The 207,051-nt window shown below is 41.6% G+C and overlaps 1 protein-coding gene and 2 long non-coding RNA genes across 4 annotated transcripts; 2 read left to right on the top strand and 1 right to left on the bottom strand.

The window, feature by feature from the left end:
* Positions 1–65,948: 65,948 nt before the first annotated feature.
* On the bottom strand, positions 65,949–189,522 carry ANTXR2 (ANTXR cell adhesion molecule 2). The gene is made up of 17 exons (XM_067297454.1): positions 189,363–189,522; positions 188,227–188,298; positions 185,049–185,120; positions 177,724–177,805; positions 176,528–176,635; positions 176,363–176,431; positions 175,402–175,482; positions 158,572–158,632; positions 156,955–157,050; positions 152,347–152,416; positions 134,042–134,120; positions 130,324–130,419; positions 123,862–123,903; positions 122,709–122,804; positions 118,454–118,621; positions 117,115–117,195; positions 65,949–67,827 (listed from the first exon to the last, which is right to left on the bottom strand). Exons 1-17 carry the CDS (start codon positions 189,509–189,511, stop codon positions 67,789–67,791), a joined length of 1,461 nt encoding a protein of 486 aa, XP_067153555.1. The 5' UTR covers positions 189,512–189,522; the 3' UTR covers positions 65,949–67,788.
* Positions 169,583–187,526, top strand: LOC106484909 (uncharacterized). 2 transcript variants are annotated; one of them, XR_001292635.2, is made up of 4 exons: positions 169,583–171,131; positions 173,956–174,065; positions 185,858–185,971; positions 186,614–187,526. It is a non-coding gene; the product is annotated as an uncharacterized lncRNA (long non-coding RNA). The 2 variants fall into 2 exon arrangements; XR_001292634.2 differs by lacking the exon at positions 169,583–171,131 and having other exon boundaries at positions 171,768–174,065.
* Positions 189,523–191,716: 2,194 nt separating the features above from the next.
* On the top strand, positions 191,717–206,637 carry LOC106484913 (uncharacterized). Its single transcript, XR_001292637.2, has 3 exons — positions 191,717–192,183; positions 204,487–204,569; positions 205,422–206,637. It is a non-coding gene; the product is annotated as an uncharacterized lncRNA (long non-coding RNA).
* The last annotated feature ends 414 nt before the right edge of the window (positions 206,638–207,051 follow it).

Below are 207,051 nucleotides of genomic sequence, written 5' to 3'. Positions count from 1 at the left end.
ATTTGCACAACAGCATCAGTGTGAGTAGCAATCACAAAATGTTTGTGCTAACACCCATGATACTGTTTAAAGAGTAGCACAAGTTTGCACCAGAACAGCGGTGTCTAGCATTAGAACAAAAGTTCTTCACGGCAAGAACTATCCTTTTCGTAAATACGTGTTTACCGCATATAGCAGAGCCTTGACTGACCCCCTATGTGTTTAAGGAGTAACCACCACCACCAAAGCACAAATATGATACAGCCGATCAACCAGAAGGAATTCATGCCTTTTGATCACACATGTAATCTGTAGCTGCTATGCATGCTTTTCCTATATTAATATTACCATAATTTGGCTCAGTTTTGGTTCATGAGAAAATTCTTTTAGGTTGTAAGGAAGCATCACAGCCTAGTAGAGGAAGTGCATCTGCCTTTCCTAATGAGGCACTCTGTAAAATACTCCATACTGTCCTGTCTGACAAGAGAGATGCAGAAAGGGATATAGCTTTATATGGCTCAGTAAAGAGGTAAATTAAAAAGAGGGAAAGGTTCAAAAAGTATGTTGATGTTGACTCCTTTGTACGCATGCAAACTGAATTCCTTCCCTCTTCTTTCCACCCCCTCAGATTTTGCCCTGCATATATATTAAGGGCTGTTTGCTATTATTTTTATCAAGGTCATGTTTGAAATAGTGTCTTGGTGAAAAAATAAACAGAAGCACAAACACATTTTGTAAGAAAATGTATGGATTTATTTTTTCTTTATTGGTGAATGAAAATATACCCATAACAATTTCATTGCTCGTTTCAGTCAACAGGGAGCAGAGAATATTTACTTGGTAGGGATCTCGCAAAAGACTGCCATCGCTTGGTTGAACTGGAGCTTCGTGGACTTAAAGGGACTCCTCTGATTTGGCGGTACCACCTTGCTCACTATATAATGGCCTCCCTTCCTGATTCTTTTACACCTGAGATGAACCTTTCCTTGACTTCTGCGATGTCCCTGGCAATCATATCCTTGTCTTTTTAACCCAGTATACATTTCTTCTCTGGATTTGCCCAATTGCATTTCAAATCTCTTTACATTTTGGCATCTATGACTTCCTGTGTAAAGGTCTTCTTTCTGGACGTTGTAAGCCTTCTGCCTGAGCATTGCAGTTAATACTGCTCAATTTGTTTAGTTTGAGAAATAGCAAGTAATCATTCCTCACACTCTTCCTCCAAGTCCTCAGTAGTTTTGTAGATCTCCGTCGCATTCTGCCACAGTCTCATTTCAGGAGTTAGCTCAAGGCTTGTCCCAAGTAAAATCCTCTTTGCCTGAAGTAGGATATTAAAAGCATCCTTGTAGGAGACAGGTACACAGGCCTTAACCCAGTTTCAGTGGGCTGTTGGTATCAAACTCTATTATGTTCTTTTGGAGTCCCAGCCAGAAGCACCTTCGAGCTCTCAGGACGTGGGTGAAGAGAGTGGGATTTCTGGAGTTTGCCATTTTGTGAGCTCCCTGGGTTCTCTGCAAAGACCTTGTGGTGGGTTGGATTCCTCCTCATGTCCATTACCTGGCTTCATTTCCATGCTTAGATGGGATGTGCCAAGTTCTTGATCAGTGTGATTTCGCATAGCTCCTTTTCTGGCCCAATGAGTGCAATGCTGATCTTTGAACTGAGAAGGAGATTTTAAGGGGGCCTGAATTTTGTCACTTTTAATGAATTTAATGGCAGCAGGGTCCATCACGTTACTGCACAATGCACAGGGCTGGCTTCTACGAATGAATTATCATGCAAGGCTGAGGTTCTTCTCTAGTGTTGGGATTTGCAAATTCTGGGGTAAGGTAGATAAAACTGCAAATTTTTGAACCTATGTCTACCTTGAGTTTGGCAGACTGTGGCTGCCTTCCAAACTAGAAACACTATCGTAACAAACCTGTCTTTGAAAGAAGCACATTTCAAAGGCAACCTCAGAAAATGATTTAATGTTGTTACTGACATTTGTAATGTTGCTACAGCATTGAAAAGCAATCTTAATTTGGTCCCATTGGTTATATGTGGTTACAAGAAGTCTCTGTTTTAATAACTGTTTTCTAAAGTGTATCCCATAGGGCTGTAGCACAGTTTTCAGTATTTCAGCGCTAATGATTTGAGGTCATTCTTCCAGAATATTTTGTGCAACTGACCATGTTCAGCATGGAATACATAAGAGGAACGTGGCTGTGGAGTAATGGTAGGTGCTATTTTGTGGACTGTTTCACTGTAGCTGCTATTGCACTGGGCTGGCTGTTCATATGCTGGAGAAGTCTGGAAGTTGCTATGTTAATGAAATAATAGTGTGGGCATAATCTGTAATTTCCTGTGTGGGCACTTCAACTCTGCCACAGAAAAGTAAGCTCTCCTAAAATACATCCAGTTAGGTTCAGTGCGATCACTAAATATATACATGGGTATGATATGACAGTTCACCTCACTGTGACTCTACAAACTTTATATCTCTAGGCTTCTAGCAATTTGGCTAAGCATCTCTAACACCACATTCCTTCCCCCAGGTTCAAGGCTGGATCTGCCTGATAAGTATCCTTATTCAATATCTAAAACATTTACGTCACTCCATAGAAAAAGAAATACCAGTTTGAGACAACAGCATCAGTTATTCTGGTGTTTTGTTAAATATTCAGAGTTTAAAGAACAAAGAAAACCAAATAGGGTAGGTTTAGAATATTTCCATACATTTCTTTTTAGGGTACATCCGCAAGCCACACACAAGCCTTGTCTACAAGGTTGGATCTAGCAAAATTTCCATGTTGGAGCAGCTTCAGAACACTGTGTTGTCTCACATCTAGGGTTGTGGTTCAAATGTTTAGTAAAACAGGAGGTGTTGCGAGTATCTCACTTAGCTTGGTCTTGCAGCAGACTTTTAATTAATTACAGAGGCAATGGGAAGCTACAGCCAGGGCTCACTGGAACCACTCTGGGAGCAATTCCAGTGCCCAGACAGAGGTGTTTAGCCTCTAGTTCTGCATGGATGCCTGAGGTACTCTGGGCTGTCTGAAAAGCCACCAAACACCTATGTTTAAGCACCCAAATGACTCTCTAGGAAATGTTGCCTTGACCTCAACGGGCTCTGGCTTATGCTCTTTTCTTGTAATAAGAAGCAGTGCATAAAACACAGGAAGGTATAAAATATCTCATTAAAGAGGTTTTTTTTCCAGATGTTCAGATTTGGTGCTTCCTTCCCTCCAGATTTCAGCTGCTTCAGTATGTTTTGTGGGGGGCCTACTGCTTTAAATAGCAAACCAAGTATCAGCAGCTGTACACGCTTGCACACTTCACACTAGCCGGGGAGGAGGGGGACGGGGAAGCAAGGCTCGCCCCATGCTACCTGTGCACCCGCACCCCCGCTTACTCCCACGCCAGGTTTGCAACCCCAGTTGCCCTCAGGTTGCGCAGAAAGATTTTAAAGCTTCCTCCACCTTTGCAACTGCTTCACACAAACAAATTGCCTTTTCAGTCGTGCAGCCGGAAAACAAGCATCAGTCCGTTTAATGACACCTAATTAGGCCTACAGACGCCAAATGACTTCTGTTGCCCTGTTCAGACAGAGATGCGTGGGTAATGAATTATCCATTGTCTCCAACTCACTACTGCTAACTAGAGCTGGGAGAAGAACGTTCTGCAAGTAATTTACTTGACAAATTTAACCTCTTTTTCCATGCATAGCCAACCTCTGCAAATATTCCAGGTTTCCTGCACCTATTTATGTTTTTGAAATTACTTGATGAACTTTGCTTATTCTTCCTCTGTCTGTGGCTGCTTTTATACAGTGTTCTAGGCAAATTCGACCCTTGATATTGGAAATTCAAGCTCTGTTGCCTAGTTCTGACTAGTTAGGTGAGATATAGAGTAATTGGTTTGTTTCCCTCTTGCAGGTCTGTCAGTCCTTGTCTAGGTTGAATCTGTGGCATAATTACAAGAGGAAGAAAAATCTCCGCTGTGCAGATAGTTTTACCAACATAACCTTGAATGCCGGAAAAGCTTAGTCAGGGCAGGGAGCTGAATTAAATTACATTGGTATAAAATGCCTGAGACCAACATAGCAGCCCTGTGAGGGCTTTCACAGGCCTTACTATGCTTCTGAAAATAACACTGCTCACTGCTGTAGTTATGCCAATGGGCCTTTCACAATTAGGATGTTTATGAAGGTACTGAGCTTGGCATATACGTGAGCTCATTGTGTGCCTTGTGTTACTGGTTTGGGACCCTCACCAGGACTGAAAGCTAGAATGTAGTCAGAGACTTGCGCAGTTGCTTAATAGTTCTTTGGAGTTCAGTAGGGTTGTGGGAGTTTGTGTGTTGTTTTTCTAAATTAGCACTTACATCCTAATCCCTGAAAAGCATTTTCAGTGTAAGATTGTCTTATAACTTGATTTGGAAATGGCTTCCTTGATTATTGCATCTATATACATCCTCTATATAGTTAATTCTGATGAACTAGTACCTCCCGGTCAGAGGAGGCACCGTTTCTCCTGTTGGGACACTAACATCCCAGTTTCCCTGCAGCTGTCTGCACTTGTCTCACAGTGACTTAAACGAGCACAGTAACTTCCTTATCAGTTTGATCCTGCAATCTAGACCTGTGAGGAGAGCCCTCATTTACACAAACCATTTGGCTTCCTTCAAAAACCAAGTGTTACCACCCATTTCCTGCCAAGTTAGGATAGGGCAAGTGAAGCTGTTACATCCCATCCCGTGTACCTCGGCTGAAAGCAGGGTCAGAAGGTGCAAACGTGTGCCAGTGTGTGGCCAATTCAGTTCAAAGCACTCCGTACTAACCTGAAATCAAGGGGCTGAAAAGGTCAGAAGAGCATTAAGATGAGCTGAGGATGTTTAGGATGAGTAAACTCAGAGACTTCTGGAGGTGCTATTCCAAGTTAAAGCAATAATGTAGTTGTGAATATCATTACTATTTCTTGGGCAGGGGAGGAGGGGGCGGTGTTAACCATGGCACATCCTGAATGTTTTTTTCAATATTTCAAGCACTGATAAGGAAAAGAGTATGAAATCTTCTCTGAATAATGTTTCCCATTTTTGAAGCAACCCTAGTTTATTAGTTTGCTCTTATGCAAGGCAAAGATAGCAGAGTGCTTTACACACGTTGTTCAGTGCTGTACTGCATATGGCAATGAGTTGGTACGATATGATGTTACTTGGGAAATGGAGGAAGCTAACAAGGGATCAGAACGGCCACAAGCAAAGCCTAAGGGCATGGAGGACTTTGAAAGGGGCCAGCAGTGGCGTGGCCTTTCCCTTTTTTCCCGGCATGTTCTTTGCTTTGGAAAAGCCAGAGACCAGTGCACTTTGAGGCACGTTGCAAAGCTTACAGTTGGGACTTGTTGCAGCGGGCAGTGGTTGGGGTTTTACTTCTTAGCAACTACATTTTGTCTACTTCTTTTTTACGCGAAGTATTTAATGAGCTTTTAAGCAGGTATAGAGATACACTTGCGTGCAGTTAATTACCAGACTCCTCCTTGTCATGGGATTGCCCTGAGCAGGGTTGTAAACAGTAAGGCAAAGTATTATGGAGGAGTATCATCTCTCATCCTCCAGCAGAATGAACCCCTTGTCCTTGGACTGGGCTTGGTGTGTGTTGAATTTTGGAGCAAAAGAGCCTACCCTCAGCTCAGAGAGGTGAAATGACCTGCAGGAGGGACTTCTGCATGTACTTCCGACTGCTGGTGCATCAGCCCCCTGCAAGCCAGAGCGACTTGCAAGTAATTTAAATATGCTTGTTAACTTCAGCATTAATAGTTTACATGATAATTGTAGCTGAAGTTACGCTTCAGCTTTTCTCCTATTAGTATGTATAGAGTCATTCATTACCTGAAAGAGAAGGCTGCCATCTAATACAAAGTACAGTGTAACAGTTTAGTACTGTGTTTGAACAGGTACAGAGGTGCTGGTGTTACATGTTTGAAGACATAAAATCCATATTCTCAGGGAAAAAAACTAAAGTCATGCTGTGAAGACAAAAATCTGACTAGTTTACTGGGTTGCTTTGCTGAAAAGCTTGTTTTTGTAGGATTACATGGAACAGATCAAAAGAATCCTTCAGTGGAGGAGGGTCTAGTATGGTCCTTGTTACCAGACTGTCCAAAAACCTCCCCTTTTTCCATGCGTTTTCAAAGCGCCCCAGAGAAACGGCATCTTTCTTTTATTCCCATTCTACAGAACTAGGGCGGCGAATAAAGAAGCCCATCGCAGTCCCACACCAGCCTTTCGCCCAGAAGGGAAACTATATCTCCACTTGGAGTTTTTTATAGCCAGACCATCTCTTTCTTCCTTAAAGCTAAAGAATTTAATGTTCAGAGACTGAGCCAGGCAGCCTGTTTTATTGCTTGTTACAAGTACAGAGGCTTATTTACTTAAAAAAATTTTTTTTTACATCAGAATCTAACTTTTTTTTTCCCTGGCTAAAATAAATATTAGGTCTACCCGGAAACACTGGTTATACCTTTATCTAGAAAGAGATTAAAAGTGGGGTGAAAGTGGTGAGAAAAGCATGGAGTGCTGTCCGTATGTAGGTGCGCATGCGTTAGTATAGGCGTGTGTGTGTACCTAGGCCATGGGAATTGCGTGCAGGAGTTAGAGAAGCTGAAGGATGTTCCTGTGAGTAGCACAATAGAAAATGATTCATTTCTCAGGAGAACGGAACGAGAGAAAAGAGGAAAACAATTACAATAAAAAGGCAAAGCAAGGCCTGAGGTGCTAATAAACTGTAGCCTTTCTAAAACATGAAGCAGATTTAGCAAGCAACATGGAAAAGAGTGTGTGTGTCACTACAGCACGCCAGGCACATCAGGATGGGGAGCCATTTGAATACGTTTCAAGACAGAGTATTGAGGAAAAATACAATGAACAGCAAACCAAATTAAAAACAACAACAGGATATGCCCTTTAAATGACTCATCCAGCCTCAGCTGATGCTGAAGTACAGTATGTGCAGAGACGGTAGACTTTTACTGAGAGGCATATTTTCCTAAAGCTCTTTCTGGTCCTAGCCATTGCCTGAGAGCTACAGTCAGTGCTTGGAACATCTGTGTTTATTTTGCATGACAAACTTGTTCCTCGGCTTTGACAAAATGCATGCTGATTTGGGACTTAGGGTTCGCAGTTCTGCCATAGGGTTGTGCTGAAGCACACGCGGCTGGCCATTGCCTTGGTACATAATACATATTACATGATTTCATTCATATTTAATGGCAAGTGTGCTATATTTTTAATCTTTATAGCTTTAATGTGTGTGAGTGGTTTTAATAATTGGTGCTGTAGGATGGTTACTTCCCAAAATTACCCTGCAAAATTGCTATGTTTTCGGCTTTCAGTTGTGCAGGTTGTAAATTATAAAACTTGGGTAGTAATAAACTTGGCACCCTCTCCTTGCTCTTTGGAGATGCCAACCTGTAACAATAATAGAAAGATACATGCTGGCAAAAATTCCTCCCTGAAGCTTTCATCATGTTGTCTGCACACCCTGTGTGAGAAAATGAGAGACCAGAAGAGTCCAACAGTCAGACCTGGCGGAGGCTGACTGGAGTCACTAGCGATGTTGTAGAGGCCCTCCAAGAATTACAGCGCAACACTAACAATTTGCCTGCGATGGCTGCATGTAGAGTCATCCCTGCCGCACAGTTCTGCCCCCTTAGCCCTATTACAGCCCCGGCCTGGGCCTCTTGCGCGTGGTTACAAGGAGAAGAACCCCTCTGAAATGAAGCAGGGACAGTGGTAAGCAGCGGAGGAGTTAGGGGGGCCCTTGGACATCCTAGTTGCCCTGAGACAGTCCTCTGCGTTTCCTTCCTGCTGGACTCAGGGAAACGAGGCTGATTCATCCAGACTCCTCTGTTCGTGTCCTCAGACTGCCCGTCTCTGCTTTGGTCTTCCGAAACTGTTGTGGCAATGGCCAGCGTGGTTAGCTGGTGCTGAGTTTGAGACCTCTGTGGTTCGTTTTGGAATTTATGTTCTGCAGGGGTAGATCTGCAAATGTGCATCTCTCCCCTCTGCCTGCTGGCTGGCTTCTCTGAGCTCTGGGCTCAGGATGCTGCACAGCACATGACAAATATTTTAAGCAAGCCTGGATCAAACAGCAAGTTTTTTCTTTTTTTTTTTAGAAAGAAGCAACTTGAAACTGGGTGCAGGCATTCTGAAGGCTTTGTTCTGGTTGGGTTTGGGGCTGTTTGGTGGTTCCAATTTCTCTCTTTTCGGGGCGCATCCCCAGTAGGGTAATGCCATTCGCTTTGCCTCATCTTCCCCCACTCACGTTCCGCTGGAGAAGCTGCTTTTCCTTCCCTCCCCCACCGCTCCCTCATTTCCCTTCCAGATTGCTGTGAGCCAGTTCTGTGGGTCAGCTGCTTCCCAAGGCAGCTTTGCGAGCTCATGCATCACTTGTGAAGTTCTCTGGGATAAAGATGGAGTGTGACTTTAAGTCATTATCCTGATTATTTTGGATGTTTTTAAGTGACAACACTAATCAGGGGTGACCTAACAAAAAACAAACAAGCCTGTAAAAAATTGACTCTTCTTGGACTATGCTTTATATGCCACATAGTAAATCTGCTTTTAGCTCTCTGTCATCACACAATCAATTCAAAGGCAGGAATTAAAAAAAAAAAAAGTGACAGCTACTCAGTTTAATGAGGAAAACCTAAAGGTTAACTAAAACACCCCTTTTGCTAGCTGAACGATGCAGTCCCCATAATGCATCTGCAACAAAAACAAAATCATTTTTCTCCCATTAAGAATGTGCACGTGGGTTTGGCATTTGCAGGGACACAATGGAAAATGCTTTTGTTGGGTTTCACGTACAGCTAAATTATGAAGGCTACTGACTGCTTTAGCAGTCAGGCTTTATTACAATGTGTAGTAAACCGTTGCTATTAAGCTTTGCCTGCCAGTGTTAAGATTTGCCCTTCTAAGTCTTCGTAGCTTCCTCTGCTGTACAGTACAGTAATTCACAGAAATAGGGAGTACCAAGCCATTGCTTCAAAGTATATGGCCCTATGTAATCAAAATCAAAAGATTGGGTTGGCCCACCCGCTAAGCCTTTTGGCCTATTAGAAATGGAGTAATTCTGTATTTCATCAGTAGAAAATGTCAGGGTGTCCACCTTAGGAGTCATATATTAGCATGTGGGGTTTTGTTTTCAGGTGCTTAACAGTAAGTCCCATGAGCGTAGCATGTCTGTCCTTAGAAAGCTCTGGTCACCACTGGAGCCCAACAGGAGTGTTCCCAGCCAACAGGCCAGGACACGCGAGAGCCAGCGCCCATGGCGTCTCTCCCTCTCCTTCCTCTCGACAAACTGCCTTTCTCTCTTGTTTGAGCCGTACGACTGAAACTCTTCCACTAGCCAGGGCAGGAGAAAGTGGTGTAAAGGTAACAGTGTTACTGTGCGGTGCTGTTTCTAATTACCAATTTCATCAAGACCCTGAATACAAGCCTTACATATTCCATTGCATTCTTTCGTGTTTACTGGCACGTGTCAGATCGCATGGCTCAATAAATGACTGCAGATTCACACTGTGGTTGATCTTTGTGGGTTCAAGTTTTGGTGCCAAATCTCAGGGCAGCAACTCAAGCTCATCACTGTGCCATCCATAAAGGCTTCCATGTTGAAAAGTTCCTGTGCAGATGGGTGTTGTTTATGTACAAAGACCTTGTGCAAAGAAAGTCTTGAGCATCCAGAGAAACACTTTAAGGACGATAAACAAACAGTGACTGTCCCCAGAGAAAGCAGCAGTAAAATCGCCTTAGGTAACAATGGCTCCTTTGGTTGTGCATATTGCCTTCAGCCTCCGGCTTCCGGCAATATTCCACTATCTCTGAAACTCTTTACCCATGGGCAATATTTAGCTGCGACAGTCCTTTGAGCCCAGTCAATATATGTAAAATATGCTGTTAAGGGTATCTACAAGAGTTTACAGGAATAGCCTTCACTAAAGTTTTGAGTCTTCGTCTTAGGGAGGTAGGAGACAAGGGCAAGGGAGCATTTCCACCAGTCCTGCGTGTTTGCAGACTGTAACACTTAAATAGAAGTGCTCGGGTGGGGGCAAGCTGGTGCAACTTCTGCCCACAGAATTGTCCTTGGCAAAATGCCACAGCTCCAGGTTTCAATTTCCAGCCCCAGAGACCACAGCCCAACTTCTCTTGCTTCACCATCTATTAAGGCTTCATCAGTGGGGCTGCTCAGGCTAAGGTTGCGCCCAGGCAGAAGGCCTCCAAGATAAGGCATGGGCTGCTCCCCTGCCTCCTTGCTCTGCCGAGAGAACAGAAGGGAGCTGAAAGGGCCGGCAAACGAAGCTGTGAGGCTTTTTTGCTGTGTTCTTTGAGTAGTTTGGATTCATTGGGAGGAGAGCCCTTATGTTTTCTACCACCTTTCGCAATTTGATCTGGCTTTGTTGTGGAAGGAAAATGATAGCACTCATTTTGTGTGACTAAGTGATATTTTATTTCTTCCTTTCTTTTGGAGTGAGTGTTTTCAGATCCAAAGGCTCCAGTTTTCACTTCAGCACTCCGTCCCTACCTTCTCCACTCTCCTGTTCCTACTTAGAGGTGATCAGAAAATAGTGGACTGCAAATGCAATCCCAAAAAAATCCTTGTTTGTCAAAGAGGTCCCCACAACATGTTGTTAAAACTGGATTTCATTTGATCAAAGTTACACCAATTCTTGTTCAAAAAAAAAAAAAAAGAAAGAAAGAAAAGAAGAAGAGGACTCTAAGGAGCCTTGAATCACTAGGACTGAGTTTCTTTTTAATCTTTCTTTTGCCTGCGATGAAACTTGGTGTCGTTGTCAGTTGTTAGTGGCATATTTTTAAGCCTTATGTTCAAACAATTAGGAGTTTAAAACTGTACAAAGACCTGAACAGACAATTCATAACAAATAAATTATGTGATGATTTTAACATGTTTTCCTTCACCCAGAAAGACTGAAAACAGATAAGGTTTTTAACAAAAATATACTATCTGTAATTCCTCAGGTAATACTTCATGTGAATAATTTTCAGCCAGATTAATTCTCACAAGCTTTTAGATGCCAACATTTGCTTTTCATCATCTGCTCTGTGTGTGGTGATTGTCAACCAAAATTCCCATACTACTACTGCTGTTTCCTGATTGGATAAACATAAGATTTAGAAACAAGAGGAATGTCTTGTTTGAAGTAATTCCTGACATCTCAAGGAGAGTAAAGAAATTGCTTTAAGGAGAAAGCCATAACAGGCCTCTATAGCCTCTTGCTTTTCCTGGGCAAAAGTATTTTAACTACATATGGGCACCCTAGCTTTTATAATACCTGGGTTCCTCCTGAGGGAAAGAGGGAAAAATGGTAACAAATTTGCTACTAGAAGTTCTCTTGTCCTGATTTTGAATTGCTGTAAAGTAACTGAGTTTCCAAGTAGCAGTGCAGTACTGTTTGAAGGATACCTGTCCATCATCTTTCTCTGTCAAGCCACTTGAGGATGCAACTAGAACTAAGCTTTCAGGGAATCTTTATTGTTTGACAAGGCATTTCAGCAAATGTTTAGCTTGGACATCTGTGGGGCTTGGGCATATGTTGAAGTGTTTTGTAGAATGTGAACCTTAATTAATAGCCTGAATGCCAGGCACTGGACGTAGTATTTCCTGTTATTTATTAGTTGTATTACCATAGTGCCTAGAGGCCCACTAAGAGTAGGAGCTCTGCAAAAACAGAGCAATAGATCGGCTCAGTTTTGAAGGGCTTACATTTTGAGAACACGAGGCATAAAGGATGGAGAGGTGGTGGGAAAAGAAGGGATATTCCTGAAATCATGAAAAGAAAAGAACTGTGGTTTTCATGCTGCCCTCAAGGGCTCAAAATGTGTTTTTGTCTCATGTCAAGATAAAAAGTTAAAATGCAGTTACATTTCTCACACAGTGGAAAATTCTTGATCAAGAAATGTTAGAACATTTTGGGTTCAACCTTGCACACTTATTTTGCAGGGATACTACGGTGCCTTGTGTACCAGCTGTCTGCTCTGCATTGGATACTGCAGTCCAGCTGTATCTGCAGTGGTGTAGCATGACCCTTAAACTACTGGTCAGATGTGCAGTCGTGATGCAAAGTAGGAGACGCGGGATGCAAGGTAAGAAATATTCAAATCTTACTTCTCAAGGAACATTGTGTCAGGTGAAAGGATAATTATTAAAAAATCAAGTTAAACCAGAAAAAATTGTCTCAGGCAGATGTAAATATTTTGTTTCCCAATGGAATTCTGTGACATCCACGTTTTCCCATGGCTGGAAGATAGGATTTTGTTTTAAGCAGAGTTTGATTAAGAAGAAATTAAGAGAAGAGAAGGGGGACAGGAGCTGAAAAAGATAGCTGCTTTGTGCTCCACCTCATTATGTGTTCTTGATGTTATGTTTGAATTTTAAAACTTTCATTTTACCTTTTTTCTATGACCAGTTATTCAGGGGAGTAATTCATTGCGAACATTTGTCTTAAAATGTGTGTTTTTGAAAGAATGTCTGCAATTTATTTTCTGTTGATGTATCTGTGGGCAAAAGGTTTCTTCAGCTGCATGGTCAAGACCACATAACCTCATAAGGGCCCAAACATGGCTTAATTGGCATGCTGTAGTGGGAATATATTCGCATGGTGCTCAGATCGGTAGGGTGTATGTGTGCTAACGCAGTGCACAGAGCCCCACTGTGCCATATATTGTGCACAGACTGAGAGAACGGCTTACACTGAATGCTTTGAAGGAGATTTCCTCACTAATTAATCATCCTGTTTGCAACAAACAAGATTACCATCCTTTTTATTGAAATTTCAAATCCTATCATTGTTCTGTTTGACGAAGGAAAGTGGGTTCACTCATCCTACTTTCCGGTGTTCAAGTGTTCACTTTACAAACAATCACAATCTGTTCCGTGTTTGCAAAATAAGTGTATTAATCCTGATGAAGAGCTCCGCCACTGTGATTTACCTCACTCCCCTGAGATGCGCCGCAGTGCTCGTTTTATCTGGTACGAAGTGCTACTGGAGCTGGAAGTGCTTGCTCTCGTGTTGCCGTCGCTCCCGAACTTTGGGGGGTAATTGGCTCTGGGCGTGCAAGTGTGTGTGGGCCCAGGGGAGGAGAGGAAGGAAGGAGAAGCGCAAGAAAACGTCTAGCATGAACCAAGAGAAGTGCAGAGCCTGACAGCTTTTCAGAGGGAGCAGGGGGACGTGGAGCCCTGCAGCTCCTGGCTCCAGCCCTTTCCTCCCCTCTAGCCTGTCCTCTCCGGTGCGGAGCGGAGAGCCCTTGTGAGACAGGCTTCCCAGAAGAAACTTTCCGAGCCCACATCCTGAGCCAGTGTTTTAGTTTATGAAAATTATGCATGGGTACAGTTCCCAGAAAATGAGTTCCTTTTAAATTCATCATTGAAAAATCTGTTGCTGTTATGGAGGTGCTAATTCCTAAATGGCCTCGTGACTTACACAGGGCTCTTGTACAGGTGAGGGCTTCTGGTCTGCGTCATGCTGTATGTCAGGCTAGGCAATCTGACTTCTGCAGATCTGCACATAAGTTGCTTTGGGAAAGGTCCCATGCTCAGAAACCACCATGTTCTCAGCCGACTTTAGAGCAGCCTTTAAGGACAAAGAGCCTGATTGTACGATGCCACTTTGTACAGAGAGCAAAAGTCGTTCACTGCAGTCTGAGCTCCTGCTGCAGGATGCCTGCACAGCATGTGTGTATCCGGGTCCTCCAGCAACAAAGCAATTGGTGCCATCATAGCAGATGAGGAAGAAATCATCTCAGGGTTCTCCTTCTTGCTCTTTGCTTTCGCAAACTGATTTTCTGATTTTTCCCATGCTTGGGCCTACAAAATGGAACTTAAAGTGAGGTATCAACTGTTGTGTTGATAAGAAAATCTTGAGCTGACAACAGGAGGAACCCTCAGGAGGCTGTTATCTTTAAAAAAAAAGGGGGGGGGGAGTGTAGTAGTTTAAAACAGAACTGTTAGGGATGTATATAAAGAAACATGTATATACCCATTCAGGCAGGATCACTAATGTTATGTGGTAAGACACTCACAAATGGGAGAAAATGAAGGTCCTTTGTCTTTGCGTTTTAGTGTATTATTCTTGGGTTGTAGTGGTTGTTCTTTTTCCTCATAAGCTTCTGTAGGCTGGACTCCTTACCGACTTTTTCTTACTGTTCGCCATATTTAATGGATTTCCTCTTGAGGGTGGAGTAGAGCAATACTGCAGTTAAATATGCCTATGTGAGGATTAGAGATCCAATGCTGCCCAACCAATGCTTGCACCGGGACAAGCTACCGTTATAGAGATTGTACTATCAACCCAGTCAGTACTATGGTGATGCTTTAACCCAGGCCGCACGCACATTGCTGTCTGACCCCTGCCTTTTAGCAAAGATCTGCCTCCCTTAACATACTTGCTTTGACAGTGTGCTATTGTTTATGTTAACTGCAGAGCTAAAACTCATCTTTTTCTGTCTTCCTCTTCCTCTTTGCTTGCCTTTGAACAGTTTAACAGCCCTTAGAAACTTTTACATGTACAGTGAAAAACAATTATGGATTGCTGCATGTAAAAAGATATATTTCTATCAGGAGAGACTGTTCTGTCACTGTATATAGTTTCAACTCTTACCGTTACTAATGCTAGGACCTCTTGTTGATTTTGTAGTGTGTGGATTGTCTAGTAGTAGAAAGCGGAGATTTCCAAAGACTGCCACACTTGTCCCAGAGTGCTCCGAGAGTGTGGGCAGACAGGTAGATGGAGGCTTACGAAATGGTGTAACACAGCTCCACTGACTTCAAGTTAGTCTCTGCTGTTGCAGCATCTGGAGCTCCCCTGCAGGGAGCTGAGCCACTCTGGGATTTGCCGTATCTCCTGGGAGGTGTATTTCATCTGAATATTGATGGGCAAGGAGGGAAGCTCTCTCTGTTTCCAGCTGGATACAAACTGGGAGCGCTTAGACACCTGAGAACAGGCACATGAAAAAGCAAAGGAAGCCTTTTGAGAAACACCACTCCCAAATTGCTGCAATCTTCTGGACCAAGTATGGTCACCTGAGGAATTGCTCAGGAGGAGGCTAGGAGCAGTGCTTAGTGCAAAGCCAGTGGCCCATAGCATCTGGTAGGGAGCCCTGGCAGGTCCCCAGAAGAAGGCAGAAGGTGTGTTTAGAAGCTGGGTCCTTTGGCACTGGGATGATACCATGAACGTAACAGTAGGCAAGGGGCAGATGTACAGCCTGATCACAGGCCGTTAAAAAGCATCGGTAAGAAAGCAGTGCTGCGCGCACCCAAGCAACAGCAGCGCTTGTTCCTGAGGTTTCAGAGCTGTGGAGAGCCCAGGAAAGTCGCTGCTGCTGGCAGGGCAGGCCTGCCAGCAAGGCACTCCTGCCAGGCTGCGGCGGGGGCAGCCACGCAGCGCAGGAGATGCTGCATGTCAACACGCTGCTGTAGCTTCGCTTTCCAAAGTGGTGCCCTGCAGGAAAAAGCAGGACGGGTGCTATGGGCAGAGGAGACACCACAGCAGGCCAGTCCCCAGGCTCAGGAGCTCACCTCTGCCAATGTGGTGGCAAGTTCCTCCACCTCCAGGAACTGGGGTTTTCTCTAAAGGAGAAGCTTCCCAGCAGCTTAAGAGCCAAGGGATGCATGCTTCCCAGGGTGCACAGAAACACTGCCTCTCTCAGGGAGCCAGGCAACGTGTCAGCTCACCAGATCTGGACGTCCTGCTGAGAAAGCTCCCAGAGCAGCGCAGGATGTCAGTGCCTGGTGGCTACAGGGTGCCTGGACCTTTCTGCTGCCCTTGCCGAGAGGTGGGTGATTGGGAACACTTAGCCAAGAGCTGGCACAGACAGGTGGACAGTGTCTTTGAGACAGCCTAGCTTATGGCGCCCTGTTCTTGACCAGCAAGCCCCGTTTCAAACAGTTCAGTGTGAAACTGGGAGTGAGGCAGTAAAGCGGATTCCTCTGGCCATCCCCACGGTCCAAGCAGTCCAGGTTGCAAGGAGGCTCTAGGAGGTGGTCCGTGCGCCCGTGCCTGGGGCACCAGCTGCATTTAGGGCATTTTGGTAATCCGATCTCTTAATAAAGAACCGTAACAACTGCAAAGGCGCAGTCTTCCCATGTTTTTAGCCTGACATATGCTACATAAAACACAGGTATCATTTCTTATTTGTTCTTTCCAAGAGCATAAAGCATAATTATAAAGGTACATTTATATGGGGTCCCAGTCCATCATGGGGGTTTCTAGAGGCACTAACTGACCATGAAAATCAGATGGGTAAAGTGAATCTCACATCAGAGAGAGGAGGAGACCACAAAGTGTCCTGAGAAGGAGCATTTCTCCTCTGAAAGGATCCACATTAGTTAACATTTAGAGTGGTTTCCAGTGAACAAAAATTCAATAAAACTTTATTTTAGAAGGAAGAATCCCACTAGTGATGTAACCACATTTTTAACAGCTCTTTTTCTAATCGCCATTGCTTTATCAAGAAATGTAAAGTTGTATTTTTTTATTGATATTTAAGAATAAATTCTTACAACATCATATCTATAAAAGGTTCATCACAGAGCAAATACCACTCTAACCTTTTAAGCTTCTACAGTAAAAACTGTCTTCTTTATTTATATAAGTTTGGGAAAGATACAAATGTAATCATAACCCCTAAGGCAGAATTTTATGGCAGTTTTCAGAACTCCTCTCTATAAAAACCGCTCAAACCTACACGCATAAAAGTTTCCAATAAAATTTGTTTTAGATCCTGCTCGTAAAACATGAATTTCTCTCCCTCTCCCTGGTTCTGGTGCTACAGGTGTCCAGGCGCCAGAGATGCTTGCCGCGCGCCCGGGAGGCCTTGCCTCCGCCGGCACCTAGGACTGCCTCCCCCGGCCACGTGTTGTCCCCGGCCGGGTCAAGTCACTCGCTCCTTGGCAAATGGTGCTCGTGCTGGCACCGAGGGGCCGTCAGCTGGGGGCTTGGCCTTATAGGGCACAAACCCGGCACTTCTCCTTATTCTTCCCTCGCCTCGAGTCTTTCCCATAGCAAGGAGGAGAGAAGCTTTTCGGGAGAGATTTGCTCTCTCTTTTCTTTATGTGAAACTAGCAATTTTGGAACCCTGCTTTCTCCCTCTACTTTGTTTAGCCTGTGCTTTAAATCAAATGTCCTGGGCTGCATTTATTTGCCAACAGCATCAGGTCTGCGAATAGATGGAAACCGCATCCCAGAACTGTAATGTAGCTCCTCGGAGCACACGTCTGTTAACTCTTCCATAGCACAGCGATGCCTTGCTTTGGGCAGCTCCTTGTCCGTGCCCAGGGCGATAAACTGGACTCGGTTAAACCACAGCAGAGGCAGTCATCTGACTTTGCCCAAAGTCTTTGTCTGAGCTTGTGGACTGACCCAACATTGTTAGTCTCACAATAAAAAAAACAAAAAACCCTGTGTGTAAAGAATCGCACTCTAAAAATGGAAGCAGAGTGGCTTGTTGTCCGGGTGAAGTGTAATATTCTAGACATACGATAATCTAGAACATGTGCTTCCTCTTTCTGTTGGATTTATTTCGCTACTTAAAACGTTCATGCTTTGCACTCACTTGAAAGACTCTTGGCACTTTTGGTTTTACATTGGTCAAATATAAATGCAGGTATTAGATGTCATTTTAAACTAATTAAAGAATCCTTGCTGTGTAAGCTTCGTGGTTGCATGCTATCCACCGAGTGTTAGCAGCAGGTAGAAATTTCTTTATTTACATTTCAGTTGAGAAAATAAATACATGCAGGTATGAAGTGAAGTTGCACGGGGTTGGAGGGAGGCAGGCTGGCTGTGTTGTTGGAATGAAGTGCAGGAATAAATCTCCGCAGACTGGGGCTTTGGAGGATTCCTAGCAACTAAAGGCTCATGCCTTATCAGCCTAGATTAATTTGCTTTTACTGTTCAGGGTGGATTTAACCCTGATAACTCACTCCGGATGGTATCTGATGAAAGACCTGTGCTTTCTTTTTCTGACGGCAATTAGAGGAAAAGTGCACGTAGGAACAAAGCCTGCTGCTCACAAAAGTTAATGCAGATGCAATTCATAGACTGTATGTTTTTACAGAAATAAAATTATAATTTTTCCCTAGAGGTACATGCCTCAAAGCATTCCTAAAAATACCTTAAAAGTAAGAACAACTTAGTTTAAAGCTATGCTGATATGAAAGTATTGTTTCTAATGTGATAAACAGTACTAGCATATTTTTTCAGAAAGACTGTTCCTCCAATGACTCCCACAGGCTGCAACTCGCCCAGAATGCCTTTGGCTTGGTGACTTAAGTCTTGCTTTCTTAGGACTTCAGCTCTTAAAAGCCTGCTTCACTTTCCCAAGAGCCCACAGCCACTGCTGTAGCTACTCCGTAACTGCGAAAAATCAAGCAGCTTATCTTCATTCAGCTAATGGCCTTTGAAAAAATGGCAGAGGAGTGCTAGTGGTTTCCAATCTGCTTAGTAGGGCCAGTCCACAGCCTGCATCTGCTGGAAAGCTTCCGTGTGTCTAAGTTTTTTTCTGAGAGCCGTTTTCCTCTTATTTTAACAAGCCCCTTGTGCTAAAAGCTCCTTGCAGTACCTGAGAAGCAGGCCAGGACGTTTCCTTGCTCAGTGTGCTCTCAGACCTGCCCTGGGCAAGGGCAGCAGGCAACCAGGGATATTTGGTAGACCAGTAGTTGCAAAATACCCGTATAATAAAAAATATGATTCATGAGGTATTTTTCTCCTGTTTACCTTAAAATAGACTTCAATTACATTTCTGCCTTCCCATTTGTGTCTTATGTAAGAAATTGGCTCTCAGAGTATTAACAAGCCAGCTGTTAGCACTTTAATATTTCCCTGTCTTCTGCTCCATTAGAGAGGGCTACATACTTAGTATCTGCTAGGTTTGTTAATTATTAGTTAACTCTGCTTTATGGGTATTGTCTAACAAGGGAACTTCTCCCAAGTGCTCATCGTTATTTATCATTTGTACGGCTTCTGTGTCTTTTCTGTGTCCCAATTAGAAGCTAGGTTTAAGAGTGAACTTTTTCTTATCAAAAAGATTCAATGAAGCAGGTTTCTCCAAAAAAGCTTAAAGGAGTCAGGTGCCCAAATGCCTTGGAAAGACGGTCACTTTGTTTCCTTAGACTTATTCACATAAGATCGAGTTCCTGATGATTGGTGGAACAAAGACTAGCATAGTCCAGACACATCCCGAGTTTAAGCAATAAATGAAATAAGCAGGAGGAAGGAACTATAAAAAGAACTGAAAGCATAAACTAAAGGAATGGAGCCATTTACTTCTCACTTCAAGACTGAGGAGAGGATACACTCTTGGGCATTACAACAGTTTCACCGGGTTATACCTGCTCACTTCGGACTCCAAAATTGCCAGCCCAGCAACCATTGCCAAGCTCATCTTCAGCTCTTAAAGCTCAAGTTAAACCTTCAGGAGTTCTCATCACTGCTCCAAAGGAGAAGCAATTTTTTCTAGCAAGCACCTTTGTGATGTCTTTTATGAGTCCTGCTGTAAACAGTGCGAGTTTGGGCTGAGTTTAAGAGATCTGATTAGATCCCTCTAAATTACACTGTTAATTTCTACTGCTGAATTCAACTTGGCACAGAATTTGCAGTATTCTGAACACAATTAGCCCCTAATGGTTTATCCAGTAGAGTGGGGCAGCTGCAACACCGCATCGTATGTTTTCCGCTGGAAGAAATGCTGAGACCCTCACAGCCTTCTGCATGATGGGGAAGAAGAAATCATCAGACAAGGAATGAAGGAGCATTTGGACAGCAGCACTGCAAAAGCCTCGTCTATGTCGGGTGCGGACTGGTATGTTTGTGAGAGTGGAAATGTCAGAAGGACCGCTTGTGCTATGGAGAGACTCTTCCTAAAAGCACGTGCGCAGAGCAGAAAGATCAGTATTGAAGGATTTGAGAAAGCAAAAGAAAGAATGGCTTTCTGCAGGTGTCACACGACTGGGGTACAAAGAAAGCAGGCTGACGGCAAATGTGAGTACAGCACCTAGCTGAGAAATCTTCCCACTCCAGATTCTCCAGAGCTTTCGGTGGTCATTCAAAGGTTAGCGGGATTACAGAGGGAAGAAAAGATAGTTTAAAATTCTGTCGTACTAGAGGCACCAGTGTTTGATGCTCATGTGTAAATGGCTACACGATCAATCACATCCTTGATTTCAAGAGGCTGGTTTTTCTTGGCTAGAAGACTGACAAAATGATAAATTCCTGGCTACACATGCAAAACTACACACTAGCCAACAAATCTTTCTTGCCTTCCTTCTTCCCAACAACATGGAGGGAATCTAAAGTACAGGAATATCCCCAGAGTCCTAAATGGCCTTCAACAGACATGTCCTAATGAAGCCAAGTTAAAAATCTGTAATAAATTAATGAGAATGTTCCTTTTAGTGGCAATCATCCATACACTCCCTCTTATGGCACCTTTTAATTATTGTTACTAATGATAGAGTTTTTGGGTCACTGCTTTCGGAAAGAAGCAAACCAAAAAACTTCTTTCTGCTTGAAGCAAGCATTCTTCAGCTTCTGCAGTACACATGCTCCAAAGGTGAAATGAAAGAAAAACCTGGCGTATTTGGTAGATGTCGTCTGGGGGAAGTGGCGCTGCTGTTGACTTTCTGTATTCTGCTGATAAATGAAGCAGGTCATTCTCTGTGCCTTTGTATCCATTACCTTTCACCAGCTCGAAATGCGCTTCATTTTCATTCTGTTTTGGCGCAGGATCAGAGGGTGGCTCTCAGCTTCTGATCTAAATAAAATAATAATGATTTTAGGCGGTACTGTTTGTATTATTCATTGCTCTTGGCAAAACAAATGTTGATCTTATAACACCGTTATTAATATTTTGATAGGGTAATGGAGCCACCTGGATTTAGAGCAGAGACAGGCTTCTTGCTAAGGTGATCCATTAGTTTACAGACTTGTAGGAGGAACACTCACAAATCGCAAGCAAATTTAATAGTGTTTTCAGGCCTTTAAGTTGGAAGTGTAGTGTGATTGTTATCATCCTCTGCTTTAGGTTCAGCTTCTTTTCACAACAGAGAGCTGCTAATTCTCAATCCCCGATGCTTGTTGGTAGGAACAGGGCTTTGTTGCTTTGGTTCTCTCTCATAAAAATAAGGCTATTTCTAGCAGTTTTGAGGTGGGTAACTCCCTCAAGCATGAATCCTTGCAAGGATTAGAACGAGGAACAAAGACGCTTTACACCCCATCTTCTATACTTGCACCGAGTGGCTGTTTCCATATGAGACTTTTCAAGCTATTGATTGCCTGAACTATCTGTATTTCTGGCTAACATGGTGCTGTCAGGCACCTATTGTAAAGGCTTGACAGCATCATCAATATTAGTATTAGCGCTACTTTTCTAGCTTATGAGGGAAGGACATGTATGATTGATACAGAGGCATGTGAAAAATTGTGCAAGGTCATTGCTTTTTTTTTTTTCCCCTGGGCTTTCACAAAAGCCCTGTTTGCTTCCCTGACTCCTCAACACAGAGAAATGAATTGATCAGCACTGCTGCTAAGTTGGTTGGGAGGACGAGCAATCAACACAAAGTGCTGGCTCTGCCTGCCCAACAGCTTAAGGCACCGTCCAAGCAGCGCGTTCAGACAGGTCGCTTCCATGGGCTGAGGGCTCTGAGACTTGAAGTTCTCGCTTGAGCTTTAGCCCTCTGGAGTCAGCCAGTGGGCAAAATGTCTTTCCCTGGACCCACATGTCACAGACGTGTCAGCCCTGGAGAGAGAAAGGAAGGGAGGAGCGTGTTAGTAAGCTTGTACGTGTGACCGAGCTGACTGCTTGGGCTAATAACGTACATGCAGATGCAAGACTCTGAATGCAGCTTTGCAGTGGTTGCTCCCGAATCGAGGCAGACGTGCAGGTCCCCTGTTTAAAGATGCCTCTGTGTAGATACACACACTGTGTCCGCATGTTATTACATGGAGGGGAAGAATATGACAAATTGTAGGGCACACACGCATAGGGTAGTGCGAAAAATCAGACCGTGTCTTGGCTGTGCTCTCTGATTTCCACTCTCCTTCTCCTTTGCTGTTTCTTCTTCCAGCTGTGCTACCAAAAATGGTCCTTGCCCCAAACCTCTCCAGATTGATGCCTGGAGTGCACTTGATGAGCCCTGGGCGAGGGGAGAGCAAATGCCATCCAAGGCTTATGCTGTCCCTGTCACTAGGCCAAGAGGAAAGTTTCTCCTTTCATCCTGATAAAAACCTGGGTTTGTTAATGTTGGGTTTTTTCTCTCTCTCTCTCTCTCTGCCACAGAGCCTGCCCATCTGTCACTCTGGTGTGGGGCAGAGGTTAGAGGGTGCTGGGACAGTGTCTAACTCTAATTTGCCCCAGATGTAGCATACAGCCCGTAGTGCTTCCTGGGAGCCGTAGGAGATGAGCTGCACCAAAGTGCGGCACCCACGCTGCTCTCGCCATCGGCAGCCCCGGGACTGGACGCTGCCCTTGCGGTCCAGCCCGCGAAGAAGCCGGGCCTGATCGCCTTGCAGCAGGAGCGGGGTTAGGAACCATATTGCGACTCCCAAAGTCTCCATGGCTTCCTCATTGCTCCAGCAGGGAAATAATCTGCACCAGACTTGTTTTCTGGCACAGACTGCTTTCCCTCGGTGCCAGCTCCAATGTGTAGGCTGGCACATTGCAGAAATGAGGGGGAGGGGGGGGATGGAAACAGAGCCCTGGCTCTGTCAGCTCCCCAGGCTGGCCTGCCCGTCCCTGGCTGCCCATGGCTTCACGGCAACCTCTATTTTTGGTGAGGCAAATCTTCTGTTAACGTCACCGGGCAGAACAAGCCTTTAGGGAGGAACGGGAGCTGGAGCCCGGGGGTAAGGCTCTCCCCCTTCCTCACCCTGTGGAGAAACGCCGGAGCCTCTGAAGCAAGGGGCTTTTTGGACAGGAGTGCGATGGAGTCAGGGCCGGGGGAGCCTTAACGCCTCTCAAACCTGCCCCCCTGGTTTGCCCCACAGGGTGCTGCACACGTTGAGGATGACGGGAGAGACCCCCCAGCTGTGCCACTCACTGACCTCCTAAACTACAGCCTCTAACATTTAAACCCCCAATTTACAGCTCCCCTCCCAAATCAGGAGAAATGCTACAGGCCTGAAACTAAAGGCAGAGCTTTCCATGTCGCCCTGCCTTTAGCCTCTCTCCCTGCCTGGTTGTTGTGCCTGATGTAAACTGTCCTTCCAGTTCACAAACAGCTCAGTTATTACTGCTTAAAGAGTGCGTGGAATAAATAAGCGATGGCTGAGCTTGAGAAAATACCCTCAAACAGAACGTTGTTTTCTGTCTCTGCTTCTTTCCACTTTCCCTTTATTTTGTTTTTACCTTGTCATAGCACCATGATATCATGACCTCAGCAAACATCAAGCAAAAGACATCTCCTTCTCCTGAACTACTTCTCTCCTGTTGCTTATTGGTACAGAATCTAGCCAGCTGCAGGTTTAAAGCCAAGATTTTCCGTTCTGCTTCAGACAGTTCAGATTAGAAGCAGGGAGCCACTTCTGGCAAACTGTTCTGAAATTTCCACCCCAAAGGCAGCTATGTTGGGGAGGAGCCTGTTTATACGTAGGTTAGTTTTAAGCTGCCTTCTTCAGAAGCCTGGGCATCCAGCTAGTGAATAGAGATGTAAAAGAAATGCGTGCAATTTCCAGAGTATCACTGCAAAGTTAAGCCTTGGAACTTGACGTGTAAGTTAATTTCTGCATTTGTTTTGCTTTAAAATAAAGGTTGCCTTCATGCTGTTCCATATGTGAAACAAGAATTTGCTTTGAGCTACTTTTTTAGTAGCTCTTTAAAATGAAGATTCTTGCGGAGGCAAAGCTGGAAGTGAAGATATGCACGTAGTAATGAGACTGGTATACGTGTCCTGTAGCAGGACACTGAGCTTGTTGAAAATGACCTTCTGAAAAATATTTTCATCTTTTTTTTTTTCCTGCTCCTATTCTTTCAAAATATGCTCCAATTCACACATGGCACACAGTATTCAATAGCTGACAGGACAGCATTAACACATGAAGTCCCCACTGGGGTTAATGTCACACTGCCACCACCAGAACTAAGCTATCTACCCACAAGAGAGATTGTAGGATTATGCGTTATCTTTCTTATTAACAGTGGGACATTCTACCTGGAGATTAAAGAACAAAAGCCTGGGAAGACAGTTAATTATAGCTTAAGCTTCACACGCAGAGTTAATGAATTTTAACGTGCCTCAATTAATAACTAATTGGGTTTTGCACCTCAGCTGTGAATGGAAGTGTAGGGGTGTCTAGGAAAAAAATGGGCCTGAAGATGAGCTGTTTTAATTGAAATACTGTAGGAACATTCCACAGTGGAAATGGAACCCTAGTGTTATTTTATTTTTTAATGAAGAGGGAAAATCAAATGGGAAGTTGTTTCCAGCATGAAACAAGTAGCAGAGTTACAGAGTGATTATTTTATCACCATTAGTATGTAGGTCGGAAAGTACCTGATTCAGACAGGTAAGTAAGACTGTGGCTTACTTCTGGCCTGCAAGTAGCCACATTGCAGTCAACTACTCCCATGTTTAACACCTTCCCCATCCATCAGCAGTAAACTCAGTGCAAGGATGAAACCTGGAGCACTTTTATAAGCACGTTGCGACAGTGGGTGGGAAAACCCTGCCTGGATGCCAGGGGCGTGCTCGTTCGTGGCCGACCTCCAGACTCCAAGCAGTCAGTCTGAATGTGACAGCTGCATTCGCGCACATCTGGCCGAATCCCAGGACGAGGGCAGTGACAGTGGCCACTTTTGAGCTTCCTTGAGCCGAATCTTCACTGAGGTCTCGAGAGTTTAAGCAGGTGCCAGGAAACCTTCTGATGAATCTGGCCCAATGGGAGTGTTACTTAAAAACTAATGGGAGGTGATGGCCCAGCAGTATGCTAGAGAATGTGTTAAAGCTTTAACTTTTCATTTAGGGTTTTTGACAAGACACTGCAGATTATAAATAATGGATGAATTCCCAAAGTATGTCTGCACTTCCTGGCTAACTTCCCACATGGGTGAACTGTGAGTTTTCTCCTTAATTATCTGTAGGAGAACCTTTGCATATTGCTCTTTAAGCATATAATTATCCTTGATCATTTGGGATGAATTATATGTCCTTAGTACTGTATAGATTTGGTCCTAATGTAGGGCATACAGTCAAGCAGATAAAAAAGATGTGAAGGACATAAAATAGTCTGAAGAGCCTCAGCTGCTTTCCTTTGAACACGGGGGTTTATTTCGAAGGATTTAAAAGGCACTGTGGACCAGAGCCTGCAAGCACTTGTTCATCTGAGCTGCTCCTAAGAAGCAGGCTCTTCTTGCGACTTTTTTTTTTCCGCATGACTGGGCCCCCTAATATTTCATAGTTGCCCTTTTAGCTCAAGTACAAGTGGGCCTAATAAACAGAGCCTCTGTCTTCTGTAGGGCTGAGCAATTTGAAGTAAGCAGCATTGGCGGGGCTGGGATTTACCTTCTGCGATCTCCCATGGCCTCTAAACACTTACCCTTTGCATGATAGGGCAGTTCCTGTGGCCTCCTTAACGTAAGTTCCCTCCGCAGAGAGCTGACAGTCTGCTTCCACTTGCTTTCCTTACCAGCGCTGCTCATCATACAGTCGAAAATGGACAGTGGCGACTGACTGACAAATCACAGTAATGTTAGAAAGCAGGCTGTGGTCAAAGGATGATGCCTAGCGACATCCTGGGAGATGCAGTGCTGTCCCCAGTGCCCGGTCCTAGGGCTCTTCGCCCACCCAAATAAATTCTGCTCTCCAGCTATCTAGATAGACACAGATTATGCACAGGAGTAAAGGTTTGCAGAGGCTGTGCTGAAATTCAGCCAGGACACATACCTTATTGATTTTATGTATTTCATATGAAATATTAAACAAGCAGTATGTAAAGGATGAAAATGTGATACACAGAAATACAGGGCCTGATTGAACAACTTTTACTTGTGCCCTTAACACAACAGCCAGTCAAGTGCTTCAATAGCTTGGGGGAAAAACCTCTATATGCGGCTTTGATCTTACTCCTGTCCGAGTCTCGTCGATCTTTTGAGCAGGATGAAGCCCTGAAAGCAGTCACTGGAGCTATTTTACTTTCAATTCAGCAATGGACTCGCACCAAATATTCAATCTCTGGATTCCAGGTGTTGTAGAATTTAGGTAGAAAGAAATGACGCGTAGCATAAATTTTTTTATGCTCTAGGATGGATTGTGCCTGGTAGTGCTATTGGTCTAATGAGATATTTTATGTCTTTTTCTGTTGAAAGAAGGTTATTTTTAAGCCCACAGTTAAGGGAATGTCCAGTATTTTGCTGTGATTAGCATGTAATTCAGCTGTGGTGGGATTAAAAAAAATTACTAGAGGTAAAGATAGCAAAGGTTAAATTCTGTGTGTAGTAGTTAAAAGGAGTGGTTAATCACAGAGAGTACAAAAATAGAGGAACTGTCTGTATCTCAGTCATATAAAACAGTAGAAAAATGTGTTCTTTTGAATTTGATTCTCTAAGTGTGAAGGAAGAAAAGAAAACGTATATGCCACTCTCCCTCTTCAGTGCAATTTCTAGAGAATATTTATCAACAACTTTAGCCAGGAGGTAGGAAAATGCACATAAGCCAAAGCGCAGCTTTAGTTTGTTTTGTTTTATTCTTATTATGTTTTGCTCAGTTTGAACACCCTCAGAAAGAACATTGAGGTAACGCGGGAAAGAAAAGAAATCATTAATTCCTTGAATGCAGCATTGTCGTGCGCTGATCCTCCAACGACAACTATTTACGCAGGGCTTCTCATCATGCCCTTCACAACTGCCGTACAATAAATAATAAAAGATTAAAACCTTAAACCTGGAAAACTTAGGAAAAAAATATTAGAAAATTTTATTTCAGATTATAAAAATCCTTGAATGATTTACTTTAAGGGACAATTTCATTGCTGCCATGTGCAAGAACTAATGATCACACCGGGCTTCCGATTGGTGCGAATGTTGCTTGGGAAACACAGTCATAGGTAGGTGATAAAGTAATCCTTTTTCCATGACTGCCTCACTGTCACCAGGATATCTTTTACCGTTTGTTACAAGAAAATGATAGTCCATGTACATATTTATATCTGGATGGCAATAACATTGGCGGTAACATGCACTGAGTGATCCATGTTGTTTTAAGGAGCCCGGCTTGCTTCCCTGTGCCAACGACCCGCATCCTGCACTTGGTCAGGTTTAAAATAGAGTTTCTGATGATGGAGCCAGCTTCCCTGATCTTGACATTTGCAATGAAAAATATTCTTTTTCATGAAGAGCCTTGCTTAAGCTGGAAACAAGCGTTCTCTGTCTCCTCTCTGGCATTATACTGGCACTCCACTTGATTAGGATATAGGAGCTTTAAGAGCTTTACATCCCTTTCCAGAGAACAATGTGTCTTCTGCAATTTCTTAGAGGAATAGTGCTGAAATATATAAACGGGCGGTTGCTGCCATAAGGTAAAAGTATTTCTGTGATGGTCCTGGGGAAAAGGATGCTAGATTCGGATCAGTTTCAGCAAAGAACTGTATTACAGTAAGAGTGGATTTGGTTTTTTTCAACCCTTCGAAATTAGCACATTTGCATACGGCCCGTTGTGAGGCCAAGCTGGCAAACAGGTCAGCAGTTGGTGAAGCAAAAGGCAAGAAAAATACAATTAAAAGTGAAAGACACTGTACGGTACAGAAAGTAAATGCATGGGCTTTTAGATGAGGAGGAAGATGGTTGTGTGTATTTCCTTATTTGATGGAGGCGTCACGTAGTTTTAATAAATCACACTTGTAGAATTTCCATCGCCTTCCTGTTTTGAGAAGAGCCTTTTAGCCAGCACCTTAAAGTGTGGTTGATATTGCCAAAGAGCACTAAGACCGAGCCACGCTGTACAAAACGGTAATACGTTTTCTCTTTCGATTTAGCCTAGCAACTCATAACAGCACTTTGTTTCTTTGTTTCCATCACTGCAGAGATCCTCTTTGTGTCGGTAGCTGGTGGGAATTTCCTCCATACCACCCGAATCTCTTCGTCATTGATATCTCACTGCACTTATTTACCTAAGCAGATATTCGTTCTTTCTGTTCTTTGCTCCCTATTCGGTATTATCCACTTATCTGCACTGATTTCTGGTATTTGTTGTATTTTAGCTGAGGCACTTAAATGTTCTAAGCCTTTCTATGTCTGAATGCGTAGTTCATTATTTATTCTTCTGACTTAATCTGTGCTTTTGGGCATCTCTTTCCCTGCCCTTTCCCCTAGGTCTCTTTTGGCAGTCAGGAGACTAGTAAACCTTTCTGGTACTTCGCTAGTAACTTCTTTCCAGCATAGGACAATTTTATATAAAGTTTCAGTTGCTTCTCTTTTCAAACTTTTAATTTAAAGCTTATTATCCAGTAACTGAGATCTGCATTTATTCTGTACCAAATGCAAAGGGATTCTCTAGCAGCAGACAGAGGTTTCCCTTTCATGGAAAACACTGGCTGTCATTCCCTGTTGAAATAAATGCAGATATTCAAAACTGAAGCCATGCAGTCCTGTGAGCACAAGAACTGGCCCAGTACCAGCCGTGTCTCGGGCTGCCCTCCCCAGAGCTGGCACGTCCTCACACCCAGGGGGCTCCAGCCTGCGGGCTGATTACGCACCCCTGGGCCTTTCTACCTTTCCCTGGTCAGAGCATGCAAAGGGGATATGAAATGCAACCGTGCACTTCTTAGATAGCATTATTACATTTTAGATTTATTCGCTGAGGAACCTTAAGTTCTTCCTGAGGCTGTCTTTCGTCAGAGGTAGAAAATGGATTCGCCACCTTTGGAAAATACATGGAGTTGTTTGAGAGGAATGTCAAAAATATAAAAATACATCTTACTGTACAGCCAAGTGCAATCCGTGTGAAGCTGGATGTACAAACAGATAAAATCTTTTATTAGACCAAATGAGATGACTGAAAAAATGCCATAAACATAAACTTTGAGTCCATAAACAACCACCCTGCCCCAGAGCTTACATGATTGCATCAACTGGATCAGTTCTTCTAACTGAGAATGTAGACGCCACACCTGCAGTCCATGCCTCACTCATAGCCTGAGGACGGAATGATACGGCTCATCCTCAAGACAGTCTCTTGCAGAGGGGATCCTAGAAGAAGTCTGAACAAAAAGCTCTCTGCACTTTTCTTAGCAATCCAAGCACTTAGAGCTATGCAAGTTTTCGATAAGAAAAACACTATGTTCCTGTTCCACAGCCAATTAAAAACTTACTGAATTTTCTATCACAGTAAATAAATCATTTCATGTATATTTAATTAATACAGAGATGATATTTATCTATTGATTTCCACATTAAGCAGTGGAGTTACCTATAAATTTTATTGTAGTTCTTTTTATTATGTTAGATTTAGGAATTATAGATCCGTAGTGATGACCTTCAAACGACTTCTCAGACTACGAAAGTGCAAGTGTCTTAGAATAATTTTTATGAAAGGAAAGCATAGATTGGTGGCCATTTTTATTTATATTCACAGTTGGTCCAATAAGGAAAACTATTAAAAGACTGTAAAAATCATCACTTTTTTATTGTAAATTGAAATCTTGTGGGGGAGAAAAGTTCAGCTGACTCTCCCATCACTTGAACTGTGAGATGAAGGAGAATATGGTTTTTGATTGAGGTTCTGGAGGATTTTTTTTCTATTTGCATTCAAAATTTGAGAAGTTTAAATGAACAGCTCCCACCCCTGTAACTACGACTAATAAATGTGCTGCTTTGCAATATCTGTACATACCTTACCATATTGCCCTCCACACAGCACTTAGCAAAAGCAAAAGACAGATTTTGCAAAAGCCCAGAACTGCCGGGAAAATGAAGGTAAATGTCCGAGTTGGGTGAGAGAAAAGGAAGGCACTTTGGAAGCCCTTTGCTTTATGCTATTGCCCACTCCTGGTTGAAAACACCACTATCAAATGGCTTAAAAGGGATTCTGAACTTGCTCTTATTTTACTAAGCAAGTTCCTTTATATTTGGCAAGTTGATACGGCATTTAAATTTTAGATGAAACCCATGGTGGCTCACGAGCTGTGGCGCAGTCCAGCTCTTCACCTTCCCCGCGCCATCTGAAGTGCCCGCGAGCCGGGGAGCGGTGTTGGCACCTGCCTTTCCGCCAGCACAGAAGGGGCAGGGTGCACTGCCTGCCAAGCCTGTGGACCTGCAGGAGCCGACAGCCTGAACCCCACAGATCACCGCTCATGCGTGCACAGCGCCGGGGCCTGCGGCTGCCCTCCTTCCAACTCCATCTCCTCGGCCCGGGCATCTTGGCTGCCTCAGACGTCACGCTGGCAGCATCTCCCCTGGTTTTCGCATGGCTTCCTCCTCCAAGGGGACTTGCAGCCAAAGGAGAACGGTCACTGTTGCACAGCTGATATATTGATCATTCAAGGGTGGTCGCAGGACAGTTGGTGATACAACGGGACCCGTCTGCTTCCACATGCTCCCCAGAAGACATGAGGAGCTAGTATGAATGTAGTCGTTGTGGTGTCCTCACTCTGTCTCCTGTGTGCGCGCGTCCCGAGCCCCAGAGCTGCAAGCTTAATGCCCATCTCCCTGTTTGTTGCTCTGGTCCGGAGGGAGGAGCGTGAAGTACCGGTCAAAAAATCTGTGATTCTCCACAGGCCTCTCGCCCCTGCTTGTCACACCTCAGCCACGACCGACGGCTCTGCGCGCAGCGCTTGTGCTTTTGCAGATCCATTAGTGATGTGCCCAGGCCAGCAGAGCTCAGCTGTCACGCAGAGGGAGCCAGATCAGTGTAGTGTGGCTTAAATAGCCTCATCGCACACGCTGCGCTAGCCCCGGTCGTTGTTCACCTCTAGCCTGATGCTGCAGTCCTGATGCAGCTAATTTCCCCTGCTTTAGTGACAAGTTCAGCAAAGGCAAGTACCTCATTTTAAGCACATACTGATTTTGTGGATAGGCACAAGGCTGGAGACCTTTCAGAAGAGAAGCGGTCAAACCTGGCTGCCTTAGAAAATGCTTCTTCTTGTCTTGAAAGAATAAAGCTTAACCCTCTCATCGTTGCCTGAGCAGCAACCCAAAACCCTGGCATGACTGCTCGGCAGGAAGGCCCTTAGCTGCTAGATTCTTTGCTGTAGGGGATCAGTTTAAACTCCAGTCTTACTAGCTTCAAAGCACAAGGTACAGTTTTGATTGTACAACCCCTCCTGCCTTCGCTTCCTCCTTCCTCCACACAGTGACGGTGACTGCAAGCAAAGGAGCATCATCTTGCATGGGCGCAAAGCTGGGTTTAACAGTCTATGTAAGCACTGTGATCTGGGAGTAGGTTGCTGAAGAGGTTAGCATACACAAGAAAGGAGCTAGGAATGGATTTTCTGGCTGGAGGTTATGCTTTTTTATCTGGGTATGTGTATGAGACCACTCTTTAAAGAAAATAGAGGATATCCAAATATTTAGGTAACTCTGTCATGATCTTCTTCCTGCACCTTTAATCAGTGAAATCAATCAGTGATATTTTTCCTTTTCTGCCCGCTGTCTCAGGGTGTTTCTGCTAGTTGGCTACTACATTCTGATTCCTTCTTCGAAACTTATCACTTGGACTCTACATTTGCAATTAAAAGGCCTAGTTTGATAAAGAAAGTCTGTAAAGTTATTTTTAGAGTCATCTGGAACCCAGTTTGGGTAAATGGAAGGAATTTTGGCAGGGCTTTAGGTCCTTCTCTTTAAGATATGCCTGCTTATATCATCAAATAGCCTACTGGAGCTATGTTCTCTGGGTGCTAATCTGTGCTCTGCCAAAATGTCCTTTGATTGTACAGTTTATAAGCGACCATGTTCCCCAGTGCTTTCCCTTTCATTGCGTTCACGTTACTGTGCTCTTCCTTTTTCTCACTCATTCCAAGCCTCGAGCTACTTCCTAAACCACAGAAGTTCATGTGTGAAAAGGCCTCACGCAAACCCTGGTGACTGCTTGTCTACCTTAGCGCGCTTTGGCTCAGCCTCTGACTGCACCGAAGCAAGATACAGCTTCCGTGTTCACCCGCAGGCAGTCGCACAGTCCCGGCTTGCGTCCGGTTATTTGCTGAACCTGAGCTGTGAAGACGCACCGTTCGCAGCTGCGTCAGAACGCAAGAGGAAAGCGGTGGCGTCGAGTGCGGTGTGAAAACCCTGAGCTCGCTGGGATCAGCTTGTCTCCGAAGATATTTTCTTAGTGCACTCATCTGTGTTATTTACACTTTGCAAGCTATTCTAGCATCAGAGGGATTCACAGCTGGTGCTCAGCTACTTTTCAAACAGTGAGGCCTGCTCCTCAGTGAGCAGCTCACTTCCAAAAATTGACTTTAGGTAGAAGGGGTGAGCAGCCATCAAACATCCTGCTGCTGCCACAGCTCCCCCCTAAGCAGCATGTTCGAAAACAGAGTCAAAGCTCATCTTATAACAACAAAAGCTCGGCCACAAGCTAAGAAAAAATGTATTTTTAGCATTAGGATAATGCCATCCCCTGGTGATCTCTGCTATAACAGTATTTTAAAAATATATTGTCTCGATAACATATACAGGAATAAAAATGAGACTGCCAACAGAGATGAGTATTTGCTTGGAATAAAAAAATTTTGCTCGCACTATTCAAAACAGCTGCTTGTGACCTGAAAGAAAAGGAAACCTAATAAAATATAATGACAGCCAGAACTGCGTGGCCTGGACAGAAACTTTCTGCTACCGTATTACCCACATAAATGCTGTACCTCACTGTTCTCCATATCATGCGAAAACACAGTGTGCAGCAGTGGTATGAAATTTTCTCAAAAAATATTTTAAGATAGCAAAACGTACAAGACAGACATCAAGGAAAAACATGGTGTATGCATAAGAAGAGAAAAAAATGGGCTCTTCTCACTAAAGACTAATTCCAGCACAATAGGTAACCGTAATGCAACAAATCTTATAAAGAACTTTCTAATAGTTATATTTAGGTTGTTAATTGTTTGAGGTGAGATTTGGGTTTCTGTTGTTCTTTGTGAATCCCTCAGTTCCAGTGGTGATTTGATTTATGAGTTTAATATGTTAATTTATAATTTGGGAGTTTGATTTTGGTGAATAATTAAGGCTAGCATTCTGTATTTTCTCTAAGAAAGTCCTTGCTATGTGTTTTCTCAACCAGCAAGCCTGCAAGATCTTTTAATGCGGGCAAACTGTAATTTACCTTGAGATTCAAACCAATATGCAATATACTTCTGCCCACATGTTCGTTCTGCTTCACTTAACACCTCCCAAGCAGTTCAGGAGAGGACCACTGTCAAATCAAACAATTTCTCATGAGCCACCAGGCATCCTTATCTGACAGCTTCTGTTTGAAACCACCGTCAAAGGGCTGCGCTCCCTAGAGCAGCTCCAAACCACTTGCCTTTTCCTTACCAGCAAAACTGTGAGATTAATGCCCTATGCTCCTCTAGGCACAGGAAGATTTTCTACCTCAGTCATTTTCTTGAAATCCTTTTGTTCTCCTTCACTTCTACTGGTGAGTTTGTGTAGTAGTTTCTAGCTGAAATAAGCTACTGCATATAGTTCCTTCTTGTACAGTGTCGGCCTGTATAATAACTAGTTGGCTTTTACACTTGCAGAGCAGTTTCAGAGCCGATAAACTTCTGTGCATGACCACAGCATTAAGCTGAGCTTAAGGAGTAATCACTACATTCTTTAGCCAGTGCAATATAATGCTATATATAGTTTGCCGTCGTACCTGTCACTAGATGATCGTGATTCATTTTGAAAAGAAGTGGGAGAAAGGTATTTCACTAACTCACCACCTCCAGCACTTGGCTTCTTTGTCTGAGAGCTGAGCACATGGTGCACAAATGTTGTCTTTGGCGTGCTCTAAGCCTCCAGCACTTCACCGAAGCATCACTTGTATCTGCTTAGCCGTTTCCTGACGTGAATACGTTATGAGCTTCCCAGCCACAGGGAGGGAAGTTTTGCATCCTTGGGTAACCTGGAGCAGTCAGAGACCCCCAATTCAGAGGTTGCCATAAAGACCAAGAGGTCAAAATCTCAGTCCAGACATGACTTGTGTTCATGGCTTGGGCCACCTTTTCAAGCTGTTGTCTGCACAGACCTAGGAACGCTGGATATACAGGCAGGGGAAGAGTACCTAAAGTGGGAATCGTGCCATAAACGTGTGTCTGAGATATGGGCCCTTAGGAAAGGGAGTTGTACGATGGAGATCTGTGGTAAAATGCGGTGCTCGTGGTACAGTTATCTCTGTTTAGGAAATGGAGCCAGATCCTGAGCGTTCCCTCCCACCAGTTCTTGTTTGCCATAATAAGCTTGCAGAAGGAGTGGAAGAAGCAGTGCCTAAAACCTGTGATTCAGACAGAGTAGTGCTAGTGTAAACTGGTTTTAATCTGTTTCACTGCACTGGTAGAGAAACTCTTGTGGACACTTACTTTAAACCTGTCTTGTACTGATTTACCTTAATCTGATTCCTTGGTGTTTTAAGCAATATTTGACATAAACTGGAATGAAATTGATTTCCATTCGCCCACACAGACGTTTCCAGCCGTTTAGCTAACTCACTTTTGAAAGTAATTTTAGGGTATAGGATCATGAACAAAACTGGGGGAAATGGGGAAGAGGAGAGACTTGTGGCGCACAAGAAGTCCGGAGCTGGCAGCTCGCGAAGGGGGGTATTGCAGGGTAGGAGCCGTACATGGGCACCCACTCCAAAGCAGCTGCCAGGCAGTAAGTCACAGCCCAATTTTCCTGAGAGTAACTTATTGCTGTGTCTGCATCCTCGGATAAACCAACACACTCGCTGTGTGAGGACAAACCCTTACTCAAAGCACAGCAAAGGGGGAATATTCTGCCTGAGGCATTTTAGGTCCTTTCTGATATTATTACTCTAATACTGAGCAGAGATTTATGATGTGCTCCAAGATGGTGATTGAATGCATCTACGCCTAAGGACCCAATCATGTAAGCAGAAATTAAACATGGTATATTTTTAAGAGGAATACAAACTCTGCATCAGTTTGCACAGCTATCAGGGAATCTTGCTAAGCCTATAGCAGGCCTGCATTTATTTTGTTTATTTTAATATCCAAATCTACTTACAGAAAGAAATTGGTTAGAGAAAATCTTTATAAAAGGGAAGTTAGGTAAAAGACCTGCAAGTTCCCCACTTGCAAAATATATCACTGGCTGTAACTAAAGCTCTTGTGGTATTGAATATGTTAATCCCCTCCCTCTCCTGCTGTATGCCCCAAATTTTTCTTCTCCATGTATGTCAGCAGGTTAGCAAAACGGGAACGCCACCAGTCACTGCTGAGAAATAATAGGGAGAGCGCAGCGCTGCGCAGTACCTCGCGACACAGGCAATCCCGATAAAAACCAAGGAGGCTGTCTAGCGTAAATATCTGCTGACATTAAGTGTGTGTACCACAATCTAGCATTAATAGTGAGTCATCTGTCTGGCACATCTAGCTGTCATATCTGTCACCAGTAGAGCTGGAGCACGCCACAGTGGTGTCCTTCCTATGCCATAGAAGTATCCCCAGCACCGAGGCTCAGGGGCCGCAGGGGCAAATCCTGCCCTGGCCCTCGGCAGCCGCAGGGCAGCTCTGAGCGTCGCCGTGGGCTCGGCGCGGGCTGCTGGTGGCCGGCTCCAGGCAAGCGGGAGCTGTGGCCTCGTGGTTTTGTAGAGCGCAGCTGAGGAGGGGGAGCAGAGCCTGTAACGAGTAGGATGTGGGGCTTCCCGGTGAGCACCCTCCGTGCCGGCTTGCTGCACACCCCTCGCGGGGAAGACGCGTGGGTGACACAAGGTGCCAGCCAGGCGCCTCTGGCTCCAAGGTCGTAGCAAGTGTTACTTTCGTTCCGTCTTTGCTCCGGTTGCATCTTGAATTCTTTTCTGAATAAGGGTGCAGCTTTATTACGAGGTGGTGAGTACCACAAACAAGAACGGCTTCTTTCTGTGTGAGTAGGGAACTGGCATGGCTACCCTTATTTCACAGGCAGGTTAGAGTGCCTAACTGACTTGGCCGAGTCCATGCAGGAAGCCTTTGGCACAGTTTGTTTGCCCAAGATGTACTTAAATGGGGCCTCCCGTCTTTACCTGGACTTTTTTTCCTGTTGGGCTAGAGCTCGGGAATGAGTTTCGTGCTCTCTTTTCATTTATAATCGTGCTGTCAAATGGCAGCTCTCGTTACACAAACTCTTGGAAATGAAAGAGCCTGAACATCAGTGTGTTGTCAGGGCCAAAAAAAAGTACAGAGCCAGCTGCCAAAGTTGGACATGTGTAATGGCCTCCTATCCCAGCACATGTCACATCCATCCCGCTGCCACAGCTGAGGGAGCGGAGGAGAGAGCTCTCAGTAACAGAGCAGGATGGTATTTTGGAGCAATACGACACGAACCCCCTCCCCAGGAGTCACACCGGTGCTGCTGAGACAGGAGCTCTGTAGGTCTGGCTATTTATGTTACATCGCCTCCATATCGGCACCCAGCACTGAAGCGCAGCTGCAGCAAGAAGTTCTTGTTCCCCCTTTTCCCCCACCGCTGCTTCCTTGCAGAGAGGCATTGCTTTGTTTAGATTTTTGCAAGTTGGGAGGAGAGAAACCTCTCCACTGCTCAGCCTTCTGGCTCGCGTGAGCTCAGGCCTGCGAGGCATGCAGAACAAGCCTCAGCTGTTACACAAAGCGACCCTGCTTTGTAGGTGATGCGAACAGCAAAATATTTCCCTCCTCCAGAATCACTTCATGGAAGCTGAGCAGCGGAGAAGGGAAGACTTTGCTTGCAGCGAGTCAGCGAGCTGAGTCAGCACAAAATGGCTTGGGATCAAATGAAAAATGGGCTATTACAGATACAAAGGAACAGCACATACTGTCTTCCCAGAAACCATAGGGCAGCCCCAATCATGTAGATGGTTTAGGGAGAAGGTACATTGCATATAACAAACATCTCAATTATGCCATACAAACAAAAAATTGTTTTGTTCTCCTGATGATCTAAGAGGCTTAGGCAAAATAAGGGGCACATTGGAGCCCAAGCCAGAGAGCTAGCTTTGGGTCAGAGCAACTGTCTCCGTGGTTGCCACGCAGTCCTGCTAATGTCCCCTATCCCTGGGCTCTCTTTTTCAAGCACCACCAAGTTCCTGGAGCTGAAGCTTCTTCTGTCCCCCGGAATTCCTCCTGCAGAGGTGAGCCGAAAGCTTTGAATGCAGCCAGGAGGACGCCAGCAGGATAATATGTAATTCCACAACGATTACTATTCGGGGAGGCAAAGAACCACATCTGCCTTCTATTTTATTGACAGAGTTCCCTTTCTGAAAGTGCTGTTTGCTTCCAGTTCAAAAAATCTTTGCAGCAATGCTCAGAGTGCATCTCCCAACGCTGTTTCTCAGCAGCTTGGCAACAACTTTATTGTAAGAGCAGCAAATTTCATATGGTATGAGTTAGATTTGTTTTTCGCTAAAGGCCTTTGGGAGAAATTCCATTCCCTCCCATCTATACGTGCACACTTTTAAAAGCTGTGCTAGCCATTCCCTTTGAAGAGTCAAAAACCTGAACTTTTGAACCACCAGTTTTCTGCAGCCCTGCCATAAGCATATATTGCCAGATCTGTATCTCCTGAGTTTTTCTGACCACAGATCCCAAAAGCAGGTGTTTCTATCCAATGTCAAGTTTTTTGTATGCTACTAGCTGTAAAATGTGGGTTGGGAGGCAAGCTTCTGAGCATAAATTACAGCTGACCTTAGATGAAGTAACTGCTGTGTAAAATCATGTACAGAGTGTCTGCAAAGGGAGTTATCTGGCTTTCTGGTAGATCAAAGATCTAAATGGCAAATCTGGCCTCAAACTCATGTGATTATAGCCACAGGTCGATACGAACCCGGGCCTAAACACGAACAGTAAATGAAAGTGGAGAAACTTCAGAAAAGTTCCCCTGTTGGCCTGGACAAGCATTAAAAAAGTCGTTTGGGCCTGCTAACCAGCCAAGACTGAACTGAAAGCACTGGAAAGATAAAGTCACATAAACTACGATATATTAGGTTCTGCCAGGACCAAGCTGTTGTAGTCTGGACCTTATACATGAATAAGTGCAGTACTTGCAAGACATACATTTTTTACCTACCTTTTTAAACTCCAGAAAGCCATGAGGGATCAAGTACTATCTCTAGTGAAAATTTAGTTTGTCAAAGTTTGTTGTGTTTCCCTACTGATACTACGGTCCTTTCAGACGGTCTGATTTGGACGATCACTTGGATTGCCCTGGGTCACCCTGTTCTCCGGATAAGGAGGCCCTCTGTCACGTGCTTGGTACCCCGCAACAGCACAGGGAGGGTTCAGGGGCAGGTGAAGGACAACAGCTAGTTCTTATTGCTCACAGTCAGGGAGTTGGAGTAAGAGCCTGCCCCAGGGAAGTGGAAGCAGTAAGTGTATTTTGGCCTTGCTGTCTCACCACCATACTTGTATTGTAGCCTGAGACTAGGCCCAAAGCCATAAAGGAGCAAGTAGATTAGAAAGCACTAAGAAATGCCTCTAATGAAAAGAGCTGAAAGCGAAGAAGGAAGGAAGAAGTCAGGAAGAGCTGAATGGCAGCTCAGACCTTGCTCAGCTTTTGGGGAGACACCTGTAAAAGGAGCGGAGAAAACAAAATTTGAATAGCAACACAACTGAGTCACAAGTCACAGCCACAGCAAAGGACAGGATAGCAAGAAAAAGGCTTAGAAGTTTGATTAAAAGCAATGAAATATGTTCTTGTTGTGCTGTCCAAAGCTGAGTTTTATCAAGGCTCCTATCCCAGCAGGCTTGGCAAACACCTTCCGTTCCCTCCTCCCTCTGGCTCCAGCGTGCAGCCCTAGGTCCACCCTGTTGCTACGAAACATTAACAGAGCAGGCCCCACGCGTTAGAGAAGAATCCCAGCTCTTGAACTTGGCAAGGAGGAGAATAAACAAAACACCCCCACACACGGGGAGACTCCCTTTCGCCAGCATGACCTAAATTCACACAGGAAGGTTCTCCTTCCAACAGAGAGGCTAATGCCCCAAACGCCTAACTCCTGAGCTGCATGAAAGTCCTTTCTTGCCCACAGTGATGCACCCGCTCCACCACTGTCGTGTGAGGAACCAGACCCTGCAAGTTGTCCCAGTCAGGCCTGGCTGTTGATACATCTTTAGGGAGGGAGGAAAGAAGGATTTCTAACTCTTTCCTCATCCAGCTGGCAGGGTGCTCACTCCATTACCACCAAGCTCTCAGTTCCTCCAGATTATTTTAGTTTATTTTTGACTGCGTGAGCACATGAACTTCAGCTTCAGCTGCAGATCTCTCCTGCCATATGCAACGCTAGTGATTGTATCAAAATCATTATTCAGCAGATCAAATCTCTGTTGTCCGCAGCGTTGATGCCCTGGCAATCTGTGATACATGAAGAACAGAGTAACAAAGACCTCACCAGTGGACACAGGGAAGGGTTCTGTGCTGACCACATTTAACACAGTGCAAAGCACCATCTTCACCACTTGCACACAACCCTCTGCAAAAGCCAAGAGGTAACTGAGGGAATGCTCACAGGTCTTTGGATGCAGTGATGGCATAAAAACTTCCTGACTCACTGTTGGCTTCTGGTGAAAGGAAAAAGTAGCACAACATTTGCTTTACCTGACCAATTATGTAGCAGTTGTATTTCTAAAGCTAGTGTTTACAGGCTCACTAGTCTGAAGCCAGTGACCAAGGTGGAACTGCCTGATTTAAAGCATTTTGAGATTTTTCTTTCATTCATTGGACCCTGAAACTGAAAGCAAAACTCAGCAGAAAAGGAAATAGGAAGCCTGAGACCAAGCTAACATTTGTGTGGACGTTTGGGGCTAAAGTGAATGAATTTTGGATACCTGGAAAGACGGAAACCTTTCTGATGGTTGAAGAGAACATAGAACAAGCCACTGCTCATCTCTTTCTCTTCTGGGCAAAAATTTGGACAACGTTTAGCTTTTTGGGCCAGAAGTTGCTGCTGCCAGTGGCATTGCACTTGCTTGCAACAAGATCTGAGTTGAGTCCTAATACTAGTAAGGAGCCTCTAAAAAAGAGCAGTTTACATGTTTTTTTCCTTCTGTGATTGCAGCCGCTTGCTCAATTCTGCAAAAGGTTCTCAAAAGGTCACTTTATGTAGCAGAGTGACTCACCACAGCCTCAGCCCTTGGGGCACCAACAGTTTGAGCAATGTTCAGTGTGTAGTTTTCCAAAATATTAATGTTCATGAAAGGAAGAAAAACACACTGAATATTTTTAAGGCTACAGTTTTGTAAAAGACATCTGGGTTGAAGGATTATGTTACCTAATAAGCAGCAAGATCTTTCATGTGGTGGTATTGCACTACATACGCTAGCTAAGCAGTGGCTCTGCCTTTTTCTGCATTTGGATTTCCTTCCTGTGTGCCTTCTTTGTGGTCTCCCTTTTTAGTTAGCCACCAGCTCTTCAGAAGTTTGTTAAGAAAAGTTTTTTTATCACTGGACTCTCTATCCCTTGTAGGGACTCCTTAAAAGTCCTCCACCTCCACCCAGATGTTCCTTTCTCTTTTGGCTATGCTCAGAGGATATTATGGAAGAGCTGGGAAATATGACCTTACTGGAGCTACAGGCAGATAAGCTGTGTTTAAAGGAATCCTTTTGCACAATGGTAGAAAAGAGCTGGTTTTCTTGCCTAGAGACAAACATGAAACAAATTCCCAGCTTTCAGCAGGATGCTGTTATTCCTCATTTCTTAAGAAAACCCCCTACCCAAAACACTGAAGAGATTGTCATCAAGTCAGTAACACTTGGTTTTACTGAAACCACCAGTGGTGCCCATTCCTCAAGATGGTCAAACGTCAGAAGTAACCACTTCTTTCAAAGCCAGGATATGATGATTTCCTGGGATTTTTTGCTGCTGGCCATATTTTAGGGCTGACATCACCTTTGTGGTCTCACCACTCATGACTTTGACCTATGAAACTGTGGCAGCCTTTCTTTCTTCTTTTTTCTTAATACACAGGATGTTCAGCAGGCCAGGATGTCCTGAAATAGATCTGATTCCACTTTCTGGTGCCCTTCTTTGCTTAGTTTCTGACCTACTAGTCTTATCGTCCTTCTCTTTGCTTCCAAAGGCCATACCCTCATCAAGTGGTGCCATATATACATGTCCAAGCATGTTGTGAGCTGTGGGAGGATGGTAAGATCCTGTCCAAGCCAAGTGGGGCTGCAGTCTATTCTTTCATCAAACAAATAGACTGTAATAAATAAGTTTCCTGTAGTAAAAGAAGAGTGAAAAGATGCAAGGGTAACTGAGCCAGCGTTGTCCCCAGCCCCACCCCAGCAGCAGCTCTTTACGAAGTGATGGGTCTTCACTGTTGTATGTGGCAGGACTGCTGGCTGTGACTCATGTGATGGGACCAGAAGGGGAAGGAAGGGAGAAGAGCGAGAACTACCCTCAGTTTGTTAGAGGTTTAGCACACGGCTCTTCCACCTGCTGTGAGACGCACCTCAGGAGGTTTGGGGGTGGAGCGGCCGGAGCTCCCGGGAGGCTCTTTGCACTTGGCATGGATGTGGTTGCATGCCAAGGGGGGAGTAACTTCCTTGCCATTTTTTCCATGCTCTGCATCTAGTCCCTATTAACTGCAGCCAGAATCTAATAAAACATGCCAGCTTAAATACTGGCCCATGTACAGGCCCCCTTGGTTTTAATTATGCCCATATAAGAGGAAGGAAGGAAGGAAGGAAAGCTTGCTGCGTTTTTGTTACATCGCTGATAATTAACATACCACAATGCTGTTACAGGTCCCAATAAAAATAAAAAGTCTTTGCAGTTATAATGAGATATTCATGCATGGCAGCACCGGAATATAAACTAAAGTTTTATTGTATGTGTTAGCCATGGTAAATGAAGCGAAACAGGGCTAAATTCATTACATACCATCTCAGCTGCATCTCACAAATAACAGACCTTAAACATTTTCATCAGAAAGTCCATTTCCTCTTGTTGCCAACAGCAGTTAACCAGTACTGAATATTCTGTCTGCAGAGATGACTGAACCTAAGGGTGATATAGGACAGTAGCAGACATTTGTTAAGTAATTAATATAACCTGTTTACAAGGAGTAACCAATAGCCACAACGTAATATATACTATCTTGCGCCTGCTGCCTGTAACAGCGGCATGGGGAGTTCTGCAGTGGAAGTGGCTGTCCTGCTGCAGCATCTAAAGTGGAGGCAATGATGGATTACGCATGGGGAAGCTGAGGCACACAGAGGTAAAGGCAAGAGCCACAGAAGCATTATGTCTTTCTGATTTCAACAGCAATCAGACGCCTTGGCGTGTCTGTGAAAAAAAAGCTGTGACCAAAGCCACAGCATCATCTGTAGCAGAATTCAGAGCCAAAGGAAGGTATAGAGCATCAAAAGAATTGATCTTTGTTCCTTGGTTATTTTACCACTTTGAGTTCCTGAGATTATTAGTAGAAAGCTTGAGGCTGAAGGACAGTTGTTTGGTTTAGAAGGAGTAGGAAGGAAAGAGTGACAGACTTCTGCTTGCATCTCAGAGGTTTGCCTTGTGAGATCCCTCAGGCCTCCATTTCTTAGAGACTTTTAGCTCATGGTATTATCCATCTGGTTTGGAGGTTTGGGGGTTTTTTTGCTTTTGGGGGTTTTTTTTAAGCTAACTTTCCAGCTGACTTTCTTTCTTTTCCACCTGGCACCTTCTGCATTTTTTCCTGCTGAAGTATCTTGCAAATTGAAGAGCGCTAACTACAAAACTGTCTAGCCTGACGCTGGTTTCATTAGGTAAAGCTAGGCATTTTCTGCTGATAGTGCTTTCACAACTTCAAAATTAATCATGGGATAATAGAATCTGGTAGCTTTGGTTGTTAATTCTCTATTGAGTCTGCATCCCCATGTTTATTCTCATTTGTTCTGATAAGGTCCATTGTCTCTAATATTGCTTCATAAAGGGTAAGAAATAAATCATTGGTATTTAGCTTTTCTAACCATCTGGTCTGGCTTACATCCCAAAATCAATTTTTAAGTTGGGCACAGTTCGTGTATTTTTGCTTTGTAACAGAGAACGACTCTGGGGGGAGAAGGAAAAAAAAAAGTTCCTACTAATCTTACCCTAGGGAATAATCACTCAATGGATATTGCACTCTAAACTCTACAGGTTTTTGTTACTGTTGTGGCTTCAGTTGTTGAGCTGAGCTTTTGCAAAGTGCCAAAAGGAACTTCTTTCTCTTTATATTAACGGGATTAATACTTTGAACACCAATGCATTACTTTCGACATTCACCCTGAAGTATAAAAGCACTTGGGTTTGGATGGGGAGTTTATTTGCTTTGGTATCACTCAGATACTGTTAATCTTCAACATGTGTATACATTATAACACACTTTTCGGGTCATTATAAAATCATCCTGTGGAGTTAAGCCAATTGTTCTTAAGAGGTGTTGTTAAAATAATGAAATTTAATGCAATTGGGAGCCACTGTATTGCCACAGATGGGAAATATATCTTGTACACTATAAATTTTTAAAAATTATTTAGTATCTTCATCACTATGTGGGGCCATGTGGCACTGAGCACAGGGTAATTCCAGTTTTCATTAAAACATACAATAATGAAACACTTAAAGTCCATGGACGATGTTTTCGGGAACTATTATAATAATTAGGAAAGGAAAATGGGTTTAATAAAAGTTATAAACAATCATCATCAGCCAAACCTTGTCCCTTTCTGCAAACCCCATCTGCATTGCACATCTGGGCATGAGAAGCAGGGAGTAACAGTACTCTATCTTGGCTACCCCGGACCAAAATAGAAGGCGTGTGTGTTTCAGGATCACTTGGGGACACAACGCAGACAAAGAAACTTAAGAAGGACAAATCTGAAAGAACAAATCATTAATAAATACCCTTCTAATCATATGTTACTGTCCTCAGCTCCTAGCAAGCCATAGCCTGGATGCAAGGGGCTCATTTGCACAAAGCCTTGTAGACGCTTTACTTTGCCAGAGTGATGCAAAGGGATTTTAGCATAAGTGAGATTTAGGGCCAATATTTATTACAGCAGATGGGGCACAATATAAAGTGATCCTGAGCGCCCTGATGAGAATAAGAGTAATACGCCTGAAATTAATGAAGTTTCACTGGTGTAAACAAGAGGAGAATAAAGATCGTCACGTCTGAGCAGTGGTCAGGATGGGTCAGTGTACCAGTTCCTCCCTCCACATCAGAGTCTGAGGGCGAAGGCACTGAGACCTCAGACATCAGTTTGGCCTGTGGGAGGAGAGGGAACAGCCAAGTGATCCAGCTGCAAGTCTCCAGTTGCCTCACCCTTCACAAGTACGTGGATCTGGAGGGTTTTGGTCAATGCTTTTGCTAGCAGACTCTGTCACACCTTCCTCTAAAGCCTGGCAGATACAATTCTGTATTTTTTGATGCGTTTCAACCATCAAGATGAGAAGCGCAAGGTAATCTCTTAGTTAAAATAAAATAATAATAGCCAGACTCTGATCTATTTACTTGTGCCAAGTAGTGTTTTAGCTGTACAGATAGCTCCAGTGAAATCGTTGGGTGCGACTCATCCTGAGTGAGGGTACAAAGCCACCATGTTTAGTAGAGCAGTCTGCTAGCTCTAACAGCTGGAAAATTCAGTCAGTGTCTGGTGCTCATGAGGAGCTTTTAAGCGATGAGAAGTTACAGTCACAAATTACACCAAGTGCATGAATATCCTGAAAAGATGATTCAGGTTATTTCGGTTTGACATCTAAAGCACAGTAAGCATGCAACAGGGTGCTGCTCTTCTTTATGGGGAAATGTTGGATGTTCACACTCAGCCTCTTTTATTCCAGCGTCCACAATATTCAGTAATTCCCTGCTGCCCTGTTGACATGCAGCATCTTTCACATGGTGATGGGGGAGCCATAAGCAAGTAGTAGCTTGTCTTTTCACTTAGGAGAGAAGAAATTTAAGAAAATGCAGGAGAGGGAGAAATTCCAGTGAAGAAATGATTTAATAGGTAGCTGCTTGCTCAAATGTAATAATGTGTACTGCTAGGTATTACACAGGCTCTTCTTGAATCAGCAGATTGTTTATGTCATTTGACCTTTAATGTGAGCATCAGCCTCTTTAAGAAGAACCTAAGGCACCAAATTGAGAGCCAAAGTGTGGCTGACTGTGAGCACCTCTGTTTTGGGAAACCCTGGAGCGGCCCCCATATCAGGCAGTACCTCCAGGTGAACCGTTCCTTTCTTTCCTTGGAAAGCAGACTAGTTCTAGTCCCCCGTTCTAGGCTAGGGAACAAAAACCCAGAACTATGGTAACATACCGGTCACGGGCAAAATTCTGGCCGAGCGGTGAGCCAGGTTTACACAAGAGAGCTTTGCTAGGAGCTGTTGCTGGGAAGGGACTCTGCTCTCTTCCCTCCCACACTTGTGCTCCAGCCACAAAGCCTCGCCGCGGTGTATATAGACACCAGGTTGCAACCATGCAACAGCAGTTTGTGTATTCAAAACGGGAGGAGAGCAGGATGGGGAAGGGGAAGCAACCCCTTTTTTGCTTTCAGCCGGGGGCTCTTTGGCTCAGCCGGATTTGGCAGCCTAACTCTGGGTGTCAAATATAATAAGGTATATAAGATAACAGGGTCATTTCATCTGCCCATGCCTGATCTTCTCCTTGCCCAGCCCGAGCTGGATGCGGAGCCGCAGAGAAAGGTGAGCACCCCAAAGGGAGCAGCCGCTGCGGCTGGGGCCAGCCTCTGCGTGCGCCCAGCACAGCCCGGCCTGGCTCTTCCCCGGCGTCGCGCCTGGGCCTTCTGCTGGCTACTGACCTAAATTGGGACTGAGCAAAGAGAGCAAGCAGCTGCCCCACCACTGTTGCTCTGTTTTCAGCGTGGATCGAGCCTGCCTAATCCCTTCGGATTTTATATCTACCAAAACAGCTTGGGCCCATCAGTAAATTGCAGTGGCATATGGTCCAGGTTTATGAGTAATCTGGCACACGCTTAAGGCAAGGAAGACGTCATCTTTCGGCAAATACAGAAAATATTGTGGGGCTTTTTCTTTATGACTATATTTAATATATTTGATGAGAAAGCTGTGAGAAATGTTTACCTTTTAAGCCAGTCCTCTTTAAACTTCAGCTGCTGGTTGAAGCAGCTATGTAACGAGAAACAAAATATAAATAAAAGGGGCATTTGGGGCTTGAGGAGGGTGCTGTCAGCCGGTGCTATCGGTCACCCCATCAAGAGCATCTGACAGGGCTGGCTGGGCAAGGGAGGTACCCAGCAGCATGTCAGCCCCTCTCAGAACTCTTTGTCACCTTCTTATAAATGAAGAGGTTCTGAAAATCCAGAACTATTCCTCTAGATACGGCAGATGCCAGAGGGCACAGCCTCATCCTTAGAAGATGGAGAAGTCAGATCCAGCTTGAGCTGGTTTGAGAGCAAAAGGCCTGGTCTTGGACACCTTGGTGAGCCAGACACCCTTGCTGGGTTATGCCAGCAGGTGTCCCAGCAGAGTTTTTGGCTGTTCTGCGAGATATTGTGAAATCACGCAGCGCTGGGTTTGTCTAGGCAACTCACTTAAAGATTTCCGGGTCCCAGTAAAGCAAACCTCTTTCCTACAGTCCTGGGTGTTTGCAGGGAGATTAAAACTACAGGTGCTTTCAGCTGCCATTAGCCAGAGTGATGGCAGTGCTGGAAGGGATCCTTCTCCCCTGGCACTGATGGCAGGCTCAGGAGATACCTGGCCCTCCTTCTGGCCCTCCTTCAAAGCTGGGGCATCTCTGGAGGGATGAGGAAGGGCAGGAGGGATTCAAGTAGCCATGTTAGGTGAAAGGCTGAATTGGTGTTGCAAGGGCTTTTACCTTGCAGTTAACTTATCTCTCGGGGTCTTACAGTGACAGCGCCTTTCCTGAAGCAGAGCTAATAGCTTTTCTTCCCTCTTCCCCTTTAAACTGCAGCAGGCTCCAGATCCCAGTGCTGCAGAGGGCTTGAACTTCCTTTCACTCTTCCGAAGGATTCAGCTTTCCTCATGATGCTGGAGAGCCCAGCTACAGGAAACCTCATGCTAGCCAGCTCTTTCCTAATTCTGTAATCCTGGGCTCCTTGCACTGTGTAATGCTTTGGCAACGTGAAATGTTTTCTTTGGTTGCGTAGACACAGCCTGTAGCTGTACCATTGCAGGAGTAAATCATCTAGAAGGCGAGTGTTTGTGCTTCCTTTCCTGAGCCCTGGTCAGCAGAGTGGGGGGTGGAGAGGAGAAGTGTTGCTAGCCCTGACCTGCCACTCCATTTTTTTTTGGACCTGCCCAGCACAGGTCAGGAAGGCCCCACCTTCACAGAGCAGCCAGCATGCAAAGCACTTCTAGGGCCTCAGATTTCCCACGTGCTGAGCCAGGATCCAGGCTGGCACAGGAGCAGGGTAAAGAGGCTGTATTTATGAGGTGGTCAGAGTCTCCTCTGACGGGGTCAGAATCGCCTGCCACTGGTCTCACTTAAAGTATTTGTGGCTTATTTTCATCACATGGGGTGGCTAAAGAGATTGTCAGTGGAAAGTGTTTAATTGTGAAGGCAGGTGACTGTGCAGGCAGTGATTGCGAAGAGCAGCTCTGAGATTTGACTCAGATGTGAGGCCTCGTGTGTTCTCCTGTTGCTGATCCCCACCTGAAAGCACCTGGAAACCCTAAGGAAACTTTCAGTTCTCAAATTCAATAAAACAAAGGGGGTCAGACTTTTCACAGGGATACCAACTGAGTTTGCACCAAAGAGTTTACAGTTCTTGTAAGCCAAAGAAATTAGATACCAAAGACTAAAATTGGTGTTAAGTGGTCTGGCCAGAGTGTGTTTACTTTCTCAGGTGCTCAGTTTTACTCTCCTGCTACATATAGTAGGGCAACTTCATCTACTTCTCCAGCTGCTCTTAAGGAAAAGGAACTTCTTATGCAAAGAAGACAGAATGGCTTGAAAAAACAGTCTTTATGCCTTTTTTATGCATCAGAAAAAGCAGAGATGGCACGTATTCCTTTCTGAAAACTTTAGCATGTTTAAAGCTTTAAAAGCCAAGTCCAGGAACCAAAGAAATCAGTAGAAGTCTTTCAGCTGAGTTATACAGGCTAGATTGGACACAAACATTGTGTGTCAAATAATACCATCCCGTAAAATTTAAAAAAATTGAACTTTTGGCGGTTACCAGATGGCCTGTTCAGAGGAAATTATGTGAAGCAGCAAAGGCACTCCATCAGCTGGTTTGATTTAGTTACAGATACAGAAATTTTAGTGGCTAGTTTCAGAGAAGTCCTGAAGTCCATATGTTGGTAGCTTTAGAGAGAATTACCAAAAAGCTTGGTTTAGAGGAACCTTGGAAGCGTTGGGCGATCTTTTGATACAACAGATGCAGAACATGCTGTCACATTCAGGCTGCACCTGAGAGGACTAAGGATGCAGAGGGCCTTGGCCCAGTACATCCTTCTCCTCTGGTTTTCTTGCAGAAAACAAAGGGATTTGAATGGCGCGTTTGGGCAGACTGGGACAGGGGAAGAACAAGGACTAAGAGCTTGTCAATTTGAAGTTCCTCTGGTCATTTTGGTGGGATTTCTTGTAGTGTTCAGCACTGACCTAACGTTGAAGTAACTGTGGTAGGCAGTGGACAAGACAGCTTTTCAGGCCTGCTCACGATGAGATTGGATATTTACAGAAGCTGCTGTGCTGCTCCCCTCTATGACTGTCCCTTTTCAACGGCAAACGGTGGTGAGTGATGCCCCTGAGACTGCTAACGAAGCTATTAAGAGTGGTACACAGCAAGGGTGCCCTTTTTTCTGCCCCCTCCCAGCACACGCACACCCACAGATACCCCCAGTGCAGGCAGGACTTATGTTATATGTTGAAGACTTGCAGAAATGAGGCAGGAGAAGAAAATATGTAGCTGTACTTCACTGTAAGGCGCTCAGATTATAGAGCCCATAGCTAAAACATAGCAATTCTTTTCTTTCTGCAGTTTTTGATGGTTTAAGAACAAGAAGAAAGGGGGTGCAAGGAAATCAAAAGCAGTTGTAGTAAGGATGGACAAATTCAGTTCCTTTGCACAGTGACTAGTCAGCTGGCAGTCACAAGGATAAAATCTGTAGCAGCATTTAGTGACTGGGTTATTCTGTGAGCAGTACTATTTTACATGCTAAAATGGAAATTAAAAATGTTGCGTGTCAGGCAAGAAACCAAGCTTTGCACAGATCAGAAAGCATTTTGCAGCTTGCTCTTGTGCTTGGTGCCCTGCTTGCTGGTGCTTCCCGTCTGCAGTTGCGGGTGCCGCTGAGGGAAGTATCAGGGAGATGCTGAAACAAAGCATTGGCTTTTCTGACCTATTTTTTACAGGGGGAAAAAAGAAATAGTTACAGAGCTTGGTTGGGATTTATAGAGTGCTGCGACCACCAAGTCTTCCTTAAAAACTGATTACTACAATCTACAATACTTCCCAGTGAGGGAAATGACAGCCAGCTGCCCTCAGTTTCCACAGTAACTTTCCTGTGCACTAACAGAAGCATCTAGGTGAGTTTGGGGGATGCTTACAGAAATCCTCAGGCATCTATTCTGCAGACTTTCTTACAAACTGTTAGGAAGCTACTATTTATTGCCATTAAAATAGCTGAACTGATCTGGAGGAGTTTGAAACAAGAGTGTGAAACAGGAACATGATACTGCTTTGTTTGTCAAACTAACTTCTGCAGAATATGTTTACCATTTTTGTTTCTTTTTGAAAACGAGACCTACAAACTGATCAGTCTCGAAAGCCATTTCTTTTATCAAAAACTTGTTACTTCTGCACTGTATAGTTTGTTCTCTTTGAAACAGGACTTTAAAGCTTACTTCAACGGTAAAAATCTCTTCATTTTTTGACAACTTGAAATTTCTTGTGAAGTTGTTTGTGAAAGGGAATTCCGAGTCTGTCCATCCATCTCCCTGCCCCAGCAAAGGTACAAGTCAGCTCTAGCAAGAAGCAGATTGTTAACTGAAGTGGGTACCTAAATTTCCAATTCTGGACCCAGAGACTAGAGAGACAAATTGGATGACATGGTGGGAGCATGGGGGGAGGCTTGCCTTTTAACCCCTACCCAGCTTTGCAAAGCTTGGACTGATTAGTGTATTTACATGTGGGTAAGTACATTCATAGTGAGGCCCTAAGTAAATGGCTTTGTATGGAGAGCTGTTGAGTATCGCTGAAAGGATGTGGAGGAACTCACAACTGCTGAAGAGAAAGGAGAAGCTGAGTGTCAGCTGATAGACTTGGGTGCTAAACACTGATCCTGAGCAATGTCGGCCCCTGCTTGCTTACATCCTCTAGCAAATGTGCATCAAGAATGAATTGGTGTAAAAAAATATAGTGTCACCAGTTGAGACATTATCTTTCCTCCCACTCCTTTCCATTGCAGAGTTTTCTTGAGCACCAGTCAAGATCTGACCAGACTATGCAGGCAGATCCCAGAGACATAAGCCCCGTTCCCGAGCTTATGTCTTCTAACTTTACTTCTCCATGATGAAGTAGAGAGGATGCTTGCAATAGATAGGGGGTTTGTGAAGTAATTTCAAATTAGGAAAGCCTCCACGCTGTCAGCCCCCATTTCGAAACCCTCAGAAATGGGCCTCAAGAAGTCCTATAATAGTTAATTTAAATGTTTGATTTTAAAAATTGTAAAGACTACCTTTGGGATTCTATTTATTCAAATCTTATGGACCTTGGTGGCTCAGATTTGCAGTTTTTTTCTACTGTCTTTAAAGTAGGACACTATGCAGCTTAAATGAAGCTTTGTTTTTAAATGAAAGCTGAATTTTAAGGTTGGGGTTGTGTTTTTATTATTTATTTTCTGTAGTCCAATTCTGCATGTTGGAAAGTTAAGAAAAACTAAAATCTATTGTGAAAAGGTGGGACTGATCCCATGTGATCCTAGAAGCTATTATATAAAAATCCCTGTCTCGGATCGGGGCATCCCTGAGCTGCAAATTGTTGTGGCCTGGGAGAATATGCAGGAAAAATATCATTTACACTTGCACCGTTCTTACAATCTTATGTTCTTATATTCTGTCTGGAATGTCTGCCATGTGCCACTCTTGTGACAGGAAACCGGACTAGATAGGTGTTTGGTCTGAACCGTTAGGGCTGTCGTGGTGTTCTTGCGTCTTAGTAATAACCCGTCTGTATAACTTTGAAGATCAGATAGGATCGACCAGTCTCTGAACTCGCTGTCCTCCATGTAGGTCACTTGTAAGCTTTTCTCTCCAGATTCTTTGACTTAGTAGACCACAATATACTTTGCTACAAAGCTTTTGGAGGAAATAGATTAACCAAATCTTGCTATAGGAGGCTTTCTGCTTAAAAGGTAACAGACATCTCTGTATCAAGTATATGATCAACTGATCAACTATATATACCTGTAACAGAACTGCCACTCAAATCTTCTTTAAAGAAGGGTGGGATAGCATGGGGAAGATGCTGTGGCACATCCTACCTGTGGTTTGGTTTATAAAGAGGAGGAACTAGCTCACTGGGTTTATCAGCTGTACTGGCAAAAGGGAACAGAGGAGCGTTTGCCTTTTTGTGCCATACTACTAGATCATTAATGGCAGTTTCCTGGTGAACAAGAGACCGTGCTCCTGTTCAGCTGGTTCTTGGTGAGTGGGCTGAAGAGCGAGTCCTTTTCCCAAACTTATACAAGGGGATGCAGTGCTCCAGTAAATGTGCTCTAGTCTATTAGACTTAGGAAGCCCTTCTGATTTTTTTTTTCCTAAAGCAAATTCCAGGAGCTCTAAGAAAGGAGCCTAAGATATCTCTAGTTCCTAGACAGCCAAGGGCATATGCTCAAAGCTCTTATTTTAAGTGAGTGATGACAGGATCTTCACATCTTCAGTTCCCGTGCTGCTGATTTCTTGTTTGCCTGGTTGGATCAGGGACACAACCCCACACAGCCCTGCCTCTACGTCTCGTCTCTGAAGCTGGGCAGAGGCGGCTTGTCTCTGCGTAGGCCTACCCGTTCAGTTTGCACATGTTAGAGGCCCCTCTTGCCCAACACCTGCTTGCTAACAAGGGCCCGGAAATCTGGCCAGGTTACTGAATTGCATCTGACTTCTCATTCTGCCAGGGAAATCGCTGCAGCACGGCTCTGCTGTGTGCAGAAATGGCCAGACCTGCCGTGCAGCAGGGAGTGAGTGCTGAGGTGAATGTTGGGCCTTGAGAGAAGGGACTTTTCTCCTGAGCAGCAACAGCTGACAACTTCTTTTCCCTCTTCCTGTGTTTGTGTGAGGAAGGAACAGCATCACCCAGAGAGTTTAGCCAGTCTCTAAAGCAAACTGCCTTTGAACACTTGGAAGGCCCGAGGCAGCAGGTATACAGCAAAGCTGTGTTTTGTAGCCATTCATTCAAGTCTCCTTTATTTATGTTGGTGGAATTACACTGGGCTGATCTTCTCTCACTGTGATGTCAAGACTGTATTTCTTCCCTACAGCGTATCCGTGGCAGCGTGAAGTAGCGAGTGCCTGGTGTGGTGAAGCAGCGCGGTCCAAAGCAGGATGAACAAAAGGTGGCTGCTGTCTGTGCGTAAGCGCTAGGCAGGGACTCAGCCTACTGCTTGGAGTATGGAGTACTGATGGAGTATGCCTCCATCTCTGATACACCTCCTTCCCTGCCTTCTAGGCTGCCACAAGAAACCTCTCTTGACATCTAACCTGTATTTTCCAGGTCTTTAATTTCATCCAGTTGCCTAGGCATTTACTTTTCACTACTCTTTAAGTTTCATACACCACCGGTCTTCACATCTTCCAGTAATTTTTAACAATTAACACTCAAGACTTGCTATCACTGATAACAAAATTACCAAGAGAGTTTTTAACCAATTAAAACTCTAAATATGACAAAATCTTTCTCGCATATTCACCTGCTGTCTGTCTTTAGCTGAGGAAAGCAGTAATCATAAAAGGTCAACATTTACCTCTAGTTGCCACACAGTGATGCCTAAGATACTGTGGTTATCCCTTCCTGTTTATTACTAAGGAAAGTGTGATAGCTTAGTCATTCCCTTAGGGCTTTTGTTGGAAGAGACTGACTTTAAAAAAGCCCCGAGATGTTGGTAATATCACACACAGTTTTAGGTAAAAATTATCCCATGCTCTAGGCAGTTTTCCTTAGCAAATCTAACTGATGATAGTGAGAAATTAGATGATAGAGAATAAAAATGAATACAGAGAAGAAAGGAAAAAAAAAGAAAAGCATTATTTAGTGTTGGCTCTATTGTGCACCTAAACAGAGCTAGTAAAGTAGTCACATGTGGTTTCATTCATGGTACTTTCAGTATTCTTGGGCAGCACCCGTTTTGCAGACTTCCAGATAAATCCTATATGAAAACTGCCTTTCCCATTTCCCATTGGGGGGGTCCACAGTTCCCCTTTGGTGGGGAATGGCATAGTCAGCATGCCTTGATCTGGTACACAAGGCTTTAAGTTAATGCCAGGAATGAAGAAATGCTGAAGTTGCAGGGTTATTACATTTGAAAATTTTAGTACAAGGAAGCTTCTGAGTCATGGTGCTTCACTTGCAGACAACCTCGTTCAGGTGACAAGTCCTCAGACTCCGAGTCCTGAGAGGTGCAGCTAAAAAGGGTTGTCTCTCCTCGTGCCTGAAACCTGGGCATCTGCCTAGCCAGGCTACTGGTCTTGCCTTCACTGTTAACTATGCGGAGTCCTGAGTGCAAGCTACCTGCTCCTACATTAGAGATGAGAGCCTCTTTCTTGGGTTTTTGGGTTAACATATGGCAGATGACACCCTGCAGAAGAAATTACGCTCCCCAGCTCCTGCTGTAAGGTGATTATGGATGTAGGAGGATTATAATGACTTGGCTGGCAGAACGGGAAGTAAATGGGAAGCCTGTAACTTGAGGTACGTCTCTGCTGGGTTAATGAGCAGCCGGCAGTGTTGGGATGAAAGGCACTCTAACAGATGCAGGCAAAATAGGTAGCTGAGCACAGTGACAAAGTGCTTCTCCCCTCAGCTTCGTAAGAGAAGAGCTGGAGGCAGAGGCATTTGGGAATGCAGCCCTGATCAAAATAGAAGGAAAGAAAAAATTCAACAGCAAAGAAATTGAACATGGGCTATCATCATTCAAAATATTTAAGCACATGATATATATGAGCCCTTGATACTCCAGGACACAGGCACTCTTAAGCCCTTGATTGAAACTCCAGCAAGTTGATTTGGAAAATTAAAAATCAGGAGGCCCGTTTAACAGGGAAGCTGTAAACATATGAGGCTTATTTGACCAAAAGTATGTCTCTAGGGCCATTTTAGGCACCTGTGTTTGGTAGCAACCCATCTCTGCTGGAACTTGCTGTTTGAGACATCCAAATATACAGAGGCACCTGAAGTGTCTCCCTCCTATATATACTCTCCATTCCATTCATAACAACAGAGGCATCTTAACTTGGCCAAAATCTGTCAGGATTCTTCTCCCATTTCTAGACCCCTGGCTTCTGCCTTCTACAGTTTTAAGTTGTGCCAGGATCTCTGAAATGTGATCCCCGAGGATCACTAGGAGACACTGGGATTGAGTGTTTCGTCTCTCAGTATACCTATTATTTTCTTTATATGTCCCTTTTCTTATTCTCCAGAGAATGTGTAAGGGAAACGTCAGTATCTAGTGATACTAGCTACCAAGATACTAGTCTTAGCCACAGCTAGTCTCAGCCATGTAATTCATAATCATGACATCCGACAGCTAAGCCTTGTCTCAGTTTCTTTTGCTCCAGGCTGCTTTTTGCTGCATTTCATCAGATGACCATAGGTTGTGCCAGCACTCAGAATATGTCTGAGTGGCAGGAAAGTATGACATTCCTCACCAGCTATTGCATCTAATGTATTGCAGTGATGGTCAGTGCCAACATTTTTTCTCCTTGGCAAGATCAGCCCTAAGACGGAGGAGATTTGTTAGGCACTTATGAAACCCCTCCCAGCCTGCTGGCCGTCAAGGCTGCATCGGTTTTAGCTGAACATCAGACTGTTCCCGTTATGCCCCTCTGGACTGTGCCCCCATCTATCTCTTACAGCTAGCCACTCCGTTGGCAAGCCCCTCGGCCAGGGCCTGCAGTAAGGATGTTAAGAAACCCGTCCCCTGCATCAAATTTTGGCCAGTCTGTGTGGGACAGAACCATTTCCACTCCTGAAAACTGTTGAGCTCATAGGGAGTGATTTTCAAGAGCTCTTAGCACCAGCTCAGCTGTGGGCTGATGTCAGTGATAAAGTCCCCTTTATTTCCAAGTTGCAACATTAAACTTTGGTTAAAAGCTTCTGAAAATTCTGTCTGAAGTATTTTTTTCATAAACACCAACTAAGAGACTGTTGGGGGTGAGGGGAAGGAAAGGGAAATCTCTGCAGCATGTAATTCTCAGGACTCACCTTCTTTCAGACCAGTTCTTCACCTTACTTTGAGGATGACAGATAAAACGTAATAGGGGATGGTGTACATGTGACCATTTGGGCTGGACCCTCCTTGGCTGGTGAAAAGGGAGAAAATGCAGTCTGTTCAACTCTTCCTTTGGCTTTGTTTGGGAAGTCCAGTAAGGGGTGGGTATCATTAGATTGTGAAAAGATCTCTCCTTCCATGGCTCTAATCCTAATTCAGGAGCAGAATGAGCATGGGGTACCAGCTCTGTCCTTTGCTTTCCTCTTGTCGTCCTTCCAGCTTAGGAGCTGTGGGAGCTCCGGAGACTTGAGTTTTGTCCCCTGATAAGGCAAAGTTCAGGGATCAGAGTGGGTCAGAGCATTATCTCCCAGCAACAAATACTGGTACCTGTGGGGCCACTATGTGTATCTGAACCTCATATAACGCCACTGGAAAACCTTGACACAAAGCAAAAGTCAAAAAGTTTTCCATGACAGGAGACAGAATAATATGTACAGGGAGGGGGACAGGTTTTCAAACTTGAAGTCAAATGCAAAATCCATATTTGCTCCTTTTCTGTAGAGGTTGATTTGAATTGGGACCATCCACTGTACGCTGCATTTAAAACAGGATGAATTTTACATTTTTTCCATCCCTTTGGAAAACCATGCAAAATGGGAAGGTAAAATAGGGATTAAGCATGCTCCTTCTGAACTGAGCAAGTGATTTACCTTGTGTAATAGTCTTCAAGCTGCATGGTATTAAGTCAGCCTGTTAGACACAGAGCTATGAAGCCTATACTTCTGTAGGAGTGTGCAGCCTTGTAATTGTGCGGGTACTGTGATGGGAGCCAGAAGCATGGTCTTTAGGTTCTTCCCTTCCATTGGTAGGCATAGCTAAAGTGCAAATCTACCTGGGAGTTGTGAACAGCTGCAGTGTGAAAAATGACCCTTCCTGAAATGCCAGTGTGGTAGCTTCACGTGTGAAAGCTACCTTGTTCTTCTTCTGTGCCTGGAGTTAGCATAGGAAGGGAGAAAAGAGTCATTTCTGAAAGAGTGTGGGAGCTTTTGAATAGTTCTAGCCTTGAAGATATTTTTTATAGGTGTAATTGCATGAAAAATGTTCTCTTTTGTCAAACTGGTGTGTCTCAGCCTATTTATGTTGCCCTTGATGTTCTGTTTCTATCTCACAACTTGATGACTCAGAATTTGTCGCTGTATTTGTAGCTATGCACATGCGCAAAGTATTCTGCTGCTGCAGGACACACACTGTATATCCCTGAAAGCCGAAGGAGTTAAACTGCTTTCAAATTGGCCTATTCATGCTAATAAAGTACCTTGGAACTGGTCCAGCAAGCAGACACCTGGGTATTATTCTAGCATCTGACACCTCTAGAGAACCAGAGCCTTGATGAGCTTTATAGACTAACAGAAATCTTGGAAAAGAAAGGAGGCTTTCCACAGAAAATGGATTTTCAGGGCCAGCTGAAGGACATGATGTTCAAGATCATTGCTTTAAAATAATTTCAGCTGCAGTTAATGTGAAGCAAAGAAGAAAAGAAAACCCAAGACAGTGAAAGGATAATTAATTCTGAGTTTGAACTGCAATTTGAAAAGGCTATATTGTGAAGTGACCCTTTACCAACTTATATCTGAACTGGCTCTTCTCGTAAAACCCTCTTACATATGAAGTGTAATGTTGTTTTACTTTTATACCATATGTTTGTTCTCCTCCAGCATTATGGAGTGACCTTGAATTCAAACCTTTCCTGGAAGAGATACATGTCACGGGGGGTAATACACCAAGCCCTTAGCACAGAGATACAGTCCTTCACTGCAGCAAAGCTCCCTCCATAGGCAAAACCAACTTTTCCTTAGTCTTACAGCATGGCAGCTGGCTGTCCCGAGCTCGTCTTAGGTGGTCCTTTGAGCTCCCTTCTTTCTTCCCTCTCCCAGAATAGCTGTAACATACGCCTTCTCCAAGACAAGTTTTACTGAGTCTTACGAAACAGTTTTTGGCCGTTCAGCCATCCCTTTTGGGAGCTACAGTGTCACCGCTACCCCAGGTGCTGAGGACCCCAATTCTCGCACGCTCAGATCATGCTGGTGGTTGCTCCGTGGCCTCCCATTGCTGGGGAGGAGCTAGTCCGTGCACTGCCTTCCCAGCGCTACCTGTCCAGGAAAGGAGTTCGACTGTTGTCGTCCACAGGGCAACGCAGATGTCTCACTCCAGAAAGCTTCCTTTCTCTGAGGCAGCTTTTCCCTCTAAGTGAGCTTATGTCAACAGATAACGCTCTCTGGCTCCATCCTCATCTCCCTCATGTGTCTCCTCCCATTTGCAGTTCATCTTATATTAAATTTCTCCAGAAGCTTGGAGATACTTTTTATAAGGATTGGTTCCAGTGACTAAAGCCTGTTCTGAATATGGTGTTTATTACTGGATAATTCTACTGTAATTTAAAAAATATGTATTTCTGGCCTACTCATTTTTCCTCAGCTTACGTGGACTCAAAAAGCATCAAGGCCAGAGCTCTAATGAGATTCACATTTTGGACATCACATTAGTACAATAATGCATTTCACACTGTTGTTTCCTAATTTGCCTAATCAAATAAAAGGAGATCAAGCATTACAGAGCCCAGCCTCCCCATTCCAACAAGGTAACACTGAACCCATCAGTGTTGTAGTTCAATTAATTTTCCCTACACAGGTTGGCTAAACCACATAATTTAATCAGCATTTTACAGTTCAGTCAATAGATACAATATATTCAGGGTGTTGACAATACCCCGTGCAGCTGTCCCAAGTACCAAGGAGTTGTGGAGTAAATGGATAACGTGGAGAGGTTTTGGGCAGGAGTAAAGGCCACTTGCGGTGGTGCGTTAAATGCTCACTGTGGAATCAGGATGTCTTCATGGTACGTGTTCTTTGCTTTAGCATGTGGCTACCTTGTAAATAAAGTACTGTGCTGTGGCATTGCAATCAGACCAGACGCGGGAGGTTGCCCTGTGCTGTCAGAAGCTTGTCTAGAGGAAGAAGGTACCTTGCTCTGCTGCCGTGTCAGGTGGCCAGGACCAGTTCGGTACATGCTTTCTCTAGTCTCAAGTAAATTCTGTGCAAGTGATTTAGTCAAGGGAAAAAATTCTCCATAGTTGATCCCAGTTTTCTAAGTAAAATCAATAGACAAGAAGCATATTTCAAATACATGCATATCTCTGCTAATGTCTTAGAAAGAGCATGACATTATGAAAAAGATGTTTCTTCTTTCCTTCCTGCTATTATGGAAGGCTCTATTCTAGGAGTGCCTAGAAGCTGTCAGAATTGGTGCCATCAGTAGGTGGTCACCAGGACATTCTCAACCAGCATTCTGTTGGGAATGAAAACACATTTTTCACATGTCATCAAAGATAGCTGAGATCCTACAGTGCTTCTGAAGAGCTTGTGATGAGCCAGTTCTCTTTCTGATCTGTGGTTTTCACAAAGAAGGCTCTCCTGCTGAACTTCCCAAAGAGCGCTTGAGGTAGCCGAGCACTTAGCACAGTTTGATCTGCTATAGAAAAAAAAACAATTCTACTTATATATGAAAAATTTGGCATCCCTCTCTTGACTCTAGAACAAAACCGAGTACTTCAAAAGAAACTGCAGTGCTGTCAACAATAAAAATACTGTTTCCCTAAAAATGTAATGAAGAATTTCGCACAAATTGGGACTAAATTTTTTAAAGGCAAACCAACCAATGGGTCTGGGTTTGGAGCTTTATTATAACTTGTTGTGACTTGGGGGCAGCATTTCAGTGCTTGTGACATAATAGCAAGAGCTAATAATAATAAAAAAAAACAAAGGATAAGAAATATTTTAGTTCTGTTTCCCAGGAGATTTATCCCCAGGATTCACTCTGCTGTAGAGCGCATCACAAAATTGAACTGTTTCAGAGTGCAGATGGGATTTCTTCCTCAAAAGGGTGCATTTTTTTCCCAGTCATGTTCATGAGATGTTTGTGCATTTTGTTTTAACTGGCTTCAGCAGCAGCAGTGGTTGCAGTGAGTGCCAGCTGCAAAAGGCTTTGCAGCCGAGTCATGTACGTGTGCTTGAGCTCACGCAGCTGCAGGTGCAGCGAGAGGTTCGTACTGTGCAGCGCGAGGCATCGCTCAGCACTGGGACAGGTCTGCTGCGGCCCTCAGGCCGTCCTTGCCTTGCTTGGCGCTCTGCTCGGAGAGGTCCAGCCTCTGCTCCCTGGGGCTGACCCTGGGGAGCTCTGGGCTCAGGGAGCCTGTGCGAGCAGGTTTCTCTGTGCCTTGGTGCTTTCATAGCGCTCTTGGAGGAGCTGTGGCAATAACTAAGGCTGGAGGCAAGACAGGGGTGTCTAATCCCCACTCTGCAAACTTGATCTTGTATCTGTGCTCTTTTTATATGTTGATGTCATCCATCCCCAGGATACCTGAGGCCAATTTCTCAAAAGCGTTTGGGTAGCAAAGAAGTCCCTGGCCTGGCTACTTCTGCTATTGCATCTTGTTGCTGGCCTGCTAGCATCCAAAGCCAAAGCCCCACGGTGAAGCAGTGCTATATTATGTCAGCCAGTCTGACTTTGAGGGAGGATGCTTCTGTCTTCTGTAACTTTGCTCACAATCAGCAAAGGGGAAAAGCCAGTCTGTCAGTATGAAAAGTCTCCTGTTGGGTCCCAGGCCGCAGAAATAGCCCTCCATCCAGTCAGTTCCTTTGGAAGTGTTTGCAAGGTAAGGAACTACATACTGTTTATGGCTCTTTGTTGCCGGATATATTTTGTTTCTCCATTACACAGGATTTTAATAACAAGTGCTCTTTTTCTCAAACCAGCATCAGAGACCTGATCCGTGAGACAGTTAGACCCAGTCCTACAAGCACGTGGTACTTCACTGTTTATCGGATAGAGACTTGACTTTAGCATATAGTCCAAATAGCTCAGTGGAAGGCAGCAGCTACAGACATAGGAAACCGGTCGAGAGCAATCCTATGGATTCCAGTTTGGGAAAACAAGCTTATTTACAAAATGAGGCAGAACAAGCAAATGAAAAAGTAAGTGTGAATTAAATAATATGGCTTTGGTGCAAACATGTAGATCAACTGTTTGCTTTTCCATAGGATACAGAGCCATCCCTGTAACACAGTAGGAATCATTGCAAGTTTACTGCCAAAAAAAAAAAATCACTGTATGTAGGCAATTTCTCATATCTAAAGTCCCTCATTATATTAAAAAAATTATTGCAGCAGAAAATTTGCAAGTGCATCACAGGACCCACTTGTACTGTTAAACAGATGGCACCTACACAAGACCCAAAAATATATAACAATTTTAATTGAGCCAATGCAAAACAGATTTTTGAAATAAAATAGTACATGCCAGGTCTAATAAGGCTCTTACTAGGAATTTTGACATAAAATAATTTTATAACAGCACAAGAGGTATTTGGGAGATGCTCATTAGTAAATGTAACATTTACTTCACTTGCCTACTATAATCTCATAAATTCTTGATAAGTACATTTCTACCTGCTTTAATTTTTCTTCTCTTGATATAATTTGTCTACCTCACTTTGACATCTGACCCTTGTCATTTTAATGGTATCATTTTCAAAGTCAGCTCCTTGGGCTGGATCCTTTTCTCATTGCTGAAGACAATGGCAAAACTTGCCCACCCACTTTGGTAGGAACATCTGAGACCGCTCTGGGTGGTCTCCTTTCATGAAAGGAAATATTTGTATCTTTTAACACTTAAGTGTAGCTTCTACAGCAAATTACACCCTTATTTATTTCCATTCAGCTGGTAGCGTGGAACAGGTTGCAGTTTTTGACAGTAGAGGAACATTTAACCTTTCTGTGGCAACCACCACCAAGCAAACCTGCTCCTCCAAAGGGAAACCTCTTAGTCAGCTGCATGCCGCCACTGTTGAAGGCGATGTCCTTAGAGCCTGTTGCTGGCTGTCCTCATTCTCACAAAGTTTCAGTCAGATCAAGCCCAAGTTTGCTTACAGGGGAAATGCAAAACTGAGCTCCAGAAAAATCTTCCGAACTGCCCATAAATACATACATGTAGATAATGCGCCTCTTATAAGAGGCACCATCAGCTTTTGCACACACATCTCAATCAGGTTACTGTATATCTAAATCAAGTTACTGCTATGTTGCATCCTTCTCCCAACACTTCATATTTTCTCTTGGTAGATCCTCTGGGCCTTGGTATGCTTTCCAAACCACAGTGTCCATAGGTTGGAGAAGAGAGTCAGCAGTGCTTTTTCAAGATTTGTTCATCTGAAGTAGCTCCCAAAATATAGGAATGTGCTTACCATTATTCAGAGAGGAAAAGAAATGAATCCTTAACTTTATACACATGCTTAAATCTCACTGATGTGAATGGGTCTTTGGCCTCCAGTTCAATTACACATGCATATGAATAGTCCCCTGGATAATGATATCTTTATGAGCTTGGCCCACAGGACCCACATAGTCTTACCTATGAATTCTCACCCTAGCTTAGCTTATATATGTAAAATCAATACTCTGTGGCCATGTCTAAATAGGAAATCATGTTCTGAGCATCTCTTTGCCAGCTTACCTCCCTGAACCACAGACATTGTCCACTTCTCGGGACCACGACTTCTGCACCAGCTCTTATTCCATAGCAAAACATCCCAGGACATCCTTAAAACTTCTTAGGAGATGGTAAACATCCAGCAGCATGTGAGAGGCACAAGCAGGAGCTGTCAGAATCAGCCCTACCTCTCTACGCTGTAACATTCAGCCTCCAAAATTCTCTTCAGAGGCTCCTCTCACGAGTGAGAAGTTTGAGTTAAAATCTGAAGACAGATGGCAATGGCACCTTCACTGCTTCCCAATGAGCTAGAAAAAAGAAAACTGTTCTACAGAAAACCAATGTTATTTTAGTCATGAGGTAGCAGTCAATAATCACAGGATGAAATGTAGATTTTGCCCACCTGGAAAATCTAATCGATAGCACTCTGTTTCTTTATCCTTCCCTGCAATTTGAGTTGTCATGAAATATTGGCCACAATAAGAGAGAGAATTCTCCCACAGCTGGAAAATATGTTTTGGCTAAAATGACAGCACACAAACTCCTTTAGTCCCTTTCTGCATGAAGGGAGGAAGCACAAAAGGTAAAATCTGCCCTACTTGTGGCTTTCACCTTTTTTTTTTTTTAATATGTCAACATGATTTGAATTGTAAGGACATGCTTAAAAGTGAAGACAGTGAACAGTACAGTCTGATGTCACCACTAATTCTGAGAGGCTGGATAACTGTGTATTTGTAGTCTACAAAATTACGGGTAAGGGATGTATACCTGACTTGCATGAGGTACCATTTACTGAGACTGTTAAAAATAGTGTTCTTTTGCTTTAAAAGGACCAGAACAGTTAGGATTGCATCCACAGTGCATCTACATTAGAACATTTTAACAGGATGATGTTACGTAAACTAGCATCTCTGTGTAAAATACAGAATTGTGGTGTCGCATTAAGGATGATTAGGAGAGGAGAAATGCGGCACAGTAATTTCCTGGAGGAAAAATACCAGCATGAATTTGTAACAGTCGGGCTGGGTTTTCATGCAGTATTTGTGCCTCGGAATGAACCTGCATTGTGGCACTCAAGAAAATTCCCTTACCTTTCACCTTATAAAGATCAGCCTGATCTGTCTCACTCTGTTTAAGCCCAATGGATTAATGTTTGATGAAAGCAGTAGTTCGAGTTAAATTAAAAACCGACTGAAGAGGAGTGCTTAAAAAATTCATTTTCATTTTGTTTCATATTATCTCCAGCTAATTAAATCTTCCTATTATCAAAATGTATAAAATAAAAACAGCCGTGTCATATTTAGGATATTCACAATGACGTTTCCCATTGATATAAATTAGCCTGCTTCCTCTCGGTCGTACCTGAAGCTCCTCAAGGACTGGCTGGTGGTGTTTCTATGTGTTTTGCACATTGCTCTTTAGGAAAAAAAAACATTTCACCAATGTACTCTTGGTGATATTCTCGTATGCGATGAGGTAAATTTTCCCTCTCTTATCACGACCAAGTAAAGGGAGCATCGATAAATCTCTTAAAAATTGAGAGATTATTACAGAATGCTGTTTATTTATCATCCAGACCCAGTGTTGTTTAAACAGCTTGCCACTGAGTAGCATTCGCAGGCATCCAGGATTATTAGGGAATCTAGCATAAAGACAGTGAAACCAGCTTGGCATTTTCCCAGCGCTTCAGGTTTTCTCTGCTCGGTTATACCGTGTCTGAACCAGGTTTCAGTGTAGCTGGTAGCATCTGTGTAAGAATCCATTTAGATTTTATTCCTTGTCCCCTGGAATTGATACTTCGTACTCCACAATTACGTTGCCTCACGTTGCACATCCCCGGTATGTTGTAAGCGCACTGTCCTTGTGACCAAAGGGTGTCCCATTTACAAAGCTGGTATTGAGGCAGAACTTGTAATTCAGCTATAATGAAAGCAAATGAATGCTCGGTGTCTGTGCAGTATGAGGCATTTACCGGCTAGTCAAATAACGTACAACTCGGTAGAAATTATTCTTATTGTTATCTCTCTAGCCGTTTTTAAAATTGCCACGCAGCAGGATTTTTTTTAGGTTTGTTCTTTTCTTTGCTCTGTGCTAATCTTCATGTTTACAACATAAAATAACCAAGCTTGTTCTGTTTTTGAAGAAAAAGTACATGTTTCATGCACCCTGTTCTCTTTAGAGACCCAAACGTCCAAAGTACTGATTAAAGCATCCAAACCATAAAGGAACATATATGGAAACTTGAATATATTTTTAGTGCTTGTCTTCGAATGACAGTCCTGTACTGTGTTTACCGGGGCCCTCACAACTAACCACTCATTTTGCACAGAATGGAAACCCAGACAGAGCAGGTGTTCCTGGAAAATTAGGGTTCTTCTTGAGAGGGGAAACTCTGAATTTACGCTCTTTCTCCCTTAATTTTTTGAGAGTTGTCATCTGATCAGGTGACCTAGACCAGTTTAACATGTAAAGGATCACACCACCTAATGCCTACAGGCGTGCTGTCATCTGTATCTCCCATCTTTTTAGACTTAGAAATAAGGTATTGAAATAACAGCAGGCATCAAACTGTTTCAAACTGTGTGTTTTTTACATACTGCTAAGGAGAAAATTTTCTAGATCACTCTTTTTGCTCATTTATTTTTTCAAGACACTATTGTTTTGATTATCCAGGGTAAAATAGATATAAAAACAGTATCGGACATGGTCTTATCAGAAGGAAATACATAAGGTTTTAAATTGTGCCAGAGACATACTATATTAAACCTACTGATTATATTTTTCTCAAGTATTTTAAGCTATCATGCCAAATAATTCTTTCTTTGTGTCATTTTGAATCGGTGAATTTTAAATGATTATTACCCTATGCCTCTTGCCCCCAGAATTATTTGTGACAGATATTCCACATTGTATGATAATGAAACTCTTAGGGTGTTATCTTCAACTAAATGAAAAGTGTAACATACTGTAATATCATGCCAATTAGAAGGGAAAATCAGTGCAGATACCTGAAATACGTTTTTGCTTGGTATCAGCCACTCCATGAAAAATTGCACATTCCACAGTGTTTTTAATGAATATGGATAGACAGCTATAGAGGACAAAAGATTATTAGAGAATTTATATTTCTGTGGCTATATTCGTTACAAGTAGTCCTTGAGAGACAGCAGATATATGTGAGGAAAAAATCTTCGTCTGCGTGTTTTTTCTATGTTACGCAACGCACTGCTTGAAATACAAGCTGACAATTTCACAGATATCTCAAAGGATGTGTGGCTTTACATTAAAAATGGAGGGAAAATAAGTCAAACAGAACAGAGTTTATTTTAACTTGCTGTCTGACGAGTGTAGTATTTCTGCCTATACTTCTTCAGTATCCTGAGGAGTGGTACAGAACAGCACCCGGGTCTTTGCAAACCTACTTAGAGTTTGGTTCTCCGTCTTGAGTTAAGCTGGACAATACCCAGAGGTTTAATCAATGGCTTGAAATAACCCAAAGATGTGTTGATGGTTGGTCTGCATGAATAAAATCAGCCTTTTGTACACACATGCTTGAAACCACTCCAAAGGCCAGTGGTATCAAAGCTGGAATTACGCTAGATGTAATAGCGATCTCTTTGGGCACTTTATTGTTCTATTTACATTACTAATGCTACATATTGTACGTACCAGCGTGTCTGATGCATTTTAAATAATTGTGGAACAGTCAGAAGCCCCAGAGTTAGGCGGTGACATGCTTTCTTGGTATACCACGTGATGCCACAAGAAGGTGGTCTGTCGTTTGAAGCTGGTAGCAAGGGAGACTGTGTAGCTGGCAAAAGTAAGGTTTAACTTGTGAAGAAGACGCAGGGGGGGAAAGAAGAAGAAGAAATGATCACAGAAACTTAGGTAATTATTTTATTTATAGTCTAATGTGCACACATGGTTGTTGATGATGAGGCTACCAGTGACATAAATAAACTCAAGCAAAAGATGTAAGCGAGTGGATATATGTAAAGGCTTCTTTGGGCAGTGCCACGAATTTGGACATCGACCAAAAGAATTATTTATGTCCCTTGCAATTTCAATGAAGAGCACAAAGGAGATAATTAGACCAGGACGCTTCACATTGCTCTTTCCATCTTGCGCACATTCATGCCCACCAAATGTGAAATGTTCGCCTTTTCCCCTCAAATGTGATGGTTGTTGAACTTATTTTTAGTGTCATTTGATAAGCCTCCCTGCTCGCAGAGAGACATCCCACTGACCCAGCCACTGGTCATTGTCTATACCAGTTCCCATCAAAGCAGGCGCGCTTTGTCAGGTTTCGACTCGAATATCCATTTTGCATCTGAAGTACAGTATCGAAAGTGACTGGATCATTTGAGCCTTTTTCTTCAGCTGCTCCCTCCTTCCTCCCCCACAGTGTTTCCGCTCACGCTAACATAATTTGGCATCGTCGACGTGACACGACACTGGTTTTTCTAAAAAATTATAATGCATACATTGTCAATGTTTTGTGATGGCCGGCGCTCCCGTAAATTTAATTTCTAAATTGATGGAAGGAGGTCTTTTTCCACTGCTGAATCTCAACCAATGCTCAGTGCCCCCTCAAAAACCGAGTAATGCACATACAGTAATAGGTCATTCAATGTCAAAAGGCATAAAAAAGATGAGCAAAATCTTCACAGGCTGCTGCTTGCTGTTGCCTTTAATTATATTAATTAAACTTTGAAATTCTCATGCAAAGAGAGTTGCTGGCTTGTGACGCTGAAGAGCCCTTGGAGATTTAGGGGGGGAAAAAAACCCTGAGATACCAGCTTAGTGGCTACTGCTTTTTTTAATCTAAAAAAAATAATACATAAGCCTACTACTGCTAGGTATGTTTATAGATGATGATGTTTTATGCGCTACTGAACTTTTAATGCAGGAAAGGGGAAAAAACCACCAGCCACAGTGTCAAGGTCTTGAAGCATCAGTCCCTCAAACTCTGCTCAAGATCTCTGGTTACAGGCTGTCTTCCTGTGGAATAACGCTCTATTAATTTTCTTCCTGTCCCGGGTGCATAATGAAAGAAAGGTGTCTTCAAAAACCAAAGGGCAAAGTCTTGCTTGCTACCAATACCTTGAGGCACCCTGTCTACATTTTGTCATGCGTGTGCACTTTTCAGTGTTAGAATGACAAGATTTCCAGTCAGAAGGTTCCCATAAGGCACGATGCGGTGGGAGACTCAGAAGGATTTTGTGATCTGACATCGCTGTAAGGCAGTGAACTCTTGCATTTGCTTAGCCTGGTGGGAATTTTTATCCTTCGCCTATGGCTAATAGTCCTTATTTAAATAACACGTGCCATCTTTGCATCTGAGAAACTTTGCATCTCCGCTAAAAGCACATTGCGTCCTGAGAATCTGTAGTCCTTAAAACATTTAAAAAAATAAAAAATTAGCATCTTTGGTTGCCTTTATTCTCCCTCGCACATGCGTACTGTGTATTCTATAAAAGCGTAGGCATGCAAGTCAATGCTTCTCCTCTTGTCACTGTTGCAAATCACAGGGCATTAACGTAACATAGTAAAACACAAGAGCTTGGTACAGCACTGCTGGCTCCTGGAAGTGGGGAATGGAGAAACCTTCTAAGTTCAGGCTTGAAGATGATCCAAGCAATTCGAGGAAGTGCTCGGTTGTCTTTGGCTGGTTGAGAAGTGGCAATGTGGCTGTATTTTCTCCTTGTATCCTCTTCTCCTCCTTTACTGAGATTGAACTCTGGTGAAGTTAATACATCGGCCCTGAGGGGAGGAAGAAAGAGAGAAGCTCTTGTTGGTGGGTGAAGTAATAAACACCAAACAATATTTTCAAATGCTGAACCTTACATGCTAAATAAAGACCGTGATTTAAATTCAGATGTTTGTGAAAATAACATATGCATGAAAAACATTTTAAGAGTTAATGGAAATTACCCAGAGCAAGGCACTACATTTGATTTACAACTTTATGATGTTATGAAAGCGGTGATGACACAGAAGACACATTTGAACACTCTCAGGTCTTTTGTGAGGATAATTTACAAATTTGAAGTTCTCAGTAACTATCGGGCACCAATTCAAACCTGAGCATTTGTTCCTGTTCTAAACACAGCAAATGAAGATCACAGCGAAGACGGAGACCTCCCCAAGGATCTCCCCCAAGCAGAATCCTCATGCAGTACAGTGCAGATAAATGTGATTGCTAGTTCAGCAGAGCTGCTGCTGGTTTGAAATTGTATTTTATTAGCAATAACCAGGGCTCTGCATCTATAAACTGCATTTCTTAGGTTCTTAAAATCTCTGTGCACCAAAAGGAAAAGTGGTTTCTCATGGTGTTGTATCTGAGAATACCATTCCTCCATAAGTGGGTCTAGATGCATTTTGACTGTTTTTAGTGTAGCTGAATGTGAAACAAATCCAGTAGTGAAGATCATTACCCCTTTTATTAATTTGGGATAATCACTGAAAATATACCAATTCTTTCTGGATCTTATTTAAATGTTCAAACTCCAAATTTATAATTGGTTTTTGAAGCACGCTGTGGTCTCAACAGAATCACTCCTCTCCTTAAACAGCTCTCCTGGGCAAAGCAGCAGTACCTTGTCTTTCTGTGATGGAGAAGACAGCTTATACCGAGCCTTTGTTCAGGACTTTTCTACATGGAGAAAGTAATTCTCCAAAGTCTTTCTCTTAAGTATTAAGGAGACTCTGAAAATGCTTCTGTTACAATCAGCGTATACTAACCTTTGTTAAATGTTTTGTCTTGAGGCTCTTTCTTAATTACAAAGTCTTTCCATTTGAGTGGGCTATGTAATACAAAATCACGATCTGGATGGGCAGTAAGGAGTCCATAAGATGACTCACTCAGCATAGGGTACCACGTGGTGCAGCTCGCTGTATGAACTGGATACCCACATTCACTTAGGGCAGCTGAGCCAGAACTCCCCTCCTCTTGAGCACATTAACCACAAGTATTTTTACAGTAGCCTGTTTTATATATGGATATATATGTGTGTGGGAAGGAGGGGGGAAATTTTCAAAGGTAGGCAGGTGTATAGGTTTCACTGAGCTTAGAGGGATTTCACTTGAAAGTCTTCTTAGTTAATTGATGGTTGTAAGTCTTTTCTGGGAGTAAGTAGGAGGAAAGGAAAGAAGTAGAGTATATTTTCTTTTCTCTGTTCCTTTCACTTCCTACCTGGGTACTTCTAATAAATTCTGGCATCCATGAAGCAACTTAAAGGAGAACCTTAAAAGATGATCCCAAGCAAATTGTGCTAGTTTTGGAGTAGACAGAAGTGCTTATGCTTCGAGTCCTTTTTAAAAATATACATTTGGGGGGCAATTACTGCTTTCTTATTTAACATAAGAGATTATAGCATTATCAAAAGAAATTAGGCCTGAATTCAATATTACCTTCATCCATTCAATTTGATCCAAATGTTTTAACAGTGATAGTGGAGGGAGATTACATACAGCGTTATTTGGCATTACTGTAGCAAGTCTCAATAGGCATCTGCCCTTGACTGGCACGAAAGGAGCAGTGTTCTCGAGATTGAAGGCAGGAATAAGTACACAACGCAGGGCAGATCAAGGATTTTTTTCAGAATTCTTTTCTAATGATCCTACCTCCTATCAACTATATAATAAATATAAAAGGCGGTGAATACATGGATGGAGTAATTGTAGTAACTTCTAGCTGCTACCATCTGGATTATAAATGCAGAAGAGATGCAGAGAGATAAACCAGGAGTGCTAAGAGATTCCATTAAAGACAAAGCCTAAAGGCATGGCACAGCTTTACGAGCCTTTACATTTGCTTTTCTGAAATGAATGTATCAAAATGAATTCTGTGGTAGAAGCAAACTATTTCTGGAGCACAAAAAACAAAACCTATGCAACTCAAGCACTTCTGACAACAAAGCTAGCATTAAACAACGGCAGCAAGGATGTTTACATCCAAGTGTGATACCACATAGGCAAAAACAAGACATCACAAAACGTTTGCAGAAAACAGTTAACAAGAGAGTCCCGGTGTGTCTCGGATGATGCAATTAATATTGCAATTTACCCTTCATTGCAAAAGCTCTGCTTTTGTTCGTAGCTTCCTCACAGTTCTTTAAACATAGTTACCAGTGCATGAATTGATATGAATTTTGGACAAGTGATTTGACTATTAATCATTTTGGTATTTGCATTCAGTTTTCATTTAGAAGGCAGTTGAGTGGCCCAACACTTTACATGAGGTCTAGAATGATCACTCAAAGTAAAATATGCTCTTCTAGACCTGACTGCAGCAAGTCAGTAAGTGCAATATGTTAAGCTGGGTGTTTTTTTAGCTCTTAAAAAAATGGTATTAATTAACTATCTGACAAATACAAACTAGTTCCTTAATTCTAGGGTAAACAGTATCCTGTGACCATAGGAAGGATTTCAGGTATAGAAAATAAGGCAAAAATTTCCACCTTGAAATCTTATTCCTAAAGGCAGCTTAGGTTTCTACCTCTGCCCTTACTGGGATCCTACCAGATAGCACAAGTGTAAATGCTCCTATGAACCCATTAGCTCTGCCAGCAGTAAACTCTGCACAGAGGCCCGGTACTGGTCAGTGGTCCAGGCTGCTCCCTTTGCTGTGTCCTGTCCACCCCAGGGCAAGCGGAGATGCAGCAGGTCTGTTGCGCTGTGCCCTGCTCTACTGTTCAGGCCTTCTCAGATGTGCCCTGAACGTTCGGAGTGACCGTCACCTTCTAACGGCTGACGGCGAGTTGCTGGTGATTTTTCAACAGTAGCAGGGGGAACTCAGGAGGAAAGGGAACAAAACCCTGTTTCAAAATGAATCTGGAAATTGTGAAACCTAAAAAAATTTAAAAGTGATTTCTTATTGAGTTACAGGGGATAGATTTTACTGGAATTAAGAAAAATATACTCTGTTTTTTTCTAAACACATGTTCTCTGGCAGCTTCTAGAAATAGTTAAAAGGTTGCTGGAAGAACCTCTTGTGATTTTTCTTCTACCTTAAGGCTTCATAACATTTTCTCTTTTGGTAGTTTATATCAAACAGTTTCAACTGGAACGTATCCTCAAATTGCTTTCGAGTAACGAAATATAATGAAACAAATGAAATAAAGTTATGTATATTACATATACTTATATGTATACACCCATATGTACATATATGTTATATATGTACGTGAACTATCATAAACGTTGCATCAATTTTTGTGTTTCACAGACATGCCTGGAAAGAAAGGCTGTCAAGCAAAGCAGCCATACAGGCGCACTAGGCCCTCCCTCTCCTTTGCCATAGGGTGCAGAAGGAAGTTGTAGGTGCTAACTGCAGAGGAGTTTTAGTCAGTCCTTCAGCTCGAGTGACAACAGCCCAGCCTGAGCAGAAGGCTTCTTGGAGACTGAGCTCTGAGTTAAATCCATAAGTATCAGGTTAGCAAGTGTATTTGATATACTTGATATTCAGAGAGTTCTAACTTTTCTTAATTTCTGTACTGGCAACTTTCCTTTGACTAGCTTTTCTTACTTAAAAAAACTGGATGATAAGAGATTTCAAGTGAAAACAAAGCCTCCCGTATAATAAGCCATCTTTTGTGAACAATATGATATTCACGAAGACAGCGCTGAAATCAGGATGTTGGAAAACACACTGAAAGTGCTAATTAATCAGAAGGTCAGGAACGCTGTACTGTCATTTACATAACAGCAAATACTGCACGCCAGCGTAGTAGAGAGCAGCTTTTGCATTTCGGTAATGGAATGTGACAAGGTGTGTGGTTTCGCAGTACCTACACATGAAACACGGTAACAGGAAGCATTAAAGCCAATGTAAAGGGCTTTGAACTCTCGTCACTCTCTTGCAGTTAAATCGTCTAACTTGCACAATTGCTATATGTACTTTTATTATTATTATTATTTGTTAGTAAAAATAAGATGCATATATTTATCAGCAAGCCTCTCTCCTGCTCTCAATTTGCTCCAGTTTGATTCACGTATATAATTCTTTCCCTAAATGCTGGCTTAGAGCGTTTTTCCCTCCAGAAAGAGCAGTTGCGGAGGAATAGTACCAGTAGAGATGTCAGGGATGGGACAGACTCTTAAATGTAAAATGAGTAATTACCACTATGGTTTCCTACTCATCTCCCGTGCTCTCCACCCCCTGTCTCTTCATTCAAGGAGTCATGGGGGGGAAAAAGAGAAAAAGAAGAAATTGTTTGGTCAGTCAGACTCCTGCTCATTTAACCAATCCAAGGGGCAGATTTCCAAGCCTGGTGCATACAGTACAAATCCTGCCTGCTACTGGCCTGGAGAATCCCCTCACTTGAAGCCACTGGTGCCACTTTGCTCTACGAGACACGGTGGGACATGGCAAGCATAGGAAGGTGTTTAGTTCTGTGGTGACATTCAACTGAGGGAAGAAAGGGCTTGGGCTAAGTGAAGGCCTCTAAGCAATTATTTTCTTACAACGCGGTCTGCTCCAGTTTCAGTTCTCTTTCAGCCTCTTGGTATTCCAGGGCCAAGCAGGTTACAGTAGCTTCCACGAAGCAGCACTGTGAATTTGGAGGGAATACTTCTCTCTTTCATGCTAGAGGTCAGCTAAATATTCTAATGGTGCCCAAAAATTGATTCAGTATCTATAAAACACCATTAACTGGTGGATCTCAAAGCCCCTAAGAAATACCAACTACCATAATTCCCTGTGCTGTCAATATTGGGTAATAATAGATAATGACGTGTATACAAACGAAGTAGTATAAGTTAGAAGATGTTAAACCGTCCATATTATAGATGGGCAAACTGAAGTAGACAGAAGAAGAAAACTAATTTTCAATTCTGTTAAACATTAATTGCTCTGTATCAAGCCAATATGGATTGCAATACACATCAACTGAAAATCAGATTGTATGTGTTGTAACCAACCTCACTGTCCTAGAGCAAGCTGGTTGTGGGCAAATCATTCGCAAGTGTGTAAGTTGCTTCCCTAAACTAACTCAAAACTTCCTATGTAGTGAAATTTATTTCATCATTAAGATCAGCTCTCAGAAACAGAATATTACATTTTTATTCTGATTAATCGAAACTTTACTAAAAGCACTATTTACTTTACTAGAAGCACTGTTTACTAAAAAATAGACTCATCAGTCTATTTTTGGCCTGCAGAATTAAAAGATGCTTGTGCTGTGAAACTGATAAAACTGATGAATTACCATCCTACCAACATTACCGTGATCAGCCCGTTTGGGAACTTAATGTTACACTCATGTCCTCATACCCAATTAAACAATCAATACAACCAATTTGAATTCAGATGTATCATGCCTTGTAAATCACTGGATCATAAACCTTAACACTACCAACATGTAGTCAGTATAAAATTGAACTAAAAAGGTGTTTTAGGGCTAGAGTAATTAAAACATGAGTTACGCAAGCGTTCCGTGATCTTCCTGTGGGATATGGGAGTTGTCTCAATGCACCAGATTCAGCAGGAAAAAAAAGCCCGTAATTCTGAAGTGCTAAAAGATGTACTGCAGGTACTACAGGAGAAGAATATGACAATCATTAAAAAAAAAGAAGAAAAGAGAGACAGAGAAAGAGAGATCAACCTAAGGCTACAGTTTTTACCCAAGAAGGAGTATTTTTTATGTTTTGCTGAAGCCACTTGTTACATTGTTGAATATCTTACTGAAGTTCTTTTTAACTTAGGGGGCAATCAAGATAAACTTGCTTGCTTGCAGGACACACAGTTTCAAAGGAAGTGGACACTCATAGTAGATTGCAGAATAGGGCCTCACATGGCAACGCAAAAAAAAAAGCCAGAGAGATGCCTACTGAAACAGTCGTGTTTCCTCCTCCAGTGGGACCTTCTGTGAAAGTAGCTCTGCTGGAACAATACGCTTAGCGTTTTGGAGGTGGAAAACCTTTTGGACTGCGCTGTGCTGTAAGCTTGGAACTCATCTGTTGATGTTGGCTAGACAGGTCTGAAAAGTACTTTAATTTGTATGTGTGCATGTGTGAACAAACATGCACTGCTTTCCAAAGATCTGTAACGTAACACTGGGCACTTCAGAGGCACCAGTCATTGGTGGAGGAAACTTCACTGACCTCTCTGGAGTCTTGCCCACTCCGCACACTGCCAAAGCGGGCCTTCTATGTTAGAAGTGTTGTACAAATATTAACAGTGTATTTCGTGAGTGATCCAGAGCATAAAATAGTTCTTGTTTCTCTCCATTTTCAAAAATGAACTAGAGACAATCTGTACTTTCGGTTTCAAGCTGAGAAGATGTACAGCCATAAAACTTTATGCCCTGGTCAACCATTTAAGACAGTTCATTGGGATTTTTTTCCCCCTAGAGTACCACAGACAGAAGGCACAATGCTCAGCAAAAAGAGTGTTTCAAAATGTACAGGGGTGAGAATAAAAGGCAACATTTTTCTGGAGGCCACTAATAAATCTTGCTAGATCTTTGCAAACTGAAACAGATGAAAGCTAACAAAGGTCTGTAACAGATTTAAAATGAATACAAGATCACAACTGGTCATCAAAGAAATTGTATGTGTTATATTTGTTTAGGCTGACATGACCTTAGCAGTCTCGTAGTGAGGTTGCAGGCTAGCAAAGCTCATTCCCCCCCTTCATCCCCACCAAACTGTTCATAGTGTTAGCTGGGAAGGCGCTGCAAGGGTAGGGATGGGCTGGAGGGGAACTGGATGGAAACTTTGTAGCTGCCCGATTGGCTGGGGAGAGTTTTATTGCCTTAAGTCATGTCAGAGAATAATTTTCTCTATTATTAAGTAACAGCAGGAGTGCTTTCTGAGAAGCATCTTTTTTAGGATATGACATATATGCAAAGGATAGACACATACACAGGTATGGATGTCTGGACTGGGAGAGCCCCTCTGTTTCCTCCCCTTGCCTTGGATTTAATCCCTTCTGCTCCTTGCTCTCTTCAGCTGTGCGTTAACTCCCAGATGGAAGAGCACTGCCCATCAGCAGCCAGGCTGGACAAAGGCAGAGGATTCAGGAAGAACAGTAGATGGAGATCTCAGAGGGCCAGTCAAATGTCACGCCCAAGCAGGAAATAAGTTGGTCTAAATGTTAATTCACATCTGGATGCACATAGCCAATCTAGACCATGTGTCCTGCCTCTGTATGTGATTAAAAGAAGCATCAGAGAGGCAGAAGTACTCCTTCTTTAAAAAAAAAGAAAAAGAAAAAAAAGAAAAGAAAAAAACTCTTTTGTTTGTATCTCAAATGTGTATTGCATTTGCCAAAGCATTCACAACAGTCCTCACAGTACTAACTCCAAAGCTGAAATTCAGCAGTAGAATTGTTACTCTTTTTCCTGCATGAAAGGCTTTTTGTAGCCACATGAGACATACTAATCACTACCTTCCTCACTGAAGGCTTCACTGCATGGAAATGACAGACAAGCTTTCCCAAAATTGAGTAACTATTTAACTGCAAATAGCAAATGTTTTAAGTTTACTGGATTGGTCTGCCTTGTTATACTATGTAATTGCTTAAAAGGATGCACAGACTAAGACTGCAGCAATTAAAGGAAGTCAGGATCACATCACTATATAAAACCTTGAACCCAGCATCAACTTTTGAATGTTGTAACAAAGGTTCCAGTGAGATCTTACATCCTTTGAGGCTGTGGATCCTTCATCACAACCATCCTCCAAATGCCATTGAGCTGACAAGCTTATACTGTGTAAGAACTATAAGCTGTTTAACACAGACAGTTGAAGGGAGAGAATATCCTCTACTCAAAAAAGGACTTTAAATCGTTCTTACCATTTAAATAGCGGGCTGCTGCTGGGCAGTCATAGGTCTTAAGATGTAGTTCTTTACGCACCACCCTCAACCCACTATCTCTGGCTACTGTTTTCTTTGGTATGTTTGTCTTCACTTGCAGTATTCCTCAGTAATTCAGAAAGGGCAGATGAAGCTGTCTGTAAAATCAAGGAAGCTGGAGATGGAATGGTTATGCATCCATCCACCCAGCCTGTGCTGGACTATCTGTTCTCAAGTACTTTGTCACACAAGCAGGCGCTGTCCTTGCATGTGACCTGTTTCTTTAACATGCTGAGTAACTGTATAGGAAAGCATTTCCTGCACACTGCTGAATTGCTTAGCATCCAACTTATGGTAAGAATAACTGCATTTTCCAGAGCTGCATTTACAGCTGTGGCTGTCCAGAATGGTTGTTTCATTACTATTAGCTACTGTAATATATAATTTCATAAAAGATTGACTCATTTGGGTCTTGGAGGATCAAGATCTTCCACTGTTTGTTACTCACATATCAGCAGAAGCTGAAAATTCTCTGCTTCTACCTGCAGCTGCAGAATCCCCATAAAGGGAACGTACCCTGTGGGGATTTGTGCATTAATATGGCACACAGGAGCTCTGTGCCCTCCAGTCCAGTCAATCAGTGCCCATGTAGCCATGAGGAAAGAGAAGATTTTGGAATGTCACTCCTAAACAAGTATTTAGCAGTGTCATTTATGTTGGACTTGTCTTCACAACATTATCAGAGCATCTTTCATCTCTGTGCTGGCTTCATCCCTGTTAGCCCAGATTTGTCATCCTCCTGAAAGCTGTCTTCTTGCTACAGCTCTCCCCTACAGTCTGCTGAGACCACTGATGTGGTTCTGATGATCAGATGGGAATCTGGTTCACCTGATTTTATTTCTTGCTACTTTTATTTCTTGTTAACTTTCTTTCCCTGTGGCCCATCCAGCAGTTTGCCTCTCCATAAGGGGTCAAAATTGAGACTGTCAGGCTCTTCCCAGCAGCCTTTCCAGTCCAGGACTGGATTGTGTAAGCCTTTTCTTTTTTGCTGTAATACAACAGAACAGGCAATTTCCTGCTTTCCAAACCTCTTCAGAATCATTAACTCCCAATACAGAGCTTACCAGGCATAATAAACTCCTACACGTGCTCATGACCTGCAGACTAATATGCAATGATGACAACAAAAGGACCTTTTAAAGGGGCAAAAATGGCAGGGATTCAAATTAGGTGCTGAGAGGACAGCACTGGCAACACCTTCCTCAAAGTCTTCTAGCAAGAGCTAAGTGGCAGTAGGTATTTCCTTACTGGAAAAATCCCACTACAGAGCTTACAGGCATCACAGAGAGATAACAAGCAACAGCACACGCTGACATACCTGTGTCAGCCTAAGGAGCCAAGCCCTGCTGTGTTACAGCTCTTAGGAACTGAGATCACTGATCTTCTCTCGCTGTAGCCAGCACAAGCAACATTAACTAGAGCTGGTGTCACCTTGCCCCCATCTCCTGGGCATTAAAATTCTACTGGCATTAACATTCCTGTGCTTCTTTACTAGCTCCCCCGCTCAGGATGTATTTCACTGCTATAACCGTTATAATATTACGCTCACCTCATAAATATCCATTGACAAGCTGGAGCATACAACTGAAGTTAAGTTTATATATATGTATCTTTTTTAAAATAAAGCTAGCTGATTTACATGTTTACTTTGGAGAGGGGTTGCTAACCACCCATGTCCTGTGCAGCGCTAAGCAGCATTCAAAGGTTTAAACTGACACCTCTCCCTCTCCCTCTCTCCGTCCCTCTCCCTGTTTGTCCCTGACAAAGGGGCCTTGCCCCAGAGATCAGGGAAACTCAAAACATGTAAGAATTTGCTTTACACTTTTGCTGACAGAAACCTTTGCTCTGTTGTCAAGCTCTTAGTGCTAAAACTTCATCTTTGCAGATGTGTGTTGCTACAAACGTGTTTATTTTATATAAAGCAAAACCATTTCAGGTTGTTAAAGAGTTTCCTCCTCTTGCACATGTTGTATTATTACCCACAGAAGACAACCCACAACCTGTTTCAGTGGCTGCATACTCGCCAACTGCCATCTTAATGCACTGCCATAAGGCAGTTACACAAGTTGCAAGAAGAAAGTCCCACTCAGTGTCCCTGAACCATGCTATGGTGGTAGATATTTAGTACCTGGGAAAAGATGACTTGCAGCGCTGCACACTGCTGGAAGCATCATTTTTAACAGAATAAATCAGCAATGAATCTCTTCTAGGAATGATGGTGAACTGGCATTATTACTACAGAACACATTACTGATGCAGACATCAGGATCATTTCTAGGGCTGCTTGTGAACCAAGGAGGTTTTGTCCCCAAAATTATTTAATTGATGGCTTAAAGGTCTGACCAAGATAAGGTAAGCTCTGAACCCTGAGAGCAACACTGGGTGGACTCAAAATCCATCTAAAAGAACAGCCATATAACAAATAGAAACAAAATACAGATGAATGGTGCTATATATTTTTCCCTAAAAAGGATTTTTTTTTCACTCTAGAAATTTTTTCCAGTTGCTTGAGATAACTGGAAGGGCATATAACTTTATTATTATCTTCATATTTATGTAATCTAGCCTCCTTAGCATGTGTGTGTGAATCTCATAATCTTTCCAAGCAATCTAGCAGTCCTGTTGGTGAACTTTCAAAAGTCACATATATGAATCTAAAGAAACATAGTTTCAGGATGAAAACTGGTAGCATCTGACTGCTATGATGATACTTTGCCTGCACAATTACAGCTGCCTCAATAGGCTGAGTCTGACTTCATACCCACTTTTCATCCTGTGGTCCTGCTTCAGGTGAGGGGGAGCGAGGGGAAGGAAGAGTAGAGTGCAGAAAAGAAGTACAGGACCAATTTCTTTTAAAAGATTGTTCCCATCTTTCTGCACTGAGAGTACAGAACAACATATAAAATTGCCAGTAATAGGTTCAAAGTAGATATTTTAAAGATGCTGCCTAAATATATAAAATGCGTAATGGATGACCAAGAGTCTGTAGCTGCTGTGTCAGAAAAATATTTCTTGCAGGAAAATATGCAGCTCAGTTGTAGCCATCTACCTCAAGCTGTTACGTTAATATAAATGTTATGTAGTAAACATTAATTTGGGGAGAGAAGCCCTATGGGTATCTTAAATCTATTTACATCTTATATCTGACATGGTTCTGATTCAGCAGTGCACTACTATTCGGCAAAGTTGCTAAGTTCTGGGTTTGGGGGCATTTTTTTTAAGTACATGTGACTTAGGTACGTGTTTTGGTAAATGTCGTGTTGAAATGCGTTGCTAAACTAGAGCGAACATTCACCGGTACAAAGCAGGTGCGTGCACTATAAAATGCTGCTGTTCTAATCTGGCAGGGCTTGGTATCCACTTTGTACACACTTTGCTCAGAGGTAAATGAAAATACTTGGAATCAGGGGTATTATCTGTAGTACTTTTAGTACACTGGCGGCTTTGGGAAAATGCTATTATGAACAGCTTTTCACCCCACTAATAACGCTTATTTTGTAACTGGACATATGGACATTTCAGCACAGTTGCTACAGCAAATAAATTCTTCAAAGTACATGTTTCCCAGTGGTGTAACCTTGTGAAAAACAGGCCTGAAAAGATTTTGTAGCTCAATATGCTGCATGGCACTGAAAGGAGTGCTTCTGCCAAGACTCCCGCTACTTGAGACCAAAGATCCAGGGGAAGACTTTCAAAACTATTTTTCCACCCTTGAAATTCCAATGAAAGCTTCCACAGAAGAATCTGAAAATCTCAGCCCACATCCAACTACTGCTAGTTAAGTCATACAGGAACAGCACATGCACTGTGTGGCTACATGCCTGGATCTTCACTTTCCTGTGGTCTGTGGGGCTGTTCAGGAGGGTAATGCGCACCAGTAACAGCGAGCGAGTGAAAGAGCTAGGGTTATTCTTATGATCTGTACTGTGCTTGTGTCTCTGAGTGCTAATCACTCTGTAATTTTTAACAGGGAGACAGTTCCTGCCCTGACCAGTTTTCAGAGAAGGACAAGAAGGAGAGCAGATTGTAGAGGTATGCAGGCAGCCAGGGAAAGAAAGGAAAGAAAGAGGTGCTCACTACAGTGTCAGCATTTGCTTTCCTGCCTAGACAGGGTTTGGTAATGAAGAAGGGAGGGATTTATCTTCTTTCACCATGTTCTCTGTGACTGCTTTATTCAGCAGTTCTCCAAATAATCTACTGCCTTGAAAAAGAGTGGTTATGACAAGCTGCTTCTCCTGCGAGTTGGCCTTCCAGGTCTGGGAGAAGAGAGGACGATGAGCTGCTGAGCTGGTTGTGTGGGCCTTAGGGGAGAATAAAACTGTATGCATTTGTAGCATCTGCTTCAAAAGGAGGTTGTGGCAAATATTTTATTCAGCAGAGCTGGAGGTCTCCTGTCTCTAGAGGGCAGGAGTTTGTTGTTTTCCTCAAACAAGGCAAGCATTGCTTATGCAAAAGGAAAGGATGCAGAAATGGCCTGGAGAGTCCCTGTTTCTCTATCACAGATTCTTTGGAGCGAGGGTTCCAGCTCTCTCTATCTGCCCCGCAGCGGTAAGCCTCCCTCACTTGGAGCACAGTTGCCTCCATGAAAATACACCAAGGCCTGGGAAGGTTTGACCCTTCTTTTCTGAAGGACACATTATTGCATTCCCATTGCAAGTGCCTGCCAATGGAGGGCTCTTCTCCTTCAGATTTAATTATGCCTTGGAAAGCAGACCAAGTTTATTCTCACTGCCAGAGGGAAAGTGATCTCTATTCTGGCGGCCATCCGAACACACACCTAACATGGTGCTGACGTTCATCCACAGGGTTGCAATGAGCAGAACATTTCCCCTCCTGTGATTCCTGGACTAATAGGCTGAGTTGTCACAGGGAAAGTTCCCTCTCCTTGAGAGAGAAAGCTGAGGGGTAGGCTTCTAGGATTCATTTCTAGGTGGAACTTCCAGGGTTCTTCCTTGTATTTCTGTGGTACGCTCATATCACTGGGGGGGTTGCTGAAGGAGAGGTGTTTTCTCCAAGAAGTGTCTTTTATCTTTGAATTCCTCTAAAATTTTCTGGGATGAATCCCTGTCAGGAGTAAGTATTACTAGGGACCCCATGTATATTCTTGGAGGACTTAAGCCAAACTTAAGTAGGCCTGATCTTTAGTGCCAAATGGTTTCCTCATGTTAGCATCCTAAATGATTCCTCGAATCCTCTGCATCTTCTTTTTTTTTTGGGGGGGGGGGGAGGGGCACAGTGGGGGAGAGAGATTGCTACTGCGTGCAGAAAATTCTGAGCCCTGTAAAATCAGAAAAGGAACACAATTTGAAGCCCAGTGAAACCAGCAGACATCAAAATCTGGAGTTTGTGGGAGGGGGGGTTTAAATCTAAGCTTAAAGGCCAAAGAAACAGCAGAAATTTGAAGTTCAAAGGGGTAGCATCTCTAAAGCAAAAGTCAAGAATCTCCATTATTCTTCCTTCCTCCCCTGTGTGCAACTTCTCAAACAGGGAAGCATGCAGTTTATCTTTCTCTGAAATCTAGAGATAATAACGGATATACCATGACTGTCACAAGAACCACTGTCTGTAAACTCCTTTCCTCCAGTACCACGTCTTCAACTCAGGAAAGTTTCCTTCAAGCCTCTCCTAAAATCTCCTTTCTCTAGAAATACTTCCCAGTCTCCTCTTCTTGATTTACTTCTCTACCCCATCTTTTCTAAAGGGACCTCTTCATCTTCAAATGGCTTGTATACATAAGAACCAGATGCTCTAAAATCATCATGTATGTAAGTCATCCAAGGGTCATGTTCTGAGCTCATAGCACAGCAATAACATGGAATTCATCCACCAGCTAAAAGTCTAGCCCATTTGATTTTACAGCCTCTGACTGGCACATGCTAATTATTTGTAAAGAGAGAAGGCACTCCAGTTTTACAGCACGATGAACATGCTATGTAAATCATTTTTAATAAATATTATCCAATTATTGTGGGGGAAAAATTCTCCTTAAGAAGTTCCATAGAAAAATGTGCATCTATATGAAGATGTACACAGGGTTTAAATGAATTCTCTTTGGAGGAAGGCTAGAAATCCCCCAGTAGGGCAGTAGGGTGTGGCTCTACCAGTTCTGACTGTGTAGATTGAGATCACTGTAGCTGGGAAGACAGGGCCTCCGCAGGAATCTCACTCTGCCACACAAATGCCTGCACTGATACTGTGTGAAACAGCCCTCTAGATGCCACTGTGATCCAGCTGTCACTTCACAAACCAAAGCCTTTACAGGGATATCTGATAGCTGGATCCTTTGCAGTGATAATGAATGCACCATTAATGATATTGAGGACTGGGTCCAGTAAAGACTCTGAATGCCAAACTGTTTCCCCACCCCTGAACCCATGTCAGCTTCCCTGGTACAATGAACATGTCAATGAGTCAACCCTCCTTCCTGCAGACAAAACCCCACAGCACATCATTAGGCTTTTGTTTTAATTCAAATGGATTAGTAATCATAAACTTCACAGATATTTGGACATCCTTCCGCCTCCCTCCCATCTTCTCTGTTCAGAGCAATGTTGGAAGTGGCAGCTCTAGAATCCTCTACCTTGGACCAAAGCCTAAACCCTTCCTGAAAGACAAACTCTCACAGGAAGCCATAATTAAAATGACCACAGAATGTGTTTTTTTCCCTGTGACCTGTTCCACATCTGATTTAGACCTTCTGGATTATGAGAGAAGATTCTACAAAGCTGTTTGATTTATGTTCATACACATCTCTGTTAGTCTGCCTTGTTCTTGATTTACAAAGATATATGTTAATTGTATTTCAGGCATATTTAACTATGCTAATTTAGTGTTATTGTTGTTAGTATTACTTCTGGTTGAAACCCTCTTTGACCATGGTTTCAGGAAGAGCTGCATAACTCTCCTTTTCTTGCTCTTGCAAATTCCGCACAATAAGCCAGGGCAGGACATGGTCCATTAGATGCTCTTTGCCAAATACCTGGCTTTGTTTTTTTTTTATTATTATTTTTCTTTGAAGCCACTGAAGAATTAATATTGAATTTATGCTCTTGGGTTGGGCTTTCTCTGCAAATAGACAGCTAGGAAGAGGGGGATTCTTCTTTCATGGCCAATAAAATCAATAGGGCATGGCATACAGAGCAGCATTTGTGAATCTAGAGTACTGCGCCATCAAACTGAGCTCTTCGTCCTCTCTGTAGGCTATAAAACCCAACCTGTGGCACAAGGCAGTAGAGAATGGATTTGTCAGTTGATAGCTAAGGTCCCTTTTTGGAAAGATTGGAGAGAAGGGTTACAGTGCTTAAGTAGCTGTTACTGAATTTAGATGAAATTAGATGAATTTAGATTAATTTAGATGAAAATGAACAACCTGAGTTCAGCTCATACAAAAAGTTATTCAGGCAGAGAAGACAGGATGGGCAGTACATATGCAGTGGGTTTGTGCAGCACTCCTTGCCCAAGAGGTCTGTAATTTAGGAATACTTTTGTCATGGGTTATCTTGATGGCTAGCAGTATTCCGTATTTCCATCTGGCAAGGTATTCACTACCAATTCACTTAGATGTAGTAGTGTCGTCGTTATCAGCTCTTGTTCATTTTTAGGCACTGCTTTTGGTCTCATGTCTCTTACTGAAAATCAGGAATAGTTCCTTTAAAGTCAGTAGTATAAAGCTCATGGAATAAGATCAGAAGCTGGTCCTCAGACTGTATTATGACAGTGTGGTGTCTGTCACAGTCTCCCTTTCAGGACTGCTGAGCAGTTGGCCCATCACAAGTTGTGCTGGCAGCCTCCAGGATGCGTGCACTGCAAAGAGATATTGCTCAAGTTCTTCCGTAGTTGCACTCTTTTCCTTCCTTCTTGTGGACTGGGGTAGCTACATGGGGTAAGGTGCTTATTCTTGAAATATTTTTTCCTCATTGGAAATGACTGCCACAAATCTGGTTAGCGGAGATGCTAACGTTCTCCAAAAGTTAGGAAAAGTGTCCCGTGGGGACATTCAGACTGTGTTTATCCTCTTCCCTGTACGTTTTTCCTAAGTGCACATTACCAGTTGCTACTGGAAAAAAGGATTTGGTATGGGTCTTTTTACGTTCTGAGTCCTGAGAAAGGATAGGGTGTATTTGGTCTACAGAGCAATCCACATGGGATTTCCTTCTGTCAGTGCTTTGCCACTGTCTAGACCTCATGATTTGAGCACCTCTGTGCTGCCTATCTTTCTTCTTAGGGGAATGAGCAGGTGGTGCCATTTTTTGTATTGTTTTTTAATATCCACCTTTCCCTTTTCCCTTCTTTTACTTTGATCAGTATAATTTGTATAATGAGTTTGGGTTTTGGTGAGTTTTTATTACACATATGCCCAGAGATCTTGGTATTAATTGCATTTTATAAATTAATAAATAAATATGCTCATTTGTTGTAGAATTTCTATTGTTGATTTGGGAACAGTAAGCTCTTGCAAATCTCAGCTTTCACCTTGCCAATCACTGTATTCCTGTAAGTGCACTGCAGTTATTTGGAACCTTTTCTGGGTTGGTGTTGGCATCCTTTTGCTAGATTACATTTATGCATTAGTACCATCTGTGCCTGCTGTACCTTCTGTGAGTTAGCCCTGGCCAAATGACTGGCATTTATCTGGAAGTGCACTCGGAAAAAAAAGGAAAAAAAAAGAGAAAGAAAAAGAAGGGGGGGAGGAAGGGAGACCGTAAGGATGGTACCTGCAGCTTTATGCTTGCTGCTGGCACTAATGGGACTCCGGGAAGAAGGCACACTTGTGAGCACAAACACCTGCACTGATGTCCCTCACTTCAACTGCTGATGGAATCTGTTGTGTCCTTTCTGAGCCTTTCTAAATAGAAGCTATTTCATTTTATCATGGTATTCAAACAAACTCTCCCCTACCCTCATCTTCTAAGGGAAAGCTACTCTGGCAAGCCTTTAAAGAAAGAAACTACTGGAATTTGAGTGATCGTTATGGACTGGAGATACTCTTTTTGCATTGTGTCTTGTTTCAGTTTGGTTGGAGAGAGCATGGACTTGGTGATGCCTTTAATTGATCAGCTAGTATTGAGCGATATTTACAATACTGACTGTATATAGGAATGCAGATGTCACCATGCTGGATTTATCTTTTTGTTTTCTATTCTGAATTATCTGCTGGTCAAAAAATTACGTGGGAAATAGCCTGTTATTGTTTCATTCCTATAAATAAGGGGCGAAGCAAGTACTTTCTTTTGTTAGTAGTTTTTAAATGGTTGTCTTCTACTATGTCATTATAAACAAAAATTGTTCCCTCTTCAAAGTCAAAGGGTGATGATAAACAGCAGCATGCTAATCTTCCTCCAGGATTCCCGAGAAACTGGAGCATTTTGCACAATCCAAAGTTTTATTATTGCCCATCTTACAGCAGCATGTAATATGCGACCACCATGTCATACCAGTCAGGCAGGTACCAGAGCCAGCCTCAGCCTTCAGCCTCATCCTGCCCTGACTTCCTCCTCCCCTGTGTCTGTCTAGACTGAGGCAGTTTCAAGTGAAAAGCCTTTGAACTGTAAATCTCTGTGTATCTGTGAGACAGGGAGAGTCTTAACACTAGTGCAGTAAAGGGAATCCCTGGCAAAGCCAGTGAAAGTATGATGGTCCAAGTCTGTCCTTAACTGTCTCCCAACACAGTCTGACTGACAGATATCCTTCAGAGCTTCCCTCTGATATTTAGATTCTTTTTTTCCAAGTACAGCTACATCTGCATCATGAGACAAATTGCTCCTAGCTCTACAGCTCCCTAGTCCAGATAAATACAGTCTGTTCATCTAAAAGATTGTCAACTAAAGGCAAAGATTTCTTTATTTTACTATATTTGTGGTTTCAAACCAGTTTAGTTGAACCCAAGAAGAACTTTGTGCATACTCTTAATTGATTTCACTTCATATCAATTTATTCTAAGTAGGTAGGTACAAAGTACTAAGAGCAGATATAAATACAAATGGGAGTATTCTGAAATCAAAGTCTACTAAGAATTTAAAAAAGAATTGTGTGGCTTAAAGATGGTTTTAATTAAATGGGTGCAATGTCTGTGTGTCAGCAAAGAGTGTCCCTTTTCCAGCCTAACCTATGTATTAACAGAAAGAGTGAGCAAGCAAGCTCCTGGCAGATGGGCTAAGAAGCCATCTCTGAACTGAACACTATTCCTACCAACCCTAATCAATTCAGTGTTCTTCTCCAGAGCAGGACACGTCTTTGTGGTTGTCCAGACAGTGCCAAAAATGATGAGACTATCTCTCCTCCTTGTAATGCAACCATTCCCTGAAATTAGGATGACATTGCAATAGATGTTCCTCTCAGAAAGAAGAGATGTTGCAATATGGGCAGCTTTACTTACATGTCCTTTGAGGCACAATCCATTCATTGTGCTTTTTAGTGACATCTGATACTGTAAAGTAGAACTTGTAATCTATATAGCGTGTCTCCAATGCCAGTTCTTGGTGTTTAGGTGTTTTGTGTTCATGGGGAAAGTGGAATACTGTAGGAACAGAAATCACATCCTTTGACCAGAGATACTCCTTGGTAAAGGTGATTCATAGTTTAACAGCGTAATCATAATTTGCACGGACTGTCTTTTTGTCATGGTATTTATATAGCATGTAGCACAGTGACTCTTGGTCTGTAACAGGGGGCTCTTAATGCACCAATTCAACCAAGGTAAGCCAAACCATTCAGCTTCAGCAGTGAAGATGGCAGATTTTGTGGGCTGCAGCACATGAGGGGGGCACGTGGCTGGCCTCAGATCTCTCACTCCCTCATGGCTAGGTGCCCCTTCCCACCTGGGCCAGCCTGAAACAGAGGAGAGTAAAGCTCCACCTTGTGCTTTTGGATCCCTTCCCTGGAGCCTGAATGGCCTGGGTGGCACAGTGAGCTGATAACAGGGAAGGTATAAAAACAACAGTAGCTCTTTTTGATCTGTTACATAGGCGAATACTTGTTCGCATTCTTTTCTTTACACTTTGCATGGTGGTCAGGACTCAATTCAGATTTACATGACAAAAAGTAAAAGAAGAACTAGAGCTGGTTTTATAAATATTTATATATAATAAATATATATTTTTCTTTTTGTTCTGGGTGACCACTTTCGCACTGTGGTATCTTTTCTACTGAGAATACTATGTTTGGAATTCAAGATTTGCTTTTTCTTTCTTTCCATATGTTCTGTGTTAAACATATGCTATACTTTATATTTAAAAACTAGCAGCAGACTGAAAAAAATAGCCCACACCACAAAAATATGTTTGCTTCATTATCAAAAGCTTCTGGTTTTTTTTTGTTTTAACACATGGGGAGGAGAAGAAAGGAAAAAAAAAACCCACCCTTGAGGACAATTTCAGAATGTGAAACTTAACTTTTAAGAGCTGTGGAGACAGTGAACATCTGGTTCTTCATTTGCAGCATATAAAGGCTTGTCAGGCTTGTTAGAGCTAGGTATCACCAAATAGAGTCGGTGATCCAGTTGTCAGCTCTGAAATGAAGGAAGGAACCCTGTCCATTTATCTTAGGAATCCAGCCATTTAACATTTGGATAATACTTGAACTGGCCTCTACTGAAAAACTGCAGTTATATGAATTTAAAATGACCGGTCTCTGACATACCTGTAGATTCCTACCTTCTGACCTGAATGCCCTTTTCTCTTACATCTCTGTGATTACCCAGCGTTCTCCTTTGATCTTCTGCTTCTGTATATGGAGGTACCTATTTCTTTATCCATTCCAGCCAGTGAACTAAATTCAGAGCAAAACTGGGCACAGCTGCATGTTAGGTCTGATTCTGGCACAGCCACTTAGGGGTGATCCATCTTGCAGTACTAAAATGTGGAAAAAAATGCTACCGAACAGCATTATTGTACATAAACTCAGTCCAGCGTTCCTGGTTTGTTGAGCGGGGCGAGGAGGACAGCAGCAGCAGCCAGATGCCACATCTGGGTACAGCCATGCCCGTGCTCTGAGCAAGCTACCTCTAGACCTGGAGTTGTGCAGCTTCATTAGCACAGCAGAGGAACAGGTTCACCTTGGGGCTGGCTTCTGCTAGCTGGGAGACAGCTACGCTCTAGTGCATTCATACAACACTGGGACTAGAGCCAGAAAGCTTCTCATCAGAACCACTGAGCCACTGGCTACATCAGACCATGAAGAAGTGCTCCTCGAATGTACACAGCCCTTCCACACGGCCAAATCCTCTCCTTTCCACAAATGACCTTTGTATCTTTGAGCTCTGCAGAGTTTAGCTGCAGCACCTCCAAGGTCAGCCCTTTCAGGCACTCATGAACAGATCTGGGGTGTGCAGATGTAGGTGCGCGACGAGAACGGCAGACCTCTGCGCTGCTGCGGGTGTGCAGATTAGCAGGTCTCAGGGCAGCTTTGTGCTCTGAGCTAACGCGTTTCTCCCGGCATGAAAAGACACTTAGAAGTGTCAACAACAGAAGGAGAAAAAAGTTTTAAGAAATGTAAAAGAAATGATGATCGTCCTGGTATTCTATTTCAAGATAGCTGGCTAAGGAATTGAAAAATTTTAATTAGTTAAAAGGAAATTAAAAGTCACTATAAAATTTCCTTATTGGTGATAGGGAAATGGTACAGTACCTTAAAATTGAGGTAAGAGTGAAAAAAACTAAGATAAATTTAATTGGTGAATTTAGCAAAGAAATGTGGTTTGTGGTTTGTTATATAAAAAACAAGTTATGTGGCTGTTGCTATGGTGACAACTTGTTTATTGCACAGCAGAGTAAACTGAAAATTTGCTGCCTGAGAGGGCTTCAAAGTCCAGACTTTTCCCCCCATTGTTTTAGGTATTTTTCATGAACGTTTAATTTGCTCCTGTTTGGGAGGGGAGGAGGAAATGCCCATTCATCCACTAGCTAGGTATGAATATTTTAAACTTTATGATATTACTGGTAATTTAGAACTTGTCTTCAGAAATTACCTGGTAAATGACCACAGCAACATTTAGAAGTAAAAAGCAATGAGGTGTGCACAATTATCTTCTAAAGCTGGAGACACACACATACTTAAGCATGAATTTAATTATAATATGGCTACACTGGTGCCTTTTTTAAATCCTATCACTGTTGGGGATGAAAGCTATTTCTAGTTGAAGCCATAATAAGACAAAAGCTCATAATGTTAAATTATGAACTTATAAATAAAAATATTCTTACAAAAATAAAATATAGGTTTAATTATTGTAATTACTAGCATAATTCAGATTACAGTTTCAAACAAATGTAGTTAAATGAGTAAAGATTGCTGCATGAACAGTCTTAAATATGGCTTATATTTATTTAGCTGCAGCTAGTAAAGGACTGATTTAAGCTAAATGATTTTTAAACATTTAAAATGATGCAAGCATGTCCATATAGGGTCTTGCACCAGTTTAAAAGATTTAATCAAGACAGTCTATCTCTTGTGCAGGTAAGACCTTACCAAAATAAATACTCCTATTAAGCCCCACTTTGCTTTTCTAAAAAATTCTTGCTTCCAATTACGCATTTGCAAACCATTTGAGGTTTCAGAGTTTGAGAATTACATACAGAATATAAGCTAAAAAATCAAGCCCAGTGTCAATATACCATTACTACTTATGCCCAGATTAAGAAAACACTTACACTACACAAAACGCTTGAATGTTAGTCTTCACTGGATGAGAACTATTATACAGCCTCCTCTACAGTTGAATACTAACAAATAAGCAGAGGTCAAGGCTCTGTTGTAATGGACAAATTAACAACCCAAGCTTTTTGATGCCACAGTCTGTAAAGATGTAAACTCAGAGAATGATATGAACAAAATACTTCAGCTGAACTGAATGGAAGCTGCCATCAGCGAGGTATTTTTTTTCTTGACTAAACAGGGCTACATTAAGGCACCCTTTAGCTTAGGAAGATTAGCTTCCCCGTGTACAAAGTATTGTCACTGTTACATAATGCTTCATTAAAAGACGTAATACATAAAGACTTGGGTGAAAACTTGTTAGGAAATACACTACATCTATAAAATCTATCAAAACAATTTAAAAAAAAAACAAGCAAAAACTGACATGCCAAGTTGGTATGTGGTCAATCTCTGTATTGGACCAAATTTGATTTCAAAGTGAAGTCTTTTTAAAATAAACAGTCTTCCTGCAGTGCTTGCAACCTATCTATTATAGCATTATAAATTAATGGAAAAGATGCCAAAAGGCCCCTTAAGTAGAAAATGTCAACACACAAATGTTAAGCAAGAGATTTACAGAAGAACTGTAAGTCTCCAAGTCCCAATGGAATGCTTCACATCCCATAAGCTCCTTTGAAAATCTCAGTCCTGTCATATTGCACTAAAATAATCAGATTTGCTAGTAGGAAGTACATTCTCCTTCAGACTAGGCTAAATTTATGGGGATGGACACTTCTCTTTCATGCACACCTGTGTGACAGAGCATCTCCACAAAGCTTGGTGCACATTCTCTGATCTAAAATCAAGTTAGAATCGGGCCAGAATCACTCCCACCCCTCTTATTTCAGTTCTCTTTCATGCAAAAGTACAGCAGAGGTCTCAGATCAGCACATAATGTTACGTACCATATGTGCTGCAATACCTATGCACAAGAGGATGAGTTAAGGACAGAGTGTCAGCCTTAATTGGAGTAAGCTGTCAGACCAGAGATGGGCTTGCATGTTTGAAAGTCTGCCACTTGGACATTAAAACAATCACATGCCAGAACTCCTGCTTTCCCAAAGGGCAGTACAGATTAAATTCAAATGATGAGGTTAATATGGAAAGAAGTGTTTTTAGTTATGACTACAAGAGACAGGCTTTTTAAAGAAATCTTCTCAATAAACCACTGATTTAAGTGAAAGGAGTAACTCAGGTTTCCACAGGGAAAGCCATGGAACAAGCACTTACAAGGGTTTAAGAGTTTCTTCCTAAGACTCATTAATAAAGGCTTCATTAGTAACATATTATATAAACATTAATGAAACTGTAGAAGCTGACTTTTGTAAGAAATAGGAATTATGAAGTTGCATGACAGGAAATTTTGGAATTTAACTTTCAGTGAACTCCTACCCCCAATACAACATAAACCTGATGAAAAGCTTTTAGCTGTATTCAAAAAAGGCTGAAAGGAATTGCTAGGAGAAATTCTGCCCTTCGGACGAGTACATTAACTTTGCTATCATCTCCCAAAAGAGAGACAGCTTACATTTTTTCCACAAAACTGCAACCCTTGAAGGCCAGGGATGAATACAGGCAAGAGTGCAAGGAATGGGTAATACTGAAAGAAGACCAAACAAAACCAGCTCATTGTCAAAAGACATGCATTCAGTCGCTTCACTGACGGCAGCATTTGATATTTTAGGAGAGCTTAGTACAAACTTCTAATTTGCTAGGAGGAAGCTTTGTAACCTTCTTAACATTTGGTGTGGGTGAAACATGAGCAGGAAGGAGAAGTGATGCACTTGGAAGAAGTGCAGGGTGAGAGCCTGCTGAGCTCACCCTTCCGTGAGATCTTCTGTGTAGATTTCAGTTGCTTTTGCAAAACCCAGACAGACATCTGTAGAGTACCGCAGACCAAAACAGCCTCACACAGCCATCCTCTACTAGCTCTCCATTGTTTTAGTGTGATTTATTGCTCTAAATGGAAGCAGTATTTATTTTAGGCATCAAAAACTCATTGCTACAATGTGTCAGCTCCAGGTGTCTTAAAGTAAGAACTGTAAAAGCTCAGTGTGGAGTTAACACCAGGAAGCACTCAATAAAAACACTTCCATGAAGTACTGAGGTTTCCTGTATAACAGCACTCTCTTTAATGTGTTATCTGTGCTACAGTAAGAGCCCAGATGAAGAAGCTGACAAGCAAGTTGGTGGTGTTGGTGAACAAGTCTCAGCGCACAGCTAAGCACTGACAGTACGTTCAGCGAGGAAGCAGGCTGTTGGCTTTTCCGCTGGCTGCTCAGCCCCCTCCCCAAGTTCCAAACCAAAGCAGTTAAAAGCATTTAAAATAAGAAGAACGATGGATGCTATTTAGTCAGTGGTTTCCCATTCTTTTCAGGACCTAAATGCAAAATCTAGTTGCAGCTGTGCTCATCCATTCTCCCTTACTTTCACTTCTGGTAAACGAAAGTGTGCCAAGAAGTTTTCCTAATCTGTGTGTAAAACAGGGAGAACTGAAGTAGCAGCACATTGTGTTAAGGAGGTGTACAGGCTGCTGTTTTCTCCTCACCAGAAACGTGTCATGGGGTCTCAGCAGTTTCTGAGGGCAAGTGAGGAAAAAGGTGTGCCTCTACATGTGAAGAATAGACAGTGGCACTGCGTTATTCCTCTGGCCTAATATAGCCACTCCTCACCTGCATGGGACTTCTCGATCAATCGTTTTAAGTGTAGGTTATGTTCAGTAAGATAGCAGTCTTCCTAAATGGTACTCTGCCTCCTTATGAACGCTGTATTTGTTAGAGGAAGAGCCTTTCCCTCGATGCTTCTGTTTGCATTTGTCCTCCGCAAGGCACAGGTCACCAACTGGCACTGTCAGGCTCAGTGGAGCAAGACTGAACCTTTACTGAGAATCCTCTGGATAGAAGATATAGGATATAACTGGATAGCAGGCCTAAGGTTTTCAGGGAGAATACATTCTTAACATTAATAAAGAAGAAAAAAAAAAACCTTTTGATACCTCTGAAAGGATATTCTCATTAAGGCTTCACTAGTACAAGTACAGACAAGGGAAAAATGTTTCTGCTCTTTATCCTTTTCTTACTTCCTCCCACAGACAACTGATTTGGCTATATCTAATTAAAAAGAAGAAAAAAAGTGGCATAAGCTTAATTAGGATTTTAATTCAGTTACAAAGCATGAAAATAAATCACTGCAGACTTGACAGTGACAATAAGAAAATACAGTACCTATTTCTTCTCCATAATAGATATAATAACAAATGATGAGGAAACCTCAAGAGGAGAAATGGGTGAGAAAGCTTTTATCCGATTTTGAGCCCACTCAGACATGATGCATTCACAGTGGGGTGACACCACATGAGGTGGTGGGAGTCACAGATGGGATTCTGTGTCCCCTCCATGGGTCATACCAAGGTGGGGACTTCAAAAGGCACCTCCTCTTTTCTCATGCATTTCTGTCTCCTGTGAACTGGCTGCTGTGAGGCTGGCAATTTGCAAAAGGACAGGAGGAGGAGAAAGCAGGAGAAATAATGGACAGAAGGAGCACATGGAGACACAGCAGAAGAAAACATCCCATCACAAATATGTCTGTTTGGTAAAGCTCACCAGGCCTTTATCAACATAGCTTCATAAGCCAAGCTGATCTCTACCAAGAGGCCAGCTTTTGTTTAAGAGCTAAATAAGAAAAAGAGCAGGTAATCAGTACTGTACTATGTGCGTGAATTCGATACAAGATAGTTTTTAAAAAGCCAGTTATATTAGCACATTACCTTAAAATGGACATTAGTTTGTCCTGGTTTAATATAGTGCTCTAAACACATCAGGAACTCGCACAAAATAGTCGCATGTGCGACCGTCAACAAGCCACCTAACCAAAATAGCTTTTGAAAGGCTTTAAGAGATTCAGTGTGTTAGCGGCTGCGTGCAAGCAGCACTTCAGAGCTGCTACCAAGAAATTCCATGTTTGTTAGCTCAGACATTCATGTGAGATGTTTTTAACAACCTGCTGTTACTCTGGTTCATTCAACCCCACCTCTCAGGAAGAATAGTCCCACTTTAGCCAAGAAGTTACACCCCATTTGCACCTAGATTGGAAACACACCAAAGTCAAACTACAGCCACATTCATAAGGATTCCCAAACTTTTTGGACCAACAGACTGCTGTTCTACCTTAAGCTTTCTGAGGGATCACTATGCAACAGTGCCGTCAGACCTTTAGTGTGACTAATTACAGCTCCACGGAGCATCAGCAAGTATCCCGGATGACTAGTGCCCTACAGCCTGGAACCACTGAGCTGGGATGTATGGCACTGTGGCACATCACACCTAATAGCAATACTTAGCTAGTTCTGGTACTAGAAGCAGGACAACTATTTTACTACAAGTTCTTCACAGTTCGCTGCTTCTCAGGAGCCTCAGGATATACCCATACTAGCAAGGTTCTGCTGTACCTGGTATTGGAACATGGACATGTTCTTTTGAAAAGAAGGAGAGAAACAGGGAAAATGTGAAACCTTGGATTTTTTCCCAAGCAAAATAATGGCTTTCTTTAGCAGTTAGTAATGGTTACACTGCAAGAATGAAATGCAAACTCTTCTCAACCGTATGGCCTAGTAGTTGGAAGCAGAACGGAAATGAATGAAAATAAGGCAAAGGCAACCTCTCTTCCAGCATCTATGCAGAAATCCTTTCTTTCAATGTTCACATCAAGATATTTAAGATCCCCCAAAATGGTCTGAGTTTCTCTGAGAAGTATCTCAGCTTGTACAAATCATATATAATTTTTAAACTAAAAAAAACCCAAATTTTAAAAAGCTAGTTCTATGATTTTATAGTGTAAGAAACTTCACTCTTTGGCTTATTAGAAGCTTTTGAAACAAGTCTCATTCTCATACTTTCCATATTAAGTTTTCAGTTTCAGATCATATCCCTTCAGAGGAATTAACACAGGGTTAAAAAGGAGAGGAAGTGACTGCTTTATTTTAAGGGCTACTTCTTTGTTATTCAGGATGCTTAATATATTGAGCACTATGCAAGAATAATTACTCCTATTACGATCATTAAAAAATTATTATATCACCTGAACATTAAAAAAATGCTGCAGTAGGAGAAAAAAGTTCTGAATTTTACAATATCGCATTTCAAGGATTAGAAAGAGAAAAGAAAGAAATATATATAACTAAATAAAGAAAAAAAACATCCTCACACTCATCCATCTTCCTCAACCTTTTGTCCCTGGTAAATGGCAAGTTTAAAATACTTTCCTCAGGGAAATAAAGGACAGGTTTGCATTTTTGTGAATGCAGGAAAGGCAAGAAAAACTGGTAGCTCGAAAAGGCAGTTCACATGACTGTGGGCAGACATAAGAGTTTGGCACAATATGGGATACATTTGCAGTTTAATTTCAATAGGCTGTTAAGCTCTTAAACACGTTAAGCATATCCACCACTGCTGGCAAAATCTTTCATGTCTTCGATTCTGCCACTTCACCATTTCCTGCTTCTGCCCAGGCTTTGGGGCCCCACTCGGGAGTTTGACCTCCAAACACACTAAGCATACAGTCACTCTTTTCCTTTCGTTAAAGGCAAGAACGTCTATGTGTTTATATGTGTGTGTGTGTATATATATATATAATTTACCATTATAAATATATAGCTTTTTTTTTCCTTCTAAGCTTTTAAAGAACATTCAGTAAATGCATTACTTTGCAATTCTGATCTTCTTGCTATCCTTTCACCAGGCTTTTCAAAGGTGAAATTAAGTGCTGTCACTTATCTAAGACTTTGTATTATGGGCTCAAATGCTGTTTAAAGCTCCTTCTCTTCCTTAGTGATCTCTGTCTTCAGCAGGGCTATAAACTAGTGCTTGGCTGATTATCATTCTCAGCTGCCAGGTAGACTGGCAGCACTATGTTTTCAGCCTTCACATTTTTTCAAACTGTCTTAGGTTTCCCCTTTGTATCATAGGGCTGGGTCTCTTACCATTCTGCACACACCTCTTCAGATCATGGGATTAACATGCTGTTGTAATTCTGTACTTGTTTTGGACTTCTGAAACACTACAATGAAGCCATAATGTTTCTATTAAGTCATATAAAGGCTAAGAATCAAGAGAATGGGACATATCATGTTGGAGTTCAACAGGCACAAGAAAAATGCAATTGAATCATCTTGTTTTAACTAAAAAAATTCTTCTTGTTGTAAATACACTGTGTTGCATTAAAATAATGTGGAGAGCTATCCCTTCATCTTCTGGAGAAGATACTAAAATGCAGATTAGGAGGAGAAGTTACCCCTTGCATCAGAAGTTAAGAGGGATAATCATCATGTAATAGCAAAGAATGCAAAACTGGAGAGATGAAGGAAGAGCACTACTCAGTATACTGAATTGTGTTTTTTATACCTTTAGGAACACACAGAAATAGCAAGCACAGCTCACTATTAAGTGTATATCATATCCACCATAATACCCAATGGTGTCTCACGAACTGCTTATATGAAGTTATAAACCACCATTTGTAGAACTGAAAAAGCTGGCATGTAAGAATCAGTTTAAATCCACTAGGAGAAAAGGTATCTAACTCAACCTACAAGTTGCAAAAGACTAAAAGGTCAAAGAAGCGCTAATTTACAATGAAACAAAATCACGTTATGTAGTAGGGCATTTCACCTAGTGACAGATACATTTTCTCTCTGCATCTGGAATCTTAAAAACACTTTCTTCCCACGTTCTCATCAGAGCAGTACTCAGTACTTTCAGAGGTACTTGGAACTCACAGACCCTACCAATTTCATCTTACATCTTTCTGATTTTCCTAATCTGAGACTTAGACACTTCATTTGGTTGTCCTAGGCTTAGGTTTTGAAATCCAAGCTGAAAATTTTAGCAGAAGTACACAGGAATGAAGCCAAACTATCAGACATCATCCATGCAGTACTCCCTGAAAAGGTTAATGCTGTTCTCCCACAGTTCTGAGCGTCACCTTCTCTAGTTCATACATTTTTACTTTTAAAGCCCTAACTTTTGCATAATTGTTGCCAATAAGAAATCAATTCAGAAAAAATACTGGCTGAAAAATTATGCCCCCAGTACATCATGATATTGACATTTTCAAGTAAGCCATTACAGTAAAGACAACACTGTACCTTATTAGTGACAATGTTATTTTAAACTGTACTTTTCCTTTAGAATCAACCTCACTGCAGTTTCAATCACACATTGTCAACTGAATCACAAATCACAGTTGGTTTCATTTTTCGCCTCTCTTTTCCTTGTTTAAAGAAAGACAAAGAAGTAGCAACAGAAAAAGAAAAAATAACTAAATAAGAGCCAAAGATGGCCTGATGCCAGAGATGCTGGGAACTACCAGCTCCTCCTCTTTCATGGTACCCTCCAATGACTCCACATTCATTTCCTCAAAAACAAGTAGTTCTACAAGAAATCAGCTCAGTGAAGCCTGCTTCTCTGTGGACTGATACCTTGGGAGAACACCAGCATGGATACTCACATGTGTCCTTAGGGAGCTGACTGTACTACAGCCTCTTTTTCCAAGGAGACAACAAAGTCTTCTTGCTCTACCTGGCTACCTTCTTCTTGAAACTTGCAGGAAATGTGATGTCTTTGAAACCTCTACCTTTCTGTAAAATCTGGCAAACTGGCTCTAAACTGACTGACAGTCCACACATCCCTGGTCTGGCTCATCGCCTCCCTCATGACACAGTACCATCAACGCAGTCTCATCAGGAAACCAGGCAAAAATGTGTGAATGCACTTGGGTAGACTGCAGCATAAACCCTTCTTGGAAACCCTTGCCCCAGCAGCCATTCTTGCGTCAAAACAGCATAAAACCCCTTCTACTTGTAGGCAGGGGGCTATGTTTTCCAAAAGATGAGCTTGTGTTGAATGAAGGAAAAGCTGATGAATGCCCAGTCTAGTTATAAAGCTCCACCTCCACTTGCAGTGGCATTTTCAACAGGTGGCGGCCCGGAGACTTGCTGGAGGAAGCAACAGAATCAACCGGATGGCCTCAGAGGAAGCGTGGCCATTTTAGCTAAGTGTGCAATTGCATTTTCAACATAATTAGGTGCCTAATTGTGCGCCTAGGCCTAGCTGATGTATTTGCACATGTATCTAATTATGATTTATCTAAAAACTCTCTGACCATAATGCCTTGCTCTCCAGTCCAACACAGGCAATCTTAAAAGTGAGAGATGAATTTGAGTCATTGCAATCTTCGTTTTCCTCGCTTCAGTTTTAAATTGATTTCTCTCTCTTTTTTTTTTTGAAATAATTAAAGCTGACTGTGCAGAAGGAAAAGTTCGAACAGCAGTATTACTTAAAGACAAACAAAGCACTGCACAGACACCTCTGAAAAGAGGTAAAATTCCAGGGGAAAGGCCAGGAGGAGATTAATACACGAAATTTCTAAGTAAGGTCTTCAAACAGTCTGATGTTGGAATTGTCCAGCAAGGTGAATGTCACGCAGTAAGAATCTCTTCTAGCAATCAGTTAAATCAAAAGGGATCTTCTTTCAATGAATGTTAAACTGGAGCTGCAAAGGTAACAGCTCTAACTTTGCAGTGAAACAGAAGTTTGTCACTTCACTGATGAAAGCAAATAGTTTTACTCTTTAAGAAAGCCCTAGCTACAAATCACACTGTATAGTCCCCCCAAAATGTCGGAAAGATTGTTTTTTCTGCTCCAGTTGACATTCTGGTCCCAAAAAGGAAAATGTTAATTTCCATAATTTCTCCTTTTTCGTTTTGCTCAGATGCATGTAAAAATGAGGAAGTTGAGTTTCTGGAAGACAGATGAGGAAAAAATGTGAACCTCACTCTTTCATTGTTCCACTGATGCACAAATTAGTGGACCTCTTTGTCAAACTGCAGGCATAAGCGTAAAATTATGTTCCAGGCATTCAACAGCACAGTCCCAGTGTGGGGCAGGTTCTGCATCAGGGAAGTCAGGTGAGATCCACCAATGACTTGTGGGTTGCAAAATCCACATCACAGACCCATGAAGGCTGGAGTGTAAACTAGGCAGGAAATCTTTTGCAATTCCATAAGGAAGTGGAGCCATTGAACTGGCAATACTCTTGACCCAAGTCAGCCATCGGAGCTGTGAGAGCCAGTACTTTGTTGAAGATCCCTCCCAAAGAGCACAGAATGCTTCAGTTCCTCACTATACTTTCCTTACTCAGCAGAACCAACCTTCAACTTCTTTATAAACTGCCAGAGTTTGGGGGAATCTTGCAAATGTAATAAATAAGAGCATCACAACACACTTCATACTATCTACATGAGCAATGTAATGACCTCTTATGTTACCCACTGTCTTAGATTCGAACAACAGCTGTGAAAGGCTACAGCAGTATGTTTTTTGTTTGCTAACTATAAACCTCATAAAAAAGCAAGATTAAAAAAACATATTCTGCACTTAAATTAAATTTCTTTTTACCTGAAGTTGATATATTCTCAATATCCTTTTTATGATTATTCCTCTACCTTTTAACATGAACCTGCTTTAATACAGGGACCATAAAATTCTCAGGACCAATAAGACTAAATAGCTAAGCAATCAACACTCTTAATACAAATAGCAATGTGAAAACATCTATTATTTTCCTTCAGTGAAACACTTACAATCTATGGTATCCAATCATTCTTTACGGCGTATGATGTCAAAAACACTTACTGCACAAGCAGAGATCTGTGTTTCTTTTGCCACACACAATAAATCTTTAGTGTCTTCTCTTGATACGCATCACTCCACCTGATCTCAGGAGGCACTATATGTCTCTTTCCCTCTCCCTCTTCTAACAAGGTCACTTGCCAGTGATGAAACAACTTTTCCAGAAGGTATAGGAATGTTCAATAATTAATATCTACTGATAATTGCTTCCCAAAGCAGTGCTTTAAAACTCTAAGGCAGGTTCTTCACAAACTTACAGCTCAAAGAACCCTTAAAATACATTTTAGTAGCACAGCTGGAAAAAAATCAGCCTCAGAAACTTTAAATGCATAGAACTAAACTCACCACTGATATAACAGAGCTGTACCCACTTAGGCCAAAAGAAAATTCAGCATCTCCTCTGCCACCAATCATCATTATTTTACTACTTGCCTGAGAACATAAGTCATCCAAATACAAATTATGTAATCAGCTGTGAACAGGAAGATAGGAATATCCCCTGTTGCTTTCACTACTGCGTGTACAGGTTCTATAGTAATAGTATCATAGAAGTATTACTACTGTTTAGTAAAATATCTCGTACTGCAGGCTCTACAAGATAGACAGCAAACCACAATGGGAGAGACATATCTAAACCAAAAGTTTCAGTGAATACAGAACACGATTTGTTGTCACTATTACTGTGGTTTCTTCCACCAGTCATTTCATACTGCCAAACTAGCTTCTTTTTCTGATGATCTCCAGTGAAAGTGATGCTTGACAGAAACACAAATAAATTGTATCCAAGCATGTACTGAAAAAAACAGATTATTAGAAGTTCCTCACAGACTTTACAATTGTTTGACTGAGGTCTGCGTTTGACGCAGTAGTGGGAGACTGATGTTTATTCATCAGAAACAGGGTTCAAACCACAGAAGCCATGATAGTTTTGGCCTCCTTGTCCCTTTCCTACATTGCTATTCTGGAAAGGTGAAGAGGAAAGAGACTCTCTCTTTAAGGATTCATCAGTAAGGATTAGACTAGTGTTGACTCTCCGCAAGGCCAGCCGTGACAGCACTTGTTACTGAACTTGATTTTTTCTTATCTGTGAGCATTCCTCTCTTTGATACAGATCTAGCAGCTGGTCCAACAGCCAAACAAAAAACCTCATTCATAGCTGTCAGGTTGATTCACAGAGTGTTACAAAGGTGCAGCAAGAACGCTGGCCATACCTGTCCTACCTCAAGTTTCTTTCTCCCCATATGGATGACCTGCCAATACCACAGGGTCCGCTCCACACAAAGATGTGCATGGTCCAAGAGTGTTAGCACCAGAGGCATGAAAGGAGGGATGGAGGAACTCAGCTGGGGAGATCTGTGCCATCTCTTTCAAATTACACAACAGTCCTCCACTGAAGTGATGTTGACAGTTGTTTATCTCGCTCTTCAGTGAAGAGTGTGTGCATGCTAAGGACATCCACTGCTTAGGAAAGAAAGAGCTATGGCAAGCACAAAGTGATATATCCTGTAGCATCTGTATACATCTCAGAGAATCAAGACGTGCTGGCCATAGGACTCCCAAATCCAAAGAGGCAGAGAACTGGATAAGGTTGTATTAAGGGGTTCCTTTGCACTCTTCTGACCCACAGCCAGGAGCGGAACAGAGCAGTGGAACGTGTTGCAGCTGGGTAAAAGCACCATGTGCTGCCACATGGACTCCAGCAGGAGATCAGGACCATTACACGTCCTGGATGCTTTACATCTGATGGGGTACAGGAAGGACAGTGGGGCAATCTCATTCTCCCTGATTCAAGTTATCCAGATATAATAATCCAAGATATTGCTTGAGCACTGAATGGTTTTGCTATCCAGTGAATGTACAGATGAAATATGTGTGTGTGTGTCTGTGTGTATGTGTGTATATATGTATACACACATATATACACACACACTACATGTACGGAAGTCCAGACACAGAGAGATTGTCAACATTAGTTTAGTATCCAATCACATGTCGCTTGTATGTCTGAGCTGACTAAGAGGAGAATTTCTGTGAAATAGGGGATGACAGGCAGTAATTATTTCAATGCAATACTTGTACACTGAACGAGGGCGGCTGGGATGAGGTGTCAACTGCAGGTCATTAATGCTGACAAGGGCTGCAGTCAGCTCTAACAGCTGTCCCTCTCCCAGGTGGGCTGTCCACTGTTGCCATGATCTTGTCTCCAAGGAGGACTGAAGGGAGACTGAAGGGGCATGGCGTAGGCCTAATACAGTAGGTAAAGCAGATATGAATATGAGTCGTTGTTTAGCACAACCTAAGCATAAAGCCTTCTATGCATGATTCTCTGCAACTAAATAGTATACATCTTTTATAAATAGATATGACTTTTTATAGGACTTCATTTGAATTTTATGCTGTACACAAGGTAAAATCTCTGTGCCTTAAGCTCCATGGCAGATATGAATGTATTTATTAATTAAGCATCTCCACAAGACTTATTACCATAATACTGCACCTGTGTGTCGTATCACAGAGAAGAAACTGCAGAATTTAAAAATGCTATTCATTTCTCTTTTTTAGTGACTAGTTGATTCTGGTAAAGCAGTAAGATCCCAGGGAGTGGTGAGTAATACCAGTGGGGTTATCAGACCTCTGGTATTACATAGTATGACATTGAGCTGCGCTCAACAGAGCTATGGGAAGAAACCTATTTACATTGCACCTCTTTTTCACCAAATGTCCTTGTCTCTGCTTTAGAGTTTAACTCTCCCAATTTCTCTCGCTGCAAGGGGAATGCGAACTCTCCTATATGAATCAGTAAGCTGTTGTTCACAGAGCTCACTAAAGGCATCCCTTCATCCCCCCACCCCAGGAACAGTTTTGCCTTCATTAGTTGGTGTTCACATCATCTCTACAGAAACGTCAGGTACCATCACTGGCTTCATTCTTTATTGTGTCCTCCTCCTCAGATACTGTAGCCCTTAGAAACCTGCTGCCCCCATCTCTTGTGTCTTAATTACCACCACTGTCACTCTGGGGAAGCCCTGCTGCTTTGCTAAGAGCAGACATGCTGCATTTAATGGCACAGCTGCTGGGATGTGCTGAGTGGAAATCAAAAAACAACCAGTTCAAAGACATGTTTTCCATTTCTCTTAGATCTTCCTCCTGCTTTTCTGGAGTATATCTCATACCCCCACCCCAATCAGCAGCATTTGTATCTGTGTTGTGATCTTGGTGGAGACAACAGACTGGGATGCAGACTAAAAGAGGTACCAGACGACAAACTTTTGAGTGTAGATCTATGCAATCCCTAACCGTTCTGAGTAGGAAAGGAAAGGAGAAGCAGCAGGCCCTCCACTGCTGTGAGTTATCCTTGCACTTTTGGTAACAATGACAATACAGCACAGCTGGGACTGTTTCCCAGGGAAATGACTGCAGTCTCTTCTAGAGACACATCACGGCCCATACATGCTGGGCTCTGTCAACAACAGCAGAGGTGCTGTAAGAGAGGACTGCAGCATAAAGTAATGGCAGGTTCAATAAACTGAACAGGTTTTTCTTGCTTAGAGATTGATCAGTACTGCTGTCATACACTTCATGATATGTGCTAAGACAGCTCGCATCTTCATGTTTCTCTTTCATAATAACCTTCCTATTTAGCATTTCTTCTTACAAATTCAGGAATGATGTTCTCCATGAACAGGCCCAATATTTTTAAGAACCCCAATCACTGTAATACTCTACAGAAAAGAGCTCACAAACATTCCACTCATCATCACCATCTCAGTGGTATTACCAATTACGGCAATGGGGTTTATGAAGATCATTAGGAGGCCCAGTCCTGCAATCCATACTCAAGGGGGCAATTCTCATCCATCCAAACAGTTCTGAAAATTCCAGCAGGAACCACCTGGCTAGGGTAGAAATGCAGATTTGGGGCAAATTTCTGTACTTTTACCTTCAAGAAAACATGTGTCAGTAAAGCATAGTCTCTTCAAACAGAATTTTCCCCCTATAGTGATTTAGTATACTGGTTTTCTCCTGACTTTTTCTAAGCCAAATCCTATTTTTTTCCGCTAGGCAAAGCATTTATAGTTTTATAAATCAGGAAAGACTGACATAAAAAATGCACTAAACATGCCTAAGAGAGTATTCACAGAGCACCAACTGAGCATGTGGCTGACTCTCTTTTAAGAAATTTATAATTCATTATAATCAACATAGGAAATATAAATTAGAAAAAAAAGGAGATTTTTTTCAGACTGTCTTCTTTTGGACTATTAAAATATATTCAACCCAAATTTCTGGCAGGCCTGAATCAAAGGTATTCTTCAGTGCCACATTCACAAATTGTTACCAAATCATAGTCACTGCTAGGTATAAGCACAGCGTAGGCAACTACAGATGCAAGCCTATAGCAGGCACAATTAGCCCGAAACTTCAGTTTTAACAAGGGACCTCATTATGAATCAGATACTGTTGTATACAGTATAACCAATGCAGCTGAAGACCAGTTATCTTTACCGCTCCTCAGATAAGCCTTGCAGGAAAACTGGCTTTTGCAGTCCATACTGAAAATCATCAGGTCTATATTCTAGGAATCCAATATGGGAGGCAAATGCCACAGCCAGGGATCCATCATCAAGGTTAAACTTCAACTAGCCTCACTCTGCACAGGCTGAGTGTGAACAGGTTGGATGAGCTGAACTAGAGGAAAAATACGCCGGGAAACAAAGGGTTTTTTCAAATACTTGTGACCCAGACCTCTCAAGCCTTTATAAGTCAAAATGTAAATTTGAGCTACAGTTATAATATTTATCTAGCAAAGAGAAACTGGCTTTTATTCAGTAAAAATATGCTATACTTGGCACAAATTTAAAACATAAAATGGCGTAAAGTGCTAGTCCAAGCTTGATGGCTTTGTGCTGTTTATTGATTTGGCCCTGACTGGGAGATGTGCTAAGCAGATGCAACTGTCCTTGATACTCCCAGGGTCAGGTCCACAGAGACTCGCCCAAGACTTTATGGAGAGAGTTGAACGTGAAGCCATACAATTGATTTGGAGGGGGAAAAAAGGAGGATAAACTGGATTTCACTTTGGTAAGTCTGAATGCTTTTAAATGCCTATAAACGAGAAAAGCAAGTGCTGGGAGTGGGAAGGACTTTCAAGGAAAAAAGTATGACTCTGCTACACTCTACTTTCTTGCCAACATTAAAGGGATGCAAACCCTAACAGGTAGCTAGCGACAGCCAGCAGCATATGCAAATCATTGATATGCATTTGCAAGGCCAAACTTACTGAAATTTGTTCTTTCCTTCACCCCCCCCCTTCTTCTCTCTTCATCAGAGTGGGGAGGGTGATAAATAGCTTTGAAATATGGCTGCTCTATTCAAAGGAGCAGAGTCAAGAACAAAAAATATGATGGAGCCAACAGCATTCCATGTTCTCTCTGCGTAGTGCCTACATCCATTAGCAGCTTCTTTTACTCCACCAACCACAAGACAGTTTATACCACTGCAGTTTTAAAGCAATGGGATTAAAAAAATTAGATCTAGAATTCACAGAATTCTAGGTCCCACAGAAACATAATCCATTATATCTTCCTGTTCCTTTGCAGGTCTTTCACTCAAAATTTTTTGTTAGAAATGTTATTAGAGGGAAAAACATATTTAGTTGCCAGCATAATCTTAATAAAATGTCCCATCAAGTTCATTAGCCACCTATGATCTCTGCCCATCTGCTTGGGGTGCATCCATGTCATATTTTCAAAGGGAACTGATGTCTACTAATGCATGGCAGCTTGGTTGTTCGGCTTGACCCTGAATATCATTGTGAAAATGACTGCACAAATAAAAGGTCATTCCCATCAACTGCCTGAGACTCAAAGTGACTGTTAGCAGGCAGAAGCCTTGATCTGTGGATATTATTATTTTATTAATGAAATTAAATAAATGACCTGCAACTAGTTGTGGTTCAACTAAGATAGATACTTTAGATTCAAGCTAGCTAACAAAAGCCCCACAACAGTAAGGGCAAATGGTACTGTCTACACTAGTTGGGGAATGAAGCTGAGAGTGGGGCAAAAAGGCAGCACTAGAACAGAGAAGGAAGTAGCACTGAAATAAGGATGTGCCCTAAAATGCAAAATCTCTTTCCTAGAGCAAGCAGTAGTTTTCTAGTGGCAATACGCAGAGTTCATTTGATTTAGAGACCTGTTAAGAGTTTCTTATGCTAGGATGGGTTTGGGTTTGCTAGGAGAGTCCTTCCACAGAACGGAGTAACATCTTAAGACCCCATCTGTGCCTTGGCTAGTTGGCTACAAGCAATCCTTCAGTAATGCTGAAGATACATGAGCTCAGCGAAAAAGGTGCTGAGGAATAATCTGGTAACATGAGATTCATTGGCAGCATGTATGAACATGCCTTGCCGTCTTCAGGATTCCTTCTGGGAAATTATCTATGCAGAGCTTCTCTCTGCTTTCCCAGGACTGAGACTTGGGGAGTCATGGGATAAGATCTCTCTTGAGGGCCTTCTCTTCTCCAGTACCACATGGTTTGAATACATGAGGGGAAATGTCTTATGCCTGGCTCTACCTCTTAGGTAGGTGGCCGGTGCTATTTAAAATCTGCCACTTGTAAGTCCAAAAGCCCTCTGTGGAGGACTTGAATCACAGCAACATGTGATTGCACAGCACGAGATCCACTATCATCACTAAGGTCACTATGAAGAGGGTCAGCATCTTTGGAAGGACAGAGCGTTGTGCAACTAACCCCAACAAGAAGGCTCTCTGCCATGACACATATCACACTCCCACCTTTGCTGATGAGTTCTAACCAGAGCCACTTCTCAGTGTGCTACAGCCATCGTTTGGTGAACCTGAGTTCACTTGTGTTTTAGTTTTATGCAGATGACAATTTAACTGTCCTTTATTTCAGCTTCACAAAGAAGATGCAGTAAGGATTAGTGTTAGGCATTTAGACTTCATACTTTAAGTGACACACTGAAGACTCGTACCAAATTCCCCCTGAATTTCAGTGGGTATCAAACTCCCTTAGGCTCTTACAAAAATTTTCAGACGTGAGTCATCAGCTGACTTTCTTCGGGGATCATTTTCTACAGGTCCTTAAAGATACCTGTGCATCATTTTACAACCATTCCAACTTTTAGCAGGTTTTATGTTGTACTATAATACAACATAAAGTATCCTCCATCTACTTTGGCACAGAATGATATAAAATGTTCTACTGCTGCCCTGCACTTTCCACCTGCATTTACCCTCTTCAATCAGACAGTAATATTTTGCACCCAGAAAAGAAATTTATATTTCAAACCATTAAAGGAGTTCTGTTGTTTCCATTGGAAAAAAATGTGATAACAAATTCCAAGAAAATCTAATGCTCTTTAATTTGATCAAACTGATTTAAATTGCAGGGTATGGATTACTAGAGTAAGAATGAAAATAAACCAACATTGTGGGAGAAAACTACGGATAGAAATGTGCATCAAAAGTAAAGTGATCCTTATATGTGAGTGAGAAATCCTGAGCCCTAGAGTACAAGCAATGCAATGGTAATTGAAGTACTGTCCTTAGAGGGTTATGTTAAACATTCAAAGGCTATAGGTCAGTGAAGCTGTTACTTATCATCTGGTTAGCTGTCCGACACAGGCTGTTTAAGAAAGATCGTGAGCTAAGCCAATTTAAATTGAAGTGATTGATTTTCATTTAGCATTTGTCCACCACAGTTATCAGAAGTTGCAAAATTCATTTCAGAGTGACTTGAAAGGAACAGAATCGTATGTGTCCATATATATTTAGTGACATGAAGCAGCATTAATAACTCCATTACTCGTAATTGAATTAATTTTTTTAAGACTGTGTTTAAATTACATGAAGGCTGTGACACAAGCCATCAAAAAGCAGCACATTCAATATTAAAATTAAATGTTAAGGATGAGGGCATACCATTATGTCACACTGTTGGGGCACAAAACTCAAATGTATTGAGACATTCTAATTTATGGATGGATGTCAGCCTGAACTTAAAAATATACCAGGTTCTGGCAACATACAGCACAATCACTTCTTTTGCTAGGTAGAATTTTCCCCTTTATATAAAATATACAAATAGATGAAGATGGGAGGCATATGTTACTTGAAAGCACCCCATAAAGACATTAAAGCTGAGTTGTTCAGAAATTATTACTGAGTATGAAAACTCAGTTATTTTTAAATGCTAAGAACTCAAGTGTTTAATTTTTTGTTAATTCTTAATGGATCTATAGTTCTTTACGAACTACAGACATGCAAGAATTAATTCCAAAAATAATAAAAATCATTTTGAATTATGAAAGTACAACAAAAAGATTAGAAGCAATAAATTTAATTTTTCAGCCCTTTTTCTTCTTTTCCTCCCCACTATCCACCCCTAACATATAATTGTCATATTCAATAGCATGTGTGCTGTAGTCCTTCCCCAGCTTTTTATCTTCTTGTTTGTTCCTTGATTCTGAAAGAACTATGCAATGAATGTCAAGATAATAGAACAGCTCCCTCACCCCACTTTCTTTTTGGTAATATTGTATTAAAGCTAATGAGAGGATCTGCATGCATAAAATTATTGACATGTGCAACTGTTTTCAGGCTTTAGACATTCTTTTGTATTGGTGCACTGACAGTGTCTGGGTAGCGGTACTTGAGCATGCTCTGAGCTCAGTTAACTACAGTAAAGCACAAGCTCATAATACATCCATCTTACGTGATCAACCCACCTTGAGCTCTGGGCTGCCACAGCTACTTAGAGGCAACACTAATACCTTGAAAGTGGTACATAACCTCTCACTTTCTGAAAATAGTCTTTTCAAAATAAGTTTTTATAAGTCTTTCCTGTTTAGAGAATTAGAGTAAAGAAGTAAAGAAAAACTAGCCCACTTCCCTTTTCAGTAAGTGTTTTGAACCTATCTTCTCATACTGTCATCAAGTTTCCTATCCCAGCTCTTCTCCAGTTCCTGGTCAGTTGGTTTCCATCACCAGGTGTCTTTGTTGCCATAAATTATTTGTACTGACCTCCTCCAAATGGCAATTAAATCATGGTGTAAATCTGTGTAAACATGCCAGATCTCTATTGAAGAATTTTAGGATCTTTTATTTCTATAGCAATGGAGAATCCTATCTCAATTAAACTATATCATTGATAATAAACTTTCTGAGCATGCGAGCTGAAGCGACTAATGCATCATTTCTGCTCCAAGTAAAGTCTTACTATTTAAATGTTGTCTAAAAGCAAACTCAAAGGGGTAAGGACACAAAGCCAAAGAAAATTCTTTGCTGATTCTGAGTGAGCAACTACGGAGCTTTTCATCCACTCTTACTGTGTGCGTTACCTACAGCATGGTTTCAAATGGTTTTAATTCCTCTTTCTTATCTGTGATTCATAGGAGTCTTTGGCAGGTATGTGTTTTTATGGGATGCCTCTGTGTGGTAGTGCAATAGCTAACACATCTCTATGTATGGAAGACAGAATGCAACTTATTGCAGAAACAGAAAAAGTTGTGGATAACAGTTTAAAGAGGCAACACAATACCCAAGAAAGAATTTATGAAAGATGTTTCAGATTGTTTGGTGTGCATCTCCACTGACAGAGGTCCCTACAGCATAACAGCTGCTTTGTACGGTCTAGCTTTGGGTGAGCCAAGCAATGGATTTCCCTCTCCTTCCCAGGCAAAACTGTTTTATTCCTTGTGGCAGTCACTTATCAGTGAGTCTTCCCTGATACTAAGCCGAATTTCTCCCCTTCCTAAATCCAGCAGCTGTACCTTTCTCTCTAGACCAAAACATCTCAAACCATTCTTGTTTGTTGTGAACACTTTAAGAGCAGACTTTTCTAACTAAATAGTTGATATCTTACAGTATTTGCATCCTACTTGTAAAGCCGGACACAGCATGGCCTGGCATGCTCAGCAAGAAACAGGGTTTCCACTGTCGCTGACAGAGACCTTAAAACAAGAGGCCTCCTCAGCTCTTGGCTCCGTTTCTATAAATCTGATTAATCTTGTAAATAATCATCTGTAAATAAATGAAAGACCTGTAGAAATTTATAGTGCAGCCTGAATCTACACAAAATTCAAATGCCAGGACTCTGTCACAGCACTTTCTCTTCTTGCCTAGTTTATATGCTCAATCCATAATTTAATATTTCCTCCTGCATACAGTACTTCGGTAAACATCAAAGCAGAGTTACTGGGATTTATTACATAGTTACATAGTTGTAACTGTGCATAGTTATACGTCTGTCCATTCTGGCTGTCCTACAGTAATTTGTTTAAAAATAAAAATAAAAAAGGAAAAAAAGAAGGCCTGAACATTTACTCAAAGAAATTGTGAAAGATAAAAATGAAAATGTTTCTTCTTGAGATCTGTATGTGTCTGTATGGCCACAGGCACATAGCAACATGTGCTGCTCTTTTGTTAAACGTAAATGTAATAGGAATCTGCAAATCTAAGATTTCCATTTAAAAAATAATCTAGATAAACAGCATATTTAATAAATACAGATACACATACCTGTCAACATATATGGAGATATACATGTATATTATGTAGAAGTGTAGTCTATGTGCACTGTGTTTTTTTCATTTTCATCAAATTTTGCCAAGGAACCGTGATGCCTCTGTGCATATAAATACATCTACAGCTATTGGCATGCACACACTATATATATGTATATATATATATGTGCAACTTCATACAGAAATATATATATGTGTGTAAATTGTGTGAATGCAAATATAAGATAGGCCATATGTCCCAAAAGTCCCAAAAGAGCATCTGATGTTGATGTGTAGACACTGTGTTAAGGACCTTCCTAATTAATAACCCAGATTAAAACCTCTTGGCAATCAATTAAGATTAATGACAGAAGTCATTCTCTATCCCCCTACACCCGCATCTCGGGCTGTGAAAACCCTGGGTCGTGAAACTTTAATCCTGTTATCTGCTGCCTTCTCTATCTGAAAAGCCTACAGATTAACCCAGCAGACATTATCGAATTTACAACCAGCCGCTCGGACAGCTGCCCTACTTTCAGCAGTTAATGGAAAAGGAACTAATCTGGTTAAGAGCATAGGACTAGTTCATAAATCTGGACACACAAGACAGTTAAAACTGTCACATCTCTTCTTGAGAGCAGCAACTGAATTAACCTGCCAGCTTTCTTGCTTTTCCTTGAAGGTAGTCAGTCTTTCTGCAAACTGGACTAATGAGATATTCAACATTAACATAAACTACATCAGACTCCACTGTACATAAAGACTATACCCAAGTTGGGAGTTGCATTTTATGACTGAGCTTGGTTAGATATATACTGCCCTCTCTTCAAAGCTTGGAAGCCAGGTAGCGATTAAATGTAATTGCTTTTGCTGCAATGCACTCCATTAAAAGATGCTTTGAGGAATTAAGAAAACAAATGTGTTTTTTCTCTTTTGAATCATGCTCAATGAAATGAACAGTTATTGACAAAAACTGAACTGCCAAATGAAATGTTTGCTTCTTCATATAGCATGGGTGAAGAAAAAAAGAACTGTAATGCTCTTCAGGGTAGCAGAGACGGTATTTGACAGCTGTAACAAATTCACACTCCACCCAGAAAAGATTGACTTTTTCTTTCTTAATAGGCATTATCCCCGTGCAGCCAGCACAGCTCGAATAACCACGATGCCCAGTATGGTATATTTGGTGCATTTTAAGGGGCCTAAAACACTCAGCTAGCAGATAGCTGTTTGTAAACTAATAAAGACAGCAAGAATTCCTCTGGCTGCACAGCCTGGTGGCAGCTCAGGTTTTTAAAACGCTCTTTTAAAACACTGCATAGATGCACAAAGGTACATCCCATGCTCTAGGTTGATGGCACTTCCATCACGACCTTTTACCCGACCATGTAACGTACTGTTTTCTAACAGAAACAGTGACAACTTATGCGAAGCAGCACACTCACCAGCACGATACCGACTCCAAAGACCTGTGCAAGGTCTGTTAGAGCTGCTTTGTCCGTTTTACTCTGTGGGACTACCAGTCAAACTGGTAAAAATGTCATGACCTCAGGACTGACATGTAGATTGTTTTAACACTATTTCATTCATACAAGCGTTCATCCTCTTGCTAATGACTTCTGAAGGCTCATTTTAAACAGAGCAACAGTGTTCATCTGCACAAAGGCAGGGAATGAAAAAAGTGACTGCCTATGTATACTGAAAAAATCCCACACCATCAGAACTTGTATCTGTCCACACGTTGCACTTTCAATAAAGGTGCCTACTGCAGCTTTCATTCACCAAGAGGTAGGGAATCCAGCGACTAACATATTACTTAACTTAAACCACTCTGGCTAGGATGGAGCACCTGAGAGGTAAACTCACTGGACCCTGCTGGATGGGAGCCTACAGTCCAATTTAACGAAGTGAAGCTGTGATACCCATTTATGTCAAGCATCCTTTTGGAGGAATTTCTACTATCTGGATGTATTAACTGCATAATATTCTTCTGGGTCTTCAGCAGAAGGAAATGCTAAAAAATAATAATTCAAAATCATGCTTAGCTCTTAGCTATTACTTGCCATTTGAACAAAAGAGACAGGTGTCCTCTCCAAAAGCACACAGGGTTAGGAGCTGAGGTACAGAACGCTTATGACTCTTCCTTGTGTGCAGGCCAAGAGAAGAAGACTCTTTTTCTGAAATTTACTTCAGTGCTCACCAGGATGCATTCTTTTATGTTGGAGACCAGCCTCTGAATTCTGTCTGAATTCAGTCTGAATAGGGCAGTTTGAAGTGGATACTCTTAAAAAAATGTTGTCTTCCACTTCCTTTAATGGTGAAATGAAGCACAGGACATTTTTATGGTAATCTGGGTCTATTTTGGAAGTTTAAAAAAACCCTTAGGTTCAAGTTTTGCTCTCAGGTCTGTAAAGACAAATTCCCACTTAAAGTAAGGGCAGAATGGAATATTTTGGCAGAAATCATTTAAGAAAAAGACGTGCTCTTTAGTTGCCTTTTAATTTCATGCACTTCTTAACATTGCAGCAATTCAGAAGATCTGAGATAAACATAAACTTTGCTACATAAATAAAATAATACTTAAGTTCTCTTTTAAAAATCTCACTCAATATTTTCTTCAGCATAATCATTTCCATGTTCCACTAAATTATGCTATACTATATTATCATTGAACAAGGAGCAACTCTCCAGTGAACTGTCTTATGTTGTAATACAAATTACTGCTGAGTGCAGTTTGATTTAAAAACACGTTTTAAACCAAAAATTGCCCTAATTGTAAGTAGCTGCAGTCATCTTTCTCTAACTGTGACTTTTTATTTCTCTACATCATTTCAACAATTTGCAGTTGTTTCAATGATTAAAAAAGAAACCAGATCACCTTCATTTTCTTGACCTCCTTGAGGAGGAGGACCTCCTTGGAAAATGGCCACACTGTTTATAGTTTTTAGAGCTTACAAGAATAAATCGACAAATCCTGCTATCACCAGTCTCATTCCTGTTTTCTGTTATTCTTTAGCAAGCAAACATTCATAACTGAGTTATAAAAAACTAGGCTAGCAATAGGAGTGCTGACAGACTGGCAGATCCAGTGCAATGTAAGATGATGAACTGTCTATAGGACCCCGTTAAAGCATTTTGTGTAACTGAAAGTTAGGGTACTCCTAGGCACTGCCATTAGTCTTCTTTTCCAAAATACTCAGTTTTCTCTCGGACAGTGGAAGGTTGGGTGCACCTACAGCCACAGACTTCCAACACTTACTATTCCACTCTACAATTGACAGTCTGAGCTAACGATTTAGTAGTTTCTGCCTGTAACTAATGTAGGAATTACTGAACAAACTACAAAAGGAACAATAACATGTGCCTCATCTAAGAGAGGAAAATACTCTGAAGGTGTTTTGAACTGTAAATTGTGTGATGCTAACAGAGTGACATGACAGAATACAATTCCTTTGTATAATATGGAGATGCTCACAAAGGAACATTTCATAAAAATACATGCCTATGTTAATTCTGCAGACTTTATTATAAATTCTTCTTTAAAGGGTGTAAATGCTAGCAGGTTTAAAAATAAAAAATGCAAAAATATCTTAATTTTAGGCTGTATTGTAACATTAAAAAAAAGCTGAAGGTATTCTACAGTTCTACGATGGAAATTCTAGAATTACCTATAGATTTCTTCCTTTTATTGGCCATATATATTTGCATCCTGACTGTGCAAAACCTTAAACTGAGTGCCATAGGCTTGTGGGTTTAAGAGATATTTGTACGCATAAATGTACACAGAATCAGAATCTCAGCCAGTATCAAACTGTGCAAAGCAACAAGGTCATATAAAGAACTCAAAAAACTCTAAAGATTAACTTCAGGTGCTAATCTGTGAATCAAAAAAAAAAAAAAGGAAGAATTTAGATAAAAGAACAGGACCCGAACACTCACATGGCAAACCTGTGCCAAGTTTCCTTCTCACACGGTAGCAAACTCCATGGAACAGGAGTTTCAGTACAGAAACAATGGCAGACACTCCTCTGCAATGCCACAGGAACAGCGCACACATTCAGCTCTGCTTCCTAGCTGAACCATAGCACTGTGGTCTGAAGGTTACCATAACCTCAGATAAAACCAAGACACCCTTGGACAGTTAAGTGGTTTATCAAGCAACCTGAAAAGTGCAGTGCTTCATTCTTCTTTACCCCTTTAATAAAAAAGGGAAGAAATTGTAAATTAGAGTATGAATGCATGGTAATGCATCATTTATAAATTATCTTGTTAGTGCAGAAAACAAAACATTGCTTTGAAAACAAAACAATCTACTGATGCGGATTCCCTTATGTTTGATGGGAGCCCTTCAAAAGAGTTCATGGCTTAATGGAGGCTGTTTATGTGGGGACTTCGATCTGTACCTGCTGTCCCCTGTCACTCCCTGGAAACTTGGCGGCAGATGTTGCAGCGTTAAGTTGTCTCTGAAGTGGCTCTCTGTCCCCATCTCCCCACCACAACAGAGTCAAACTATATTAGATCTCTTTATTTGTGCCTGAGGCATGTTTGGGAGCGCAGCTGGGTCCACCCCCACTCTACCTTTAGTGTTTCAGCCCCCAGGCGGCAAATGTGAGACCAAAACTGTTCTGCCACTCTTAACTACATCTGCTGACAATCCAGCAGCCTCGCTGCAGGCTGCTGAGGACCTGTGCCTCTGCTCTAAACAGATGTCAGCGACAACCTGCTAGCTCACACCTGTACAAGCTTCCCTAACCTCACGGATTGCTAGCTGAAAAATTTATGACTCGGAGGAGTTCCATCCACAATCAAAGCTTCTTGACTCAGCTGCATGCAGCCCTCAAACTGGGCCACCCTCGGCATTATCTGGCAACATAGAAAAGGTGGGAAAGAGGAGGAAGAAAAAGCTCTCTCTGCTTTGATACTTCATGCCTACATTTCAATTACTTGATCAAGGACTTGAATTCAGTGGTGAATACTTCTACAAATGGGAACTGCCAAGTTCCTAAGCAATAAAAAAAAACCTGTGACTACTGTTTACCATGACAATGCTTCCAGTGTAAGTGCTTGCATGCATGTCTCACCGTGCACACACGTGATTGCTTATCTGTTTACTGACTTAAATCCACAAGGGGTACTGCAAGGGATCTGTACCCAGCAAGTTATGAATAAGTAAGAAGATTTTTTGCCAAGATATAAAACACTCTCAGCCAGACAGAAATTGCATTCTTATAGAGCTATAGGTCACATGTTTATTCATCAGTACAAATTCTACTTCTCTTTTCAATGAGGATTACTGAGATACTTCTGTCCTCTGGTTTTCATAAACCAAGGTGTTGGTCAATGTCTTCCTGTGACGCCCAGACAAAACAGATGTCTGACTTCTCAGTGGTTCAGAAAAGCCTTCCATCGCCAGCAATTTTTACAGAAACTACCTGGCTTAATGGTCACAAACCCTCAAAACAGAGCTTGACCAACAATTTTTAGTCATTCAGTTACCATTTCATCCATGTTACTATTATACACTCAATTTACTTGTTAAACTGTGATGTACTGTCTATTTTGCATGTAGAATTACTAATTCTGCTGGGTAACGTTTCATCAATGCAAACAGTAAGTAACCTGCAAACACAACTAGAATGTCAATATTTCACAACCATATGCAGAGTATGCTCCCTATTTCTAGCACTGCACTTTGTCATTCTGCTCCTTCCAACACTTGCTCTATCTTGTCCCAAATAAATCTCACCCTTTCTTCCTTTAGAACAGTACTAAACTTCATCCTACTCACCAAGAAAACAATCTAAACACTAGTTACCTCTCATTCTCTCAAAGGTAACTCCTTCCCTTTAGCTGCTCTAATCCTCATACATCATTTTTATAGTGTATGTTGCAAAAATAGTGTTCTGGCACACTGTTTCAATAGCATTAATCCAATTTCTTTGAGCTCTTCTCCTGGCCTTCTGTTTTCTTTGCTATCACATTCCTCACTTTCATTGCCCTGCAGTTCAGAGCAGACGCTGAGCAGGTAGAGAATTCACAGTCCAGTGTCAAGCTTCTGTATATTATGCAGGGAGAGACGAGGAGGAGAGAAAAGGGACACTTCTTTGAGTTGGGTACCACAGGGGGACAAAGATGAACATCACAAACAATAGGAACCGCATCTTACTGATGCCACGCAGGGAGAGAGGCTGCAGGGCTCCAGTGGCAAGAGGGAAGGGGATCTAAGGAGAGCATCCCCATCAAACTATGACTGGGAAGAGCAATTCTGATTCTTCATATCAGCATCACACATCTCCCAGAAACAGCTGATGCTCAGCTGCTGGGCTAGATCCTCAGTGAATGTAAGCTGGCATAGCCCGACTCTTCAACAGAGTTATTCTGCCTTACAGTGTCCGAGAACCTGATCTGTCATGCCCGTCTGGGGCCAGTTTACTGAGAGAATGTTGATGTCTCACTTAGAGGAAACAGTTTGCTCCTAAGTCTCTTCGGTGTGTCATAAACAGGAAGCTGAATGGTTCTAGTAGATTTGAAATACCTTAATGATAAATCAGTTTCCAGAGTAAATGCAATAGTTTAAAGTAATGCTTTCTTAAGGTGCAATAACCAGAAATAAATGATCTAGCATTACCGTAAAAGGTCCAAATAATAACTATTCCTGCTGCTTCCCAACCATAGCAGTCTTTGTAGTGGAGGTCACTTTTTCATGGGTTCCACTACCCTATGGAAGAAAGGACTGGAAAACAAGTTCCCTCACTTCTTCCTGTGAATGCTGCATTTGGTGTGTATTTTTTTTACCTTTTCTTTGCTTTTTTACTGTTTTCTTTTTCAAAGGCTCTGTGAATATTGAGCAACAGGAAGCAACATGCATGGAAGTTATCAATGGTCACTTAAATTGGATGTATTTTTAGGGTTCTGATTGCCAGACTCTACTCTTATAAACAGCTGGATTTAAGAAAGAATAGCAAATTTGTTACAGAGAGGTTAGTCTGCCTGAAATCTGAACTATGTTTTTGTCGTCCAACTGCAAACAAACAGAATACTTACAAAATTCTTCATTATACTTTCAGGAGATCAGTGTTTCTGCAGCATTTCTTGTCTGGTGCAATACCTCTTTCAGTGCACTTTTTCCCCAAAGCATTGTTTTTCTTCTTGTATCATTCTTTTGACTTCATGGCTTGTTTTAGTTAAGCTCATGGAATTATCAATGCTCACCTGCTGTTAAAGCCTTGCTGTAACGAGCCCCTTTTTGCCCACCCTAGCTGGTACAATTACAACACACAAACCTCATCTCCTTGCTGTGGTCGCATCAAAGAGACTCTGTCATACTGTCGTCGTAACAGCGCCCACAGTGCATCAAGTCGACCCTGTGGCAACAGAGCAACAGGACATTCAGTATTATAAAATCAATCATTTGAAAGTCCACCACATCCTAAGTTATTGTTCAAGGAGATCCATGGAGAAATCTACTGGTATAACTGAACACCAGTTCCTTAGAGCCAGGTGAGCAAAGCATAAACTTAGACTTTATCACCTTACCGCACAGCGGGCTTATGCAGTCTTTCCCATTAGTGAACGCAAGGTACTTTTCTCTACCTCCACTGAGAGCTGAGTGGCTGTGAGCTGCCCCATGTTTATTTCTGAGTGATCTTAAAGTAACACGTTTGTTTGCCAATACTTTGAGATGAATTGCCACACGTCCATCTAGGATTTCTCCCACAGAAATGTAAGTGTTTTTACAGCCTGGATAAAGCAAATTCATCATTCACAGGAAGCCTTGGACCTGCTAGGCACATGGCCTATAGCTGATATGTGCTGTACAGTCAGTCCAGCCTGTACCGAATGCATCAGATTTACTGTGAGTGCTCAGACTGCCTGTGCAGAACATGTACAGCAGCTCCGATGCTTGTCAGAAGCATCCCACTCAGCACGGATGGGTGCTTCAGGACACTTTGGTGTTAAGAAAGGACATATAGGAATTTGTGAAGACAGAATGGCCTTATCCATACTCTTAGCTAAACCTGTCTATTTTCTGCCTTTATATATTTAAAGAAAGGTGTTTATGGCCCCATCTTCAGTTTTTGAGAGAAGCTTATTCTGTTACGCTTGTTATGGGTTATGCTCGTTATGGGTTTGCAAGTGTCTCATAGCATCTTCAGAGGAAAATGTCTTTATTTTATACCATTTGTTATGTTTCACTTAATCAGAATTTTGCATTCTGCTGCTTTATATTATTTTCTTCCTTTCTTGATTGGTAATGTGGACACAGGTTGAAAACTTAGTAAATTGCTACAAACTCTGTACAGAGAGCTCTATGCTTAATTAGATATACACTGAGATAGACCAAATGCCTATAAATACAAATATAAATATATTTTGATTCTGTTACTGTAAGACATGTCCCTTTCTGTGGAAAGATAACAGAATGTGGTACCTAATGCTGAAGTACAGCATTTAGGGCTAAAAAGTGCTCCAGCTGTTTGTCCTGAGTTGGGAATTTACTTCGAAAACTGCTTGAATGGGAATACTTGAGAAATACGGTACAGTTCATCACGCATGAGACTGGTAAGGCAGACAAAATCCTGCCTTTTGTACAAAGTTATATTGTACCAAAGACTAGATTACCTTAATTGGTGTGTACCACTTCTCCTGAATGACTGGTGAGGTAGGCTTTGGTTTAGGTGGTTTAGGATGAAAAGGTTCTTCTGCTTCTTCTGGGAGCTTCACCACAGCATTTTTTGCTTTTTCTAATCTAGCCCCTTCTTCAGTAGATCCTTTATCACCCCAGCGAACCTAAGAAAAGCCAGAGTACAGACATAAATACACTGTATGCAAAGGATAAGGAAATTATGGTAAATAACAGAAGTAGCTGAAAAAATTTTAAATTTGGAAGAAATTCTAAATACTAATAATGAACAAGAGAGAAACATTGAGGAAAATGTTTACTCTTCCTGTTTTACTGTGAGCATTCTTAGACACATTTGTAAATATGAGTGGCTGTCTCTCAGCAGCAAAAAGTCAAGAGAAATGCTGAAAAATTCTAACATGCATCGCCTGGGATGTATAAGAGACAGGAAATCCGAAAAGTCTTCCATTATTAGTGATGTAAAAATATCATTTCTAGTTCTGATTTATCCTAAAATACCAGACCTTAATCTGACACTAATGAAAGCTTAGGCTTTAGCCAGCCTAGATTTCTGAACACTGTATGTTTGTTGAGATTCCCAATTTAGATAGCAATACTTCAGCAAGATTTAACAGAAACTCCTTGAAGGTGTTCAGAGGTTTTGAAGTAGTTCTGCAAGAAGATACATACTGGAGAGAAGGCAGATGAAGTGGTCTAAGCTGCATAATAAGTAAATGTCTAACATGTAACAACGTGTATTTTATCACTGCCACAAAGGATATAAAATACATACAAATAGTTCAAAGGGAAAGGAAACCTGGATTATTGCTGTTGGTGAGACAAGCACATATTTCTACTTCCATAAAAAGTTGTACTGACTATGCTGTAAGGAGAAAATACAGAAAAAAACTTCCATCCAAGATAGATTGTTTGTCTTACTACAGTAATCCTATTTCTTCTTGGGACTTGAAACATTGTGCAGCAACTTGAACAAGTATGTTTGCTGTATTCTGCAAACAAACGAACCTAGACAAGACTGTTATTTACTCATCCAGAAAGAGCATCTAAAAGCTATGGCTGGAGTTTGAAAGTTCTTAGTAAAACCAACCTGGATTATTTTCAGTGCAAGACTTTCTAAATCATGCCATCTGCTAAAATCTAGCCTGTAAGGAAGACCTGATATACCTAAAGCCAGGAAATTAAATTCTGACATTACATCTTGGGTAAATGTGTCATGCTGATGAGTCATGAAACTGTTACTGGAAAATTATTCACTGCTCATGGTGCCAGCCAACCATTACTGCAGAATGCCACCAACATTCTAGTTTTTTTCAGGGACCTCCAGACTAGAAGTTCCAGGCATAAAAAGGGAAGAATCAAAATCAGAAAAAACAGAGAAGATGATTGACTGATCTTCCACCTTGGGGAAAGAATTAAGAGCACCACTGCACACTGCTTGATTACAAAGTTCTATCTTGCCAACTGCCAGTTCAAGCACCAGAAAAGTAGACAGAAATACAGTGGGATGCAACAACTCTCCCACTGCAAAGGGGCACAAAGTCATTTTGCTGCCCAGGAAAAAGACACGCTCCTTGTCTTCCCTCTGGTGCCTGGAGGGAGAAGACTGCTCCAGGTCCTGCTAGGAACACTTCATAATGTGCTGGGATAACTATGCCATGGAATGGCAGAAAGAAGCAGCCTGCTTTCTTCATCCTCATCAGCTTCACATGCAGAATGTGCTGGTATGGTGGGTGAGGAAAATACATAGGCAAGTCACTGTCTGGCCCCCTTCAGACAAATAAAATGCCTTGGAGGAAAATCATGTCATTTCATCACCATCACCAAGTGTCGTTTACCACTGCAACCTCAGTGCAGAAAATGAGAATACCAAAGTACAACAGAGCTTTATTTGGTCTGTAATAGTATACCTCACCTTGGTAAAATACAGACCATCCTTTCTTAGGAAGGGAATTGTTTTTAACCTTTCTGTTATTTTGAATCATACTGTTCAGCTTGCTCAGTGATTTTTTTTTTCTCCCTGGGGAATCTTCTTTCTGCAATATTAGAATGGGCTTTCATGTCCAAGTAGACCCTGCTGAGTCATTAAAATGCATCTGTATCTTTCACTGTGATCAATGGTACTTTTACAGTGTTTTTTATGAGGTTGTTAAAATGTATTTTAAACACTGTTAAAATCATTTAGAGATAGATGGTGGATTCCTTACTGAAAAAATGACCTTCTCTTTCAGATTAAAGTGGCTTCACCCAGAAGAAACTGGAATTTGTGGAGTCTGACAATACAACTTTGATATTAAAACTTAACAGTCTGTAATGGGTGGGGTCTAGTAATGGCATCATAAACCTTTAAAGCAATGCCAAAAGACGGATCTAAGAAGACTGAGCAACACTAGCTAAATTATTCTGGACTGTCATGGGGGTGAGGGTGGGGAGCGGGGGTGAAACTAGGCAGGAGTGAATGAAGTTGCCCCAAAAAAGAATATAGCATGCAAACTGAAGTAGGACAGGAATGATAAGAATAAGTTTACTGGCTTGTTCTCTCCTTTCCTCTATCTAAGGAAACTGCCAGAAGAATCAAGCCGCCAGAAGAATGACAGAGCACAGAGCAGCAATAAAAAGTAGCCAACTGAGTGAATGACCACATGAATTGAAAACTGCAAAAAAACATAAAGGACTAGACCAGTGAGTTGTTCTTTGGCCACAGCACAGAAATTGCTACATATTTATCGTCAAGTAAGGAATAACTTCTCTTTGACCTGCTAACCTTCATCATTGTGTAAGAAAGTTCTTGTTTTCTCTGTCTTTTCTACACTTGCTCTGCCCTGATTCACGAAAGGAGCAACATACTCTCTTAAGCCAGTGAAAGATATAAGGTCTGATGTTGCTTAATCCAGAAGAGCTGGAAACGGACAATTAAGCCAGCAGTTTGCTCAGCCACACTGTTACAAATACTACTGGACAGAGGTGAAGCTTCATATTTAGGGAGTAAGAAGTGGAGCCCAGCTCTGAAAATTGCTGAATACTCTCAGGTCCCAGAGAAGGACAGAGACCCAGCTCCACAGAACAAGGTGCCTTTCAAGAATCCAGCTCTAACAGCACCATGTTTGTGTTCTCAACAATTTCGAATGGTTTACATCTTTAGCCTGTCCAAATTCTAACTATAGATGAAAATGTTTTCTAACCTAAATATTTCTTTTCCTCTCTTCTTTGAAGAGGAAATACTGTATTTTCACCATGTGATAAACATGCATTTTCTCATGAGTACTGATAATATTTGTGTTCATTGGGTATCTATCAGTTTTCTGTTCCACTGGGCAGGATCCCATTTCAAAACTGTAATTATTTAAACCCTGGAATCCCTTCTGGAAGCTCATGATGGCTCCTGTTAAGAATCCAGGCTTATAATTCTTTATGTTGGAAAGCATTTTCTAGTTTGCATCTGAAAAGCACTGCACAAAATGGTTTCTTTTTTTAAAAGCCGAGGCTCTTCTAAATTAGCAATTCTGAAATGCTGAAGGAGACGCATATAAACAGGACAGCCTTAAACTTGCACACACATTCTTCTTCTACGTTTGAAAAGAGCTCAGGCAAAGCTGGTTCTTAGGCCCATATATTTACTTAATGTTTGATCAAGATATGTCAATAAGGCTTAGATGGGTATTTCAGAGACAGTTTCCTAGATTAAAGTTAAAACACACAGAAAACTGCTTTGCAAATTCCGTAAAGGCTGACTTGACTATAAAATCTGACATAAGGACATGCCCATAAGGATGCACATTTTTCATTCTGTTTTAATTAACATGATGCTATCATGTCTCTTCAAAGACAGGCACTGTTGTCGCTGTGAGTTCCTTTGGGATCAAGCCTCTCCTTAGCGTCACCATTGTCAGCGCATTTGGCTGGCCCACAGTTGGAGGACTTATGTTTCACTGTAATTTCTTCCAAAACATTCCGAAAAGGCTCTCACTCTCTCTTTCTCATTAGCTTGATGGAAAGAGCATGCCTTCATGCATCTATTTAAAGTTCCAGTCAAATGGAACTACTGAAAGCTGTCCTTTCATAACCGAGGTCAGAATTATTCGATATGGTAAAAATTTTACAAGGCTTATGTCACTGGGAAAGAAGCAAACATTATACCATTGTATTTCCAGTACACTTTAAAAGTCTTTGTTTCCACCATCTGCAGCCTCAGAAATCTTGTGCTTTAGTGAACTAGCATGTCCACAGAGTACAAACCTCCATTCTTTTAATTCCTCCAACTCCTCGTCCACCATAGTAGGAAGCATCCACTGTGGGCCATTTCTTGGTAGGCAAGGGATCTTCTTCTTCTTCCTGTCCATAAATTCAGATATGTTTACTTTAAAAAGAGATACTTTTTTTCTTTTTTTTCTCTAAGTGTCTATCTAATATATGGTTTCATTAGAGTTCACAGAGAAAAGGTTTCCCCATCTTAGGTGCAAAGGACCAGATTTTTAGGTTCCCCAAGTGTTTGCCAGTTTCCAAACAAAATCTAGTCATGTTTGAAAATCCTTCTACATTTTTGGGCATGGAAAAACACTGGTGGCAACCACTGTGAAAGTCCAAATGGGGACTCCAGCTATGTATTCTACTGATCATAATTCATGTCTTGTCCTTTTCCTTTCCACTAATAAAAACAAGCAAAACTCACAGAAGGAGAAGGATTTTCAGAAGCTTTCTCTACAGAAAATATATTGCCTTCAAAGAGCCCGATTATCAGCCCTAGTCATTTGGATTCAGCAGACGGTGCTCAGCAGATCGGCAGATAAAGGTTACACAGCCAGTCACTGTTTCCTAAGCCAACCTTTGTCAAACTTGCTCTTGGCTGCCTCTGCTCAGTGAAGTACCTTATCATGGACTTAACTTTCAGAATAAGCTCGAATGCATTCAAGTGGTTGACTAAATCAAAACCAAGAGGAAAGAATACTGAAGACATCAGAACATCCTCTTATACATTATTGCCCATAAAAGGTAGAAAAATTTCCCTGTGTTTGGAATATCAAAGCTGCGGGAAAACCCTGAAACAAGTCATTTGATGATATGAACTATCATACAAGAAGTACCCCATCTCTCTGCTTTCACTGCAGATTGGGAAACTTAATGTTAAACTGTTTTGGGATAAAGCCCCCAAATATTTCTCTGGATATGGGCTTAAGTTACTTGACTCATACTGCACTGACTCATGCTGCACTGAGACAGGACAGAGATTTGGACTTTGACCATCCAAAAGTCTCAGCTTAAGGCTTCCCACTGGTTTGTTCTTCCTTCTTTTAGCAGCTAGGACAAAGAGATGGATTTGCAGAACACAGGAAAGCAAAGGGGAATGGTATCATGTAACCAACGTGGTCCGTGGAGCACCACCATACTGTACCTCTTTTGGAGCTGACGGAGGCGGAGGAGGATCTTTGATGACCTAAAAAAGCCAGACATACAAAAGCATAAGTAACTGCATCGACAGCATCAAAAAGCCGACAGAAAATTTTAAGTGCACTGTTTCTGTCTGAGTCCTCCACATCTGTTTGCAAACTGGCAGCCACTGCTGCCAAGTCCCTTGGGTATTGATTATCAAGGCCTTCTGGAAATTAACACCACCCTTCTGATAGAAAATAAAATCAATTGACTGACAGACACTCTCTGGGCAGACGTGTCTGCCCCTTTGCTTCCTGACCGGATAAGATTCAGTCATTCTAAGTAATTGCCAGTGATGAAATCCTATGGAGTTAATTAGCAAGCCTGGGAGGAAAAGCAACCCAAGGTCTATGTGAGGTCTTGAGTAATCTTGGGCCAAGATGCCTGCTTCCTTGTGCCGTGCTGCTGAAGAATTTCTGGCCCAGTGACAAGTGTGAAATGCCTACTGGTAGCTCAGGCTTCACCTCTAGACGTCCAGATCATTTCCGTAGATCTCACATTTCAGATAATAATTTAAATACATAGCTCCTTGACTGTTCAGTGTGCAGTGTCTACATGAGGGAGTTACATTCACAAGGCTTCTTAAACTGTTACTGGAGAAGGACAGCTTCTGTTAGGGTAATTCACTTAAACCTTACCCCCAGCCATAAGACTGCTTGGCTACCAACTGAAATTACCTCTTTATGTGACTAAAAAAAAAAAGACAAAAGTAAGTTCTCTGTTGGATAATTGAGGCCCTGCATTTGTGCTGCATGAAGTGCTTGTAATTTTGCTTTAGGTTAGCCTAACTTCTAACAAGCTACAGAATATATAAAGCACATTTAGGTCATTTAAACTTCTCCCTCCGATTTCTTCCTGTTCTCTTCCTCACGTACGTATTGTGAATCCTAGGGAGTTCCCTGGATACTGATGAACAACAGTAAAGGGAGAGGAAGAGGAAGGCAACGACCCTCTTAAAGGATGATGATAAAAACTGAAAGCACAGGTATTGTTCCACAAGACAAACAGGTTAGTAAAGCTAAAAAAGAAGCCCTTCAGTTTTTTAAGAGTCTTTTTTCGTATGTATTATGTAAAAATGACCGAAAAAATACCCCAGGAAGATAAAACAGTCTAGTTCTGCTGGGCCTACAAACCCAACTAAAGTTGTCCCCAATGACAGATACTTTAAATTTCCTACTATAAGAGTAAATACCTTAATTGAAATATATTTTCTTCATTCTCTGCTATTAATTACAGTACTTTCATTTACTCTACTACTGCCTATAAATAATGTCATTGCACAGATGCCTAGCATCATACATAAAAGAATCATCTTTTTGTTGACCAATACTCAAGAGTTTTCTTTCTTGATTAACATTTCAAGTCACAGTGGCACCAAAAATAGTTACTGTTAATATAAGCTATGTACTTTTAACCCTGGATACAGGAATTACATCAAATAAGACAAATAAGTAATGGCACCTTTGGAAATATTTTTCCACAGTACTACAGGTTTTAAGATATTAAATTGTTTATTAAGCTCGGAGTACTTTCAGTGGATTGGAAAATCAATTATCTATTTTAACTAGACACCTCTTTCATGCCAGGACCTTACAAAAACATGTTAAAAATATTTTTATTTAAGTATTTCTGAGTATTTTTTCTTCTCACCCATCAAGAATTTTCAGAATACTTAATAGAAATCAACTATTTAATTAGTTGAGCTTTCCTGAAAGCCAGACTGGAATTACTGCCTTAACTTTACAGAAACTAAAACATAGAGGGATCATGGAACAGATTCTGAGAGATATTTGGGTGCTGAGCAAGATTTTCAAAAGATCTTTAATTCTCACTGAAAACAATTAAAAGACTGGAAACAGTAAAAGCTACTTTCAGTCTAAGGTTCGCATTATCTTATGTATTTAATTCTCATCCTTCTTTCCCCTCTGCCTGTCTCTAACCATTATCTCAAAATACGTATTTTGTCGCCAAGACTGTAAGCTGTATGAGGAGAAAAAGCCAAGCTAGGTTGCAGACTTGTACAAATACATCTTTAACAATGATATTACTCCACTTTCTATAGCTCTATGATTCTTATATCCTGGAATCTCTCCTGAGCAAAGACGACTTTGGATAATAAACTTTATGATGTATGCTAAAGCTTGCTTGGGCCTAATGCCTATCAATTTTGACAGAATCAAAATTTCTACCCCAATGAATCAAGAAAAATACCACTTGTTGACCTCACTGGGCTTCATAAGCCATAACTGAGTGGAAGTTTTTGTCTTACTGCCTTAGCAAAGGATCCAATCCCATGCCAGCTGCTAAACTCCCTGAAGTTATAGGGTAAACTTGATTTGAAGCTAACCGATACATTAATTAGCTGCTATTTCTAATAGCTTCAGAAAATGAAACTTGTTTTAAATGTGACAGTGGTGTGAGAAAATAATCTGCTTTGAGTAGCAGATATTCACCCCTGCTGACAGAAGTGGAATGTAAATGCCTGCATCCTTATGTTTCCACAGGCTCCTCACACACTCACACACTCGCTCGCTCTCTCGCTCGCTCTCTCTCTCACTCACACAAAGAGTATTCTCAGTCTTGTCTGATATTTCAAGTAAAATTAGCAGAAAGCCATTTCTGAAAAAAACAAATCAAGGAACCCATGCAGTTTTGGCAGAAAACAATGCAAATGTAGCATAAAACTGCAGATATTGAAGATCATAATACTGCAAAATTAACTTTTCCTGAACTTGATTCACATCATTTAAATCCTGAAGACTCTGAATAATGCTGCTGTTTTATTAACCACATGTAGAGATGGATTCCTCCCTAATTTTGTTTTGGTTTATTATCATCATCACCCAGCAAGGCTGCATCTCATTTATTTAGTTGCAAAGAATGAAGACTTGAGTTTGGAGGAGAGCCGATTTCTTAAAAAAAGAAAAAAAAAGTTAGTTGCTTCAGGCAACAGTCCCTTTGATCTGCTCATTAACACTTTTCAAATGTTCGAGTGATGTGGGCATTAGGAAATGTCAGCACCAGAGCCTGAAGCCAGCTTGATGCGATCATATGTTCTGATATTGAGGGAAGAGTGAAAGAACTGTCAACAGTGAACTGCTTTAAGAAAAAAAGGAAGAAAAGGAAGAAAAAGGAGTCCCCCCACCCCAACCTGTAACTGTACGTGGACTTCACATAAAGGAACACTGTCAAGACTGATTCCTAGCAAGGATGAAATAAGTGCCCAGACCACCCAAAGCACACAACTCTGACGGCCTGCAGACAGTAGGAATTACATACTTGTGGCTCCAGATACTCATTCTGTTCTGCCTGTAACACCTTTCTCCTCTTTTCCATTTGATTCTAATCTATGTGACATTTTTCAGGCTTGAGGGCTGCTGCTTTCTTCCTCGCTCCTGTTACTTGTCCCATGAAACTGAACATTCCCCTCTGCCAGGTAAGCAGGCTCAGCGGAAGGGAAGAGGAGGTCCTGCTTAGCCTAATGTGCTGCCCCTCTTGTGAAGGACACCGGCACCAAAGCCCGAGGTTCTTAGCCAAAAGTGGTGATGACACATAATGTGAGCACATCGGATGCAGGAGAGAAGGAAAAAGAATGGGAGCACAGTATAATCTGAGGAAACAAACATCAAAATGAAAAGAAAGGAAGAGTCAATATTTGGTAATAGGGTCAGTGTAAAAGTATGTGGTTTTGGAGCTCTGTATTGTTGTAGCAGTGAGCCCTAAAATGACCTTTTATTTTAAAGGAAATAAGATATCCGTGAGAGGTGGGACAAAACAACAGGGCACCAACATTCAAGGCGCTTTGGATTTATTGCTCCTGTAGAAGTCAGACTACTTTTTAACAACAGCTCACTGATACACAGCTCGAGACTTCCCTTAAAATAGACATTTACTGATATTACCAAATACTATACCCAGAAAAGATGTTCAGGATAAATTACCATGCCTTAAAGTAAACATCAGGGAGGAACAGACCTAAGCACAAGGTGAATCAGATTCCAAGGGCATTTTCCCACCACTGAGAGCGGCTCTTTGTGGAGATACACAAGTCAGCTCCACACAAGAGAAGCCAGGCTAATTACCCCACATGGAGTCCTGCACTGATGTCACTGTGCATCTTCTGGCACCCAAGGTAGTATCACTGCTCTGCAATTCATTATACAGCAGAGCTATTTCAGTTAATTGGGAGTTAGCTTAGGTATTCCTCCACAGCTCTGCATGATTCATTTATATACACCTGTAATGTAAACTGAGCTCCATTCCCTTCCAGCTGCTGCAGCTAATATTTTAATGTATTATACTGGCATAGCTACCGTAAGGGCTGGAAATCAGCACTGCAGAACTCTACAGTTGACTTTTCTCTTGTATGACTCTGACATAAAAATACAGAAGGTGTCTTACTGATTGTCATTACAAAGTCATCACTGTAAACAGAATTTCTGCTCTCAAGGGACTGAGATACTGCAGTCACTTTTTACTGTAATGAAAGGAAAATACACAGGGTATCAAGATTTACTACACCATGGGAACTGACCAGCATGGACTTCTGAACACTGGCTGATGTGACAAGTATTTTGATTTTTCACTAGGCTGTACATGTGTAAACCTGACTCTGAAAAAATCACCCATTTGGCAAATGATTAAAACTGTATGTACAACTGAATATGATGTGATCTATAGAACTTCCAATCGTAAAAGACTGATTCTGGGCTTACATAAATTAGACATGCATGGATATGTTCTGACTGACAGTGATATTCAGCTAGTGACAAAAAGCCAAGAGTTTTAGTGAGGCAACTTGTTCTGAGAGCAATTAAGAACTAAAGGAACATTAGGTTTCCTGATATCAGTCAACTCAAAGGTAAGTGTGTTTGTTTTTAAAATAAAAAAGAAAAGCTTAAAAAGTCAGTAAGAGGCCAAAAGTCAGAATGGTCTGTTTCAGAAAAGCAGCTCTTAAGAGGGGATAATATGATCACTCTCAACAGACTGTGAACAAATAGCAAAACACAACTCACTCAAAGTCATGGATTTTTTTAAGAATCCTGTAGGTGTCTACAAATAGCTCAAAGGAGACACTGAAAGAAAAGTTACCTGCCTTAAGATTTCAGTTATATTTCACCTGCATATTTTTAAAATAACTAGTCTTTGAAACACAAAACGTTTGCTTTTCTACCAAAAAAAGTCTGCTGGAATATTATTTCCTTCACATCCTCCATCTCCCTACCACACTGCCTCAGATGACAGAGCTGTGGAAAACGTCTAGCTGTAGACATTTTCTATCTGTAGAAAATGTAGAAACTAAGAAGTATGAAGCCTACCTATGAATTGAAGTGAGCCAATTATTTTAAAATAAGAAAATGAGCAGCTTTCTTCTGATTGATTTGTATTTTTCCTCTTCCATGAGAAGGTTCATGAAATAAACTATTGCTGAAGGAAAACAAGTAACAGACAACCTTCCTGGGTTTCTGATGGAACTGTACTGTGGAAAGTGAGCCCGAAGAGAGACTCTTTTAATAGAGAAGAGCTAGTAGTTCTCTCTCAGAAACCACAGACCATGAGGAAGCAAACGGGATGAAGACTTCTTGTTCTAGGCTAGCCTGGGGCATAATGGACCACACCAAAGCTTTTGATTATGAGAGCTTCAGTGTGGTCAGCAGAGAAGACCGGTTCTTCTGCTGCCCTGCTTTCCACAAGCCTGAGACAAGTGCACAAGGAATACAGTGACAGCCTGGAAGCAATCTCCACTTCTGAAGTCCTCAGCATGTCATTGAACTGAATGGGTAGTAAACTTCACCAGTTTAAAACCTCCAACATGCAAGGAGATGGAGGGAGACTAGCGAAGCAGCATTGTTTGCTGCTAGAAGGATAAAGAGCGTTCATTATTCAGATGCAATGAGATGTAATGTGTGCAAGATGAAAATTTAATTTTTTGCAAGGGATTAATAAGAGAACAAGGGATTTCCAACTTGAGAGCCCATAATGGACTACAAATATCAATTTTAGTGATAGTACTTTTAAAATGGTCCTTGATTTCAGGACAACATCTGTGTACCATTATGGCCAGCAACTTTCAAATAATAGAGAAAAGGCTTTTATGAAAGATTTCACAGAAATGTAACACATCTGCTCACTCAGCAGTGAGCAGCACATCAGCCTGCTGATGCTGGTTCATGTGTGTGCAGGTCTCTCTGAAATCCAAAAGTACTGCTAAGAGCACAGTCCACAGCGTGTAAACTGTTCTCTTCTTCTGTTTACAGCATATCACTGATGAAAGAAAACTGCCTCAACAGATGGCTCATGTCACATATAACTCTCAGACTTAACCTATTTCCTATTGTATCTGTATTTCCCAACACAGTATGAGTTATGATCATAACTCACATACATACAAAGACTTTTTTCTTTTTTAATATTCTTTACTCACCACTTTGCAACAGAGGGGCCAGAACCACCAGAGAAGACCGAGCGCCACCAAAAGTAACAGCACAAGAACAGCAATAAGTGCTGCTACTCCACTCGACTGTGAAGAAAGCAGAAAGACAATGTCAGTAATGTTGCAAACAATTCCTGTCTGGTTTTCCCACTCACCCCAGAACAGCTCTCTACTGACTGACATAACCAAACAAATGGTCCCACTCATTGGCTTCATTTCTTGCCAGCGTTCCTCAGAAAAAAAACTCTTTACAAAGGATCAGGAAGCGGTCTCGACCAAATTCATATATGGTGCAGATTCAGTGACACCTGCCAGTGTAAGTCTCTTCAGTTCCACCAGATATGGCAGCAGGAAGACTATGACACTTCACAAGGTGTTAAAATTGTTAAGTGAGCCATTGGTTAGGGATTACAGGATCAAACTAAAAGCTGCCTCTGGAAAGGCTATTGTTCATTCAAAGTTAGTGGCCATTGGGAGGAAAGAGGTAGAAAGAGAATCTGATCAGGGCTGCAGAAGGCTCTGTGTGAATGAAAAAGCACTCCAAATACAGCCCTGAAGCTTTCAAAGGCAGCCTGCTCTGCAGGGACAAAAATCCCCAGATGTCTACCCAGATATCAACCAGCTGTCTGTTGGGTCCAGCATCTTGGTCTGTTTGCACCCTCTGTTACAGCAGTAACAACTCTGGCTTTTTAGGCAGAAAATGCCAAGAAACCAACTGTTAAGACACAAATAGAGAGTGTCCTTTTACATCTGTGGATCAGAAGTGCCCTTCTCCTCTCACAAGGACTCAGGTCTGTAAGGATGGGTGGATGGGTGGAATTTTAAGGAATCTTTGCTAACAATACAGATATTCTAGTCAGGCTTTTATGCTTATGGCCCACACGTGGGCAAGTAATAAGCCAGACTACTAATTCACAGTGCACAGACTACGCCACAGTAACTGCCTTTGGAGTAGTGGCATTTGAACCTGAAGCCACCTAAGAAATTCTTTGCAACTTCCATTGCTTCCGGTACATACTGCTTTTAATGAATAGGTGACTAGACCATTTCCCACCGTCTCAAACCCACATCCTGTAGGTACTTTTCTTCTTAACCCTTTATAGACTGTGCTGCTGTTCTTGTTTAGAACAGCACTGAGAGAAAAATGTAACAATGGCCTTTTGAAAACAGAACTTACTCAAAATTCAAAATTCAGCTGGGGAAAAAGGAAAAGATGAAAAGGACAGGGGAGCATCTGGGGAATCACCGATGCTAGAGTGCAGCACGAATAATTCTATCAAAGTGAGCAAAGTTGTACTGGAGATGAATTGTTGCAAATGAAAGGAGAAGCAGAGCTTTATTCAAACTGTGTGTAGGTGACCGTACATACACCAGGCAGTGAAGCACATGCAAGAAAAAGACAAGGTGCATGCCTCAATGCCACTTTTGTTTGTTTTCTCTGCAGCAGTGTGTGTTTGCTGGGGGAGGCTGGAACTTGTAACTCTCATATACCAACTAGCCATCAGCTGCTCAGCCATTAGAATTAGTGGAACAATTCTAGCAGTGACCCACTTCTTGCAGTTGCCCATCTGCTACTATGGAAACCGCAGTTCTCCTTGCATTGAGCTCTCTTTGCTGCAACATGCATAAAAGACAAAAAAAAAGATGATCACAAGTACTCTACTGTTTTTCCTGTCAATGCACATCTGTACTCACTCTGTTTCCTGTTAGTGAAAACTTTCAACCACAGAGAAGCAATGGAGGTGTTCAACAGAGGGAGAAGGGAAGTATTTTACCTTACCCAGCAATTTGGTATCATCTGCTTTGCATCAGTGCTTTATTTTTACCTATGTCTACATTCTTTGCAATTTTTTAGGGGGCACGGGGACATACTTAACATATACTGGTTTCTCTGAAAGAACTAAGATAAAGAGAAAAGCAGTATGCTGCTTGTCTCCAGCATCCTCCTGTGACCGTATTGTCCTGATGTTATCACACTGAGAGGCTGCATCATCATGTTTTGGTGTAAGATTGAGATGCTTACAAATTATAAAGAGGCCTTAGGCACAGAAACATGATTTAGGTAGTGTGTGTTTCTTCAGCTCTAAATTCATTTATGCTTTCTTCCTCAAACTTAAGAGCTGAGCTGAGATGCATTTGACTTCTGCAGTCACCCAAGTACTTAGTTTTAAAAGGAATGGGAGAAAAAATACCAGTTTTTCTCTTTCAGGTTAATTACCTGTGAGTGATGCGTATGTGCCTGACAGGAAAGCTGCACTAAAGTCACACTTCTAAATGAGACAAATTTAAAGAAAAGCTGTATCAATTTGTCACACATTTTCAAAACCCTATTCCTGCACAGTGTTTTCATATCTAACTGCAAGAATGTTAAATATCATGACTAGGTAATAGGGAAGACAGAAGCAATAAATGGACAACAGAAAAATGGGATCAGAAATTCCATATATTGAGTTTCCAAAGGCACTAACTGTAAGTATGGGGTTTATCCTAAGAGCTGTTTCTAACTTGTTTTTTTTTCCCTAAGCCTATGATAAAAACATAGGAGGATGTTCACACTACCTAACCCTAGGCCTAACTTGGATACTCCAGCTTGTGCTTTAACGTAGACCATCTCCTCATTAACAGGGCTGAGAGCCTAGACTCCTTATTTAGGCACCTAAATTAGGTATCTAAAGTTATACAGAGTTAATATCCTCCTGCAGGATAATTACCTTCCATGCCCAGGCTGAAGACCTTAGGTTCTGCCTACTCAGCTTCAGCCTGCTCCCACCAATCCTATGAAGTGGAACTGTGCTGGGATGGGACCCCCAAGCGACTGTGTCACACCTGGCTCTTCTGACATAATTCTGTTTATAGTGAGCAAGTCTCTAATGGCATGGAAGCTTCCCAATATTTTCAAAGCCACAGCTGTTCTAATATATTTAGTGAAATATAATTCAAAAGCTATAGCAAAGCATAAGACCAGAACATATAAGGAACACACAGCCACTGCTTGGATCACAGGATAGAGCCAGCTGAGGTAGCCTGGGGGAGGAGGAGAATACCAGGGCTTTCCCTCTACATACAGTTCTGCATATGGTCTAAATCAGCAGCTCCTGAAGCAGCTAGCAAAACAGATGCAGCAGCAATGAAAGAAGAAACCCTTATTACAGAGCCTATGTCAGAAAGCAAGGATAAATCTCCCAGCCTGCCACATAAGGGATGCTTTTTACATATTATGTGGAAGTCTGGGATGATACACACATTAATTCTTAACTTATGTGGAATCCTACAAAAAAAGGCATTCCTTAAATAAAGCCATCCAACACCTTAGTGGGAAGAATTAGGGGAACTGTTTCACCCAACTGCAGAAAAAAATCCCGTCTATAATCCCTCACTTCAAAACAGCTGAACCTTCCTTGTGAGTGTACTGGTTTTATAAAATGAAGTCTAAACATCTTTCAGAATCCTGAGGAAATGATTTAGGACATGTATTATATATGTGTGTGCATTTATATATTAAAAAATCATGTATCTTTAGATGTATATATTCTGTATGCATCTGCACACAGCTGTAGTTTTAAGATTAGGTCGTTTTGTATATTCTGCAGAGCTAATGGGGCTTGCTGTGCATTGAGGTTCTCTGCGCTGTGAGGTCACGCAAGGATAAAACCGTAAGAGAAACTGAATTTCAGTATTTTACATTGAATGATGTTAGCCATTTACTTACACACTCTGAAGCAGTAATTGTTAATGAGCTGGACATGAAAGACTGCCCTTCATTCAAACTCACCAAAACTTCTAGGGTTCTGGAAAGAAAGGAAAAAAAATCAGCAACCATAAAACAGTCAATAAGAGCACATATATGCTATGGAGGCACACATACTCCACTGATCAGAGGAAGTGTTCTGAAGGCGGAAAAGGGGAGCCAGGGTCACTGAGCTGCACTAGATATGAGAAGTGACCTCACAGAAATCATAAAGCTAACATGGTCACTTTGTATCAGCGTTTCTAGAAAGCTCTGATGACTTAGAATTGACTAATATATTTAGCTGTCGTGGGGTTGTCCTTTGTGGCTTTCAGAAACCAATTTTTGGTCATTTCAGACCAAACTTGCTTTCCCTTGACCTATCCTGCTTAAAATGAGCTATATTAATAATTTGCAGTCTCCTGCAGGTATTGTGTTGATTACTATTCAGAAATAATTCTAGTCTTCTCAAAAAAGAAAGCTGAGTAGAGAATATCCTTTCTCTTTTCCATGCAACATAAAATAATCTAAAAAGTTTTACATAAAATAATTTGAAGATCAATTGTAAAAACAGCATTGTTATGTCTGTTACATAAACATCTCTTTAGTCATATGCAGACATTATGGATAAAAATGTCGGATAATTATAAATGGTCAAGACTTTCTATAAATAGTACGTAAACACTGCATACAAATAGAATGTGGTTTACATTTTACAAATTAACCCTAGAAGAAAACAACACATGGTGAATGTTAAACAGAAGAAGACTCTTCAGCTTCTCTGGCTTGGATTCCCAAGATTCAGACAGTTTATATTATGCATAGATGTAATTAAATAAAAATATAGATATCCATGAACTAAAATGATTAATCATTTATACTGTTCTTCTTATATGTCATGAATTTTTATTCTGGCACAAATGCTTTAGTCAATATGGAGTTCAAAGCTATTTTAACTAATTTGGCTAATTTCTTTTTCAGTTTTAGTAAAAATGTAGTAAGTTGCTTCCACTAAGCTCATTTTTAAATGGTCTGTGTTATGAATAATTGATCTAAGGGAAAGAATAACTCTAATTTACTTCTAATTATTAATGGAGTAAGTGAACCAGAACAGAGAAAATAAAAAATTAATTAAATTTCCTCACGACTAACTAAAAAAACAAACTGCAACAAAACTTTTTAATGATGAATTTTTGAAATGTGCCATTTCTTATTATTTTTTTACTTTCAATTTCTCACATTGCCAATTTAATGAGAAATCCTGCAGGATTTTTCAGCAAGACAATCCTGCTCGAGTCTGGCTGGCAAAACAATCCTATTGACTTAAGCGGGAGAGGATATCATTCAATGCACTTTGTTGAACAGAGAAGGACTTAAGTACAAGCTGTGCTGTTGAAACACGGCCTAAATCCTGACAGGTGTCCTAAAATAAATTTGGATGTTTAGACTGTTGAACCTTTCGGAAATTTGCACAACATAAAATAACACAAAAAGCATTTTTCTGTCCAAGTCAGTGACGTAGAGTCCAGTCAAGTTAATGTGACTCCAGTGTCCTGGGGTCACATCCTCTTGCACCCTGGTCATACTGCTGCATTAACTATGAGTGTACATACATTTGTATTTATGCAGCCCATAAATACAAATGAATTCATAGCACACAGAAGTATTTTTGGATGGCAACTTTTTAGTTAAGTACAAATTCAAAGAGGAAAGCTTAATCTCTGAAGTGTTTCATTTCCCCCCCATTAGCCCTGTCTTTTTAAAGAATGATGCAGAGTTATATGCCACAGGCTGCACATCAAATTTTGAAGTTGGTTACACCCAAGAAAGGGCATTCATTGTGGTTTTGTTTCCTGAACATAAAAGCTACTATTTAGCCCTTCTACTTTTGCAGAACTTGCCTGAGGAATAGAGGGTGTGTTCCCACTGAACAGTGCCATAATTGGGATTATACTGTTTGGTCCAAAGCCCAGTGGCACACTAAGAACCTTTTCTAAATATGCTAACTTGCAAATGTAGTACACTGAGTAATTTGGATTTCTAAATTAACATATCACATTCTGACAGTCTAAGGATCTACATACATACACCTTTACATACTTCATGTGTGGACTTTATTTCCCATACTTTAACTGTGTCTAAATACATTTTAGCTTTTCCTCAGCTCTTCTTTTATCCTTGTTTGAAACCATTTCTGCAGTCTCTTGTTGGGCAAAACTCCCACTGAGATCAAAAATAACTTTGCTTATGCACTGGTGAAGATGTGCTGCATCTGGTCACTAGCATCTGACTAAAGTAGCATCTGCCAGCTAGTGGGGTCAAATTCCCAAACTGCTTTCAGATGCTCAGTTTCCTCAATGCCCTCACTTCAAAAAATGTGAATGTGAATCCTGTATTTCTTACGGATTTTCTTCTCCTATCCAATCAGTTCCCTTTGCTGCTTGGTGACATCTTTCTTTCTCCTGACCAATGTGTGGTCTTGTTAATCAAGAATACTTTCTAATATCATTTCATCATGTTTTGTTAATCTCTGGCAGTTTGTTCATTTGCTCAACACGCTACTACCAGTCCCAAACATACAAGGTTGAAAAGGAGGATGCTGCAGAGCTGTGTTCTAGTTCCATTCACTGATTTAAATGTTTTACTGGGGATTTAGGAGAAAAACTGTGAGTAGGGATGTGTGTACTCTGTTCTCTCGAGCAGCCTTCCCAAGGCCCAGAAGGGTAGTGTGCTGCTGAAAGGGCAGGGTCACAGGGACACGACTGTGGAATTTAAGCTCTTTTTCTTAGCTTCAGAACACAGCCATGCTCAGGCACCAGTTCAACTGGAAATAAACAATACCTGCTAGTGTGTGCGTTGGAAACAGATTCTCACAAGCGGCAGAAAGATCTCAGGCCAGCAGACGTGCCCATGAAAAAGCTTTCCATTAACTGAATAGGAGCAGACTGCAAAGACCAGGAAGGCTGGCTGCTGAAATGGGGACTTTCCCTCTTTTTAGGAGGTGCGACTGAGCAAGCTGCTCTTCCCTTCTCTGGGACTGAACCCTGCTGCCAGCAAGATCTAAAAATCTGATTTTCAGTCACAGTAATGCCTCTTTACAGCATTCTGGCCACACAGTTTTCCCCAGGAAAGGGCACCAGTAACACAGGTATCTAAATGAGAACTGGGCACAAAGCTGTAACTCCCACTGACTGCAGTAAGAGCAGGATTTAAGTCCCTGGTGCCATGTGCCACGTCGCTGCTGTCAAGCTTCACATTTCCCCAACCTTTAGCTGTCAGATGCGCTGACAGATATCCCAAGCAACAGGCTCAGTGAACACATCAGCTATCAACTCAGATACACTGCAGTAGGAACAACCAGTTTCTGTATCAACTTCCATTTTGATACACAGCTGCAGGGGTGAGCCATTTGAGTTTTTTTTTTTGTAGAGTTGATCACCCTCATTCAGTTCTAGAAGCTACAGAGTGAACTCATACAGATAATTATCTCATCTTCAAAAGGATGGACCTGTCAACATACAAAATCACTTCCTTCCTGAAATTGTCATGTCTGCAGGGTATAAGACACGCACTTTTTTCATCCCTTTATAACCCACCTGTTTGGTGGGCTGTGTGTGCTTCAGATTCATCTAAGCAATCCCCCTTCAATTTGGAGTTCATAAAGTACTACTGACACAACTGCACATACAAAAATTGGGCAAAATCCTACTATATTGTGCTCTAGTTCTTCATTCATTCACAAACAGTCAAGAAAAAGACATATACATAAATACATCCATTATTTACTAGTAATGGTTCACGTGTACAAGGCTTTTAGCTCAGCATTCTGCATAAACTGTACAGTGTTTTGAAAATAAAATGACATTCAGAAGTGATTTCAGCTTTTGGGCACCTTCATTTCCAAACGGTGATTTTCAGTGTTAATGCTCTGTATTTTGTGAGCATCCTAGTCCTTCAGTAAGATCTCTGCAAAGCTCAAGCCAAGAGCTGAAGCAGCCTATGACACCAGTTAACAGCTCTAAATCTTTGAACCTCTACTGAGATTTCTTTCTGTAGACTGGAAGAATCCAGTTTAAAGGGACAGGACACTGAAGTGATTTTTCCTAACTTGGAACGCAGGGAAGGAGCAGCACGGATTTTGGTCATATGGTTAAAAGACCATACCCTCAGTCTCACTGGCAGAAGTGAGTAGAAATGCCTCAAAAATGCCTTCACAGGCATTAAATGCTTGGTTGTCACCACAACCAGGTATTCTAAGTTTGTACGGGCCGATCTTCCAGCAATTATGTATTTCTGTGATTTACATGATTATATCCATAGTGTCTTAATTGCTTTCCAAACACTCAAGAAAAACTGTTTCTCCTTCTGCTGAAATAAGTATGAGGAGAGAGACATGAGGTGAGAGGGTACCAGTGTCCCACCCCACCGTTGTTAGAAAAACTGTGCTGGCTTGTGTGAGGCCCATGTTTGAACCATCATTGCACTTGATTCAGTGTGACTCTGATCACACGCAAACAACACAGGTATGCACACAAGAGCACATTTTCCCTGAACTAAAATAGACCTTTTGACACAAGCCAATTTTTGCAAATAAAGGTTAGAATGATAGCAGTTTGGTTCCAGAATGGAACGAAAACAATTATCGAACTCTTAAAAGTTGCTGCAAAAGGAAGTATCTGCTCAGGTCAGCCCCGATTAAAAGCCACAAAGAACCAGGAAGCGCAAATGTTGATGTTGCTGTAGCAACCCAAGAAAACATTCTCCAGCCCCCCCCCCCCCCCCCCCCACTAAAAGCTCAGCTCTGCTGCATGACACATGCTGCTTGGTTTATGGTGTGGATTTTATGTATGTGCACATGGAGAAGAAAAGCAGACCCCGAGGCTAATAATCAGAGGTTCTAATAATTGAGGCCCACTCACTCTGAGCACAAATATCAAAGCCTTCTTCAGTTACACCCAGAACACAAGGAATCAGCCAGCTTCTCCACATCTAGCCTGAAAAGCAGGGCTTCAGGAATGAGCCTCCAGGGAAGAGCAAGCACAGCCCTTCGCACTGTTCCTCAAAAACCCAGCAGTGCCCAGCTCCAGCCTCCTTCCAAGGCTCCTCTCCAGGATTCGCTTTCACATCTCGCGATTACTTCTGACACAGCACTTAAGTGGACTCAAGGAGATGGCAAGCTTGAACTAAGAAGCATGTGTAATTAACAGCTTGTGCAGACATTCACAAACTCAATTCCTTTTTTATGTAACACAGGCCTAATGTGCAATTTTCTGGTGGTCCATACTTTTAAACATGTTTTTGTAATAGGAAAAACTGTGTGGTGGGTTTTTGTTTTTGTTTTTTACAGCTCACAGGCCTTGTTCAAAGTGGAAAGGTTTTTCCTATATTTTTGTCTGTAAAGTGTCATCTTTGGGGTAGCAATCAATCCTGGAAAACTTGAGTCTAAAAAGGCTTTTAACAAATGTTCTTATTTATGACTGAAGGAAAACAGAAGACTCCTGCAACTTTAAACTGCATCCGTCAGGGACCACTGGCCAGTCTAATAAATATTTTACAAAAAACATGCAACTTGAAAAGTCTCAACAATCACAGTTCTTTCCTTCCTTCATGTCCAGTGCCATTTTATTGTTGCAGAAGAGGAACATGGCCCATTGCCATATGTCACTACAGCTCTGGTCTAAGGAGTTTCATACCCTGTGAAATACAGCTGACATTTCAATCCACAGTAACCTATTTGCAAAGTATTCATTTGCTCCTTACTTTATGAGTATCCAATAAAAGACTGCCATTTTATGATCCATTAAAAAAGATGAAAAAATTAAATAAAATTGTGAAAGACATTTGCTGGAAGTAATAAATAATTTACCTCCAATTTTCACGCACTGAAAATTAAACTGGCAACTGCTCAAAAAGTTATTAAAATTATGGTGACTAAAGGTATTTTAGAATCAAGTGCCAGCATTAAACTGTTGTACATAGTAGGAAGGAAAAAAATAAATTTATGTATTTAAAAGTGTGCCTTCTCTTAAAACAACTACCTCCATGAATTACATGTAGCTTTATTAGACAGTTGATGTTGGCAGGCCAGTAATAAGTATGTGTGTATAAATACACATAAAATATATACATATATGTGTACAAATATGGGTGTGTATGTATCTATATATCCATATTTACATACCCATAAATACATGTGTGTATAAGCACACATATATATGTATGTGTGTGAGTGTGTATGCATACCTATATTTTATGTATATCTCCATACAAGAATCACATGCTGAAAAATCAGTTGCAGTGGTGGAAGAAGGATTTCGTGGCATCGCTGATTTAAGTATCATTTTTGTATGCCTGTCACTTTATTCCCATGTAATTTATCATCTCCTGCACAATATTCTGACAGCACAAAGGGATACTAAAGTCACCGTACGTACTTATGATGGTCACCTGAAAGATGGGGCAACTGGAACATGCTGTGGCCGATGGTAGCACTCCCAGCTTTTTACCCATCAATAATCACAGCATTTTGTAGCTGGAACAAATATATGTTCTTATTCAGTGCCAATATTTCATATTTTAGAATTTGAAAGAAAGGCTCCATTACCAAACAATACTGACTTCACCTCAGTAGGTGGACTAAAATTTTTAGTGCAAGGCGAAGTGGCCTCTGTCGTGCCATCCCTCATTTTCTGCCTGAAGGCTGAAAAGCAGCTGTAGTGGCATGCACAGGGAGACAGTTAACGCTCAGCTATAGGGTAGGGGAGACAGCCTGAGGACTCTGAGAGCTCTGTGACGGTGACTCTGTGAGGTCTGTTCCTGGAGCATCAATTACAACAACGCTACTATCTCACTGTGTGGACACAGGGGACCCATCTGACAAACCTGAGTTTGGAAATGTTGGCCACTATTTGCTGGGGATCCAAGCGATAGTCACACACAGTCTCACCAACCAAAGTGCAGAACATGCTCTGCTCTGTTAGTGGTTAGCAACAGTCCAGGGCTACAGATCTGACTGACCCTAGGGACACATCCCTGCAGTAGAAGGAGGCAGCACAAAGCCAGAGAGGAAAAATTTCAAGCCCTTTGCTTCTGGTTTTGTTGCTGTTCCTTGATCAAAAGCCCCAGCTGCACAAGAACACAGCAAGGTCCCTTGGAGCTGGGTTGCAGACCTTGCTTGCCAAATGTTTAGTGCATTTCCACTGTGCCAAGGGTCAGCTATGCCTGGGAAGCACAGGAAACAGTTTAATCCCTAGTGAATTAGAGTTTTACCGGAGACAGTTAATAATCTGCAATTATGATACATGGTCAGAGTTGTTTTCCTCCCACCAACCACCAAGGCATAAAAATGAATATTTCATTTTTCCTGAGACTAGCAAGACCTCCGCTGTATGCAAATCATTATGTGTAAGGGGTTTTTTGGTAAGAATTAATACAAACTTTTTGTTTTACTACTTCCTTGGTTTAGCTTAGCACTGAAATAAATTCAAATTACAGTTGTCTTAGGATCCCTGCTCATTACCCCTGGCACTATGTAGCCTTCTCAGTAGATGGCTCAATATACCGTGTATTTGGGTTTGCCTTTTAATGTGAACTGATGGAAGGGCAGAGATCCTTGAACACCTCACTGCCTGGAAGCGCTTGTGAACTTGACGGAATTGGAAGCCAGCATTGCATTAGCTCTGATCTCATGGAATCATGGGAACCTGCAGTTACATGGTATGAAATGTCATTATTATGTTAAATTAGTCTATTAATTCAGCTCAGGATAGTATGTCCACTGCATAATATTAAGCACTTAGTTCTGCTCACGCACTCTTTCCTAATGCTCTGGGAACACAGTGTGCCCTACTGAGGAACGTGAAGGACTGCATTAGAAATTACTACTGATCTTAACATCAGATCCATATGTCTTAGGAGCCAGTTAGCCTATACAACTCATTGAGGATGTTTCCATCTGTGAATAGTTCCCATTATAATCTAATTGTGTCAAACTAAATGTGTTTCTAAAATATTTTCAGAAGGTAATATTTATAACAGACATTAGGCCTAATCCAGCCAAATTTCTTGTTCCCTCCTACCCAGTTCATTTCTCTAGCTGTTTTTGGGGGGTTACCACACGAGTAAGCAGTAATTATTAAGTATTCTCTTTTTGATTTTTGTCCTCCATGGAACAAGATCTCTGCACAGAACAAGGCAGCTGAAGTGCTGGTGCTGAAAACAAATGCCAAGTCTCTGTGCCTTTGCAAAGAAAGCAAGCAGTCCAGGTGGCAGAGGATCTGATTCACCTCGACCCTCTCTACTCAGTGAGGTGGGGAAGAGGTGCTATTTACATGGAAGGATGATGTTAACAGCAAATAAATGGTCATCATTAGCCACGAATACATCTATACTGGAGAAGTATGGCAGTCACCTGAGAATTAGAACAGGTGAGAACAACTTAAGTAATTTGCTGATGGCATCCCATCAGTTTGCGAGCACAGTGAAGCCATATGGCTGACTGAGGCAGCAGGCAAGTCAAAAGGAGGCAAGCATACCTCCTCTCCTCTTTTGGGGTTGGCTGTTGTTACTCTCTTAGCACTAGGGGAGTGCTCAGCCTTTGTTTGCAGGAAGGAGAAAGGATTCACAAAGGCAAACGTGGGAAGTGAGGGTTGGTGTTTATCCTCATGGCTAGTACCTTATTCTGGAGGAGCTGACTACCTGTTTTTCTTCATCAAGCACTTCTTAAGGTACAGCTATACAACCAGTTACTGGAAGGTAACTTCATGTTCATTTATTGTGCATTTGCTTTCCCATAGCAATGAACAGTACTGTCTTGAATGTGAAGCATTTTAACCCATAGACTATCTTTTAACTGGGAAATCCTATTTAATGCTAATTGCTACTCTTTTCTCTAGGGACAATGTTGTTCAAGCAATATATAGATGCCACCCAATTTAAAGGCTGGGGCTGAGATTTTCAAAAATGGGTCCTTAAACCCATCCTTGAGTACTTCAACAAGCTGCCTGACTTTGAAGTGGCTAAGTAGAATCAACTTCCATTTCTAATAATTTGGGCTTTTTCTTTTGTGGCCAAATCAGTCCCTTATTTTAATTGTTACAAAAATTATGTTAATGCTATTAAGCTCACAATACCAGAAAAGGAAGGTGGTTGTGTAGTTTGTTAGTCTGGAAAAGAAGATGCTCAGCACACACCATGAAATATTCATCATCTCTTACATAACTCTGGAAGGTGCATAGGTCAATTTGCAGATCGCATTCAATTTTTTTGCTTTGGGACTTGTTCCCTGCACTTGCAACATGCACTTCAGAATTTCACTTTTTTTAGCAAAGGGGAAAAAGTCATTAATCTTATTTAAAATTAAAATTCCAGCTGTAACTATATGGAGGGAGAACAGTTATTTCTTTCACCTGGTTTTCAGCTACACAATTCAATGTGACAAGAAAAAGCCCAGCTAAGTTAAACACAACTTTTCTATGTACTCCTTACTTGGACAAATTTTCTACCCATGTTTATGAACCTAAGTAAATTATGGGTTTGGCTGAATGAACAGGTAATCTCATGTTTGTCCGTACACTGTGTAAATCACTCATATGGGTATTTGAGCATTTGCACGTAGCTTATGTGGGAGGTATACCCAGTCTGACTTGTGAAGAGCATCATTTAAATATATGTTAGGCTTCTTTTGTAATAGGCAAAGAAATTCTGAATGTGTTATCTACTTCACATTCTCTTTCCATCTGGTATAAGGAATGCTGAAAGACAAAGGCTTTTTTTAACTTAGAATTGTTATTAAGTTACAAAATCATGTAGAGTTGAAAGGTTGTGATGTAGGGTGAGCACAGCAGTGATATGCAGTTCTTGAATATGTGCCTTGCAGGCAGTATGGTTGTTGAACAGAAATTGTGTGCAAGAGAGGTATTACAGTGGGTGTGGTGGTCTGTTATGCCAACAGTAGACTCATAAGGCTTGAAAAACTGGTGCTAGGTTAGGTGTAAATGTTAGCTTATTGCTCCCCTTTCTTTTAATGCTTGCAGTGTTAGAAGGAAGTACAATTTTGTAATCTTAACAATAAGTTAACGACACTTTTTGTGTGGGAATCTAAATCTGCTTATCATTCACGCCCAGCCCCCACTCGCACACATTTCCAAAGGCATTCATATGCCTCCTTTGAGAGAACTAATGATACTGTATCAGCTCTCTTTCTATTTAGATATTTATTTCATATTTGCTTGAAGAATCAGGCCAATGTTTTTGAAAGCACATTTAACTATACCATATGCCTACTTAAATCATCCCTATCAAACAAGTTGTAGGATGATGCTCTGGTTCATTCTGTTCTGTTTTCCCTTCCTTCACAATGTGTTTATGTATATTTATCCAATTTGTTCTGTTCTTCTTGCCAAATTGCAGGTTTGAGATCTCAACTATGCAGGGGCAGCTGTGCTATTGTTGATGCCTTACAAAACAAAGGTCACAGACTGAGCCCATATCACTAGAACTAATGACAGCTGCATGTTAACCATTATGGTATAGCCATGGAATGATCAGGGTTCATGGACTCTCAAAAAATAAGCATAAATCTTACTTTGCCCTTTGGTTAGCATGGATTCAAGTCCATGCTCATTTTTAAGAAGTTATTTTTGTGCAAATTAGCCTCTTCAAAATACCCTGCAGTTTAGTTTATAAAAATAATTCCCCCCCCCACCCTTAGCTGGAAAAGAACTTGGAAAAAAAAACCCAACCACAAAAACCAACATTTGAAAACAACATGACAGCTGAGTGGGGAGGAATGATCCCTTTTACATATAACTAATATTAGTTTTTCTAATTTCTGTGATTGATAAGATTTACCGGCTGTTCCTGGCTAGGAAGCTATTGGTTATATAGGCTACCACAAGATGCCAGCTCCTTCACAAGAAGGTTGTTTCCAAACCCAGCCCAGCAACTCCAAGTGATGAAACATCAGGGCGGGACTGCTTCAAATGCCCTTTGTTTGGCGAGAGAGATCAATCTGCAAGACTTGTGAATTCAAAACTATTTGCCCCTTGGGTGGCCTGACATATTATTCCTTCATCTCCTGCTGCCTTTCAGACCAGAAGCCAAGAGTCCAAAGCTATTTAAAAGGATGTTTCTTAGAGCTACACACAGCTTTTGAAATACCAAAGAAGTGGGAATGTAATAGATGGAGCAGACTAATGAGATGAGGCACATGTCCATAGATACAGCTCTGAGACTATACAGCTGGCTTTGAGGCTGTCTGTCTACGGCTACCTCACCAGTGTGCTGTTAATTATTTAAAAGAGAGCACTGGGGAAACTACCATCACATCTGTCACCCACACACAGGCAGAATCTTCACTCATTGCAGGACCAGATGTGTTTATTTGAAACATATACTAACTAGCTACTTAATGGGTTAGAATTATTAGCCAGAAGTTAATTAGGCAAACATATTAAACATCAGTCACCTTACACAGCATCACTTTTTTAACTCCAATTTCTTTAGAGGCATTATCACCCAAAGAAAAAAGAGAAAAATCAAACACTCCATAAAGGGGCTGCAGTATAAGATAATAAATTTATGAAATCTGATGATCGTGTACTAATGTCACATGAAAACAGCAGTGCCCTAGGCAATTGCTTTAACCATGTGAAAAACACTGTCTCTGAGACACTAACACATGAGAAGGAAGCAGGGGGGTTTGTTTTAGCACCTACAGGTGTTAGAGAAGAAACAAACTTAACAGTGGACTAAGTTTTTCTTAGGACAGTTAAGCCAAACCTTAAAAAGGATGGCTTCACTGCTGCTGCATATATTACACATATTCCAGAAGGAGCAAAACCTTCTGTGGCATCCTGCCTGTGTAATGAACTTAGAAATGTTGCCAGCCAATGTAACGTGCTATTGTTCCCCAAGAGGTTAAATTCAGAAGCAGTTTTAAAAATTCTGGCTCCCAAGCTCATGTCACATGAAGAAGGCAATGGAGTAAAGGCATAAGATGCTCTATTTTTGGGCTAATCCGAGGGGAGACAAAACAGGATCCTTTGTTAGCAACCAGCCCTGACAGCCATTTCATGAAACACCTTTCAGCTGCTCTTGAATAAGAACAGCTGTCTATAAAGCAAATGAGGTAATTTACAGGATGGAGCGCTGCAATCCATTCATCTCCACTATGCCTGGGTTTGTTTTCATGGTTGCCTACTCTTCCTTTTAACTCTGGTGCTCGTATTAATAAAAATGGCACTGCCAAACTGGAAAGCAAGGCTCAAAGTACCAGTGCTCGGCTTTTGTGGAAACATCTTTCACTGAAAGCAACTTATAAACAGAGGTAAACATGAAGCAGCAGTTTGCTGCGTTTCCTGCTTCCAATTTGTTTTGAGAGATTGTTTACTGGGGAGGCAGAAGCTGAGAGCAGGAGCATCAGTGACAGCTTGGACATGGATTCCTGGGCTTTCAAATATTTTTGGAGCTAAAGGTTTGCCCTAAGACAGAACTTTGGCTTCCCTTAAGCTCCTATTGAGAGAAGCTCTCAAAGATGTGCTTAACTTTAAGCATACGGTTAATTCCCCCTGTCTTCCACCCTCAGTCCTGCATGTGATCCACAGCAGAAAGCCAGCAAAGTCAGAGCAGTTAATTCTGCCCTAAATCCATACCTCAAAGATGGTACATACTGCCAAAACTTGGGCCAGTGAGAGAAAACTCTTGCCTGCATTCAGGCTCTCTTAGACTACCAAAAAAGGTGTGTGTGTATGGGGGGGAGGGAGGGATGTATGTGTGTGTATATATATAATTATTTATTTATAAAGGAGGCTGTTTGGGCACTTAGAAGAAAATAGACTGAAGGCAGCTAATGTGACCTACCAAAAATGAAGACCCAGATAGGCATTTTTATAGACTTTTTGTAGGACTGACTTCTTGCTGCGAAGGGGCGAAACAATTGATTTCCTAAAAATAAGTAAAACTGAGATTTATTTACATCTGTAGAGAAGTTCAGAAATGTCTAAAGAGGAAGAGAGATGGATGCAATAGCTGGTTAAGGTACTTTCTGAAATCTGTTACTTAAAGGGTGAAGGTGCTACATAAAATAAGGAGATTGTGTCACTTCTTTCTTTTCTGATTCTTTTATTCCAAAGGGCAGAGGGACAAGATTTGAATTCTAAAGACAGGTTCAAAAGGAAAGAAGTGATAGACCAAAACCAAAAAAACTCAGATCTAAAGACCTGAGAAGTGACAGTGCGGAAAGCACACAATACTATTCATGTGTCTGAATTCCCTCTGAGCTGTCAGCTCATTCACAAATGAGAGCAAAACAAGCAAAGCAGCTGTTGTCAACAGGAAGAACAAAGACCTGAATGACACAGGCTCCTCCTGTGAGGAGTCTGGTTAATGGAGAACTAAAAGAATGTTTCAAGGTGGCATTTGCAGTTCAGAAATACCAAGCTATGTGATCCTAGAGATCATTTTTCCCTATACTTTCTTTCTAGGACTAAAGTTTTTACACTTTGTTACAGGAGTTTTAAGAGTCTGAGCTATTTATTCTCCAAATATGTTCAGAGTCTTATATGATGTGCTCAATAATATTGTATTTTCCCTTAGCAATTCCTTTTTGGAAAGTCTGGATGGGAAATACCTTTAAAGTTACCACAAAAATGATCTTGTGCTTCTCTTCCAGCTATTCCTACTGGCAATGTATTAAAAATGAATTCATGAACTGTAACAGATTCTCTCATGCACTTGTGTGTGCTTAATTTTAAGTAAACTGCACACTGGAGACTAAATTTGTCAGATACTTGAAAACCGGAGGCAACTAAGAATTTGGGGGATACAGAGTAGTAATTTTCCTTCCTAGCACACACAAATAAGTCCCATTTAGCTTTCATTCTTTAAGTGCCATCAGCTGTTCATTTTGGACAGGATGTAGGAAGGAGTAGATGTAAACTGAAGCCAACGTGCCTTGAATGGAGGGCAAGTTAGGTCATTCAAGAACAGTAGCACAGACTATATCTCTGTGACAATCACAAATTCAGGGGAACTGTGAGCAAAGTTTCACTCACACTCAGATTTGTTCATCTGGGATTTGTCTTTCGGTTTGTTATTTGTTAAGCTTATAAACCAAAGGAGAAAGATACTGCCCGCTTGTACCCTACCATTCTACAGAGATGTAGAATGAAGTGCCATTCACTGGAAGTGTGTCAAAACTTGACTCAAATCATTGAGAGACAGAAACCATTGGATACATCAATGAAAGTAATGATCCCACTTAACTATGTGTTTGCCCTTTTGTTGGTGTGTTTTAGCGCATGTCCAGCTTACTGTATGTGAATTCAGGTGGACTAGTCAATGCATTTAAAGTTATGAGAAACTCATATGTCTTGCCAGACTGAGGGGTAAGTGCTCACTTCATTTTATGAGTTAATCTTAGGACAGATTCTTCTTATATTATTCAAATATTAATCTTGGAATAGACGCTCCCTATGAATTCAAGCGCAGAATCCATGAAGCTGAAGATGGCTGGCAACACTTCTGCTGCATTGAAAAAAGTTCTATAGTCCTTTGAATTATTTTAAGCACAATGATCATATCTCAGCCTCATTTCATTTTGAATAATTTACCTTCTAGCCTAGACCAAACCTTTCTTGCATTGCTTACATAAGTATCTGCACAAGAATATCAAATTGGGTTTTAGCATTAGGGCCAGCAAATCCCAGATCTGCTGCAATACTCCAGTGAGAAACAAGTTTAAACAATGAATTGGGAGAGTTAACTAGTAGATGGGTAAATATTTAACTACAAATGTTTCAGTAAAATATTATTTTGTTATGCTAGTTTAAAGTATTTTAGTATTGTCTTCAGCATATCAAATAAAAGGATTTGTAAATGTTTAGTAAATAAAAATTTTGTCCTGATTCTCTTTCCACTGAAGCCAGAGGGGATTTTACCACTGGCTTAGAAGAATAGAAGCCATCTGTTTGTGAAGTCAAGCCTAGAAATATGTTTTCAGAATGCGTACTAAAAAGACTAGAATAAAATCTACAGTAGTGCAAAAACTTAGATTTTTTTTTTTAATATACCACAGTTTTTCCCCTGTGCTGGTTTTCAAAAGTAGAGGCAAGGGCTCTGTTTTCTTTCCGAAGTACTAAGATGCCAGAAACCTCTAAAGTACTCAAGTGATGATGAGGAAATCTCTTAGTTTGTGTTTGATTCCCTTAAGCTGTGGCAGGATGGCAAACTTGACTCACTTCTGAGCTGTAAGGATGAACTGATTGCCTCAGATATTCTGGAAGCGCCTCAAAATTTGACTCTGACATTTTCTATGCATTAGGATTTGCATCCTTTTTGTAAATCAGTCTACTTGCTTCTAATATTACACTGGCCCTCACAGTATGCAAGTGATTTGTCAAAGTACATGAAGCAAAGCAAATAAACTTTCCTGGGTTTATCTCCTCATCATCTTCCCACAGATTATATGATGGGACTTTTCCATTCGGTGTTCTTCTAGAGTCCAATTTTTATAATCCATAGCTAACTCATGTAGGAATCCCAAGTAATTCTCATCTGTTAGCAAACCAGGGTTCTTTTACAGGAGCAAATCTGGTAAACAATGTCATTTTGCATCCTGGAAGAGCCATGATGCGAAGGTATTTCAAAGGGCACAAGCAGCAGCAGCATGTTGTCACCTTATGTAAGGGTTCCATGTCAATTAGCTATATGGTACTATGAGAAACAGGCTTTGAAAAGAAGGCTTAGTTATAAATCTGGGGATGGTATTATGGAGGCTTCCAAGCAAGTGCAGCCAGCAACTGGAAACAAAGTGGAAGCACGCCATGGCATCAGGCCAGGAGACCAGGGGTTTACCAAGGAAACATCTTGGCTACTTTGGCATCTTGCCTATTCCACATAGGTTTTATTGTTCTGCATTTGAAAACTGCAAATTCATCAGTCTAAGTGTCTCATACTACAGAAATATAATTAAACCTGTTACATGAGTCTTTCCCATTCACCCAGAAACCAAGCTGTATGTTTAGGAGCCACAAAGCTAACTTGGCTTTTCTGTTGTACTTAATTCCACTAAAAAGAGCACTAGAAAAAGAGCAGATCGGTTGTTGCTACATTAGCAACTAATATTAGCTCCACTACATGAGGAATTACTGGGAGGTATCCAGCAATAGTCTGAGTTGTGCCAATGGGAAGTCAAGAGTTCAACTATGTACATATCTTTCATAGCTGTCAGTCTTCTGCATAGCAAACTGTTTATCTCTGGGCCAAAGCTGTAACTGATTCAATATAGGGTTATGGAACTATGTTTTACATAATTGTAACTTTTGAAAAATGTTTTGGTGTAAACCTGTACAACTGAACACGCATTGTTTATGCATTCTTTCCTACAAACACTGCTGAGAATTGCGCTGTAATTAGGTGCTTGATCTGGACTGCAATTACAGTATGGTGCGTTGTCTATTTCAAAAACACTTCAAAGGCCAAACAAGCACCTTGCAGAACAAGAGAATACAGCATGTTCAAATAATTTGCACTGCGTTTAATCCATATCAATATTCTTGTATTTTGCATTCATTTGACAGGATATGCTATCTACATATTCTCAAACTAACAGGGTGTGAAAAGCACTTACAGGTTCAGGTGTTGGGGTGTTTAAAACTGGGCCTAATTTGCTGCTGTGCTTTTTCTGTTTTAAGGTCATGTAACTCCACTGAAATATTTGGCATGGAGAGGCAGGTTCTTAACCTGACGGATTTACGTCTTCCTGATGACAAAATTAGTTCTCTTACAGCTGCACATGGTGCTGATTTGCTTTAGCTAAGACAGCAGTTAGTTACAGCTGTTTTGTTGTACAGTTGGCACACAACCACATGCAGCCTAGCTCAACTGAAATTAGTAAAACTGTCCTGTGTAATATAATAGCAAAATAGTGCTGACCAACTGCTCTTGCACATAGGACAAGATCAACGTTTTGCCTAGCTATTTGAAAGGCGACTTCCTTATCAGGAAAACACAACAGAATTAAACTCGTCCCCTCCCTCTGCTCTCCAGCATAACTCTCCTCCATGCTTGTTTTTCCTGCACTGCCATAAAACAGTGCTCACTCCCCAGAGATGAGCTTTGGCTGGTGCAGAGAGGCTGTGATGTCAGGCATTAACTGCAGCTCATCTGCAGTGATTCACCCCACTCTTCCGCTGGGGTTATTCGTTTAAATTTGTTGGGTGTTTTTTTTTTTTCTTCCACTGCTTTCCAACTTTTCTCCTCCAGTTGCCATTTAATGCACAAAACAGATGTGCATTTGGGGTTTTGCTATCAGTCTTCTAGCAACTGAGGTTGTTGAGTCTTACTTAACTCAGGAAAGTAATTCTACTCAAAAAATTGTCTAGGCAATGTGCTTAGTTCTTAAACTGTTAAGAACTGTCACAGTAAAATGACAGTGCAAATCTGCAGTGAACTGCTGTGCTTCCTAGTGCATTAGTATCAAAATCGCATCCCAAATGATTTTCCCTGTTTTGCAAGTATCTCTTCTCAAAGAACAGTCTCAAAGCCTTCTCTCTCCTACAGGGCTCAAGTCTGACATGCAGTTTTCTGACTTCTGATTAGCTTAGAATTTCTATGTCATGTTACAGTCTCATAAATTTAAAAAATGAAGTTTAAGTTGCAGTGATTCTAAAAGTCTAGGGCATGTCTGAATTTGAGAACAGGAAGGAAGAATTAGTTCTCAAAAGGCCAGAAGTAATCTGTAGCCAGAGCTGGTGACACTTAGAATAAGGCTAGAACTGCAGTTTAGCCACAATGTTGTTATGAGATTGCTGCAGTTGTTAAATTGGTGCCTCATTTTATCACTACGTGTTGAGCAGTGGTACACATCTTGACACATAATTTTAATAATAGCTTGTAAGTGTCAGTGATAATGTAACGTGTTTAACAATGAGTCTAAAGATGATCCAGAAGAGAGCATATTATGCCCAGTTACAACATAGCTAATCTGCATAAAACTTATGACAAGCCAGACCTTTTCAGTGTTTAATAAACTGGCTGAATATTCATTATTAAGGCACTGTCCAAATTGGTTTGGTCACAGACGACTATTTAAAGCCCATTCCAAAACTGGCAAATACACGATGGAAATAAAACAAGAATGAGGAGAAAACAAAAAACAAAAACAAACCACCCTCCATAAAAAAAACCAAAAAACTGCCTCTAGCCAAAACCCCACATGATTAGTGTCAGCAAAAATGGGTCCAATTCTATCAAAATACAGGATGACATTTATTTTAAGTACTTACTGGCCGCTTCTATATAGGATTGGTGCAGGACAGAGCAAAAACCTTGGTTCCACCTTTTTTGGTTTTTCATCTGAAAAACAAATCACATGAGCTTAATAAATTGTGCCGCTTAGAAGAGATGATGGGTGAACCTTCCATAATGTCCTTTCCCTTTTCACAGCATGCTGGCTATTGGTTTGGCTATGTCCTGCACTTGCAAGCAAGGAAGGGCCTTAAGTCAGGAAATTTTTTTTTCTTTTTAAAGCCATATCTTGTCAAGGGAACATACAAGCCCACAGTATGTAATATGAGCACACATCACCTTGATTAAATTCACGCATTTCAGCTCAACCTCTCCCAGAGAGTGATGTTTGCCTAGAATCAAGGCCTTTCTAAAAAGATTGAGAACATTATTAGGGAACTCCTAATATTTGCAAGATGAAGGTTTGTTTCTAATTAGGTCCATTCCCATGTATTGCATCCAATGACCATTATATCAGTTGTGAGTGTGGGGTTGATTTCTCTGGTGTTTCTCATGCTTTAGGGTCTCTAAATACTTCTAAACCTCAGCTGCTTATAAAGTAACTATTTGTAGATCAATGTGTCTGGCAGAGCACTCTTTTCCCGCAACTGTGAGAAGGAGCGAAGGCAAAAAAGTCTCTCCTCCTCCTCACTGGATGACAGAATACAGCAGTAGCCTTTCACTGTAACCTTTATATGAAGAGTCTTCCTGAAGGAGATGAAGGGGTCAAACAAGAATAATGCTGTTTGTACTCGGTGCCTACAGTATTTGCTGAAGGGAGCTGTTTTATCTTGTGTGTTTGGTAAGCTGGGAAGGATTCTGTTCCTGTGGGCAGAATCATCTTCTGAACTTCCCCTGGGATAGTACTGTTAATTGCTGTACTGGAGCTGCCCTTGCAAGCATAGACTATTTCCTGACTGGGGGGTGGATAAACGATCTGCAAGATAAACTTGGAGATGACTCTATCCTGCATTTAGGGGAAAAGCAGATATACAAATAGTTCAGGAGCAGCAGGGGGAGGAGCTGTTAGCATAAATGAACCTTTCCTTTCTTATGTGCTATAATCTGCACCAACTGCTTGGCCTAGATTTGGGGCTAGTTGTGAGATGGGGAAGAGGGATTAGCACATTGCCATATGTTTTTGTCTTAATGGTACGTTTCATAGATGATTTTTCTATCCCACAGCTACATTTGGCAGGTTTCCTTTCTAGCATTTGGTAATGGTTCTTTATAAATGCAGAAAGAGAAATATGCCAAATCGATCTTTTAAAACCAGAAGCACCAACAAAATGACTGTTTGCTCTGAGGATGATCTTAAAGTGGAGCCCAGGTTATCAGTAAGGAGAAATATATGTAACAGGTACATACTCATGCGAGTGTCCTCCTCCATTAAGCTCCAAAATAGTGAGGTTCCACTGATAGCAGGTTGGTTTTTTGTACAAGAAAATACAATAGCATGGGGAAAATGCTCCTTTTCTTAGGGCCATTTCTTTCCTCCTGCTATTACGGGGAGAGTCCTTCCTACCTTTTTGTCAGTCCTAGATCTACTATTCTCCTCTAGGTCTCCTCTGAAACAAAACTGCTTGGCGCACAGCACAGAGCTGTAGAAAAGGAGCTGGCACATCAGGGGGAAGGATCACACAAAATTTCCCTATTTATTCCCTAAACATTTGATGTAGGCCGTTGCTCAAGACAAGAACCTGGGTGGGCTGGGGAAGGCCTTTGGCAAGACCCCATAAAGCAGATTGTGTTGTTATGCTGCAACATATAATAAATACATCACTATGCCATTCCTCTCCCTTCTTGTGCTTTAGCACACCCTTTCCTGAAGCCAAGAAAAGAAAAAGCAGCCCAGAGATGTAGCTGGAAATTCTCACATCAGATGCTTGCAAGAATTTGGGGGCTTCATTCTGTCCAAGTATAGTTATTTCTACTAAGGCAATGCAGATGTAAAATATTCTTCATACATACTCTGTTCTGGTACAAATGGCTATGCAATCATGGAATCAGAAAAAGCAGAAGGCACTTCAGAAGGTCATTTAAAGAAGGAAACACTTGAGACATTCTTCAGTAGCATTCACCTAAGCTGCTGTTAAAAGCCTTTTAGGTAACCAATTGCATGCCTTATGTATTGTTACAGTGAGACCCATTTTCCTAATATTTAACATGGATCGCTTGCAGAATTTTAAGGCCATTACCTCTTGTTCTCTTTCCAGTGGATTTGGAGAGCCAAATTCTTACCTTCATCCCAAAAGCTAGCCCATATTAAAATTGTTAACATCTACCATTTTTTTCTGTGAATGTAATGAACCTAATCTTTTATCATTCCCTCAGTTTGCTCTGGACCTCCGCTCACCCTTGCCAGCTTCCTTTGGACTCTCTGCACAGGGGGTTCACCCTCCCACCTGCAACATGCAGCAGCACATCAGAATCCAAGTACCTAGGGACTATTGCTGGCAGCACAGCCAGCCCCTAATTCTAGCAGCACCACAATCTACCAGTCGTTAGGTACTGTAAACCTATTTGGTGCATACTGGTAGCATTGCTACTAAGTATGCCAAAACTGTTAATACAGTAACAACTCCCAGCAGGACAGGGGAGGCGGAAATTTATGAGGTTTATGGAAGATGGCTGAGCCCACCCCAATTCTCATATTCTGTAGGTCCTTATCTCCACCAATACCTTACTGCCTTCCATCAGAAGATTCTCAACACTACAAACATAACTATATTGACGCAAGCCTCAAAACACTCTTGTGAAGAAGGTAAGTGCTATTATTTTCATTTTACAGATAGACAAACTGGGGTGTAAAGAAGTGAACTGCTCATGGTAAATGGCAAGTCAGGAGCAAAGCACAACTAGAACTGAAAAATACAGATGACTTAAAAAGCAGCCCCCTAAATTCAAATTTAAGTTCCGATTATCCTTAAGTCACGTTTTGGAGGTTTCAAATATTTGTCCAAAACAGTGTGGAATTAATTTTCTTCACCTGGAACTAAACCAGTCTGTTTCCCTACATCTCCAAGTAAGGAAGGTACACCAGGATAATATATAATGATAAGAATTACTTTGCCAGATAGCAAATTCTAGCTCTATAAAGGTAATTTATGCAACAAGTGCAAATAAGCATGCTAGTTTAATATAGGAAACAAAGATGACATTTTTAATTGAGAATGAACGGAAATTTATATAGGTAGACTTTATTTACACAAGTTGCCTTTATCCACAGCAGCTGTGCTACTCCGTTATTCTTTCAAGCTGTTCTAGGAGATCTTTAACAGGCAGGAGAGACTGGCAACACTTTCAAAGTATATATTATATCCAGAATAAGGAATAAAATGTACTGGAAATATATTCAATAGGGTAGGAATTTAAGACAAGCTAATATAAAAATCAGACATTAGATAGCAAAAAAACAATTTTTTTTATATATGTCCACTTTTGGTCATTTTCCAGTCTGGCTTGCTTGTAAGGTATAGTGCTTAAAGCAAGAAGTTGGATGTAAACCCACTAGCTGTCCACTTTAGTTTCTGAATATCAAAAAAGGCAGAGGTTCCCACTAATGGCAATTTCTCCACCATCCTTACCCTTGTGCCAACTCAGGGAACATGAAAATGAAAATCTCTGTCAGGAAACTCATTTAATCAGATATCTGACTTTGCAGAAAAGAAAAGGTTTCATTCTCTCTCTACCAGTGTTAGTTTTCCTCTCTAACTTGTGCAGTCTTCTACTAGGACTAAATTTCCCAGTGACATAGATGTTATAACAGAGGAAAATCTAAGGATTGTAATATCCGGCCAAGAGTGAGCGCTAATAAAAAACAAACACTGGAAAGTAGACATTTTTTCTCTAGGAAACAGATAAAGCTACGAGGAAAGTTTCATGCTGTCTGAAACTAAATTCTTCTCTATGCGGGGAACTAGTCCGGCTCGGGATGTGGCTGCAGTGAGACCTTCTCCTGGAGGGAAATGCTGTTTGAGATACTGGGCTGATGAACAAGCTCAACATGTAAGGACAAAATAGTACCAATTGCTCTGACTTGACCTTATTCTTTCCACACTGTTGTAGAAGCCCCAAGAAGTGGACTCCATGTCACGGAGGGGCATCTGCAGCTTGCAAAGCCCCTGAAACCAACAGCCCAATGGCTATGCATCTGCTATACCGGATAGGATGGGCAGAGATGCTCCAAGATACCAAGGTAAGTGCATGTTGGAAAGATTGCCTTTTGGAATGAAGATGAGGGCCCATGCCTTTCTACAGTAAGGGGACACTTGGTTAGTGCACTCTGTGGTCATGCTTTTTCATAGGCAAACATCTGCTCATTTTAAGGTAAGAAAGTAGACTTATCACCAATTTGTTTCACACAGTCAGCTGGGCAGCCAAACACCAGTCACAATTCACAGCTAATGGCCACTGGCAGCAAATTCAAACCACTGAGCTAGATGCAAGAGTGTTCACATCACATTATTAATCCTCAAAGCTTTCATGTTTCTCTTTCTTCCATGCTTTTCTCTTTAGATTTTAATTAAATGAGGTAAAAAGAAGGGGGGGGGGGAAGCACTTAGGAGGAAATATAAAGGCAGATGGTCTCAAATTTCAATACTTACGAATGGTAGTTCCATTCACGTGATAGGTACAAGTAATACCATCAAGTCTCCTGGCAAGGGTTAAGCCACTTCCTCTAAGAACAACTTGGAACTCCTCTGGAGAGAAAAACAAACAACCCCCCACCAAATCACCAGTCTTTAGTACTTTGTAATAAGGACTGAATTCAGACAAAGCAAATTTCAGTGTAGCCATCAATAGCTCAAACACAACATAGTTATGCTTCAGACATTCTCAGGACACTTTTTTAATGTGTCTCTTGGTACCTCACTCTTCAGTTAGATCACCAAAGGAAAAATAAAGAATTGTTCCCCAATCTTTATCATTCACAGTAGCCCTACTGGAAGGAAGTCTATTCTGACTAGCAACCAGAGATGAGCAAGTAAAGTCCTTGGGGCTCAGCTGCACAAGTAACAAACAGTTTCTCAGTGAAAATTCTGATAAATAAGGAATCTGGGTCTCATAAAAAGATTCTCAAGACTTGGATCAGGTTCACTTAAAACTCCAGATATGAAGTCTTTCTGTGGAGTGTTATTTCTCTGGAAGCTGCCTATGGGTCATGCTATTATTTGTGAGATTTACAGAGGAGGAGTGAAAAGAGTTTGTTTATAAAGCCACTGGTTTGATTGAAATGACCATGTCTTCACAGAAACATCAAAATAAGTAGATTTTGCAACTACCTTATTTTGATTGGTTTCAAAGTATGTGTGGATTGTGAAATCCTGGAGGGAAGACAAGCACTTGTACGTTTGTGCACTTCTACTTAAATATATTAACACTTGCAGCACAAAAATGCAGATTTCTGCTTTCAGTATCATGCTAAAATAAGTCAAATGCTTTACTTCTCACATGACAGATTCAGGGCACTACAAAAACTATTATGAGTTTATATGAACGTACATTATCAGGATTTCCAAAATTTAACTCAGTGGCAGTATATAAATTTGTATGCAAGTATCACGTGGTATGTATCATTGCTTTGAATGCAAGGACAACAGCTTTTTTTTACTTTCCAGTCTCTTTGTGAAGGAAAATGGCATGTTACAATTTTGGTTTCCTTTGATCATTTCCATAACTTCTCATTAGTTGGGAGCCCACTGTTAAGAGGGAATTAGACTTTATAGCCTCTTTCACAAAACACAACAAATACCAGATAAGCAGTTTCAGGACAAGTTTTAACCTTTGAAAAAAGTATGCAGGCCATTGAGAAGCTAGAAAGTTTACCTTCTGGGAGGGAGGGGGCTGTTCTAGAAAGGTTTCTGTAAGTTTGAATTTCTCTCACGTTTCTCTTAGGCAAAAGAATACATGCAAAAAACAGGTAGTGAGGAGTACTCTTAAATCAAATGACCATACGCGACTAATGCGACAGTGGGAGGCAAGTGTCTGTCCCAAACTTTTACATGTACTAGCAATTATAAAAGGAGGCCCAGGAAGACAGCTCCTCCAAGGAGCAAAATGAGTAAACATAGAAGGATCTGATCTTTCTTAAAAATTCCCTTAGGATTTTTAAAGATTTTTTTTTTCTTTCTAGATGACCTGTAGAGTGTTCTTGTTTGGGTAGAATGTAGAAATCAACAGTCCTATATTTGAGTATTATTTTTCCAAGTCTGAAAACTTACCTCCCACACAGACACTGGATGGTTCCAAATATAAAATCTCAGTGCATGATTGCTTCAAAACCTATTGCAAAGAAAGGAACAAAGAAATAGGTTTCAGAATGCTATTTAAGTGGGAAATGTTATTTTAAAACAAATGCTTGTACCCAGAGGATGCACATGCACATCTACTATTTCATGTGCATGTGGCTGACTTAGTAGGACATTGTCTTGATCGTGTAAAACTTCTGCACGCCTGCACGGTCAAATTTCCTAAGGGTTCATAAGACTTGAACTGGTTTATTAAACCTGGGACACCCTTCAAAACAATACTAACGTCTGGTTTTGGCCTTGGAATTTCTGTCTAGTTCCCTAACCTAATTTTCCATGGAACTCAGTCTTAATGTTTCAGCCAAAAGTTAGTCACAAGGAGCCTGATCCAAAATCCAGTCAAGCTAAAGGGAGTCTTCCAACAATCTCTGGGTCAGGCCAAGTGCAGATTATTCCAAGTGCTGGCATCCTGCCCCATGTAAAGAAGAGCAGAAATGCACCACGCTCTTGAGCGTACTGCATTCTGTGGGGTGGTTTTTTTACTGCTGTACCAGTCCACCTGCTTTGCTACTCTAACCAGTTAGACAATGTTCTTCCAAAAGGCACCAAGGTCTTCATTGCTGCAGACCACTTGACCATTTTCTATGGTGCTTTGCAGGAGGAATGAATCAAGTATGTCTGGCCACCTTCATTGCAACTGTTGCTGCAATCATGAGCCCATCCTCTCCTCCCACTGATGGGATCTTAACCCTATACTAGCACCCCATCTCCTATTTGCTATTGCTGTCTAGGAAGGAGCTGTGATTTGTTACCAACATGTTTTTCCCTTTCTGTACAAGCAGGTAAGAGGACTTCTGCTAACTGAGGGGGAACAAGTCACCTGAAGCTCATAGGATCAAACACATATAAACAATCCACAATTACGCTTCCTTCTACCTTCAAATGATAATGTGTGATTTTTTCCAAAAATTTTTAATGACCTCTTGCACGCAAAAAGCTTTCATATTGTATTTGTATAGCTTTGCCTGTACTAAGTGGTATATTCTTTAACAGGCATTCACATATAACACTCTGTGGAATCATTCAAGGTCTGTGTTGTCATGTGCACAGAATGTCCTGTTACTGTCCCCTCACTATTGCCATTTGCTAAACTGTGCCTGTTCCTGAGCTGGCCTAAGTATGAGTAAATGTAAATCCATCTTACTCCTACCTCCTTTTTTTTCCCCCTTTAGAAGCTGTTTTTATTATGCTATCCTGTTTGCTGGTTCTATTGCTACATATCCAGACCCAGTGCAAACAGTACCGTATCTGTCACTACACACATTTCATAAAATTGCCAGGCTTTGAGAAGATAAAAACTGCCTGTCTCATTTAACACTTTCCATATCACCTGCCTCTCCACAAAGTTTTGTGCAGATTCTCTGTACTGCTTTGAATACCAGCTTATAAGCATTAAGTCATATCTAAAAATCTGAGGTCTCTCAGACACATATATTTGGATGGGACACAGCAATGGAGATCTTTGGAAAGAATGTAGTTTTCTGAAGTTCAGTGGAACTCAACCAGTTTATATTAGCTGAAGAGTTCATCTCTTTTTTCCAAAAAAGGACTTGGCTTTTGATTCCTATTTCAGTGTAAGGAGAAGAACTGTAACAGTTTATTTTAGAAAAATAATAAGATAACATTTTGTACAGGTAAAATAAAGACAGAATAAAGCAGATGATTCTTTTTTTACTGTAAAAACATTGTTCTGTTTTTTTTCCTCTGAGGACAGTCACATGAACAGTCCATTTTAAGTCAATGAGACTACAGCCTTGCTTTAAAATGAAGTACAGGTCTCAGTTGGCAGAATCAAGGCCCACTAGAATTCAATAGTATTTTACATCAGAGTAGCACTAGAGCTACAGGAAGCACCTCTCCTATCCCCATTTGTCCACCAGGTGATAAATGAGGGCCATACTAAGAATTTGTGGGAAGAAAACAATGGCAGCATATTTAACTTCTCTTCTCTTCTTTGAAAGTAGTGTTTTTGTTACTCAACCATATTTGATAGTGCTCTTCTGACATCATACTTCCAGATCAACACAAAACAGGAACATAGCCTATTTGGACATGCCTAATTCTCTCTGGATTTAAGAAGGACCTGCTAAAACAGAACAACTCCTACTGCAATAAAATATGGTTTGGAATAAGTGATCAGAATTCATGAACAAAAGTGAATTTTAAGAGTTCAGGATACCCTGATTTCCTCCACGGCACCATGGATTTCACATGTCTACATGAAGATGTGCTACTCAGGTATGATGACAGAAAGCAGGAAAATATTGTCTTTTAATACTGTCCTTAGAAATAATAAATTGCTTTGACACTAATTTTCCATCACTCCAAATATTGCCGTTCCTCCCTTGGCTTGAGAAAGCCCTACTCTTCAAAGATACTAAATCTCTTGGCAAGGGTGAGAATCTCAGACTATTATTTTCAGCGAAACAAAGCTTAAATTGTTTTAAAAATGCATAAGGATACTGAAATTTGTTTTTCTAAGATATTCTACCTATTTCTTTTCCACCCTTCAAAAAAGTCAGTTGTTGATAGTCTCTACCTTAAGAAAAGGATACTGCTATAGAAATCTGCCTTATCCCTGAAAATCCTTCCCTGCAGCAACAGTCATCAAGTAACCCTAAGAAACAGATATAACAAAAACAGAAATACATTATCAAGACTCAAACTGAATCATGAGGAACTGGCCTAAAAGCATGCAGGTTACTCTTTTTTTCCTCCACCTTTAACTTCTGCGTTCTCCTCTTCTCAACACTCCCTCAAAGCAACATTTAAACAATATATATGACCAAATTTTCCATTACAGAAGACAGGAAAATCAGGAACAGCATTCATGAAAAAGGTCAAGTCTTATTAATTGTACCAGGCCCTATCAGTTTTGAATGATCTGGCTGACAAGGATAAGGTATTCAGCAGTCACACTGGAAAACCTGAAAATATTTTCAAAGGCAGCAATCTATGCTTGTTCTTTCACATGGGGGAGAGGAGAACATATTTTCACATCTTAAAAGGATGTATAGAAACTTGTGACCTTTCTTTACTCTCTTCTTTCTCTGGCTCACACTCTTTTCTATCTGTTTTAATCTTCTTTTCTCACTCTTTCCATGCAAGCTGTTCCTTACAAGCTAACACAGTGCACTCCAATAAACAGCTCATTTCTTCAGGAAGAAGGATGTGAAGGCAACTTGGCCATTTTGCATCAAGATCCATGTTCTATTATTAAATATACTTTCATATCCCTAGACCAGGGGCCATTCCTGTACCACCCTTTTTAGGAGCCTTCTGGAATGCTCTTTCAACAACAGCTGATGAGAGATTTTGAAAAGCACGTATAATTGTCTAACTTTTCTCCTTTGCAAGACAATTGATGTCTTAGTGTAGAGTTCAAAGGGAGAAGCAGTGGGCTTACACACAGTATGTGGGAGTTCTCACCTACCGCTGAAATCTAGTATTCTTGCCACCTCTTCTGCAGCCAAAGAGGAGAGATGATAGGACCAGTCTCAACAACAAACAGCCTTCAATGGTGCTTTCTCATTTTTGCATGTTACAGAAGTACATCTGAACAATGACAATATACAAACCAAAGCATGCATATGATTTCATCCCCCTCCCCTCCTTTTCTTTTTAATTTTAAAACTAACTTTGAATTATCTTGCTATGGATGTAATATCAGCAACATTTAAATGAAACTTAAGAGCTGTGACTAAATTCCCTCTTTCCCAGCTCATGACAATGAAAGAGAACGCTTTGGCATTGCAAGTTCAGCATTTACATACCTACTGCCCACAAGTAAAGTTGAAATAATTACTATATAAGGCCATCCTTGAATAGGATAGTTAAGTACTCTGCTGACATATAATAAATTCAAATAAGACTATAAACTTCCCTAGTATAACAGCATGCAGGGGAGAGATTCAAAGAGCTGATGTCATCTCTTTCATTTCCAGAGTTCCATGCCAAATATAGGGCTCTGTTCTCCCAGGCTTGGAAAGGCTTTCCTTCCAGGCACTTCCCTGCATGCTAAGTTCCCCAGAAAAAACATTTCCCCACAAGCCAGTGTAGAACAGAACTGCAACCTGTTAGCCTGTGCCCTGCCTTCCTTCAACCTTGGAAATGGAGAACTGTGGAAGACCTACAGAGTGGTTCCTCCAGGTCTGAGAAAGAACCATGCTATAGAACTGGTTACCCCCGCTGGAAACACACAGTGGCTTATCTCCACAGAGTGGAGAAGCTCATGGACACCATCAAAAACACAGGTAGGGGCTTGCCATTTTAACTCTAGTTTGGAAACACGTGTAGCTGCTGAAAAAAAAACAGAAAGCAATACTTCTGCTCTTCAGGATGATTGATCTCTTGTCATGCTTAAAGAAAATGGGACATTAAGTTCAGGCCCCAAATGTCTTCTTGCTCAGCAATAGCAACAAAAACAACAGACTACTGAGAAAAACTCATTCTGTAGTTCCTCATATACAGAGTTTGTGCCACATCACTGCCATATTGCAGCTGCAGCAGACAAACATCTCAGTAAGATCCAAAAAAAAGGGACGGTGTTATGCTATATTTTCTATAAACACTTATTACAAAAGCTACCTCAACAACAAGCAGCATAAACGCATCTTACACTTTGTGCTGCAGACACAGCACAGCAAAGCTTCTGAGGGACAGTTAAAGGCAAAAGAGCCTTTGAGGCTTTTAGTGAAATCACATCTTATGGCCATTAAGTAAATGGACACTGTACAGAGAATTTCCATAGCATTTATCAGTAATGCAAGTTAATTATTTCAGAATACTTCAGACAGCAGAGGTTATCAGAATAAAGGCATCTAAGATATCCCATGGGCACTCAAAACCAAATTCATCCTTGATGTAAACTCGCTAATGTACACTGGGACTGAATTTGGCTAAACAAGCTCTCCTTTTCTGAAAGGGTCATGTGTAAATCAGCTGTTGGACTGCCCAATTCTGTCTGTCAGCCAGCTATTACATTCCTTGGCTGCACATAGAATTTTAAGCATATGAATGTGTTGTCGAATATGGTGGGATGAGATCTTGGCTTAAAGACAAGAGAGTTAAAGACATGCCTTGCTGGATCAACGCTTTGATGTCCCACACAGAAAGTTAGCTTCAGCTGCCATCCATAATAGCTTTGTCGTATCAGGTGTACACACGGCTTTCAGAGGCTTTGTCTTTTCAAGTAGTTTCTACGTACTCCACTGTCACTACCAAACCCTGTTTACTGGTTCATTAAGGACACTTTAGCACACAGCAATTAGAACTGGAACAGTTTAGCTTCTCAAACAGCAAACTGGCATTCAGGTTTTCACTTCAAGTTCCATATTTTGTGATTGTCTCTTATCTTCATCTGTTAAGCTATTTCAGAGGTCTACAGGCCACAGACTGTTTTGTGTTCAAGGGTAGTTTAATCTTCTTCAGGCAAAAACAAGTGCACAAGTAAATTTTTACATAAAACTTTTGTAGAAAGTTCAGCCACTATGTCAACCCTTCAGTTTGGGACCACTTTTCATCTGATGAATTTCTCTCTGAGCAACCTGGTTGTTAATCAGTATTTACAAGCCGTGTCTGTGGCATGCATTTCTATGTGCTTCCTGCTAGAAGGTTCCTGTAGGCTCACATAAACTTCAAAATTCACTTCATAAATAAGCAAAGCAGTTCAGAATTTATGTCATTAATGAAATATTTAATTCAATTATTAGAGGTGTTTTACTGAAATGTTGTCAGTTTCTGACCTGTAGGTGTCTGAATTGAAAAACAGAATCATGTTTTGCTAAAATTATTTAAGCTGCAAAAACAATACACCTACACAAATAATTACATTAGCACAGAAAAAGCAGATGTCCTTGCAATAAATTAGAAAAAAAGGCGGCCAAACAACAGGATGAAATAAGGCTCGTCAATGCTTATAGTCTTTGCAAACTCCACCTCTTTTATTAATTTAGCCTTCTTACAGATCTTGCCCCTGCTTTATACAAACACTTCTTCCTTTAAAAGACTTGCCCTCTGCATTTTCCAATGTCTCTTTAACTTGTCACATCTGGAGCTCAGCTCTGCTTTGACTTGCTTTTCACTCTTGCTACTGCCTCTTAAAGGTTCTCAGAATTTAAATAGTGAAATGGTACAGCTCCTGCAGCTTTGTAAGTATTATGACTACCATATACCCAGAACATACTGTGGAACAGAGCTGCACCATGCGGTACAGTATTACACGCAGGCTAAAACAACAACTTTCCCTTCCAGCACTTCAATGAATTTCACGTTCCAAGATCTTGTGAGAACAATGCACTAGTAGCAAGCCATGAGCAACCCAACTGTACATTGACAATTAACAAAATACGTTAAGTGTCAATGCATTTCACAGCATCATTTGATTTTGCTTAGCCCTAGTACGCAGTTCAAAAGGTTTTGGCAGCAATCAGCACCATAAATCATAACTCTCATGGCATCTGTTCCTCCCCAGAATTGTATGCTGAGTTCAGGATTTGGGCAGGCCAGCAGCACAGCTGGATTCTTTATTGAACCACCATATCAATTTTCAAGCCTAGCTACTGTTCTGAAACTGTAAAATGATATGGATGTGTGAGGTATTTGCTTCCTGATTAAGAGATAGGTCTAACTGTGAACAACTGTAGAAAGACAGCTCTTGGACACTTTTTGGTCACACACAGCACACTGATACTTTCGAACAACAAAGGATTTGCAGAATCACTAGTGGTCTTTACTCCCCAGTTCTAATTCAAACATGCACCTCTGTTTTCATCACCGCTCTTTGGAAGCCATTCTCAGATCACGCTGGCTTGACTCTTCACAGAGGAAGGCAATACGGTTCCATTAACACAACTGTGTTTTTATTATAACAAATGCATCTAACTTGCTATTTCCAGAACCAATTTTTAAAGACGCAAAAATGTTCAACTGTTAAAAGTAACCTTATTTGCTATACTCATGTATGGCAGGCTATATGAAAGATACACTGGCAGTGCAATATAATCACTTTCGCAGTCACTGTGCAAAAATGTATTTACAGCAGGATTAATTCCTGCTCATTGCACTCTGAGCTTGTGAGCCTCGAGCACTGCCTGTTCATACTCCGCCAGCCGGTTATGTGTACGCTTACTGCAAAATGTGTCCTGCATGGTTCAGAAACATGGCAAAACAGCACAAAAATGCTAATTTACCAGCAAACTCAAAACAGTGGCTTTTCTAAGATCTCAACCTCCCTTTTTTTCCTCTCTCCCCTCCAAATGTGGAGTCCATCATTTTCTCTAGGGATCCTATAAACACAACACCTAGTGAGCAAACTATAACTATGAGGAAAGATGACCTAGGAACCATGGCAAACTGCAAACAAAATTAAAACTGGAGAAGCCATGTTCACAGTTTGACATGCAGAGAAGATGTGCTTTTCCTAACATACCATACCAAGCACATTTCTCAGTTAACTGTGACACACCTACATCAGGAAGAGATGCATTTCCCTCAGATCCCCCCTCAAGCAAGACAGAGTGGTAGATAGATGCAAGTCAGCCCACCTACAACACCTGCAATTGTTACTGCAGAACATGGATATTTGGATAAAATGTACAGAAAGGAGGGGAACAGGAAAGGAAAGGAAGATGGCATACACCACTGCTAACTTGCAAAATGCATCTGAAAGGGACCAGGATGGCAATACAGCACTAAAAATCAGCCTTAGCATTACTAGTCTCAGCTGGAGCAGTGCATGGGGATAAGGCCTCTTTTGCTTGTCAGCCCTAATAGCCAGGTTCTGTTGGTTGCTTCCTGATTAGGGACTGCCTACACCTTTTGTCTCCCCTTGAGTGCCAATCAGGGAGTGCCACACACCTATGCAACCGGTGCTTGGGGAGCAGCTATGTAAGTGGTAGGCAGGGGGCAAAGTCCTCTAAGTACAAAAGCAGTAAGCATACAGATACTAGCTGTGGTAATGAAACACTGTTCAGGGCTGTGTGCAACTGCCTAGAGCTGCAGAACAAAGCTCTTGAGCTAGTCTCTTCACTGGTAAGTTATTACCTTCTTGAGCTTCTTCCCAGCTTGAAGCTGTAAAAATCCTCAGAAAAATTCCTAACAAAAACAGTGTTGTACTATCGTTTGGGTCAGGCATTTCCAGCTAGGCTGGGCTAATGGCCTGTCTGGTTAGAGGGAGTCAAGCCAAACCAATTGCAACTGAGTTCACACAGGTGCTTAGTTCAGTTCCTAAAAGCATTTTTGTTTCATTTGCTCTGATTGGCTGCATTAGGACTGGCCTTACCCCATGTTTCCGTGTGTGTTTTTTTTTTTTCCTTTCTCTGTGAGTCACTGAAAGTGTTACTGGCAACTTTGATTTTTTCCTTTTTTTTTTTTCCTTTGCTGAACTTAAAGTTTCTTTCCACTACTCCAGAGGCAGTAAAAAGAAAATGAAACTCAAGCAGAAGGTATTAAGCTGGAGCAATGGTCTACTTTGCTACATCTCTTCTTCTGGAGGCTGAAATGCTGACTGAATATAGATAAGTATTTTTTTTTATATTAAGTTGAGTGAATCTTACAGTATGCAAAATGAGCATAAGTGAAGGCAGGAGAGTGGTGAAAAATTCAGGTTCCACTGTGTGCAGGTTTCACTATAAGTTTCTCTCTTCAGGTTTCTGCTTCCTTAAACTGAAAGGGAGTTGTGCATTCTTATACCATGGTGAAGTTAGGCTTCAAAGACAGAGATCTGGAGTAGCTCACAAGAGTAAATGAATATAAGTGGACCCCTTGACCTAACAGATTATATTCCAGTAGCCTTTACTATGCTCAAAATCTGTAAGTCAGAGGCACCTGCTTTAAGTTTTATAGTGTATCTTAGCCTCTAGACAGGCTGGTTTCTCCTGAAAACAACTACCAGTTAAATTCCTAAACTCAATTGCTTGCTCCCAGAGTAGCATCTTTCTTACGTTCTTTCAGAGAGTGTTTTTGCAAGAATGTGGACCTTGTATGTATGTGATTTAAAAACAGTTAGGAACAATAAAAAATAATGATATGCATGATGAAATTCCATACAATGCCTATGGGACAGTCCTGCATCAGGTGCCCTTACTGTATTAAAGGAAGCCCTAGCATTTCCCACTTTTTTGCAGTGCAAATCCGTGGGGAAAGCAATTAGTCGAAAGGACCCCCTCACACTAGAAGAAAGACATTCAATCCAAGATAACTTGGAATGAAGCAAATGCTTTCGTAGGAAACAATTTTGACGATGCTCTCCAACAAGGCTGTGTCAAAGCAACTGCAGCAGTTACGTACGTAATGGGATCTACTTTAAACTGCTGCCAAACATCTGTGCTCTCAGCTACAACGCGCTGTCAGTGTCAGCCTACTTCCTGCCATGGCTCAGCCTTGCCTTAGACAAAGAGCAACAGGAAGGGGGGGCAGGGAGGCTGCTATCCTGTCCCCCCTCTAAAAGACAAAAATCCATGAGACATATGGTCTTGCATAAAATAACTATCAGAGAGAAGCCTGGTACAGTGTCAGGTTAGTGAGAATATTCTAATTATACAATATCTAAGCAGTGCCTCATTTGCAGTCACTGAGTAAACCAAATGTAGATGACAAAACTGCGGGTCACAAGAGATGCGTATTTTAACAGCATTGCAACCTTTACCCCAAAACTACTAAAAACAACCCTAAACCCATTACTTATCAAATAATGTAAATAAGGATCAAGACGAACTGTTACTTTCCATAACAAGAAAAAAGTTGCTTGGGCTTTTTTCTTATTAGTAAGGAAAATCTGGCTCGGAAGAACTTATCACTAAGGAAACACTAAATAGATTTCTGTTGGACTTGTGAATGCTTCATTTTAAGGGAGTTTACTGTATCACTTATGTAACAGAACTGATAGCCATGCAGGGATAGCTGACAAGTCAAATCCAAATCACAAGGCACATGCATGCCCAGAAGAATGGGAAGCATGTCAGTTATGTTGCTGGCTTATCAAGCTCTTGGTTCTCCAGTAGAAAATTATATGGTTTGTAATATGTCAGAGAATGTCAAATTAAGGGCTGTACAACAGTGAAGGGTAAAGCAGAAAGCATTCTATTCCAGGCCATTGAGTCTCTTTAACAACTACATGCAGTAATTCCCAAAGCTATCTACTCAGTCTCAATCACGTGGAAAACATAGCACAACGTTAGGTCTGAACCTTGCACCAAGTGCAGCTTGAATATTAGACCATCGAAGTGGATTAAAGAAGATGACTGATTTAATCAGAATAATTCTTTTAATGATAACTTGTTGCATTTCTCCTTCCCCCACCTCCTTAAATGTTTAATAGTTTGCTTCCTGGATTCCCAGTACACAAACTGAGCATATTTTCTTCCTACAGGAAATGATCCAATTAAGTTGATGTGTAATTGATAATCAACTGTTTAAGCTGATTTTGCTCTTGAAAAATCTTAACAGCGTGCAGTCAGTTTACTGACCCTTCTCCCCTCATCTCCAGCTGAGGGATATCATTTAGGGGAGGGGGGAAAAAAAAGGGGGAGCAGTCTCAGTGTGCTCTAAGCAAGGTGGACCAGGGAGGAATTTCACATCTAGGGAGCTGAGTTGGCTCAGGGCAGAAGTATGAACTAATTCAAAATAATCTAGTACCTGCTTATTACTGGATAAACAAATTGCTTGCAACTTGACCAGTGAGGCATGCAGTTTAGACACAAGTGGCTCGGCACACATTAACAGTATTAACTCAGTTTAATAGTTACTGTGGATTCACCACAATGTCTGTCATTGGCACATTAAACCATTGCAGTTGTTAGCTTCCCACCCATGATATGAAGCCCACTGACCTGGCACGTTGCCTTACAGCAGGTGACAATGGGAGATGCGGATTGACTCTTAGAGCTTAATAACTCATGATCACCCCAGCCCAAAAGCCAGCTCAGATCATGGAAATCCTGCTGACAGCGTATGTAGTCCAGAAGGATTCAGAGACTGATGAAAAGAGGCTGGAGCACATTTTTGTAACTGAATACAGTGAATTTTACAAACCAAAAGGATGAAATTGTTCTTAACACTAAACAGGTCTTGATGATGCTCAGCATAACTGCTTACTGCTCATTAGACTTTGGTTCCTTTTTCCCCCTCTGCCAGAAAACTCACTATCCAACAGAAGTCACTTATCTCTCTGTGCCTCTGTATCCTTCCCCATCGTCTGTTGGCCTTGGCATATTAAACCATAAGGCATTTGGGAACAGGCCTGCTCCTTGCTGACAGTGACTAGTGCGGCATTCCAAGCTGCTGGTGTGCCAGTGCCACATACATTTTATAGAATTGTTCACTTTGGGCCCTACAGATTGGCTTTCATCAGTCTGTGTAACTTAATGGCAGGAATGTATTGTTACATGTGGAGTAATTGATACAGCAACCATGAGGCTGGGAGGAAGAAAAAAACTCTAGATATTCAATATCTAAACTCTGTTATTCAAGTGACTCTGAATTCTAGAGAGATTTTTACCAACCATTCTTTACGATCAGAGCAGACTTTGTCCTTATTAATAACAAATTTTACTGGGAAGAATTTTTATAATTAGGCAGTAAGATTTTTATAGCAGTACCTGCTTATGCTATTTCAGCAAAAGTCTGTCACTGTGTCTGTTATGAACCCAGTTTTTAAAGGGCCATGGGTGCATTATGCCTTTACTCAATTTTACCATTTGTAGGTATGACCATTTTATGGTCCTAAGTAATTCCACTTCAGCCTCGGAGTTGATGCCCTACAAACAGCAAGGTATCCTCTCCCTCAGGCTGCCCTTTAAACAAGAGGTGGATGCACAAGTAGATGCTGAGGAATTTATTTGTGTGGGGTAAGGTACTATGCAGCAGGTGGGGCTACTAATTTCAGTGAGGGCACCTCCACAGAAAACACTCTGTGTGACAAAAGAATTATTGATATTTGTATTATTCTGTCCTTCCAACAATCATTCCCTCTTGTCATCCTGGCCCCTTCTCCATCATAGTTAAACTGTTTGCTAACTTTCTCCCAGTTGTTGTTAATACCATTCCAGTCATGAGATCTGCAGAGCTGAACACAGTACTCAAGGTACAGCTGCAGGGGGGCTGTCTATAGACAGTTACTAACTTGTTCTACGGTGTCATAGCTCTCCATGAAAACACGGAAGTCAAAGATGTGTCTGTTATTTTAGTGTCAATCGTAACTATGAATTTGCAACTTTTTTTGACAAAGTTACAAATTCATGCTAAGGGTTAGGGGCTTTTATAGATGGACTTGGCCAACTTGGAGACAGTTTTGCTTCAAAAGTACAATTAAATTGTTCTAGGTGACGCAACTGCTGAGCTTATATGGCATGATAATCTTTTTTTCTATTTTTAAGGGTGGTTTTCCCACATAAAATGCCCCGTTTTAAACTGCGTACATGCAAAATGAACATGCAAAACCAGAGATTAAGATTTGTATTTCTAATTCCTCTCAGGTATGATTCATAAAATTTTGTAACGATATAAGGTAAAACGCTTCTAGATAGAACTTTTTTTTTTAACTAACTACTTCCTTTTAAGTTCTGCAAGTATCATGTTCCTGTAATCTTATCTAGTATTTTTTTTTGGGGGGGGGGGGTTGTAAGTACAAAATATATTTTAACTTCCTGTATTATGTGCTGCCAACTCACTTCAGTGTAAAAATGGGTTTAAGTCTACTTACAGCTTTCACATACTCTAATGGAGCTCACTTCAGTAACTTTATTAATGTAACTTTTAAAGGTACAAGCCTTGTCCAAATCTGCCCACAGAGACGACAAGGCAACTTTGACTCACAATTCAGTAGGACTTGGGTTTGCTTAAGTGAAAAGGGAAGCGGAGATCTTCTACTGTTTTTGCTTTTCAGAATGTGGCACACAAAAGCAATTTAGACTTGCTGATCTGTGCAAAATGCATGCACAGAAATATGCCACACAAGCAGGCAAAATATGAAAAAATTGCAGGAAAAATTGGAAATAAAAGGTTATACTGATTTACAGTTTGGAGTGTTATGGGAACACTAGTGAAACTTCAGCCTTATGAAAGAAACAGTCCCATGCAAATCAAACTGACCCCAAATATTCCTTTTTTTTTTTTTTCTTCCCGGTACCATTCAAATAGGGTAACAATCTTCTAAAGAGAGAATATGACAGCAGGTATAACATCCACCATTCAGTGCCATTCAGTTCACACTGCCATGGCTTGCTCGTGAGGCCAAACTCCATGTAATTATCAGCCAAACTAAATCAGTAAATCAGTAAACTGTTCCTGATAGCATAATATCTTGCCTTCAGCATTTTTATTGTAAGCTCTAGACTTTCTGCTTAGATTTATTTACTCTGACAATGCTGTTCAGTCACCACTTAGTGCAGTTAGATATGAGCAATGCCAGAAGAGCTGAAAACTTAGCAAAACAGTTCCCTGTTCAGAGGTCTGTGCACAGTTTTTTAACCATTAGTTGATATTATTCAAAAGAAACACAGTGTGTCATGGAGGTCAAGTCCTTACTAACTTGACTAGGATGTTTATCCAAAGTAAGAAGAAAGTCAAGACACAATACAAGCTTTCAAGATCTGACCTAGGTTTTCTCTGAATGATCATCTCCAGTTGTCTTGAGCATTAATTCATGGCCTTCACTAAACACGTTTTGTATATGTGGCTGAAGAATTTTAATAACTGTTTATAACTTGAACAACTGCAGATGCAGGTACCAACAGATTCTCTATGGTACAGCTTGTTGCTTTCTTCCATCAACAAAAGAAGATTAACTGCTCAATTCTCTTGAAATTCACTACAAGCGTAACAACATGACAGCCCAAAAATTTCACAGCTAGGAGCCCCATAGAGACAAATGCAGTAGAGGCTACAAGCAGCTCCTCCTATCATTCCTACTCAGCAGTTTTTCATTGTAGTTTTGCTTGAGTGTTTTAATTGCTGGGTCATTGCAGGTTTTGTAAACAGTATATTTTTAATAAAAAATGCTCAACAATGTCAATGGAGTGTTTCACAACTGCACCTTTGATACTGCACTTGGAGCAGTACTTCTGCATATGGGTGACATGGGTATTTTGTTTTCATCTATTTTGAAATTAGCTTTCCCTTGTGTGACACAGTGTCTCTTTAGGCCTGTATTCTCTAGCTAACTTGCAAACCAAAAAGGATTTATAATTGCAGATAAAAAGGAAAACTGTGACTATTTCACATTCGATTAGATCTTGCTTACCAACTTTATAATGCAATGAGAATGAATCGTCACAATCGGTCAGAAACCCTTCAATGAAAATTGAGTTGTTATAGCAGTGTGTCAACCAACCACATTAATCCAGCCATCGTATGTGCATTTAAAAAAAAATAAAATCTATCTATGGATACCTCAATCTATGCTCAGTGGTAAAACAAGGATTCTGGCAGTGTATCATTCCCCCACAGCTTCCAACAGATACAGTTAACATGTTTCTGCGGAAGAGAAAAGGAGGATTTCAAATGCCTTGACAGCTCAATGCTTTTCAGGAAGCTGGAAGCAGTGTTCAAACCTCTAAAAGCCCCAGGAGCTATCAAATCACTGGCTTTAATTGTTTTTGCTTGATTACTTATCCCAACAAAAGAAACTGATGCAAGTAACACTGAAGTCGGTTGATGCCTTTTCTATCAGAAAGGCTTTCTCATGCTCTTTTACTTATCAGTGAAAATACTTTGCACAGGCCTGAATAGTTGTAGCATATAGCCTTTTTACAGACAGAAATATAAAATAAGCAGAGTGTTGAAATACCTGTTCAAACTGCAGTCTGCTAAATAAAACCCTAAACAAATCAGTTCAGTCACAGTTTAAAGGAGCAGTCAATGTGTTAAACTCCAGAACAGTTCTCTTGAAGTTTGCTTTTTCTATACAGTCTCTGTCAGCAAAATAGTCATGTTTCTCCCTGCCAGAGCTAAACTTCTCTTTTAAAAACAAGGTTGTTGCCATTACGTGCATTTCTTCTTGCTCTACAGCCATGATACGCACAAATCTCAGATTTTAGTTGGATAGGGTTTTCACAAGCACCAAAACAACCTGGACTTGAGGCTTGTGCATACCCAATCTGCCAAATCTTATCAGGCAAGTTTCCCCCACTCTGTCCACAAAAAAGAGCAAAGGCGCTTGAAATCTCTTGGGAGGTGTAAAGGAGGCAGACTGGCATTTCTTGTAGCTGGAGCCCACCCAAAAATACCCTGGCCAAGAACGGGGGATAATGGAACAACTGACAGGATATTCTGCATACCTTCTGCATATTTTAATTACAGAAGCCTTAAGCTGAGGTCTTAGAGAACCTCAGGACATCCTATGCCTGCCGCTTCCTCAAGGAGCAAGAAGAGTGGAGAAATCTGATTGCCGGGAAGTGTCCAGTCTGCAGGTCAGTGGCCCTCAATGGAGGGGAAACTCCAAACGCAGTTGCTTTCTTCATTTATCAAATATTAGTTTGATATATACATTTTAAAATGCAGTACCCTTGGAAACTTAATGACCTAATCAATTGGGACCAAACATTCAACTGGTATAAATAAGACTACCTCTAATGGCTTCAATGTTGCGTCAGTTAGCACTACTAGAAAAACTGATTCTTAAGTCTTGAAAGTGGCACAGAATGAAATTAAAAAAGGAGTACCATAGGGGGTGTACTATCTTTCCAGGAAAATAAGTGTCAGTGCATGAAAAGGTTGGCTATATCTCTTCAGACTATGCAAGGAAGCTTCTGAAATTGCATTTATTCTGAGCAAAGAGAAGGAAAAAAAGTTGTTTCATTATGCCATTAACTTCCACCAAAAAAACACACTATTTAAGGGAAGTGATAAATTCATGGCTGCATAATATCCTGTATGTTAGTAGTATCCTTTATTAAAAAAAAAAAAGGGGGGGGGATAAGAAAAGAGAAATGAAGTATAATGAGCTCTCTCAGAAAAAGGATTTTCTTTTTGCTTTTGACTTCACCTTTGACAATAAGCTTGTAAGATTTTTCCCTTGTGCTGTTTAAAGCAGCTTTTACACATATAGAGTTGATATGATGAACTACATGCAGCAGCAGCACTCATACCCTTTTGTAAAGCATGCAGCCTTTAGCTGGAGATGAGGCAAATAAATTAGGTCCTCACAAAAGTGTCTTCCTGACTCACAGCTAAAATACTGTCCAGCAACTGATCACAACCAAAAGTTCCTCTTGCTTTGATCCTTTTGAGCAAATCACAGTAATCAGGTAAACCAGCCCATCTCACTGATGGGACTTTTTCATGAAATGTTCAAAAAAAGGAAATGAAAGCCTGACTACTTACTGGAAAAACAAGTGGTTAAAGCCAAGGCTAAAGTTGGCGTTTAGAATACTTCCCTGTTTACAAAGATTTGTGAAACATACACATTTCGCACATTCCTAATGCTTTTAACTAGTTGTTCTCAACTCTCCTGGAGTAACAGTCTCATTTTCTTCAGACTAGGCCTGTAGTAGCCATTCCTCAGCACATCGCCCTCAAACTCAGTGCACTTAATTGAGCTTGGACTTATCAAACTCCAAACAGTCTGAGCGTGAATAACTGCAGGAGTGGCAGGCAATGTTAATTTATGGAATGTCATCTCTAAGATAAGGAGAGAACATAATATATTGGAATCATTGATTTAGGAACCAATTCTGCCTGGAAAAGTGGGAGCAAAGGGTATGCTATAACCTTGAGGAAGTGTTCAGCTTATTGCCTGATACTCACAGAATTAATTATTCCTTTAAGCGCTTGGAATCCTCCAGTGACAGGGAAGACTTGTTCTTTTGTATCAGCAATTTTTTCAAGCTTTGGAGAGAAAACACATGCACGCATATGAATCGTTTGGCAAATTAAACTTGGTACACTGTTTTTCAGCCTTAAAATGTAAAAGGATGTCTAAAAATAACAACTTCCATCAACTTGGCAAGAGAAGGAAAATTTTGAGTCCCCCAACTCACAGCTGAAGAGGCTATGATTTTTTTCTAAATGATTTTTCTGAAGTAGACTTACTACAGTCTACTGCCGCTAACAAAATGTTTCAGTGGCTATCCACCATGCCAAACACAACTACACTAAGGAAGCCTTTTAGGGTCTGTATCTCAGCAGTAATTTTGCATCTCTTTCTGATGTTATCTTCCCTGTTTGCTCTGCATTCGGTTAAAAAGCCTTTCTGTGTGTCTTTTATACTAACACATCTTTTATATACTTTTCCATTTAAGGCACGTTCATGGTACAAGAGTAACTATATTGGTGATTAAAACACAGCTTTGCCAGAGCACAGGAACTCCCGAAGAGCTTTGAGTTGATTAATGGCATTGATCCTTCTTTCTTTTTCCTGTCCCAAGTCTGTTATCCATTCTGCTTGAAGCTTGTCTATAGCTACTCTGTTAGTGCAGCCTGTAGTCTAATCTGGTCACCATCTGAGTAGAAAGGTTTATTCCTACACCTTTTTCTGCAGGCAGCTACAAGTTAGCAAGGCTATTTCTGACAGGTCTTTCCTGCAATAAAAGTGACACCCACACATTCTATTTATGTCTATGCACATATCTGAGTTTCTGCTTCCTGAGCCAGAGAAGACATTACACTGCCTAAGGCAACCCAAATTAATTCCTCTATATTTAATAAAACCCTTATAAAACCCTGAAACAAGATATTGACTAGTAATTCAAAATAGTAGTGTTCTTACCTGTTCTTGTACAAAATCAAGGACGCCAACACAGTAAACTCGAGCCCCCAACTCTCTGGATTTCTTGGCCTGCCCCAGAATAGAAAAGAGGAATAAACATTTTTTTTGTTCCACAGGCAACACACACTCTTCAGAATATAACATGCATTTTCAACTAGTGCTCACCTCTTTCTCTGCATATAAGGGAATCTGACCATCAAGTTTGCCATCTGTCAATGCAATGATGATACTAGAAAACCTTGAGGCTCCTTGCTTTGCAATTTGCTCGTTAGCCTGAAAATGAAAAATATTTATCCAGCTTAAATGTATATCTGAACTTGTAACCAAGACACATCTCCTAAGTTAACGTAGTGTTTGAAACAACATGCTACCTCATATTGAAACCCATCTCTTTAGACAATCCTTTGCTTCTTCTTTACTAATTACTAAACAAGGAAACCATTCATCAGTGGTAGCAAGAGTTCAGGCAAGGCTGTAGGCAGTAATCTGGATTGGACAAGGACTGTGACTAATATTTTGAAGTCTGTAGTGAGCCCACCTCCAAAGTGCTGGGGTCACTAACGGAGGAACCTTTGGAAAAGCTTCATTCTTTCAGGATGGATACTCTGTGGGCTTTGAAGCTCACATCTCTTTAAATGCACCATAACATTTCCTCTGGTAACCCCAGATTTTTCAGTGCTAGTCAGATGGTTCCAAAGTGTAAGAAGAATGGCTTAAAATTATCATTTTTTAAACAGCAACAAACTTCTGTTTGCCTTTTCAGTGCACAGACCGCAATTACAAACTTGCCTCTACAGCCATAAAGGAAGAAAATCGGTTTCTATCCATAACAGTGAAAGCTTAGATGCTCATCTCATCCCTCGCCTTCAGGGCCTAAACTTTTAGCAAAATGACAAAGTATAATTTTATTGTACACCTCAAGAAAATATAAGCAATTGGGAACTCCATAATGAAGACATCCCAAAGTTAAGGCCAGTTATTCTGAAAATGCTGGTCTGCGCAGTTAATTGTCTACAAGCACATCCCCTAGCAGGCACAGTTATACTCGCAGCCCTACAAAGCTACGTGTGACTATTTACCATGTAAGTGGTATGCTGTATCAGCTGTTTGATCTATGACCAAGAACCACTCTCTGCTGCAAAGGATCAAACCAAAGAAATTCCGTGTGTCGAGTTTTGATGATGGCTAATCTCCTGCATGGGATTTGCTGAATAGCTGGACAGTCTTGGGACCGCATAAAAAAATGAACAGATTTGAGTGTAGCAGACTGAAACATGCAATCCATTTACATTACAGGCTGTTGTTATCTAAAGGGTCAGAAGAGAGGATGTTTTAAATGCAATGAGATGGGTAAAACCTACCTGTTTTAACCCTTCATGTATGTATGTGTCACCTGCTGGTTTTACCTCCTCTAAATCCTTAAGACCTTTCTTGATTTTCTCTCTGAAAGCAATAAGATAAAAGATTTAGAATGACTGGGGGGAAGTGGCTAGTTTATTGATGGAGAAATTTGTATTTGTCATAAATGAGGCCTGAAATTAGAACCTGTAAAATAACGCATTTAGCTGAGATACCATGTGGAGGCAGATTTTACATTCACAATGGAAGTGACACTGTGGGTAACAGATATTTTAGACCTAACTAACATAATATCCTTCAGATGGAGTGTATATTGCAAAGATATGGCCAAACCCCAGAATTAAAACAGCCCAATGGAAATTCTGTTGAGCTATTTTAAATTTACTATGCTTGCTTAAGCCGACGTCACTTCCAACCAAACTGGAATTAAAAAAGAAATCCCCTAAAGCAGCAGTTTTATAATCTATATCAACATATACAGTATATATAATTATTATCCATGTCAACATGCAGGTATATAAAGGGGGGTAGTACAGAATTGAAGTAACAACTGATATCTTCTTTCTTAAAAAGCAAGTATCATTAGGCAAATGCAGCATTTGCAAGACTCTTCTTACACCTGAGGCAATGGACTAGAAATCAGGATAGGGTTTTAAATTTTTTGGCTCTGTTGCTGTCTTTCTATGTGACCTTTGACAAGACATTATATCTATATAGGATGCAGTTCACTTATTTTAACAGGAGAATAAGGTTGTGCTGTTATTTCTCATGGGCCTTAAAATAAATCCTTTGTTGACTGTGAGATGCTCAGTTAACTACGGTGGTAAGACTGGAGACACTGGTAGGTATTACAAAGGGATCTACTTTCAGCATAGTCAGTACGTGCAAAAAAATGGGGGAGAGATTATATTGAAAGAATCAAATCTAGAAGCTCTTAATTTTTATGCAGGTAAACTTCCAGTGAAGCCCATGGCAAGTTGCTCTAGGAAAGGACAAGTGAAATCTAAGTAGAGACACAACATTTGGGCCAGAATACACAGAGCACTGTAATAAATGTAGGTGACAATGAGCAAACAAGCAGGGGTGAGGAGATGGATGGAAAATACATTCCAGGATACGTGAAAGCTTTCCTTAGGGCAAACAAAATGAGAAAGAATGCATATGCCACTCTGCCTGAATGCCACCCACAAGTCATTTGTTCCACTGTTGGGGTTCCTCTATGTTTAGAAGCTGTGTTCCAAAAGTACAATCCATAGTCGTAATGTTCAATTTGTAATAATCTCCCAAACAGAAGATAATCGATACAATTGCAAAAAAAGAGAAATGCTGCATTAAACAGATGAAAGAGAACAAGTTATGTAAGATAATACAATCTGTTTGATCCAAATATTTTACATTCAGCATCTATAGAAACAACTTGAAAGTGATTATGTATGAACGCAGATTATAAACCACATACTTAGTGCTTGCCAGAAATGAGTGGCAGCACATCACAGGCGTTAGTGTTCTGCTGCCAAGAAGCAAACAGCAACTGAAGTCCCAGTTTTCTGAAACAGATTTCATTTTGCAAAAATAGCTTTTGTACAATCAGTTCAGTTTTATTTATCGAGAATGTCTTGTGACCCGGCCACACAGAAATCTCTGGTGTTTCCAGGCCTCTGCCTACAAGGGATTCCAGGAAAATCTTTGGCAGCAAGAGCTTCTTTAGCTGCATTTAATCGGTCACTATCTCTCTCAGGGCATAGCTGTACCAGATAGGTGTGGACAGATGTGAGCAAGCTCTACCCATGCTCTGAGTTGGCCGGATAGAAGTGAGTTCTGGCCCAGAAGTCACAAAGCCACATTAGTGCAGGACAGGGGCCCAAGCAAATGAGCCCCAATAGACAGCCAGAAAGGGTAGTTCTGCCACGCTAACAAGGGTATGCAGTCAGTGGCTTACACCAGCAGGTCTGGAGGGTGGCACGCGCCTGTCTGAATCCTTTTGATAACAGGATGCTCTTTAGTCAACCAGCTGTTGTAGCTTGCTTCCTGGTAGCACTCTGAAGCCCTCTTTCCTACTCTCCAGTCCTCTAACACAAAACTCTCCTCTCTCTAGTTCTGTAATAATTTTTTGCAGCCACAAACTCTGCAGGAAAGGTCTGGTTTTATGTAAAACTCATCTGTACTGAAATAACAGAACCATGACCTCAGTCTGGGTGCCTGGACAATACTGTAGTACAATTCAATAACAGTAATAAAGGCTGGAGTGCCACTGGCTTCATGGTTTAAGTCAAACAAGTGAAGGAGGAAGAAGAAAGAAAACAAAATTCAGCAACTTGCAGCCTGTCTGTGTTTGGCTTGAATGATTACAAATATAATATCTCTTCCCAATTCAGCATATGTGCTGCATCACACCTCTGTCTTTTAGAAAAGGCACATTTAATTTGTAATAGCTATGTCTTTTAGAAAACGCATGTTTAATTTGTAATAGCTATCCTGTCTGATTTCTCTTTTAAGCTTTGTAACTAGTTCAGATAATTCTTCCAACAGCAGCCAGGCAAATACAACCATGGCTACAAGCTCTGCATCATGTTGTTCTGGGAATCGCTTTTTAGCTAGTTCATGAACTCCTGCAAACAGGGGCGACACGTGAAATCCTAGCCAGGCTGAAGTCAGGAGAGGTGCTGATGGTAGCTTCAGCAGCACCCACAGCTTTGTTCTCTTTGGGCCGACTCTGCTGCGCTCCATCTCAGAAAGCAGGACCTTGCGCCAGCATTACACACTTCAGCTGGAAAGGGCATGGTTATTGTAGAGAGAGTTGAGCCTAATTTTTGGTGAGGCATACAGACCTATCTACAAACACTGCTCCCTACACAGGCTAAAGTCTACAATGATTTTATCTTGTGCCGTCAGTGCCCCCCCCCCCCCCCCAGGGCAGGGCACTGCAGAACTAAATTCAGGCTTTAGAACACACCATTTAATGAAGAGAGATTACAAAGCAGCCCAGCTTTACAAACAACTAATGAAATCAGTTTCACATAAGCTACAATGTAGGTACACCTCTCCTTAACTGAGCATGCTCCAACATTCAGATTTTACTTTCTGGTCCAAATGCAGCTATTGGCCTTCCCAAACACAATTTGTGACAAAGCAGTTAGCACCAGATGTTTACTGGAGAGGGGTCTCTGCACAAGCTCTGTTGGAGCAAGCTGGAAGATCTTACTGAGGCAATTCAACAGGTACAAAAACTGTTTTCAGCACTGTTTCATATTATCTTGCTTTAAGAAAATTTAATCAATACAATGCTAAAAACAGTGTCATCAGCAGCCAGGTGGTCTGACTACTAATGCTGTTAACGTGCTGCGTTTTTTCCTGGTATAGACAGGGCCACAGTCAGCAATCACTGACAGTGGAAGACAGAGGTAAGATTTCCTTAAACTGCAAAGGATGTAGATCACACCCCTGTTTTAGAAGAGCAAAAATAATGCTACAGACCTGTGATGAACTGCAGGCCATCTTAACGTCTCAGAGAGACAATACTGTTTTTGAGAGTAAGCACACTTAACAGAGACAGGACAATCATTTGCCTTAAAGGAAATAAATGTATCTCCAACATGTACAAAGGGATAGGATTATACTTGATAGAAAGCAAAGCATGCTTGAAGACTGAAACTTAAAAACTATTCAAACCCCTGCTTTTTCTAGAGAGACAATTTTGCACTTGTACATTAATGCTGCAGAGGAAAGAACCAGCTGAAATTACATCAGGTCATGCTGAGGCATGGGGTTAGCGTCCTGCAAAACACTGGGTTTCCATTGGTGTCTATGCAGTTTTAAGTAGTGGTGCCCTTAGCTCTTCTGGACAGAGGACAGTATCTTTTATTTCTTTTCCATGTTCCATTCTACCTATTGAAATGCTGGAATCTTGAGTCATTTTTCAGTTTATTCAGAGCAGAGCATTGCTGACAATGGATAAAGCAGGGTAAATTCTGATCCCTGATGAGCATATACTTATCATCAGAAATGAGGCCATCTGCCTGAGAGGTTATGTACGCGATCTCTAACAAATTAAGGCAAACAAAAACTGTACCTCAGTATTGCTGTCAAGCAAGAAGTATAATAAGTAGAAAACATGTATACTTGTTTGGGAAACAAAGAAAAAAAGGCGTTCTTTATCAAAAAGAGGGGTGGGTGGTCCTACATCCCTACCAAATGCAGCTGACACACTACTGAAAGTAAACCCTACACATCGGCCTCCTCAGATGTGTAATCTGGAGGAGGTTCTGCCTTTCTGTACCTCTGAAATACTACAGAGGGCGAGTGCCATAATAATAATTACTGTTTCAAACTTTAGGCCTCCTGCATGAGCGCAGTCTGGAAAAAACTAAGTGGCTGATTTTCCTGTACATTATACACATGGCAGACCACAATCTCTGCAGATGGCTCTATTTTGGCAAGCTTCCTGCATTAAAGTGCAGGGTTTGCTCACAGGACTAAGGCTGAACATGCATAAATGCCCTGCTAGATTACAGGATGTGCATATTTCATCGTGTCTCTGTGCAATAAAGGAATAGCCAGTGAAGTCCACCAGACTGGACAACTGCAGCAAGGTTCAGCTGGTAATGCAGTAGAAATACAAAGGTCTCTGATCTTGTCACCCTCATTAATAAAATCTTTCATGAGCTCCAACAGGAGCTTTCCCTGAGAAGAATCAGCAGATTTAGTCCTGGCCAAGGATGTTGGTCAAGTGTCGTAGAACCAAGTTTATGAAATCTGCAATTGTGCCAGCCAGCATATAGCTTGCAAAAAGAAAACGCAGACGACACTGTACCATCTATATGACATTCATAAATGCACCTGCTTTTGCAAGCAACTCACTTTTAAAAAATAGTAGCATAATTGAGCCCCAAATGCAGAAATCTTTGTTTACTGCTTTGCATACAATTTCCAGTTAAATTCCACAAGGGAAATGTGTATCTCTAAAATGAGATATAACCACTGTGAGATGTCTTCTCCATGTCAATGTTATTTTTATTTTATATATTTATTGTAGCACTGTGTGTACTGTGGTTATCAATGACTTCTGTTTCCAGAGTTACTCACATAACATTTCTCACAGTCAGCAAATCTTTGGTAATCTGGGGGCTTTAGCTCCATGGTGTGTGGGTTTCTTTATATCCACAGCTTTAGTTTGCAGTGAAAAACAGCAAGAACTTTGGGTGAATAACTAGAATCCTAAGCCTTTTAAAAATAACAAAACCTCACCACTTTGAACTAACTGCTGGAAATGAATTGTGGTTTCCTGACATTTGTGAATTAGCAAATAAATGGGTGGGGGGTAGGGAGAAGAGGAAATCCCTGGAGGTCCAAAATGCACGTAACCAAATCAAGGCTGCAGCATCCCAAAAACCGCTTCCCCCCTCAATACTGCAGTGTACTTAGCATCATCATCTTCTGTTTGGAACAATGGGAGTAACAAATACTAAATCAGTTTCCACTGTTGACTCCTTTAATATTTAAAATGACAGCTGTTCCATGTGGATCTAGCCATTCTTACTCATGTACATATGGTCACAGTTACTACTGTCCACTTCCTCATTCTCCATATAATTCCTCCTAAATAACAAGGGTAATTTCCTCTCCACGACCACATTTACAAAAGCATCAGCACATGTTGGATTAAAGTCCTGAAGAGGAACTCCCTAGAAGTGAAATGGGTTCTTCCTATTTTTAAACTAGTTTTCCCAGAAAAGAACATGGTTCTTCCTATGACTTAAAGTGTGCCACAGACATGCAATGAAAAAGGCACTTGTGTTTCCATGGCTGGATTCCAGAGTTCTGCCCAAACATTCGAAATGGTCTGAATGCTATTTGTGCTGACTGTCAGTGTCTGATAAGGAATAGGCCACTGACAGGGATTAAGAGCCTACTGAAATTAAAAAAAAAAAAGAAAGGAGCTCATTGACTTTAGCAGTCCTTGGAACAAGCTTAAGTGTCCTCTCCTGACCTCCTTCAAGCCATCTGGAAAAATGGCTTATAACCTTGTCTCTTTCTGCAACTCTGCAGACAACAGATCTGATATCCAAGTCAGGGTGGGGGGAGGTGAAAAGTTAGCAGTTCTAAAGTCAGACCACTTTTTTACATGCTAAAACAGGAGGGGCTTAGAATTATGACCTTAGACATTCTATTTCTAGAGTGTCAGCATACATCTCTATAGTGCAATACACTTGTCTGTTCCCAATGACAGTTCTCTTTAGCAAGTTCTTGTACTTGCTATTATGTATTATTAAAAAAACAGTAAACTAACTGAATATGACAGACTGTGCTTTGTATCTATTAAAGGAAGCAGAAAGGAAAGACTACCTCACTTCCACCCTGCCACAGTTTGTTAATAAGATTCCTAAAAGGTTTATCTAAACATTCAAAAACCGAGAAGTAGTTCGGTCCAGTCAGCTTCCAGACCAAAGAGAGACAGAGAGGAGGTCATGTTTCGACAGGGCTGAGAGCATATTTTATTCGAGAAAAAAATGGATGGGAAACATCTTGGTGTTAGAGCATGGGAACAAACAGAGCTCAGACCACCAAGGACAGTGCAATTGTCCTCTGCCAAAATCAGTGATTCCACAATATGGATTTCAAGTTCCTCTGATTTTTTTTTTTAGTAATTTTGCAGCAATCTCTTTTCTACCTAATTTTCTCCTCCTGTTTTCCCCACCTATCCCTGACCTATCCTAGCTGCTGATCATTATTTCCTTTAGCAATCAGAACAAACAGCCTTGAACATATCAACTGAAAGGCAGAAGTCAGGCACATCAAATGCACCCATTGTACCAGAAAGATCTCACACATTTCAACTGGTACAAACTCATTGTCTAAAACTTGTTTTAAAGTCATGATTTGAAAATATAAAGTGAAATACCTATCTTATTTGAGATTATGGGAAATGTTAATTTACCATTGTAGGCTTTACCTATATATTAACAAATTCAGAGGACTTTTATCTACAGACCTTGCTTTATAAAAGTAGGAGCAAGAACTATTTCTCCTATTGTGCCAAGGAAGATGCAGAGTTATGCAGAAATGAAAAAATTACCTTTAGCTGTTCTGCAAAGCAGTGGCAGAGTTCACATCAAGAATTTCAGTCTCATTCTTCTTCTCCTTCCTTTTTATTAGGCTGTCTACTGAGATGTTCACAAAACTAAATGCAGCTCTACACAGAGGCCACCACTTAAAGGTGTCAGTTATTGTTCAGTGTCTGTTACTGTTCCTCTGATTTAATAAGAGACCTTTAGCGGGGGGGGGGGGGGGGGGGCGCATAGGAGTAGGAATAAAAAAGCTGTACACTAACCTGTCTCCAGTTAATGGCATAATGATGTGTGCCTGGGAGGAAAACACGATGAATGATAATCTCATCTTGGGGCTTTTAAAAAAGGGAAAGAGAAAAAAGACAACATATATTTTAGACAAATGAAGAGAAATGTACAGATGCTCACCATTTCTTTCACGTATTCATGCTTTACTACTGTCTTCATCCTCTAAATTCCAAACAACATGCTTTTGAACTACAAATCAAGACTGAGAAAGGAGTTAAAGGGTTTCTGCCCATCCACGCCTTGCCCAGATACTCTGAGAGTGAAGTAGCAGAATTATTATTCTTTCTTGCTTGACTAGAATCCAAATTAACACATGTTAAACTTAGAGTTAAGAGCTCAAGCAATACAACTGAAAGTGAACTTTGTAGTTCATGATATACTAAAGTACAAAATGTGACACGTCCTTTTATACTTTCAGTCACTGATGTAAAAATAGTCCAGGAACATACACTCAGGGTACACTCGTAGTCTGGGGCATGAAACATGAACACATTCAAGAGTGAGTTTCCCCCTTGTAAAGTTTGATCTTGACACAATGTAAATTTTGAACTGCACTTTTTGGTCATAAAATCATCAAAATGAAAGAAATGGTACTCTCTGACAGATTTTCTTTTAAGATAAAAGTACCATAAAAAACGCTTTCAGAATAAGTATGTTTCCCTCTCAGTAACACATAATTGCGACAGCTAAAATCAACTTCTTTAAAAGTAACTAGGGAAACACGCATCATAAGAAACAGTACTGCATGAAATGAATTTATTAAGGAATTAGTCTTTTTTGGTAGAAGCCCGTCTGTCTCTTCCAACAAGATTAAGAGGAATTACATCGAACTATCAATGGAGAAATGCGTCTCTTAAGAACTGATGCTCTGGAAGCCCAACTCAGTTACCTTCCTAAGGTAAATTCTAATAACATCTCTCTTACCTTCCTTTAATTTATACTCATGACAATTTCAATATATTGGCTAATTTTATAATTCACACTATTTGTGTATCAACATTAATTTATTGGGTTAGCGTTACTAAAGACATAACACTTGTAAAGATGAATGACCATAATTTTTCAGTTCATTTGCATTAATGATACTACTTAAAAAATAGGCATCATTGTATATATAAGTACTCGGCAAATCTTTGGCTGCACAGAACTTGGATTTAAGATCTGGTCTTGCAGTTTCTCCATAAAGGTTCTGACTACAAAAAAACCCACAGAATTAGTTCCTGACAATCTTGTTCCAACTACCTAAATCCCATCTAAGTTCCTGCTCATAATATTTTCTGCTTGTCAGCTCCATATTTTCTGAGATGCTCCAAATGAAATTGAGCAATGTCAATATAATCTAGGTCATGGGCTTATTAATCTTTTTAGTTCCTGCAGACAGTTGCAAAAAAAACAAGCAAGTACCTGCAATCCCAGTCTCTGTGGATTATGTCACTAACTAGCCCAAGTAACTAGCCCAAGTAACTTCCCTATTTGAGATATAACTCTCTTGTATATAGTAACCTCAAAGCTATGATCTAACTCATTGATTTGTCTTTAGGAAAACCATGAAACTGCTCTCTTCACAAGGCATCCTGTTTCTGTGCCACTGTTCCAGCGCTCAGACACTATGATGACGGAAGAGGATCATACAAACACAGCAGTTAGATCAGGCAGGCCTTTCAGAACCAGGATAATCCATACACAGTGCTATTACTGCAAACCTGCACATTACAGACAAGCCAAACTGAAGAGTAGATGCACAGGTCACACTGCTGGGAATTAAATCCTCAGGTGAAAATTTTCACTGTGGACTGAAGCAAACAGCTACCATATGGTTCTTTGCTGTTCTTCCCACAACTACTCTTTCCAATTTAAGAAATGGTAAGGTTGAATGACTCCATGCCCTATTCTGAAAGTGTATTGAGGCCTGAAAGTAGGATAAAGGCCTTACCAACCTTCAGAGGCACTCCAACCCCATGAGGGAAACACATGGCGAGATGTACTGTTAAGGCTCTCACAAGAGCCAAACAACTGTCACGCTGTGAAGGGTTTGTGCCGCCTAAGGTTGAATGCTCAGAACCCAGACACCAAGTGAGATACTCTTAGGTTGGACTGGCTGGCTCTGTACCATTATTAATCATCCTTTGCTCTGAAAGGTCAGTAGAGTAAATACAACTAAACGGTTTTATTTCAGATAATACAGCCAGACCACTACACAACCCAACTGTTGCAAAAGGGAGTGTCATTTGGCTGCACAAGATGATGAACTGAAGAATTTACACTGGACAAGCACCACCATTTCAGTGGGGATAAATGTATTTTTCACTGCTCGCTGAAAAGAGGAAGTGCTTTGCTCTCAGGCTCTTGTTTTTCTTCTAAAGCTTACAAGATAACTTTCAAAAGATTTTGTCACTCACTTGTTTTACATAAGATTTGTCTTTTACAAAATGAATGTAAGCAGTATTTAATTATGCAAGCCTTATAATTGCTCACTGCGTTTTATTTTCTTTAGAAAAAAATGGCAACATCTATGTCTGTGTATTTGGGGGGCTCTGTTTGTTTTATTGGCTTTTTTTTAAGTTGCTACATCACAGTAATCCTCAGCTCTTTGCACAGAGTACAGCTAGCCAGTATTTACAACAGCCATATCTGCAACAGAAATACTTGCCAGACAATAGCACTAGTCAGGTACACATCAAGTTGGTCACATCCATGGGATCAGACATTATACATATATTATCACACAACTTATATTGTTAACACGGCACAAATTTCATACACATTTGTCTGCACTTGAAAGATCTTCCCTTGCTTTTGACCTGCATCATCTGTTCACATATATAGACATGTACCTGGATTGTCTTCTTATCTAGACCTCTAAAAGTAATATACAAGAAATACTGTTTCAGAAATAAGCCACGTGGCTTATGGAAAAACAATACTTAGAAAAATCAAATCAAATCTGAGAGCAGTATTTAAAGATGCATATTATCACCTTTCTACTCAGTTCCAAACATGAGAAAATTAAGAAGTTTCCAACATTTTCTAGCTATTTGGGTACTAAGAGCTAAAACTTAACATGTTTGTGAAACATGTACATCTAATAACCTTACAGAAGGGTGGTTTTTTTCAACATATCCCATTATAGAAGTTACAATGAGCAAAACACACCTCACAAATCTTTCTGTCAGTTGATTTACAAAATCATATATTTCATGCCAGTTCTGTGCTACACTCCCAGATCTGAAAAGAAAACAAAACCACATTAGTAGGCCTTATTTAAGGAAACCAGGCAAAGAAGATGACAATTTCAGTGAGAAATTAGACAACATGGGACTATTTGTTTTTCTAATTATTTCAAGTTACCACCAACCCAGGCTCAGGGTGGTACTGGCACATGATTTTTTATTTTTTTTTGTCACGATTTGTCAAGCCAAGACATAGCAAAATGCATACAGTAAATAGCACATCACAGTGAAAGAGAGCAAAACGATCTTGCTGTGAGGCCCAGCAGCATCAATTCAAATAGCCACCCTATCAAACCGAAGGCTTTTCTCTCTCCCCACCCGCAAACGCCAGCGTGCTGACGGTGACTTGTTATGTACAAACCTCCCTATTAAAAACATGATAATCAACAGCTGTTGCGGGGGAGGGGTGGCAGATGCTGCCGGTTGCTCAGGCTGACTGAAAAATGTCCACGGATATACTTTTGGTCAGAAAACGCAGCTTCGCTAAAATCAAGGTTTTTTTTTCCAGGAACTTTACAGTTTCTGTGAACGCGGGGGGGGGACTAAAAGAAACACCCTGATCTTCGGCATGACTTTGAGAGTGTAAAAAAGAAACGGTTTGCAAAGGCTAAAAACTTTCTGCGCCTCCTTATTCCGCTGCTTTCTGCCTCAATACGGACGTTAGGCAAAGCCACGCACTCCGGCACCGCATCCGCGTAGCTTGCTGCCGCGGCGACGCTCGGGCTCCGCGCTCGGGCGCTCGCGAGGCGAAACTTTCCTCCCCCGGGGCCGCCGCACAGCGCGGCCCGAGCACGGCGCTCCCGCCACGGCTGCGGGCTCCCGCCGCGCCCCCTCAGCGCAGCGCAGCGCAGCGCAGCGCGCGGCCGCGGCGAAGGCGGCCGTTGGTCCGTAACGGTCGGCGCCGCGCGCGCCACACAGCCCCGCGCGCCTCCTTCCCCCCCCCCAACCGCGCCGCCCGCCAACGGCTCCCCGCAACGGCTCTAACGGCCGCGCGCCCGCACCTCCCGCCGGCAACAAAAGCACCGCCCGCAGGCGCCGTCCCCGCCGCGCAGCCCTTACTTGTCCAGCACGAAGTACATGTCGAAGGCGCCGTGGCACGACGGCCCCTCGGGGGCCGGGGCGGCGGCGGGCAGCAGCGGCAGCAGCAGCAGCCAAGCCGGGCCGCGGGGGGCGAGGCGCCCCCGGCGCCGGGGCGCGGGCGCGGCCATGGGGCCCCCGGGGCGGCGAGCGGGCGCGGGACGCGGCCCCGCGCGCGGCGGCGGCGGCGGCGGCGGCGGCGGCGGCGGCGGCGGGGAGAGGCGCGGGCCCGGCGCTGCCGTCCTGCCGCTCAGCGGGCGCGGGCGGTGCTGAAGTGGCCGCCCCTCGCCCGCCGCCGCGGCTCGCCCGGCCCGGCCCGGCCCTCCCCGCCCGTCAGCGGCGGCGGCGGCGGCTGTGCCTGAGGCGGGGGCCGGGGCCGGGGCCGGGGCCGCGGGCGGGCGGGCGGGCTCGGCGCGCCCCTCCGCGCCTCTGTGGCGCGGCCCGCCTCCCTCCCTCCCTCCGTCCCTCACCCGCCCGCCGCTGGCGGCCACCCGCAACTTCGGCAATGGCGACCCCGCGGCGGCCCGGTCCCCTCCCCCCGCCGCCGCCGCCGCCGCCGCCACAGGCGCCTCCCCGGCAGGCGGCGGCCTCCCGGCGGTGTCCCCGGGGTGACGGGGCCGGCCCGCGGCCACCGGGGCCCTGCGGCAGCCCCCCCCCTCCCCCGCCGGGGGTCCCAGCTCAGCGGGCGCGGGGGGCAAAAACGCATCGCTTTCCTTCCTGCCTCGGGTCTTTTCGGCAGGGTGAGCCCCGTTACTGAGGACACCGGTTCGAAACTGAGAGGTGAGAGGTGAGTTTTGGAGAAGTCGAGCCTCATCGAGCCCGAGCTTTGTGAAACCCACCACTGTTGTGGTCGCCGGGGGAGCAGAAACGTCCCCAGCCCCATCTGGTTTCAGCTTGGCTTGCACAAAGTTTAAAAACCCACAAGAGCTGGCCAAACTGATTACAACACGCTAGAAATATTTTTTTCCATACTACCACTGAAAACTCTTAATTAAAACAAAACCGTGGCTCTCTAAGCTTTTCATTCTTCTGGAGGACAGGCGTCATCTCTGTTACATTAATCTAACCAACTTCCTCACTGAGATTTGAAACTCAACCTGTCCATTAAGTGAGTTTATGTCAGCTGCTCATTGAGCAGATTTAACCAAGAAGCTACTGCATTCCTCTTTTTTTTTTTTAATATAAATTAATATTTCAGCTTTTGAGCGTTCATCTTAGGGTTCTTTTCCAGGGGTGCTGAACGTTCGACTTTTTTTCTAAATCAGCAGTCAGCTAAAAACGGAGCAGTAAATTCTGTATTGTTTTAGAAAATGTAGGAATTGCACACATGTTCACATTCACTATATATGTCCTGCTATCACAATTCTTTTGTATGTATATGCAATTCACTTTACAACTGTACAAGTAAGGCATTTTTCTCTGTTTTAGAAACTAGCTACAATAGAGCCAAACTGTTGCTCTGGGACTGTGCACGTGGTAACCACCAAAATACAGTGATTTACAATGGACTTTGCAAAGCTAAATATAGAGCAAACATTTGGTTTGAAACATAAGCTGGATCCTTCACAGTGAACATGAGGCACTGTAGAAAGCGTCACTTTATGCTACAAGAATGTTATCTTTCAGATTTTTCCATCTGTGGTTTCAGATTTTAACAGGAAGTTCAAACATACTTAATAATCTTAAAATATTATCTGCAGGCTAAAAAGATGTGTGAATTTTCTTTGATGAAAAATTATGGTCATATGACAAGCTACATAAACCAAAATTATCTCTGAAGTTAAAAATAAATGTCTAGCCTCTATTTCTTTATTTTGTTTCTGGACTTTATGCCACAAACACTATGTGACAAGTGATTAACAGGATTTGACATAAAATTAGTATTCATTTTTTCACCACTTAATATGCACCCAACTTTGTTTTAATAGCATCTACTTGCAGCAGTTTTAATTTACAGTAAACCACATTCATGGTCATGATGCAGGGACACAGGGCTCTCAAGCGCCAAAGATCTCAACAGCCTTCACATTAGGGCTAAGCTGAGCATTCTGTCTTCAATGTGTTAAGTTGCATCTTACTAGCAAAGTAATAAGAGGGACTATCACATTTGCTAGAGCTCTCAAATTTACCAAAAACCTGTCTCCCATCATAATATCAATCACAGGAGCATTGAGTCAATACGGCTGTCCAACTGTGGAAAGATAAAACACAGTTCAAAGGTGCCACATGCCTTATGAGAAAAAAACATGTTTCCCTCAGTAGCTGACAATTCTGAAATGAATGGTTTGCAGTGGAACTGGTCAGAGGGTGAGCAATTTACCAAGACAAAAATCCCCCAGAAATTACTCTTTCTTCCCCATCAACTGCCAAATAAATTATTCATGAATCAATATGAGTTTGTGACTGGCAGTAGGCTGTCATGGCCTTGTGGCTTTTATTAAATTAATGTTTTATGGAACTTTTGGGCTGTGTAGAGGATATTACCTGGAACCCTACCATTCATTCCCAAGATTCTCTTTTTTTTTTTTTTCTCATAGAAAATATCTGGTTTCTTAGGTGGACCATCTTATATGCATTTCCCTTTCTACAGTCACTGTTTCATTGTCTATTTTTAATTTAATTTTTTCACAGGGTTCCCCTGGCCTCTAGGCTGCACCCACTGGCGAAGCAAATTTTCCTTTTTGTGTTTAATCTTTTCTGTTCTTTAAGCTAGAGAAGATTCTTCCCGCTCAGACACCATGGGATCATCAGCGACTCCTGCATCATTTTTGTGGCCGGCTGTACTTCTCAAGGACACACGGTGGTAAGTTTCAGCCCCTCTAGTTGCAGTCTGTTACTGGTTGGCTCCTGCACAGCATTTTGTATAGGCATACCTCGGATAGACACTCCTCATGCAGACAGACAGACAAACTAGGAAAATGAAGCACGGAGCAGTTTTAGTTGATCTTAGACAATACAGCTGATCCACATGAGGGAATTCCTCATCCTGCTAGGATCTTCGTATATACAGGTATAGGAGCTTTAAGAATCTCCCGGGAAGAAACGCCCTTGGTGTAGACATTGCGGGGCCCCCTCATGAGGCCTGATCAGCAGGAATAGGGGTGAGAATAGCAGGGGGATATATCCTCTTAGGAAGCGTCGGGGGGGGGGTGCACGCGAGTGCAGCTGGTCTGGGTTTCAGGGCTGCCAGGAGACCACTCCAAGCTGCCGTAACCTCAAACTGTTTCCCAAGCATCCCACGGCAGGCCCTGCTGCTCTTGGTGCGTGCTGTGCTTGTAACAGGCACTGCAAGTTTCCTAGCAGTGAGGCTAGTGCTCCAGCCACTAAACCGCAACACCATGTCTTAAAGTTGATAGTCATTTATACAAGGAGGTGAAACAAAGTGCATCTTTGATTCAAGAGCAACAGTTACTGAAAAAAATTCACAAGAGAAGCATATCTGTTATACTTCTTTCCCACAAGAGCTGAAGTGATGTGGCTATTACAAAAACATGGCTTACTGCAAGCTTTCATAATGGGATTGCTGTTTTACTGCAGATACAGAGGCTGGCATACAACTCAGGAGAATGCAGATAGCATGAGCATTTAGACAAAATGTCATTGATAGGTGAGAAAAATAGACAGTATGGTGGATTGATATTTGTTATCCCCATTGAGTCTCTGCCTTTGAGTCAACATCTTTCTTCTTCACGCATGATAAAATACAAGAAGAATCCTGTGTCAGTCAGCCAATGATAAGCTGGCAAAGTTGATATCTTTAACATCCATCTTCTCCTTGTCACTTCTAACAAAAAGGTTTCCCATGTTGAATTGGCTCTTGGAACGACAGTACTTCACACAGAATTTTGAAGTATTTTCTTGTTAGATAGAATCACAGCACAGTTCCACTATTGTGAGATCAAACAAATAATTTCTGTTTTCCCTAATGCAGACCTATGAACAACCTTAATCATTTAAACAAATGTTATTTCTTATAGAAAGAAGGACTTGAGGATTGCAGATTGTTGTCAGCATTCCCCATGTATAGGCATGTGTCATATATTAAACCCCAAACAAATTTATTGTCGAATCCATACTGGCATTATAATATATATTTTTTTCCTTTCTAAATCATTTAATTTTGCTTTCAGCACAAATAAAACAGTCAGATGAAGCGGCTCTGTCAGGCAGTTAGAACAGGATGATTAAAAAGAGCTTTACAAAAATGAAGTACATGAAATATACAAAAATAAAATTTACTTAGATTTCAGTCCTACCGTATCTGTAAATCTTAGTCTACCAGTAATTGAAGTTTCAACTGCACAAACATAATGGAACTTTTTTTTTTTAATCATGACAATGACCTGCCAAGGCTCATGTGGCTTTTACAGGCCTTGTAGGTGAATCAGGCCTATGGCCTGTGCCAGAAAGGATCTTAGGCCTCTTCCTAAGAGCAGGGAAAGTTGTAGTCCAAGGCAGCCCACTGGAGATATTCTCTTCTTTCATTTTGTTGCATCTCCTGCTGTCTTGGGATAGTTTCCTGTGTGCAAAGTGCTGTGACCTGACATATCGATGTCAGAATACATTCTCCAGTGCCATTCAGAATGCAAATCCAAGTCTCGGTATGATGTAATCTGGAAATTTCACAAAAGTCCATGGACCAACAATGGTTTATATCAGCTGAAGATCTGGCTCACAAAGTTGTTAATGTTTTTGAACTAGCAAGGCCAAAGGGTAAGTAAACTGTATTTTACAGTCCCTGTGGATGCACAAAACACAGAAGATTAAGGACTGAGCAGGCTGTGCATTGTCAAAGACCCAAATAAAGGAAAGGCTCATAATCCGTTACATTTAAGAAACGCTGAGCAATGCTGGCCTCTCTCTCTGCAGATGCCTCTGATGTAGCAGAGCAGGCATCCTAAGAGTTATCAAAACAACTCTGCACATTGGCCTTCAGAGCTACACAAGTCAGCCCAGAGCCCTGGGAGTGTTTGTCTCGCCTGGGAATACGTGTCATATTATCCAGCTGTTAGAAATTTTACCTCAAATGCATGTGACCAACTGTTTTTGGAATGACCTTCCCTGCCAAGTGGAGATTTGTGGTAGCCATAGTTTGCTCTTTTCTTGTTTCCAAGTGTGTGAATTCCTCTTCTCTTCTGTGGTTTATGCTGAAGTAGCACATAAATCAAGCCTGTTTTGCTGAAACGGTTACATGAGACAAAGATGGGCACCGAGGTACAGAGGAATAGCTTGTGGCTAGTTACATTTGTTTGGCTTCATTTGCACAACTGCCTGGAGGCCTCCTTTCCTAATTCTCAGAACTCACTATTCAGTTGTCTCTCTCACCTCTTTCGAGTGCTGAGGGAGCTGGCGGATGTTATTGCTAAGCCTCTCTCCATCATCTTTGAAAGGTCATGGAGAACAGGAGAGGTGCCTGAAGACTGGAAGAAAGCCAATGTCACCCCAGTCTTCAAAAAGGGCAAGAAGGAGGACCCAGGGAACTACAGGCCAGTCAGCCTCGCCTGCATCCCTAGAAAGGTGATGGAGCAGCTCATCCTGGAGGCCATCTACAAGCATGTGGAGGACAAGAAAGTGATCAGGAGTAGTCAGCATGGCTTCATCAAGGGGAAATCATGCCTAACCAATCTGATAGCCTTCTATGATGGAATGACTGGCTGGGTAGATGAGGGGAGAGCAGTGGATGTTGTCTACCTTGACTTCAGCAAGGCTTTTGACACTGTCTCCCATAACATCCTCATAGACAAGCTGAGGAAGTGCAGGCTAGATGAGTGGACAGTGAGGTGGACTGAGAACTGGCTGAATGGCAGAGCTCAGAGGATTGTGATCAGCGGTGCAGAGTCTAGTTGGAGGCCTGTAGCTGGCGGTGTCCCGCAGGGGTCAGTACTGGGTCCAGTCTTGTTCAACTTCTTCATCAATGACCTGGATGAAGGGACAGAGTGCACCCTCAGCAAGTTTGCTGACGATACAAAACTGGGAGGAGTGGCTGATACCCCAGAGGGCTGTGCTGCCATTCAAAGAGACCTGGACAGGCTGGAGAGGTGGGCGGAGAGGAACCTCATGAAGTTCAACAAAGGCAAGTGCAGGGTCCTGCACCTGGGGAGGAATAACTCCATGCACCAGTACAGGTTGGGGGTTGACCTGCTGGAAAGCAGCTCTGTGGAGAAGGCCCTGGGAGTGCTGGTGGACACCAAGTTAAGCATGAGGCAGCACTGTGCCCTTGTTGGCCAGTGGTATCCTGGGGTGCATCAGGAAGAGTGTTGCCAGCAGGTGGAGGGAGGTGATTCTCCCCCTCTACTCAGCCCTGCTGAGGCCACATCTGGAGTGCTGTGTCCAGTTCTGGGCTCCCCAGTACAAGAGAGACATGGAGCTACTGGAGCGAGTCCAGCAAAGGGCCACAAAGGTGATTAGGGGACTGGAACATCTCTCTTATGAGGAAAGGCTGAGAGAGTTTAGCCTGGAGAAGAGAAGGCTGAGAGGAGATCTTATCAATGTGTACAAGTATCTGAAGGGAAGGTGTCAAGAGGATGGGACCAGACTCTTTTCAGTGGTGCCCAGTGACAGGACATGAGGCAACAGGCACAAACTGAAACACAGACAATTCCATCTGAACATGAGGAAAAACTTTTTCACTGTGAGGGTGACAGAGCACTGGAAGAGGTTGCCCCGAGAGGTTGTGGAGTCTCCTTCTCTGGAGATATTCAAAACCCGCCTGGGTGCGATCCTGTGCAACATGTTCTAGGTGACCCTGCTTGAGCAGGAGGGTTGGACTAGATGATCTCCAGAGGTCCCTTCCAACCTCAGTGATTCTGTCATTCTGTGATTCTGTGATTCCCTTCTTTATTCACCACTACAGGAGCCATCAAGTGCTAAGTAAAACTTAAGCTAAACTTAGCAGTTTAACCCCATAAAGGTAGGCATTTTTCACTGTGTGATTACCCTAACAGGAAGAACAGTTCAAAGAAAAATAGCTTATATAGAAATCCATCAGAAAGACAGACTCATGGAGCTAAATTCAGAAATGCTGCAAGACCCTAGTTAAGCTGGACACTTGCTGCTCCCTTTAGTACCCATAGAGATACTTGCTTGTATCCAAGGAGCTGAATTGGGGGATATTAGGATGCCAAAATGAGAGAAAGTCATGTTACAATGAGGGGAGAGGATTCCTAATGCTCTTGCCTGTGCCAGGGGACCCGGACTTGCTGTCCACCTTCATCCTCACGCTGGGTGAGTCACTTTGTGTTTGGTTCCACATCCAGAGTAATAAAAAGTCCCCTTTGTTTACTCTCCCATCGATCTTGCATGGAGCTCACCAGTGCAAGAACATCTTTTACAGTTGATTCCTGTGACATGATATTCACAAGCAGTGGCTGGGACGGGACAAGAGGGAAAACAAAGGAACCAGGGAGAAACTACCTAACTGCCAGTCTCGGGTGCATTTGGTATTCATAAGGCTGACAGCATTTGGAGAGACCATGTAGAGGAAGCATCTCCCAAAACATGTGCTTATCTAAAGTTTCTTCAAGCATCTAAAGCCAGCTGGTCCTCTCCAGGCCTTTTTACATCCCCAAAATTACAGGGTTGTGTTTCATTTCTGCCTGGTTTTAGTCTGGTGAAGGAAGGGTGGGTCTGGCATTATTTTATCCTGTTGACACATTTTGCAGGCAGACCACTGCACAGTAGGAAATGCAGTGATGAGTCCATGCTCCTGCCTTTGCAGGAACCTCAGGTCACCCATCCTGACTTTGGATGGCCAACCCACTCAAGCAAGCAAGTTTATTCTTTTCAGCACCACTAGTCTTAGGGCTGCACAGCATTTCCCAGCTTAGGGACATGGTCAGCTTGAACCTTGCAGATTACAATATCCGTCATAAACTGGGAAACTTTCCAGTGGATGGCCCTGATATAAGAAAAGTACTTAACAACTTATTTAATTTTAAGCATTTTCTTTGTTCTGTGGAAGGCAATCAGTTGAACCCCATATTTACAGGCAGGCCTCTATTTATGTGCTTTAACAAATGAATGCTCATGAAAAGAAAACTCAGGGTTTTTTTTGATTTGAGGACTTCTCACCCCACACTGAGGGGTCATATTTTGGCTATGGTAGATTGAAAAGGCAGAAAAAGAGTATTTGTACTTCTTTAAAGGATCCTTTATTCCTGTATGCAATATACAAATAATTAAAAGAAGGTGTTCGTTGATTCTAGAGGAGGGAAATCACTGATCATTTAAAACACAACTTCTGCACACAGCTTAAAAATAATCTAGCACTAGCAGCAAAAATGTTCATGTGGAAGGTTGATGCATAGATCAACAAAAATTCACTGCCAAGATTTATTACGGAGAAAGTAGCAAACAATACAGTTTAGAACACATCTGGGATTATACAACTCCTTTCTTTTTCTTCAGGGCTTGTAGATAATTTCCCCACATGTTCTCCCTTAAGATCCACCCATCCACACCTTCTTTTTGGCCCAGAGTGTTAGGGAAGGCTTTAGACAAACTGCATTTGTGCCAAACTGAACTCAGCTTATTTCAGAACTAAGTAGTTGGAGCAAAAAATCCACCTGTAACTTTAATGCAACCCAACTGAAAGCCTGGCCCTGCCATTAGATGAGGAGGTCATCTGGCTTAAGCAAAATCAACAGTGGGTCAGTAAATGGAGGAGCTGTTTTTCCTATAGACTGCAAAGGGTTGGGTGGTCTTTGTTGCTCCTTAAAGTCAATTCTTGTCCAGGATACCTCTGAACAGCAATTGTGAGATGTACTGCTTTCTAGAGGATGCTCAAATATTGCCAAAATTTTGCCTGGGAGAAATTCAACTTCATGTGTGGCTGCAGTTCTAATGAGTTAAATATACATTCTGATTAAGGTTCAGATTTGGCATTCTGCCACGTGCTACAGGAGCAAAATGACACAGGAGAGCTTAAGGCTCCCTGGCCCTTTTCACGGTTTCAGAGAGGCCTGTTCAGCCTGTGTGCTAGAGCACCTTTCATGGCTGCAGTGATACTTAAGAGGCTGTTTCAAGAATATAACGTACCACCTTCTTGATCTGACACGATGGCTGCAGGTAACGTGGCTGCGGGCACCAGAGAGCTCTTTGAGAGACTCTGCCACATGGAGCTGTACAAACTGAAGGACAAGGTGACACTAACGCAGTCCCTTGAGCTGTTCCAGTTTAAAACAGTGCTTGATTCTAGGCACCTCATATGAAATATTTCTCTTGTCCCATCACAGGATATAAACAACACATGCAAGTCTCATACCTTGCAAAAGAAAGTAGAAAATAATGCGATTCCAAAAGTTATACATTATGCAGGGGGTCATACAAGAGTTGCTGGAGGATTAGCAACGCAAATCCTTTTTTTCCCTTTGCAGATGTTGCCCAGGAGACTATGCTCATTTGATAAATGAGTGTATAAATGAATAAACAAAAACAGTAGCATTAAGTAACACAGGAACTCTCATGTTAGTATGTGTTTTTGCATGTATCATCCAGATGGAAACTACCTGTCTAGACAAATCTGGGAATTATGCAAGTTCAGAATTCCTGAGTAATCATTCCTTTTGGAGACAATGCAATAGTTTGTGATACCCCTTTTTTTTGTTTGTTTGTGTTTGTGATAGACCCCAAAGCACATAAAAAACCCTCTCAACTCCAAAACCCAGAAAACCTAGACACTGGCAATATGTTGGATGAGAGAAGCTAAAAGTGTGAGAATATGGAGTTCTTTCACTATGTGCATATTGGACCATTGTTTGTCCAGATCAGCCAGGGATAATAATTGATATTCATTTGTGGTCTCAGCATTGGTGGAAAAGGCTCCCTTATTTTCCAGTATGATTATCTGCTGACTGGTTCGCTGCTCAGAAGCACAAGGCACCTTTTGCAGAACTGTTAGTTTCCACTCTGCTCCTGGTGACCAGAGGGAATGAAAACAAAGAAGCAAGGGTGCTGTCCTGGTGCAAATCAGCACAGAATAAAAATAAATCTATCCAGGCCTGGGAGAGCAAAAGACTGTGATAGAAAACATCAAGCTCACACTCTGTCCCGAGAGCCACTGCTGGCTCAGAGCAGCATGGAGGGATAACTTAGGATGGGATTTTAGCACAACTCTAGAGTTTTAGTGACCCTTTTTGGTCTTCTCAGGAAACAACTACACAGCCAGAGGAGAAGGAGGAATGAAACAGACAGTAAACTCTCCACGAAGAGCAATGCATTGAAAGGGCAATGGATTTCTGAGCAGGTGCCTGAAGAAAAAAAGAAAAAAATGCACAAGCAGATACAAAGCAACTCCTGATCCTGCAGCTAATGAATTTGCTACAGTTTCATGATTGACTCTATAAAGAGAAGGATCAAACCCCTGGTAGAGTACATCCAAACAGAAATGTAACTTTTGTTTCACTTTGGGTTATACTGGTTAAAAAGTTACTAGTGTTTATCTAGCCTGACCTCTTTGGGGATGGAAAGGAGAAAGAGAGCATTACAATGTAAAGTCAATGCTTCCCTCACAGGCCTAGGAATAGAAAGGGAAAATAAGAATTGGGAGGATAAATGATAAAAATACCACTTATACTGCTGTTTGGGGAAAATTATGTAAATATTTATGCAAAGACAGCTTTGCAGAGCTAGCAAGCTGCAGCAGAACTCCCCTTGACAGTGTGCACAATGCACTGTTGGATCAACAGCCTGAAAAAGCAGATGTGCCAATTTCCTGTATTTGATGGTGATGGCTCCTAATTACGCCAGAGCTGTGGCAATGTCCTCTCTTATGTATGACTCTTAATTTTGTTTCATGAAGTCATCTGTGCAACGTTCTTCCGGCGTGCAATCATTGTCGAGTTACAGTCACGAAGAGCTTCATGCTTAGCAACAACACTAGGCAATGCCTGAAACTTGTGAGCATTGTTTTCACTGGCAGTTTTGGGCACCACCACACAATGTACAGACCACACACAGATACCATTTGCCGTCGGGATTATAGTCACATTTAGAGTGTGAAATTCATTCCCACACAAGCCATGTATACAGCTGAAGTCCCAAGTAACTCCTTAAAAATACAGCTCCCTGGAATGTAACCTTTGTCAGTTGTATAGCCTGGGATCCTTCCGCTGGCATTTAGTTACCTTCAGTTCAGTGCTGTAATACAGTGTGACAAAATTCATGGTGCATAATTTGACCAAACATAACTCATTTTAGGGTTTGACCAAAAATCCACTGTGATTTGGATCTGTTTCTTAGCATTATTTACCCCTTGTAGGTTATATAGTCTGCTGAGAAAGGAGTGATCTGCTGGGGTCAGCTATTCAGCAGGTAAGTGGGAGCTCAGCAGAGACTTGTGCCTAGTAAGGCTGCTGTTAGTTTTGGGGGGAGGGATGTTCCGCTGGTGTTTTTTTGCTGGAGGAGGTTTTGTTAGTGGCATTATTGTTGGTGTATTTTTCAGCAACTTAGTGCTTCCCCCTGCCTTTTTTGGAGAGCAGTCACTTTCCATTTTTTATCAGGTTGTTTGGATTTTTTTCCTTTCAGCTTTTCATCCTTTTTTTCCATCAGTCTTTTGGCAGGTTTTTTTTGGGGGGTCCCCATTTTTGGAGTTTCTTTATGGCATTTTTGTTTAGTTTATTCATTTAGGTGCAGGAGCTTTTATAGTTTTGGGAGAGGCTTTTTGTTTTTTTAGCAGCTTTTCTGTTGTGTGAAGTTTTGAGGGAGAGCTTTTGGGCGACATTTTTTTATTATTCCTCCCTTCCTACCCTTGACAGCTCTTTGTGGGATTTGTTCATTGACTTTTTCAATCAGGTTCTGCTTTCCTTAAATTGAGAGTGCTTCTTCTAGTTGCTTCTGGGGGTGCCTGCAGCTGACAGCAGCTGTTAGGTGTTCCCCAATTGTGGATTTGTGATTATAAGGGCCTGCACCTGGGTCCCATGTTTTCCTGCTGGGTAAGGCTATAGTCATGGGGATATGCTGTGGCTGTGCTCCCAGACCTCAGCAAATAGCAACTTCAGCAGTTTGCAGAGCAGTGGTGTGAGGGGGGCTGGAAATCCTGCTTCAAGTGGTGTTGGGCCCTGCAGCAGTCTTGGTGGGGCTCTCCTGGGGGACTTGGTGCCCAGCTGGGGCCTGGCTGTTCCTGTGCCCTGGGAAGAGGGGGCTGCTGGAGGAGCTGGGTCACAGGAAGGCCTGGTGCTTTTTGTAGGGAGTGGCTGCCCCTGGCCCATGGGAGCCCTGCTTTGCTTGAAGCAACAAGTTACTGGGGGGTGGAGATGTTGGGGCTGCATAGCATGAGGGAGGGTGAACTGGAGACACCAAACCCTTTGCAGAGATCTTCTGGAGGTAAGTGTTTGAGCCCCAGACAGCTGGGTATGGTGCTGGATGAGAGGCAGACTGAGATGTCCAAGCCAGGGAGGCCAGGAGCTTGTGCCCTCTGGTATCTGCAAAAGGGCTCCTTGTGCCTGTTGACCCCAGGGTCTGGGCAGGGCACTGTGTCCAGGAGCCAAGTGAGGGAAACAGATGCTGTAAGCGAGGCTTTGGAGCCAGTTAGGTGGTGAATACCCAGGGCAGAGTGATGTCTACCGGAGAGCCTGTGGCAAGAATAACACTGCTGAAAGGGGGACCCACCTCAAAGCCTGTGTGCAAAGCTACACAATGTGACAAACATGGGAGAAGCTAGACCTCCACATGACTGTGCAGATGGATAATGCTTTGGGAGTACCTGAGACACGGAGAGAGTGCTTGTATGGCTGGAGTGCTGTGGTGCATGGATACAGGCCCTTCAGGAGAGAGGGAGACAGGGACTAGGGGGTAGCCCTTCACATGAAGGAGCTGCTGTGATGTGTGGAGTTGTTCTGTGGAACGGGTGATAGATAGGTGAGTGCTTGTGGGCAGGACATGCCAATGAGGGCAGCACTGTGGTTGGAGATTGCAGAGGGATGTAGGGAGAAAGTTTCACTGTGAGGCCAGCTGAGTACTTGAACAGGGGCCTGGAGAGGTTATCCTTGGAGGTATTTGAGACCAGCCCTGAGTTTTGGTTCGAATTTGATGTTTACTCTGCTTTGAGCAGCAGGTTGGACTAGAGACTTTTCCAACTTGAGTGATTTCCAGGATGTTATTAGGCCGAAAAATTCCTATGCCCAAAGCCCATCAACTTAAACATGGTGGTGGTAATGCTTTCCGTGCCCTGATTAATTTCGGGTTATTATATTTTTCAACAAAACCCAGGAATCTCTTAACTGGTGCTGCAAACTCCAGTCAAACCTTCTAGTGTATGTGTTAGGTGAAAACCTAAACTTGCAAAGTAGACTGGGATTTCTACCTCAGTTTTTCTTTCCTTTTGTCTATTGTCAAAAGACTGCTCAGAAGGAAGTGCGCTTCTGGGCGTGTTTATCGGTTGAGTCACCAGCATGCTAGGTTATTTACCAACTGAGCAATTCTGGTAGCTTGGATGTATGTTACAGTCTGAATTGCCCTATTCGTGTGAGCAGTTCCACTGTCTGGGCAATAAGTAGACATTTGTGCATTAGTGTGATGATACTGGCTCTCAGACAGGAGTGAGACAGCTAGTTATAATATATCTAACTGACTGATATTATATTGTCATGACTCTGGAATGGCCCTTCCTCAAGTTCTCAGTGCTTTAAAAGAAGTTAACTTGTACTATACAGCAAGCAGTACTAATAGGTCCTATTGTCTGTAATTGATGAGATTATCTTTTTTTTTTCTTTCCTATAATTTGGTCACTATGATACATAAGAGTAATATTATCTGGGATTCCAGATTTCATTTTAAGCAGTGATGTTGGCAGATCAGTGAATACAATTATATACTACAGACAGGAAAGGTAGCATCTCTTCACTTGCAGTTGAAACAGCTTTCAGTGTTTCATTTTTATTGGTGCCTTGGAAATGAGAGGTTCAACAAGGCTAGCTTGGAAAGAACCTCCATGGATCAACTACTCAGCATGGAAAAGGTTCAGCAGCAGTTCTGGGTGACATTTGCAGTTGCTACACAGGAATAGTCGCAGAATAAGACGTAGAGTGTAACACTGCTATTGTGATATGGCCAAATTTTAGGACTGATGTTGAATTCCTGCACTCTCCTGGCTTTCATTTCCCCAAGAAAGAACTGGAGTAACAAAGTAAAAGCTTTGTTTTACAAAGTCAAGCAAGAAGCCAACTAGCATGTGATACCAAGACTGGCCTTCCCAGTGTGCCTCTTCAAGCTCTTTGGAAAAATAAGACTGGCTTTGTGGTTAAGCTGGATGTGCAAAAAGACTCTATCATTTGAATTCCACCACTGTTTTCTGCATGATACCCAAGAAGTTGTCTAATCACTCGATCTTCAGCTTTCCATCCGGGACAGAGACTGTCCTTTGTTCCCACCCCACCTTCTCTTTGTCTGGGATGTTTAGATAAGTGCCCAGGTGAGGCTGGATCTCTCTCTGGGGTCTTCCATAGTGCCAGTAACTATGTGCCCCTCACTTATAGGGGACTGGCAGTGCTTGTTTTGTGCCTGTCCATCCTTGGTGATGTCTTGTACGCAATTCCTGTATGGATTTGTGTTGTGCACAGAACTCCTGTTGTGATTGCCCTGCAGGGTCCCGACACAAACATCTGATACAGGCTCCAGTGGGCACTGTCTGGTTCCCTCTCTAACAGCAGAGGAAACAGGCTTGTATGCAGTCAGCCGCAAAGGGAGAACTGTTTGCATCGAGCCATGTTTACTTTTCAAGTTTGAAAACTGTTCATCAATTTTTTTCATGGAAGAAACTTTTCTTTGCCATAAGACCATTATAGCAAAAGAGATTTGTCATGAACTGTATCTAGAATGGGGGTGCTTCAATTCCTGCCAAAACTGTACAAATAAGAGACAGTTTAAGTCACTGGCTAACTCATTTCCTGAGTTGAGGGTGAGTCATTATGTATTCACCTGGGCAGTTCACAGACAGCTCACCTACATAGGCAAAAAAAAAAAAGTAAGCAAAGCTGCCTTGCGCCACACTTGCAGCCAAGTGAAGACAAGCCGTGGTGCATACGCCCCATATGTGTTCCCTGCCAACGCTATACTATCCTCTCCCTCTACTATCTGGATCATTTTCTTGTTTGTCTGTTTGCTCATTTAGTCTTTCCTGCTCCAAACCTTCCAAGAAAGACTGGAACCAGCTGCACTCAGGAAGAAGTCTGAGTCATACTGAACTTTAGAAAGGTATTAGTGCTCACATTAAAAAAAAAACACACATGCCTGCATGCACACACGTATTGGAGACTCTCCCAGCTGGGAAAAGAGCAGGAGGATGTTACCGTTAAACTGTGTTCATTCTGGGCTAGTCTGATGCCCTGCAAGTAGGGTTGTCCCCTTGCTTTTTCCAATTGTCCCCTCAGGAAATACAGTTCTCATGGCCACTTATTACCAACTACATTAGTTCCAGTAATTTCCCCCTCCTAGGGATGCATTTGAGTCTTTGCAAATATATTTTCAGCACCTTCTGTGTTATCTTCCTAGCACTTAGCACTTCCCAAAGCTAAAACTATGTTAAAAGATGGCCATTCTTGGCGGAGTTTGGCAAGCAGAGGGGAATCATTAGCGTCCCCATGTATGCAGAAGGGGGTCAAGTGCAAAATATGGCATCATCTTGCCTAACTTCACGTGTCCTGTATGGTAAACATCCACAGTGAGTTAGTCTTTCTGGGAGATGGGAATATGAAGTTTACCTGACCAAATGTAGGGATCTACTTCTGGATGAGCTGAGTTGCTTCTGCAAGCACCAGAGCCTAGCATGCAAAGCTTGTGTCTAGACACCAGCAAAGCAGATGTCTGGTTAGCTGGATGATTGCCACCCAAAGAAATTGCACAGCTTGCCAGTGGTCCTGAGAGCCACAAATTCAGACTTCGTGTCCTGCTCTACTGTTCTTAACTGTAAAGCCACCTTCTCATAGAGTCTAGGATCCCAGCCATGCTATGAGTGGCACAGTGATGACAATTGCTCTTGTGTTTACTGTGCATAGCATGTTTGGTCCTGATTGATTTTTCTTTTCTTTTCTCTCTTTTTTTTTTAAGTTACTTCACAGACATGAAGTGGAAAGCAGGCCATATACAAGAATTACAAGGGAAACACAGCTATTTTAGGCTTGAAATGTGGCAACTGTTCAAAAGCAGACATCAGCTCTGCACATCCTTATCTACAAGAATACCCCCAGAAAATCATGTCCTATAAATCAAGCCCTACTAATACTTTACTCTCATGAGCCATGTCACAGGAGCCTTGGTGAACAGAAGTGAAAGCAAGCTGAGTCATCAGTTAGGAGTCACCACTTTGTTGCTTATCTCATGAAAATTTATTTGTACACCCTGTCAAAAAAAAGACTGCTCTTCCATCCTTGTTTGTCTGAGACTGGACTGACTGAGCACACAGTACCCCCAATTCAGTCCATGTGGACAGAGGAAAGTGACAGGAGTGTGTAGTATGACTCTGGATGTGCGTGTTGTGAGCAATTTTTAGTGAGGATCCAGTCTTCCTAGAAAGATAGAGGGGTGGGGAGCAGTATGGAGTATGAGGTGTTAATGTGAAAACAGGCTACTAGTACAAATCCTTGCTGCTCCGTCTGTTGCCTGCCTGTGGGGCTGCTTTAATTCACTTAGCTACTAGGAGACAATGGCTCCTAACCAGAAGCTGATTAGGGATACTGGTGTACTACAAGTTATCTCGGCTGCCTGATGAATTAATAGCAAAATAGATCTGATAGGTCTAAATCTAGAGGTTGCCAGCTGGGGTAGGTATACATTTGCAGAACTGTTTGATCACAGTTGTGAAATTAGTACCTAATAGTAAAGGTAGCAAACCTTGCTTGGTGCTATTAACTTGCCCACTCACTAGTATCTGAGTAGTCCAACGTGGTCATTAGGGAAAAAGCATGCGTATGTGCACACACACATATAGGTGTGGAACACAGTGCTACTCTGTATTATAGCCTGGCAATATGAGGGGACTGAGTCACCACCTGATTGTATGTGTTCTTCAGATAAATGACCCAAACTCAACACTATGTGCTTCCTTTTTAACTTAAAAATCAACAGAAATACAATCTTAAGTGTGATATTTCTTTGAGACCTTTACTTTCTGGTGCTTTTCTCCACCTGCCCTACAACTCTGGAGAAACGCATGCCACAGCTTTGCTGCTGTGCAAAAAAAGTTCTCCCATCTTTGCATAAAGATTTCCAGTGTGTAAAACAGGCAGGCTGAAATCCCTCTGTCCCTTTGTATCTCTTTTTAAAGTTCCTAGGTTTCTTTGAATAAATCATGTTAAAAATAGTTTCTTGCCTTTTGTCTTATGGGAACTAAGAGCATTCAGCACCTTGTAGGAAGTATTTCACATCTTGCAGGATGAGGCACTTAGTCACTGAATGGATCTCTTTGATACAGAATGCCACGGTGTAATTTAGAAGCTCATTAGAGATTGTGACCATAGTGACAGATGTTGGTGAGAAGTCAGAACTAACACAAAAAAAAAATAGGGAGCTGTTTGCTACAAGGATGTTTGGAACAAAGTTTTCTGAAATACCTAAGGAGTTTAAATATGATTTGAAAGTTCTTTTCTAGGTTTCTAAGTGTGTAAATCACTTGGAAAATAGGACTAAGGGTCTCAAAACCCTTAAGTCCTTTTTAAGAAGTTAGTCTTGCTTATAACTG

This window comes from Apteryx mantelli, chromosome 5, assembly GCF_036417845.1.
Source record: "Apteryx mantelli isolate bAptMan1 chromosome 5, bAptMan1.hap1, whole genome shotgun sequence".
Taxonomy (NCBI): Eukaryota; Metazoa; Chordata; class Aves; order Apterygiformes; family Apterygidae; genus Apteryx; species Apteryx mantelli.
The sequence above is the reverse complement of the archived record's forward strand: the minus strand, read 5'-3'. Positions and strand labels throughout refer to the sequence as shown.

Bases quoted from the DNA above. Each gene is read 5' to 3' on its own strand.
- ANTXR2 (XM_067297454.1), bottom strand. From the start codon at position 189,511: ATGGCCGCGCCCGCGCCCCGGCGCCGGGGGCGCCTCGCCCCCCGCGGC. The intron at 177,806-185,048 runs GTTAGTGTACAG...TATTGCTTTCAG, and splicing joins ATGCCATTAACTGGAGACAG to AGAGAAAATCAAGAAAGGTC. The intron at 175,483-176,362 runs GTAAGAACACTA...TTCTCTCCAAAG, and splicing joins TTGATTTTGTACAAGAACAG to CTTGAAAAAATTGCTGATAC.